Raw genomic sequence first — 227,159 nt, 5'->3', positions numbered from 1 at the left:
GGGATGAGAGCGGAATCTTGGATTGGGTGGGTAGAATTCCTCATTTCGATGATTGGTTTACAGAATACAATACAGAGATATCGTCGAACGCGTACTCAGAAATACCTCTCCCGCCTCCTCCCATTACCAAAACCATCAGGCTCCTCTTCCCTCCCGCATCCCTTTCCGTGAAGAATTTACCGGGCAGCGTTCCGTCCAAGTCGTCGCACAAATCTGCAATAAGAGACCAGGATTTGTCTTACTGCAGCCTCCACGCATTCATGCCTTTAATGAATGCCTCTTCACCCATTTTCCCATCGCTTAATGCGCAACTTTCCTGGCTTGGGACCGCTTGAGTAACATGTGCAAGAACAACGCAGACGTTCGTCACGTGGATGGCGCTTTTCCAAGACTTTGGGCAGGCGATGGACATGCATCGAAGTATCGATTGCGTCGCTTGTCCTTCACGCACGCTTTCTGTAAAGTGTGCAGGCAGCGTGATTAATGTACCATCTGGAGTGGATCTGATGATCTATCTATATGTGTATGGTTTCTGGAGAGAAGCCGAATACGTCTTTCATGCCGGTATATTGTTATCCGGTGAGCCACGTTGGCTAAGAGGTTACTATGGAGCATTATGTGATTGCTATGGTTTTCTTCGCACGAGTTCGTGTCTTGGTATCTGCTCAATGCACTTGTACCTGGTGCCTTTTCTGTAATGAATCTCGCTTCCAAATAATTTCGCGTTGGGATTGTGAAATGGCCGGGTCTAGCTAGCGCTAGCTATAGAGAGATGGAAAGCAGATGCATTTGCATTTGCGCCGACCGGAAACCCTGGTCTCGAGTTTATCAGCGCGGGCTGGCTTGCTTGTTTTCTTGCGCTTGTTTATTTGGCTTGCGGGAGCATGGGGAGAGCTCCACTGTACATAGGTAATACTCCACCGTTTGTTCGCACGCTTATCGTTATCGTGCAACACTCTTTTTCGTGTCTGGAATCTGAACAGGGTCAAGTCGGGGAAGCCATTTCAGCTCTTCGACTCGATCCTCCGTTCCCGAGGATCCCGTGCAAGGACTCCCAGATAAAAAACCGTTTACGGCATGTCGTATATCATATCTTATCACATGATTAGACAACCATGCGTCGTCGGTACCTTCTTCCCTTTCTTTGCGTAACCCGTCTGCTTTTCTCTCGCGTCTTGCTTCATCTTGCTTGCTTGCTTTATCTGGGATCGGGTTTTCAATCGTGGTACTGAATTCGGGATTTGGACTCACCGCAGTGTTGTGTTCTCTGTTGTTTCTTGGCTATATTTATATTTATATAGAGAGAGTGCTGTGTTGCGATTTTTGATCGGTCAAAGATCTTGGCTTCGGGTTTCGTTCCCGATCTTTGGTGCGACAGACGAGAGACTGGAACTAGGTTTCAGGTACTCGGTACAGTGCGGTGCGGTGGTGGAAACTCCATCGGTATCTGCCATCTGGCATGTGAGCGATGGGTAGGGATGTACGGATGGACAATATGTATGTAGATGAGACTAGATGGGATGGTAATGCAGCACGTATCAAGATGGGATCGTGGTGGGGATGGGAAATGGGATAGGTCGTGTTACACGGCTTCTGGGAGGGAGACGGTGGGTTGGAGATGGGAGAGGTTTGCGGTGGTGGGATCGGAAGGGAATGTGGGAAAGAGTGGGGATTTCGGGAGAGGATTTGGGTGTTGAGGAGTGAGGGGTGAGAATAGGGTATGAAAGTTGTGTGATCGGATAGGGGGGCAGAGTAAAGAGATTTGCGTCCCGAGTGGGCTGGGGAGCCGGGAGTTTGGTAGTCACCACGCCTCAAGTATTTGTTTGGGAAAGCTAGGGGACAGAAGTGGTGTTCGATCAAAGAGCGTCGAACATACTTCCAAAGTTGGATACACAGATGAATTAGATACATAGTACGAAGGTATACGGAGGGAAACAGCAAGATGATCCATCAGGATAATCGAGTTGCGGAAACCTCTTCAGTCTGGATCTGGAATTAGCTGTCGATTCGATACTCGGCCGAGATATCAAGAATTGGATTCCTCATTCTTCATTATGATCTGGGTCTCTTGAAAGCTGAAAATGGGGTACGCTGTGTTGTTATTTGGTATGATGTAGTGTGGTGTGGTGGACTGAGATGGAATGAAATTCTAGGAGGAATAGTGACATTGATAGTCCTTCAGAATACTATCCCTCTATTTTATACACTTCTGAGTCCTCTTTCCTCCTATCATATAATCTAGTAAATGAAGATCATCATGAAAATTTATGGGGAGACCGTGGGAGAGTGTTGGATGGGCATGTGTGGTTTACTAACGATGAATTATGTAGAGGTTAAAACTTAGTGTTGTCACTCGCTACTTGGCTGGTTCTTTTGTGTGAGCTAGCTGCGGAAGGAGAAGGTGGGGAGGAAGGAGAGGGGATGCTGATGTTAATGTTAATGTTCATGTTACGTCTGGGTTTGGAGTTGAGTCTATGTTCAATTGGATCAATCAACAGACTGCTGTAGTCAAGGGGCTTGAGTGTTTGATTGACGTAATGTGTAGGGAGGTAGCGAGTTTGAGATTGCGAAAATGGAGGATCTGGAGGATATGGAAACATTTCTGGGTTGGCAGGAAGTGTGAGGTTCCTGGGGAGCCTGTTCGACTTTTATCAGGGGGAGAGAGGGAATGAGCTCTGTTTTGTTGGGATGTTCATGACAGCTTTCTGGTTGCTGCGAGATTGTTCTGTGGGTCCCGTGGAGTATGATGGATGGCGGGAAGTTTATCGATATTTGAAGGGGCGATGGATATTTTCTCATTGTCGTGGTGTTGTTGGAATGGATTTGGATACTTCTGCTAGCTGGGACTGTTTGTAGTGATGGATGGATGGTCGGTCTATCTTGTTGGGAGTTTGTATGTAAAGGTGAGTTTGGGGATGGTAATTAAAAAGAATTCTAGCGTTTGGGCATGGGATGGGCTGGGTATTGGTTTGTGGATGATATGGGGGGTTGTGGATTGGGCTCATGTATATATGAGGTTATGCTTGTCTTTGGGGGAGAGATAATTCCACAGTCTATTGCTTGTCCGGCCTGCCTTTCAGTATATTTGTTATTTTCTTCTTCAAATAACTTGAACAATCTTGTGTCTGGTGTTCTGATTTCTGGGCAGATCTTACTCCGCGGGAGATGTGGTGAGATGAGAAGATTGCCTTGAGGTTCGTTTCAAGTTGGGGTAGAATTCACGAGCACGAATATCGTTCAACATTTCACATTTCATCAAAGTCGGATCACAAGTAAGATAACCACATGATAAATTTATGTTTTGGATAGTAGATTTAGAGAGAAGACGAAGTTGGGGAATCTGGGTGTCTGATAATTAGGATGGAGACGGTGGAGGGTTGTCTCAGCTTCAATTCAAATGTTGCTTGTACGTCTGTGATTGGTACACGTGAGCAGGAATAAAATGGTGGAAATTTTTTGGGATCTGAGATGGTTGGCGAAGGTGACAATCTGCAAGATGGCACTTGTGGAAGATTTGTGAGGCTCTATGGAAGACTCCATGAAGAGCGACTGAATGCAAAAGCTCATTGAAACAGAGGCTGGGGAAAATACTAATCTTTGAGGAATTTGAATGCGCAACCTGTCTAGGAAGAATAGTGGTGGGTTTGCAGATGAGTCTTTGATTCCTAAGATCCACCTTGGGATAATTGAGAGAGTGAAGCGTATGAATGGCTCGGGATGTAGATAGGGACTCTTGCTGCCTTAGGAACGGATGTTGTAGCTTATATATGCTTATATATGGTATTGCAGGAGACATGGAGTGAGCTATGGGAAAATTTTGGCCAGGGGAAGAGGGATAGAGTATGTTGAAGATGCGGTGTAGTCTTCACTGGCTTCGATTGGGATCTTAAGGGGTTTGAGAGAGCGATTTTGGAAGTAAGCGAAGAAGCCGCATCTGAACTGTAGGAATAAACATTTGGAAAAGCTGATATTCGAACCAAAGAAGGTTATGGAACCATCTCGTTCCTTATCTAATTTTTCTGGGTATTTCCGTTGATCATCGAGGTAAAGTTGTGCAGAGAGGTCTCTGTTCGATTGGATGGACCTAGAATTCATCACCCCTCGTTTAAACAATTGACCAATGTGATTGTCTATTTCACAATACACAAACGTATTCTCAGGTGGATGTATATTTTCAACTTCCAGGAGGGAGGTCTAATATGGGAATTTGATACTTTCATATCTATGAATAAGACAATAGAAGCAAATTTGATTTCTTGAATAGAATGCTAGAACGTGATCCGAGATGATGGAGGGGTACCACATGATGATTATGTAAGCTCCCACACACTCGTCATTGTTGATGCCTGAGTTTCTGCCTCGTAATCATTAGAGCTCTTTCAAGAAAAAGTTCAGTCGCATCAACCTCGAAAGTATTTTTGACCATCAGTTTTGAAGGCTCGCAATCACCCACCACCAATTCCTCTGATCCGACATTCTTTCATTCGCACATACTGATATTACCCCATCCTTTCAGTGCTATCATATTATAGAAAAAAATGTCGTCTTTTGCGCTGGAGAAGGAATCGCCTTTGGGCTTCCTTTACAATAATGCTGCCGCCGGGGCTTTGTCAAATGCATACAACACTTTCCAAGAGAAGAGGGAAGCGCTGGGCCTCTCAAACCCTGGAACAGTTGAGAACATTGCTAGAGAAGTTCAACGCGATGTATTTCTCAACAACTACACATTCTCTGGTCTGAGAGCAGATCTCACCAAGCCTTTCAGCATGGCACCTTTATTCCAAGTCTCCCATGCATTTTCTATGGGATCCCAAGGCTTACCCCCATACACGTTTGGAGCGTTGTTCGGCACAAGCAAGGTCAGTAATGATTTGATGGAGACGTTCTCATCCATCTACACGAGGTTCTTGCTATAAATTTTGGGGAAGAGGCTGACAATGCAATTGACAGATCTTTATGCAAGGAAACATGGACAATGAAGGGCAGCTTACCACTAGATTCAATTACAGATGGACCCCAGCTTTCGTTACCAAGACACAACTTCAAGTCGCCCCCGGTCAAGCTATGATGCAATTAGACAACGAGTATACCGGACAAGATTTCACAGCTTCAATCAAATCTCTCAACCCTTCGATACTTGACGGAGGATTCACCGGTATTTTCATTGGTCAATATTTACAAGCCGTTACCCCAAACCTTGCTTTGGGTTTGGAGGCTGTCTGGCAGCGAGCAGCAATGAACCAAGGTCCCGAAACTGCGGTATCATATTGTGCTAAATACAAGGGTAGTGATTGGATTGCTAGTGCTCAATTGCAAGCGCAAGGAGCTGTAAACACATCGTTCTGGAGAAGATTGACAGATAAGGTCGAAGCTGGTGTGGATCTCAACTTGCAATTCGCGGGGTTGTCTGGAGCTGGAATGATGGGAGGACCAATTAGAAAAGAGGGTGTCACAACTGTTGGTGCTAAGTATGACTTCAGAATGTCTACTTTCAGAGCTCAAGTCGATTCAACTGGAAAGTTGAGCTGCTTATTAGAGAAGAGAGTTGCACCACCTGTGCAACTTACTTTCGCAGCTGAGATGGACCATTTCAAGGTATTTGATTCCTTAACCGACAATTGTTATATCTTTACTAACAAGTTTTATTAGCAAGCAGCAAAGATTGGAGTAGCAGTTTCCATCGAATCTGGTGACGAAGCGGTCGAAGAACAAGCAATGGCAGTCGGAGGTGCCCCACCTCAAATCCCATTTTAAACATATGGGGTTCGACACAATGCTTCCCAAAGCACATCCTCCACTCCCAAAAATTAATCGAATTTTAATGCCATAACATAAAAACCTTTACGAACAAGAACATGTACACCGACCACCCACCTACCCTATCTACTCAACGGACTCATCTCTGCTATGCCAGGCCTTCATGAAAAGCTTCTTCATTTTTCTTCGAGATGTTTTACTACAACCATGAACCTCGTTTTGTTCTGCTGCTGGAAGAAGAGGTACATTTCTGCATGCATGTCCGAACCAAAAGATGATGATCCAACCCTTTTCCTTTTCTTCGATCGTATCATAGACTTTCTTTATACCTCATGTTCTCGGGACCCTGCGTTGTTGGAGCAGCATATCTGGAATTTGGGTTGGAATGGAAAGCATTGCGAGTGCTTTTGTTTAAGATAGCGGATAGGTTGATGCAAAACTTGGGCATGGATGATGCATGAGATATCATGAGGGAGATGTTATATGAGGATGAGTACTTCTGTATTATAGTGATTCGATTTTGCAGCGACGACGATGGGAGGGAGGCATGATAGTATTTGTCACTGTAGATACGTAGCTGTGTATAAAAGATAGGATATGATTGAATGTCCATGAAAACGAAGTTCCTTCAATATAATCAACATAATTGAAGTGAATCGAGCTGGAATATGAATGGTTGTTGTTGATGAGGCATCAACTCTAAATCCAGGCATGCATAAATTCAACCCGCTTCAACCCGTGCACCCGAAGTGAATTTTCTCGAAAACCTTTCTTTATGATTGGTCAAATGAATGCATCTATTGACTAATCTTTGATCTACCACTTATCTTGATAATCTTAGCTGAAGCTAAATCAAGGACAATCACGAACCGCATTTTCGTCCTCCAACCTTCGAAAACTCATACAACCACAGACATTTGGTATTGATAGATTTCGTGCTTCCTATCAAAGCATACGGCGGGCGGTTGAAAAGAGTTCATTGCACAAGATTACCGACCGATATCTGAAACTACCAAGCGCCGAGGAGTTTTGAAAGGAAGTCCGGGTATATCCACGAGAGCAACTGGTGGAGTAACTAGAGGCTGCGTGAGACAAATATTGAACAAAGCTTTGCCTCAATACATTAACCAGAGCGAATCCACTAACGCGTGTACGGTTCATTGCACTTGCTCGTCTCTATTCTTCCGGGAACACGAGGATTTAAAAGGTGCTTTGTACAAGGAAAGGCAATCTCGATATTACACAATATACGGGATTTGATTTTGAAGTCACGGGATCACCAAAGAATAGAAAAGAGTGATTCGAAGAAAAGGAAGCAAGATTCACGAGTTATTGTGAGGCTACAGTGCATTCACTTCATCTGTCCGATTCCAGAATATTTGAGGATTTTGGTCCAAGACCAATCATAACAGATTTAGATTGAAGAGCTGCTCTTCCGAGAACCACCTTGTCGGGAAACCTGGAAAGATGGATACTTTATTGTGAGTGGTTATAAGTTTTCTGGTTATTCACTTTTACCCCCTCGTTTAAGATTCAGGTAGCCTTGAGATGATTTGGTGCATCATTTCTCTTTCCTTATTCACTCTTCCAACTCTGGACTTGCCTCCAGCAGTAATTGGAAGCCGCAACGGCCTCTTCTTCTCAATCACAGTCACCTGCATTATTTTCTCCAAACGCTCTATTAGCACTACCATGGCGAGACTCGAGCTCGTCGATACTTTGTTTACTGAGACTGACCATGAGCTTAGAACTGCGGAAATTGCGGCCAATTCTCCTCGTTTTCGTCGAAGATCTTCAACTTTCATCGATGGCGTTCATGATTTGCCAGATGAGAAAGCCACTATGGCACCGGCTCAATTGTATTCAACTGAGTCGGGTAGACTTTTCCATTCCGGAAGAATCGCTATTGTCCTAGTTGGTCTTCCTGCGCGTGGAAAAACGTGAGTCATAATTCCAGATGAGGTTTAAGATGCAATTTTACTGATTGATTACTCTTGCGCAGACATATCTCTGTCTCTCTATCGCGTTATTTACAATGGTAAGGTTTCATCTAATGCTGAACATCTCTTCTCTGCTAATTTCTTCCAGGTTGGGTGTTAAGACAAGAATCTTCCATCTAGGAGATTATCGTCGTGCTACAATGGGTCCAGGTCAGGATGTCCCTGATGACTATTTCTTTATCAATGCATCTGCTGCTTCAGTTATGCTTAGACAAAAGATTCTCAAGAAGTGCCGGGAAGATATTTATGCCTGGCTCAATCATGAAAATGGTCAAGTTGCTATCTATGATGCTGTCAATCCACTTTCTGGTGGCCGCAGGTCTCTTGCAAAAGAGTTTGCTAAGCATGATGTCCAGGTATGGCAACTCAACAACAATTTCATCCTCAATGTACATTCGCTAATCCTTGTTTTAGACATTGTTCCTTGAATCATATGTTACAGATGAAAAGATACTTCAGGAGAATGCTCGAAGTGTCAAAATATCATCTCCAGATGTAAACCTCCCTTCAGAGTGTTGGAAGTACCAGGATGATGCTAAGATACCACAATCGCAGTTTGTTGGCATGGATCCTGAGGATGCTGCCAAACTTTATCTCAAGAGGATTGACATGAAAATTCCTCATTTCGAAACTATGACTGAACCTGACCTTAACTATGTTAAAATGATCAACGCTGGTGAGCGCATTGATTATAATAACGTCAGCTTTGGCTATCTTTCTCATCGAATCGTCTTCTACCTAATGAATCTCCATATCAAATCCCGTCAAACATTTTTTGCTCGCGCAGGCACATCTAGTTTAGATGATTCCTACAAAGCCGATGCATCCCTCTCTGATGAAGGTCGAGAGTACGCGAAGAAAATGTCTGATGCATTACTCAAACATCGTGAAGAGGAAAGAGCAGCCTCTATCGCAGCAGGTGGTTCTGATGCACCTCTTAAGCCACTAACAGTTTGGTCTTCGACTAGAAAGAGAACTGTAGAGACCGCAGAGTATCTTAAAGGAAAGGGATTTAGAGTCAGACAGAGGAGTCAAATGAGTCAGCTGAATCCAGGAATTTGTGAGAAGTTGAGTGAGAAGGCGATGAAGAGACTGTATCCCGACGAGGTCAGGATGCATGAGTTGGATCCTTATCATCATAGATACCCGCGTGCTGAGGTATGTATTTTCTCCCCTTACCATATGCTCCTTGCCCTATGACTTGGACATTCCACTTCCAAACATTTCTGGTCCTCCGCACCCATTGGTAAGCAAAGAAGCTAACAAGAGCGATAGTCATACCATGATCTCGCAGTCCGCATGGAACCAATCATTCTCGAGCTCGAGAGAGAACAAAATGACTTGCTGATTATTGCTCATGAGTCTGTATTGAGGGTTTTGTATGGTTATCTTATGGCTTGTGATGCCATGAACATCCCTACGCTCAAGTTCCCTAGAAATGAAATCATTGAGGTATGTATTTGCCAATCTGCTCATGTTCCTCCCCTCCCCTCCGTTTCCTTGCTCTTTTCAATCCCGTCCCTCCTCTACTCCCTTCTCATAGTTTACAACAATACCTACGACAATTCCACACACATACTAATCTTCGCAAATAGATCATTCCCGCCTCCTACCAAAACGAAGCGAAACGCATCCACATCGATGGACTCGCACCAGAAATTATCCCGGGCTCCCCAGAAGATATTAGAATTCCTGTTCCACCATCTACTGCTCCTTCGGGCGTTCAAAGCCCCTTTTCAGGAATCGGAACGCCGGCTTTAGGAGGAAGTGAGGTGGTTACACCTGCCGGGGAGAAGATTGGGGGAGAGAAAGGGGGGATGAAAGGAATCAATCCTCTGTCGCAGGACTAGGGGAAAGAATAGAGAAGGAGAATAGGGCAAGAGAAAGTGGAAAGGGCGGGAGGTGCGAGTTTGGGGGCATCTGGAAGGGAGAGAATTATGATTCGTGATGGGATGACATGAACATGAGACACGAGAGAAATGCGGGATGAAACGCTAATTCCAGAAATGGACATGAATATAAATATAAAAAGAGTTTTTTCCCTTTTAAGTTTTTCTTACGTCTTGCCATGTCAATTTATGTTACTGACTATGTCTATATATATACATCGAGTAAACTGGGTAGTTACGCCTATATTCAATCCGCTATTCAGAATACGATTTGAGGTATTGATTCTCGGCAATCGAGAAAATGGCAAATTACCCTCATGCCCTAATACAGATTCTAGCCGGCAAAGGTTAGGACCATCGGGCTTAAGGCTGATTCTTTGTCATACATTCTAGCTTATAATCTACAGTCGAAGGCTAGCTTCTAAAGTGAAGTAGATTCTATAGTACAGGTTCTGGTTATTATAGGTTAGGATCGAGCTAGGTATGACGAGAAGTCATGTTATATAATGATGATGATAGGGATGGAATCAGCTGTTTCATGTCAGTATTTGAAGAATTCTCCTGAAATCATAGTTTCGGATTATGACAGACTAAAAAATATTTTTTTGAGGTAGAGTTTGTAGTATAGATTGTAAGATTGTGAGGCTAGGATCTATGGAATATGAAAGTACAGAAGGTCAAATCTCTGGGGCTTGAGAGTGATTTGCCGTTAAGAATGTTGAGTGTTGGGATGAATGATGGAGATTTGCTTACTGATATTTGAGATTCTAGATGTTTTAAAGTTTCATATGAATTTATGCTTCGGATGAGTTAGTTCAGGGTGGATGGAGAAAGGGTAATATATTTCATGTTCAGAAAATTGAACAGCGTTGGATATGCGACACCTTTATCAAGAAACTTGCACATTCTGAAAATGTATCTGAATACGTTTCACGATTAATGTATTTGTCTGTTTGAGTATCTACGACAGCTTATTGACAGTTGACTGCTAGAGATGGCGAGTAATATTCAGTTGCGCTTCAGATTAAAACAACGCGCTTAGCCACATCACGGAGAGCTATGACGAAAATTTATGGATTCAAAATGAATTCGTATCATTAAACAAAGCTCTACAACGAAATGACATCAAAAAACAAAAAGTCTGAGTTCTAGCCCAGCGTGGATTATGACTTTACTTGGCCGTTAAGCCTTTGCTTTGCATCATCAAAAGATGGCGGCTTCTCCAACAGTTTCGTTACCCCCCTGAATAACCCTGCTACTCTGAGCAACATCTGCATAATTAACAAGACATATGGCGATTCGGAAAGAAGAAGCAGCCTGGCTTCATCAATCTGCTCTTTTTTTGATAATCGCCAGGTTTTCATGATTTAGTTCTAGATCCTCCTCATTGACCAGTTTGGCATCCGAAGAAGAATATGAAGATTCAACGTCTGTTCTCAACTCACTCTCCAGTTCGACTACTTCTTCGACTGGCCTCAAGGTTGATTTTTCCGGTTTCATTATAGACTTTTGAGCATTCTGCTGTCTTCTATCTACAAATATTGAGAGAGCTTTTGTAAAGTTCTCGATAGCAGGATGTGCTGGATCTCCCAGGGAAAAGTTCGAGACCCCTCGAATTAATGTGGGGGAACCAATGGTAGCTCGTGATTGTTCAACAGGGTTAATAATTGCTCGATTTATGCTTGGTCCTGGGGCGTTTTTGCCGCGATCCCACCCAGTTGAACGAATGGGGGCACAGCATGTGGCACTTCTGTCGGTACAGCTACCAAATTTTCGATCTTCATTGCCCTGGGGAGAGCATCTGCCAGCGCATCGAGCTGGAGACTAGAGCCGTTTTTACGAGGAGGACCAACCAATAAAGTTGTTACTTTGCTTCCCTTTGCCCTTGAGGAGAATTTTAAGTGTCTCCTGATCCTATCTTTAGGACTTTTCAGCTTTCCTTCAATATTGACCTCCATGTAGAACGCATCACCCGCATGCTCAAATGCAAATGCAGTACGAATAACATCACTATGCGTGGCTTGTATCTCAAAATCACTCTCTATCAAGTCCCACTTCAATGTTCTATACACACTTGTCTTGTGGCCCTTCTGATTCGGGTAGTCTGCAGGTATCAGATAGCTATTGAAGTTCCGTCTACTACTGCACAAAGAATCTTTAACTCTATCCAAGCCATCTTCGCCGCCTTTGTTACTAAAAACTGTGAAGTAGCGTGAAGTGAACGGTTTTTTTCACGGAAACTTTTCTCTCTTCGCCCAATAGTTGCTTTGGACTAAAGCGATTGGTGATATGCGAAGAACTTGAAAGAGATTCATCCTTTCTGTTGCCATCCTTATTTTCCTTGGAAGTAACAGAGACAGTTGCCTGAAACAATCTGCAATCGCCGGGTTGATGAAAACCGAGGCTCATGTAAATGATTCCAGCCGTGTTCTCAGCATGTCCTAAGACACCCCATTTCGATCTTGAGAGCTGAAGTTTACAGTCGACTCTGACTTTCCCGACGTTCCGATTACGCAAAAACAGATCTTCTGGAGGATTATCGATCAGTTTCAGCACACGTCCAAATAATCGTGAAACTTTTGGTGGGTTAAGCAAAGCGTGTGAAGTCACTGTATGTGTAATCAATTGCGAATTTAGGAGAGCCAATATTCAAATTGTTCTTACACAACAAGTTTTAAGTACTTACTTTTATTACACCATCTTTCACTTGCGGCTCTTACTTGCGTTGAAGCTCGTGTTGCTAATTTGCATCCAACATGGATTGGATGTGTTGTACTCCGGAATTACACTACAGACTTGCGCCATACTACAATTTCTCTCCAATATGACCTTATCAGATTATTCCTGAAGTTTGCCCTCCATATTGTGTCGGCACTTGACCTAGGGAGCCACGATAGCTGGTCACCTTGGTGGGAATAGATAGAATGCATGATATCTGATGCGCGGGCCGCACGATTGAGAACATAGATGGACAGTGAACGTTGCTTTTAAACTGGATCTCTGACTATTGAACATGATGATTCTTTCATTTGTGACCACTGATGACAAGATTGAATATTAATTAATGTAATATCCCCTCATCAAAAAGGGCGAGATGAAAGGAAATCAACCTCACATGAAATGGTGGATCTAAGTTCATTTCTTCACAAAACAATTACGTAATTATTCAAAATCTTCTCTAAGAAACTTGTGATGATATATTAAAAAGTAAGTCGATAGAAAAAAGTATATTCCAGGGCTTGAAAAGGAGGGGGGAGGGGAGAAGCAGAGATTTCGAACACCACGAAAATGATGACTCTCATTATTTGTCTATGCTTACAAGCTTCCTGGATAGTCTTTGGAAGCAAAAGTATTTCAAAAACAAAGGAAGTGTCTGAGAAATTAAATATATTCTTTTGCTTTTTCTTATTGTCTTACCCCGCTCGGTTAATCTCAATTCTTTGTGTCGCAGTAGTCATATCCTTCATCCCTAAGCCCCACGTAAACACGTCGATCATTTGTATGCGACAATTGAAAGTGTATCTGAGCTGTGAATGCGAAAGCATAAATCTTCTAACATGTCGAATATATTAAACATCGGCAATGGTGAGTATAATGAACGACAACCTGAGGGTGAAAGTTCTCAGTTCCAAAATGAATTGGCCGAAGACTCCCAGCAAGGCTGCCCATCAATCAAAAAGGACGATACCGAAAGTGGGTTTATATTTCGGGACGAAAAACCCTTGTCTGCACTGATATCAGAAGGGGAGACTTTAAATTTAGCCGAGACTCCTGGTTCCACAGGAAGTATGGAGGTTACTTTTGACTGTGAATACGATCTTGAGGCATATCTGGAAGATTTCTCTCGTCTCACGAGGAAGGGTAAATTTGATGCCGCCAAAGATCTTTTCGAATCTTGCCCGTCGGACTTGAGAGATCATCCGGAATTTGTTCTAGACTTTGTGGATACTTTACTGAAGCAGGGTGCCTACAAGACTTTGGTGAATTTTGCTGCAGATAAAGAGTCGACTTTGCTGAAGCAGCTGAGCGACTGTGGACAGATTCCTAGTCAGTACCTGCTTTCCGTATTTGAGTTGGGAAGACGGCGTGCTTTTGGCTACTTGCCCGATAGTGAAGCGAAAGATGTGGGGGCTGATAAAGTCCAGTTGGAGTTACTGGCGAAGTTTGAGAATCTTGATTCAATTCAGGTAAGCTGCTTGTACCGTGTGTTGAGGTTTTGTCTGATCAATTCCTAGGTACAATTGCTTTGTAATATAATTCAGCTGGATTCCGAACCAGTGAAATACATAAAGTTACCAATGAATGTCCCTCAAGGTACAAAAAGTATGACAGATAGCTCGTTGAACTGGCACAGTTTGTACAAGCACCTTCTCTCGACTAACAGAATATGGGATATGCGAGATCTTCTCCAGGCTCTTTGTTCCAGATATGGAGTTGGAGGTGCCATTAAATTATTTCTCAAAAATCGGCAACAGGCAGCCTCCAAGAGAGTTCTGGAATCAGATGAATTGGAATTCAGTGAGTGGTTCCACTTTATGTTTGACTGGACCCATAGTTCCCATGGTGATGAGTCTACAGACTTAGCCCTTCTTGAAATGTTGGTCACTATCTCGCTTCAATTACTATCGCATAGCAGTCAAAATGATCCGTCGATCACGAAGATCATCAATCAGGCCATGGCGCATGCCAACCAGTTTGCAATCTCGCTTAGCCTCAGTAATCCAGACAACGTTCAAACGAACCCCTATTTAAAATGGGCTTTGGCCAACCAAAGACTAGCGAGACAACTGCCATCCAATCCGCGTCAGATTCCAGATTATAAGTACATAAAGCAATCTCAAGGGGTTATCATATGGACTTCTAATCTGCCGATCTACGTTCCATTAGACCCTCATGATTTGACCCCCATGCAATGGAAAAGACAGTCTCGAAGCACGCCGGAGAATTTGCTTAAGCTAGGGCTAGAAATTTCTCACAAAAATGGCGATTATTCTTTAGTAGTACAATACTTGCAAGAGATATTTTACACATCTGAGACTCCTATAGAGGTACTGACCGAATTGTCGCGCATACAAAAAGACTTGCAGGGAGACAGCATTGGTTACTTACAAACCTGTCTGACGAAATACCTATGCGTGAGTGATGAAACTGCTATGGAAAATCTCAGTATTGAGATAAAGAATTTCGACGAGAATACCAAGCAATTAGACTTCACTCGGATAATTGACCCGTTAACCAGATGGTGTCAACGAGGCATCCAAGCCGCATTGTACAAGCGCCTACATGGGAACAAACCATTGGAAAATCCATACTTGGAGAAACAAGACAATGCATACCGGGAGCTGCCACATGATTTTAAACGCTTATTAGCAGAAGTAGTAAAGGGGCTCGGTGCTTACAGACTGAATTCCGCTGACGAAGCGCTGCCGAACACGTCTACAGAACCTTGCGAGGGGACAATCTACCGAGATGATAATTTCATTGTCTGCGACTCGTCAGGTTACTTTACCAGAATGTTTGAAGAGCCAAGTCATGAAGAAGTATTGATTGAGATGTAACCTTTCAGTATCAAGAGTAGCATAGCATGTACATTGAAATATTGTTTTCTAGTGCTATTTTTTGCTTTAATACTAATTACTCGAGGTTACATTGTAACATTGCATCGAGACCTCTGGAAGCGTATGATAGTTTGGGACATTGTCTTTTGATAGCACTTCGATCAGTTTATACATGCGCTTCAATACAACATCTTGTTTCTGATTCTTATTCCCTAAATTCGGGCAGTGAATTAGGATCTGGCTCCTCAGTAGAATATTATAAGTTCTTGAACCTTACAGTTTCAATATAATTCGATGAGATACTTGAATATCATAAAAAATAGTCCCCTTCAGCGGAAAATACAAGGCGATTATAAGATCTTGCTCATTGATAGTTCTTTCTGAATCTTTCTAATGTCATTAAATCATTAAAGGATACTAAAAAAAAGAAGATTGCTCAATTGATAAGTGGTTAAGTCTAGACAGTGATTAGAGACGGCTTCAGGTGATAACTGGTAAATCCAAGGCGCGAAATGTTATAAAAGTGGGCTCACCATGATATTGAAATTTTCAAGTCAAAAAAGTAGTACCTAGGTAAAGATTTTCTTTAGCTAAAGCAGCTCAATCATGAGAGGTAGTGAAATTGACGTTTTTGTGAAGTAATAATTATATGAGTACTATTGAGGGAACTGATAACCTATGCTACCTATGCTATAGCCTTAACGTCATCATATTCTGAATATTTTTCGACGTTGAAAGGTCTCCCAGAATTCAATGCATACATCTCGTTCATCCTCATTCTGAATGCGGCAATAACAGCCAATGGCATAACAGATCCATCACTAACGCCATCAAGCTTTTGCTGTGCTCCGCTAGAGCTGTAATAGAAACCTTCTTTTATACACATATCCAATCTCTGCCTGCCATGTCCAAAACTCGCTGTACGCATTACAATACTCGGGTCATGTCTGTTGTTCCAGTTCCACTTTGGGCTCAGCAGCTTTTCAATCCGTGAGTGAGGAAGACCCTGGGTGTCGAACACACGAATGAAAGGTTCAATTTCGGCATGCTTGCGTGAGTCTTCTAATCCTTGGATTATTAAATCGAATTCGGGCATCCAGAGGTGACCGTCGCGTATTACGAAAGTACCATTGAGCTTGATTGCACTTTCAGTTACAGCGATATTATCAAAGATAGGGTGAACCGAAGGGTATTGTTTCCGGCCGCTAGCCCACCATTTCGTGAGCTCATCGGTTCCATTGAAATGTAATTCGCGCCAGACACCATTATCTATATCGACATCGATAACAAAATTTGCAGTGTTGGTTGTGTTACCAGAGAAACGATGAAAGTATTGATAAGGCTCTTTGCTGCCAAATTTTGGTGCAAGTACGGGAGCGAGGTAGAAGGTTTGATTATCGATAGAGGCATTGAGACTGTGGAGATTGTATGTTGACGCTGCGAAACGAGTACCTATCTCGACTCGGGTGTTGAAACCATGGCAAGAGTCTTTCATCTGATTATACCATTGTATGTCTGGACCACCGATGATTCTAAATGTAACAAATATCAGTGGAATTTCCATGATAACTAATATGAAGAGGGTCAGTTTACGTACCCGATGATTGGCATGGAATAAAGTCCCAAAATACAGCACGTCAGTAAAACCCCTCCTATAACTGCTCTTAAAAACTTAAATTTGTATCCAGTCTGTCCGGGATTGCCGTTAAGTATCTCCAGGAAGAACTTCGTCCCTTCACTTAAGCAGTTAATGCAGTATAATCCCCCGAAAGGGAAGTAGAATATTCCAACCACAAGCAAACAAAGTTCTTCTACGAATGAAAGGCCGCCTTTAAAACGAGGATATAAGTATGGCTGTGTATGCCACTTGATGTGAAAGGTGATATAGGTATAAATACCCCCAAATAGAGCTAAAATGAGCATGGACTTGCAGAAGATAGTGCAAAAGTTTAGCCTCTTGCTTTTGAATCTACCCCAAACAGTACTCATATTTTGCGGGTTGGGTAAACGATCATTGGCACATCTTCCACATTCATACTTGCATGGCCCTGGGTGACATGGCTTTCGGCAAGATGACTTGTTTCCGTGAGCACATTTTGACCTACTACCGCAAACACCATCAAAGCACGCGTTCGGGATGGTAGGGTGGTTATGTAATGGGCTACCCTTTCCACACCAGCATTTTCCCTTGGGGCTCGAGCGTTCAATATTTTCACATTTGGGACATTTCCAAGCAAGGGTCCTTCCAACTGGTTTTGCCTTGGCCCATAATAGCGTACATCGATGGTGAGTAACAACATGGCAAGACTTGCAATTCCACAAGTAACGATCCTTCGCAAAGCGTACGGGTTCTAAGCAAATTTCACACGATAGACTAGAGCGAATGTTAGCATCAATATGTAGGGGTTGTTGATATCTAAGTAGTTGCCAAAACACTAACCGTTCATTTCGAATGTCTTCGATGATACGGCTCTCTTCTGAGGGAAAACTGGATTGATCAACTGCATCTCGTTGTTGTGTTTCGCTGGACAGGCGTGCAGTAGTGCCGGTTTCAATGTCTTGCAGAGGTGTTGCGTGCCTATCATCAAATGGATCTTCATTACTGTCATCAAAGGGATTTTTAGTGCTTGTGCGACTAGGCGACCACGACGAGCCGTTCATCCAAGAAGTTGAATTTGAAGCCATCTCGAGAAGATGTTGAACATAAAAAAAAATAAGTGAAATGGAAAGAATATCCGTGAAGGGACGGGGAAATAACCGTATATATACTAGAAGAAGTCGATGCATGTCTCCTAGAACTATCCCAAACTGCCTCCCTAGTGCTGAAGCTACTAAAACCATATCATGATTTATTGGACCGTTGCATCTCCGCAATTTGTCACTATAACATTTAAGACGGGCAGACTAGAAGTATCTGGTATAGCATGGGCTGAGGACACTGGATCTTGACGTCAGATATTCTAGAAGCAGCAAATAGCATAAGATAATGAAAATGACACCAGAGCAAAAACACATGATTTTTATTGCCAAGAACTTCATTGGTAGTCCTAAAGATACTAAAGTTGAGAAATTTCCAGGATTAAAGTTAACTGTAGGGAAATTTTCAACGAAGACCTTTTTTCATTGCCTTAGATAGTCTAGTACACTAACTACAACAGTCACCCCTCGGTTTCATGAACTATATATGATATGAATTTCGTAACATCAAGCGCGATATCTATATCGTTTTGTTAGATTGTCGTCAGGTACCAGGTATAGGGAACTTGCTACCTTTAGGTTTCAAAAGATACACGGAACGGGCACCCGATATTTCTCAATCTCGAGATGTTCGGACTTTCAGATTTGTAATTTGTATGTATTATCTGAGAATTGGGAGAAAACCAAGCAGAAGTCATAAATGACGTGAATGCCACCTACAAAGTGCTCTACTATCCAAATTAGTAAAGAGTAGTTGATTTTAAGTTTGATACTAGCATTTTCTGATGTGCGGTCTAAGCTTGAATCGGTCTGGATTGCCAAGGAAAATGGTATTCGTGACTTGCAGTAGTCTCTTTCTCAATTTCGTACTACTCTGGGATCGACTAAAGTGTTAGCTTGCTGAGGTCAAGTGGAGTAAATCTTGATGATTAAGTATTTGCAAAAAAGACTTTGTAAAAGCATCGTGTATGTTATCTATCTGTATCATTGGTCTTGCGGATAGTGCATTGTATCTCCTTTCCACTCTTGTCATCTAATTAATTCCTACTGTAGCGACTCACGCAACAATATCCAATTTTCAATATCTGTATCTTTCTGTTGTTTGTATGATTTTCGAAAAGTTTAACAATTAGGAGTGCATTTGTGATGCAGTACAAAATGAGATATGAAAAGTATCCTCCATCAAAATATGTAAATAGGGACGAGTGTTTCTTAAAGTACACGAAGAGTCCCTACAACCATCTTATTCTTGCTGCTGGCTATTATTGGAACACGAAAAATTACCTGAGGGACATGTTTTATCTCCAAAGTAGACCCAGTCAACGTCCGGGCTTCCAGCATTCCAAGGCCTGTTGATGCCTGCACCACAGCTTTTGCATACAGAAATCGGATTGGAAAATATAAAACACGTCCACAACATTTAGACAACTGTCTTGTACACAAGTGGCGATTAGGTTTAACTGGCCGTGGAGGAGGTGCAGGAGGAATGTTTGATCATCTACTGATACCGCCGCTTGTTTCTGGTGGCATTGCTGTTTATTATCGTTCTGTATACACTTGAGGTTAATATCGTTGTTTTATCATTATGAGATGCTTAGCTCTCTGCTACAACAAATTGCAAGCAGAAGTAGGAAGGACCTGGGGGAGTTACCTCGAATGTCCGAATGGAAGATTTATGAACGACAATCGAGCCGTGGTGATGAGGCAATCTTGAAATGAGTCCAGAAAGAGCACTTTTTGATGGTGGAAAATTGTTTCGACAAAGACGTTACGTGAGGCGTGTGGAGTCGTAAAGGCAAGTCGTTAAGGAGTTCTATATGATTTTGTGGTCTTCTATCATTTTTTGAAGTGCGTAACTGTATTTGATTGCATCAAAGTATAACCAAAGGGGTTTATTGATCGTACTTGAACATTTAGTACCCCTGCAAAGTCCTTCTTGTGTCCTCAAAAATGACTCCGAATGGCACTCAGACGTGATGATTCGTCTCAAAAAAGCTGAAAATGACTAAGGAAAGTCATTGGTTTGATTTCAAATCCTCTTTTGACTGGAAATGCTTATGCTGGTTGAAAATACACATTTTGGTAGGAAACAATGGTCCCTGTGACCACGATGTTCATCTTGGGATATGAATGTACATGGAAGAACGCGAAACTTTCTATGATACATACACTTCTCTACTAGGTCTATGTACTCTCATAGATTCTTCTCCTGCTGTATCAGTCACTTGGCCTAAATCCTCAAACATGAGTTGAGGTCTGAATATCTGTTTGAGATCCTTTACCATCTTTTTTATCGTAGGTCGATATGGAATATTCTTTGGGGCTTGTCACAAACCGGTCAAAAGTGTCATTGACGCATCTTTAAATACTATGCAAGTACAATTTTGTCAAAGACCACCGCGAATAAGTTGGCGCGGGCAATGGGGTTTTGTGAATTGCCTGGATAAAAAAAAAAGCAATGCTAGGTGGTATTGAATTTTGTGGAGTATGGAATACGCGAATGGCATGTTATGCCAAGCCCTCTGGTCGTATTGTAATCATTCGATCCTGGAACAATCCCTTTACTTTTTTGAAAATAGCATCGTGCAGGTGATTAATAACTTGATAAATCTTAAGCAAGTATCAAAGATTCAGCTCATGCTACCGAGAAAGGAAACACACCATCATTAAGTATACTCACTATTCTGCTTAGCATACCACATCTTTGGCTGAATAGTGTCGGCAACAGTTTCAATTTACTCGTATTTGTATTTTCACTAACAGCACCAACAAATGGCCTACGCCCATTATTTCTCGGGGATAAGTTTGTCTTTGAGATAAATGGTTTGTGCATACAGAGAATCTGCATTCTGAGGATCTTCCATGACCATCGCGACATCTACGCATTAGATACGACCGCTCATTATTCTGTTACCGAGACATCTCTTCAAAGATTGTATGAATGGCAAATTGCATATCCCAAGTCATCTTGTCCAAAGCACAAGAGGAACGATCTAAGTGCCGATTTATCACCTTGCCTCTAGCCTATACTGTGGGATTGATTATAGTGACAGTGGTTTGCTCATCAATTCTTCTGTATGCTTTGAAGATTTTCGGGTAATGAAGTTGAATCATCCGAGTTTGTGAGCTCCAAGACGATAGGAACAGAAAATACCAGGCCCATAGTGATGAGAAAGACTCCATACCCATAGTAAAATTGCCTCAAATTTGACTATGAGCTAAGTAAGGCTGAGCGAATGGTAATGAAAGTTGCTGATTCATTTTCTGAATTGGTCGCAATGATATATTATCAGAATCGGGTAAACTTACTGGGCTTGTGACCGAACTGACATCAATATCCAATGGAATAGACATCGATGCATATGAAATTGCTTTCCCTGAAATATTGAGATGCACTTTGCACACTGTCATTATGATATACCAGTATCTTAAAACAATGGTACCATGTGAAGAGCATAGTCGCGATGCCGAACTGCTACATGGTATTGATGTTCACCCCAGGAAAACATGTTCCGCCCTATCTCATTTTTCACCAAGTACCAGTTGTTAGTCCAATGAGTTCATAGATGAATGAATGCATATTCCACGAGAAAACTAGTGGCGTTCTATCCACCTGCAAGCCCTTATACCAATTGTGAAAGTCACAGAGCATGCGGTCTTTCATGAAACATGAGATTGCAATGGAAGATGCTGAAACCATGCGTCGAAAGGGGAAGAAGTCGGAAGACATTGTGAGTATGATTTGAGGTAGGCGACATGAAGAGAAAGAAAAAGGGAAAGCAGTCAATTCCCATGCTGGGGCTTAAATTGCCTTTGCCTCACTGAAACTGTGTCCTGAATGTCAGACTGGCTATACCTCAGATAACGAGTCTATGTTATGGTCTAAAGTCAGCAGATTTACTTTTTATGCTGGGTCTGGAAACATACTTATGAAAGTAATGATTTGTTGTGACGAAGGCCGGAACTGTTCTCTGCAAGTGGATACAGTCTGTACTTTTGTACGTGAGTTTATATTCGAGATACACACATATGGACAGTCTTGGCTAGGGCAACAAGTTATCTCAGGAAGTATTTCGTGAAAATTGTAGAGATAAAATGATTCCAGAGTTTTGCGCTGGCATTTGAAGCTCCTGAGACCGATGTTCCCGATTGCCGAGATCTACGCACCAAGATGCCCGCAATTGCACCAGTCGCCCTTGTCTGCCGTTCTGTCGTTGCCTGAAATTGATGTAAAAAATCCTTGATCTACCCAGCTCTTGAAGAAAATATAATCGGGGACAGTTGCGTTGCTCATTGATATTGGGTGAATTAATTGGTGGGTGTGGCACAGTAAGTTGGGGGGCCGCCCATGCTCAATGGCGGGGAAGAGTCACCACACCGGAGTGGCTCTTAACTTCTCTATTTGTGACTCAAACCAATATGTATCTGACTTGTATTTAGCTAAAGGTCATCTTCTATGATCTGATTATTTCGCAATCAGTTTTCTTCTCGTAAAGAAAGCTATATAATCAAATATGGCTTCATGGAAATTGGTTCTCGAGCCAGCCAACGAGGGCAAAATCAAATATACCTCATTCGCCAATGCCAGAAAGTATTTCGCTATCGATGCTTCAGGATCTACAAATGGCATTCGATTCATTTCGGAACGTAATTTCGCAGATGGGATTCACGAAACCTCTGTACGAAAAGATGAAGATAGAGTCACGAGATGGGGTTGCAACTGTGAAGACCCAACGAATTGGGAGCAATGTTTCTGGGCTCCTGACCAGGGTGGAACGCAGCCACAACACATATTGAGGAACCAGAAGTCGATTCAAGCGATTCGTAATTCTGATATTTGGTTCTTACTTACAGATGGAGAGGTCCCTAATTCTGAGGTGCACACGCTAGCGGGGTTGGGACAAGAACTGGGAGTGTTTGATTGCGCGACAGTGTTTTTGATTACTTCAAATACAAGGAATGCACCAAATCATGCCAATGTGTCTGTGGGTATCACATCCTACGCAAATTGTGCGAATGCACTATGCCTATTCAAAGATTATAAAAGCAATCGAATTTATGTAATAGGCAGCAAAGGCGCTTTTGCAGCATTAGATCAAGCAGAAGATTACGATACGTGGGAGAAATTGACCAGTTTTCCTAGCGAAGCAGCGCTGATTCAGAAAATCACCGAGTTGGAGATTCATGTCCCAACAGCCGAAACGAGAATTGCAACACCAACTCAGCTCAATTTGGGCGAAGAATGGAACGCCGCTCACAATAATTCCCAACCTACCTTGGTAGATATTGACATGCTTCTTCGAGCGGGATTCATCTCGGATGAAGATCGTGATCTACTCTTTTCAGACGAAGCACTCGATGCTCTGCTTCTAGCTTGCAAGTCTCGCGGAAAGCTGAATGAGCTTAGATCATTCCTTCTCGCCCAAAAGGTCGAACAATTGACCGTCAAACTCGAAGACGTATCTGGTGCTGCGGGTCTCATTCATCTTCTTGCTGATCAAGAAATATCTAGCGAGACTAGAACCCTCCTGCAATCCAAGCTAAGAGACTCCCATGAGGCAAACCGTAAAGCTTATACCGCAGCTCAAAATAATGTACAACTTAAAGCTATTCGGGATCGCAATCGAAGAGTGGATGTAGCGTTGCGTGCTCTGTCTGATTCAGAGAAGTCTTGGTTTACAGCAGAAATTCTCTCGAGAAGGTCAAACCGAGCACGACGCGCTGAAGAAATTTCCGCAGACTCTGCAGTGGATGTTTCGGTACTAGATCTTGAAGCCCCAGGCTTTAGAGGTGAATGCCAGATTTGCTGCGGGGACAATGAAGTTCTGTCTATTGCTCTCAAAGTACTGAGCGCAGATGCTATGGCAGCTAACACCGATAACTTTGCTCTTGACTTCCCATTGGCAGCCGGGAGATTCGAAGCAAACATGAATATACTGTCTAGTCAGTGTATTTGTTTCCAATGTGCATTATTTGGAAGACCCGGTCATTCTATCTACGGAGAAGAAATCGCTGCTATTATTCCCACTCTAGAGTACACTAGTAGCAATAAATGGTATATTCACCAGCAGTTGTACAGAGCGCTCAATGCGGGGCTCAAAACTGGCGTTCCAGCTATGGGACAATTGTTTGCGACAATTTTGGATCGTACGTTAAGGGCCAAGAAGTGGGCTGGTGCCGGCTTTGAGGATGAGAAAGGAAGTATAGATACAGAAGTCCTACAGAGAAGAGATGCAATAACTTGGCTCCTGAATAATACAATCTCACGTCTCCGCGTGAGGGAAACATTCAACGAACTGGGTCAATGGACCACCTACCCGCTCGCTCTTACTTGGACGGCACAAGATTTTCAAAAAGAAGGCTTGACATCTTGGTGCATCAATTATCCCGTCGCAGGTTTTATGCAACTGCTACGATTCGGAAAAATGCTGAATGTATTCTCGGACGAAATTATCACCGATATGAAGAATACCAAATTCCTGCATTCATTCGTCTCAACCTTCTTTGCACGGCTTTACAAAAACATGGGTAAATCTCGCCACTGGACAAAACCTCTGTTGGAAATCCTTTACGTGGAATTCAATGACGATCTAATTCCAAAAGATCTGGGAGGTGATGCATCGATATTAAGATCAGTATCGGCATTCTGGAATACAATGATGACTTTCATGCCTGCAGAAGATTTTCTCAATGGCTGGACAGAGGAAGAATTAAGAAAGATGATGTCTCGAATACAAATTCTCGCTTTCTGGCTAGTATTTCACCAAACGGCACATACATCCGCCAAAACCTATTTCGCACAATTGCGCTCCAAGGAACCTTTAGCTGTTGTTTTGCTGGACACAAAGGCCAGGGTTCCTGAAAATGCTGTTAGTGAAATACTGCTGGGTATATTCATCGAATCTAAGCCAGAATTCAAGAATAGAGATGCGTATACCAGCCACAAAGATGTTGTGGTCCCTTTTGAGAATCCGTTTGGTGCGTCGGCAATGCACTGCGGAGCTCCAGATTGCGGGGTTTCTTTCCTACCAGAAGAAGTCTCCTTAAAGCAAATTGCAAACGGGGAAATAGAATGGATACCGCGACTACTGGATCAAGTAAGGAAGAAGAGAAGAGATCATCTAATCGATATTTTCGGAGTTCTTGGAAACCAGGAGAAAGAAATAAGTGAAACAGGATTACCAGGTGTAACGAAGATCCCATCAAGGCCAAATGAAATCCACAGCTGCATGCACATAGGCATCGTCAAAACATGGGCTACACTGACGCGCAAGGAGAAAAGAAATTTGACAGGTGCCATTCAATCTTCGCTGACAGGTGATTGTGATGGAGAGGATTATAGATTAATCAAGGAGTTTGTAATTAAAGCGAAGAAATGCATTTGTGGGGTTGGGAGGGGCAATATTTATTCGGCAACACTGGAGAGAGATGTCAGGGCTGTGTTGCCTAGCTTCCTGGAGGTTCTGAAGGCGGGGTTAGCGATCGAGAAGGAAGAGGGGATGTGCGAGGATGTGAGTTTGTATGAGTTTGATTTTGAAGAGAATAGAGTGGCAGGAAAAATTCGGTGGGAGGTGGAATCTCTGAGAAGGAAGGGGCTTGTTTAAGGGCGCGAACGAGCGCCAGTGGAGGGTTTGAAGAGTCGGCGGAAAGTTAGGGACTCTGCCCTCGAGAAAGACTTAATATTAATTGAAACACTCATATCGTTAGCCAATAAGGCTTCTCTCATTTTGTGATAATCCAAATTGTATAAAATTGATATTTCAAGATTTTTTTTTGGATTGTCAGAAACCTTGACGTTGGTTTGCAGATACTGATTCAACCCAACTTCTCAGTGCACGGGATATATCTTTGGCAATCTTAAGAGAGGAATCTGAAATTGAAGGTCGAACTAGGAACGCATCTGATCACTCCAAGCACGGAAGCTAAAATTCCGGTTGCTCTGGAAATTAGTTATGACAGGTCATATGGCACTTGGACACTATGCTACTCAGAGCTTCGGTACTCAAAAAAGCATACAGTACATTCAAGACCAATTTCATATGAGAATACAGAGAACCAGTTATGTGCGGGCCCAAAGAACTGGCTTGACATATGTATACAAGTCGAGGAGATGTAAGATCTAAAAGCAATAGATACCCTTTGTTATGCGCAAAAGCACTACGAGATTCCAAAACCCCAATATGTATGAACTATATAAGGGATTTTGTGGTGATGAGTACCTAGGTAGCTAAGAACAGGCGAGGCTCGACAAACTCAAAATCAATTCCGATTCTCATCTGACTTTGGAAATTGTTTAAGGGTCTACAAGAGCGGGCCTCTAGCGGGCTTCTAGATTGCATATCGAAGAAATAAATCCTAGTGTAATGTTTGATGGGTCATGCATGTAATCATAGGAAGCAAGAATACATTGCATTTTCACTGGAAAGCCGATCAAACGTTCGAAGAGATTCGCTAGCGAAGTGAATAAATTAAAATAACGGGGTAGCATGAACCTTATGCACGAGCTTGGAATACAGTACATAAGTACTCAAACTTGAGTCTATACTGTAGTGACCTGTCGTAGTTTCATATGTTACACAGTACTAGAAAGATGATTTTGTAAATTGTACACAAAAGTCATGATTCTGGAAAGTGGCAAAGATCGAAAAAAGCCCATGTGTCGCTTGAAATAGGAAATCGGCAATTTCTAGTCTGTCCAACCAAGTCCCCAAGAGAAGTTGATTCGGAATGTAGTTTCCCTTATTGGGGATCTTTGATTGTGGGATACAATCGTTGTCTGTAATAAGAGCGGATATACTCCAAGTGAAGGATGTATTAGGGGTCCATCTCGTGGGGAACATGGTTCTGATGGTGGCGCAGTAGAAGGAAGTCAGCCCTGGAGATATGAAAAATTCGTAACACTGGACTCCCTATAATAGATTTCTAGATATCATCTTAGAGTGTAACATCATTGAAGGTTGTTAAGCGACGATAAAGTTCCAAGGCAATGGCACTTTCTGTATCCGTGAAGGTCTTGGTTCGTCAGGTTGCAATGAGCTTGAATAAACTGGGGCCCATTTTCTATCTTCATGGTTTGTGGAGACGAAGGTAACGAGATTTGTAACAATATGAGAAATTCACAAACAGTTAGAAACGGTTTGCGAGCTCAAAATGATCATTTTCGCCATTAAGTTCTTCTTTCTATCAGATGCGAGGATAGTTAGATGGAGGAATTAAAGTCACGTGTAAAGTATAGAACAATAGTTCTAGGCTGGATTGAGACTAGTCTGCACCTTTTCGTCGAGACAATTGCAATTCGATATCTTATCACTTAACAACAAACAAACAATCATTCGATTTTCACGACTTCAAACTCTTCAAATATCCACAGACACGCAATACATGTCCAAAATTGTTCTCTTCGTCGTATCATTTATTCTTCATTCTCACAGTTCGTCGTGTCTACAGGAAATTCTTCAGAGCACATTAATTATTAATAGTGAATGGTTTCATCCTAGCCATCTTGATACTTCTTGAGCTTCATAGGGACGCCACAGGAATATTCCACCCCCTGATCTTTGCTTCCAACTTCCAAGGTCGGGCCCCATTCTAGGGATTACTGGACGAACCTTTCGTTTTCTTCTTAGGACCAAAAATTGATGTCTCGATCAGTATCGTCTTGTTTGTTTCCAAGATAAGGGTCCGTCCTACCTATGCTACATCTGAAATAAATGTGTATGATGATGTCAAATTGGTTGTGATGTTGCACAAAGTCACTCTGGTAGATTCATGGCAAAACTTGAGTTGCACATGGGCAACCTTCACGAGTTGAACAGTGTTCGATCTTGCTTGTTATCAACTTTCATTTCTGCTGATTCAGTGTCGTCGAAAAAAGATACTCGTTAATTAGTCCTACTGTTCGTGGTGATTGATGCTTAAATCTGAAATGTTCATTCTTTTTTTAAACAGAGCGCATAACGGCCAGTGTCCTGATTCGAGGTCCACTCAATCAATGCCATCGGCAATTAATAGCCAATTGGAGCCTATGAACCAAAAATGTCACAACCTAAATCCGGTGGAATATTCTACAGAACCATCTACGTTGAGGATCATGGATACTTCCCAGTATCTTTCTCATTCTTTGGTCCCTTGGCTTCTCTTACTTTTCTTGATTGGTCAATTTATCCTGTTGCATGAACTGCTTGACCCACACTGCTTTGACCTTGTAGTCAGGGTCCTAAGCGAACATTTGCGACACTGTCGAAACCTCAATGGTACCTAGTCAAGCTTCTCATACTTCAGTTGTCAAAGACTGCTCCCTCTATTCAGTCTGGCCGATTGAACTGACTTTGCTAATGAAAGATATCATAATGAGCATCTTCAATCAGAATCTTCCCTGAACATCGCTCACGTTGTAAGCAATTAATTGCGTCCTCCACTTGATCAGGAAGTTCAAACACTTTTCGATAGAAGTCTTACCTTGGGTACCATCACCTTTTCATACTCTCCATAGTAAATGAGTTGAAACCCACTTCGAGTGGCGGCGGCGTGGCCCATATTAGTTTAGCACTACTCCCCCACCACTTCCTCCACGCACAAGGTTACCCTGCCAGGATGGACTTGGTCAATCCGCGTGTGGGCCAGACATTCACCTTGCCAAATGTGCTTTCTTATACATCATACATTCCGATAATATTTGTAAACTGTCTTTTGAGACTTTGTGACATTCTCTTGGGGTTCTTTTTCCTTCCTTCGAGTCTGTCATTATTCTCTACGATACGTGCAGTGCACTATCCATCACTGCTGGTTCAGATAATTTCTTATCTTTTATTTTCTTATTCTGTGCCAACTGGATTTTTGGTACAATTCGCTCTTTTTATACCTCATTAATTACTTTTCGCCGTCTCCTCTGCCACCTACGCCAAAGAACTCTAGAATATTTTCCAAGAAATAAACTATCGTTACAGCACTTTCACCATTCGGATCTCATGACTTAACGACGACATAAGGCAACGCCACGGCTCGCTGCCTATATCTATCGATAGCTTCGATCATAATAACGACAAAATGGGTGCAAGTTCAGCGTTGTATTTGATGGCCCGGGCGGAACTCTACGATGGCTCTGAACCTGCGTCGACCTTCCTGAAAGATGTGCAGAGCTCTGGGAACAACACAGTCGCGGAGGGGATTATAGAAAACTTGGTGTTTGCAGAAAGCAAATCGGTCCGGACATCGACTATTATTCTAGCAGCCTTTAATGTACTAGCTTCTTTTGCTACAGCAGCGAGTATTCTTTACGACTGTTACTGGGCATCGAAACGATGCAACCCGAAGTTTAAAGCTTCGTATGTTATGGATAATTCGCATTCTTGTGGCAGGGTAACTAACGCGTGCTAGAAAATTTTGCGTTTCCATGATTCACCCAGCGGAAACTTTCCCTTTGGTACTATCTATTGGTATTGTGATTCAAGGACTTGTCTTTGCTGCAGTTCAAGGAGAAGGACTTCATTCGTTATTCACATTTGGATGCGGTACAATTGCTCAATTTATGTGGATTGGTATGTTTTATCTAGCACTAGAAAATTTCTTGATACTAATGATGCTCAGCTCTTTTCATCGTTCCGTATATTCAACTTGTTTTCGGCCTCGAGTGTGCTATACGATCTTTGAAGAAAACGCCTTTCAAACCAAGAGGAAAATACGATGTATCGATATGTTTAGGAACAATCGTGTTGATGTTAGTTGCCACTTGGATCCCAACAAATCTCTTTCCACAAAAAAATAGATGCTTTGCTTCATTGGTATGGTTCGTGTCAAGATATGGAACGTTTGGACTCAGTGTGTATGCCACTGTTGCTGGTCTCTTAATTATCAGTGCTCTCACTATATTTACCAGACTATCCAAGACAACCTTGGTAGAGCGAAATCAAAGAATTGCAGCATCTCGTATGGTGTATTACCTCGTTGTAGGTGTCGTATCATTGGTAAGTCTATCTGATCAGTTGGAGTTTAAACATAGCTAAAGATTAAAAGGGTTTCGTCATCCCATACTTCGTTTCCCAAGCAATTGGACACGGTAACTTTAAGCTAGCCATGATGGCAACTGTGGTCCTCAATTTGTCCGGTCTGATGAACGGTTTACTCCACTTATTCTTACGGTCGAACACTGCAACAACATCATTTGGGCCAAGAGTCAGGTCCTGGCCCAGTAATAAGCATGAGATCAGAATGTGGGGGCCGAATGAGTTGGCATTCAACGATCAAATAATGGACCCTGTTCCAGCGCCAGTATCTCCAAGATCAGGATTGGTAAGTCGAGCAGAAAGCCAGAAAAGTTTAATCACTTCCTCGGACAAAAGAAACTTCATAAGCATGGCGGACTTATCTGTCCCACAACCGCCCACCTATTCACCGACAAAGCCAAATCCTCTACGCTCAAATTTCGTTACCCAAATGTCATCGGTACCAATTCCTCCTACTCCTACCGAGCATTTCCCTTCGGAATATACGAGAAAACAATCATACTCTCTTTTCCCAACACCAGCTCCCGATAGCCCTGACAGATTAGCACCTCCCCACATAAACAGATCTGCCTTGGAATCAGTTTACGATATTAGCGATCTTTCGGATCTGGTACCACCTCCTCCACTTCACGGCAAGATTGGACATAGAAGAGGCTCTTCTGTATCTTCATCAGCAACAGTTCAAATTGGTATTCGTTTCTCGCAAGCACCAACTTCTCCGGCCCTTCCTAAAGCTCTCCCTCTCGCTCTCCAAGCAACAACCTACGAATTGACTGCACTTCCTGCGACTACCTTTCAAGCTCCCGCTCTCCCGTCAATGACCTACTCTCCTACATCAAAATTTAATTCCGCCTCAAAGACAATGACTGCTCCATCTAGAGCTCATCTCCCTCCACTACAAACAACAAACCTCACTAGAAATGTCATTCCTATCCCACCCCGCTCGCCATTTCGACCTTCCCCTCTCGGCAGTAAAAACATCACCACTCAACGACAACAATCTCCTACCATGTCATATTCTCCTCGCTCTACCTCTCCGCAACAATCACCATCCTTCGTCAACAAGACTCTCCCAGTGATTCCAGAACCCTCAACCCCAAAACAGCCAGCAATCGAACGCTTAGAGAACTCGGATGCAGTCTTTCAACTGAGTCCAACTGTCTACACACCACCTGGAGACTCGCCTCAGCGAAAAGGTTCCGTGAGGACTATCCCAACTAGATCGGATTCTAACCGTCGACAGTCTAGGCTAAGACAGGGAAGCAATGGCCAATGGATATGATCGGTCTATCTTTTTGAGCGTCATCAATGATTGAAGACGGGGTTCGTTTGTATAAAGGAGTAGAGGCAAAGAAATAGGGATGGAGTAACTTATAAAAGGGAGTTTTTTCGGATCTAATGATACCAGCTTGTTTGGTTTTTTATGTTTTATTTTTCATTTATGTCTATTATTAGGGTCTTTGGATATGGATGAATTGGAAGGTGGAAGATTACGATTGTGTCATGCGGCGTTCATATACTGTGTTGTATCAATACTAAGATGGTAACAGCAGATTCTCCCCGGATGGATGGATATCTCTTTTGTTGGATATTATATAGGCTTTTTGTACTCTACGGTTCTAGAGGGAGGTAGACTTTCCTTCAATTTTGCTAGAATTTTTGGTAGCGGGTGTGGCAGAAAATTCTGGAGAGGATCACATTCTATGTTTTTTCTTTCTTAGGGGAGTCGTATGGACAGCGCGTGGTGGTAAAGAGACAAGGAGATGAGATTTACGATGGTACAATGAAATTGGTGGAATAGAAAGTACCGAGTATTGTACTATATTCTACCTCTTTTAGAGAATTGATCATTATGAGATGATGCTTCTCGATCCCCATACTGCTATCAAAACTCCTTTTGACAATATTCTTTAACGATCAAAATCTACCAAATGCACTTCATGCCACACCGATTCCCACCCAATCATCCAACTTCACTCTTCCCTCATTTTCCTCTATCTCAGAGCTCTCAGAACCAGTAACAGTAGCAAGAAAAGATACCCAAAACCACAAAATCATCCAAAAAGTAGCCTTCCATCCGATAGGTGAGATCAGACATCCACTACTATTAGCTCTTGTAAACTATCTATGAAAAGATTAGATTGCAAATCCAGCCCTTTTTCGCAACTCAGACGAAATTAGTCTTAGCTTACTGTAGTGTTTCTTCCCGACATGATGTTTCATCTTTTGACTTTTCTTTCTGACTCGAGCTGCGGGAGAGAAAGAGATAGAGTGATGGGAGGCCAATTTTGAATATGGTGATTGAATCAAATGGATGGGAAGTTTTAGTTGCGACAGGTTGATTGAATTTCACATCTATCGGAGAAATGATACTACTCATAGGTTTTAAGATCACACAACTTTATCTTATTTGGATTTCATGTCAATAATTTCACTACCGCCGCCGATCACCTTCTACAACTCTTCTCCCATCCTTCTCGACTATTCCAGAATCCCAATCCCTTCCACCCTTCCACACCAATTCCAAATATCCAAATATAGATCTCTCCCTCGTATTCCATCGCCACCCCTCTCGCAGCCATAACGCTCCTAACGTCTACAAATGTCGATCTTTTCGCAGCCCTATGCATAGTAGACTAACTACTTCTTCCCCTCTATTTATGTGAGGATCTCGTCTCGAGTTTCTTCTTCTGTGGGTGGGTTATGCAAAGGGACGGGAAGAGGTGAATATTAGGAGAGTGGGTGGACGGTAGAACGGTAGGATGGATGGTGAGACGGGAGTGGTTTGAGATGGAGAATTTAAAGATTGGCGAGGAAAGGATATTTTTTTAGGCAAGGTAGGCGTGGGTAATGGGAGCGGGCGGTACATGTGGACAAAGAGGCGAGGAGACTGTGGGTTCGAAGAGGAGAAGGAAAGGATATGTGTGCCGATGAACAGGAATTAGTGGTATAGAGGATTGTTGTTTATCTGCTGACTCGATTCCAGTTTTGATTATGGATGGTCGTTTGTAACTCTTGGCGATGGAAGTATTAATCTTTCACATCTTCTGTTGCTTTTTGGTAAAAGTGGAACTTCGCTCCATTCTCTCTATCAAAAGGTAACTTTTAGATTGATTCAATGGCCTGTTCTATAGAAAGATTTGGACGAAAGGTACTGCTTCTTGTTGTGCCCATATGGCACTACCAAAAGGTTGTTGAGAATATCTTGAGTTGATCTTGCTACCTCCTATCTTCTGTTGATATATTGAAATCTTCAAATAGTAATTTCTGAAGTGGTCTCTACATGTCACCGGTGTTGTGAACACCAGCTCCGTGGAAGATAAACTGTTAATACTGTATTATGGACGTGCAGCTAGGCTAGAACTGAACCTGTGGTTCGGGAATGCTAGACATGAGTTAAATAGATATCATGGAAGATGGAAAGAGCATCTGAGGAGATCGATGGATAGAAGTAACATTCCACTGAAAAGATTCAATGAAAAAGAGGGAGGGGATCCAGTGAGCGATTTTCAAGCAGTGTATTTCACTTGACCAGAATGAGGGTCAACTATTAGGCTGGAGACCAGAGCTAGAGTCACTGAACACAGGACGATGTGAAGAAGAGGTGATAACATAGTTGATTGCACGAATTAGAGACAATGAAGAGGGACTACTACAAAGCAAGGCTTTGTAGATGTTTCCAGGATAGCAAGGATCTTCAATAGAGTATTTGCAAAATGAATTATCTGCACATCATCTACTACTGTAGATCACTTTTGCGCAGCCGATATTATTGTGCCTTTTCCGCACAAAGAGATGGCAAGCTTCGATTGGTAATCATCTGTGAAGTATTGATAGAAAACTTCCACTCGCTTCCTAATAAAATTATAAAGAGGAAATAAGAAAAGGTAGTGTCCTGCCCCTTACCACTCGATGCCCCTCTCCTCTCCTTGCTCATGAGGTTCAGAGGCAATATCATCATGCCTTTACAAACTCTTCGGAGGCCTCGTAATCCCCGTCAAATAATCTCCATTCAGCGTCTTGAAAACTTTTCCTAACCCCTCATGACTATAATCCTTTTCATTCCACATATCTTTATGATAAATAACCTTCTCTTCATCTCCTTCTTTCACAAGCTTCAAGCTTATAAGACCTAGTTTACGTAAGTTACGTATTCAGGTACTTTGGTAAATGTTGAGTGAGGAAACATGAATCTAAGGAACTGAAATGGACTGAAAGGGGAAGAAAGTACATACTATCAACAGCCTTTCCTTTTGGCAAGAGTTTTGGTCTATACTCCTGTCGCAATTTGAACACAATTTCATCATCCGAAGACTTGACGACCTCTGTGGCAAGCGTTTTAGATGATCCCATTATCATAGGTATTCCTATCCAGTTATCGCGAATTAGTTTCCCTTATCTTGGATCTGCTCATCAAATCTAAACTTGACCTTTTGTCCCATTATGGACTCATCTCGGGATCAAATCACCATTCACAAATTTCACCCGGGAAACAACTCACCATACCACTGTCCCGCAATCTTGAACCTTGTATCGCAATAACTCCACGGATCATCATAAATTGCCTTTTCAGAATAAACATGCATATCTTGCTCTCCGGTGCCTCCTTCCACACAGCTTCCGCTGTATAGCGATGTAATACTTGTTACGATCTTCTGACGCGAAGGAGAGAGGGGGATGGATGATATGGGATCAGGTGTATAATTTATTTCTTTCGGATTCTCAGGAGTTGCGGTGAGAGCGACGGGATCGGGATGAGGTTCATGATTAGTGGCGGGTGTGGCGGTCGAGGGACCTGTTGACATTTTTGATATGAAGGGATTGTTAAGGTTGTCAATTTCGAGATCGGCTGGACACTATGAATTTAAACGTTGTATATCCTGCGTAATTTGATTGAAAGGTAACATGGTGTTATATGTTGTTCACGACAGCTTGATATTAAGTCGTGATGTCATCGATAGTAGCGGTCATAGCCAGGGACTAAAGGCTGGTTTACTGGATTTTTCAACGTCCAATGTTCTGTGTTTCAGAAAGCCTAATGTCTCAAATCAAATTGTTACTCTGACTATCGATAGATAAGGCTCACTAGAGCTTTTATTCATGTCTTAAACTGCTGCTGTGTATATCGCAAAAGATTGCAGTTTTGGTAGTTGGATTTGCCCCCCCGACGAGGTGCTTTCTGAATCGAAAGAGATCAAAAGAGGTTAATACATTACAACCCTTATTTAGGCACTCACTAGATAATATTTCTCAACTACTGAATAAAGTATGCATCATGTCAAATATTCCCGGCAGATCGACGTACTCCTTCATGCACCCCATTCGCTAATATGCAAACCAAGATATCCCCAATCGTCTAAAACGACAAACCGTGTAACGCCACTGAATATGTAATTTCTATCGCCAGCGCCATCGCCATCCACGTCCTTGATCCGACCCTATTAATGATTATCATATCTGTCACCGAACTGGTATTTCCCAGGCGGCATGGTTTTCTTCTTCATCATCCCATTCTAACTGATCTTCTTCGTCATTTAATGCCATGCGCACAAATCTCTGAACCCAAGCCTGATTTGCTGCATGCTGATCCTGATCCTGGACATCGGCAATCATATCCTCTCGGCCCCGACCCCGACCTCGACCTCTGCCAGCCCCTTGCCGTGGGATTTCTGGTCTATTCATACCACCAGCACGGCCGCGAGGAGCCCCGTTACCACGACCCTGATTCTGTCGATTTCCTCGATTGTGTTGCCCACGACGTGCCTGCGGGGCATCAGGCACTGCAGGGGCAGGTTGTGCAACTTGACGAGGTTGATTTAGACGTAAGACCAGAGGGGCTTGTCGTTCTACTTCCTGTCGTTCGCCTTGCTCAATTTCCTCGTCAGGCTCCTGAATTTCCTGCTCGGGTTCCTCCACCTCAGGTTCGTCCATCTCCTCCTGAGGGATCTCGATGATTGCTTCCTGTACTCCGCCACCAAACCCGCGCCCAACATCGTCCCCATCACCCGCTTCAAGTTCCCAAAGTCGTTGATAGCAGCCCGTAGTTTCTTGATTGAAATGCTTGTAAGGATTTGCTGGTTCCAGCCAAGCCGAGCAAAGATAACAAAAATGGGAATTGCATCTGAAACATATCATGTGGTTACACCCGTGTGTTTTCTGTACCGGGGCGGCGCATGTAGGGCAAGGTGTAGTATGAAGCTGCATGTATTCCAACGATGCCTTTTCTTCCTCGGAGAGCTCTTCTTTCTCTCTCTTTGGAGTGCAAGCTTTGAATTCACCATGCCATCCCTGTAAACATCGACTGCAGAAAGCATAAGAACAATCTTCGCAGATTGCGATAAGGTCCGCCCCTGCAACAAATCCCTTTCCCTTTCCCTTCATCTCTGTTTCGGATTCATCATCTGAGCTTTCATCGTCCTCAAGACCTTCTGGTTTGCGATATTTCTTTGATCTAGCGGCTCCGTTACACCAAGCTCGTGGGCAGTAAACAGTATTTTTATCAGATTCCAGTTGAGCTTTGTGCTTGAGTTTGACAAAGCGTGTGACAACATCATGTTCAAGAGGTATTTGAAGAAGTTCGCTGGGACTCAATTGAGTTTTCGACTTTCGAGACTTTTTAGTGGACTTTTCGGCTCGCTCTTTTGCGCAATTCGGGGCCAAGCAACGGACTGATATTAGATCACCCTCTTTGATTGCATTGTTATAGAAATCCTGTAAACATTCGATGCAAAAAACGTGCCCGCAATCGATCATCCTGTGGCAAGCGGAACCCTTTTTTGGATCTGAAGACAAGTCAGCAAATATATAGAATAAGACACCAAAATTACACTACCAAGACAGATACCGCAATCATAGGTTCCTTTGTCGAATGCTTCTTGTATAGATTTGATGTCAAAGTCGAGCAAAGCGATCTTATAATCTTGTGGAATCTCTAACATTTTGTCCTCCTCGCCATAACCAAAGGCAGTCTCAGCTCCTTGTTGTAGTGAATCAATATATGCGAATACCACTAAGTCGTGACCCATTTCTTCCCACATGCGAGCTCCATCGGCCTCAAGTTCATCAAGGCGGGTTCGAGGAAGCCATGCAGGTGTTGTGGACAGCTCAAACTTTGGAGGTTCAGTTTCCGGATAACCTTCTGGTAAAATAATATGTAGTTGTAGTGATGGTAGATACGTGATCTCGTGCGATTCGGTATTATTAGCTAAGGAATTATTGGTCGCATTGCCCTCCGCATTATCAGAACTGGCAGACAATGGCGGGGTAGGGAAGTTTAGCACACTATCGGATGCAGTGGGAAACGACACAGTAACCGGGTTTCCGGGCTTAACAGATAGTTCGATGGATGCGCGAAACTTGTTAGTGGAGTCGAATACGATTTCAGGAAAGATAGCGGCGACGCATTCGAACTCCTCTGTTCGCTGATCCTCCATTTTGCTGGAAGATAAAAGGACGAACGGCGAAACAAGCTAATAGAACAACATCTGCTCTAGGTTCTCTAGATAGTAGAAGTGATTCGACCATCAAGGTCATGAATATGAGCGAAACAACCAAGACATCCAGACTTCACAGTTCTGAAAGTTGGTGAAAGTAAGAGGAAGATATTCTCAGTGGCGGATGTGTATTGATAATAATTCCAATGGGGCGTAATCTGAGGATGATGGAATTATTTTACAGAGCTGCTTTAACACAAATGCCATGCCGCCTTTAAGGGCCTTTGATAACTCACCGTCATAGTCACCGGCCAAGTTCTAAAATTTGTAGATTTGATACCCAGTGAGTATCACATTGAATACCCACATAGAAATGAGGTAGAGGTTTCCCATAGCAAGCCTCCCCCAATAACGAACTTTGAAGTGCAACTGCGAAAAGTTTTCACACGGAGTGCAATCTATTTGGGATATTCCGCGCTAGATTATCAGCATGGCAGAAACTCCATTAGCCTCACTTTCCTTGACGCATGTTCATTATGTATGTGTCTGCTCTTCTCCCCATCCAAACTATGCTAATTGACCTCAGGATCCTAATGACCCAGTCTCCTACTTCTGCGCATGGCTCGCTCTCGTACCCCAAGGACTATGCGTTGTGTATGCCACTCTCATTTGGTCGACGCGCGAAATCGAAATTCTTATGATGTTTGGCGGACAAATGGCATGTGAGGCGCTGAACTTCATTTTGAAACGTATATTGAAGGAAGAACGCCCAAAACAAATGCATGGAAAAGGCTATGGAATGCCATCCTCCCACTCCCAGTTTGTAGCTTTCTTCTCAATAAGCTTGACATTATTTTTACTTTTTCGACATGTCCCAAGGAAGCCAACACCTTCGCATACACCACTGAGTATCACCGCCCGGATTGGCCTGTCTGGCTTGGTCTTGATCAACGCCGGACTGGTAGCTTGGAGCAGAATCTATTTGAACTACCACACACCAAAACAGGTAATTGTTGGTTGTTTAGCTGGAGCAGGGAGTGCTACATTATGGTTCTCATTTACAACTGTTGTGAGAAAGTCAGGATTACTTGCATGGATTTTAGATCTGCCAGTGACGAGATTATTCCGAATGAGAGATTTAGTTGTGCAGGAAGATTTGTGCCAGGCTGGTTGGGAGAAATGGGAAGTGAAAAATGCGACTTTACAGCCATCAATCAAGGGCAAGAAAACCCGCTAAAGGTCAAAGGAATATGTCAATTATAAGGTCATCACTACAAAGTCGATATATATCATCACGTCAAACCGATTATCTTCCCTGAATAGATCTAGTTGATTCTTACAAATCCTATTTCACCAAAGTAAACAGATCAACAGTCATCTGAATTCTACGCAACACTCTGGGATCCCAATGGTCGAAAGAACAGTTCCAGATTGTTATATTTCAAAGCCCTAGAAGCTCAACATGCATGGTCATGATTGTTCGCTCAATGATACATCGTACTAACTTATTTGGTTGACGACCAACCGATGCAACTCCTTCGTGGAACTGTTGTCTGCCAGAGCTTTCAGAGAACCCTTCACATAACGCTCGCAAGCAATCGTATATGCTATCATTTACATTTCCAATGAACTCCGATATTCCCAAAGTTTTTCTAGACAGTGCAATTAATCAATCGTCCATTCAAGTGTGCTTTATATCAATACGAGGACACTGCAGGTACATTCACTTAGCTTGGTCAACTTGCTCGGAGTTGGTGCCGATATGTACCATAAACGCATTCAGAAAGCCGAGCTGCAGATTTTCAGACTCTAAATATGTCCCTGAACTTGCTCCGACAGCATCCTAGGGTCTCATTGACTCTACAATGCAACGGTGCCTACATGTTTTACGAGATCCAAATTAACAAATTGCGGATCTAGTAATATTTTATGTTGCAGACGCTTTTGTCGAACTTTGAAAAACCTAGAGACGAGCGTCAGATACTCAAATCATGCTGCTCCACAAGTAGATAAAAGCATTTTTGAAGAATTGATTTGCAGTGTCTACCTATGCAACCATGTGGCCCAGCCGCATCCGAAGACGAGGCTCTACCTAATCAGACGAGATCCAGAAATTAACTGCAAGCCTTGCTTGCCCGGCATAGAAACGCCTCTCAATATTAGATGCAGACTATATATGCAGAAACGTTGGACTGCTGTATTAACGAGAAGGATTGCTTACAACGCCTAGCAACCTTTTTTTATAGCGGGTACAGCGATCTGATCCGCATGGCGCCACCCAATGTTCGAGGCAAAATTCGATGGCTTTATGATTATTACTCAAGTCGAACTCCTTCTGATTTGACACCTAGTTAATTACAGCACTATACGATATCCGGGCGTGATATTGCTTATCGTCGACTTGTACAATATCGCTGATAAGGTTAAAAAGATCAAATATTGTTTTTCTTCTTTGCCTACGTTACAATCATACCATTCTGGATAGATGTTTTCCGTTTCTGATAGATCTAGAGCAGTTATCTCGTTTATGCTACTGAATCCAAATCAGGAATTGACAAGTGTATTTATCTAACTACAGTTACATGAACAAATATGACATATTCTGTCCAGCAGAAGTCACCGCTTTTCCTTATCAAATGCGTTTTACTGTTACGAAATAACGGTGTCCAGTGTGTATAGCACCTTCTCTTTTGACTATTAGATGCATAGAGTGCCTGCCACCCTGCTCGAGTCCCAGTGGACAGGAGACGATCAACCAATTTGGTTCCATCTTTTGATAAAGACCCCTACATCAATTGAGGGTTTTCAGTACAATATCAGCGCCTCGCGATTGGTCAAATCCTTGCTCCCTGTCAAGACTTAGGGTTGTTATCTAGACATCGAGTGTCGTGAAATTCATCTCTGCCCATTTCAAATCAGCAACTTTGAATGCATGTATAATCACCAGCCGGGATTGGGTCAGATCTCGTAAGTCTGGAAGGAAATTGTGGGAATAAAGCTTAATCTCACATATTCCTGTCTCCATTCTTTAATTTGCAAGCCTCTTGAAGGTCTAACCATCCCCGGTCTAAATCCTAGTATCTTCTTAACTTTCATCTCATATGCATGCGAATCTGTGCAAGATCACTTCATCAACATGCAGTATTGAATCAAATATTAGCCAAGACCGACAATTGTCGAATTTTCATCGAGCTTCAATCCCGACCTTGATATGCATTCTATCCAATCATCATGTATCATCGCGTTGGTACTGAGCCTCTGGAATCTACAAACGGTCCTTCTCAACCCTGTCGATAGTTATATGACGTTAGGTGAATCAAAACTCCAGTGACAGTTGTCTGAAAATTAAGTGGATTACATTTCAGTATTGCTAAGCCAAACGAGTTGCGGGCCGTCCGAATCGTTGTCTCCCCCCCTCCTTCGCAATTCCACAATGTGATGGTCCAGAGCGGCCAAGTGCGAGTAAACTATAAAGACGCTCTGATCATCACTCATCGGTCGTCCGAAGAGGGTGTCATCTAGTTATTTGGATTCTTCTGAAGACCCGAAATATGCTTCTTTCTTCATCGTTACTAACATTCGTTGCTGCTGTAAATGGTGTCACTTTACTAGATAGTAACTTGGGATACATAAACACAGATGATAGTACCTTATATTCGAAAGTCAACACGGTTGATAAGGCATTCTTCATTGAACTGGAAAAGGGAGTTAGTACCTCTATATCCAAACGAGATCTCCGCAACGCCTTCCACAAACGTGCGGCGTCAATCAGCTACGATGTCCGTCACGAATTCGATTCTATAGCATTTGTAGGCCTTTCTATCTCTGTCACCCAAAGTGGCACCAGTGTGGACTTGCAACGACAGCTTTCAGAAATCTCTGGAGTAGTGGGTGTCTGGCCAGTCTACGAAGTCCCTCATCCTGGTGTACTTTCAAATTACACCAACGAGGATAGTTCCAATGCAGATTTTCTGTTGGTACAAAAAAGACAATCAACAGTGACTGGAACAGGAGATTTGACCTCAGCTCTCGAGATGGGGGGTGTTGATAAGCTACATGCAAAAGGCATCAAAGGCAAAGGAATCAAAATTGGGATTGTAGATACCGGGGTTGATTATCGCCATCCTGCACTAGGTGGAGGATTTGGAACTGGTTTCAAAATCACTGGTGGATACTCTTTCGTATACGATAACGGAACCTTGGGGGAAAGTTCAGACCCTTTATCTACGTGTCTGACTGGAGGACATGGAACCCACGTGTCAGGTGAGCTGGCTCTGCTCCCTTCGCTATCTAATTCAAAGCTAATGTTCTTCAGGTATTCTTGGAATGGATCCCATATCTGAAGATGGCTACTTTCCAATCAGCGGCGTCGCTCCTGACGCTAATTTATACATGTACCGTACTTTTGATTGCGCAAATGCAGGTGGTAGTGACACTATTATGGCCGGCATGTTGAAAGCACAAGAAGATGGTGTTGATATTATCAGCATGTCCCTTGCGGTTGGAACTGAATTCCCTTCAACTCAAGATCCATTGGCTTCTGTTGTACAGAGCATTACCCAAGCCGGCATTGCTGTGATTATCGCAGTCGGGAATGAAGGCTCTCTAGGTCAATATGCTACTGAGTTGTTCACTGCAGATTACCCTTCCACGGAACCTGGTGCCATCGCTGTTGGAGCCATTGCAAACACAAATTTTCCGCTTGTCTATCCGGCCGTGGATTCTGCCAATTCTACTCTCGGCTATGCATCTGTTTGGCCAGTCAACCTCACTGTTTCTGTATATGTATATCTTGTATCCGATGGGTGTGATAGCTCAGCATGGACTAATGCTCTCAATACCGTCAGTCAAAGTGGTCTTTTAAATACCACAATCTTTGCTTTCGAGGCATTTAAAACGACTACTTACTGCAATCCGAATTCGATTGCTTCGAATTGGGGTTCAAGTAAGGTAAAACCTGTCTATGTCATGGGCTACAATTCAGACATTGCAAATTCTTACTTACTCGAGTATAACGTCTTCAGTCCTTCATACTTTGGCGCAGTACAATACATCAATCTCAACACCGATGATGGAATTACTCTCGTCAACAATTATGGTTCGGTTGGAGGCTTTCCTAAACACACTTTAACATTCACGGGAAATAAATTCAAGAGCCCTCCGCAACACTCAGGAGGCTTGGTTGATTATTACTCTAATTTCGGTCCAACGTATTTCACTTATGATTTAAAACCACAAATCTCTGCACCTGGCGGACATATCCTCTCGACCTATCCTCTAAGCGTAAATTCCAATTACGCGATTCTATCTGGAACTTCAATGGCCACTCCCTATGTTGCAGGATGTTTTGCGCTCGTTAAATCCCAGTTTCCCACCGCTAGTATATCTCAAATATTGGATCTGCTACAAACCACAGCTAGGCCAGTCAATTGGGTTTGGAATAGCACGATCCTTTCCGCGACTGCACAACAGGGTGCGGGTCTCATCAATGCATATGATGCCATCTATGCGCAAACCACAATCTCTCCCGGGCAGATCGTTCTTGGAGATGATAGTACGCACACTGTTTTTGGTGCTGCAAATATCACCATTGATAATACATCAGGATCTAGTAAGACCTACACTCTATCTCATATCGGTGCTGGCTACACGGATGGCCAATTGTCCGGACGAAACTACAACCAGATTGCGCTTTACGGAACTGGTGTTTTCCCCACCCCTACTGTCACTCTCGCAGGTGGTGAGTCTCAAACTATCGATTTTTCTATCGTTCCCCCCATAGGCATCGTTGCATCAAATCGTCCCGTCTTCGGCGGTTTCATCAAAGTCAGCTCTTCTGCCGGTGAAACATATACAGTTCCCTACATCGGACCTCCCTATTCAGTATTCAATGCATCATACATCTCGGTTATCCAGGTTGCTGGTTTCAATTCAGCTGGAACACCGGAAAAGGATACTGGATTCCTCGAGATCAATCCCACCAGACAATATGGAATAGCTGCTGATATTCCACAACAATATACACTTGCATTCAGATTTGATCTCCTGCCCGCCGATACAAATATTACAGCTAATACACGCGCATTTAACACATCTCAAACCTTCCCCTACATTTCCTCTCAATCCACTCCCAACTCATCGATCTTTGGATATCCATCTTTTGGAACTTACACGAACCGTACGGCGACGGTAGCAAATGGCCCAATACAGCCAGGTAACTATATCCAGTATTGGACGAGTGCACAAGTTACTGGTGATAATGGATTGAGCTACAATGTAGGAGATGGTGATTATCGATTTTTTGCAAGCGTGCTGAGATGGGGTGGAGAGATGGGAAATATTGAAGATTATGATACGTGGCTGGGACCAATTTTGAGATTCAATGCGAGCTATACAGACTAATGAGTTTGCGGATTGTAATGATGTCGATACGCTCTAGTGGGTGGTAGTATTTAATGAGAATTATCATCAACTGGTGTGGTAGTTTCAAGAGGGAAGAAAAATTCAGGAAGAATAAATAGGATGTTTGTTAAATGTTCCAAATCGTCATTACAGAAGGTTCTTCATGATTTTCATCCCGAGTCTAGTAGTTCAAAAGTTATGTAACGAAAATTTTATAGCTATCCATTCGCATGTTGGCCTTCCATTTCGGGCCATATCCTCTTGTCTATCTCTTGTCATCTCGCTTGTAGTCAAGTAACCGCCGTGAAAGGCTGTAGCGTCTAGCGCCGTAAACTGCTTACTTACAGGACCCACCTCGACCAAATCGATTTACGAGCAATAAGGTTGGCGTTTAGGGTCGCCTGTTATGGGCCCTTGGCGCCCTTTTCCCATGTATGATAGCAGGGCAATTGGAGGACAACCGGTCGTGCTACGAAGCGGGATTTGGCAAAAAGCTGAGGGAAAACCCCACAAACCTATCTAGGAGACCTCAGTTGTGTCCTATAGATGATGAAGAGCATGGTAATTATCCATCTGCGTTCTATAGATGATGAAAAGCATTGGTTTCATCCAGTAAGAATTTGTCTCTCGGATAATAATTTTACGAGATCGATTCTGCGCCCCAGATTTTGCCCGGAGTGTCGTTACTTTCACGTTAGAATCTTAAGCCTCTTTTGTCAAACACTATAGACTCGAGCATATACGTGAGAGTTATTGAGAATAGTAGTAGGTCCGGTGATTGGGGATGAGGCCTTTACGTAACGGCAATGTATCTGTTGGATGTTATTCTTATGAAGCATTGGGACTTCAATATAAAGAGAGCCAACTCGCCGATGATCAATCCGTATCATAGTACCATCACACGAATTGAATTTACAATCACTGCTCTTGTGATTTGTTTGAAGTAAAGTCGAATTTTTTGAGTTGAAATCGATATTGTTCCTGAAGAATTAGTTCGGACACGGCGGATGCAAATTTGCAAGTTCATATATATATTGCAATTCAGTAAAGTAAGTGGATCGCAACCTTGACCCAGCCTTGAACTGCTGAATATGATTATATCATACATACTAACTTTTTATCTCTAGAAAATTTATTCTTTCCTTCTTACGAAAAATGTCTGCAACTCACTGGAGGAGGGGGCCATCTCCGCTGCAAGAGGTGCCTGTCCTCCCTGATGTAAGAGAAAAGGAGACGGAAGAAATTGAAGAGAAAGTAGAATTTTATGAACGTGTTCGATCCAACTTGAATAAAGGATCGGCAAGCTCAGCGTATGGAAAGGCGAAGGACGCTTGGAAAAAATATATCGACAAAGTGACTTGGAAAAACCATGGTCTTATTACTCGTCGTCTAGAGGAAGCTTATCTCTCCGCAAGAGCAAGGCTTGATATCATGGGAAACAATGCAAAGGAATCTGCAACAGTAGGATTCTTTGAGCTATGGTTAAAAGCAGAATTTTCGGAAAAACGGTTTTTCTTGAAATCTCAATTCGGAGTCAGTGCAAGAAAGGGTCCAGAAGAACAAGTGGATGACTTGCTGGGTTATATGACTCATTACATGCTCCAACAGCCTTTGGTGATGATTGAAGCAAAAAGACATCCAAAAGGTAGAGAATACATGACACCAGGTGAACTTACTGCGCTCGAGAATCAAGTAGAAGGATATTGTCGCCAATGGCTAAAGGATAACCCTGATATCCATTTTTTGTATGCAGTCACATGCGCATCAACAGAAATGAGATTTTGGATTATGGAAAGAAACAGAGATATGGAAAGGGCCAAGATGGTGGGACTGTGGGAACCGAAAAAACGGACATGGGCCGAATATAGAGACCCGGGGTTGAATTGCGATGCCAAAATTATAAAAGCCGCAATCAATCTGATTAAGGATAACCCGAATGGTTCGGATGCGGCAATTACTACAGCTAGTGAATCTCAATCGCAAAGTGATGGAGCTCCACACGGAATTTCAGGTAAAGCAACAGGAGGAACGAGTGGGTCGAAACGTAGAACCCCAAGTGAGGATAGAAGAGGCGACAGAAATAGAAGCAGAGATGGAAGGGGCGATAAATCAGATCAGCAGCCTTCAAGCCAGGAAGAGACTCCCGAAGAGCGTGCAGAAAGACACAAGCGAAGAGAAAGAGCAAAAGAATCTGAAAGAAGAGGTGAAGAGAAAGGTAAAGGAAAAGTACCAAGAAGATCTGAAAGGGGTGATAGTGAGAAAGACAGAGGAGGACAACGTGAGACCTCTGAAAAGCCGCGCTCGCTACATTCAAGCGCTCCAATCAAGGTACCTGGATCATCCTCTAGAGGAGATTCTAGAAGAGCCAATACATCCATAGATGATCCCAGAAATTTGGCGTCAAGTTCCAGTCCCGAACATGGGGTACGGATACCAATACGTGGACCCCGCCGCGAAAGAGTCGATACAGACAAAAGCGAGAGAGCTTCTATCAAAGATGGAAAGAGAGTAGAAGCTTCCTCAAGCCACAAAAGTAAAGAATCAAGAAAACCCGATTCTCAGGGGAGAAAAGATTCTCTAAGTACTGTTCCATCGACTTCGTCGGATGATCGAAATTCTTCTAGTAGTGATAATCGAGCACCACGACACAAGAGTACAAAAAAGGTTGGAGATGCGTCAGCGGATGTTAAGAGGTCGAAGCGAGATAAACCAGCTGGAAGTGGATGAATTGAACAGAGGTAGGCAGCTTGGGGGAGGTATGATTTTTTTTATTTTTTTTTATCTTCGTTGCTGTTTTATTCTGTTTGTTTTGTTTTGTCTGCATTTTTGTATTGTTGATCTGCTGTTATTTACCATCCTTGTCAAAGTTTGATGGGCCTAGAAAACGATAGAATAGAGGGGTAGGCGGTTGGGTACGGGATTATCGTTTGTTCGTGCCATTGGTTTTGCTATTTCTTGTTACATATGCCACAATAGTTTTAGATATATAAAAAATTGCTTTGGAATTCCCCGTTTTCATCACCTTGTTGTTTGTGAGAGTCCCATTTATTTTTCTGTTGCACTGTTCTTCTCAGACAAAATTACATACTTTCACGTGAAGCAGAAAGCCAAATGACAAATTTGGAATAGCTTGTAAAGCTTCTTCTACAAACAATAGTATTTTTTCAGCCATATCACACGTCATATTCTCTAATGAGTGCGTATACTTTGTTTCCAGGGAATCTTCGGGAAGAATTCCGACCATGACCGTCTCTCCTTATTTATTGCAAGGAGCTCTATGGAGCACATACCATTTGTAGGTATATAAAGGGTCTAGCAACGAAGAGAAGTATCTTCGTCTTATTGAGAAGAGATTCAGCATTTTCTTCCGACCTACTCTCCAGTAGAGTTTGGTTCTTTTGGAGTTCGCATCATCTATGTGAGATCGTCAAATGATTTTATCAGTATGTCTCGTCTGTCTTTCAGGCGAGGGATGGTGCTTCATGGCACTAAGATGAGAATCTCGATCATCATTATGTGAGTAGTGGGAAATATATTTGTATCAAGTTAGAATGTTGAGGAAGTCGGGGTTCTGTGTGCATTAAATTTCATGATAAATGTTAGGGGGAGAAGATTTAGCGTTATACGATCAGACGAGAGCGTTGTATTAATGTTATGGGGATAGTCATGGATTACTATCTATAGATTTGAGACGATATTTTTGTAAAACAATATGAAGAGAATACCAAGTAGTATCTAGTCCCGGGTGTTAAATTTATAATGTATTAAAACACTGTATAATTATTAGCAAAATATTATCTCATGTGTTTTTTAGCTGAGAACTCTGTAACATCTCATTATCAAATGGGAAAATATTAGTAACGTATCGATATTCGAACTGACAACTTTATAATCTTCCTATAAGATGAATGACTTAGTAGGAGCTGGCGTTGAATGAAGAAACGAGAATGACATTTCCCATGAGATTAGATGGAAGATTGACATATATGACAGACTAATTAGACGAGACCCTGCGATGTATTGTCCCCGAAAAGAGGGAAAATAGAATCACTTCCGACTGCCCTTGAGGGTAGGATAGGAAAATCTAGGGTTTAGTAATGAGAAGAGGGCGAGAATGAGTGGGATCTATTTCTTAATGAAGAGGTGAGAGTTCTGTATATATATGTATATATGTAGCATGTTAACAAGAAAGGTATATGTTCTGATATCTTGAATAAGAATACTTTAGTCCAATTTATTTGGATATATATTATCTTCAAGAATTGTCTCGAGGGAATCAGAGCGAAAGGTCTGATCAGACGATGATTATATTAAGATAATTCATTCATCACATTGGATCAAATGATATGTTCATTCTTCAAATTCAGACCATCAATCAACTTGATGGATGAGAACAAGACGATAGGAACAACATCTCTAGGTATTATCAAGATATAGCATCAAGCTCGGACTTTATTCATGTATCAAAGTTCACTCACCATCGTTCACCTTTAAAGATTCACCCCAGAGAAGACATTACTGACATACAATTAAGAAGCTTGTTAGGCCGAAATCTCGGAGATGAGGGAGCTGTACCCCGAGACTAGAAAGAAGTGAAAGGGAACTTGGTCGCATCTTGTTATTTACTTTTCTGGATTACAACAAATTTTCTTGATACAAAGATTTTTCCTTTTACAGCATCTTCTTTGGACTGTCTCTTTCTGCATCATCCTCTCTTACACTGTCTCCCTCTGGAAGAACTTTCTCAGTCTAAGAATCATATCTCGAAGTACTACACTCTGAAATACTCTCAGTGTTGAAAATAAAAATTCGTACCAAAAAATTTCTGAAGGAACAAACCCCCTCCTCCAAGCTCTATATGAGGTAAATTATGCCCAGCAGCTTATCAATATCATACTATAGCTAATACCACACAACAGATTAAAGAGCACACCGAAAACCATCCAACCGATATCTGCAAATACCGTCTCGAAGGTGAAAAATTGAACGAACTTGAACCTCAACTCGTTCCACGTAAGTCCAAGCTGAGCGTTGAGGAATTGAAGGTGAAGCTCGGGAAGGCTTTGACAGATATTGTGGATAGAAATGTCAGTATCTTCGAAAAGAAGACGGATGAATTACTAGAAACAATCGAGAAACTCCAAGCAGATGCGATAGCACAAGAACAGGCCTTTCGTCAAGCGAAATTAGATACTGAGACCAAGCACAGGAAGGAACTTGGGCAGTTGGCTGCTAATCTGGAGGCTGCTACTACCAAGGCAGAGCAAGCTTCTGCAGACTTGCAAAAGATAAAACAAGGTTCTACCAAAGCACTGGCAAAGCTTAACACCAAACTGGCCAAGAATACTGCGGCTCTAACGGCAAAGGAACAAGAGCTATCAATAGCCACAGAAGCTCTTGCCACGCAGGTCTCCGAGTTCGAAAACACCTCGAAGGCTCTCTCAGAGATACAACAGAGTCATAGCAACTGTTCCAAGACAATCAAAACCCTAGAGATCGATTTGCGAGACGCAAGAGCTATCAACAACGCTAGCCGAACAAGCACCCATGCGGAAGCTGATAGAATGAAGAAAGGAATCGCAAAAGCTACCGCGGATCTCGAAGCACGTCTCAATAAATCAGAATACAACAATCAGGGGCTGGAGAGAAAATGCCGTATGTTTGAAGACAGATACTCCGAGCAAGTGATTGCATCTGCGAAAAAGGAAGAGCAGCTCATTCGAAGCGTGGTGGAGGAACGGCGCTCCCATGATCGAGTTTTGGAATTGCAGCGAGATCTCGAGAAAGAGGAGAATAGATTTTTCGAATTAGAGTTGGCGTTTCAAAATCTTTGTCATAAGTTTGGTGTTGATAGAGAATGAAGCTGGGGAGTGATAAGGTCTATGGAAGATCAGAGTGGGGGAAAATGGTGTATGGGTCATCACGTGTTGTATTGATTTGAATCACGAGTAGTGGGAGAGATATGTTGGGTGTTCAAGCAGATGATACTATGTAGAGTCACCGGCTTGCTCTTTGAACAAAATGAAGCAACTGAGAACAGAAATTGGTTCTAGATTAATTGATCGCTGCATCATCACGTGTATGTGCTCATTCCGTGGCTTGTGCACAGAAGATTCCATTCTGTCTTACAGCATTATGAGGCTTGCATTTCTTCATTTCACTGCATCATCAATCGGACCTTCAAATAGCCAAATAAGAATCAATATGTATCGTGATTGATGTTTTTATCGCATTTAACAGTTGGTCGGATGATTTTGTCTCTATTTCACCACATTTCCAAGCTTTCTGATTTCCAATTCCATTTCTCTCTCATTCCTCTTGTAACACCAACTCAAGACGGCCTCTTCTTCTTACTTGCGGGCTTCTCGGTCAATCAATAAACCAAATACCTTGAAAGGAATGCGGGGAAATGTGAATCCATTGCGGGGGAATAGCCAGGAATAGCTCATGGGTATGGAATAGCAAGGGCCATCAGTAAATCTAAACCTATGACTGAGAGCTCAATTGGCTGATTGGCACAAGAGAGTTCCATTGAAAGTGTCATTGAAGTGTCACTTCCATACAAAAAGATCAGATCCCAACATATCAGCCTGTTTACATTATAAAGGAAACCATGCAAGTAGGTCGGTAGACAGGTAGGTAACCATTCCTCCATGTATACCCAGTTTTAGCTACGATAACGTTGCACCCTTCTTCCGTCTCATATATATGATACGATCAATCCGAAGAACATCAATCCTATCAAGACTCTCTACTGCATTCACCCAACGCTCTTTCCATTCATTCGGAAATAGTACAACAAGACGGTAGAATTCATTGTGACAGATGATCTAAACATTCATTCCCCATTCATGCAATCCTAAGACTTATTAGCATATCGCTTCTTCTTGAATCCATCAACTTTTCTAACCTACACCCTTACAAGAACCATTCTTCCTTTCCCTAGAACACATCCCACCAACTTATTTTCTCTTCTCTTTCCCCAAAAACAATTTGTACAATTACAGATGCGGGTCTAAAAGATGACCTGGCCTTCAACAGTGAAGCCGATACTTAGGTTGTGTCGTGCTAATAATTATTCGGAAGCACTCTCGCCGGGTCCAAAGATTGGTGGCAGTCTTGGTATGTTTTCATTCCTGGCGTTCGCTCTAGCTCACGATTCCGTCTATCAATTACTCGATTGAGACTAACATGTCTTTTTCGTAGCCACTCACGTACGATCACTTTATCCAACAAACCAGAAAAAGTACAAGAGATATGCATCGACAACTACTTCTTCTACCACATCTGCTGTCCCAAATACCGCATCTCTTTCTACAGCTTCCTCTGCTGCTGTTACGCCGGATTTGATCACCACTCCATACTCGAATTTGACAATTGGTATAGCTCGCGAGACATACCCAAACGAAAAACGGGTTGCGATTACTCCACAAAATGCACAATTGTTGATTAAGAAAGGGTTCTCCAGAGTCCTTGTTGAGCGAGGTGCTGGAGCCGAAGCTCAATTCACAGACGAGGCATACGAAACGGCGGGAGCTAAAATAGTAAATAGAAAGAATGTTTGGTCAGAGAGTGATATTCTTTTGAAGGTCCGCGCACCAACTGTGGAGGGACCTGATAATGAAGTCGATTCACTCAAGACCAATGCAACTCTTATCTCGTTCTTATATCCAGGAGTAAACAAAAATGTCGTGGAGAAATTGGCGCATCGAGAGGTCACCTCTTTCGCGATGGATATGATTCCTAGAATTTCCAGAGCTCAAGTTTTTGATGCTTTGAGGTATGAATGGCTTATTTATCGCAGCTTAGAAAGCATGAAAGCTCACATACTATCGTGATTAGTTCTATGGCTAATATCGCCGGTTATAAAGCTGTCCTAGAGGCTTCGAATCATTTTGGTCGTTACATGACTGGCCAAGTCACTGCTGCTGGGTAAGTAAATGTTGATATGTTGCTAGCGTTCTAGACTAATTTAGTGACTTTTAGAAAGGTACTTACTCGAGTATCCGCTTTTAGTTGACGTCATTAATTTATTTAGGTTCCTCCTTGTAAAGTACTTGTCATCGGTGCTGGTGTGGCTGGTTTAAGTGCCATTGCAACGGCAAGCATTTGACCCTACTTTGTGACATAGATATTAATGGTTTTCCTAATTAGGCTCGACGCATGGGAGCAATCGTACGAGGATTTGATACCAGATCAGCTGCACGTGAGCAAGTCCAATCGTTAGGTGCCGAATTCATCGAGGTAGATTTTAAAGAAGATGGATCTGGTGCCGGTGGTTATGGCAAAGAAATGTCAAAAGAATTCATGGAGGCCGAAAAGAAGTTATTTATGGAACAATGTCGTGAGGTTGATATTATCATTACCACTGCATTGATTCCTGGTCGTCCTGCTCCTAAGTTGATTCACGAAGATGTAAGTTTTTATAGTCGTAAAATTGTCAAAATTGTTCTGACCAGATTCGCAGATGGTTGCAGCAATGAAGCCTGGTTCTGTCATTGTTGATTTGGCAGCTGAAGCAGGTGGCAATTGTGATGTTACTGTTCCAGGTCAATTGATTGAACATAAAGGAGTCAAGATTATAGGTTGGTGGCATGGTCTGATGCGTTCCGAGGCAAAGCTAATTTTACTTCAGGATATACTGATCTTCCTTCTCGATTACCAACTCAATCTTCCACCTTGTATTCGAATAATATTACTAAATTCCTTCTTTCCATTGCCCCTGAAGAGAAACAGTTTGGAATTGATCTTAAGGATGAAGTCGTTCGTGGTTCAATTGTCACTCACAATGGAGAAATCATACCCACTGCACCACGACCAGCTCCTCCAGCTCCAAAAGCTGCCTCAGCTATCGATGCTAACGCTTCAGCTGCTAAGAACGTACCCTTGACTCCTTGGCAAAAGCAAACACGTGAAGTCGGAGCTATCACCGGTGGAATGAGTCTTGCACTTCTTCTTGGGAAAGCAACTGGGCCTTTATTCATGAACAATGTCTTCACATTTGCACTGGCTGGGTTGATTGGCTATAGAACTGTATGGGGAGTTGCTCCTGCTTTACATTCTCCACTCATGAGTGTTACAAATGCGATCTCAGGTATGGTCGGCGTAGGTGGTTTCTTCATCATGGGAGGTGGTCTTGTACCACATACTATTCCCCAAGCTCTCGGTGCTTTGTCTGTAATGCTTGCGTTTGTAAATGTTTCTGGTGGATTTCTGATTACCAAACGAATGTTAGATATGTTTAAGCGTAAGTATTACACATGTTTCAATACCGACTTCGCTGACTCCTTACAGGACCAACCGATCCAAAGGAATACCCATGGTTATACGCTGTACCTGCTGTTGTTTTTGGTGCCGGATATATAGCCGCTGCATCCACTGGTATGGCTGGGCTGGTTCAAGCAGGATATATTGCTAGCAGTCTTCTGTGCATTGGTAATTCCACTTGTTAGATTTCCACTTGAACAACTGCTTACTTTACTAGCGTCGTTATCTGGTCTTGCTTCTCAAACGACGGCGCGACAGGGCAATCTTTTGGGCATTCTGGGTGTTGGAGTAGGTATACTTGCATCTCTAGCCGCGGTTGGATTCCCCGTTGAAGTGCTTGCACAATTCGCAGCCGTTGCTGGCTGTGGGGCCATCATTGGTAAGTAACTGCTGCTCTCTTGTATAAAATATACAGCTCACAATTGTTCGTAATAGGACTGAGAATTGGAAGACGCACCACAGCAACTGATTTACCTCAAACTGTCGCGGCACTCCACTCTGTGGTTGGTCTTGCTGCCGTTTTAACCAGTTTCGGATCAGTAATGGCAGATATCGGTGACATCTCGCAACTTCACCTTATAGCTGGATATATGGGTGTTCTCATTGGTAATTAATCACTTTTTATAATTCTTGCTGTTTGCTGACATCTACTAGGCGGTGTTACGTTTACCGGATCCATAGTAGCTTACCTCAAACTCGCTGGTCGAATGTCTTCCAAACCAATTAGACTATCAGGTCCCAGACATTCAGTAAACTCTACTCTGCTTGCTCTTAATATGGCCAACATGGCAGCCTTCATTACTTTTGCACCTGCTGCGCCAGTGATAGCCGCATGCTGTCTAGGTGGTAATGCAGTTTTAAGTTTTATCAAAGGTTACACAACTACTGCTGCTATTGGTGGAGCAGATATGCCTGTCGTCATTACTGTGCTCAACGCATATTCTGGATTCGCAATTGTATCTGAAGGCTTCATGCTCGATATGCCGCTTCTAACAACAGTTGGCTCTTTGATAGGAGTCAGTGGTTCGATTCTATCTTCCATTATGTGTGTTGGGATGAATCGGTCTATCGGAAACGTTCTCTTTGGAGGAATAGCTCCTACTGCGGAGACTGAGCATAAAATAGAAGGACAAATCACCAAAACTAATATCGATGAAGTTGTGGAATCCCTTGAAAATGCCGAAAGTGTTATCATCGTCGTTGGATACGGTATGGCAGTTGCAAAAGCTCAATATGCTATCAGCGATATCACTCGAATGCTTAAGAGTAAAGGTATCAACGTCAGATTTGCCATTCATCCAGTTGCTGGTCGCATGCCTGGTCAATGCAATGTCCTTCTCGCAGAAGCTAGCGTACCATATGATATTGTCCTCGAAATGGACGAAATTAATGATGATTTCGGAGAAACAGATGTAACACTTGTCATTGGCGCAAATGATACTGTTAATCCTATTGCTCTTGAACCGGGCTCTAGTATTGCTGGTATGCCTGTTTTACATGCATGGAAGAGTAAACAGGTTATTGTTATGAAGAGAGGTATGGCAAGTGGATATGCTGATGTGGTTAATCCGATGTTCTATATGCCGGGTACGAGGATGCTTTTTGGTGATGCTAAGGACAGTTGTGATGGTAAGTTATCTGATTTTGTTTGATATTCTTCTTTTACTAGATGGAAGAGTGTGATTTCTGAACATAGATTGGTTGCTAACTTGTGAATTAGCTATTAAAGGTGCACTCGAAGCGAGAAATCGCATGTATGACGTCTGAGTGACTACAAGCGAAATAGCCGCTAGTCCTCTAACGGTTACTGGCGAGGCCTTTCTCAAAAGGCTTCATTGCTTTGTCGGGTAGATTCATCAAGCTGGGTATATACTCGTCAAAATTTCGGATGGAGGAAATTATGATCAGGGGTTAGGGAGGTGATTTGTTTATAAGTGAGCTAGTTAGTTGGGCGTCGAATATTGGTTTTGGGTACAGAAAGAGGCGGTGTCGGAAAGAGATAAGAAATAAGAGGAGAAGTAAATGATAAATAAGATTTGGTAGATGGTGATGATGATCAGTATCATTACATTTGATATCTTTACTATTGAGTTTTCTTGATACAATGATGTTTTGGCGAGTGTGACGACTGATTGTGTTGGTTGTAGAGTTGGTGAGGAATTTTCTTCTGGATTTCGAAAGGGGTATGGTTATATACTCGGGTGGTTTCTTAGGCCATTTTGCTTTTTTGGAAGGTGATTCATTTCAATTTTTGAATATTGCTATCATATGTGTATAATCAATCCATCGATAAAACGAAATATTATTTCTTCTCTTTCTCTTCTCCATCTCAATAATATATCTAGCATCACATCCCACTCTTATCACTTTCTGTGGTGTTGTGTTGTATTGAATGGAGATTAAATGTAATGAAAGTTTTGGACATGGAATCGATATGTTGCTGGGTATAACACTTCTAGGATTGGATTCGAAACTCGGTAATGAATAGCAGTATTCCGCATTGAAGTGAATTGTTCTTTTCTTATATTACTTTTCTGTAGACTTTTGAATACCATCTTCAGACTCATTAGGTTTTGATCATTACTGGTTGAACACAAATTTATCCGAGCCTACTACGGGAGACCAGCACCGCCCTCTTGGGGGGATCGATTCTATTAACCTTGGCATGTGCCATTGAAGTTGATGGGATCACATCTCTTTCCTGCGCCAGCAGAATGCTGGCATACAAAATCGGAGCAGCGCCGCGAGTGCTGTTTAAAAAGCATCTGCAACAACGAAGCAGCTGCACCGAAGGGGTAGAGAGTTCGCGTATCAACGCGCCATTTTCGAATTTGCTATGCTCCGTATGCAAACAATCTATCATCATATGAACTCGATGAAAGTTTGAAGAAGATATTGAAGTCTATCTCTTTAAGGTTGGCCGGTCGCTCAAAGGAGCGATATATGGGAGGAACGGAGCACGTCTTTGCCGAGGAGTAAAGAGCTCTGACGAAGCCGAGCCCAAGCTTCTAGCAGCATCAGCTGTCCGAGTGCAAGATCTTGAAAGCGGAGAAAACACAAGTAGAAAGTGGATAAGATACGTAAAAATAGCAATAACCTTAACAAATACGCGCTTATTTGATATGAGGAAGGTTAATTAAATTGCCCCACTAGAATAGACGGAAAACGCGCCAGAATCGCGTGAGATCCTAGCGGCGATCATTAAGACAGCTTGCCTTTACCAGTAATACACATGTATGTTCACCCACGCAGGGTGTCCTGAGGTGGCTCATGATCTGTGATAAAGCGGCCTAGCACTTCCGTTCGAAGCAGTTCGGTCTTCTCTGATATGCTCCCCATCGATTTGTCGCCTTCGCGTATGGGCGTAGCTTTGAGACCACTTCCTAGCTTAAGTCATATTGACCTGCTCACCCTGAATCAGGTTTGTGACCAGCCCTGGTATCTCAGACACCGCATAGTTAGACCACTTTTGTGTGCACGGAAGCGTTTGTACTTGAGGAACACTATTCATCATTGCCGTCTCCTCGTACTCGAGTGAACGCTCTCTAATCTTCTCGGTATCCGAAGTGATCGCCCACCTAATGGGGATTTCCGAGGTAGTCAGAAATTTCAACAAAGTAAGAACATTCATCTTATCAAAGAGCTCTTTGTCGGTATAGATGCTGCATTATATCATGAAATCTCACGTTCTCAGAGAAAGAGGTTGATCCAAGTATAATTGGTGTATTCGGCACCTCAATCTGCATGGATCAAATCAACATAAGGATACTGAGAGTATACTGGAAGTATAAAGGTCCTAATTCCAGATGGATACACCTCAAGTGTCTGAGACTCAGCCAATCTTCTAGTGCGTGAAAGTTTGTGGGGGTAGTTGTAATACCTAAGAGAGGAAAATAGGGTCGCTCATCTGCGCGCTCCTGAAGGCCTATAGTGCTTCTCTCATGTATTGCCAAGAGATTAGAACGAACAACCACACGCAAGATCAGTCAAATAGCTCTTTTGAGGGGTATCCTAAGCCCCAAAAATAAAGGTTTCCACCCCGAACGCTCAACTATAAATCTAGTGGCGGGTTTCACACACACAACAATGAGATGACTTGGATAACTAAAAGCAAATAATCTTGATATCGACGGATACACAAAGATATTTTGACGCTTTACTTGAAATATTTTCAATCAAACAAATTACAAGGCAAAACTAGTCAAAACATACCATCCTGTACAATCCAAAGAGGTCGTCAACCCCCAATCAAGATTGATTCAAACCTTACACTTACGTCAGCTCCCAGACCTTTGCCAGGTAACGTACAATCAACACTTGAGTGACTGAAAATCTTATTCACCAGAAAATTGTTTTTCCAAAAGCACGTATTTGAGAAAGGTAAAAAGACGACGGATATTGCACAGCATATCCAATCACTAGCGCGTACAGCGCATAGTTTGAACGCAAAAGCACTTCACAAGACCACAACCACATACGTGTTACCATCAATACTGGATAACACGAAGGCCTATCGCAGAGGAAAATCCAAGCCGAACAATTCTAAAGTTTTGCCACGCAAATTTTGTTATCCACAGATAGTGGAAAGAATGATCACCGCAGCAGCACGAGGAGCATATCTTTAGATCAATTCATGATTCAATATTAGCTTTACAAGAGCTCAATTGAATCCAAAGATTATAAGCTAAGCTGACTCCCAATTCCAGACACGAAAGAGAATTTGGCATAAAGAAAGCTATATCGCTGATATTGACCATTCCGTTGAGGATCGGTTCAACATCTATTTCTACCTTTTACATGAGCCATATATACAGTATAGTCAAACCCCCATTTGATGATGAATTTCGACAATGTGAGCTTAGTTTGATATAAATTATGTTGATCCAGTAAAGGTAGCAGAAGAAAGCTCGCAAAATGGTGATCTGATTGGAGGGCCGATTCATCCTACGGGTGTGGGGGCGATCCGAAACCAACACGGGTCGGGCCACTCAATTTCTGAAGCCGGTAAGCCGAAGCGTAGGTCACTTTGCCAAATGCGGAACTAACAACAAATTCATGTTGATAATCCCCAAAGAGGTTTCATAGAGGGATTTTTGGTATCTCCGGAATTATATAAATTAACCTGTTTGATAAATCTCTGTCGTGTAGAACTTATATCATTTCCTTGTCTACTATATCTTTATTCCACATGATCGAATCACTAATCAATCCTCTACAACCCATAGCCGGGAATATCGATATGACGGACGAACAATATCTAAAATGGCTACAAAGCAGTATAGATTATATGTTTTGCAAGTATGATTTACTTCAAAGCGCATTGATAACGCCGGGATTCACAGGAGACAAAGTTGGGGACTGGGAAAAGAAGAATGAATACGAGGGCAATCGTACCTTGGCCCACATTGGAGATAGTATTGTTCCATTGGTTATACGACATAAACTGCTTCTTGTTGATGGGATGTCGCGCGGTACGTTCTAAACGGTGAATCTTATGATACGTGCTGTTCTAACGTCCAAGGAAGCTGTGGCGAGTGATACGTCAACTTGTATTGCTAGCAGGAAACATCAGGAGGAAAGGGCAAATCTCCTTGGAATTGCTACTCACTTGAAATTGAATAAAAGTTTGAATGGAAAAGCGAACTCTACTACTTTGCGACTAGCACTTTGTTCAATCATCGGTGCTGCTTGGCTGGATTGTGGTCAGAACTTTGCAATCATAACGAAGGTTGTACACCGTCTTCTGTAAGTTGTGAATGAAATCCTTGTAAAACTGCATAAAAAACAATCTAATCAATAATTTTAGCATAGACCCTATGATTCTTGATAAAAATCCAAGGAAAATTTTTCCTGAAGATGCAGTAGTCATGGTTCCAGGCTTCTCTGACGAGTGCACATTCAGCTACGAAACACCGAGCACATATTTAGCAAACAGTTCGTTAGAGATGTTAATAGCAGATCCGATCGACGATTATAACTGTTTTCAAGTGTTCCGTCAGTATTTTGTAGAAACTTCTCTTTGCCTGAACGCCATGCCTTGCGCTGACACATATATAGCAGGCGATAACTTTCTAAATACAACCATCAGTTCCGAGGCTACGGATATTGTCCATCAATATCAGGATGCTGCCGCATCAAACCAAACACAAGATGCCACAGCTCTAGACACAGCATCTTCTGTTGACCCAACGGCATCCATTCCGATGCTTTTCAGTGGCTCAGCCCATAGTCATGACGCTTGTCAAACAATGCCTATCTCTGAGCCTGGAAATGCTTCTAAAATATCTATCAAGAAAAGAAAAAGAAAATCGCATATGGATAGCGTTCATAGTCGGGTGTCAATATCCGATTATCTGAGTGATTATATGAGACTTGAAAAAGAGCGATGTCATAATTTGGGCTCTTCGTTTACCAATGATGACTTTGATATGGCGATGAAAATAGCTTCTCCAGGTCTAAAGCCAGACGACATTATCTTTAATCAACTGAAGATGCTATACTTTGCGATCGGGAGTGGGGAGTCACTAGTATCTTTGAGAAGCCTGCTTAAAATCAGACGGCGCTCGGTGGCCGGAAAATCACCCATGGAAACAAACTCTTTAACGATAGTAGAGAGGATGAAACAAGTTGAGCATCTCAATACGAAGATTGCTTATAATGTTTTTGAGAGGAGGTATCACATTTACCATCTTTATACTGAAAGTCGCTCGTTACATAACAAAACAAGTGATGGATTTGTCAACACCACGAGTCAAAGTATCTTGACAAATAGTGCATCGAGAATGGGAAATCCTCTTAATCTTGATGAAAGCCAGGTCACGAAGAAAATGCTTAATCTGTTGCATCCTAACTTAGATCCTGGTACTACAGAATACCAAAAAAAGCTTCGAAATATCAGCAAAATCAGAAAGCTGGGCGAACGATTCGAAATTTTGGTTAGGAAGTTTGGGTACGGTATAATCGGATTGCTACCATTACCAGTAGATGATATTGCTACTGAATCAGCGGTCTATACCAGTGACAGTCTGTAAGTTGTTCTCAGCCTAGGTGTGTTCTGATAGCTGACTATATAGTGTTTCATCCAGCAACGACACCGTATTCTTATCGTTTGTCCAGTGTCTTGATCAATTAAAAGGCAAGATTCTGAGAGACATCAGCTCTGCTGTTTGCCCGATTGTAACGGTTCTTTTTGAGAAAAAAATAGATCCGTTCTGGACATTTCCTATCGAGCAATTTGATACGAAGCAAATTTTACAGTATTCTAGTGGGTCACGACAGCTTCTAGAGTTGATCTCTGGTCAACAAGATAGCAATTTTTCTGGAGTAATTAGGGGTGTGGATAGTTTCTTTGCATGCACAGGTGATAGTGGCTTTGATGTATGCGAGTAAGAGTGAATGCTTGGCTACATTGATCATTTGGCACTGACAATCTTCACAAGTTCATAATGATTTGGTAGGGGGCTGATTGCAGCCAATATAGATCAGGAATTATCATGAAGTTGAATGACCCTGGTGGCTCACAACATCTTGTTCTCCTCGCCAGACTCTCGATTTTCTCTATGAATTGATCTTTGGTGATCCATATTGTTGTGTTGTTTTCATTGTCAGATTCATCACTTCTACTGTTGATTAATGTATTTCCAGTAATATGATACCTATGGCCTTTGTAATTGATACTGTCGGCAAGCTTGAGGTTAAGATTCTGGAGTCCGTTTAGTTTTGCTAGAAGAGTGATATAGCACAATCTTTAAACGAACACTGACCTCAGGCGTTTTCCAAAGATTCTATCCAGTTAGAAACTTTGTGCAAAAACTATTCTTGATAGAAAAAGGCATGCTTGAAATAGTCTCGAGAACTAAACTCTTTTTTATATAATTAGTTACAACATATAGTGATTGTGGTAAGAGGATATAATAATCGATATTTTGAGATCAAAGATTTTCTATGATATTCATATTTTTTGGTTGTTTGTGGGAGCATAGGCTGCTCAAGCCATTGGTCTGAAATAACTTTCCTGTCTTCCTGGATATGGTATTGCAATATTGCTGCTGCGATTGCGATGACGTAATATTTGATCGTGAGGTCTCATATACTAATCTCTTGGTCGTAGCGATGTCGAGGTAATAACTTGTGATTGTCTATCACAGCCGGCTCAACTCGTATTAATTATGTGTCAAAATTGGCCGCAGAATTATCTAACATGTATACAAGAGATTGCTAGCTACTCGAATATACGTAGCAATTTATGGTATTGGGTGATTTGCCGGGGCATAATCCTGCAGAGGCAATCAAACTAATATATTTGAAATACAAAATACCGAATCTGTATACAACACGAATCAAATTCTAAATAGTTATACGCAAGATATTCTTCTTTATAAACGATATACTAATATATACAAGGAACTCTATCCATAACAAGCAAGTATTTTGCTTTTGAACTTCGACATAAACATAGTATTAAGTTATTTGAATGAAACGCAGGCTATTCATCGGAGTTACCGTGCAATCTACATCAAAAAAGAAGCATTAATCGTTGTAATCCATTCGAGAATATTAATTCGGTTCATGATGAGAACAAAGGAGATAAATGTACTGACATACATTTCCGAAGTCATTTCATTCTCTTTGCAACCTCCCACATTGTCATATTATGCCTGAATTTTCTGGCTTATGGGTTTTAACTTCATTGAAACTTTGCTTTTTCTGACGAGTAATCTACCAGAAGAGAAAGAAAATAGCAACCGCTAAGTCCAATTTTATGCAAAGCACGTCCTTCCATGAGGGCATCCCAATGCTGAGCTTTGAACTGTGGAAATGTAATCATATGCATGAATATCTGGTTCCCATGCTTAAACATTTGCATGAATTCCCCCCATTGCGGGGAAAATCCTGCTTCAACATGACAAGATATCATGGCAAATTCAAGATATGCCTTTGATCCTTTGCTTCGTGACATATTTCACCTCATAGCATATCAAATCTTGATTTCTTCTCCGATGATGATTCGAAATAGGATTCTAAAGTAGCATCATCATCCATAACATACAAAATCAAGCAAACAGCCGTCTTTTCTGATTGGAGACAAGCTTCACATCATCTCTCATCATTCGCAGATAACCTTATTTTGTGTTTTCCGAAACCTGTTCTCACTTCTTTGATAATTCTCAATATTTGCACAGTGACATAATAAGCTCAGAAAGTTTCCCTATACTTCAAAGCTAATAAAGCGAGTTTAGTAAACCATGAGTGACTTAAAGTGATTCATAGCTTTTGAGAGAAGACAATAGGCCTCAAGAAATTCAAGCTTACCGACTACCCAGCTAACACGTCTTCGTTAAGGAGGAATGTAGAACTCTCCGGCAATATGCGTGGACTTCAAACTATGATTTAGCCTTTTACATATCAGGAATGGGCTGAGAGCATCGTTGGAAGTCATCAATTTACAAGGGAGAATCACATGAAACTTAATATTCCTGCTCGTTGTATTAATTCCATTCAAATACAACGCCTCTTTTTATACAGAGAAGTAACAAAGTCCTTGAGGATTTGAATCTTCCCAGTATCAGAAGTTGCATACGTGATACTGCACCTATCAACTTCGTGAGCAGATAGAACTGGAACTATTTTATGATTGCAGGACATACGCAATGTTACATACCATGTACAAAGGTGACTCACTCATGAGATATGTGATACTTCCTCGTGATATGATGAGAAGTTTTGTAAGTTTCATCTCTAGCTTTGGCAAAACTCATACCTACCGTCTAATAAAGTCAAAATTCGCATCGTAAGAAGAAGAACCCGCTCTGATAAAACCCCATTATTCAAGTTGTATATTCAGTAAATACTAATATGTGTTGATATATTTGATATGTTTTCATGGAGTTCACAAGGCAAAAGAATTTACGGATATGGATTCTTCTGAGACTGTCAAATCTTTCGGCACCTCAATATCCCTAACCTGAATTTTCAGCAGTATATACTTTTATGATTCGTGCCCTACAGACGCCAGTAGATCAACAAGTGACTTATCTAATTCTTGACATGGTTGATAGAATTTGAGTTAACTCATTTGACTTTGTATATCCAAGATTTTGTGATCTGATATCTTCCTATCCAACACTTAACTTCCTGATGAGGGAAAATGGGTTCATCGTATTTGGCAAAAGACATCACAGTATCGGTATGCCGAAGGTTTGTACATTCATGATAGCTCATTGATGTCATGGACATACGAAATCCTGGCTTTTGACGCGTTCTTTTATTCGAGTATGCTTTAGATGAAGTAAGTAGGAGTCGAAACTCAATGATAATTGTGGTATAAGAAGTGTCATGGACAGCGAGAAACATAGCAGTGATATATCCCATCAAAACTACATTTGTTTTATAACATCAAATTTCTCTCCCAATAATTTTTCACACAGTCCCTTCCCACAACCATGTGTCTCAAAACGTTCGTGCAGGATAACTTGAATTACGACTTCAAGGAAGAGCAATTGCTCAAAGAAGCACTTGTAACGAGTGGAGTTGTTTCTGGAGCAGATTCGATTATCGAGCGGCAGGGCAACAGAAGACTTGCCCTGATTGGAGATGCATTGATACGTCTTGAGCTCGTCCATACTAAGTATTTAGAGGGCGCAAAACTTGGTAAGAAATAGACTCGCGACCATGAGCGATCGCTGACCATATATTAGCAACATCTCAAAAATGTGTGTCAAAGAATGCATCAAATCAAAACCTTGGGACCATCGGTCAGCAAAACGGTTTGGTGGATCAAATGGTTCTCCCAGCTAGCCAGCGCAAGCCGACCACATACACGGTTGCGACAACAGTCGAAGCTCTGATCGGAGCTATCTGGTTAGATTCGGAGCAGGATTTCAACTTGATTGGTCGAGTCATTAGAGCATTGCATATTGAATCAGCATAGAAGTCGATCTCGATTCAAGATAACAAGATACTCAAATATGTCACATATCATGACACATTTCCAAGACTTCTTATGATATCAGATAGATCTTCATAAGCCATCATGTATTCTCAATTCAGAATCAACTTCATTGATCCTTCCGACAAGAGTTAGAATACTTTAAGTGATAACTCTACGAGTCTAACATCCTTTCACAGCTTCTGAATAACTACTCTTAGCCATAACCATTTTTGAATCTGGGATTACTGTGCGTTGCAATATTGAGCAGAGAGAAACATGCATATTTTGCGTTTTTTTCTTCCACTAGTTGCTGAACAAAATGTATTCATATGCATAGATGTAGGTATTCCCGGGGAGAAGGAGTGGGATGGTGAGATGAATTGAGGGTTTTCATGTTGATGGTGCTTTATTGGATTTTCTGGTTCGGAGGGGTGGAAATGTATTAGGCGAGATGGATAAAGTAAACGTGGTAACCCTGGGTGCAGATTTTATCGCGTACTTCACGGAAAGAGCCAAGAAGGCAGGTCTTGCGGGAGGGAGTAAGCTTGAGGTATTGTGATTAAGAGAGGAGACGGTGCGAGATTTTTGAAGTATTTGAGGAGGAAAAATAGAAATTCTGAGATGTGAGGGAGTGAGTGGGAGATTGCACGGGATTGTTTTGGAGATGAGAAGTGATGGGATGGGAAGAAGGAGGAAATACTATTTGATAGATAAGTATATTAAGTATAAAGTAATACATATGAATAACCCTTTATATTTTGATTTATAAATAGAAAGAAATATGATTTGGTATGTAAGTATATCCAACACGAACTAGTGTAGGTGAGTATGCTTTATAGACCCACGAGAAGGCGGAATGAAATATCACTGTGACGTTTCAAAGACCAAAGATATAATACTATTATCAAATTAAATAGGTACCTAATAATCAATCAGTCTTACAGTTGTATCATGCAAAAAGAGCTTTCCAAAATATAAGCTACGCACAGCACAGAGCCTCGAACCACTCAAAATAGTAGTGTACAAATAACCAAAGGAAAGAATGAGATAAATCATTCCCCTCTCCTTCCCTGACAGCTAAGCAATCCAACTCCAACCATAACACTGAAAGACTCCACGACTAAATTGCGGAGTCAGCTCGCTTAAGCTCGAATGACTCCCTATAATTTGCTCCTCAATCGACTTTTCAACATGATGAATCATCCTTTGTATCCTTTCCACAACCATGTATTCGAGTATAACGATTTACCAACCTCGACATACCATTCCAGAAATCCTCTCTATCAACAGATCAACACACAATCACAATCACCTAACACCGAGCACCAAACCCCAAACCCAAGAACGAATCTTCCAATCCCTCCTTCCCTCCCCTCAAACATTTATTCTTCACTTCCAACAATAACAATACCAATACCACAAATGCATATTCTCATACTACTCACACTTCTCCTCACACTTCTCCTCACACTTCTCCACACACTTCTCCTTACACTTCTCCTCACACTTCTCACCCCCCTCCAACTTCTCAAGAAAGCTCCCCACCAAAACGAAAAACCATTTCCCTCCATCCATCCATCCATCCATCCATCATTCCCTTCTCAAACTTCCCCCTTTCATGATCCCCCTCCACCATCCCCCTCCACCATCCCAACAACCGCCTAAATCACAATTTCCAAACCCAATCTACTTATTAATTCTATATAATACAATATAATATAATATAATCTAATCTAATCTAAAATAACATCTACACCCTTCCCTTATTATAAATACAAAAACCAGGATGTGATTAGATGATTAGATAATTATATATATATACATATATACATACATACATACATACATACACATACACATTCACCTATTTACTTACTTACTTACTTACTTACTTACTTACTTCATCTACCAATGATATTCCCATTCTCGTTTAAAATCCCAAACTCACTACTGATCCATCTTCTTTACTTTGTCATCTCCTCAGATACTATTATCTGTCCCTTTAATCCCATTTATTCGTCATCAATCAACCTCAATCATGTCACTAAATCTTAAAGGAACAAAAAAGGGGTTTTTATTTCTATTCCATATTCTATATTCCATATTCCTTATCTAAAATGTGCTCTTCTTTGCAAGCCTCAAGTAGGTACCTATCTATCTCTCGTATCCCAAGTTAAGTCAAGTCAAAGTATCCTTGTTCTGTCCTTCCATGCTTTGATTGCTACCTATGCTATGCTGTGCTCTGTTCTACCCTACCCTATGTCCATGTCCGACCTTCCAATTAACAATGGACCCTATAATCTGTAAGGTGAATCCATCAATCCCGTCTTATCCTACCCCAGCAAATCCGTCCTGTTCCCCGTGAAAGAATATACTCCAGACGACAAAAAACTATATAATGTATCCGCTAGTCAATCATGCATGACATATCATATCATGACCATGCTAGCCAGCTAGATCCTCATTGAGATATACCCGTCCATCCACCCATCCCATTACTCAGTATCCTCCCATCTCCACTCCATACAAATGAAATGAATTCCTTCCCTTCCCAAGCAAGCAACGCACGCTATGCAATAACAAAACAATAATCCAATCGCAATGCAAGAAGATGTCGACTTCCTCGCTTATAGCTCTAACCTTGAAGTTTTTCTGAACAACCTCTTAGTACCTCCAACCTTATCCATTTCTCCCAGACTTTGTCTATGACCGCCTTTACGTCTTTCTTTCTCCTTCTCCGTACTTGCCAGCATGACTTTCTCCTTCATACCTTCAACCCATTCCAGATCTTTCTGATCTAATTCCTTTTGTTTACCTCTTGGTCCAGCAAGACCTAACGAAGTATCTTCTTCATTCCAATCCAGTCTTGACGAACTTCTAGATACTGCTGATTGAGGGGTCTGATTCGCATCTGGTTCCCGTTGAACTTCAGCAAATGGTGTAGCTGGAAGAGGAGGCACCGCATCAGAAGAAGAGAATGTAGATTTCCTTGTTTTGCGAACACCTAGGGATGATTTAGGTCGATCGACAGCAGTTGATGGACGAACACTCATCGCAGATGCAGAACGTGGACCAGGTGTGTTACGACCAGGTCCAGGTGTAGTACGACCATTATCACGAACAGTAGAACCACCAGATGGAATACGTGATGGTAAATCTTGAACCTCAACTTTATCGTTATCAACTGGCGCTCGTCGTCCATGATGACTTGCGTATTCTTTGAGATACTCTCCAAGATCTGCCCAACCACCTCCAACACGTACCATGACTCTTTCACCATTTTCGCCCACTAAGCGAACAAAAAGCTTAATTGGCTTTTCACCACTTGACCTAGATAGATGATAAACTTTAATCTCTGGATTACCGTTCTGAGGTCTGTGACGCGGAGTGCCACTCTTTGCATACGCAGGAGCGAGGGTAAATGATGGAGTTGGGGCACGTAAGCTGCCAATTGAAGATTGCGAACGAACTGCAGGCATCGAGGGAGTAACCGAGCGACGAGTCTTCCGAGGACGAATTCCTTTAGTATCTGCCTTTTCTTCTGGTTCGGAGCGAAGCCGAATATGCGCTGGAATTGATTGAAGTAGAGAACTAATTTGTTGTTGCATTTGGTCATCGCTGTTGTTGCTGACGGGCGAGGCAGGGATAGATTCGAGAGCATTGCCACTAGGAAAAAAAGAGGAATCGGGTGTGGATATTAGGTGGGAGAAATCGGGACTTTCGAGAAGTTGACGAGGGCGGCGTATAGCTTTGGTTGGGACTCCTGGTGGAGAGCCAGGTGGAGTGTTATCATATTTCTGAAGATCATGTGACCATTTTCGTGGAAGAGGGGAATCTTCAAATGTGACTGTAGATGCTCCATCAGAGTCATGATCGACAGGACTTGGACTGGCCTCTGGCGTCATCTTAGATTCGCAACGGTCCGAGAGTGAATCATCTGAAGCATCAACAATTATGGAAGGTCTGCGTGCTTCCATCTGTGCATCTAAAATATCGAATTCCATCCCATCAGGACCAAGCCTTTGAGCACTTTCTGAAGCACCGTCACTGCTAGCTATTGTGGAATTGCGAGACGCGCTAGATAGATATGCTGGTGCCTTCATATTCTGGGCTTTCACATGACTATCCTGTGCCGATTCGTGGGATGTGGAAGAAATGCCCAGCTGTTTTGCTAAAGCAATGCTAGAAGCTGGCGCATTCAAGACAGAATCCTTCTTTGGAGAAGTGGTTGAATCCTTGGAAGCAAAGAATCCCCGTTCTATTCCGATGACATGGGGTGAGCTCGAACTACGCAATCTTGGCAGTCTAGATCCTGTAGGGGACTTCATAGTTGGACTCGGAAATGTATCAAGAATCGCCGATGATGGTCGTATAGAAATTTTTGGAGCTGTGATGTGTAAATCCTGACTCGAAGTTTGTGGTGATTCGTCATTCGAAATGGTACGTCTCAATGCATTTGCGAAAGTGTGTCCGAATTTGGAAACTTTGGTGAAGCTCCTGACGCTAGACGAGCGAGTCAATGGAGTGTGTGAAAGCGCACCGCTGCCAGCTTGTTGCAAGTTATGAGAATCTAATAATGAAGATGGTGTTTGTGGAGGAGATGGGCTTTTCGAAATTGAAGTTTGCGTAGCTTCGTGGCCTTGAACTTGAGCCGCGCATGGATTTGGTGTTTTCGCTGGTGTAGACAACAACCCGTTGGAGATACTAACAGACTCAGATTGAAGGGGGTAGTGGGCTCCACTTCGTGAAGATTCACATTTCCTCCCATTGGACCATTTTCTATCGCAGATGTTGACAGGGCTCTAGCATCTTCTGCGCACGCCGCATCATTTTCGGCCTGTTTAGTCGCGATTGCGGCCAATTCTCCATCCGTAATTTTACGATCTGCTGAAACGACCCATTCGCCATAATCCCGTTCAAGGTTTTCCATCCGGTCCAACCAGCTATCGGGTAAGGTGTCCATCCTGCCTTCCAAGGTATCCAGCATATAATCCAGATCTCTCCCAAGAATCGTAACTTTGGCCTGTAAAACATTTTTCATGACTTCGAAAGTTTGGCGAGAAAGAACCGTATCCCCCATTTCACCAGAACCAGTAGCATTTGCCCCTGCCATCTTTATAGCCTGCCATCCCGAGTTTAACGCCATCTCCGCATCATCCAACCCCAGCAACAAAGGCGGCACTCTTCGAAGTACAGAGAGCCGAATACCCCATATGTCCAATAAACGCGTCAATTTTGCCAAATTCGGTAATGCCTGCAATACCGTGGCCGTAACTATAGCTGTGAAATCATCCATCATCGTATACGAGGCAAGGAAAGCCGGTATGGCAATGGTAGACGCAGAAGAGGAAGGTCGAGAATTTGCAGAAAAGTGTGTATCCAAGACCCGTCGTTTTATTTCTTCCACCTTCAAATCGTCCATACCTTCTCCAATTTCTTCTATCCGATACTCATATCGTACAACCTGATCGAATAAGAGACTCCCACAGTATTGTGGCTCTGTATCTTCTTCATCCTGTTGTTCCGTTTCATTGTCCGACTTGGGCCGTGATACTCTTATCTTCTTTGAAGTGACGGGAGCTTCGAATCCCGCTGATCCTCCAGTTTTGGGCCATGGCCAATCTGATAATTCATCCAACCACTCTTGTACTTTCTTGGATGCTAAAGTTGCTCGTATGCCAAATGCTCGATCCGCAGGAGAAGCTGCTTCGATGCTCGTCTTCAATTTTCCTGTGGGTGTAGTGAAAGCTTGCAGGGTTGTGGTGGGAGTGAGGTCGGATAGGAGGTCATCGGCAACGTGTGATCGACTTGAGGATCTATTTGGGGATCTTGTTCTTGAGGAAGATCTTGGGTGTAGGATTGGAGGAGCAAGCCTCGAGGTAGAAGGAGTCATAACTGTTGTACTCTCCATGTTTGATTATGTTTTCTGATTAGAGGTGTATTAATTTAATGAGGAAATCGCAGGCGCATTGCTCACAAGAGACCTTAAAAGAGTGATGGTCTACAAGCATAAGCAAGGTTGAAACATGGTAGTTTTGGTAATAAAGAGAAGGTGAAAGGTAATGCAAGCTGTTTCGAGTGACGCCCTGTTACAGGCTTCGTAGTTCGTCGTTCAAGGCGGTTGCTTGCATGATTTTCTTTAGGGTGGGTCGTTGTACACAAGCTGTCTTGAACACCGCACCTTGCAGAAGGGACTAGACGAGACGATGTTCTTAAATCTGTGATCTCGTTCTTTCTTGGTGTGGAGACTTCTTGGAAGTTTTGAGTTTTGCTTTTTGTTCTTGTTCTTCTTCTTCTTCTTCTTTTTGCCCCTTTCAATTGTTCTGTGTGAACGAATGGAGATGAATGGAGCTGATTGGAGATGAATGGAGATGGATAGAGATGGAGCTCTCGGAAAGCGGAAAGGTTCAAGGAATACGATAAAGAGTGTAACGAGTATAATAGATTGGTGGTGAGAGCATATGGAATGATTGATAGGTACGAGGTAGGTTGAATTTAATGTAGGTGCAAGGAATAAAGAGGAGACACTGGAGACAGTTTGAGTGAAAAAAAAGGATAGCAAGTGGTAAATGGTAAAGGATAAGCAAATAGGAAAAAGAAATGGTAGAAGTGGTCGAAAAGTACAAGTCAAATTGACGGTTGATTGATGGAATTGTATGTGTCTAAGAGAGATTGGCTCGAGATTGGGTCAAGATTGGTTCAAGATTGGTTCAAGATTGGGTCAAGATTGGGTAAAATTGGTAAAATTGGTAAAATTGATAAAACCGATCAAACCATAAAATCATAAAATCATAAAATAGTTATAAAATATCACATTATGAAATTATTACTGTGACGCTACAATTCAATTTAATCTGAATGTGGTCGATCCGATTTTCATGGGACCTTTTTTCTTCTTTGTTTTTGGGTCGAAAATGCGCCTCAAATTTCCGCCCCTCGCTCATATTTAGTACGATGTAGGCAGATTGAAGCATGGGTGGAACATGGAGAAAAGATTGAAAGTGGCTGGGGGGATCTGACAGATGTGGATAAGATATCTCCGTGCCGGCATTTCGTGAAATTATTATTAGACATTTGGGAAAGATTTGGTAAGTTGGATTTCATGAAACAATCAAGTCTCTATACCAAGTACGAATGGGTTTCTTGGTTTTTTGACGTGAGGATAGACTTTGTTTTTATGAATTCACTATTGACCGAGTACCTGGGTAGGTATGTGTATCGTATGCCGGCATTGTAGGTATATGAGATGGATGAGCAGATTTACTCATTCATATATCCATTCATATATCCATCCACCGATAGGGATCCCGGGAGATCCCTCTCCACAGTCTACCAAAGTCCAGTCCATACCATCTATATTATCCATATTATCCATACCATCCATACCATCCATACCATCCATCGTCAATATTCTATAGTCCACCTCGTATTCCCTTGTCCAGACCATAGTCAGCTACAGTCAATACTCCAAATCCCATCTACAACACCACATACGCTCCTACACATACACAAATCGCCTTGATCTTTCCACTCCCATCAAAACGCCTTCTAGAATCATGTTCCATGTACCCACCAAAACATGCGCCGAAGCTATCATCATTGAGTTCCACCATTCATTATGTCATCAATGCATAAATGCGGTGTCTGTCAAACGGTGAAGAAGAAAGATATACTAACAATACAACATAATCCAATGAAATACGATACAATACAATAAATATCTAGACAATATACATATTCATAAGAGTCTTTCCACAATATTACTATACTACTACTAACTATTCAGATACATCACCGAACATCAAATCCCATATTACTAATCCTTCCCCAGCCACCAACCTCAAGTAGGTCATCACCGATTATAATTACGAGTACAAGTCTGCAACAAATCCCAAATCCCACAAACCGCATACCACATACCAGATCTGGATTCCGAGGGATGACGAGAGAGATGACGAGCTGAAACTTCGTCATACGTACATCCGGTGTGTGAGTACACTTGAGTGAGCACACCTACACACCGTATGTCATGCGATGTGATGTGATGTGATGCGATTAGATCTTGAACCTTTCTTTACACAGGATGATACAATACAATACAATACAATACAATACAATATAATCTGTGAGTTTGTTGGTTTGACGAGATACGGAATTGGATTCGATGGGGAGTTCACAGGGCTGATCGTTTGCTTGCTGGATGTTGGGTGGTCGACGATTGAGGTGTACTAGGTACGTATGTTATCGAGTTGCAACTTCCTGTTTGTAGACAGGTCGGTGTAGCAGCTTAGCTAGATGGGGCTGTGTGGGAGATGTGAGATGTGCGTCACTTGGGCTCTTGTGCTTCGTGTGTTGATGATGCATAGGATACACGAGTACAGAGTGTCCGATATGGCCTCTGACTAGTCGTTGTCAATCTGTCATGTTAACGAATGAATCAACGATATGGTTCGAGGCAATAGAGTCATTCAGGTAAGCGGTATGTGTCCATGTCTCCAGAGACTTGCAACGGAGAATGATACATTACTTACTTCCGTCGGGTTTGGACACTTCCTGGGAACTCGAGTAGTCGCTTGGGCAATATCTTTGGCCGGTGCCATTTCATCTCTACTATTCTCTACTGTTTTTTTATATTCTCTCATATTCTCTTATATTCTCTTATATTCTCTTATATTCTCTTATATTCTCTTATATTCTCTTATATTCTCACAATCAGGAGTGGATGCATCTTTCGGCGCATGAACGGATCGCAAGAAACTTGCCATCTGTATTTTCTAAAGCCGACGAAAAGATCTAAATCATTCTGGGGGTAAACTCCAATTTTAGATTTCTTTTTTAAAAATAAAAAAAATTGGAGCTTCGATTTGCAATTATCTGAATTTGATGAGACGAAAACAGACGTCGACTTTGACAATCCTAAATTTGCGTTGAAATGACACCTGCAAATGAAGTACGGATTTGCCCTCAATACATACAATCGATACAGAAAATTGATTCAAATATCCGGTGCTTTAACATGGAATCACTTTTCTACAGTTCCCGGATGTCGATAATTATAGGAGATGCTAGTGTAGGTGTCAAAGGATTGTTCTCCCGAGCACCTGCACTGGCTATTGGAAAAAAGTTTGAAATTTTGACTAGCGGTATTGTTTCTGGGAAGCTTCATTTCTTTGGGGGAGAGACATTTCGTGCTAAATTCTCAACGAAGATACGATTCCATTCTTCGGCTTCATTCTTGGCTCCGCATCTTGGTTCAATTCTTTCCTCGCTGCTTGATAGTAAGTCAGCAACTGCTCAAACTCAGTAACGTCGCTTCCCAATTCGCAAAGACCACATATTATGGAAAGAATGAAGTCTTCTTACCCACCCAGTCTATCTACATCCCCACTCATAACGCCTTTCTCTTCTTCCAGTCCAATTCTTTTTCTCTTCATTACAAACATCATCATCACATCCAGCTGGCTTTATTACTTGATCGCTTTTGCTCCATCACTTTTGGTTAAATCAAAACTTGATCCTTCTTCCCGCGTTATCATCTGAATCTTGCCGTTTGAATCGTCTTAAAACTTCACTCATCATGCATTTCAAATTTCTTGCTGTGGCGACTTTGAGCCTTGTTGGTACAGCTGTTACCCAACGTCCGGCAGGCACTAGTATTTGTGATTATTATACCACTGCTTTGTTCAAGGACAATACTGCTTTCAATCAAAAGAAATTATTAGTCCATGTGGTCAACAGGGCTCTCATTGGTAATATCGGTAAGTCCCCATGCAAAACTCTGCAATACTCTTCACTCATCAATCTCTTGCAGGAGATCAACCAGCCCCTAGTATCAAGGTCTCTGGTATCCTCACCAACGGAACTTACAATGGTATCAAAGTCAGTTTGTTGCCGTACTTCAACGGTGAGCTCGTCTCTACCAATGGAGGGAACAAACCATTGTCTGTCAACTTCCTCGATGGTGGAGGAGCAGATAGTCTCCGTAATTATCAGCCTGCCAATTCCGATACAACCAATCAATAGTGAGCTTCCCTGACAACTGATACGAAATAATACTAATCATAATAGTTCCCTCTTGACCCATCTCTACCAGTACTTTGGTGTACTACTTTCATGCTCCAAACAAGGTGGCCCTGGTTTCCCGGGATATTCTGGTTCTGCATCTCAGTATAACGTTCATAAGTACGTCAACTTGATCATGATATTCTTACCTTTTATACCCAAGTTCACCACATCAGTCAAGGCAAATTTCTGACAACGTTGAGTAGGTTCATGTATCTTTCTGATGCTGAAGTCAATTACTTCATCGAACAAGTTGCATTATCCGCTGCATCCTTTGGTGTTTCTGATTCAGATCTCACGATGATCGGTTACTCGCTCCAACAGTTGTTTGGTTACCGTTGCTCGCCACCAACGACTATTATTCCCAAACAAGGACGTCAACTGCAATCAATCTGCACCTATACAACATGTCCTCTAGCGCCCAACAATACTTGTGCCCATTACGATCAAACGGTCTCCAAGCCTAATTTATCTTCTGGCAGATCACCCGGCACTGGCTCGAGCACTGGTACTGGAACTGATACCAGTACAGCCACCAGAACTGGCAATACTACTATTTCAGGTGCTAGTAACGCTATCATTATCAACGGCACAAATTCGCAATTGGGTTCTGCATCTACTACCCTTACTAATGTCACAAATCCACCCTTAGGTCTCGGGCCTGCAACGGTAGCCAATGGTGTAAATTCGCCCTCGGGACCTGGATCTGCAGATAATGTTAATAGTACTGTGGCTGCTGCCAAACCAACTCAAGTCACAGCAGGTGCTGCCACTATTGGTTTGAGTTTTGCTGCCATTGCTGGATGTCTTGCAGCATACTTCTTATAAATGTCCATGTATACAATCAAAGAGTTGGGATTATGCACATGCATGACCGTTGTCGCCGGTAACGGGTGGAAATAGACATCAATCCTGTATCTCGTTTTGCGGCTTGTGGTAAATGGAGCTCTCTACATCTTTGTATTGCTTGAGTAGTTTGATTGTTGTCATCGGTTATCATTATTCTACTTGATTCAAAATTGGTGAGCATGGGCTCTTCATTGTTCGCACACTGCTTCTTCCGGGGTTTGAGTATTTGGAACGGAGATAGAATGCAAGAAAACGGGCTGAAAGGAATAAAGGGAATGAAATGGCGTATACTTGCTAGCTTGCTGGATCAGTCTAATATAATCTGGCTTGTCGTTATTCTTACCGTTTGCTCCAAAGTTCAAAGGAAGGAAAGGTTAATAAGATGGTTTTATTTTGATATTATTTCCTGTTAGACGGTTAGACGCTTGGAGCTCGTGTTTATTGATTGTGATAGCTAGTAAAACCATTTTCACAAGTGAGCAATTACATTTGTGGAGATTATGATATTGAGTTCAGAGGAATCGATCGAAGGCATCTAGAAAGATTCTTCTGAGATGATCAAACTAACAGAAAAAGTTACAGAATTGATTGATTCTAAACCAACTAACTTTGACATACTTGCTTAGAGATCGATCATCCTTCATTCTGGGCCTATATCCAATCAGAGAACTAAATTTCGAATGCATCATGGAAGTTGTGATTTTTGTGATGTAGGAAAGTTATTATCTGAGTGAGGTGAGAGGAAAGAGATGGTGTAGCTTTACCCCAGATTTTTCATTGATTCAATTGAATTAGCGCAAATCTCGTGAGGCTACCCTTGTCAAAAGAACGATTCACGTGATCTAAGTACATCTCCTCTTCATTGTACTTTTCCTCAACCACCTCAAACCTCACTCATAGCTCATCATTCAAAGCAAACTTCAATCGTGATATCATTCTCGATTTTTTACAGAGATACTTTGGATATCTGTATCATCTGATAATGGAACGAAAGAACTCAGAAGCTGGCCCTTCAAACAGTCCTTTAAAAATCCCCGTTGCATCATTTCGTGTGTAGTGCCATTCGTTGCTTACAGTTGTTCCCCTACTAAGAAATAATAGCTACACATAACTCACCCCGAGTTTGGTTCTTAACTTCTGCTTTATCTCCATTGTCTGTTCGGTTAATCAGACTCCTCCTCAAGCATGGCGATTATGTAGCTGCTGGTCTACCGCCAAGTGAAATCGAGGATGATGAGCGATGCATAGAGTTCAAGGAACTCATTAATGATTGCAATAGTAGTAAGAAGCAGTGTGAGGGATGGAAAGATAGAATTCGAGGTATTAGGGTTGATGGAAGGTCATTAAAATTTCCGTTTCCATAACGTGGGATGAATTCATGCTGAATTTTTGATAGGGCCAAATCACAATGTTTAGCAGCTATTGCAGAGGCCATCAAAGTATTTGGTCGTATCGATATCCTGTTGTGCTCTTCATCAGAAGGTATTTTATTATGAAACATTCATTTCAATGCTATGCTGATACCCGTGTAGCTGTGGTTGGTACGGTAGAAGAACTGTCGACAAATCCAGCTACTCAAAGTCTCGTTCGTGATCAATTCGAAGCCATCTACTTCAGTCAGATCAATTTTATCAAATCTGCTTTACCTCATCTTCGACAAAAACGCGACGGTCATATCCTTATTCTTACTGGAATTACTGGTCACATAGGGACACCTGGAATGTCCATGTATTGTGCTGCGACATGGGCCCTGGAAGGATTTTGTGATGCGCTGACATATGAGATTGCTCCATTCAACATAAAATTGACAATCGTTCAACCGAATAAAGAGATCCCACTCCTCACAAACAAAATTACTTTCGCTCCACAATTACCACAATATGAGCCTCAGAATAATCCGGCTCCACAGTTGAGGGAAGTCTTGACGCACGTGTTAAATTCACATCCAGATACTCGGATGGAACCACAAACTGGGAAAAGTACCATTGAGTCGAGGTTTCCTAATCTACCTAGCGAATCGAGAGATAAGCTGGTCATGGAAACTGTTCATGCTTTGACGGCGATTGGAGGCCACGAGAACCCGCCAGCAAGACATATTGTGGGCTATGAAGGCATAGCATCTGTCAAAGAAAAGCTCAAGACGGTTAGTGAAGAGATGGAAGATTTTGTGGAAGTTAGTTGTGCGGTGGATATCTACACTAAAAGTGCAGTTAATCAGGCGGCGTTGGCTGAGATCAGATCTCAGCGTAAGCGTAGTGGCAGTCAGGATTCTATTAATGAAGGATCAATACCGGCTTTATTTTAATGTCGATATCACGTCTTAGGGAATCTACATCCCTTTTAGAGACGGGAGAAATGTAAGGGAAACTCAAGGTCCTGGTTGGAAGGGTACATATAGACGGATTACACACTAACTAGTGTTTCTTTAGTTTTAAGAATGGACTTCACAATAGTTCTTCAAAAAATTTATGGTTTCACTGCAAGTCAATATTCACGTTCATAAATTGGTCAATAGATTACTAAAATTCAAAGATAGATTTTTATATTTTTATTGGGGAAAAGGGTGTTTGGAGATTTTCGATACTTTGGAGACTTACCTGAGTCCGCCGGAAAGAAATGGAGAAAACTGCAAAGGAAATACCCGGATCAGCCTACCGTCAACCGCTCTCTCGACTTCATCCACCTACTGAGAAGGTCTTCTTCCCTTCTCCTTATTCTCCGCCTCCAACTGATCCTCTAACTCCTGCAACTTCTTCTTCTTCTTTTTATTGATCTCCACTCTCATCCTCCCCGCTTCCTTCTCCATCATCAGGATTTGAACCTCTTCGTTGTCTCTGGGATCGGAACTCCTCGAATCGTCGTCTCCGAGATTCGATCGCGTTGATGTTCTGTCTCTGAGTGCGAAACTCCTCGAATCGTCGTCTCTGAGATTCGATTGCGTTGATGTTCTGCTGATTACGGCTGAGATTGAAGGGTCTGGCTTGGATGGGAGAGGGAGAGGGGAGGGAATTCGAGCGAATTCTCGGGGGAGGAACGATGGTTGGTCTGTCACGGCTGTTGCTGTCGAGACTTCCTCTTCGGGATGCGAAACACCTGTTTTGGGAGGGGTTCGGCATGTTGAGGTTGTTTGTTTGGATTGGGATTTGGTGGTTAGTTTACTTGTGGGTTTCTGGCTTGAATTTCGGGTGGGAAATCTAAGATGGAAGGTGGGTTGTAAGTAAGTAAGTAAGTAGATAGCAAGTGTTTGGAAGAAATGGGATAGATAGGATGGGCGTTGGAATTTATAGTGCAGATTGTAATGTTGTTTCGATACTGTGTTGTGATGTGCTCTACTGTGCTAGGGAAGTAATGCTTTTATTACCTTATTTTACTTTATTTTACTTTATTTCATTTTATCTGGACTTGTTCTGTCTTTTTCTGCTCTTGTGGTTGTTATTGTCGTTATTGTTCTTACTGCTGATGCTATTACTATAATTCTTCTTCTTCTTCTTTGTAAAAACAATTGATTTAGACTACCAGACTACTAAATAACAATTTCCCAATCAGACATTACATACTAGGTGGGTAAGTAAAGTATTGTTCTTTGTTCGTGATACTGAACTAAGAAATTAGGAGATGAGGGGGTGGAGTGAGATTTTATTATGTTGTATTGTGTTGTGTTGTGTTGTGTTGTGTTGTGTTGTATTGTGTTGTGTTGTGTTGTGTTGTGTTGTGTTGTGTTGTGTTGTGTTGTGTTGTGTTATTTTGAGATGGTTGTGAGCATGGGATGGTGATGGAGTAGTGGGTAGTAGGTAGGGGGTTAGGGGTAAGGGGATAGTGAATAATAAGTAATGAATAGTAAGTAATGAATAGTAAATAGTAAATAGTGAGTAGTGAGTATGAGTAGTGAGTAGTGAGTAATGAGTAGTGAGTAGTGAGTAGTGAGTAATGAGTAGTAAATAGTAAGTAATGAATAATAAGTAGTAAATAATAAATAGTAATTAATAAGTAGTAAGTAGAGGGTAGTAAGTAAATTATTTAGAATAGGAATAGAAATAAGGATGAGAATAAAAATAGGAATATAATAAGAGAGATATAGAAATTCTATAGTAAGTAATAAGTAATAAAGAGATTCTAGGGATAACAGGTAGTGTATTTCTGGATTTGAATTATCAATCTTTATTCGTATATTATATTTTATTTTACTTCATTTTGTCTCGTTCCCTCTGGATCTCTTTCGCGTGGGTCGGTTTGGCATGGAAGAGGGTTTTGAGGTTATGTATATCTGTATGTATGTATGTATATTTATATGTATGTATGTATGTATGTATGTATGTATGTATGTATGTATGTATGTATGTATGTATGTATGTATGTGATGAGATCACAATGATATAATGACTTAGCTGTCTATGTATGGTGAACTTATCAATTCGTTATGCTTGATTCACTGGGTCTTCGGATGAAGGGGGTGAGTTGTGGATTGAGTTGCGTCTCGGTGAGTCTAAGGTTCTAGAATGTATATATATGTGTGTGTGTGTGTGTTTATCTGTGGTATAATAGGGCCTATATATTGAGCAGATATAAATAAATGATTTCAGTGTCAAAATTGTACAGAGTTGAGCGTATAAGATTGGTCTTCCAATGCGGATAGATGTGGAAACGGTGGAATCTTCATGTTTATAGCTTTTGGGGAAGTGTGATGGGGATTCATTCTATCTCGTTTTGTTCGTTCTATCTGTCATGTTTATCCTGTCCTATCCTATCCTATCCTACCCCATTAAGCTTCTCTATCTACCTAGAATAAAAAAGTGATCTTATAGAAAGATAAGGAAGTATCAATCAAGAGTTCATTTTTTACACTTGTTTTCCGCTTATTATTATTCATTCCTCTTTTGTTCACAGATTCGGACCACTTTATAAATCTCCCCCCTATTCCTCTCTTTCTCTCTTAAAGTCCAAGAGCACGAGAGAGTAAAGAGATAGCGGTCTACTCTAAATTAATAAGAGGATTAATGATGAACATGATGGAGTTTAGATGTGGGAGGAACGAAGGCTGAGAAAATGAGAAATGGAGAGGTGGAGAGGTGGAGAGGTGGGAGAGTTTGTTAGGATGTTATGGAGAGAAAGGGGGATGATGGAAATTGAGGGGAGATAGAGATGGGGGAGGAAATGAGTCAAGTACGAGGGGAAGGGGAATAAAAAAAGTGAAGATGAGGGCTTCGGGGGAAGGAATTGGAAAGGAGGAGAGTAATGAGAAGAGAGAGGAAGAAAAATGTAAAACAAATAAATAACATACTGGAAAACAAAAAAATAAGTAGCGGAACTTTCGCTTCCAAAAGAGGTGAGGATCTCAGTGCGTCGGCTATTGATGTAAGGATTTTCTTATTTCTTCTCTGGTTTGAAGATTTAAATCCAGATTTAGGATTCTGAACCATATGCTAATAATCAAAGGGGCGAAGATGGCTAGTGAGAGAATTTGTGATAGACTACTTATAACTCTTGTCAGACGCTTGGTTGAGAAAGAAGTCTTGGGGTAGATGCATTGAGATTGAGACTGTGCAGGTAAAACGACATCCGCAGTTATGGAATTGTTTGATTTGATGGTTGAGTCACGGAGAAACAAGTGAAGTTGAAACTGGGAAGTGAAGATGTGAGCAAGTGGAGCGTCGAAGTTTCTTTTGTGATTTTTCATGAGTCTGAAGTTTGAATAAAGCATTCAAAATATTAAGAGAGAAACTACACGGGAACCAAATAGCCGGATTATAAAACAAGTTCCAAATAACACCAAGACAGCAGCGTAATTGAGTCCCCTATCTGTTTCCTAACGATGACCAAAATTGCAAATTTGTAGTATCTCCAGACTAATAATGCTGAGATACATCAAAATCAAGTCTAGGACTTCAGTTTCGCCCCCTTGTATGTATTCTAAAACACGCAATGGATTAAGCCACCTCCACACCCTGCGCCTTTTGTTTCTTGATTCATTTACCCTCATTCGTTCGAGAAGGAGGTCATTGGAGTCAGCTGAGTCGGGAAGCGCATTCTCCAGATATTCGGATAGGCTGTAGTACATATAGTCTCTATCATACCCTTCTATTCTTGTCGAAAAATGATTTTTACGGAAGGGTCGCCTCCATGATCGAGAAACAATCTGAATATTTCTGTCCGAGCCCTACTACTAACATGATGCCCAACCTGTATTTGTTCCTCAAACCAAAGTTGTATAAATGCAGCCTATGTTCCGTTGATTAGGTCTTCCTCCATCTGAGTCGGCGGAAAAGAGTGATTTCTCGCGTGGGTTCGGACAGCATCGTAGAAGGCTGATTCGGATCTGCCCCGGCTTTTAAGAGTAAATTGACTATTGTCACCCAATCATCTGCGTCATTTGGATCATCAAAGACTAAGACAGTATTGAGATGCAAAGCAATATAAAGGAGATAGCATCCATCAAGATTTTTTACCAAAGCCGAGTTCTCTTGAAGTTTCTGCCAGAAATATTCAGAAATACGACGCTGCACGCACAAAGCCAGAATCCAGCCGTGTTCCCAGCGCCTTTGGTAACCCATTATCAAAAATCCGATGGAATTATCGCTAGCAGACCGATCAGTTGCAATTTGATCAACCTCTTCAATCAGTGCGAATACTGTTATATTGCAGCGAATATTTGGCTTTTTGATGTGATGTATAAAAGATGATATTTTTGACACTAGTGGGCTACCACAATTACGATTGCATCTTAAGCTAAACGTCAGGTCTTCGGCCGGTGGGAAGACTTTCAACTGCATGGTAGATGAGCGACACAGTGATAGATGAGGATCAAATGGACATTTTGTCAAATTCAACAAAACTTTTTGCATAGCAGGCCGCAGGAAGGATTCCTCCACTGTTCTGTGCAGAAAGACAAAAAAACAATCAGGGGATGCTAGATAACGGAAGTTTGGATTGAACTTCAGGAAGTCACGACAACGAGCTTTAACTCGTTTTCTTGTAATGTATTTCTCTCTTTCGTAGTGATTACTGACCATGGGGTTTTTGCGAGCAATGCATGATCAGGATTATTCTGTTCCCCATCTAAAAATGCAAAGTTTATTACCGGCCATATTCCCTTGGTAGCTAAACACATTTGAATGATTTGTGATGTTTGGCGGCGATAGCATTTCTCGATGGTATTGAGTATTCGATCAAAGACTTCTTCTAGTCCAGGTGGACTATCTTCCAGTCTAGCTTTCAGTTCAGAAATTGTATCTTGATGTGTTAACCCTTTCAGTATCTCCCTGACAGCGAGGACAACCCGGAGAAAAACATCTCTAGATTTGCTGGATATTTTCTCGATAAGATGCCAATAACGTTTGCATATTTGTATGACGCGGAAATGAGGATGGTTGGTGATTCAGTCACAAGTATAACTTTGAACGTCTGTTCAGGTAAAGTATTGTAATGGCAGTAATCGGCTAGGGATTGGGTCGATAAACGTCTCAATTTCTATCCAAGGCCGACTCGAGACGATAAGTTTAACATCTGGGGATGTTGCAAATGCTTTCAAAAGGCTTGCAATCTCTGCTGATCTCCCATGTATTCATCCACATTGTCAATGAAGAAAACAAACCTGCCTGGCCGTAAATGCCTCTTGGTAAGTTTTTCGAATGCGACAAGAAGCTCATTTCGTGACCAAGAGCCATCCATATTGATACCTTGTCTGATACTTCCTTACACTGAGAAGCAAGACCGATGAGCGCTAGCTCGACTTTATTGCGGGCATACTTCCCTTGGCTAGTGTTTCGTGCACTTAAATCATTGCTAAAAGAAATGAGATCCGAGATGATCGTTGAGAGTTCGAGATTGTTGGCCAAGGCTCCCTCGGAGGAGTGATGCAATTCGGTAGCAGTGGAGTTGACTTTTGAACCAAAGTCCACAAACTAAACTACAGCCGCCGTGAGACTAAGTGCTGAGAGATGATCAAGCATTTTGCAAGGGAAATTACTGTTCTATTGAAATAGAGTGATTGGGAATGGGAAGATATGATTGAAGCCTGGTTGATATTGTTTCATTTTGCAATGGTGTGGCGACACAGCGAGCCGACCACTGCCTCAAAAATTATCTTCAAGGATGTGTCGTGATCGTCAGACCTTAGCAATGCATTGAGCCATCATGGAAAACGTTTTGGGTACTATCATCCAAGTGAAATCAGTGTTGAACGTTGAATTTCATACATAATCAAGGCAAAATCCAAACGCGAGGGCGTAGAAACGAAAGAATTCACGTGTCACATTTGCGTAGCTTCTGACTAAACAGCAGACTATCCCACATCCAGATAATCAGTGAACACCACATGTCAATTCTAATATCGAACTCTCGATAATGAGACTTTCAAGATATCTTGTTGTCCGAAAACCCGTAGCGGTTGTAATCGAAGGACTTCAGAGCAACAAAGACCCGTGCACATGAGCCGTAGCCTTGCAGCAAGGCTGAATATCCCACATTCCACGTGGACGGGAGGATCATCGGCATACAAAGATAATCTGTTGAGCAGAAGCTCCATGGATTTCTACATTCACCAATATGAATTATGTCTGCAACGCGCTTGACCTTTCTATATCCCACATTGTTTCGAGGAATTCGAGCTAGCGAACCCATTGCTCCTAGAGTGCGAATACAATCCAGACGAGCAAATCGAACACAACGACCAAGACAATTTGGCACAACCCAGAACAGGAGGGATGTTTTTGTGCAGAGACATGGAAAAGCTGTAGAGCCTTTTTTGAAGGAGGGAGAGAATGAAAGCAATGTAAAAGTATTTGTGCCGGAGAAGGAAATCGAGGTCGAGGAAGAGGAAGAAGAGAGTCGGAATGATGCAAAAGTGGGAAAAGAGTCAGAGCAAGCAAACAAAGCTAAAGACTACGAAGGGAAAGCAGAAAAGGGTCCTTCTTCTGCAGCGCCACTATCGGAAGAGACGCAGGCTGCCTCAATTATAGCTGGTGATTCCGGAGCTACATCGAGATCTAAAATCACTCAAGGTCCGGATCCATTGACGCCCCGTCAACAAGCTGCTGCAAATACCGGTAAAATGGCGCCACTGGAAACAGTATTACATATGCCACCACCTGAGTCTGCAGAAGTTCAAAACGCATCAAAACCACCGCATCTCCAAACCCCACCTTATGTTCATCACTTTGATACATATGCTTTGGTACAGCAGGTTCAGGAAGGGGGGTTTACAAAGGATCAGAGTATTACCTCTATGAAGGCAGTGAGGGAATTACTAGCCATTAACTTGGATGTTGCCAAAGACGGTCTGGTTAGCAAGAGCGACGTAGAAAATGTTAGTAACATAATCACTGTTAGCCACTACTTTTGCACAATTGCTGACAGTTAGTCCCATAGGAAATCTACCTCTTCCGCGCAGCATGTTCCGAGTTGAAATCCGAAATACAAAACAATCGCAAGGCGAGCGAAGAGAAGATGCGCAGAGAACGGACATTGCTACAACATGAAGTCGATATTCTCAATCAAAAGCTCACTCAAGAGTTGCTCACACTCAAAGATGATCTAAAAGGAATGTTTGACGATCGCAAAATGACTGTGCGACAAGAACAGCGAACAATGGAAACTGGAGTATGTAATTCTTGTATTTTCGCCTCCTTGTGATTTCTAACAGCAACATAGATCCAAGAACTAAACTACAAAATAACCGTCATGCTCAATAGTGACGCCAAATCTGAGATAGAAGGTCTCCGATGGGTACTCACTCGAAGATCAGTCATGGGAATATTGTTCATGGCATTCATGGTGTTGACAAGCTTGAGATATGCAAGTTATAAAGCACATGAGCATGAGGAGAGAAGGAAGAAAGAGGCAGAAATGCATGCGAAACATGATGAACACATTCAGGATTTACCTTCGCAAGGAGCCGCGGAGATTTTGGCTGCCAATTAGCGAGCTTTTGTTGAATTGAGCGGATTACGAGATACCTCATACACGTTGCGCTATTTTAGAATTGATGAACACAATACCACATACCATTTTCTTGCTTTACTACATGAACACAATCATAATAATACAATATTGGATAGTCTCCAGATATTCAATCCGAAAAAAAAAGAAAAATAAGTAAGATGTCCAAGTCCAGTCATCTCATCACAGAATGAGGAGTGTACTTACAAATCGAGGTACTCCCTCGCATTTCGTTTCTCAGTGAGCCTAATCTGGTGCGAATTCAGATAAATCGTAGTCAATATTGACGAAGTTGGAAATCATTGTAGTAGTGTAGAACTTTACAGCTCGATGGTTGAATTTTGCCAGCAAGGCCCGGCCTGCTGGAAGTTGACATGTTTGTTATTGATTGCATATAGGACATCGCGATGTACCGTGGTTGTATAGTTGAAATTGGTGTACTATTGTACAACCGTTGTTGAGATTTTGTTAAAACATATGGCTGTTGCCATACGGTTGTTGATGTGGGAATATTCGAATGGTGATTCGAATATGTGTGAATCGGCTTGTGCTGGTGTTGGATCGGGGAAGTAGCTGTTGCCAACACCTGAGGCGTAGATCGTTGTTGGATATGACCATCGTTGGCTGGGACATGTGAAGTGGATTTTGCTATAAATGTGTCAATTGAGATTTCGAAGTCGATTGTTGAGAAGTGGCGATGAGACGATGACTATGAGGACATGTTTTGATAGGAATTGGGGCAAAGAAGGCTTAGCGGTGAGAGTGAAAGTGAAAGGGATATGAAGATAAAGAGGAAGCGAGGTTGCGTCATTTGGTTGCAGGTGAGTTTCATCCTTCACATTCTCTCCAAGCAAGCTTCAGCTTCAACTTCTGTTATATTCCCACACCACTCGCTAAGGCTTGTTCATTGAAGGTAGCTCTTGCTATGTCTTGTATTCCATCATAATTACATTATTCACAGTATCCCTCACTCAATACTTCCATTTCTCCTTCAAACTCCTTCTCACCACCAGATCCAACCACCTTCATCGACTTCCCAGCGCCAAATTTATTAATATTCTAGATCTTGCAATCTCTTATTGATCATGAAAATGATATGCCTCACCTCAACCACTCACGGGTTATGGTATCTCTTCATGCATTACTCTCATCCACGTGTTACTCATGCGTACGAACCTTATCACGGTAGCGCATTCAGCCACGGACTTTGTAGGGTAGGTTCTATCTTGACAATGAGGTTAGCATGGAACTATGATCAGTATTCCTCGAGTTAACTTGAAGGTCTCCCAGGAGGATGGAATGGTATTTGGATTACGCACTTTAGAACTGTCGCATGAAATGAGGGGAATACCGGTCTGAGTAGTTTCCAAGAGGAATGCTACTGCAATCGTATTGGAAAAAACTCATCGCCACTCTATGCGTCTTCTAGGATATATACTCTTATCTTCTAGTTCGACTTGAATCACGAAACCGTTGCTCGAGTGTGTCGATGGCTGAATATGGTATTCTCCAAGCCCCAGAGCTCGGCTCTGCTCGTCTCGGATATTGCAGTGGGCCATCGTCAAAGTGGGTCGGTTTTGGGACCGAATGAGAAATGATCCTAGTGGCAGGAAGTGGCATATATGACCAGCGTGGCATTTGAGACTTGGATGATTCAATTATGACTTCTCGGTAGGATGTTTTTGATTGCTGATACACTGGTCTCGATTCTGAAGAACGATATGCAGAGTCTGGTGGATTTGTTTGTGGATGTTGACGGGATTCTGGATTCTCGGCGTTCCGGTAATGGTTTGTATTTCTATTGCTTTGGTAGGGAGAAGGGTTTCTAGTGTAACTGTCTCTTGAGCGATCTTTTTCGTCGTGAAAATAAGTCATTGGTGGTTGGTTATGGTCTGTTTTGTTTTTTAAGATGCCCTTTAAAGGTGTCGGCGTCTTCGTCCGATCATTGTAATAATTCTTGGGCGCTGGTGGCGTTCGATTGATAGTTGAAGAGCTACGGTGAGGCTCGTTTTGATATTCTGGTGATCTTGATGCAACTCTGGGTCTGTTGTAAAACTGGTACTCGTTGATGACATTTTGTTCTACCGCTTCCTGCCGCGTTTCGCGTCTGGGATTCCGATCGTCATGGTAACCAAATCCACGAGGTCCTTCAGAAGCTTGATGTGTCTCTGAACCCTGATTTCGACTTCGGGGTCTTCCTCCAATGAATAGCTCTCCCAGTTTTAATGCCGTGATATCTGAATCTGCATTCACGTCAAGGCTATACGAACGGCGCCGGTTAACTATACGGGCAACCGGAGTACTGGCGAAATCCCCAGGAAATCGTTTGATAAGCTCACGCTCCAACCATTCTGTCTCTGAAGCATCTGCGATGTCGTAATTATCCAAGATGTTCTTAATTGTGGGGACTGAATCACACCAGTTCGCTGCAGATCCATCCAATAGAACATCTATTGCCCATAAATAAACTTTAATTGGAATGGTACCACAGTTGCTCGAGGCGATGTCAAGCTTAATTCTCTCGAGCCATCTTGAAGCTGATTGGCCTTCGCCGTGAAACTTTCCTGCCTGTTCAAATTTGGGCAAACGATATGAGAAACTCATATCTGAAGGGAATATGCTGAAGTGTGAAGAGATTGCACTATTTCATTAGAATGATTTGGTTTAATCAGGAAGAAGACAAATTATTGGTTTGATTTTGAGCATGTAAAGTTGATGTAAAAAGACTTCAGTTGTTGTTCGAATTGGCTGTGACACAAAAAATCATATCGTCAGCGACTTTCTATGATCTTGAGCCTCATAAAAAGCGTCGCCGAGTAGAGAACAGTTTCTTTCTTGGTTTGGGTCACCACAAACGTGTCGGAATTTCAAACACGATCTTAGCGCTTTTCAAAGAAAGATAAAGCCTTGTTTATTTTCGGATAACCAATCGCTTGATCCGACCTGCCAATAAGTATCGAAAGTAGGAACGTCGCAATTGACATTCCTCCTTCGCGGTTTTGTTCTTTTGCGTGGTCTCTATAACAGGAAAAGAGTGCATATCCGTTACTACTTTTAGGCGCTTAACTTCGACAAATAACTAACTAACGAATGGTAATTTCCAGTGCTAAATACTATGATAACTAACGGGAACTTAGCATGTAACCATCCGAATAGGTGCAGTGCCTTCATTCCAATCACGCCACTGAGCGATGAACTGAGTTCGAAAACCTTAAATAATAGGAAACCGATTTCAATTGCTTCAAGAAGAATAACAAGTTGGAGTAGGCAATCAATGAGATAAATTCTATTGGTTGTTGAGCATTAGCGAGTGTGACCCAAGAAAGCGCTCACGGTGCAAGCCAGAAAGAGCCAACCAGAGTGGACGTGTGAGCTGACTGCATGGAGCATGAACCGACACATGAAGAAACGTCGGTGAAACGGTCACTTGATGCGAAAAGTCGTTCTCAAAGGCAGCCTCTAGTTTGCCCAGGTATTGTGCGAAAATTAAAGGTGTATATGAGTATAGAAGCAAGGAAAAAGAGCTTAGGTCAGGGGGTTTGAATGATCACGTGATTACACAGAAGCCGGAGCCAAGACACTAGGCTCCATGGAGTACTTTGTATTCCAAACAAGCAAACGCAGGATGCGGCTGACGTGCATTCTCGTGTTAGAAATTTGGACCTCAGAATTCAAACTTCCAGATATATTACTCCCTATGTTCGTCGGTGGTCAAAATAAATTAGGAAAAGTATTGTCTCTGCTGACGCTAGCCCGTTGCAACACGAGTAGACTTGTATGCCAATTGAATGCGGATTTTGACCTTGTCTTATCTTGGAGATCACGGGAAGGCGAAGTTTTTGGAATCAATTGTGGCGGATTAGACGTATGAGCTCCAAATATGGCAGATGAATCCCAAGATGCATCCTTCACATCATTTTGGCACCGATCTGTTGATAAGATCTCGTCCCAGAAGGTCAAATTTATGCCAAATATCACGAGACTTAAGACTTGTGAGTTGACCTAACATTAGTCTCACTTTATAAGCTTCCTTTTTCCTCTTATATATGTCTACCTCAAGGCTTTAAGCTGCTCGTTTCACATGAGAGATTACGCGCTTAACACAACTACTCACTAAGCATGAGCTATTTCAAAAACACTACCTCATCACTATAATTTTTACGAAACTAATTGAAGATGGCAGCCAAAGACGAGAATAGCGAAATAAAATCTGGCATAGCTCAGAAACAACATAGAAGAGCTCAAGTCCGACGAGCTCAAATGTTAATTTACCCCCCAGTGTGATTGTTTTTCACTTCTATTGCTGAATCCTTTCCTAGAGAACATCGACAGCGAAAACAAAACTATGTCAAGCATCTTGAGGAAGATGTGATACGTCTTCGGGGGATGATTGCTAAAACAGAAGACGAAAGTTCGGCCTTGATGAGAGAAAATAGAGCAATAGAATCGACGCTATCAGCTTCAGGTATTGAGGATCTGTCTAGTTTAAAATCCCGATATGGAAAACTACCTGGCGACCAGCCGATTAATTTGCTTCCTCCACAAGGATATGAACCACTCCGCGGTCCTACCGCTTCCGATACAACCCAGGAGATAAGACCTACCATTAGAACTGTCGACTACGAGTCAGAAAACGATAGACTTTCCAGCTATATTAGTGATATGCTTACTCAGGACAGTGATCTACTCACTAATTACTTCTCCGACAATCATGATGTACCATATTCGAGTACTTCATCTAGTTCTCATATCAATATTCAATTCGATGAGTTTTTAAATGCTTCTTGCCTTCACATCAGCGAGTTATCCGACAGTTCTACTAAAGAACATGGGACGATTGATCTTTCCAAACCTCTACCACCACTTCCCGGTCAAGTGTCAGTGCCTGCAAATGCAGTAAAGAAACCATCATCTGACATATCGCTTGTAGCGATCAATTTCATTCTTGCGTAAGTTATTCTCTCTGTTTGATGACATAGTCATGTATTGATTTCGTATCTACAGTCTCGAACACCCTTGTCGCACCCACTTTCACCATGTTCCAGGTACACCTCTCCCTTTTGATCCCGCTGGGGATCCATCCGGTCACGAGCTCATGGCTTCAACACATATCTTTGCTCAAGCACCCCCTGAAGCGTTCAATGAATCAACTTCCGAAGTTTCGTGGTCTTCTTCTGTTTCTTTGGCTCAGCTATATGCCATGTCGCAGTCGCTACCAACTTCGGACTTTGAGATTACTCCTGTTCAGGCATGGTTTATGATAGCCGAGAAATATCATGATGATATTGAGAAAGTAGGCGGAACAAAAACTATGAATAATTTGAAGAGAGGTCTGGGCACACTATCTCGCTGTTACCAGTTTGGGGCTGTGATGGATGTTGACAGCTTTTGGGAGATAGTGGGTGACGTTATGACACAAAATGGGAGTTGAAAATAAGGGAAGATATCAAGTCAGTGGTTGTATTGGATTCGAATAACTGATAAAATACTTCCCCCGAACACTTACTTTCCGATCTTTTATGGGTATACAGCAAATGATTGTGTACGTGGAGAAAAGAGCTTGGCGTGGAAGTTGAAACGACGGGAATTCATTGAACGGAGCCTAGAAGGGTCCCCGAGTTTGTGTTGCATGTTCATTGAATTATGATGCGGCAACTTTTTGATCTCTAAGGGTTTCGTCAAAGCAGACCAATTCCAACCAGTTTGAGCAAGAAGATAAACCAATCCAAATTCGTCATTTTCATCCAAAATTCCAATTTTAGAACTGAAACCATGATATTCGCATTCAGGTGCGACTATTTTCCCAACCGACTGCACTACTTCTGAGCAGAAACCAGCTGCAAGCAATTTCTCAAAAGTCACGATGCACATTTTCCTCATTCTTTATTCCGAAAACATTGCCACTCGCCTGTTCCTAGCGAACCACACTAAGCCACCCCTTTCATTCTTTATCCCCATGTCTCACTTGCACCCATCGAGCCACATTCTTCTATTCCTCAAAAAGGGCTTCCATTCCCGAATTCTTCCCTCTACTTATCTTATCAGGAAAGGAATCATCATCATCATTCCCAACCCACCTTCCACATCTTCCATCTCGAAATTCATTTTCTATAATGGACAATAATCACGGTACTAATCGGCCTGGTACCGAAAACCATGATATACGTACAGGTCATGTATTGAAACCTAGTAAATTTCTCAGCGCATTGAGAATTTTACAACTTCTTCTCGCGCTTGCGATATTGGGGTTGGCGGGTTTCGTGGTGACATTCATTGGGTATTCGGGGGCGATTTTGGATCTTTTCGTCGTATGTTTTCTTTCATCCAGTCTATCGATTTTCTACTCTAATTCTTCACTACACCACTAACAAGACTTCCTAATATAGGCCAGCGCAACAATCCTAATAATCTTTTACATCCTCCTCTCTACCCACCGTTTCACAAGCATCTACAACTACTGGGCCATCGCCTGTCTCGATATCTTCCTCGTCATTTTCTGGCTCGCGGCTTGGATTACTTCCGCCGTGCAGGTGCGTCGTTATCGTGGCCGATTCAACTACTATGGGTGCGGATATTACTTTTGTAGACGCGATCTGTTGGAATTGGAAGAGAGAGATGATTTGAGTCAGGGGTTAGAAAAGAGAGCTAGCACTAGCTATTCTACTTTTAGAGGGGTGTATATTGCGGCTGCGGTGTTGGCTGCTATTGAATTGTGAGATTTCCTCTTTCTCTCTCTCTTCATTATCCCATTTTATCAAGATTGAGGATGGGTGTGAAAGACAATCGCTAACTTAACTCAGCGTCTTTTTCATCATAACCTTCGCCGTTACCATGGGTAAAATCCTCTCTCATCACGACGAAGGTCACCACAGTGCGGCCTCCCCCAACAAAAAACACACAGCAATGGAAATGCAAACTCCGGTGCAAACAGGACATGCAGGACAAACAGGTCCCATGCAAACGGGTGCTGCGGGTCCAAATCTTGCGAACCCTGTTGCTCATCAGGGCTTGAATGAGCCGGGGTACTCGGGAAACGCTGCTCAGAGGGTTTAAGTGGATAGGATATAAGGGAATGTGCGGGATGCCTCAACTGAACAATGTGGTAGAAAAGTGATATTCGTTGGGTTCTTTGTTTCGTTTGCTAGAAATTAGTGTCCTGGGTCGCGCAATCCAAATCCAAGCATTGTCGTTTTTCAATTTTGGAGACCATTTATACGTGATCAATGTAGTGAAACGATGATTTTTATAAATTTCTGTCCCTTGTAAATTTCGACGCTCTATCCGGTCGATCCTTGAACCTAGCTCTCAAGGTGAAAATAGACGGAAGAAGCTGCCTAATGGAATACGATGCCTTTCTGTTTCCTGTATTGAGGATCTTGCAACTCTCAAGTCTTGTTCTTCATTGGGCTCGAGGCAGATAGTGAGTTTGTGTAGGAACAAGATCTCGATCGAGTAATGTAGAAGGGAGCGATGAAGGAGAAGACTGCTAGTATTATGCGATGTATATCTTTCGGTAATCTTGTTCAATTCTGTGAAAGATCAATTGGAAAGGAGAAACCAATACGAAATTGCGATGGAGAAAATCGTTTTCGAAGGTCGATTTTTTGATTTGGTTTTATCTCTTGATCGATCAAGATAAGGGAAGATTTCGTACATTCTGGGTGAATATAAAAATGCGAACGATTCGCCTTTACAGTCTTTGCGGAGAAAAGGTCAATCAATGACTGCGGATAGATGATGGTGACTAGTAAAGATTATACCATGACTCTGATATCTCATGATTATAACACTCTTAAAGAAAATTCTGTATTTGTACAGAAGCAAGTCCAGTGACGCATCTCGACGACCCAGAACACAATTTCGAAGCCGAGCAGTGCTTCACTTAGCCCGCATGTGTTGGGGAAATCATTTTTCGAGCTGTCCAATTTGACTTAATAAGTACCTTCGAGCATTATAAGATCCATATTAAACTCTTGAGGACATTATCGTAACTGTGAGCGATCTTGGGTGAGCACACGCCGGCAATGAAGGGTGGGGCCGCTCGTTGCAAAGTTGATACTTCAGCCGAATAATTTGTGCCTAACATCTCTTTATCAGTTTTATAAGAGCGTAATCCCGTAAATATTATAATTAAACACGATCTGCTATTATCGCGTCGAGACATTTTGGAAATGGTGATTGTGGCTGCTGCTTTGAGGACAATAATAGCGGTGATTGTGATCATGATATCAGTGAGAGGAATTGTTGACGAATCCCTAGGTATCATAATCGGCACATCATAGGAGACTGCTAACTGTTCCTTGAGCGAGTCCCGCTGGTTATATATTGCACTTCTCGACATTAGTCCAATAACGTTACTTTCAGCGACCATAGCCCAACTCAGTCTGTTAAGTAGGATTTTTTCAATTGTGATTATAGGTGTATTGGTACTTGGAAGGGAAATGCAGAATCTCGTAGTCGATAATCGGATGTTTGGGATCTCCAGTCACCGGGCATAAACCTTCGGGTCACTACAAGATCCAAAAGATTATCATTCTCCAGCGATTTCTTGATTTCGTGATTCTGTATGTGTCAAAACTCTCAAGACTCTCATTATCATCTTTCTGAAATGACTGAAATTGGAGTTCATAACTGACGAAACATGTAATGACTCGAAGAATAACGGGTGCACAACCCCCAAGTATCTCCCCCGTTTGCAAAGATTATTGTTACCATAATACTTCCTTTCAACAACGCGAAAGTACAATCCTGGGAATAACTTTACCTTTGAGCAGTACCTCCACGGAGCCTTAGAAGTCTTATCACCACGACAAAAAACTTCCTTGGATCAAGATGTGTGATATCAAGTACACTCGAACAACCGTTTCTGCGATACCAATTAAAATGAAAGACAAAGCAGATCTTTGAGAACTCAAGACCTCACGATGATTTCTAACAGCAAACAACCTTCTTCAAAGCAAGCCATGAAAACAGAAGCTCAATCCATAGTCACTCGACAACCTGTGAGTAGGGTCCAAAATCTATCTCGTGTCGCTGATATGCTAACGTACGTCTTTATCTAGGCTCCCCCACAGCGAATGGGTACCTGATCCAATACTGGAAACAGCACAGCTCTATGCCTGGAGACTTGTGTAGGCGTGGGGCACGTCGTTTCATGCTGCCCTTTTCATAGTTGTGTTAGTCTTGGTAGCGGCAATGATAGTGGTCAAACTTGCGGCAGTTGTGAATGCAATGATTGCAGCCGCGATTGCTAGTCGTCGACGATGGAATTGAGTTTGGGCACAAGTATTTATACTTTGACAAACCCTTAGAAACACTGTACCAATAGCAATAAGATATCATCGTTGTTTTTAACAATACGTGCTATCTTCTGTTGACTGTCGAAGAAGTTCTTTGATAAATGCGACAGTGCTCGAAAGAAAAACCATCAGGTCTCAGCGCCCCTTTCGATGACATTCCAAACCTTGTCCGAGCTATCGTGTGGTGGCAATGGCGAGGGTCCAAAACTTAATTTCTTCCGAAATATTACCAATTTTAGGATCCCGAGTGGTTCAGACCCCTCCCTAGGAGAGCTGAGCTGATAAGTCTCAAGATGACTGCTCGACACTCACAACTAGGATTTGCGCTATTTAATAGAGGATTGGACCGTTACACTGTAGAGTACTACTCCACAATTAAGACGGCAGAATATATACGAACAGGATCAACGCAACGTTAAGCAGTAACGATTGAGCGAAAAGATCGAGATCCGCAACTTGTTGCTAATAAGCTGTGGCGTAGCAGATAATGCACGAAGCTTATGAAAAGCACAAAGAATCTAGATCTGACACTCAGATAAATGAAAAATTGGGCAAGCTACTCGGTATCGCCAGCCTCGTTTGCAGGGGATAGAAGTTTGGTGAAACAACCAGAACGAAATGTTTACTGACTCGTAAAGTTGTGAGACTTACATGTGCGTGATGAACTGTACTTTTGTACACCAGAAGCGCGCGGAGCATACCATGCAGGTACCAAAGAAGGAGGTACATGATAGTACGATACCACATTGTGAGGCGAGTAAGATTTGATTTGCTTGCAGATATACGTGGCTGTGTTGGGTATTTGCTATTCACCGTTTGTTCATCAAGTTATGGTTGGTCAATGGTCTCTTACACGAAACCACCCGGTTTTTTCAACCCTGTCCTGGTCTGCCAACAAAAGATCTTGAAGAGGTATCCACCATGCACCTAAACCCTACAACGTCATAGAGGCCAATGATTTCTGCACGGCCCATGATAGCACATGTTTGCTGGATCTGAGGGAATTCAAAAGGCTCGAAAATCCCCCATTGATATCCTCCTCATTCAGACTTCAAACTTCAGACTTACACACACTTTCCATCAAACAAACTCTCAACCCTACCAAAACTACTCCAAATTGTCAGTATATCTGTACTCAAGTCTGTTAGACCTCTTTATTGACTATCAGTTACTTAGACATTCCTCAAAATGCCTTTCGAACAACCAGTCGTTGAGCAACAAATCCAATCCGAGGCTCCTATGAGCTCCGAGAACATTGGTATTGAGATGCAACAACCAGTATGATATCCCTCTCACAGCACAGACTTACTACCAGAGTGCACAACGTACTAATCTTTTCCCTACAGAAACCAGTTCCTACCATGGGTACCGAGACCAACCTTCGTGGTGGTGAGTCTGCTGGCTGTGAATGCTGTGGATGCGGATGTGGTGAACAATGCTGTTAGAAGAAGGAGCTTGGAGTGGTGGAAACGAAATGATGATGATAGTTAGCGATGGATAAGGATTCGACTCTGAAATACAGAGATTTGAAATATGGGTTTATGATTATGACAATACAATACAATACATACTGATGAGAATAATATATTTCTCACATCAACACACCACGTTTATTGTTTGCTTCATTCACATTGCTTCATGTCAGATTCCGATCTTTCTTTAATGACACCGCCAAGTTGATTTCTCCACGTTTCCGTATCTTGGCTGCTTGCGTTCTCATTCATCAAGCTTTTCAAGGGTAGCTGCAGTGATACGACACAGGAAGTACAATTTAGGTTTATAATTGGCTCGGATAAATATGGGTTTTATGTCGGGTAATGTGGGTAAGCACTAGACACATATTTAGTAATTAATTTGCGGGAATTCGAGAAAATCGTTCGATCGTGAGAGAAGAGATAATTTATGAAAAGAAGAGGATTTTGGTCAAACAAATCGTCGTTCATTAATAAATTCAATTCTCTATCGAAAGCTTTTCAATCAATCACTATTCTATACTCAGGAGTTGAGGAGTTTCTTCGTTTGTCGTTTCGCTCAATATCTAGATCAGCGATATGCCACTACGGTCCCTCCCGCTAAAAGACGTCAAGTCAAGCTTTTGACAAGCCTCTAACTCTCATCGCCAATTTCCTTGGCAGAGAATAAAGTGAAACTATTGATACTACGATGTTTTTGGAAGTTATCACTTGCAGTCACAGTCAGACTGTCAGATGTATGCAGCGCAGTCACAAATATCATCGCACTTTCCCTTCTACGCTCAAACAAATTTCCACAGAGTCGAGTAACAATAGGTAGGTGCCTAATTAAGTATGCTTCACGACGTGAGATGAATTATTCATAAATTCTGTAAGACTTTCGCAAAAGCATCTCTTTTTTTTTCTCTTTGTAGTGTTGTTTGTGTTATTTGTATCGGATCGCGAAGTCTAGTATTTTTTCTGTACTTTTCAAACGCCACCATGCGTCCACAATCATACCTCGGCCCAATCGTCCTCCTCGCGAGTGTCACCACCATCGTATCCGCTCTTCCAGAAAAAGAAATTCTCGTGCCCATTCTCCCCCGTCAATCGTCCGAAGAAGATTATCTCACCTCCGTCTGTTCTCCAAACATAACCTCAGGCACTATCCCCCCCTGCATCGAAGTAATAACCATCCAATCCGCCTGCACCCCCAACGGCACCACGCCTCTTGATTATCTCGCTCACGCACAATGTATGTGTCATGGTGGATTTTTCAGCAACTGGCTTGGATGTCTCAATTGCGATTATGTACATGGTGGACGATCCCCAGCAGTCGTCAGCGCATTTAATACCATTATTACCAGTGCGTCCAATCAACTCTGTACCGGTACACCTACTGCGAGTTTTGCGGCAATTTTCAATAGCTTGGGAGGAGGAGACGTAGCAGAGGGAACGGCAACTCAATTGACGGATTTGTATCCGAGTGAGACGGCGGTTAGTCTTTACTATACTGCGAGTGGAAATCAGGGACTAGGCGCTATCACGGGAAGTGCAACGGGAGCTACGAAGACGGGTGGTACGTCGGCGAGTGTGGCGGCTACGGGATCATCATCGGCTTCTGGTATTTCGGCTACCGCTACGAAGACTAGTGCGGGAAGCGCTGGTACGACGGCAAGTGGAACTGGAACTGGCAGTGGAAGTACATCTAGTTCGACTGGAGGCGCTGCACCAACCGGGGTCATGAGGGGTTTCTTGGGAATGGCTGTTGGTGGGGTTGTAATGGCTGCATTGTGATTGATGTAATTGATGAGAATGGGCGAAGAAGATGAACGTGTCGCATGACTATTCGAATGATTAATTAATAATGCCAATACCGTGAAGATAACGTGCAGCTCCGAGATCTTAAATGCTTTATGTTCCCCTCAACCCCGTTCTTGTATTCTTAACTCTAGCGAGAGTGTCAGATATTAATAAAGTGTCTAATTATGATCAGGGGTTTTGGGAAGTCAAACCCATCATTGGGTTGAATCACATGGGAATTACATCCCCAAACGAAATATCAAATTCGAGGGCCATTATCCAAGCTGGATACAAATGCCTGGAACACCGTGTCCAAGATGAATATAGACAGCGACAATCTGTTGTGCGAGATCAATCTTCAAATCAAGACTTCGAAGTATTGTCAAAAAATACTTTATCGGTGTAAGTCCTTCACTCACGAAGACATAGACTTCTCTCTTCTCCAATCCATCAGTATCATGAGTTTCCCTAATTCGGCATGCATCATACCTAATCTGTATGAAGGGAATCGAAGGAAAAATTACATTATGCACTATATCATACAATCTCCCAGTTTCTGCTATATGGGATAGAAGTCCAGGACCCATGAACTGGGTATCCCAATCCCATATACTCTTCATCCGCTAGATGTATTTGTGTATAATGGTACGACACCAGTTTCATTCTATCCCGCAGGTGCCGTTTATCGATATCACATACATGGTCAGTCACATCAATACAAACCTGTTGACCTCCCGGCAAAATTCCAAAAATCGCAATTTCTGAAATAGAAGTCTCCAAGGTGATACCCTCCGAGTGTGAAGGATAACAACTATCATATCAATCTCACACATTCTCTCGAAGCCATTCACCCATCTTCCATCTTCCTTCAGAGTCTCCGTACAAATTTAAAACCAACACAAAAAAGATTCCTCCTCGGTCTCGAATTTATACCTACCCGGAGGATAACTACCATTTTAAATTTACATTTCCTTCCCTTCTCTTCTTCTTCTTCTCCTTCTTCTTCTTTTGCAGGTATATCAATTCAAAACGCAAACGAGAGAATTCAATAAGTCTAATCAATCTATAAAATCACTAACTGATGGAATTTAGTTATCATGATAACCTTAACTATCGCACTAAGTGTCCAGAGCAGATATAGTCAAATCTGGAATGAATGAATAATTTCCTGTGGAATATCAAATAGACGTTGTAGAATGTGTTTTCACCAAGTACTCTTATATCCCGAACGAAAAAAAAAGGGTATTTTGGAAGATTGGAAGATGAGTAGTAGTAAGAGTGACAATAAGAAGAAAAAGGAGAAGAAAATTTCTCACATCCAACCCATCTTATGACCTCTCTATAAAAATCACAGCATCACAAAATCATTCCCTTCTTCATTTTTCCCCAAAAATTTCCACAAGCTGTCCCACTCTCTCCCTCCCGCAGTCACAACACTCAAGATAGATAATCTCTCCACCTCGTTTTCACTTGTTCATCACTTGTTCATCACCTGCTCATCACCTGCTCATCACTCACTCATACATATTCACACATCCTCATATAAAGTAATTCCCCAACCTCCATCCTCAACCCAGCCAGCCAACCCTACCACGCATCCCCCCTCTCAAGCATCTAATCTTCCAGTCTTCCATCAGGAACCTCGCAATACAACTCTGAAGCGGATATCTATCCACACCACCACACCACACCACGCTCATCCCTCCCCCAAAAACCACCTCATCAAATGCTCTTTCAAGAAACAAACCCCCCTCCTACCACAGCGCCACACAAAAATAACATACCAATACATAATCTACCTCCCACAATCTTTCCCATCTATATCTACAAATCTCTCCACACTATACCTATACCCGTACTCACACCCAGCAAAAGTATTTGCTCGCATCTTCAAGCCTAATGTAACCATGTACATGACTTTTCGAGATCCCTTTCAAAGATTAAGAAAAAAAAGAAGAAAAAGAAAAAAAGAGAAATCTCCATCTCTATTTCAACCTCCCTTCCTCCTGCAAAGTTCCACCTCTCTTGTTCCTTTCCACTCCCCCCTTTCCACTCCCCCTTTCCACTCCCCCCTTTCCACTCCCCCCTTTCCACTCCCCCCTTTCCGCTCCCCCCTTGCTACTTCCCCCACCCCCTCCCCCCATCTCCTCCAACCAACCGCCCACCCCCACTACTCCCCTCAACAATCACCCATCAAATCCCCTCAAACATATCAATCTCTCAATCCCCAAGTCTCTCATGAATAATCACTGCCATCCTCTTCCTTGTAATACCAAGATACCATTAGCGATGCCTGCCTGTATATACAACCCCGAATCCGACATATGTTCTTTCCATTAAGATCCACTGATTCGTACGATTTAACATGGCGAGGCATTCGATATCTCTACTTTCCAGAGCAGAACGGAATGGCGAAAGCAGCATCTGTACCCAATCGCTGATGTGATTGTAGAGGTAGTTTTACAATGTAGTGTAGTGATTCAGTGAATCTTTCTTCAATGCAAATAGAAGACCTCAACCTTCAATAGTTCAGAACTTCGAGGTCAATCATCTATCATCTCACAAGACAAATCTTATCACACGAGAATAGAACCAAATAATTTAACAGATAATTTATTTCATTTCATTTAATGTCATATCACATAGTAGCAGCTTGAACCATCAAAGCCGCATACCTAAAAACCCATTTCCTTTCCCATCCCATATCAATTATACATTCATCTTCCCCACTTATGCCTTGTTGGCACCAGAAGAACCACTGTTCTTCGCTCTCTCACCATAAGCTTTGGTAGCATAATCACCACCAATAACGATCAAATCCTCTGGTCTGTAATCATGCTTACCAGACAAGTAGCTCTCGAGAATAGCCTTGGTACCATCGGCATATCTCTTTTGAGCATCCAAAGAGGTACCAGACATGTGGGGAACCATGGCGTTTCCACCACCGAATGGGTTCTTTGCGTAGCGGAGTGGGTGGTCCTTTGGTGCTGGTTGAGGGAACCAGACATCTCCTCCGTAACCGCGGAGGTGACCGGACTTGAGGGCATCGGCAACATCTTCCTTGACAACGATGGCACCACGGGCGGTGTTAACCAACCAGGATCCTATTTTTGATATTAGTTTAACAGTATGAGTAAATGAAGGAGAGGAAACCTACCCTTCTTCATCTTGGAGATCAACTCCTTGTTGAAAAGACCACGGGTCTTCTCGTGGAGAGGGCAGTTGATGGTGACAACATCACACTGAGCCAACATCTCCTCCAAATCGGTAACACGTCTGCAACCAATCTCTTGCTCAACCTCTGGCTTAAGAGGTTGGTAATCGAAGTACAACAATTCCTTGCAGTCGAATGGCTTCAATCTTCTCAAGACACGCTCACCAATTCTTCCAACAGCAACGGTACCGACGACCTTGCCCTCAAGATCGAACTCGTTCTTGGCGGCAGCAGCAACGTCCCATTCTCCGGCTTGGATTTGCTCGTGTGCTGGGACAAAGTTACGGACGAGAACCAAGATGGTCATAACGACGTGCTCAGCGACGGAGACGACGTTGGATCCAGTGACTTCAGCAACGGTGATACCGCCGTTGGTCTTGTTAGCAGCATTGAGATCGACGTGGTCAGATCCAATACCGGCAGTGATGGCGATCTTGAGGTTCTTGGCCTTGGCAAGACGCTCGGCAGTGAGGTAACCTGGGTGGAAACTGAGAAGGAAAGCTTGTTAGAATCTGCGAATTGGTATATAGGAAGATGGGTGGCATACGGAGTGGTAATGATGATCTCTGCGTCTACCAAGTGCTTGTCGAACTCAGAGTTCTCTCCCTCCTTGTCGGAGGTGGTGACAAGCTCATGTCCTTGGTCCTCGAGCCATTTGCGGATACCGAGCTCGTTCTCAGTTGTGCCAAGAAGCTCTGGGACCTAGTTGTATTCATGTTAGTCAATTGATCCAAAGATGCATACTCAATTGGAGTAGTTGGATGACTACCCCGCAATTGAGTAGAGGGGTAAAGCAGATAAAACATACCTCTTCGGCGTGCTTCTTTCCGTCGTACAATACAAGAAGTACCTTGACCTTTTCACGATGATTACCCGTTAGCATTCTGATATTTCCAAGTTTATGATTGAGCTTCTGCGAGCCAAAAGCAGTCGATCGCGTCGTCCATGTAGGTGTAGTTCTCGCAACAGCAGAGGCTGTGAAGATTGACCGAGCACAAGGAGACGGTCTTGTAGCCAAACGAGAGAGGGAACGAGTGAAAAATACCATTTTGAATTATTGTTTTATTGTTTGTAGTTGAAGAAAGGATTGATTGATTGTAGAATAAGGAACAAAGAGTATGTTTCTGTTGTATGGAAGTTGTGTTAGATGTATGTATCTTTGGGAAAGTGCGGGGTTCGGGATGTATTAACCTATATTGGCAACCACTGTTAGTAACATGTACCTCGACCAATTGAGAATATTGATGGAATTTGAGGCTTAAAGGATCAGAATAGAGTTTGGAAGATCCCAATTGTATTGATCTCTTGATCAGATGAAGCTATCCATACTCCCCGTCTGATGTTGTTGTGGTGGTGGTTGATGGCAGGGGTAGAAGCTTACCTTTGTTTTGAATGTCTGATATATCAAAAAGTTGAAGATGTAGAGGAAGTGCACACACAAGAAGACGGGAACAGCTCTTCGATATATATAATATTTGATACCTTCAATGCCTTCAATACCCCTCAATAAATTCGGGATATCACGACTACAGTCCACAGTAAGAAGTCTTGGTATTTCCACCATTTCCCCTCTTTTTCCAACAATATTGGGTCCAAACTATCCACAAATGAAAAGCGGTCGACTCGGAGGACATGATCGCATTCTCCACTTACAGCACATAGAGAACCAACGAGGTAACTGGTAAGAAACTCATGAGACTCGGAGAAGGCAAAAGAATCATTCATCGATCATCCTGCCGTGTTTGGCAGTATCGTGTGGCCAAAGGCCCATTGCCAATTTGGTCCACGTTTCCGAATGGCAATGGTATGATGGCATGATGGCAGAATGGTTGGATGGGTGAATCGGTATTCGGATTCTTTGGACTAGCTGGTCTAGGTGATTTCTCGTAGATTCGTAGAATATGTCAAAGGGTAGCTCGGTAGCTTTACGGGGAGCTATGATTCCGCACGTTTCCGGTACATGTATGGTCCACTTTACTCAAGCTAAGCTCAGGAACAGAAAGACCTTCACATAGAAGTGGATGAGAGATGCATTACACTGCTTGCCACTATCTAGAACGTTGGGTATGTGATGATGATCATGAAGCACACGATGATCATGTTAAAGTCGGGAATCCATGGAATCTATGGAATCTATGGATGTACTATGAAGCATAAGACAATCATATCAAAAGCATGTATGTGTGCCCTATGAAGCTCAATAGACTGTCTGATGGACGTTTCACCAGGTAATGATAATCAATCCCATTCTTACCCTTACCTCTTGACTTTACCCAGCTAGCTGTCTTCTCTCCCAACCCATTGTGACACACATGCAACTTCCCGTCCTCTTGGCTCTAGACCTGCCTCGCCTGCCTCGCCTGCCTTGTAGACCCTACATATCATGTCCACTTACTTTGTATGCATATCGAGAAACTGGCATAGTTGTCCTGTCTGTCTGTCTGTCTGTCTGTCTGTCTGTCTGTCTGTACTCAAATGGTCATTTCCCATCAATTGTCCTTCCTGCGGGCCTGCGGGGTAAAGCGTTATTCTGTTACATCACATCCCAACCAATTACCCGCCGGACATCTCTCGGCGTGGACCCCACCAGCCATTCGGTATCTTATCAAAACCCCTCGCTTGTACAAACGTACTCTCCGAACTTCCCCTTCATTCTACATACGTAACAAAAATTCGGTATCTACACATCACCACGATAATTAACATCGAAAAATCTCCGTCTGGCATGGACGTCTCTCCAAATCTGGTCCGACCGTGCCGCGAGCGTACTTCAATTCCGCGTTCGATAAATGCACCTCAGGAGTTGCGCGGGGTATAGGTCGTGAACAGATGTGCATCCGTGCCTAGTCCTGGTTCTGTATGTGCAGTGTGCAGACCAGTAAACGTTGAATGGGTGTGGTGGCATTGCATTTGGGGTCCAATATACTTCTTGGCAATGTTCGAGACCGATGATTTGCACAGGACCAAGAATGGGGCGGCTTCAATGGCAGGTATCCGCGGTAAGTAAGAGGCCCTGATTAGTGACTAGTACACCTTGTTGTATTCATATCCAAATCGAGACAAAATAATCGGGTTTCAAAGTCGCAATGTAGTCTTGGCAATCACTCCCTCATGTTCAACATTACAACGTCAATCAAATGAGGTTCTTGCCTGTCAAAACGCTCTGTGTCCGAGATACCATCTTTATTTCGATGCAACAACTTTTATCGTTCATATTTTGAGTGGAAATGTTTCCACAACTGCTACCAAACATTCCACAGGAGAGCGATGGGGAGTATAGAGCAGAGAACAGGTAGACCTCCGCATTGAAAAATTCGCACCTTTGCACCAGTTCAGGTGGCTCTCAAGATTGTTCGAGCTGTGACAGAGGTTGAAAGCCTGCCTTCAGAGAATCTTCCGATGCACTCACATTGACAGAGCAATAATCTCGCATGGCCATGTTAACTAAGAGCACGAGAAGATTAAATTAGAAGGGCGAAGTTTAAGCCCAAGAGTAGTTTCATCTCCCCTCTTCTTTTCAAGCTCTTCAACTCTTCTTTGTCCCCTAGAAGTTCTCCCGTTCCTCTTTATCTGCTCAGCTCTCCAAAATAAACTCAAACTTTCCTGGTCTTTAGATTGGAAACGAGATCAGGATATTTGGAGATTTTTCTTGATAGTCTCGAATGAAAAATACCCGTTCAATCATTTATGACACAAATTGGGAGCAGTACAAAGGTCTGTTTCTCTTCTGGTCGAGGAGAGGAAAGGAACGGTGTGGGTGAAACAAAAATGGGTATGCGTAGTCCGCAACGCGATCATGATACTCTTGCTGCAGCTTGAACCTTTGATCACTATGATATTTTGCATTATAACTAAACAATCTTAACTTTTTCATTCAGATCCATCTTGCTTTATCTTCTCAATCCATCAATTTCGTGTACTACATTCTCTATTCCAAATCACATAAAGAACTTTCATGCTTGAATAACCGATAACTCCTTTTCATCGTTTCAAGTACCTTTTCACTACTAATTCTTCCTGCTTATTATCAATGTCTTAAACTCAATTATATTCAAAAAAAAAAAAATTGTATTTATGAGTTCAGATTAGTACTGATACAAATCCCCTTGATCACGGTTCAGGAACAATCATTTTCCCTTATTCCGAAGGAGTATTCACACATCATGTTTTCATCAAGTCGGCACCAGCCAGCAATGTGATTATCTCGAAGGCTTTTCCAGTCATTTTTTGTTCTAGTCTGAAGGAAGTACATGAAGATATTGTAGATATCAACGAAGATTTGGAAAAAAGACACAATATTCAAGCCCGGAATGAATCTTTGATGTTATTCCAGACGATGTTATTCTAGAGTAGTATCTATTCACGATATTTCAACCAATCACGAAAGTGACCCCTATAGCGCATTTTGCCGCCATTCTCCTGTCTTCTTTGTTTCAACATGTCCCATTACAGTCACCGTCCTATGCTAAATTTAGCCCGAGTCAAAATTCCGAGCATATGATCCAACGATGAATGGTGTAGATTATCTTGAGGATACCTATTGACATTCAGCATTGTTTATTTTGGGTTTGATATAACGATTCTCGATGGTTCTCTCATCTCTTCTCCTGCATATGATATTGGCTTGAGCTATGTATGAAGAAGTTATTCATAGGCTTAAATAAATGCGCGGAATCAGATTCTCGAGGCTGGAAGGTTATGATTGTCTATTCTGTGAATAATATAAATATTTTCGGATATTCTTTTTTAATTCACAGGTGATATTGACTCGAATATAGACGGTTTTGGAATATATTCATATCTAAATGTATTTTTAGAATAAAAACGACCCATTTTTAGTGGTTTTGATTGGAATAGCTATTTTCAAGTCACAATATCTTCGTTTGAGACTCATTTCCGTGGACTTTTAACTCCAGTACCCTGCTCTTGTCACTTTGATACCCCTCAAATGCATCTTTCGAGTCAGAGTACACTCTATTAGGACTCATTATCTGAACTTTAACTCGAACACCGTATCGCAGTCACTTTAATGCCCCAATATTAATGTTTTCGAGTCAGAATGCCCTTCTACGGTCACTTCGAATGCCATTAAGGAAATCGATCAGGGGGGTCTTGAAGATAATAGGGGACGATGTAACCCATTTGATTTGCTTTTCCCAACAACGGACCATCCATTCCCATGATTCATCAAAGTACAACAAGATACATGCAATATTAAGAGAATTCTTTTATCTTGCCTTTAACTCTAAGAATAACCACCTGGTACCGAGAGCTTGACTCCCTTGGTTCTTAAAGCGATTCGATCGCACACTGTCTCTCTCTTTGGTAAATAAATTCTGCAAGCATTCTTTAGGGTTCTTGTCACAGATACACTTCTAGTCGTTTCACAGCCGGTTCGTTACATCATATCTTCCTCAGCTAGGACCACTCATATTTGGACGAATTTGCCTCTTTTGAACCCTCACAGCCACCTAGTCAGATCTCAGCGTTGTTCCCAGCGGAATTTAGAACGTCGTTATTTCAACTTCAAGTGCTCGAAGGTTGATTGATATCCACATTCGTGCTACCAAGCCATGTCTGACTCAAACCAAGAGGCGCGAGACTCTTATGGACGGGTGAGAAATAATCCTTTTAGAGGAAATGTAAGTACTCTTGTCGGGGGAGCCACACCGCGGAGATCAACTTCTTGGGAAGCGAATACAGCGGAAAGCTCGAACGTGGCAGTCGGAAGAGGCCAAATCACGCCCCGTCTTTCAACCATCATAGGATCCATTTCAGCTGATGTATATGATCCGCAAGGCAATTTCAATACCCCCAACATACCATTGGAATCTTGGCGGCCAGGTGGGTTGACACAACTTGGTCCACCCACACAAAACGCGGAGCCAGTGGGTCCACGGTATCCATTTGGAGGCTACACAACGGATTATATATGGAGGACCTTTTTGGTGAACCACTGGCATGGAGCGTTCCTTGATATTGACGCGATTGATCTATACCTATTCGTAAGACTGTGCTGTCACCTTGGTCTTACGGTGGAAAACCCTCCAAGTCCAGAATGCATCGCCAGTATTACCGCCATCTTGGATCAGCATTTTTTGGAGAGACTAGAAACAATATTTCCGCCTCGTCCGGTGTCATATATGAGTCCTTTTGATCCCGTTCTAGTCCGCGACCTGTTCGAATTCCTCGGATACACAGGAAATCCATATCGGCAATGGCCAGTAGATAGAACCATCGAATGGGTGGATACGGTACACGGCGATGGTCACGAACAGAACGATCAACTAACGTATCTTCGGAACCCCTTACGGTACGCTATAGAACGATATTATGACTTATATCCACAGGGCCCACCCGGACTCGTAGCTCGAGCTTATATCAACTGGTATCCCAACATTCATACATTTATGCATATTCCAGTACCAGTTGTTGTTGATCTACTAGCTACTCCCGTCCGAAGCGATGCAGGATCAAGCCGCGAGCACCGTCACTCATCGGGTTCCTCGAGCTCCAGGAGAAGTGGTGGGTATAACGATGGACATGGACACCATAGTAGACGACATCATTAGGATAAATATCATGAATTCGAATTTTTGCGCCTGTTGAAAGGAGACTCGTTGCCAGGTTAATTCACCTCAGGTTATTGGTAAACTCAGAGAAGCTGGTTGGAAAGCAAGATTACGGGGATATATTGATTACATTATGGACGCGCGGGTCGCACTGATAGAACATAAATACATACAGAGAGGTCTAATGCGCTAGCCGCACGACTGAGGACTTTTACCTGGAATAGAGCGCAGATAGACGCTGCCTGGATATAAATCTAGACTACCTAGAAACAGATAGATAATACTTAATACGTTGCTTTTTATACTATCTATTCTCAATCATTACATTTTGATATATCATTCCACATTTACCCTTTAGCGAGAAACTAGGATAAGAGTTCCTTTTCATGAAAGTATATAGAAACAAAGAAAATCTGATTTTGACTGCTATTAACTTTCCTTCTCTTGATTTACAAAACACGAAAGATTCAGAGTTGCAATTTGGAAATTCATGGTTTCGTAGAGTCACATATCAACAATGATGAACTAGACAAGGGTTCCAGATATCTAAACGGATAACCTTCATGGAGCCGAACTTTGGTAATCCGCAAAGTTGGAAAAGCTCCGCTAATTTCAATGCCAACCCCATAGAACTGAACAACTCAAGTCAGGTGGAAGATGGGCTTGTTGAGAGCAAAAGGGAAGCTAACCTTGTTTTACCCTTGCGCGTATCTGCAGGCTTCTCGAAGTTATTCGGACTTCAATGTCGAGTTGACGCAGACAGAAATGATCAGAATGCCTTCAATACGGCTGTATTTGAATACATTGCTGTAGATTGTTTTTCAATAGTCATGATTACAATCAGGTATTAATGTGGAGGAACACATCTTAAATGACTTTTTTAATCAAATATACACTAAACATAAACAACCATGTTTATGGGTGTACTTCTTGGAAGAATGATATCATAGAGAGCTATGCTCGTAATATACCCTCTAATATTACGTAGGCCCTGGTCTCTTGTACTAGCTCCTTTACTAAAGCCTCGTTTGCCCAAACATTCCTCAGTTCATACATTTCCAATTCCTTAATGTATAGCATTCACGTTCATTAATATTCTCCCTTTTCACATCGGTTCTTGATAAATCACCACAATTCTCAAATCTAAAGCAACAGCAAAAATCGTCTCCTTTACATTCCCACGTCCTTTTTTATTTCCTCCCAGCTTAAACTTCTTGAGTCTTCATCACGCTCGAGAATGAGCTCTCCTTGAGGCGAATTGAACCACATATGTATACTCATAGCAGGCGCCTCACGGATTCCAATCTGAGGAGTTGGGAGACTGGAAAAGAGGAAGAAAGCAAAGGTAAGATGAGGAGCTGACGATGAGGGAAGACTAAAAGCTCATGACTTGGAGATTTCAAGAACAGGCGCGAAAAATTCTGGGATCAGATGAGAGTGTTCAGACGTCTATTTCTTAATTTCATATAGATTTCGCACACAGGAACTTGTACTGTGTTAGTATGGATACCAATTTCAAACATTTTTATGAGTTCCAATTGGTGAGCGTTTAATTGGGAATGATAGGTTTATATTCACATATGACAGTATTGATTGTTTGACTAGAGTCATTCAAATCGAAGTTTCAAGACCTTATATTAATTTACTCCTCCATTTTATTATATATTCTTTGCGTTCATTTCCTACTCAAAGCAACCAAATGGCATAAATATTCTTGAGAAAGTCGCACTCGATAGCGCATCTTACATGCCATGGGTACAACTATATATTTCACGTGTACAAAAAGGAGACTTTCGAAAATATGCCACTTGTATCTTCGACAGTATGCCTCGAAATTTGTAGGTAGACTAAGATTTAAAGAGAGGAAAATAGATGGCCATTTCTCTTTATCGCTAGCTTTTTTCTATACAGAGTCTATCACATCTTGTGTAAATAGAGTGCCAATCGCGCAGTACTTACTACATAGGTTCAAACTAACAATATTTATTTCAGAGAGCTAAGCTATGTATGTATAGAAAGAAGCAATCCTTGCACAAATATCTTTATCCATCTAGCAATCTTTCCGGGCCTGGTGTGGAAAGTTTCCGGGTATAGTTTCTCTGAATTTCGATGCCTTTCAATTCATTCTAATTCACCAATCTACAAGTTCTATTTTGAGGCCTATGAAGACTTTAGAGCTCCTCTGTATCGCTATATTAAAGTCGATTTGAATGTTTGGAGCACCTCCATACTAATTCATATTTAGTTACAATGGGAACTCAGTCAAAAATGACCAAATAGAGCCAAATTTCTCAAACTGCGGCTGAAATGAATAGAATATTGTCATTTTCCTCACATTAAGCCCCTCATTGGTTTATTAGGGGTATATCGAAGACTAAATAATCAAACGTAGTTATTATGGTTGTTCTTATAGATATCTCTCTAGTCTTGTTGTAAGCTAAAATAGAGTCAACTCGATCAAGTGAAGCTAAATTATGTCAAAAATTTGATTAAAAATGACACTAAAAAGTAAACTTCTACAGGTTAGTGTCTCTTAGAGCTTGATTTGAGGTATATTTGAGGGTCTAATGATTGAATATGGTCTGTGATACCATTCTTTCTTCCAGTATCACTGAACAAACTTAGGGTGCGTGTGAATAGACTTGGTGATTCGGGGGGATCTATTTTGGTGTTGATACATATTTATGATCATTGTCCTTGAAAACCAGGGAACAACACTGAAGGTGTACTCAAAGATGCTCAATCCAAGAGTTTCCATCTTACTGTTAACCATTTTGACTTGATTTTAATGTTGAATATCTATAAAGGTGGAAATATACTCGGAAGCGAAATGAGAGTCACTTTCTCCTTCTCTCACTGACTAAAACTTTCACCGGATCCTACCCATCCATAGCGAGGAACGGTTTCAAAAGTACTGGGAGTCAGTTTGGAGTAGCTCTTGTAGCATTATAGCATGCTAAGTTTTGGTCTCATAGAGATAGATATATTTCCTGCAAGGACAGTGAAATGTGGGGGTTCTAGCTATCTATCTTTCACTCTATTCAAATGGGGAACACAGGAGATCGGGTTCAATACCTACGTCTTCCGGACCCCATACACTTTAATAAAAGACGGTCCCTTTTTCTAATTCCTATTAGAGGCAGACATAGACTGAAGCGGTATCAAAACATATATGTTAAGAATTCAGTGTGAAAAGCATCGTTGTTAAGTATTATCTATCTATCTCTAGGTATTCTACCTATATCTTGCGATAATGCGACCAATTCCTCTAAGTCTTGCATCTATGCATGCTTTAATTAAGCAAATCCCAGTCGTACGGCCAGCGCATGAGACTCTCCGGTATCTAATTATGTCCTAGTGGAGCGACCAGCGTATCCAATGTCTAAATCTCTCTATGAAATGCCACCAAAGTTTTGCAGAACGTTCTCTTCACAAATATCACGCGCTTTTATCCTCAATTCAATGACGTGGCTTTTTTCCCTTGCCTGTATATTCTACATCTTGATTTGAGGACTGTGAGTGATGCTGATGACGCGAGGAGCTTGAAGTCGAAGGTCTAGAATGTTTAATGTGTCGTCTCAAGTGTTTTGATGGCATAGGTTGTTGCTCTTTTGACATTGATCCTGAAGGTTGTTCTTCTTTTGAAGTTGACCCTGAAGGTTGACTGCCTGGTTTATTGAGCTTCAATGCCCAAACCGCTCTTCCTTTGCTATCAACAGTTTCTTCATAGATGAACTCCTTGATTCGCCAGTCCCATCGGAGGGCTCTATCCGTCAGGGCAGTCTGATAACTGTGTTTCCAATGGCTGACAATGGTTTCTGGCACGTTGCGAAGGACTAGTCGAGGAGACCATCCAGAAAGCCACACCCACCTCTCTAATATGTTGAATGCATTTCCACGGTTAATGTTGTCTCTGTTGGCCATGATAGCAAACAAGTCTCTCACTTGCTGCTGATTAAAGGCGTCTGGTCGCCTATGGGATATTCCTCCAAAGCCTGGTGGTCTGCCGGCCTCATTGAGTATTTCCACTATGTCACGAAGCCAGTTTACTAGGTCACTTCCTCCAGGTGTTTTCATACCTTCAACCATGGTGTCAGGTCTTTCGACTGATCCCAGATGAACTGTAGTGATGTATGCCAGTCGATATAAGTCTACATGGTCAAACATAAGACATATCCGTTCTTCCTCACAACCCTCTTGACCCTGCCATGTATCTCTCCACAGATCAGCTACGGGACCCTTATTACGTGGATGGGTTTTCTGGAACCCCGGATTATATCCTGAGTCCCAAGGCACAGTAGACCATGTTCCATAGGGCAATTCTCCATCTTTAAGGGGGATGTACTTTGCTCCAGGTATCTCGGTCTGTAGCTGATCCCAAGTTACCGGTGAGCTACTGGACTGGGCGTAGATGGAAGAAGGCACCCGTGAAGGCGGGGAGAGCTCTCGTTGACCTTCAACAAAATCGCGAGTAGCACTCTGCACCTGAGCATAGTTATGAGCAGCTGCGAGACTACCATAATCCTGGACTTCCTGAGGGTTTATGATTGAGGGGTTAAGAGCACTTGAATTTATGGATAGTGGTGGTGGACTAGACTGGTGAAACTGTTGCGCGGTCTGTGGTTGGGGTTGGGCAATACTTGGGTTGTCAAATGTAGGTATATATTGTCTTCCTGGGTCTGCCGTATAAACTACTGGAGTTCCGGAATCTGAGTATCGTCCAGAATGTCCTGATGAGTATCCGCTTCTTGATACGAGAGGTTGGAACTGTGAGGGAGGATATGAATAAGGATCTCCTGACGCAAGAGATGGTTCACCTTCCAGAGGTATCCTCCCGCGCACTGGGCCCGCCTCACCACTGATTATTCCATCGCGAGACCATCCAGCAGCACGGTATTCATCATACGTAAAGGAAACCCTATTGTCAGACATGACTGTTCAATGAGATTAATGAGCAGTTCCTGATTTGCTGGTCGAACTGATCTGGTTAAGTGTAATGTCGCTAAACTTGTGAGTCTGGCAGCTAGACACTGCAAGTATTATTTGGAAACAAGTGTAGCAACGGGTTTGCCTAAATACGTTGTTGAACAGTAAGGTAATGTAGCTAAGGAAGTGAATAGACTGTAATAAAGAGTGATATAGAGTAATATTAAGAAGATTATCTTGATTCACAAGTGTTTATTTGTATCGCTGTGTATTCTGAAAATGTTTCGTACTTTGCAGACTCGAGCCAAGAGGCTCATACTGCCCCCCATTATTCCTATGATCCCCCTGTTGCCCTTCCCTGAAAAGCTTCCAAGATGACTGTAAAAGGAGAGCATCCTGACTCAAAAGATCCATGTGAAGAGTGACTCAGATATGGTATTGGAGTCAACAACATAGGAGATTCACTTCAATACCTGACTTTTCCAGTTCGCATATACTCTATGTCATGGGTTTTCCAGTTTCTGGTTCCCAATTTCTGTTAAAAGGCAGATATAAAATGAAGTGGTATCAAAACTAATATATTAAAAATGTAGTATAAAAGCAACGTTATTAAGTATTATCTATCTATTCCTGAATATTCTAACCTCTATTCTTCAATATTACAACCATTGCATCTATTCTTGATCTTCATCTATATCCTGATTAGAGATATCCTTAGTCGTGCGGCTAGCGCATCAGACTTCTCAATATCTAATTACATACTAACAAAACTTCCAGCGAATTTAAGATCAGCCAATTCTTCTCTACTTCTCATTCAAAAAATACCTCATTTGGGTGCCCGCTTATAGTGAATTTTCCCATCTTGGTCCATGTATTGAATCCTCGTTTTGACTTTTTGAGAGCTCGAGCTGTCTGTATCTGGACGCGGATGTTTAGATGATGATCCTCTAGGTTTCACGGTGACGACATTGGCACTCTTTCCCCTTTCTTGATTGCGGCGCTGTCTTTCCTCCTCTAGTGCCAACCGTTGTGCCTCCAACCTACTCGGCTCTCCCCAACTCAATTGCTCTAGTCTTTTCCGCGCAAATTCCAATTCTTCTGGATCATTCTGGACATATTCTTGGTCGTTGTAGTCTGCTTGCTCGGCAGTTATATTGGTCCAAAAACGAGCTTCAGGAGGTACTGGTGGTGGGTATATGAAGTTTTTTGGCAAGTGCCAAATGAGTCGATCACCATCTCCTTTCTCGCGATAGAGAAAATAGTCTATTCTCCAGTGCCAGCAGAGCCTTTTGTCCGCAGCAGCAGCTCTATAGTCGTAGTTAAAGTAACGAATAATAGCTTCTGGTAGACCTGCTAATAGTTTCTTGGGAGACCAGTATGGATATAGCTTAGGCGTAGAACTCGTAGGTGAGGGACTCTTATGCTTGGAACTCTTGCCATGCTTTTTATTATCTTTGCTTTTCCCCGCTTGTTCTTCCCTTTCTCTTCTCTTCTGCTTTTCGCTTTTCTCAACCAGTCTATTATTGATTTGCAGCCATCCATTTATGCGTGCAACTGCTGCACCACGATTTTGGTTGCTTCTATCGGACATAATTTGGAAAAGCCCTCCCACTTGCTCCACAGTGAAGCCATTTACTGGCCGCAATTGACTTGCAACGTTAAATCCATACGGTCTACCAGCACTGTTGAGGATTTCTGTTGCCATTCTTACACACGTCGGATCATCTTGAACGCAATCAACAGTTGAAGTCAAAGTCGTAACGATGTACATTAGTCGATAAAGATCCACATGATCAAATAAGTGACAAATTTGCATTTCTTCCTCAGTCCTGTAAACACCAGCCCACAAGTCAGCCACAGGACCTTGGCCCTTATCGTTGAATCCGGGATTGTATCCCGAATTCCAGTCAGCTGGATAGTCGTCTTCTCCATAGGGAAGCTCTCCCTGATCTTTGTACGTAAATATGGTAGCGGGAAACCTTGTCATTACGTGCTGATAGCTAGCTGCTGGCGTATCTGTAAGCGCGCTAGGAGTATTTGGATGAGTAGGCAGGATAGAATAATCAGAACTATTTGGTGTAAAAGATCTGTTTTCCACTTGCGGCTTCAGGTAGCCCAGACCAGCCACTTCATAAACATCTTTGAAGGATGTTGTATCAGGCACATTTTGATCTCTATAGTTGTATCCAGACGAGGCTGATGCCTCAGTTGTTGTTTCCGCGCCAGAAAAGTTTCCAGTACCAAAAGATGACCCTTGATACACAGGCGGTGGAGCATCAGACTTAGGAGCCGGTCCAGCTGCAACATAATCCTGCTGCTGATACTGCCCCTGGTAGTAAGGAGAATTATCGACTTCATTGTATCCTCCTGCATAATACTGTACTGGTGGTACTGGCGCTGGCTGGGCAATCTTCTGTTGACGATCTCTTGTCTCAGCGTTTCTGTCATGGCCTGAAGACCTTTGTGATGATGCATGGCTTGAAACCCTATCCGTTGTCTGCTTTCCTTTTCCTTTCCCTTGGTGACGGGAAGACATTGCTGTAGGTATCAATCAGCCCTCAGATACTTGGAGTTTCAGAAGCCTTAGTCTGCTGTCCACTTGAGACGACGTCTAGACGTTTAAATGTCTATCACTATGTTGAACTTGCACAATCTTGACTGAGGATGATGCGCCGAAGCCGTTATTGAACAATGTGGGGTGTATCTATGATGATGATGCCCAAATATCGACGTAGGAGTTGGTCAAAGAAGAGAAATAGGTGTTGTGTGGACAAGATGGTTCTGTTCAGTGTTGATATTATGGTAGAGAAAAGGTTGCTCCTTGATTTGGAAGTATTATATTGCACTTCAATGTATTCTGAGGATATCTTGTTGATTGCAAACTCGAATACAAAGAGGTGCTCCTGTTCCTTATTATTCCCACGACCCCCCTGTGACTTTCTCCTGGGAAGCATTTGGAATGACTGTAAAACGAGGTTATTCTGACTCAAAATGCTCATGTTGTGATTTGAATGTGTACAGAAACAGGCATTCGAGTCAAAACAACCGAGAAATGAGTCTCATTGAGTCCAAAAATACATCTAGAGATCTCAAGAGTATGAATATATTCCGTGTAGAATATCCGAGTCAACATCGCTTGTAAACAATGACGCAATAGCCAAAAATTGTCATGCTGATACCAAAATAGACTACTATGAGCCCCTGTTGCAACACAAGTTAATATGCATATGTGAACTCACGAGTTTATTGCATATATCTCTCGTAGCTCTGAACCTGGAATAGACATAAACAATACCAACCGATGAGTTGAATCTATTATGAAGACGTCATAATCACCACCGAGGCGAATCCAATAGTTCCAAACCCTACAATGTGATTCCGCACATTCATTTTCTCCTATGAATAATCTCTCTATACACTATTCGAGTTATAATATCATATGTAAATGAAGAAATATTGGCCGGAAATAGTCATATCAATCCAAAAATAGACAACAGTGAATATGAAGATCCTCGCAATACCCAAAAGCAGTCATTGTTGATTCGAGTGTACCGTATCTTAACTCAAAATGAATAACTCAGCGTCGAAAAGTGACTGTTATTGATATCCCAGTCAGTAAAATAAAGGAAAGACTGAATTTTCCCTCGGACTCAAATTTAAAACTGTAAATGACTAAATGTAAATACCATGAATGAATATTCGCACAAAATAAGCGAAAATAATCATTCCTGATTTCAAAATATTGTATTTTGACTCGAGATGTTTATTCCTGAGATGTTGATATACCAAAAATAAGATATTCGAGTCAAATACATGTGTAAATAGCTAAAACTACTTGATATAAATACGTGGCCGGTGGTATATTACTCGATGAAGACCTCATGAATGAGCATTTCTTCGGAATAAGCGAAAAAATATCATTATTGACGCGAATTTAGAGGATTTTGCATTGATGCCCTTGGTTATAAATGTGATTATTATTTCTACGGTTGTATATGGGCATACTATTGGGGATGATTAGGATTACGAGTGGAAGTGTCCTCGAAAAAATGAAAAGGAGTCATCGGTTATTCAGTTTGGGGCAGTTTCACGTGATTTTGAGGGGTAGAGAATAGCGCATGCTATTGGTGGATTCAGGAGTGTCAAGTATGATTTGAATGGGAAAAAGAGTAATTATTGTTCAGCCATCAAGGCAGGTATCATATTAATCACACAACCAGGCTTAAGCTCGAATATAACGATCGCTTCTTCATCTATACACCCCCCACTATACATGTTCTACTCCATGAACCTCTCTTTCCTATTTTCCCTTCTACCTCGTCTTCCGCTTCGTCAATCCTTCATACACCACCCAGCTAAGCGCCACCCTTTCTATTCCTCCTCATCATTCTCTTCTTTTGGATAATTTGTGCCTTCTTTCTTTGCTTGCTGTCATCATCACCTTCAGCTGCTTCGTTCCTTGGCTTCTTTCTATCCTTTTGTTCGGATGCGTCGTCTTCTGCTTTACGTTTACCCCTGTTTGATGGTTAATACGTATACTTATTCATGCAAAGGGGAATGCCTTACTTGAGAGCGACTCTATCGAAACTCTTTTCCTTTTCAAATTTACCACCTTTACCAGCTCCCTTGATACCCTTTCCACCCTTCCTCATCGATTTCATTTGTGTATCTCTACCTGACAATTTCTTTGAGCTGACGATTTCGCCCTTGGCAATCTTATCGGTAACTTCTTTTGAGCGATTACGAGCTTTCTCTTCGTGTTCTTTTCTTCTGGAAACTACTTGTGCGTTCTCAATGGCAAATTCTACGATCATTCTTTGTGTCTTTCCTTGGGAATTGGTGAGTGCGTGGCCGTTCAACCATCTTAAACCCATGAGGGCCCATCTGTGACTCGAATATTCAACGAACCCGTATCCTCTTGATTTTCCAGCACCGCTTTCCTCACTAACTTTCTTTCCTTCTCTACCCTCAAACACAACTTTAGCCTGTCGAACGATACCTTTGCCTTTAGCCTTTCTTTGCTTTTCAGCCTCGCGCATCTCCTCGCCTCCTCGTGAGATTTCTTCCTTGGAAAGTTGCTGGCGTAGTCCTGCTTTAACATCCGTAGCGAATCCAACAACGGCCTCACGAGCTAGAGCTTTGAGAGCTTTAGAATCGATATTACGGGGTATGTTACGTATGGCCAGACGCGTGAGACTGAGATGTAGAGTTGGGTTGCCTTGAATAAGTTTCTTTCTTTGCATGGCACTATCTTCACGCATCTTTACCTCGGAAGGTGGGAGTATATCGTATAGAGGGGTACCCTTTGCGACAGTACCTTCTTGCAGAAGGTAAAGCTTTCGTTTATCTTTGTCGCGATTATCACGGAAATGCGATCCCTCCTCTGTAAGCTTCACTGCCTGATCTTTCTCAACAGCCTTGGATATCTGAAGAAGTCTTCCTTCGATGGTATAAGCGCCTGTTGAATCTGCATTTTCAGGTTCCAGGAGGGAGTGCTTAATTTGTGGAGCATCACCCTTCTTGATTGCATTTGCGCCAGTAGGTTGATATTTAGGACAATTTCGGAAACAAGACTCAGCATCTTCGACGTTGTAGAAACAGACGAAACCGGTGCCCTTAGGACGATCTGTTGCCTTATCCATAACTACTCGAGCATATCTAACAGGACCGAATTGTTCAAAATGTTCCTTCAGAGTTGCGTCGAGAGTCGTAAAAGGGAGATTGCGAATAAAAAGTGTGGTTGAATTGTCGGTAATGAACACTTTCTTTGGCTTTTCTTCTTCAATCGACTCATCTTCAGCTATATCATCAAAGTCGTCGTCGTTTTCAATATCGTCGTCCTCGTCGTCCTCATCGTCCTCATCGTCAATGTCGTCTTCATTCTCTTGATCGGCTTCAGGGTCACTCTCGTCCTCGGACTCTAGTTGATCTCCAAAGTTCTTCATGAAATTTGCGACGTCATCGTCTACATCTTCGTCTTCTGCCTTGGCTTTCGGCTGTTTGGGTTCATCCTTTGGTTTTTCCACATCCTCACTAATACCTGCATCCTCGTTCTTCTTCTTCTCCCAAACATCCTTTTCAACAGCCCAATCGACAGCCAATTGTCTGCCATCAATCTCACGCCCATTGATTGCAGCCAATGCCTTCTCTGCATTCTTCTTGCCCCGCATAACAATAAATCCGAACCCCGCTTCCTTTCCTTTGACCTTAGGCATTGTAGCGAACTTGACTTTTCCAAAACCCATGAACAGTTTAGCCAATTCGTCCGGGGTCTTGACGCTCCATGGCAGATTTCGAATGATAAGCTTGGGGGGTGCTTTTGATTCTGCCAATTTCTCTTGTCGGGCTTTCTTGACAGCAGCTGCTTCGGTAGCAATTGCATTTTTCTCCTTGGGCATTTTTAATCCATCGTCTCCACCTTTAGCTGGCGCGTCTCTGGAACGTGGTTGAGCAATTTCAATTTTCATTTTACGACCTTGAAATGCTTGACCATTGAATTCATCCAAGGCTCTCTGAGCGTCTTCCGCATCTGCAAATGTAACGAATCCATAACCCTTTGATTGTTTTGTAACGGGATCGAGTACAACTGTGGCATGCTTGAGGGGATAATTATCGGAAAATAGCTCAGTCAATGATGCGGTTGTAGCTGTCGCAGGCAAAGAACGAACAAACAATGAACGGCGGGCAGATGCATTCGTTTCTTTTCTAGGTTTCTTCGAGGTATGTGTTTGGGTTTCTTCGGATGCTGCCTCAATGGCAACATCATCGTCGAATGGTCTCTTTCTTCCTTCCGACATGATGTTGTATTATTCAATGTTTGTTGTTGATTTTTGATTCAAATATCAAAAATAAATACCTTCATGGGGAATTTTCTCGATATCAAAAAATTATTTCCTATCAGTAACAAACCCGGCAATTTCCATTGGAGCTAATCTATATCTAGTTTAGCTCACATATGCTTGGTTCAAGTTGAAAATGGGGCTGGAACAACTCAAAATGCGTTTGATCGGTTCGGGCTAAAGAAGAGCTGGGAATCATACGGAGTGTTTAATAATGAGTTTCATGATGAAAATGCCCAATTTCGACTCTTTATGAATCTTTTCCAAAATTCGTCAGAATGGTATATATTGCAAGATAACCACACTCTTTTCTTTAATTTATTCACATCCTACCATAAAATTTGCAGTAAAACAGGAGAGAAGAAAAAATTTGAATGAAAAGCTGACCTCGGTTTGATTTACACGTGACTGTGGCGCTAAATCTTTTGTTCGGCCAATTCATTGACAAAGCGGCGCCTCCCAATCCTATTGACCTCACATGAACGATCTGCCCAACCACGCAGGAAATTCAACACCATCAACGACAATAACGAAACCGACGTTGATTATACGAAAAACAATATCGCATTGATAACACGATCTCAACGACATACATGAAATAAGAGCACAGGTCGATTCAGCGCTGCCGTCGGCGGTGTAGGTCCGTTTCTGCGACAATCGTTCTCGATCCACCTTCTCCTTCATTCCCTCTCACCTTCCTTCGAGCCTCGAGAATCCGATCGGAAACAGGTTCCTTTTATCCTCGACACTCGCTCCATACTCTGTACAACTATTACTCTGCATTCTTTCTTTCTCAATAAACTCGAGGCGCATTTTGATACCCTTATACAATCTTTTCGATAAGAATAAACTTTTCAGTACGGCCGAAGTCGCAACAATCAATCCTTCTACCACCACATTCACCTTTTTTCTTTTCTACAACCACCTCGATTACTTTAATATTCAAATCTATTACCGAAATGCCTTCTGATCTTCCACAAACACCACAAAGTCCTTCCAATACCCCAGGCTCTATCGATATCTCCTCAAAGAACGTAGTTTCTCCACGAATAAATACTTCACTTCCGACGCCAGCCCACAGTATCAACGGCAGCATGTCGACTGTCAATTCTGCCACCGAGGCATCTCAATCAATGGATCCTTCGACCAAGCGCAAGAGAGATTTTGAAGATCTTGGTGATCAAAAGCAGAAGAAAGTTCATGTCGAGGACAGCAGACCTAGTATTGACGATCTCCATCAGGATGTCGGTAAAAAGTACCTTCTCTGCAGAACTCGTAAGAATTCCTTCTTTCTAGTTGATCTAACTTATTGGTGGTTACAATCTCAAGCATATCCATCTTATATGACTTGTCCACCACTTAGTTGTAATATTTTGTTAACATGAAATGACATACAGTTCATAAGCATCAGAATTTAAACGTACAACAAGATTTATACGATCGATTCGGTTTGAACGGAATTGCTGCCAGTCTTGCTCGTGTCACAGCAGATGGGAAGAAGAACACAGTTCGAAAAACCTACAAAGGATACATAAAATCTTTGGGTATTGCTGGGCAGTTTGATGCAGTCAAAGGTCCAGAACCTAATCAGCCTGGATCACTCACTTCATTGATTGATCCCTACGGACCTCTTGGGCCCAGGGAAGCATGGAATCAATCTTATGTACAAGGAAAGGAAATCGGTAGAGGAATAGAGGATCTACTACCTCAACTCAAGACGGCTTTAATCATGGCTAAAGGCCCCGTTCCAAAAGAACGTTGGAACCATTCTGTTCTTGGTGAAATCAGTTCCCAAGTTGCCAACGATCCCTTAAAGGCTGTTCCTGCGAAGGCAAAGGCTCCAATGCCAATGTCGCAAAGCACGATGGGTGTGCCTAAGCAAAATAGAGGGGCGGCAGATATCGCACGTCCAAAACGAACCGCCAAGAAGCGCTCATATGGTGATTCAAGTTTTGAAGGCTATGGCGAGGGTTACGTTGATGATGATGGTGGATATTCCACCGGCGATGGCGATGACAGAGCCGGTGGTCGAAAGCGACCAAAGAAGGTGGGTAGTGTGCTATATCCAACAAATGTGCAAGCTAACAAAGGAAAGACTCCAACATCTCACGGTTTCCAAGGACCGATGCGTCAAAGTTACGGACCTGGAATGGTTGGTGCTTGAACTTGACGAGAGAAATTGTCTTGACTCCAATCTTGTTGACCTTAACAAAAAAATTAAGCGTGTTTTTTTTGGCTCGTTGACTCGTTGCTTATGGATTTACACGCTTCTATATACTGCCAATATTGCTGATCATTCCCTAGAAGAGGTCGAATGATCAGATTGCTCTCGAGAATGAGCTCCCAGAACATAAGGTTGGTTTAAAAGTATAGCTTACAGAACAAGCTATAAACCTTCCGGTCTGTGTATGATAGAGAACGGCGGTGCTTTTCTTACGAGAAGCCTTCATTTGATGATAGCGCACTTTTTGGGGACATTTTGCCTCGAAGGACTTTTGATGACTACTGGACTGGGAAAAACTGGTAATAGCCAATGCATGCATGGCATGGATAGTATTGGGCATCACGTATTTACGGACCCAACCAGCAACATAATGAAAAAATGATCAAAAATTGTTTGCTCTGAGTGATTGACTGCTGATGATGTGACGACGTTAGTTTTGTATCCTGTAGAACATGGTTGACTTCTAATATGCCTGTCTACCTGCTGCTTGTTTCGTTGGCCTGTGGTGATGGTGATTCATTGAGAAAATCCTATTCTTCAACATCTCAAAATCTGTCAGCAAATGCCAATCACTACATTCAATCTATTGGACGAACACTCGAGCAAATAAATGTCATATTTTTCTATTTTTGATGACTCCATCCTAAAATTGGTCTACTTGCTGCAGCTACTGGGATTCCCGAGCAATGGCAACAATTTTTACGCTAGTTGCCGAGAACACATTTCTAGAAGCTGGGACATAAATTCGTCATAATACCATCCGACCACCTTTTACATTCACATTCCCTCTTTACCTTCTCTTCTATCAATTAATTCAATTGATCTGCTCATCATGGTTTCCTACAAGTTTACTACTCTTGCTCTTCTCGCACTTCGTGCTGTCAGCGTTTTTGCTGCACCAGAAAGTGTAAGTTTAATGTTTCCCAATTAATGACAGCTGTCATAAGCTTCAAACAGCTATCGAGAGCTAAAGAATACCATTGAGAACCAAAATAAATACTAATTTATATTCATCAATAGACTGAAGATCAACGTACCGAAGCAGCAGCAGAAGGATTCGAAACTCCCCCAACCAATCTCGCCGTCTCCGTTGTTGCTGCATTTCCTGAAGCAGAAATCTTTGGTGTTAAACTCGTCAATGGCCATGCTTCTCGAGCCCTCCTTACATTCCAAAATGATGAAGCTGAAGCTGTTCAAGTAGCTGTTGTTGGAGGCTCCTTGTCTACTCTTCAGACTCTGCCAGAAGGAACTCATCCTAGTGCTGCTATTGTGCGCAATTTGACCTCGACAAGATATGACGTTGAGATTCAGCCTGGTGAGGCAGAAAGTTTGACATATACTTTTACTACAGATTTGAACCCCCAAGATTTGAGATTGAACATCATTGCGGTTGTGGCTAGTCAAAAGGGTGGTGTTTATCAAATTCAGGCTTATAATGAGACTGTTGCTGTTGTTGAAGCTGCCACTAGCATTTTCGATCCTCAAATGTGAGTGTTTCCTCCGCAGTACCATTTCAGGAAATGAATTAAACTAACATCACAATAGCATCTTCCTCTATCTCTTCCTTCTCGCAGTCACCGGTGGTACTCTCTACTTCGTTTACAGAACCTGGATCGAATCTCTCTTCCCCCAAACTCGCAAAGGTGGAAAAGGTGGTGAGCGCGCCAAGCGTTCTTCTGGAGGAAGCAAGAAGGCAGTCGATGTTAAGGATCAAGTCTCAGTTATTGGTGCTGATGGGCCAGCTGTTACAACTCAATCTTTGGCTCAACAAGCTTATGATGAGAGCTGGATCCCAGACCACCACATCAACCGTCCTTCTGCAAGACGTGTTAAGAGCGGTGGCTCGAGAATCAAGACGAAGGTCGTTTCTGAGTAAATACGCAAGCGATACAAGTTGCACATATGAATGGATGAGGGATGAAATGGAATGTGGGAGGTATGGAAAACCAGGGGATCCGGTTTTTGATCTAAGTCGAAGCGATCTTTGTATTAGATTGATGAAGGACTTCTTTGTATGAATGAATGGGAAGGAAAATGGAATTTGTACTATATAACTTTGGTGAACGGCTGGTTAATGGCTATTTTGGAGTCGGAACATAGTACTTATTGTAACGATATCAATTTTAGCATGTACAAATCTGTTTGAGTATATATCTGCTATTCGTGTAAGGCTTTTTCATGCATAATGTATAGTGTTCTGAACCGAGAAAATGATTGGGAGATAGGTAAACATAGGGTATGCGCAAGATGTTGAGGAGATAAGTGTCTCCTATCACGTTATACAATCATTTGAGAATAGAAGGGTGAAGATGACGATCTACAACTACCTGGAAGGAAAGACGGCGCCTAGGAATCTGGTATACGGATTAGGGAGGCATGGGATCTTGAATGGGACAGAAGAAGTCGCGAGTGCGTCTTCGTTTCGAAAACCAAGAACGAAGCATATTTGTGAAGTAGGAATACTTCGAGCGAGGGGGGAAGAGCCATGGGAATTCAGACGATATATAACAACAGTTTCTCTCAGACTCTTCTTTTTTCTTCCTCTTCGGACCAGCGATTTTGGATTGTACATTATTATCCACAGCGACCATATATTTATTGAAACATTTACATCCGAAAATGAACCGCTTCTCATTCTACCGCTTCTTTCGCCCCCTCGCCGCCTGGCGTGCCCTAACACCGATGGATAGGAACGATCTGGGTTTGAAATTTCATCATTTTGGAACGTCTTTCCTCCCAGGGGTTAAGTTCGCAGGAACTTTTCCTCGCGAGGAGACAAAGACCGACCAAAATGCCAAGGAAGCGGATCATCCCTCATCGGAGATAGGCCCAGCGACTCGTATGGAGGGAAAGAGTGGTAAGAATGAGGAGTAAGAGCACAACCCGGCATGGCGATCAGCTTTCTCAGCATCTTCTCTTCTTGAGACATGTAATTTCTGACTTGCAGAATTTTAGGTGGCCCGATGGCACCCCTGTAAGACCTTCAATTTGGCATGGTAGTGGCCCTATGGCACTTCTGTAAGACCCATAAAAGACACTGTCCTTCCAAGCTTCCGGGTAGGAAGAAAGTCTGCGACTATATCCACCCACCTTGAGCAATCGGTTACAATTCAAATCAGTATCGTCTATTAAGGGTTATAGCTTTTGATTCATCCACCTCATAACAGTCCTTCAACATAAAAAGACACAAAACTCTCATTATCTTGAACTTTCATTCAACTCTTCTCCTGCCTTCTCCAGATCGGCCACATGCATCTCTAGGGTACATGCGACCATTTTGGTCTTCTCTCGATGACTATAAATGGCAAATCAGTTCAATGGTTGATTCGAGGAAAGATGCCATGTGGACATGGGCTTCTTTCTCTTCTATTGGAGCGAAGAGATAATATCTTGCTATCTGCCTCCCCGTTGGAGCCGAGATGTTCATTGTCGTCATTCTTAACACGCGAGATCAAAAGACGCTGTCCTTCCATAATGGTAGTATTACTAAAGACCAAAGACGCTATCCTTCTATAGCGATCGTATTGCTTTTTAGCAGAGAAAAAGACACTATCCTTCCATGGCAATGGTGTTGTATTTTTCTGGAGGAGAAAAAAGATACTGTCCTTCCATAGCGATGGTATTATACCTTTCTGAAGAAGAAAAAAGACACTATCCCTCCATGGCAGTTATATTGTACCATTCTGGAGGAGAAAAAAAGATACTATCCTTTCATGGCGATGGTGCTATGCCTTCTTTTTATACTGAAATTCAACCGGAGACAACGAGGCGAGGTGGAGGGCCAAAAAGATAAAGGGGAATAGGGAAAGAAGGGAATGAGAGATTGGAATTATGTTCATGAAATTAGGATTATAAGTGTCTATGGTTTTTTGGGGAGGAGAGCAGGTGGATGGATGAGCTTTAACTTAGAGAAAAGCTGGATTTGGCTGAGAAATTGTTTGTATAATTACGTTTTTGAATATATACATTTCTGATAACCTTAAGTGAATTCATGTTGTGAGACCACCAACTCCTCATTCACACTATCCGATTTAATTCCATATCAACAAGTGTAAATTTCAACTTCACTTTAACTTTTTGTGAAGAGCAGACTTAAAGGCATGCACACCCACACTTTTACATTCTTTTTGGGGGTGGAGCTTGAGTCAGATTGTGAAGAGATCATTCTTATTTAAAATCAAGAGACAAGTCAACGTTCCACCACAGCAATGAGCCGAAAACAATGAATCTCTTTATAACATGGTTACAATCTACACTCTGACATGTGTGTGCAATGGATAACTTTCACTCAACTACCATTCACATCCTGTCTACAGTCCTAATAAATGCTACAATCCTGTGTCCCTCGAACAATTTCGGGATCCGTAACCAATTTGATATATGAAGTTCAGTCACCAACTCCAATCCCGCTCAATCCAATAGAAACCCAGTCCCATTACATACCCTTCTAGCTGTTGAATCTTACAGCCATCTCTGGACTCCAAAACATCAAGAAGTCTGGAGCGAGTACTATTCAGGAGTTCCGTCATTCGTGATTTCCGTACAACCTGCCCAGTAATATACAACTACCCATCCAGCGCATCACATAGATCAAAATGTTAGGCACCACGTTAATCTTGCGAATGTATACAGGATACCAAATTTCAACTCCATATATCCCCTGGTGCTGTTCCGTGTTATAACCCCTCCCCCCCCCGCATTAGACTCTCATCTATTCTCGCATCTCAGTGCCCCATTTCAATTTCCATTGCATCCTCATGAGCTTTCTGATCACATTTCTCATCCCTCCCTCTGAAATTTGTCCATACGTTCTTTGCTTCGACTCCTATCAACAGAACAAATCCAAAAGTGAGAGGTATATCAACCACTGCAGAATTCCTCTGCATAGGAGTTTTTTTCCACCACCACACTCGAATCTTATCCGCCGGGTTTGATCGGCGAGCTGCAAGACACGCGAGATGGGATTTGGGTGGTGGGCGGGGAAGGAGGGCTCTATCGAGACGGAAAAGGCCCTTGAAGACTTTGCGGACCAAAAAAGAGGGGGGCATTCCGATGTGAGCGAGCCGGTGTTGTTATTGATTAATACGGGCCAGGGTAAAATGGCGCTAGGGCTCGATGTGTGTGGGGCGAGGTTGTTGGATGACGCGAGTTCAATCAAAAAGCGCAGCAGCTTGATGAGACACGTAGTAGGTATCGTTGTAATTTATCGGCAATGGATGTGATTACTTGAGGGTTTGATTGTTTGAGGATTTAATTCTTCCAGGATTCAGATATTCGACACAATAGATATGAGAGTGATAAGGATTGAGGAAAGAAGATGATAGGTATAAATACCCTGTACTAGAAAAAATCTATTAAGTCTCACGGAGAATTATCTAAGTTCTTTTAGTCGGTAATACTAACGACTTGGGTAAATTCTTGGGAAGCGATTGAAATGGCCGGGGCGACAAACTAATTGAACTTATTACTTAAAGCTTGTTCTTCTCTTTCAACATCAATTGTCCCGTGTATTTTTTCCATTCATTCACCTCAGTCATCATTGTCTCCAGCAATGTTCTCCAAACTACTGTCCCATGCTATTTTTCGTAGATCTGTCTCCATTCCAAGATCCAGCACTATACCACATATCCAGGCGCCGTCCAAAGACCGTAAAGATCAATATTTTCAATTCTGCATTCTATTGCTAATCCATTGCAGCCCTTTTCCCATTCATATACACGAGCGGACGATGGGTGCACCGGGATAAGGAGCAGCGCGCCTTGCGACGTGTCGATTTCCAATTCCAAGAACTTTGCAAGAAAGTCTTGTCATTATGTTCAGAGGCCTCGCACATAATTAGTTACGAGAAAAAGGAGGGTGGTTTCAACAGGGTTCTCATATTTCTCTTGAATAATGGGAAACGAGTAGTGGCACGTCTGCCAACTCGAGTCGCAGGCCCGTCGGCTCTGACCACTAATTCCGAAGTTGCTACCATTGCATATGGTTAGTAGGCATGACGTATACTGTAATTCTTGCATGGGCTACTCCAGCTCTGGTGATTGACCGATTATCTAGTGAAATCTCATACTACAATTCCCGTGCCCCATATTCTCGCTTGGTCAGATGACGCGAGTAATCCCATTGGCAGCGAATACATCATCATGAAACACGTCGAGGGTGTGCAATTACAAGAACGATGGCTTACCATGTCCGGAAGTCAATATACCCGATGTGTTCAATCAGCGTGCATGACAATGAAGCAGTTGGCAGCACTTGAATTTCCAGCATATGGGAGCATATATTTTGAGAACGCACCATTTGACTCGACCTTGAAGATACCCCTTAGCGAAGGCTTTTGTATTGGGCCACACTGCTCAACTACATATTGGGATCGCAGTGCCAGCCACACGGAAAAGGGTCTTACGGTTCCTGCTGGTCCTTGTATGTGAAATTTCCGCATTGTTATATCATCCATTGTTCTAACAAAGCCAAAAGGGAAGAATCTCGCAGCGTATGCATCGGGTCTTGTAGCCAATGGTCACTCTAAACTTCCATCCACCTCCTCCCAAATCGATCTATCACGACCATCCTATTTCGGCACTGTCAAGGAGCACCGGAACCTCCTAGATTTGGCTCAGATTATACTTCAAAAACTGATAACGCAACCACAAATTGAAAATGCTTCGGCACCAACTCTACTCCATGCAGACTTACACGCCAGGAACATTTATGTTTCGGACGAAGACCCAACCTTAATCACATGTCTTATTGATTGGCAATCGAGCTCAATTGAACCCGCGTTCACATATGCAAATGATGTGCCAGATTTTGCCGCTGCCCCTGAAGATTCACCAGAAGAAGCGGCTTCAAGTCACCAACCTTCTTTATCCGAGCAAGACATCAAAATGCAAAAGGTGGCTTCGTACAGTAATCAGGCATATGAAATTTGCATGAAAGCTTTCATTCCCAAAATGCGGGTGGCGAGATCAGTTCACCAGTTGCTTGTCCGGCCATTTCAGTACTCCAACACTTCATGGAGAGATAGTGCAACTGCGTTGCGGCAGGAATTTCTTGATCTCGCAGAGAATTGGAATCATTTGGGTTTAGTTGGGAAATGTCCTTACCGTCCTACTCCGGAAGAGCTTGCGAAACATCAGGAAGAACACAAGGCTTTTGAACACGTCCAGGAGCTCAAACTGATGCTTATCGAACTTCTACGTACAAATTCTGACGGATGGGTGCCCATTGAATGCTGGGAGGAGGTAAGGCGTGCTCACAAAAAAATCTTTGATCTTGCGTTGGAAACTGCACGCAAAGGTGAAGATGAGTCAATGACCGAGAAGGATGTGAAGGAGTTGTGGCCTTTTGATGATTGCAAGTCTTGAGTTACAGCAGTCGAGCTGGATGCCAACATCGATATTTACCTCAAATCTCTCTGCGCAATCAGGGGTCATAGGGATTCCATTCATTGACCCTATTGCAGCTTATCTCCACGACAGCTGGCCCCTTGAGAGTTAACAGCGCGACCAGTTTTGATCAATCGTTTAATTGACTGCAGCTAGTTTCTGAAGTCCAAAATCCCAAGACCCCCTTGCCTTGGTTTTCATCGCAGCCCGTTTTTTGTGGGCTTAAGATCCATGTCGAGATCTGGGAAGTTCAATGCCACGATTCCATTCGAGCAAAATCTACAGACGTAGACGGTCGAGTACAAGTATTCAGACCTAATCCTACTTCGGGGTTATAAAACAGAACCGGGAAAATCTGAACTTCGGGAAGCATAGATGATGGATCATATTTATGAAGGAGTCAATTAATTTATGATTGCTATGATGGATGGGAATGATAATCTCATCGTACTTGATCAATAATCTCAACCCATACACTCGAATTTCTCAAAAGGTCATTGTTTTGCTATCTGTCAGGTCGTTCTGCTATATTCTTTCCGCTAGATGTGAATTGGATCGTTAAGGAGAGTTCTTTGCATGAAATGAGAAGATGAGTTGATACCTGTGTACAGTACTATATCCATCGAGATCAGAAATCAACAGTACTCCAACATACCTAGATACATAACATACTCACAACTTCCCTTTTATCACTACCCCCTATTCCCCCATCTTCACCGCTTAGAATTTGATCAATGTGAATTCCAGGCTCCGCATCTCTCAAAATCCTCCAGGCTGAATAGATAGTATCAACCCAAAGCATACCTATAATAAACCCTACTCATACTCATACTTATACTCATACTCATACTCATACTCATACTCATACTCATACTCATACTCATACTCATACTCATACTCATACTCATACTCATACTCATACTCATACTCATACTCATACTCATACTCATACTCATACCCATACTCATACTCATACTCATACTCATACTCATACTCATTCCCAGCTGCAGCGAAGAATACAAATACTAAAATACTACATAATTCAACAATTCGAATTCTACCAACAACCCAAGAATCCACATATATACATACATACAAAGTAAACCAACCAACCAACTAACCAATCGTAAACCAACTACATACATACATACATACATACATAACAACCCTACCTACCTACCTACCTACCTACCTACCTACCTACCTACCTACCCACCTACCTACCTACCTAAATACCCATCCCTCTTTCCAAAATTCAAACCCACAAATATATATAATCCTACAAATTCGTTTTTCTATTTCTCTATTTCTCTATTTCTTTTTACTCATGATACATTTATCTATCTATTCAATAATCCAATAATCCAATGATCCATTCCGATCAAGAAAATATCACCATCACCATCACCATCACCATCACCATAACCATCACAAAAAAAACTTAAAAAAACTTCACAATTCTTTCTTTCTTTCTTATGTAGGTAATAAAAATGAAAAATCTCTCAAGGTGTATAACAAATGAATCCTTAAAGTCTGAATAGATGGATGGATGGATGGAGATGTTACTACAAATGTAAATGTAAATGTAAATGTAAATGTAAATGTAAATGTAAATGTAAATGTAAATGTAAATGTAAATGTAAATGTAAATGTAAATGTAAATGTAAATGTAAATCGAGATTCGCAAAATGAAATTGAACTTCTTTAGAGAGCCTGAAAAAGTAACAGATAATAAACAATAACAATTTTACAAACAAATTAAAGCACTTCAGACATAAATCAGTACACCTCCTCTCTTACTATACAACACATCACATCATATTCACAATACACAGAAACCACATCTCACTTTTGGAAAAAAATTACATCTCATTGATCTATCATATCAAATATATTTCATTTCTCCCTCCCTTCCCATCAAGTAATTCCTATAAGACAAACGAAACCCATGCATGCATCGCATCCCCAACATCCAAATGAGAAACCTCCCTCAGAGATATATTGCCATTTCAGTTCACCATGAACTTGCCAACATAAAACTTCTCAATGAATCAAGAGTCAATCAGATACCATTTCACCAGGTTCAACATACCAAGTACGCCATTGATCGCCTCGCCTTTGGTATGATACAATACCATGTTTTTATTTTTCTTCTTCTCCTATCCTCTTCGGGTTTCTTTCATTTTTTCTTACTTTCATTCCGACCACAAGTCTTTCATTACACCAACAGTCTATTAGATGTTCTTGTAACTCCAGATTCTCGCTCTCATATCACCCGAACCAGTAGCGAAAGAACCTCCTGAAGGACTTGGTGCCACGGAAATAACAGAGTTCTTATGACCTTGTAACATAAGTTGAGTGTTGCCAGTTCTTGGATCCCAGAATTGAACACCTCTATCCTTTGATCCAGAAAGAACCCAAGCTCCATCTGGAGTGAGGGCGACGGAAAGAACAAAGTCCTATCAAATTTTGTTAGCACAAAAGATTGAACATAAAAACAAATGATCACTCACCTTGTGTCCTTCAAATGTACGTAAACATCTTCCACCCTTTGGACCTGTATTTGGGTGACCACCTCTTGGAGCGACAAGTTCCCACATCTTGATGGTTTTATCCAAACTTCCAGAAACGAGGTCTTTTCCATTTGGTGCGAATGCAACGGAATAAACACTGTCCTTGTGACCATCTGGACCTTCAAGTCTTTCTACCAAGTAACCAGTAGCAGCATCCCAAACGCGAACACTCTTGTCAAGAGAACCAGCAGCGACATACTTGGTATCAGGTGAGATGGCGACGGTTGTAACACCATCTTCAATACTAAGAGTCAAAATGTTTTGACTAGCTTCAATATCCCAAAGACGGACAGTACGATCACCACTTCCGGAAGCAATGGTACGACCATCACGAGCGAAATCCAATGAATAGATATCTTGTTCATGTCCCGAGAAGGTATTTCTAATGGTTCGTGTAGCAATATCCCAAACCTATTTATAGTTAGCACGTGAAATATTTTAAAAGAGGGGAAAACATACCCTGATCAATTTATCCTCTGCACCTGTAGCGAGATATCTTCCATCTGGACTGAAGCAAACACTTCTAATGTAAAGATCTCCAACGGAGTCTACAGAATCATCTTGAAGGACGCAAACTTTGTTTCCAGTGACAACATCATAGATTTGAGCGGATCTATTGCAACCAGTTGCGACAAATTTTCCATCATGACTGAAACGAACACAACAAACCACAGATTCGTGAATGAGGGTATGAACGAGATCAACATCAAGAATCTTTGGAACATCGGGGTTGAAAATCGCGAACCAGTCGGCCTCTACTTTCTTAAATTGTGGTGGTAATCGTTCAAGGTCCAACTCTGCCAAAGCGTTTCCCACATTACCGACTGGGTATTGAGGTCCACGAGCGATACCAGCTAATGGATGACCGACTTGTGGTGATTGTCTAGGATCGTTATTGTATGGCAATTGTTGTGGCATTTGAGGAGTTGCTGGGCCACCTGGACCACGGTTTTGGCGTGGGCCTCCTTTGCCGGGACCTGGGGAAGCGGTTGATTGAGGAGGTTGAGCACCATATGGACCATTCTGTGGAGGACCTTGTGGAGGATAACCACCTTGGAAAGGACCTTGTTGATTTGGTGGAGGGCCTTGAAGGGTCGGTTGTGGTTGAGGCATCGCGTGTGGTGGAAGTGGGCCTTGCGCATCTTGTTGTTGTGGCGGAGGAGCCAAACCTGGACCTCCTTGAGCTGCTTGACCAGCCATTATACCTCCAAAAAGATTACTTGGACCATGTCCGATTGCTGGTGGTGCTTGAGATGGAGCATGTTGTGGAGGGCCCCCCATAGCAGGTGGACGAGAAGCGCCTCCTCTGGCCTCGAGTTCATGGCGAAGGCGTTGAATTTCATCGTCATATCTTTTGAACGTTAGCAAAATTAAGCTTCTCTATGTGAATCCGTAAGCCTACTTTTGCTTCAAAGCTAGATGTGTTTGTTCCATTTGATAGACCTTCTCTCTAACCATTTGCATCTCCTGTATTTGTTGTGCAACTAAGAAGACATAATATTAGCATCGCGCCGGATATTAGATCATGACCACAGTAAGTCGGAGATTCCACAGAATTCCTTCCTCATCCTCCCATCCATCATCCTCATCACCTCCCCAACGCTATTGATGTGCGACTCACTATTATGTTCATATTCCCCACTTGCTCGTTGTTGTGTATCGAATTCGGCGCGAATGCCATCCAATAATTCATTCAATCGAGCGGTACCCGGGGCAGGACCCAAACCGCGATGATTGTACATAGACATTGTGTATTAATCGACCTTTGATGCGATTTCGAAACGGTTTTGGATGATATGCCTTTAGGTGGTCAGCAAACTCAAATTGGAAGGTTTAGGATTCCAGCTTTCTTTGGAGGTACCATCACGACCTCTTGCAGTGCGCTGCGCCAAGGCGAGAAAAGCAGAGACGAGAGAGACGTGAAGATGATAGGAGATAAGATTAGTGAGGTACTTACTCTTGATTGTGCGCAACAGTTTGCTTGTAGTTGGAAGTTGTGATTGAAGTGTGGAAATGCGCGTTTGCAACTTTTTTTTATTTACCTAGGTCTTACAATCTGTCGCAACACCACCTATTCCAATGATGCCAAGTGAATACTAAATTAAAAAGCTATTAATCGCATTCGGCAATTCGAAAAAAATAAATTCTGGTATTGAAGAGATGAATTGATAATGATTGAATGAAGTGAAGTTATTGATTGATCCACGTTGATGATGTTCGGATGAGAAAAGTAATGTGATTGATTGATGTTGTTGATGTTGAAGTGGGTGAAGGTGTGGGTGGGTGTGGAAGTGGATTTTACTAATTGAGGTTGAAGGTTGGAGGTTGGAGGTTGGAGTGAGATGTGAGATGTGAGTGAGATATGAGATGTGTGTAGTAAGGTTTGTGTGGGTGGGTGATGGGTGGATGAGTGGATGGATGGATGGGTGGATGGATTGATGGATGGATTGATGGATGGATGAATGAATGGATGAATGAATGGATAGATGAATGGATAGATGAATGGATAGGTGATGGTAGTGGTGGTGAATGGATGGTAGGTATATATGGTATGTACTAAATAGGAAAGAAGTGGAGGTCAAAAAAGAGGTGAGTGAATCTTTTCGGTCGGTTCAAACTTCAGATTCTGTGGCCGTGGTAGAAGTAGAAAGTGTAGTAAAAGGGCTAGAAGAGGAGATAGATACTACTAGGCAGGTAGGTAGGTAGGTAGGTAGGTAGGTATCCAGTCTTTACTCCGTATTGCGACTAGAAGAGGGAGAAGAAGAAAAAACGAGGATCAGATCAGATCAGATCAAAGCAAAGCAAACTAGATTTTCTAGTAGAATCCACACACAAGATAGTATGAACCACAGACAAAATGGTGTTACATCTATCTGGGTAGGATTTGGGGGTTTTTGATAGAGAAGTCAAGTCAGGGTCAGAGCGGAGAAAGAAATGGCAATGGCAACGGCAATGACAATGAATGACAACGGCGATGGTAAGATGAAGGAAGTTTAATACCATGTATGTACCAGACTCATGTCATCACTTTATTAGTCAGGGCTGAAGGTAAAGGAAGTCAGTCAAGCGTTTCTATCTTTTCCCTCCCTCTCTTCTCTTCTCTTCTCCTCCTCTGTCTCTCTCTCTGTCTCTCTCTCTCTCTCTCTATCCCTCTCTCTCTCTCTCCATCGCAAAGATCCATCAAGCAAACGAATGAAAACACTTCAATGGATTGAGAAGGCGTATGTCATGTGATCAAAAAACACAAACTCACCTAACCCACAGTTGCCACAATTTAAACCTTGTCTCACATTTGTTGATCCTTGTTTAGTCCGTCATGTAATCCTGGTGAAATGTGAATCCAAGGATTATGACTAGGGAAGAAAGTGGATACGTTGAAAAAAAGCATGCGCCTTCCGAACATAAGCGAAGAGATACCCAGGTAGGTAGGTAGGTAGGAAGGTAGGTAGAAAGGTAGGTAGGTACCCAGTACTCCGTGAGTAGAATACTTACCGGTCGATACACCTACTAGATATCCATTTTTGTATCAACCATAATGTAAAAGGCCTATCAACATCGACAATCCCCGTTCCTGAGTCAAGTTCATACGAACTCGTTATGAATAACCTCATTGGTGAACCATTGATTCCTCTGTAGTATTACAGCTGGCCACATGCAACCAATACCCTTCCGATATCACGAACAGGCGCACCACAAGTACAAACGAAGTAGGCTTCAATTGCTTGCATGTTATTTACTAATGTGCTAGGCAGATTGATTAATTGTCTTTTTTCCCCCATGTATGCATGTACGAGCATTAGCTTTCACAAGTTATTCTCAATGAGGCATAAAACAATCCTTGAAATCAACAAGACGCCACGGTAGGTACGGGATATGCAGAGAGGAAAATGCTGCCCGTCTCGTCACAAACTTGTACTTCTCATCACGGATAGGCTAGAGATGATACTAGGTAACATTGTCTACAGCCACGGTCTAGAGAGAATCCATTAAATTGACTTTGAGACTAACGACGATACTAAGGAGTAGCTGGCACTGTTACTGCTGTCGACTCAAATTACCATTTTGCTATCAAGCTTTTGCAACAAGCGCACATCAATACATCATTGTAAGAAATCGTTACACGTAAGCTTTTCGAAGTTTAAACCAAAGGTAATGATTTCGGATGCGTGTTCTTATTGAGGAAGACCTCATCCACCCTGGATTTATACGCTTCAGACTATTTTGTACATCAACATCTCATTTGGTGTTTCCCATACTTAACATACCTTACCCATTCACTCGGAATTGTATCAATCATCGGTAAGAAAAACATGGGTGAAGAGACGAAGGAGATATGTGTGTATCCTTTCGGACGGGATAATGTTTTGCGCCATAAAAGCAGTCATGTTTGACGGCCCCGGATCAATTTCTTTAACCGAAAATGCCGGTTACGGGAGACGTGAGGAAGGTGGGGAAAGAACAAGTGAGTGGCAACTTATTACTCTGTAGAGTGGGTAAGGAATAGGGGTTCGGGATTTGAGTTTTTGATGCCTTGATTTTAAGGAGTCAAGAAAAAGAAAGTGTTTCTAGAAGTTTTAAGGAAGAAACAGAATTGTGACAGGTCGGCGTAGATTTCTGTAACTGGCATGAGGTATTTTTGATATCCATTAAAAGAGCTCTCTTTCTTTGCTTCGTGATGGAAGTCTAGGTAGGTTCTTATTATTTTCAAGTACCAATGAGTGCCAAAGTCGATATAAATATAAGACGGCTGACAAAGTCAAAGTCTTCGGCTTCTCTCTTTGAAGCTATCCCCAGATTTCAGGCAAGGTGGGAAGGGGGAAAGATGATATACTAATAATGATTGAGTGGTGTGGAATCTCCTGTACTCTTCATCTAGAATCACTCAATAGAGGGAGGTATAGCTATCATCTTCCAAGAATACTTACTTAAAGTATGGTTAGTATTCCATGACCCATTAGATATCGAACAGCAGCGACGACAGAATTTGATATGACAACCGATCAGAATAATCGTCCCTACCTACTCAAACCATCAAAACATTATCGTTGAAGCCGACCAAGATTCTTCCCGTCATCCCATCCTGACTTATATCATCCCAATATCCCATCTCATCCCATCTCATAATCACAATTCAAAGAAATCAAAATAAAACCAAGCCGATCTACCAAGTAACATACCGACAAACCACAGATAAGATTAGATCTCTTCCATTCCACTCTAACCAATACTTCCTTCGTCCACCAAGAAAAATCCCCAACTTTATCACTCCTCCAAAAGCAGGTACAATCGCATACAGACGGAGATAAGCTGCAATAATACACCGATGCACCAATGAGAGAATGTTTTTGTGAGAAAATATCCGAATGCGTCAGGCATTCCCTAGCACACAGGTACCTCAGGTACCTGGTAGAGGTAGATCACTCTGAAGGGAGAATGAGTGAGCTGATTTAAGGGCTTCGGAAAACAAACTTGCCGTTCTTGTTCGTATAGCTATTCTGTGTGGGATGGTGTAGGAGCTTGGAGAACAGGCCAGATACCTAGGATGATAGATGGAAGATGGAAAGATCGGAACTTATGATAATGATAATCACATCATGATGAGTCTTTTACTTGGCTGACTGGCTAGCTGGCTGGCCCCTTTGTCTAGATGCGTAGGAAAAGAACATCCGTCGTACTATCTAGATCCGTACTGACCAGTAAATACGTGCCAGCTACAGGGAACGCGGGATCTGTATGAGCTGTTGCTGGTGATGATCTAACCTTGGAAGACTCGAATGACAATCGCACAACCCACACACGAAAGATTCTCGTAAGAGATTCTAGGTTTTATGGAGAAGATTCAGAGTGAGAGTGAGTGTGTGATTACAAGGTTCAGAAAAGGAAGCTAATTATTATCAGATCGAATATCAAGAATGTCTTTTGATTCGTGCGGAGTTTGATGAATCGATAATCTACCTAGTAGGTATCTGTAGATACCTTAACTTCTTCATGGGATTGTAGTTGGGGTTTTCGTATTTGTTTTGATTTTTCAAACCCCTTATTATCTAGGTAGGGAGAGAGGGAGGGAGATCTTATTTTAGTCCTAATTGATAATTGATCTTTCCTAGAAGAAATTCTATTAGTCAATGGTAAGAAAATCCTCTAATCCACATTCCCGAGTTTCTGAAATAGTCACATCGGATCGGATTTATTTTATTTTTTATTTTTTATTTTTCTCATATATATTATATATACATTGTGTATACATTGTATATATTTCCTTATATATTTCCTTATATATACATTATGTATACATTATATACACATTATATATACATTATATAAATATTATATATATATTATATATATAGTGGCTACCAACTGAATTCTATATAGAGAAGGAAAAAAGAGGGTCTTCCGATTAGAGAAAAAAGTTGAAATATGTCTACCCTACTACAATACCTACCTAGTATGGTATATCTATACCTAGTAGATATCACAGTACATATCCCATCCTCATTTCTCCTCCAAAACTTCCGATTGTCGCATCAACATTCAAAATCAAATTAATAAAACATACCGCCACTCTCCTTTTTCTTTCCTTTTCCCTCTTGCTCTTTCATACCTTTGATATCTCGCTGGTGATATATTCACCAAGTCTTTCTTTTACATTTCGAATCTCTCCAACCTGGTGTAATTTACCTGCCTAGGTAATTACAACAACAGTACCAATTCACTCAACAAAAAAGCAAAAGGAAAGGAAAGGAAACATAGAATCCATTCATTTGGCTTCCTTTTTTCCCACATCTTCCACAATTTCGAAGCCTTTCAAGAAGTCAATATACTTCTCCTCCTACACCAAACGACAATTGTCTCTTCACAAGAAGATTTCTGCATTGCAGACATTCAGAAATCATGGATATCGCATTAGAAGTCACCGACAAATACTTCTTCGATCATTTCTATTCCGCTCTCTTACCCGCAAAACCCATACTATTGAATGCCATTGGAGAACAAATTAATGGTACAATACTCGATCCAAAAACGACTTCAACATGGCAATATCATCCTTCGAATTCTTTTCTTCAGTTCGAACCGACAGACGCGGCGTACACCAGTCAATGGGATAGAGATAACATTTTCCGACAAGCTTTCTCATTGTTCCTGATTACTTGGTATGTTTACTTACGTCCAATGCGATCCAAGGTGTAAAGGTTATGACCAAATGCTAACTTTAATTCCAATATAGGATCGCAGGTGCAGCAATTTACTTCACAATCTCTACTCTCTCGTACCTATTCGTCTTCGATAAAACTACCTTTCAACATCCCAAATTCCTCAAAAACCAAATCCGCATGGAGATCTCTCAAGCATGTAACTCGATGCCCCTAATGTCCATTCTCACCACTCCCTTCTTCCTCGCAGAAGTTAGAGGCTATTCAAAACTATACGATCTTACATCCGAAGGACCGGGTATGTGGTACAATTGGTTCCAATTTCCACTTTTCCTCCTCTTCACAGATTGTTTCGTCTACTTTATCCATCGCGGTCTCCATCATCCTTCCGTATACAAGACACTTCACAAACCACATCACAAATGGATTATGCCAACTCCTTACGCTTCAATTGCATTTCATCCCGTAGATGGCTGGATGCAATCTCTTCCTTACCACGTCTTTCCCTTCATCTTTCCACTTCAGAAATTCGCATACCTCGGTCTCTTCTTCTTCGTGCAAGTCTGGACGGTTTTCATTCATGATGGAGAATATGTGGCCAATAGTCCAATTTTGAATGGAGCCGCTTGTCATACGATGCATCATCTTTACTTCAATTATAATTATGGTCAATATACGACACTTTGGGATAGATTGGGAGGTAGTTATAGAAAACCAAATGAGGAACTTTTCAGAAGGGAAAGTAAGATGGGACAAAAGGAGTGGGAGAGACAAGTTGCGGAAATGGAGAAACAGGTTTTGGAGGCGGAAGGAGAGGATGATAGAGTTTATGGTGGTGTGGAAAAGAAGACGAATTAGTTGGAACTTTTGAAGATTGGCAAGGCATGCATATGTGTCAAGTGGTCTTTTGACTGGGGTGAGAGGAGGAAGGGAATTCGAAGATGCATTGATTGTATATATTGCATGGTATGACATGAAATGGCATTTTTGATGTAGATTCATGTCGGTTTGAAAATAATGGATGGATGGATGGAAATGATTTGCATACGAAGGCGTTCAGTTGTTATAAAGCACTATGGTAGATATATTAATGTGGATGGATAGATAATGTGATAGGAGATGAGCGAGATGAAGATTGATGGTGAAAGAATAGGGATATGGACTACGTTATGTTACACGTCTTTCCTGGTTACTTTACCTCATCTTATTAGATCACCAGAGAGTGCTTTAGTTATTTTATTTTATTTTATTTACTTTACTCTCTACTTTACTTTTAATTTTATGATTTGAATTTTATGATTGGTTTTTATGGTTTTGCTTTTGGTTCTGGTTCTGGTTCTTGTGTGATTTGATTCTTGTGTGTGATTTGGTTTGTGTTTATTTTATATCTACTTACTTACTTGGACTTGAGAGATGGATGGATGGATGGATGGATGGATGGATGAATCAAGAGATAAAGAGGTAAATGAGTGCTATATAGATATATGAATAAAATGAGTGTAGTTGATAGATAATAGATAATGGATATTCTTTTTTGAAGGGAGAGGGAGAGGGAGAGGGAGAGGGAAGTTTAGTGGTACTGTGGTATGTGTATATTTTTTGGAAGAGGTGGCTGTGTGTATGTTTGTGTATGTGTGTGCATTTAATGTACCGGTTTGATATACTTGATTATCTAGCTACTAGCTAGATATTAGGCGATTGATTGATCGATTGATTATTATTTGGCTATTGGGGAGGAGAGGAGGCTTGAAGGTTGAAGGTTGAAGGGTTGGGGTTGGAGGGGGAGAGGAGGCTGAAGATTTGATTGTTGGGGAGGAGAGGGGAAGAGAGACAGAGAGAAAGAGCGATAATAGGCGAAGGAGAGGAAAAGAAAATCAGGAGAGAATAAGAGAGAAAAGAGATTGGAGAGGGATGTGGAGAGTATGGGAAAGGGGGCAAGGAAAAAGAGAAAGAAAGAGTGAGAATAGGCGAAACGGAAAGAAAGGAGACTGGAGAGTGGAGGAGAAGGGTAGGATTGAAAGAAGAATGAGAGAGGATGCTTAGAGTAGGATGCGGGGGGATTGGAGAATAGGTGAGAATAAGAAGAGAGGAGAGAGGAAGAGCAAGGAGTGGGAGAAGGAGAGGGAAAGTAAATCAAAAAGAAGAAAAGGAGAAAGAGAGAAAGAGTGACGATAGGCGAAGAAAAGAAAAGGAAAATTAGGAGAGAATAAAAGAAAAAAGAAAATTAAAGAGAAATATAGAGAGAATTGGAAAAAAGGGTAAGGAAAAAAGGGTAAGGAAAAAGAGAAAGGAGTAAAAATAAACGAAACTGAAAGAAAGGAGATTGAAGGGTAAAAAAGAAAGGTAGAATCAAAAGAAAAATAAAAAAGGGTTATGGGTGAGAATGAGAGAGGATGCTTAGAGTGGGATGCTGGGGGGTTGGAGGAGAGAGAGGGAGAACAGGCGAGAATAGGAGAGGAGAGGAGAGAGGAAGAAAGTGTTAGTATTCAATCTCTCTATTCTGATTTATTTACATGTGTGTATTTTATTCTGGTGCTTTGTTTTATTTTGTTTTATGGGGCTTGGATTTGCTTTACTTGTTGATTTTGATTTTGATGTTGTATATGATGTTGATATTATTCATGTTTAACTTGAATTTGACTTTCATTAATCTTGATCAATTTCATAAGGTGTTGAGATAGAATAGATTGAAGAAAATAATATGAATATAGAGTAATCGGACAGGATGGGAGAGATGAGATGAGATATGAAAAATGAAGTGAAGTAGTAAGATAGGAAGTGATGGAATGGGATATAATAAGATGGAGCATAATAGGGTGAGATGAGATGAAATGTGAAATCAAGAAATAGGATATAATGAGATGAGGAATAATAGGATGGAGAGTGATAGGATGAGATGAGATGAGATATGAGATATGAAATGTGAAATGTGAAGTGAAGTGAAGTGGTATGTAAAGTAATGAAATATATAGGTAGGATAAAATGAGATGTAAAAGAATAGAATAAGATATAAAGTAATAGTATACAATAGAATACAATATTATACAATAAAATACAATAGGATACAATAGTAAAATTATATGATATATAAAATAAGAATAACTAGGATCTAGATTAAAATAAAAATATAGATCTAATTTAAAAAGGATTTTGGGGTATTGATTAGGCGAAAAAAGGGGACGAGGAGGAGAGAGAGAGAAATGAGAGGAAAGAGGGGAGAGAATGAGAGGAATGGAGATCTAAGTAGTAGTAATAAAAGGAAATGGAAATCTGTATTTAGGAAATTGTTCAAGTTGAAAGGAGAGGGGGAGGATGGTGATGATTATAGGTTTTCATATAGTTATGTATTAATTTGATATCTAATTCTGAGAAGAGAAATGGGAGGATACATTGAAGGAAAGAAGGAGGATAATATTTAGATCATAAAACAATAAAAGAATGAAAGCGGTTCGAAGACATTCGCTCTGAAGTTTATTCATTAATATATTAGTATATGTATGAGGAGTTTGATGCGACTGTTTTGATTGTGTATATATGTATGGACGAAGAAATAGGGGACAGGGAAGGAGGGGGAGTTAATGAGGGTTGTGAGGTTTGTGATATCCGTGAGTGAAGGCTGATACGTATACATAAGTATATAAGCATATGTTTATGAGCGATGAGAATATATTGATTCCTAGTATCACATACTAGTACGTCTAAACTCCAATTTCATGATCTATATCTACAAAATAAAGCTTCTGCCCTCATCCCTATACCAATGATGACCCAGGAGCTCTATGATTTCCAATCCGTCTGTGAATTCCAAGTATAGCCATAAAATTTATCCCCAATCCAAAATAAAACTCCATTTCCAAGCCAGCCCAAGAAGATCCCTTGAAGAATATCCATTCCATTCCATGTCATACTCATCTAGCAGTGAAACTTGAAATCGTTCTTCTGACTCCAAAGTGCAAAGATAAGTGGATAGCAACCATCGACGCCCTAACCCATAATGTACAGATACTCAGATAATGCGACGATGTGGGCATGCTGAGCACTATATTAATCTTCCAACCATATGTACGAATAGACCCAGCTAGTTATAAACTCCCTTCCGCCCTTCCCTTGTACTCTCCCTCTCCCAATAATTACTCAACCTCATCCAATTTCGCCTCCTTCATCCCCATTCCCCACCTCTCCCCCTTTAAATACCCTCGAAATTCTCGATACCCTCCACACATCCTCCACATATCCCTCACCTCAACACCCACCAACAAAACCACTCCCAATAGCAACGAAATATTAATCACAGCCGAATTTCTCTGCATAGGCGTTTTCTCCCACCACCATACTCTCATCCTATTCATTGGGTTTGTCAATGATGAACGGGTAGCTAGACGAGCGAGATGAGATGAAGGTGGTGGACGAGGAAGGAGAACTCGGTCAAGACGGATGAGAGTTTTGATTGTTTTGCGGAGGAGGAATGAGGGTGGCATTTCTTATTTTTTGGAAAAGAGTGGGTTGGGATGGGTGAATGGGTGTGGTGTGTGTATATGTGTAGTGTATATGTATGTGTGTGTGGTGTATGCGATATAAAGTTGAAGTGTTGGTAGTAGTAGATTGTAATTGTATTAATGATATTGATGTAATTTGAAGCGGTGATCTGATTATTGTAGAAATTGATGTGGTAGATATAATAGTGTTAATCGAAGTGGTGTATTATTATTCCGTGTTCAACAATGAAAGAGAAGAATGAGATACGTATCGAAAGAGAAACCTGTTCCAGAGAAATTTCTTGCTGTGCCGGCACTGAGATTTTACGGCAAGTAGGGAGAACTGTTCGATTAAAATTCGCAGTTTTTGTTTTTGAATTGCTGAGTGATTGATTGATCAATTCGGGTTGTGAGGTTTCTCTGCAATTCGTAGATTTTAGATGATAGATGGTAGGTAATGAACGGTGGATGATACTGTAAATGGCAGACGATAGACGAAAAACAAGCGACAAAATATTCCTCCCTTCTTCGATTCCAGAAATAGAAATTCCATCTGGGAAACTCGGGTATTAGATAAATCCGACAGCATCTTCGAGTTGAAAGACAATGTCATCCGTCAATCTCTTATTCCTAGGTCCCATAATAAGTGCCGGCATACCATTTACATCACCCCCATCCCCATCTCCTCCTTCACCCCCCTTTCCTCTTCTCAACAATTTCTCCCTAATCTTCTCATCAGCAACAACCCCAATAATCCCTCCTACAGCCAATGCAATAGGAACTCTCTTTCCGAAAGCAATCTTCTCCCCCTTTATTTTCTTAGCCCACCATTCAAATATTCTCGTTTGAGGTGTAATTGTGGGGGAGGAATCCAGATGGCGGGGTTGAATGACGCGAGATCTCGGTTGGATAGGTGGGAGAGAACGACATGGATGTGTATTGAGAGAACGAATTGGATTGTAGTGACCACGCATTTTGACGTCCGTGTGTGGATTTTTGATTGGAGTGAAGTGGAGTTTATGTTCGATATGTATCGGTCGGTACTCGTATGATTTTTTTCTTTCGGCTGTGAGGATAGGAGAAGTTGTCTTTCGGTATGGATTTGATATTCAGGAATGCGTGTAGTTTTCACGGCTGAATGATTTATGATTAAAAATTACAAATTAAAAGTTATATGATTAGGGTTTCGTATAATGATTAAGAAATGAAAAGAAATCTATTCAGAAATTATTTTTATACCTTTTTTTTTTCACACCAGAGAAACGATCGAAACTCTTGAAGAACTACAGTGTACACTACTACTGTCCCAACCCACCAAGCGAGAGGTCCATTAATACCTAGTTTGAGTTAGTGCGACACTACCCCACCACCCATATGAATCATTCGAGCTTTAAATCCCAAAAGTTGAAGAGTCATTATTTGACTCAATTTCTTTAAAACCATTCAATTAAAATAATTTTCAAACTTTCAAAACATTCACCACAATTCAATTATCTGGAATAAACTCGAAACCTCACAATTGCCAGCACATTCATCCCTTTCACCAACTCAATCAACAATGCCATCCCGTTCAGAAATCACCTATTTCGGCGCCGGTCCCGCACTCCTCCCCACCGATGTCCTTGAAACCGCAGCCGCAGCCCTCGTAGATTACAATGGTACCGGTCTTGGTTTAGCAGAGCATTCGCATCGATCTGAACTCGCCGCCAATGTGTTGAACACCGCGAAAGCAGATTTGGCAAAATATTTGGAGGTCCCAGATGATTATGAAATCCTCTTCATGCAAGGAGGTGGCAGTGGAGAGTTTTCCGCAACGATATACAATTTAGTTGGAGTCTGGGTCGAGAAGAGAAAACAAAAGATTCTAAAGGGTTTGGGCATCGCCTCGGATAAGGATATTCCAGAAGATGCGCTGGTAAAGGAACTTCAGAAGGCGGTGGATGATGAGCTTAAAATTGATTATTTGGTTACGGGATCATGGTCTCTCAAAGCTAGTCAGGAGGCGGCGAGATTGGTAGGCGCAGAACATGTCAATATTGTCGCGGATGGACGAAAGATCAACGATGGCAAATTTGGCAAGATCCCCGAGGAGAAAGATTGGAAACTCTCGAAGAATCCAGCAATGGTATACTATTGCGACAACGAAACGGTCGATGGAGTCGAGTTCCCCGGGTTCCCAAAATCTCTAGAGCCAAATGGAGAAGAAGATGAACCCATCGTAGTAGCAGATATGTCTTCCAATATCCTCTCGCGACGAATTCCCGTGAAGAATTTCTCCGTCGTCTTTTTCGGTGCACAGAAGAACTTGGGAAGTACAGGAATCACCGTGGTGATTATCAAGAAGAATCTCCTCCCCCCTGTCGTCGCAACACCCGCTCCAACTCTCCTACGCAAACTTGGACTACCAATTGGTCCCATTGTTCTCTCTTATGAAACAATTGCAAAGAACAACAGTCTCTACAACACCCTAAGCATATTTGAGTAAGTCTCTCCACCCCCCTCCCCTCCCTCTTCTCATACCCATACCCACTCTACCCAACCTCCCACTAACACCCCACCCAGTGTCTACATCGCGGGCCTCGTCCTCCAAAAACTCCTCACCACCTACCCCGACGGCATCGCCGGCCAAGAAACCCTCTCCAACAAAAAATCCACCCTCATCTACTCCGCTCTCGACGCCCACCCCTCCATCTACAAAGTCGTCCCCGACGTCTCCGTCCGCTCAAGAATGAACATCTGTTTCCGTGTCACCGCATCGGAAGATATCTCCGAAGCCGAAAAATCATTCCTAGCAGGTGCCACTGAGAGAGGTTTGACCGGACTGAAAGGTCACAGAAGTGTAGGTGGTATTAGAGCTAGTAATTATAATACTATTACTTTGGAGGGAGCGGAGAACTTGGCAGCGTGGATCCATGAATTTGCGGAGAAGAAGTGAGAGTATTTCAAAGGTGGGTGAGTGCGAGGTTGTTAGTTGGGGAGACGTAAAATGCTCGATATGAACATGGTCTTTGTATTATATTTACAAAAGTTTTGCTATCGATAATAAAATGTCGAATTTGAAAGTAGTAGTATTTGTCCTCTCTATGTATAATCGGTAGATCAGTATGGCACACCTATTCGTTTGAACCAGGGATTGAGTGACAGGGCCATATTATACAAGGAGTTTTCATCTACATGTGTAGTACAGAATATGTGTTATATCCCTCACAACAATGTATCGGATTAAATCACATTATCACTCATCATCAACGGAGTACCATCTTTTGAAAGTATATTTCATATTTCACGGGCGTCGTCGAAAATACCTATGTAGATATGCACTTCTTCCCTGTAATCTACTACTCAAAGCCCACAGCCCATGGCCCACAGCTCATACATCCGTTGATTCCAGGAGAAACTAAGTAGCCAATTCATAAATCAGCAACTAGCAATCGGCAAATTATGTCTTCCTCCCCATCTTCTCGATCCATCCTACCATAAAAAAACTCCATTCGCTGCAATTCCCATGGCTTGTCAAGCAAATCATTGGTAATCCAACCTATCCATCCCAACCAGGTGTAGACCGAAGTAAATTTATTCCAGACAATGTCATCATAGCCCCAAACGCCCATCTCGTATCATACCAACCATGTTCAAGAATTAAAAGAAATATCGTACAATTAACTAGGTAGCTAGGGAAAACAGGTTCGAAAAGAAATCATAGATGCTAAAAAGCAAAGATATTCTGAATCTACTTTTCCCTAGCTAACGCTTTTATCAATCAAGAATCTAGGTAACTCGGTCTAGGAACAGGTGCTACACCGCTTAAATAACTTGGTCCAGAGAATGACGAAGTCATTTGTCTTTTCGGTGGTCTTGCAGGTGATTCTTCTTCATCACTACTGCATAGATCAATGACCTCCGAGATGGGTCTTTTACCACCTGTTGATGGGTTTATTGGATTTGATCGATTGGATGGTGCTGCCGATAAGGAGTCGCGAGTACTTTGTGCTTGATTCAAAGTGCCGTTCGAGGTACCATTCCTAGTAATTGGTGTACTGGCTTTCCTTCCACCTGGGGAGACTTCGATCAAGTCGTCATCGTCATCAGAGGAATCGCTTGAAGCTACACCGGGTCGTGACGATATGGCATCTGGTCTGTTGTAGAGTTTCCACTGTCCTTCTGGTTCAACTGTAACTTGATCAACGGATCTTGATGTGTTTTGTAATATATTCTTTACGTATCTTTAAAATCTGTCAGCAAACCTGAACCTGCCCATCAAAGGATAACCAACTTACTCATCAACGACTAATGTCTCAAAAGGTGCAGAATTGTTGCATATTGGACATAGCCAAGTTGGTCCTTGTTCTTGTAATTGAAGATAGGAAGTAGCATCAAAACACTGGTTATGCCTACACGATATTGATCGAATAGGTAAATCAATTCTTAAGGTTGACAATGGACACTTCAGTGATAGAACTGAAGCAGTAGCCACAATGTCCGCATCTCGTGATTTATTGATCACTTGTAAGAAATTAGGTTCCAGAAGACAAATTTTGAGGGAATGGCATCTTACTCTCGTTGATCACAGATTCCTTTGTAATTTTCTTGCCAGCCTGTAATCGTTTGACCAAGTCTGGGACAGGAATTAACTTGACCACATATAAAACCAAATAGAATTTCTGAAGTTTTTGTTAGCACTGCAATTCCGCGGTACAAAAGTTAATAAACAACACATTGTAAATCCTGGAGAAAAACATGGTAGGATCGCGTGGTGTTTATTCACCTCTGATGATACGAAAGCTCCATTGAGACCTGCCTTTGTAGTCAACGCATAGGTCATCTCGACGGTATTTTGATATCCAAGAACCTTCAACCTCAGTTCCTTGGTAATATCGACCGGTCGAGTTGATCCAGGCTTGTTTTTCAATCCTCTCAGGTTTGCCTTTACATCTCCTCCATTCACTTTGACCTCTGATTGATGAGGAAAAGCGATATCTTGTCTCCCATTACCTTCGCTCGCGCAAAATATCATTACCCTCAACGTGGGGTCATTTTGAGCTTTTGACAAGATCGGATGGTTCTGAGCTTTGACTGGGATGTTAACGGTATGGCGATGTTGATTCATGGCTATTCAATCATGATTAGCATACTTTAAATAGAACCCAGGAAAGGAAGTATCTACCATCACACAATTTGACCTCCCCAATTTGCTCGACGATATCGTAGAATGGACTTGGTTTGAATTCAAGCTCTATGAGTAATTAGACCAGGCGCACAATCCTAATATCGTGGGCTCGTATACTCATTCCATAACCCATGGGCTTATATGGCTGCATAGCTGCTCTAGGTGCAGAATAATTTGTTGCGCCGTTGGACATCGAATTGGCAGCTGGAGAAGCTGATCCTTGATATGGACGTGAGTGCACTCCAGCAGCTACTATCTCTGGATGGTCTATGATACGCCCTAGCCGATTGAATTTGATTTCGTCTGGCGCATTCGCATAAAATCTGATTCCTATAACGAAAGTAATAAATTGTCAGCTTTGTTCTCCCTTCTGACAAGCTGTTGTAGAATCGCAGCGCCGGTAGACCATAGTATGAGAATGCGCAGTGCGGCAATTCGCGATGCGATCATCAACTTCTTCAAGATGCAAACGACTTACTATCAACAATTCTCGTCTGTAATTCTGCCTTGACACCATTTACTTTCATATCCTCAGCTAAACATATGTTCTTCAGTGTTTGGTTGAGCATGCCACCATTTTTCACCTTTCGCACATATGGTTCTGGGTCGAGGAAACTACCACCCCCCATCGAGGCCATTTCCTATCCTTGATGGTGCTGAACAAGCTAAATAATTAGTTTTTGAGGAGTTTAGAAAGACTTGGAAATGGTGAACAGATGTAAGAATTGTAAAGAGTATGATTTCGATTTTCCTTACGGTATTGACGATGGCAGCAAATTGATCTTTGTTTTTGCTCTTCCAAATACTCCTTTGCTCTTTCGCCTTTCTTGTCGTGGAATAAATTGTGAAATTCAATGTTCAACTCCGAGTCGTAATGGAAGGAAGTCACGAAACTCAATGAAGAAGGCGGTAAGGGAGGGATACCTGGCAGAATAAATTTATTGGCTTTAGATTTTGCCGCTAAGATAAAAGATTAATTGAGTGAGTGAATGGAAATCTATCAAAATCATTCATTGCGCTATTTGAAGAAGAAGAAGAAGAAGAAGTTTACATCGATTTTTCTACAATCTACCACAACATTCAACAATCCTCTACAGTATCCTATAATTTATCCTTTTATCATATCCAAACACAACAATGGCTAAGGGTGCGCGCTCAAGTTCTATCAAGGCAAATAATTCCGCCTTAAAAGCGAAAGTCTTTGGTCCGGTCGAGAATGCACGAGCAGAGAGGTTGAATGCGAAACTTATGGAGTTGATTTCGCAACCAAAGCCATCAGCGAAGACAGAAGATGCGGACATGGAAGCAAAAGAAGGAAAGGGCGAAGAGGGTACGGAATAAACATTCCTTTCAAATGATTTGTTCTCTAATATTCTATTTAGCATCTGCAAAAGATGCCTCGAAAGCCACCACCGCAGCTCAAGAAAAGCCATCCGAAGGTATTTTAAGACTCTAAGATCTAGCGCCCACTCGAATCTTTGACTGACATATGAAACCGCAGAAATGGAGGTAGATGCTATCAGCAAGGCTGGCTCCAAGTCAAAGAACCGTATTTCGAAGAGAAGAGTTAGCAGTCGCAAATCCCAAATGACTTTCACTACATACAAGAACGGAAAGAAAGTAGGAGGGGGTAGAAAGCAGAAGATCTACTGAGGAGCATTGAGATGTTGGAAGTCGAAAATCAATTATAATTTATAGGCGCATTGGACTGTCTGGTTTTGGGGGGCATGGAGTTCATGATGAGGGTTTTGTTACACCTTCTGGCAGATAAAATTGAGGAGTAGTTCAAAGGACTTCGAGATGTTAGATTATACCAAGAATTTGAAAGTTTCAACCTTTCCGCCGTCTCCAGTATACAAAAGACCCTTCTTCCCCTCACACATGCATTGCACAAAAAATATCTGATTTATCCATGTCGACTGATAAGGATTTCTTATCCCAGACGCCAAAACGCGTTCGCCAACCTGACACCTAGCTTCTCTCAATACGAACTTCCTAAATTATTCTCTTACATAAATACAAATGGCAGAGAATGGTTTGAACTACATAGTTGTCTTCTTCTTAAGCTAACATATCGTTGATTCTACACAAGCAATCAATGGGTCAGGACTAAAAGGCACAAGATGGCCTCAAGAATACGAAACTCTTTGCTCGTGGTAGCAAATGTTCTCATTCCAATTGCTATATTGATATTTGCTGGTGGTTTCTTTCCTTACAAGCCCTTTCTATCTGGATTGGCACAGTATGAGTCTCTGGAATATGGTGCTCCCCCGGAAGCTCCATTCGATAAGGTCATCTTTATGGTTGTTGATGCGCTGAGAAGGTAGAAGATTTGAAGCAGAGTTTGACATGAGAGCTAACCTTAACAGCGACTTTGTATTCTCAAATAATTCAGGATTCCAATTTACTCAAAGGTTGATTGCATATCTGCAAACTTGTTTGACCCGTACTAACTCTTTCTACAGTCTCATTTCAAATGGCGCAGCTCTTCCATTCACAGCTCATGCGACATCTCCTACCATTACTATGCCAAGAATAAAAGCCATAACAACGGGTTCTATACCTTCATTTCTCGACGTGATTCTGAATTTCGCTGAATCCGATACATCCTCTTCTCTGGCGACTCAAGATACATGGCTAGCACAAATGAAAGAAAGAGGAAGAGGAAAGATGATCATGTATGGAGATGATACTTGGTTGAAGCTATTCCCAGAAACTTTTGACAGAGCAGATGGAACTTCAAGCTTCTTTGTTTCGGTCAGTCATCCAGTGGCTGAGAATGTACATAGCATGAATGTAGCTGAATATAAATTTCTGTTAGGATTTCACTGAAGTGGACAATAATGTGACCAGACATGTTCCGGAGGAGTTGATGAAGGATGATTGGAATACTATGGTTCTTCACTACCTTGGACTAGATCATATTGGTCACAAAGCAGGTCCACGGAGGTAAGATTTTGCTTTTGTGAAATTTCTACAGGAGAGACTAATTCCTTTACCAGCCCGAACATGATTCCCAAACAGCAAGAGATGGATGGTATTGTCCGATTGATTTATGAGAACATGGAAGCGCAAGATCATCTGAGCTCGACCCTCTTAGTGTTATGTGGTGATCACGGAATGAATGATGCTGGTAATCATGGTGGATCTGCTCCAGGAGAAACCTCCCCAGCTCTTGTCTTCATGTCACCAAAGTTCAAGGACCTTAGGCATGAGCGTCAGCGTTTCGAGGTACCTGCTCCATTTGAAGAGGAATTCCAGTATTACAAAACTGTTGAACAGTCTGATATTGCTCCTACACTTGGAGCTCTGCTTGGCTTTCCTATACCAAAAAATAATTTAGGAGCATTCATTGATGACTTCTTACTGTTCTGGCCCAAAAGTATGTTTGTCTAGTCAACGATTAAGCTCGTTCGCTAATTTTCAAAAGAAAACGACCGTGTTCAAATTTTATTGAGAAATGCTAGGCAGATTCTCAGCGTTGTTACTGCAACGTTTCCATCATTTGAAAACGATGGGCCTTCCGGGAACTGCCACCATCTATCAAGTAGTGTTGATGACTTGGCATGCCAATGGAAAAGCATTACGCAAGGTTTAGTTGGTCTCCAAGCTAACGAGCAAGACCATGCTGTTTGGGTCGCAGCCGTCACAAGAGTAGGTCTTACTTCATGACCATGTTCAATATCTAACAAAATTTTAGTGGTTGAAGGCAGCTCAAGAGCTGATGAGTGGCACTGCTAGTAATTACGATGTCAAAAAGTTGGTTACTGGCCAAGTTATCGCAGCTCTGGCTTCAGTAATGGCAGGGGTGGCGGCAGGGCCACTCATTGTGAACAATCTTAAAGCTAGCATCCCCTTTATAGCTATCTGCTTGTCCTATGGTATTATGATGTTTGCCAGTAGTTATGTAGAAGAGGAGCAGCATTTCTGGTATTGGACGACTACAGGGTGGCTGTTTCTCTTATCGATCAAGAAGTATGATTCTCTTAATCTTGCCCCTTGATTCAAAATTAACGAATTCCTAGTATACGTCGCCAATCTCATGGACTTTGGCTATTGAATATCAGCTCCATAATGATTCTAGTCGCCACCAGAATTTCTAGACGCTGGAATCAAACAGGCCAGAAATTCGCTGGCGACCCTGATATCGCTCGAACATTTTTCTCTCAACATCGATTGACACTATGGACACTTGTAGGCGCTACATATCTTTGGAACATTCAATCGCTCGCCAGTAAAGGATTGCCTCGTTTCCCACAAATTCTTGCTGGTGGTATTTCAACACTTTTGGCCACCGCAGCAATTACATTTAAACTTGCATTTACAAATGAAGATTCACCCGAACTTCTGGCAGGTATAGCAAAGACCATGGCAGATAATGATACTGGAATCCCACTTGTTCTCCGAGCAAGATTAGTTTTTATTGGTATTGCATCTTGCCTAGTATACACTGTGTTATCTAGTTTTAGCCCACCAAGTAAACGTCAAAATGGTAAGTTCCTTTTCTTCACTGCCACTACGAAGTTCTCTAGTGATTAACCAAACTCAAGTGCCTATGCGTACGATTCATGACCTCATGGTCCTTCTTCTCATAACTCAAACTCGCGCAACCAACATCCCCCTGATTCTAGTCTTTGAACTTCAATACTCAATCCTCTCAACCCTCGATCTCTCCCTTATAGAGATCACAACCACCACCCTCCTCCTGCAACAAACTTCCTTCTTCGCTCTCGGGAACTCAAATGCAATTTCATCAATTGATCTCTCATCTGCGTATAACGGCGTTGATTCCTACAATGTCTTCGCAGTCGGCGTCTTGATTTTCATCTCTAATTGGGCTGGTCCTCTTTACTTCACTTCAGCTGGTAATCTCCTACTATTGAAGTTATGGAAGAAGGACGGAGTGAAGCGAAAGAATGTTTGGGGTAATCATATAACCCTATTAACGATATTCATAGCGAGTAGCTTGACGGCGACGATGATAGCCTGTACAGTATTGAGAACGCATCTTTTTATTTGGACAGTTTTTAGTCCCAAATTTTTGTATACCATGGCTTGGAGTGCGGGGATGCATTTGGGAGGAAATGTGTTGGTTGGTGGAGGATTGTGGTCTTTGGGGAGGATGCTGAGTTAAGGGAAGGTAGCAGAATTGTAGGAATAGTGTTACAAAAGAGGAAAGTTGAGAGAATTTGCATTCTTTAGGGATAGGCGGGGAAGAAGGTTGAAGACTTTTTTTTATTAACATAAAAGCAAGCCAATTTTTCGTCAAAACCCAATAAATCGGTAGTAGAGCTTGAAGTGTTTAGAGCTTTTATGATACTTGATATCAGTTATGACATTACGACTTGGATCTCATAAGATTTTCATAATTCCCACCGTGAATCAAAATTGACTCGCTTGTATAATTGCTCGATAGGGGTATCAAATTCAACAATTATTCCTAGGATTAAATCAAACCAGCAAACAAATCTTCGATAGCATCTCCGCCCTTCTTTTTTCTCTTCTTCTTAGGTGGTTTCGCCGGTATCGAATCTGATGATGCTAACTTAGAAGTCTTCGGCACCACTACTTCACCATCCTGTTTCCTCTTCTTTGGTTTCGCTTTCTTAACATCAGTGTCGTCTTCCTCTGTTCTCTCCACTTTTTGACTATCTTCCACATCTAAATCTGGAACATCTCTCACAATCTTCTCGCCCATATCCTCTCCAATCTCGGCCTCATTCAATTGCGGCGTCTCTTTCACAACTTCTGCTTGTTCTGCAATTTCCTCTGCAGTTGAAACTCTCAACGCACCGAGAACTTTATATAATCGGGCCAAACATCCCATTAACATCAATCCTAAAGTAGCATATTGGTTATTGGCTACTAATTGACTGAATGCGCTATTCCTCACATTCATTAGACATCTTCCCACAAGAATCCTTTACAATTTTTACTTCTCCAATCCAACCACGAAGAAAAAGAACTCACAGATAACATCCTGGTACCACATCCTCTTGAATAAACTTAACCAAACTCTGTAATTCTCTCTCTTCCTTCTCTTTTCGTTCCCGAGCTTTCCCTTTCACTTTTCCACGTGATGATTCCATCACATGTTCTGGGATGATGGATAGGAGACGAGATACTTGGCGACGGAGGATTCCGAAGGATATGTACCATTTTGAGAGACGGTGTTGGTTTTTATTGCGGTGGTGTGTGAGGTGAAGGAGGTGAGTGAGTGAGAGAAGGGATGCATGGTGTGGGTTTGGGGTTAATGTGTTCATTTTCGCAGTGAATTTAAGAGGGACGATGGCTCAATGGTTTGTCTTCTTGGCTTTGAGATGTTTCTTATTTAAGGAGACTCAACTTGCGTGGAAGCATCATCGTAGTGTGCGGTTTGGAGTTTAGAAATTCATGATGACAGAAGAAAAAGATGTGAGAAGGTAAGGCTTTAATCTTGTCAGCCTTGCAGGAAGGCTGATGCACGGACTATACGTCGAGAACAAGTATGCACACCAGAGCTCCATCGACAGCCTTGACACATACGATTTGCGAAGTCTAGAACCTCGAATAATGATACGAAAAAGACTGTCAATTACGTGAATTCCCAATAGAAATTAATTCACAATTCATGAACAACTACATATAATACGAGCTACAAACATTGTCCAACGCCAAAATGGCAGCTACTATTCCCCTCTCCACTACAACATGCTTGACCTCCTCAGAAGCATTCAAATATCCGCTTCCACAGATTCGCCAATTCCACCGCGATCTTACTACGGAGCTTGACGAGAAAAATGCACGCCTGCGGACACTGGTCGGAGGGAGTTATAGACAATTACTTGGAACCGCCGAGCAAATCTTACAGATGCGACAGGATATTAGCGGAGTAGAGGAAAAGTTAGGCAAAGTAGGAGAAGGATGTGGGAGAAATGTGTTGGTTGGAATGGTTGGCGGATTGGGAAAGTTACAGGGAGAAACGAAGAATGGGAAGAAGGGCGAGGAAATGCGGGCTGTGGCTAAGATGAAGGTATTGGGTATGTGTGGGATTGTTGTTGGGAAGCTCTTGAGGAGACCAGCGCGAATGGATGGGGATGGTGGGAGAGGGAAGGGCTTAGTTGTTGCTGCGAGAGTCTTAGTTTTGAGTCGGTTGTTGGCGAAAAGTTTGGAAAATACGGGAGATAAGCAATTTGTCGAGGAAGCGAAGAAGAAGAGGTCGGTTTTGACGAAACGATTGCTACGTGCAGTTGAGAAGACATTGGTTTCCATTAGAGATGCTGAAGATAGAGACGATTTGGTACAGGCACTTTGTGCATACAGTCTAGCTACTAGCTCTGGCGCGAAAGACGTCTTGCGACATTTCTTAAATGTTCGTGGTGAGGCAATGGCTTTAGCGTTCGACGACGAAGAGGAGTCGAACAAACAAACATCGGGTGTTCTACGAGCTTTAGAAATATATACGAGAACTCTACTAGATGTACAAGCTTTGGTGCCAAGGAGGCTGAGCGAAGCGCTGGCTGCGCTGAAGACGAAACCTTTACTGAAAGACGATAGTATTCGAGAATTGGAGGGATTGAGGTTAGATGTGTGTGAGCGGTGGTTTGGCGATGAGATTCTTTACTTCACACCTTACGTTCGGCATGATGATTTGGAAGGTTCACTGGCGGTTGAAACACTAAAAGGTTGGGCGAAGAAAGCGTCAGAAGTGTTATTGGAAGGCTTTTCAAAGACTCTTCAAGGGGGCTCAGACTTCAAAGTGGTTGTTGAACTACGAACAAAGATTTTGGAGGTGTGGATTAGGGATGGAGGCAAAGCAAAAGGATTCGATCCCTCTATACTTCTAAATGGCTTGCGAGACGTTATAAACAAACGACTCGTAGAGTTATTGGAAAGTAGGGTTGGCAAACTTCATCTAGTGGGGACAGAGATAGAGTCTACATTGGCAACATGGCAAGAAGGAATCACTGATCTACATCCAAGTCTTTGGGATGAAGATATGATGGCAACCGAACTCAGCAATGGTGGTAATATTTTCAAACAAGACATACTTGCTCGCACGTTTGGACGTAACGATGCTGTTTCGAGGATCGTTAACAGCTTTCACACTTGGAGGCATCTTATTGAGGAAATTGGTACTTATATTGATCAACTGAAGAAACAAAGATGGGATGATGATTTGGAAGATATGGAAGATGATGAAAGTCTCGAATCACGACAAAACCTTCTTAGCAAGGAAGATCCACAAATGCTACAAGATCATCTCAACTCGAGCTTAGAAAAATCGTTTCAGGAATTACACACAAAGATCACATCACTCGTGGACCAGCATAAAGATAACGAATCCATCGGAAAAATATCGGTATACATCCTCCGCATTCTACGAGATATCAGAGCAGAGTTACCTAGTATTCCTGCACTACAAAAGTTCGGACTCACACTTGTCCCATCACTGCACGAAAATCTCGCAGGCATGGTCTCAGAAAATCCCGTCTTAGCTCTTGCAAAATCTCTCAAAAAAAAGAAGGTTGCAGGTAGGGCATTATGGGAAGGTACACCGGAACTTCCTGTTCAGCCCTCCCCAACTACGTTCAAATTTCTGAGAGGATTGTCAACTGCTATGGCTGATGCTGGGGCCGATCTATGGAGTCCTGTTGCTGTCAAAGTGTTGAAGGCGCACTTGGACTCACAAGTTGGAGACCAATGGAGTATGGTTCTAGAAGAGAAAGAGGAAGAGGCTAGTAGTGGAACGACTGATTCTACAACCGAAGTTCCTGAAACAGATACCGAGGAAAAAGAAGGGGATGCTCCTGCTCCTGCTCCTGCTCCTGCCCCTGTTGTAGAAGTAGATGAGGAAAAAGTGAAGGACTTACTAAAGCAATCACTATTTGATATCTTTGTCTTGCAGCAAGCTTTAGCATCACAATCGGATGGCGAGGAGAACAAACTTAAGAACTTAGCAGATGAGGTGGAGACAAAGCTAGATCTTGAAGGGAGAGAAAAGAAACGTGTGGTTAATGGCGCGGCAGAGTATTGGAAGAGGTGCAGTCTTTTGTTTGGACTTTTAGCGTAGATTATAGATGGATGGATGAAGGAGAGACTTGTAATGAATGCTATGAATAGTTTACTTCTGAGTATTTAACCTTGTGAGTTCAAAAACCTGAGGCGCTGGGCTTGTAAGAGCTGATTTGTATATGAGAATAACTTGAGTATTGTGGAGAATGTAGCTACTTAGACGTGTCTTGCCTTTTCTGCTGCTGTTTAGTTTTTAAGATCTACATTTGCTCGATTGTCATCCTTTTGTATTGCGATTGCCCGATATTGTCGCTGCTAGTGCAGCTCCACCAATAACGAAATTGCGATTTGATGATTTCCACAGCTCTGAGCGCTGACCTCCCCATACCCATTACATGATCTACGATTATTTAAAGCTTCAACTTGCATTTTTTCAGTCATATCGATTACGACCTGAGTGCAAGAACTGCTTTGGTTTGTTGGCGGATTCATGGCTTGGTGGGGGGCTAGGGGGGATGCTATATTATATTCTGTCTACTGAGACTGGGTGTGTATTGCAGGAATTTGGTATAGGTAGGAGGTCTAGGTTTGAGGGGATTATTCGAGTGTGATGAGTGGGGGGGGGGGGGGGGGGGGGTAATAGGAGAAGAATTCGGGGCGATTGGGTGTTCGATTGGATATACGAGATGAGATGAGATGGATGGATGGATATCGGGTCTTTCTTTTTCCAGCGTTTCATTCGTGTCTACTCATGCTTTGAATCAAGAGCGTTGTGAATATAGTTTAAAACAGGAAGATATAGATTGCTCGGAGTGAGATTTCGAAGGACTATTCAAATAACCTTGCGCTTTTACACTCTCCATCTACTATATTACAATACTTCACTCGCTCATGAATACTTCCGAACCTTCCAGGCTCTTCTTCCTACTATCATTTGAAGAGGTGAGATGTGAATATAGACAGTTATTTGAACTTGTTGAGATACAGGCTGTAAGGCAATCGCAGGACGTGAAATAACTCGGAGGATGTGTCCGTGATGATTGCGATTTATTGAATCTTTGGGCATAGGATTGTATGATTTCTTGTTGTTTGGAATCTTCTCTTTCTTCAATTCTACACGATTTTTACTATTAGTGTATCGTAACACTATACTATCTTCTAAAGCCTTCGTGAAATGCTCCCTCGAAAATTCAACAAAACTCCTGGAAATCTACTTCCATGGCCATAATGTATCATAAATGATAGCAGAGCTATATTGTATCAGTACCTGTATCGATTGATCATAGTCTTTTTACTAGGTATCTAACCTTTTAAAAGGATGACACAAACTGTTTATATACCCAATTTCTCCAATTTCGTACCCGTAATGACATGGGAACTGAGAAAGAGCGCCGCCATCAAGGATTCCAGAGATACAAATCATCTATACTAATGGTCGTATAATATACGTATGGAGAGGGCATTTTCGAAGATACGCCTTGCAGATGAATTGGATGTTTGGATTGCAGACATCAGAAGAAGACAATCATCAAGTGTTGAGTCTTGATAGTGAAGGATACATCTTGCATGAGGTTTCCATATCTGCTTACCCGAGACGCCAATGTGTGGTTGCAATAAGAATAACAGTCATACCAACAAGTAATATTTAATACCGATGGCTCGGCTCGTCACTGGTTTTGGCGAAGATTACAGTAAGCTTGTTGTTGGTAATATTTGGATTGTTCCCGTATGTAAGCCAATACATTAGTGGCATTTGCCAATCCGGAGAAAGGAAGAAAGTAACTTCTTTCCTATGCTTCATATGGATGAAATATTCTCCAAACTACGAGTAAATAATATCGCAAGAAACGGGTGCTATTTTATTTTACGCTATACATGTTGTTTACCTTGTTTTCCACCGGGTTTGCGGCACTAACAGTAACTCATCAAGTCAATGACGACAAAAGCTTGAAGATCAAGAATCGACTTTCTGCCTTGCATTCACTGATATCATTAGCCTAGTCTGTGCCGCAGAAAAAGCTCACTTGAAGCATATCCCATTATGGTGAGCGATTAGATGGTGAAGGCTTTGCAAGTATGGCGCTATGCGGTAGGAGAAATAAAAAACAGTCATAAGCCTAAGCCTCACTCTGACAGGCACACACACATGTCATGATGTAAGTGGGGTGGTAGGGCATATGAACTGTACTCGGACTCGACAATGAAAGGTGGTCAAAGATGGAGGAGGCGCAGACGCAGACAGACAGACAGACAGACAGGACGAGAAACGCGCTCGAGACGAGCAAGTCATTCTGTGACCCACATTGACATACAGCACCTCAGATGCTAGGTACTCGTATCCACATTGAGCCGCTTCAGGTTCTACGCAACGCTACGATCGAAGGATTCCCCACCAGTCAACCACGTTTCTTGGCTTATAAGCTTCCCTTAGTTCTTACCCGGAAATAGGGCGTGGAAGATGCCAGATCGAGACACAGAGACAAGAGGCACAGAGATAGATATCTTGGACTGTTCAAGGGACATGGCTGGGGTCAGGAAGGAAACAATCTCGGTGCTGAAAATACAAAAGCGGTATAGTCCCGGAAAGGAGGTCGAGCCATCTCACCGGAGTACTATATCTTGACCAAATCCAAATCACATGATTTTGCTTACGAAAATAGATTGACCCTTGCAGGACCTTGTTGCTGCCTCACTCCTCATTCATCAGAACACGAACCACTGCGAGCAATGGAGGGACAAGAATAAACGTGCCAATCTTACCGACATTCATATCTGGGCGCTGACTGTATAGAAAGAATATTTTTATCGGGAATCCTCTGGGCGGGTAGGGCTATGTTCCACCACCAAACGGAGACATTATTAAAAACGGGTTTAACCTTCCGTTATCTAACTGCAAGCATGGGCCTTTTCTCTAACACTTCTACAGAGTATGAGATGAGACTCATATATTGAGGCAGGCAGAGCAAGCTCAAATTCACGTAAGCTGACTCTCCACTTTCATGACTAAAAGGTACCATTGTGACTTATTCGGACACAGAACGGTTAACAGTACAGAGTAGGTGGTTGACAAGATGATTCCTAGGCATCGATATCAATCCGGATCAGATTTCCTTCACAAATGTTTCTAGTCGTCATATCTCGTATATCGCTCAAGAGACCTTGGTACATGGGATGAAAATGTGCCGCGATTGATGTGCACCAGCGGCGTTCAATCACTCCGATTGCACAGCTAAACCATATCAAAAAGAAGCCAAAGTTCCTAATGTGGTGACAGTGAGGGCTATCACATCGTTAGCTGCATGCTGTAAGCCACATCGTTCTTCCCGGGATATGATGGTGGGATGCTATCGCCAATTATTGGTACCTTTTTATCCATCTTGTCTATTATGGGAAAGCAGATGAAGAAAATAAGGAAATAGAGGAGAGAGCGATTTTGTAAGGATCCTCGAATATGTTTCCCCAATTGCTGTCATAGCACCTTCGAAAGGAACGGCAGAATTGAGGGCTGATCGTCTCACACACTACTTCTCCTTCATCAACCAATCTCACAACCCCAATAACCACAAAGCAGGTCGTCTTACCGATTTGATTTTTTCGATGCTTACATCCGCGGCTGATTGAAAAATGATTTTACATATAAACAATTTAATCATCAATCAAATGGAGTGACCGGCCCCCACACTTCAGCCCATTAACTAAAATAGGTCTGGTCTGTCTAGTCTATATTTCTTGGTATCGGGTCATTAAATTGACTGAAGTATGAAAAGATTCACAGTACATTTTTGGATCTTACATTTCCATTGGTCAATTTCCGAGTACTTCTTCAGTAGTAGCCTGATGAATGCTTGTCGTCATGTACGCCCGGGGAAAAAGAGGTACAATATTCGGCTCAGACGAGACATGGGACCTGGTGGCTGGAATCATATCTCAATTCCACATTCCTTTCAGCTTGATGTTACTCAGCCTTGGAAACCCCTAACGTATTAACGAAGCCGTTTCTCCATATTGCTTATATCCTTTTCTTAAATACTACTCACTTCACAAAGACTGCTGTTTTCTCTTGTTTCAAAAAATTACTTTTTAATTTCTCTTTGCTAAGTTTACTCATATATATATATCTTCAAAGTTAGCGTTATCCGTTGAAGATTTCAGTCGATCATCAAAGACCCCTGCTGCGCAAGTGTACCAACATTCAGATCTTCAAATTTGGTATCACTATTGATCTATCAATACTTCAATTGAGTGTAACAGATTTCCACTGGTGTACCGAGACTGGTACAAATCTCATCATGGCGACATCTGAACCTTTAGAGTTTCCCAATATGCCAAACGGTAAACCGCGGCGCAATGGGATTAACGCCAATGGGAAAGGACTTAAACCAAATGGTGTTAATGGCACTACTTCAACTGACGGTCAGAATGGACATTATCATGGGGATAGTGGACTAGGCGAATCTCTTGATGACCTTAAAAATATCAATGGTCACACACAATCAAATGGACATTGTTCAAGTGATGAGGAACATCCACATCTTGACAAATCACATCGAATTGAATCTTTTGGTGCTCGTACTACAGCATCAGGGGGTCAACCGAGACAAAATTCTAAGATCCGGACATATACCGATGATCCTGACAGCAGAAACTTTCCTCGGATATCGAAACCTGTAGAGCTTCTGAGGAATGCTTATGATGTAGTGGTGATTGGATCAGGTTACGGTGGATCAGTTGCTGCTAGTCGTATGGCAAGAGCTGGACAATCAGTATGTCTCTTGGAAAGGGGGAAGGAAAAATGGCCAGGAGAGTATCCCAGTGGCACCAAGCACGCGATGGAGGAACTTCATGTATCAGGAAATTTTGCTCCGGGAATTTTACCGGGTATGATGGTGGAAGAGGGAGATCCTACAGGCCTTTATCATCTCATATTTGGAAAAGGTCAAAATGCCTTCGTAGCCAATGGTTTGGGTGGAACAAGTCTTTTGAACGCCAATATATTTCTCGAAGCCGACAAAGACACTCTGGCGATGGATTGTTGGCCAAAGGAATTGCGAGAGGAAAAGGCTCTAAAAGAATACTATGATCGAGCTGCATCTGTTCTACAACCTCAAAGTTATCCAGAAGACTGGCCTGCACTTCCCAAGTTGACATTGCTGGAGAAGCAGGCTAAAATTCTCGGTATGCATGAGAAGTTTTATCGCCCACCACAAACTACTCGATTTCTTGGAGGACCAAATAGTACTGGAGTTGAGATGTATCCATCTGCTTTGACGGGTATGGATTGCACTGGTGTTAATGATGGAAGCAAAAGTAGTACTTTGGTCAACTATCTCTCAGATGCATGGAATTGGGGAGCAGAAATGTTCTGTGAATGCGAAGTAAGATATGTTAAAAAACATCCAGATCCTAAACAAGAAGGTTATCTCGTATGCTTTGCATGGCATGGAAGCAATCGTGGATCTTTCAAGACCAATATTTACGAAGATCTCCTGTGGGTACACGCAAAGAAGTGTGTCTTCCTTGGAGCCGGATCGATTGGCTCAACAGAAATTCTTCTCCGAAGTAGGACCTTAGGAATGAGCATGAGCGACAGAGTAGGCAAATCCATGAGTGGCAATGGAGACATGTTAGCTTTTGGCTATAACACTGATGAGAACGTTAACTCAATTGGACGTGCATCCCCCGCGGTAGATAATCCTGTTGGTCCTACTATCACAGGCATCATCGACAATCGAGAGGGCCATGCAAATGTTTTGGATGGATACGTTATTGAAGAGGGTGCGATTCCAAAAGCACTTGCTCCACTATTTCAATTCATGCTTGAGAAGCTTCCAGGTTCTGAAGCACCAGCGGATTTGACAACTCTTGAGAGATTGAGGCACACATTGTCATCTGCAGGGAGTCGTTTTTTGGGTTTATACTACAAAAAGGGTAGTATTGAGAGGACACAAACATATCTTGTTATGAGCCACGATACCAATCAAGCCATCCTTACTCTCAAAGATGATAAACCGTGTCTTGAGTTTCTTGGTGTGGGTCGAAGTGATCATGTTAGGAAAATCAACAACGTCCTCAAAGAAGCCACAGAAGCTGTCGGTGGAACATTCGTCAATAATCCCTTCTATTCAGCACTAGGCCAGCAAGAGATTACCGTTCATCCTATCGGAGGTGCTTGCATGAGTTCGGATAACACCGCACAATACGGAGTTACTAATCATTTTGGAGAACTTCTCACTGGTAGTGGTAGTGAGACATATCCTGGTCTCATAGTTTCCGATGCTGCTGTTATTCCCTGCGCACTAGGCGTCAATCCATTCGCAACAATTACAGCGCTGGCTGAACGCTCAGTTGCTCATGCCGCGAAGAATCTCAATCTTAGTATTGATTATGATACCAGCAATGGAGTATTAGATTTGTTCGGCGAACCGAAGTTTGCTCCCATGCAATTGCAAAGTTATAGCACACAGAACTTTGAAGTTGAAGTGGCTACTAAGATGATTGATGAATCTGAAGATTCCCAAACGAGCGGTTTTGGTTTCACTGAGGTGATGGAGGGATTTGTTCACATTGGAGAGAATTTGAAGGGTGACCATCCAGAGGACTACGAAATTGCTGCCAAGACTGCTAGGGGGCTTTGCGAGGCTTCAAGGTTCTTTTTGAGTGTCAAAACTTTTGATACACGTAGAAGTATGTATTTCCCCTTAGCATAATATCATACAATTACTAACATTTCTTCAATAGTTGTTCATCGAGCGGATCATTCGGCTATGCTAACTGGCACATTTGTTTGTGCTTCATTACCCGGTAGTCCTTTTATGGTTCAACGTGGAGACTTCCAACTCTTCAATGTCGACCATCAAGCTCCTGGTACTCGAAATCTAACATATGATTTCGATATGACCTCTACTGATGGAAAGCAATTACACTTCCATGGTTTTAAAATTGTTGATTCATCAGTTGCTCTTGGGCCATTGAAATTCTGGACCGCCGCATCAACATTATACGTCACCATCACTGAGAAAGACGCCAACAAAACTGTACTAGGAAGAGGAATGATGCATATCCGACCCAAAGATTTCCTATCGCAAATTTTCACACTCCAGGCTTTTGGTCGTAACTTTTGGTCTAGACTTCAATCTACCACAAGCTTTATGACTTTCTTCGCGAAACAATCAGCCAACCTCTTCTTCGCTCCATTTACATATCTTCAATACCCAACCGTCGCCTACACCGGCTACATAAACCCCACCCCCCTGATAAAACCTTTCAAATCGTCGCCTCCGACAACGTGAAGACCCTTCTTCACGTCTGGGAGCCCCAAAACCCCAACATCGAAACCAAAAATCTCGTCTTCATCCCCGGCGCCTCAGTCGATCATCAGATCTTCGCGCTCCCAACAATCGAGATAAACGCCATCAATTACTTCACCCGAGCTGGCTACCGCTGCTTCGTTGTCGTCCATCGCATCTGTCAACTCGCGGTCGCAGAAAATAACTGGACCACTTTCGACGCACGTCTCGATATCAAAGCCTCGCTCCAATGGATCCGCAAAGAACATGGCCATGATCCTATTTATACAATCGCTCATTGTATGGGCTCTGTGGCGTTTTCGTCCGGACTCCTAGATGGTACTATTCCCGCGAACTGGATCTTAGGAGTCACCTGTTCGCAGGTCTTTATGAATCCAATCTGGGCAACTTTGAATTTGGCCAAGGCGCTCGCGGGTCCCATTCCCTTTGACAAGTTGTATAAATTCTTTGGGGGAAATTGGTTCAGCTGTAGTAGTACGAAGGAAGACTCATATTTCCAACAAGCGGTCAATCAGCTGTTGAGATTCTATCCCGATAAGAGGTGTGAGATTTGTAATAATGTTTCGTGTCATCGCTGTTCGTTGATTTTCGGTCGGTATGTATTTTCCCTGTCCCTTAGTCTTACTTTTGTTTTTCGATAATATTGGAATGGAATTGAAATTGAAGAGGAAATTGAGATGAAAACAACGCTAATCAAAATAACCTTTTAGTCTCTGGAACCACAACAACCTCAATGAAGCCACCCATCGTCAAATCAACCGTTTCTTCTCCGGCGTCAACATGACGTGTCTCCATCTCCTCATGAAAATGGGCACCATCGGGCACGTTACCGGCAACGCACCGCTCTTTCACCCGCTCACCTCGTCCAAAAACATTCGTCGTCTCAAAGGTATCCCTTTCTTCCTCTTCTCCGGCTCGGACAACAAAGTCCTGAATCCAGAGAGCACGACAAAGACGCTGGAAATTCTGAGGGATGAAAACGGTGGAGGGACCGAGTTTGAAATGTATGAACGCACGGAGATTAGAGGGTATGGACATTTGGATTGTTGGATGGGCAGGGAGGCATATAAGGATGTGTATCCCGAGGTGAGGGAGCGCGTGGATAGAGTGTGTAGGGGAAGGGAGTATAGGTTTGAGGGAAGTGTGGAGGGGAAGAAGGGGATCTAGGGTGGAGAAGTGGAAAATGGAAGTTGGAAATCAGGAATTAGGGGCTGAGATTAGGGATTGGGGAAACGAGCCCCAAACGAGAGTAACGTATGCTGTATGTAGTATTAGAAATCGGGATTGGGATTGGGATTGGGATTAGGACTGGCTCCGGGATTTGATATGTGGCACAAAGGATGAGGAGTTTAGGCGATGATTTTTTCTTTCAAGTTTCCAGGGATTTAGATTGGATCGGCTCGGTTTGGGTTGGATTGGATTGGATTGCATTGGATATGGTTTTGATGGATTCTTCTTTTCTTTCTTTTTTCTTCCTCTCTTCCTTTATTCTCTCACCCTCTCTCTCCTAAACCATCCACGATATCTTCCATTCTACGCACAACCCAGCGAATTTAGTTTTAGCTTTACTTTTGGTTCCTGTTGGATATATAGAATCTTGATATCTACTCCCTACAGATAAAAAAATTCTCAACTATACTTAGGCAGTGCTCCTTCTAACTTCTCAACTTCTCAATTTTCAATTTTTGATGGAAAATCTCACATGCTCTTGAATATAAAATTCAAAAATTGAAATCCACCACTTCCCATCTATCATCTACTAGACTACTACTGTCTATACATTTGACCTTCAATCAACCAAACACAACGCAAAAACCCCCAAATTCAGAAACTAAGAGCAGCGGAACGAAGGATATAAAAAGAGGAAGAATAGGGATAAAGAAAGGAAACCTCTTGAGCTTCTTGTAAACTCACTCCAGCAATTCAAACAGTCCAGACTACTCAAAACTCTGACCTGCTTCATTTCAATACAATATATAGGCAAATTCCAGATTTTAAAAATCAACTTCATTTCATTTCTTGCTATCAATTCCATGATCAACCCTATTCCATTCCCTGTTCCATGAACTCATTGGTTCTATGGCTCCGATCCGACATGAACCCACTCAATTCATTCCATATTCTCCCAATCCCATCCCGTGGATCCAATATCTATTTTTGATTATTTCATTACTTCATTTATGTCATCCTCTACTTCCCTCCCACCCTTCAACCTCTCCTTATATCTCTTCTCAATCCCACCTCCATCTTTCCATAACTACCACTCTCGAAACATTCCCGAAGAAGAATAAGAAATGAAGTGAAGTCAGGAAAAGAAAATCCTCCAAATCCCTCATCGAAAAATCGAAAGAACTTCTCACAATCTATCTAAGCAAGACGCCAACGATCAGTCAAGGAACAAGGGAATTTTTTCTGCTATAGGCTAGGTTTCCATCGCAATCAACTTTATTCTTTTCAAGTGCCTGACGTGGATATGAAAAGAGAAAGAAGAAGGTATCTGAAAAGTAGGAAGGAAGAAGAAGAAGAGAGGTAAGAGATCAAAATAGGGAAACTACTTTTGTTGAGGAGGAGCATTAGCAAAGGTAACACCCTTAGAAATGTTACCCTTAAGACCATCGACGCAGGCGGCCAAAAGTTTCTTTTCGGCGTCGTTAATTTTGGAGAGAGGGTTTTGAGCCTTTTCGGCACCGTTTGTCTATATGATGGTTAGTTTGTTTAATCTCGATTGCAATACAAGGTGAAAATAAACTTACGCCGAGTTCAACAGGAACAGAGAAGAAATCGAGACCAGTTTCCTTGGCAATAGCCTCGCCTCCTGGAACACCTGGAAGGTAGACGAAAGTTGGCTCGACAATACCCTTCTCACCATTCAAGGCCTTGAGAACCTTCTCGGCGAAACTATTGTCTGGTCAATAAAATCTTCTTAGTTTTAGATTTTTAAACATACCGGAAGCCAGCATAAGCCATAGAAAGAGTAGCTGATCCAGCACCATCCTTAGCCTTGACAACTTCATCACCACCAAATTGAACTCTGTTAACCAGAGCATCCAATTTGTCAGCTGGGATCTCAACACTGGGGCTGGCTTGGCTGAAAAGTGGGACAATGGTCTCTCCAGAGTGGCCACCAATAACTGGGATAGTCAATTCTTGTGGGTTTGCTTTTCCGACAATTTCAGCAACGAAGGTCTCAGCTCTAACAACATCAAGGGTAGTAACACCGAAAAGACGTTGAGCATCAAAGACTCCCTTAGCCTTGAGAACCTCGGCGGCAATTGGGACAGTAGAGTTAACTGGGTTGGAGATGATAAGGATGTAGGCTTTTGGAGCAACGTCGGCGATGATCTCAATAAGACCCTTGACAATACCGGCATTGATGTTGAAGAGATCATCACGGGTCATTCCTGGCTTACGGGGAATTCCAGCTGGGATGACGATAATATCGGCGTTCTTGAATGCCAACTTGGCACCATCATCCTTTGGCAAGTATCCGGTGATTTTCTGTGTAGATAGCACAGATTAGCTCCTGTGATATTGCTTTCCTCCTAACACCTCTAGACTCATCCCATTTCTTCGGATTGTATACGTACAGCTGGGCTCGAGATGTGCGAGAGATCAGCGGCAACACCAGGAGTGTTAACAACATCGTAAAGTGCCAACTCGGTGATGAGAGGAGAAGTCTTGAGGAGAAGAGACAATGGCTATAAGTAACACGATAACAAATTAGCAATCCATTCCATAAATGCACCTCTTCTGTGTTGCATCCAGAAGATCCAAATCAAGTAAACAAAACTCACCTGTCCGATTCCTCCGGAAGCACCAGCGACGACTACGCCTCAAATCAGTATTTTCGCCATCCCAATCTTGCATAATAGAGATACCTACCAGCTTTGAAACCCATTTTGAGATATGTTAACGTATGTAGCGGTGTGTGTATGTGTGTTTTTGTATTGAGGTATTGAGGTGTTGAGGTATGTGATGAGAGTGAGAGTGAGAGTGTGAATGTGGGTGTGAGTGTGAGTTGTAAGTTCTGTCCAGTCAAGAATTATTAGTACTTCGCGCCAAACAATCAGCTCATACCAATACCCCGCATCGCCCATCCAACAAATTGGACCCCTCAACAAGTCAAATCCATTCACCCATCCATCCACTCATCCACTCATCTCGTCCAATCTTCTTCTCTATTAATTCATCCCTCACTTCCTTGCTTACTCATCCTTTCTCAACCCTTCCTCCTTCTCACTGCAATAGAAATCCATACATACCTCGGGTACTTCAATTAATATCCAGTCTTTGGATGTTCTTTCGATTTATCTCTTCGAAAAGGAAAAGCAGCGAAGAAGTCAGTCTTTATTCTCCAATCTCAAGTCGGTGAAGTGGAGAGCTTAAAAAGGGTCAGAAGCTCAAACAAAATGGGTGATTTGGTTGGTTCTGATTTGGTTGGCTGGAGGGGTAAAAAAGCAGAAGGGTGCTTGCTATAGCGGGGCAATTCTTCCAATATCCCTTTCTGATTGGATACTTTGGGACCGCAATAGGGAACTCGGGTCTTACCTTGTTACACCTGGGCAGTCGTGCGTTTCTTGGGACTTCTTGGTATTGGTGGCTTGGTACTGGTAGCTTGATAACTGAGCTGAGTGGATGGATGGTAAGTGATAAATGTAAACACGTGTAAAGTACCGGCAGTGAAGATGTATCCATTTCAAATCAAGGAACATTGATTGTTTATATAAAAGAGCCATCTTCTCCGGAATCTACCCATCAATACGTAACCTTGGGTAAGTCTGGGGAAAGGGTAATCTAATTGTCTACTGACCGAGGCATAAGCCCCTTCGGTTCGGAAATCTACGGACGCGTCTATCTATCGTTTAACTTCTCCCAAAAGACATGTGCATCATGAGGGGAGAAAGCTCTACGAAATGTTCCGGTCATCACATTCACATGTCCGTATATCGCAATTTGAGCTTTGGCATGGGATGAGTACTCTTCCGTTGTGGATTGTGATGCCGATTGCTTGAGCCTTCCTTCCGCCGGTAAACATTCAATCAACTCCACCATCTAGTCTCACAATCACTTCACAACCATCACTTGAAATTCCATCCAGATTTCCAAAAGCCATCATGATGCAACCGATTCATTGAAAACTAGTTTGTATGTCTGTCTCAAATGTCATAAAATAGACCACTCCACTCATTAAGAGTACCTGAGGAACCAGACTAGACCCAACCAATTGAACAATAATCAATTCCCCCATTCCCCAACCATATCAAATTGGTATCCTTTACTCTTCCTTCTCAGCAGCCTTGGCGGCCTTGGATCCTCTAAGCTTTGGTGCTGGGGCATCTTTCTTAGGGGTTTGGGATTCGAGGATAGCGGAGGAACGGGCGACGGCTTCAGCACGGAGGTCAGATCTGTATCCACCTTGGGCGACGGTCTTTGCGACACCAGCGAAGGTCCTATTTTTAGGAAAAGTTTCATTAGTATCAATCTTCATTCCTGGATTCGACGAGGTTCTGTAATTGGATCAAACGTACTTTCTGCCGGACTTGCTGTAGGTGGTCTTGTTCAAGCTGGATGCTGGCTTTTGGCTGGCAGAGGTCTTCTTGGTGATCAAAGTAACACCCTTCTCAGATGGGACAACACCAACGGCCTATTCATATACTTAATTAGTACCACTCATTCCATTCCTATTCATATATTCATCTTCGTCCTTGGGGGATCATATTCGTATCGTACCTTGTCGTTGACGAAACCAGCATACTGCAATTCAATTAGCCTTTATTCTTGTTGAAGATTCTGCGGTAAAGATTGCTGTAATCCTCCCGATGATTCCGTACCTTTCTGGAGTGCTTGTTGGTCAAGTTCAAGGGATCTCTGGAGAAGGTGCTTCCACCACCAGTTGAGCGCTTGACCAAGAAAGCGTTCTGGGATCCTAGATAAATTCCATAACCATCAGTAACTGTCCACCTCTATTCGATTCTCCTTTCATATTCGTATCCTCTCGATGATCGAAATTGCAATTCAACGTCCCCCCTCTTGAGTCCTTTCGACATCCCTCAAGTCCCTTCAACCTTCGACCCCAAATCTCAAATTCCATCCCTCAGCATTCCAACAATGAAAACAGGTAAACGTACTGGTAACCTCCCAGATCAAATCAGCGGAAACGTATTGAGACATCTTGACGGGTTGGTGAGTGAGAATTGAGGAAATTCTTTTGGTCGTTGGCGGTAGTCGAAATTATGTCTAAGTCTCAAGATCTTGTCGCAAAATCGTTAAAATTCACGAATCACTGAATTTGTGCGTCCAATCAGATTTCGTCTCGCTTATCCTATTTTAGTCTTCTGTCTTTTGGCCTGTTCTTGATTCTTGATGCCTTGTGGCTGACTCATTTCGAGTCTCGAAAAATAAGGCATGCAGAAAGGCATTCGTCACTTTTCCAAGCTCGAGCCAAGATTCAATCGCATGCGGAAAGGTGGCTGTGAGGTTTGGACGGTTAGAGAAATTTAATACAATGGAATTATTCGGATAAGGCGGGCATCAACTGATGAGCTGACGTCTTGTTTCCAAAAGCGAGGTTATCGCCAGATTTTTTTTCTTTCTTTCTCTTAATGACTACCTATTCTACCTAGATTAATTTCCTTTCTTCTATCACCCATCATCTAACACCTTTGCGACCACGAATACGATTGGCTGAAAAGAGACTTGGAGATCAAGGATTCTACAACTGTTGACCAACTGCGCATGAAATTGAAAAGGTTCCGGCGACATTAAAGGTCAAGATGGCATATATACTCTATACAACCGTCTTCATTTTCCTTGTTATCTCCACTGGTAAGTTTTACACCCCCAGGATAAACTCTTTAAGACAATCAAATTACTAACACCATTCCAGTCGCCTTTGTAACCCGCGATCGCTGGTCTCCATACATCCCCGAACATTACCTCGAGCGTCTCCCCCGATTTATGTACACGCCCTATCATGCACTTCCCCATTCCTTCGAAAACGACATCGAATCTGGTTTGACCTCTTCCAACTTCAATCTCTCTCAAAATCTCCTAGATTCGGATCCACGAAATGGACTTTCAGATAATGGAAAAAGAGAAATTCAGTCAATCATGAAGAAAAAGAAGGTTAACTTTGATGAAGCGAGGAGACTGTGGATGCAGGAAACTTTCAAGAGAGAAAATATTGGACCGGATGGGAAGCCGAGGGATCCAAAGTTTGTGAGCTTTTCATGAAGAGAGAGGGAGAGCAGATAAGGGTATACATTTTTCAGCGAACAAGCCTTCGCCAAACAACAAGATGCGAAGGACTGTCTTATCGAGGGGGTTCATTCAAATATGGCTAAACCCCCAAGTTCTGGAGAAGGCTGGAAATTAGGAGAGAGATGAAGAACAGGAGAGGACAGGGAATTGGATTGGAATACGGATCGGAGATATACCCAGGAAGGATGAGCAGGAAAGGTTGCAAAGGACTTGGACGGAGATGGGATCTGGGAGGCGCGGAAAGTGTTTGATTTTTAGCGACGGACTTGAATTGGTACTGGATGTCATCAAGCAAGTGATAATGGCGTTTTGAGGTTTCGAATCCGGGTGCATAGTTACCCAGGAATTACTACGTGCCAGTACGAAGGCACATTTCTTTTTCACTCCTACATCACTTTCTTTCGTTAATTTTTTCTTTTCTTATTTCATTTGTCAATATCGATATCATTATTTGTAAGAAGAAGAAGAGGGTTATAACACCCACTTGTGTATAAATTATTATAGGGAAAAGAGGTCGTTCCATCATTTCTACATGTTATTCTAGGTGTTCACCAATATGGATTTCAAATCTGACAGCGACGAGTTCTTGAGTAAGATGAGTTGTGAATATAGAGTCTTAAGACTCAAAACAATATCCCCACGATCTTGAAGATCAAAAATTCACAATATCTAGCCGACCCTACTATCCATCCATTCCCAAAACTAATATCCATAATATCCACAGGCTGGTTACTAGCTAACTTCCAATAAATCAATCTTCTTCGTTAAATGCCCCTTCCCCCCCTTCTCACAAATATAATCCAAGCCAGGAGAGAAAAAAAACCGATAGGAATATATAGAGTGAGATATGAGCTGAGTACGCGAGAGAACCCGAAAGAAGAAAGTAGATTTAGCTTTTGATCAGTCTTATTGCATATCTCAGGGCGATGGTTTGTTATTTTTATGATGGATTGGGTATCCATTAGTGTAGAGGGATGGGTAGTGGTAGTAGTAGTCTTTTGTTGTATATCTGAGAAGTGCGGTTGTTATTTTTATGATTATTAAACGCTCTTTATATATTCATAGAGAGCAAGGGAGTGTTCTGTTGCATATCCAAGAGGAACGGTTTGTTATTTTTATGATTATTGAATAGTATAGGAGTAGGTAGCGAGTGGTAGTAGTTCTTTGTTGCATATCTAAGGGAAACAGTTTGTTATTTTTATGATTATCAAGGGTTCGGTCCTCTACAGTATACATACTCTTTGTAGAGGGAAGTAGTCTTTTGTTGCAAATCTCAGAAAGACAGTTTGTTGTTTTCATGATCATGGTCAGTGTTGATAGGGGAATGGATTCGTTGAATGGAATGAGAGGGCCAAAAGTCCGGAGAGGGGAGGGAGGGCAAAAAAGAAATGAGAAATGGAATCTTTCAGTTATTTGGGGAAGTTGGTTTATGGAGGCCATCTACTTTGGAGTTGGAGAGAAACCTGACGTTTTTATATTCTGTCGTCCTCGTCCTCTTTCTTCTAACGTCCAGAGTGCGAGAAAGAAATAGTACCATGATGAGATAGGGTGAATAGAAATCAGGATATGAGTGCAGGTAGCGATTGACTTCGCTTTTAGTATTGAGCAATGCAATGTGAGGTCCTGCAAGTTTATTGTATTCAACGCACGTGAGTTCTCCTAATTGCATCTGGCTATGAGGTGCCTGATTTAGGGGCCATCTCTCTTGCTAATCCTCCACAGCAAAACCCTACTACGTTGATAACGTGATTTCATCTGGGCAATCTACCGTGGCGCATTGCCTGAGGTCGCGACGACGATATCGACAGCGGGATATGTCTACTTCCATAACCCTGAAGTTTCCTGGTTTGACCAGCCTCTTCCTATGACTCCTTGCTAATCATCATCTGATTCGGTTCCATACCTTGCCATACCATCTCGCTAAATCGCAAATCGCTAAGTCGCAAATATTATTGTACTGTGATGTACATTGTGGTATTGTGTATCTTTATTTATCTCGTCCGCTCTTGGCATTCGGCTCTGGGTGGTTGTGTATATTAGGGATCCTCTAAAGCCCATTACTTCTTCATATTATAGCTGGCCGACCTATTGTGTGATTCTGACAGCAATAACAGAGTTTATTATATTGTTTCCAATAATCCAAATATAATCATTTCCCCGTGGTAGTGTTAACGATACTCTTAATTTGGAATGTGGCACCCGGCAATTCAGTTGTTTCTGCTTGAACAGTAGCATTTATACCCATTGAAGCGAGAGCTCCACGAATTATGCCGCAGGGGAAGTATAGAAACTGAATGATTAAGTGTTAGCTCAGGATTTCTGAGGCATACGTGAACAAGCAAGAGATACTAACAGGCTGAGCGCGTATGACTGCATTTCCGCCCGGCTCTGTACTCATGCGCGCAAAGGGCCGGAATGAATGGTCGGTCAGGACGTAGACTCCCTATTCATCCATGTCAGTATCAATTCACCTGTGCAAACCAAGCAATCATCCATAGCCCCCGGAAACGGGATAGAATACCCTATGATTCGTTTTCAGATTATCAATTTGTTTTCTAAAAACCAGCATCCACAAATCTTTACACAGAAACTTAATAACGTCCAATGTATCTGTAAACCGAGGTCGATCTTTGCTAAATCGCTCCACGAGACCTAATCCAACACGATATCCGAGACTTTCGAGACGAAAAAATACTCGTTCGCGTTCTTCTTCTTCTTCCATTTTTGGAGGCGCAGATGGATTGGGAGAGGAAGAAGAGGGCGAAGAAGGCGCATCTAGTGCGTGTACAGTACGGTAGGCCAAAGGAACGAGTTCGATAAGGAGGAGATCCAGACAAGAGGAATTGAGGAAGGTGGCCGTGGGATCAGAGGCATTGTAGGGTGGAAGAGGCGATTCGAAGGACATTTTTATGAACTGTCAATAGTAGGCCAAGGTACGAGTGATTCGGTGTGACTTCTTTTGGTTTGCGCAAGGAGGATGGAGAGTTGAGTGGATGTGGTGATTGCAAGGATCGCACGAGAATAAGGTAAATTGTAAAAAATCACTCTGGGGTAGATGATTTGCGAGAATGAGTGTGTATTCTGCAATCGCAAATGTAGAGAGAGTATAGGTGATGAGTTGGTGAGGTTGCAGAGGATTGCTACGTAATTCAGTAGCTTACTGAAGGGGATGATGCTTTTGCTGTGATTCGGCCAGAGCATCGGTAATGTTACGATTCGCGAAATAATATTTCCGCGCCGGGATTTCAGAATCTTCGACAAATATCATATACATCATACCAGTGAACTTATCAAAAATTATTCTTCAATTCTATCTTGTGAGATATGAATAGTTTTGAGTTGCACTCAGACCTTACAAGATGTGGAATTTTATAACCTGTCCATCAATGACCAATTAGCAACACCAGCTGACAGTTGTGATGAGATATCCCACATCCAGACCTTTAAGTGAAGGGAGAAAGTTCTACCCACCCCAAGCAAATGTTTTGCTTAAGTTTCTAGCTACATTGTACGAAATGTGTTTGATACATGCCAATCTGAGGTCACTGTAATTGGTATAATCATAGTTAGATGGCCATATTGATCCTGACTCAATTTAGCAGCTCAAGTTGACTGCGTAAGGTTCAGTCTCACATACTATTGTTCTTCAATCTCTCTTGTGTAGCAAGTATACATATAAATATCTTCAAGGATTGAAAGAGGAATGAAAACAAAATTGAATCATTAATTCAGGCACAAAGAATTTGGAACGGGAGCAGGACGGCTACTGGCCGCTCGAGGCAGTACTCCAGGGCCTTGATGCCTTATGAATATTCCAGAATATCATTTTATCGCTTTATAAGACCTATTCTGGGGGCTTAAGCTTGGATCCTGGTTGGATTGGAATCGGTGGATAGGCTTCTGTTGAATAATGATGAATACCAACAACGTTTAATGTAACAGGCAATATATAAGATTGAAATTTCATGTTTTAGGAGTACTGAAATCAATGACTTTCAATCATCTTCATCCACAAATCGAGATACAAAACGATAAATCATCCCCATCCCCATTCACGATCAAATCTCATACAAACATGTATCATCATGTCAATGAATCCGTCTTCTGGACACAGACCAAAACGGCGGCCTCCTGACGACAATAAATCTTCAACTCACAATTTAAACGGATCAGAAGCTGGCCCTCCCAAGATCAAAGACCCAGTGAAGCTCTTCGAAAAACACCCGGAATTCAACCGAATTATCAAAGATCTGAAAAATTACGACCGTTCTCTAGATTCGGCATATAACCATGGAGAAACAGGCCTCAAAGCACATCAAAATGAAATTCAAAAGGCCATCAAAACTCTGGAGGAGACACCAAAAACTATTGTAGATAAGGTTAAGATTATACTTCAGGTCACAGAACAAAAGAAGGATCGTATACGCGATTTAGAATCAGCGAAGGATGATTGCGAGAGTCAAATGGAAAGGGATTCCAACCCGAAATAAGTTTGGAAGAAATGGCAAAAACATTATAATGAAGAAGAGACAACGAGAGCGGTGGGAAAAAGACGCTTGGAGGAAGCCAGACAACAATCACATGCAAGAGAACCTCCGAAGGAAATTTATTACAAAAGGGACCGTTTTAAGTGGTCTGATCAGGATGGGTACTTTTTAGAAAAGTACGGCACTGAAAAACTCAACCTTGAAGATGTGATTCTGAGTATGAGCGAGTTGCTGAAGCAACTGAAGAAGTCGCAGAAGAAGATCAAGTGGCACGAGAATCGCAAACACGATTCGGAGTTGCTCAGCAGGCCCGAGAAGAAAAGCCTGAGTACTCAGGAGGTTGGGAGGATACCAGGAAGATAAGAGAGCCTGGTAGTCAAAAGATTGATTGTTATATGATAGAGTACCATCAGAATTGATATTAAGCGATATCTTTCAAACCGATTTGGTCATTTCAATGAATTCTTTTGTAACATGAGTGCGGAGCGAAATCAAACTCGAAGCTCCAGAAGTAAACTTAATCTCCAAATTGTAGGATTTCAAATGCGAAGTTATCAACACATGCAGATTGACTTCACCGAGCATTCAAGTAGATACGGATATATCGGCTTGAGAATGATTAATGGAGTGACGCATATTATGACTGTAAATCTTCAGCTTTTCTTCATTTTGCCTTAAGGAACATTATGTTATAAATTATAGTGCCATATAGATTCGGAGTGCGAATAGACCCTACCCTGGTTGTGTGTGATTGATCAGCAAAGATCAAATGTATCCGAGAAGTATCCGTGCACGTGATATCAACGAGAGATATAAGTCCTCAATTGAATGGCCCTCGAGATGTACTCAAGTGCTGTATCTATCATCTGACTCAGGTTGGCTCAGTGAGAATATTGCGGCTTAGAGATTTACACAATGGGTGTTCCCAAGGACACTACTAGGAATGCAACAGAAGCGTTTGTTCTCGAGGTATATATACCACCCCTATTCGTGGATTCCTGCCGTTACTCAAATTAGTTAACGCACTTACTAGTTTCATGCAACAGCCGATTCCCTGACTACTGATGGTCTCGAGAAGTTTTATGGTAAGAATGCTATACTAAGATTTGGGAATGAAGAGGAAGTGAAAGGAGTGGATGGAATCAGAAAAGTATGTCCATCACTCTTTATTATACAGGTTGCAAACTTTATCTTGATCATGAATCTAATCAAGAGTGCATATAGTTCTTCGAGGGTGTCTTTCCTCTGCTCAAAAGCATGAAACATGAGCTTGTCGATGTTGGTATGTAATCTCATCTCAACTCCTAGTGATGAAGTCATAGTAATGAATGTATGCTAGATCGAATTGGAAACAAAATCTACCAATCTGTTTTCATAACTTATGTTGTTAAGGATGATCCAGAAGAGAGGGAAATTAAAATACCAGTTTTGGGGAAAATGTTCCTCATTCAGGATGGAGAGGAGGAGGGAAAGATGTCGAGGTTTGAGGTGTTTGCAAATCCTTCGGAGGTGTTCGCTAGGATAGAAGATGTCCTTAACATGGCGTGAAGTGATTGAGAGACAATGCAATGTATAACAGCATCGTCAGATAAGAGTATCTTGAATTCACCTTTGAATCGTACCTCTATGCTAGTCTGGGAAGGAACATCTATAAATTTGTGTGCGACGCTGTATTACAATTCCTGTGAAAATCCACTAGATTTGCTATTTCTCATGTTATCGGTGTTTTTGCTTCATTCACTTTCCCATGAATTGATCACATCTACCACCGAGGCTATCTTTTTATTTCTCTTCCTCGTCTCCTCCCTTACTTCATCTCCACGACACATCTACTCTACCTTTCACAAAATCTTGCAAATAACCTCCTTTTATGTTTTGATTCCTTTTGGACCATAAACTTTCAATTCTATTAAAGGTTTTACCATGATTAGCATTTTCAGCCTTTCCAACACACATGAGGTATAGATGGTACACAATCTCATCTTGCACACTTGAAACAAAGCAAGTCTTTATTTCTTGCGCCATATCCTGATAGTTGTTCAGACACCCTGCGATCTAGTGGATTGACGCTTCTCCAGAAAAATTTCCACCATCGGCACATACCGGTATTCTATAGCAGTTTACATCAAGATTTCAAAACTTCTTACACTATACATCTACTCAAGCACTTAAAAACATCATGGCGGCCTCTTTGGGAGAGTCATATGAACGTTTCTCTGTTCGTCTGCCACATTCCAATGGCAAAGAATCGAAATACCTAGATGAGTACATGGAAGTTGGAAAGAAAGACCCAAAAACAGGAGAACTTACGCGGTTTATCTTCTCGAAAGAAGAAACATTTGGTCTGGAAATCACCCTAAAAGCAGGCTTCAACCACGGATATTATGATGGTGTTATAGTCAAGCTGTCAGATGTCAATTCTGGGGGTATTGTTTGGCAGAAGAGATACCCAAAGTCTAACGTGAAGGAGCCGAGTCAGCAAGATCAGAAAATTCTGATTGGTTCTATCGATTACGCAATGATCGATGGGAAATTGAAGTCGAAAGTTCTCATGAAATTGGCACCACTAGTACCAGGTATGTCCCATATCCTCAAATATGTAACTGGTGATCTAACATGAATGAAAGATGATTTCCGCAAGCCTGGAGCCAATGAAACTTGTCGCTACCCCCGTATGCTGGAAGGAATCTGCATTAGTATATGCAAGTATAAGAGAGCCGGCGATATTCAATTGACCAAGGAAGAATTCGACCTAAAGCTCAAAGAACATGCGTTGAAATTAGAAAACTATGCTAGAACTGATGGCGAAGGTTCTTTAGATACCCCGAAAAGGATTCTTGTCCATCGTAAAGTATACCAGAAACACAACATTACACACAAGTTGAGGTAAGTTTTCATTTGAGTCAGTGGTGATATATATACTAAATGTCCTTTCAGATTAGTAGATGGAGTTGCAGTCCCAAACGAGGACATTGAAGTATACTTGGTCCCTCCAACAAATACTAAAAAGCTTTTCAGGTACAGTGATACACAGAATTTCTATTACCTGTGGCGGGGTGAGAGTAAGTAACACAGATCCATGAACTCAGGATTTTGACTGACGAAACCAGAGTTCTTTGATACCACAGCTATAGCCCAAACCCCTATTGCTCTAATTCGACAACCTTGGGATATTTTGACTCCCAGAGAACGAGAGGAAGCATATGGAGAGCTTTCGGTGAGCTGATTCCAAATTGGCGTCTAAAGTGATGTACTAAACTTGTACCAGAAATATGATTTCCAACAAATTTGGTCTCATCATTTTAAAGCACTTGGTCCGAAGCCTAACAAAGCAGCTACCGATGCACTAAAGAATCAACTTCGTGAAAACCTTCCAGATTACTGGCGTTCGTGGCATAAGTTGTACCTGTATGAAATTTCGAGAGCATTTAAAATGTTGCAGGTATGTTGCAACAAACAATTGCCATGTGTGTGACCTCGAACTTACCCGGTAATAGGAGAGGCGTCGATTTCTTGATAGGGGAGAGATTCCAGAAGATTTAGACATTATTGGCAAGTCTGAGGAAGCCCCCATAAAATTGGAAAATACACCGAAAAAATTGGAGAAGTTTTCTGAGAAGATACGCATTCCATCTCTCACACACCCTGGTAGGTCTGTATTTTTGAGATTAGCAGCATCCTCGCCTAAACTAGCAACAGCCCCGATGTATGAACCAGAGAGCTCTCCCCAATCAAAATCTGCTCAAATCGTCGCAGGCATGAGTTCAGCAATGGAAAGGTCTGCAAAGACTGAACCATCAGGAGCCTCAATTTTAGGTCGAGCCTCTGCCTCGATTACCGGTGTACTTGGGCCTATCAATGAAAGACTCCTCTGTCTAGAATGTGATAAGAATTTCGTTAGCGACCGAGCGTTTCTTGACCATTTCCAACCTACTCACGGCAGTAATTTTGGAGATCTCAATCAAGCTATGATGGATAAAATAAGTCCTGACGCATTTTCGAATAGCCTTCCCGGTGTATGGGCAAATACAAGAGCCACGGAGCTAATGAAAACAACAAGTAGGACGCTGGCTATCACGTCTTCTTCCGAGGTACCTGCTCCAAAAGGTCTCAATAACTCTTTATCCATAAGCTTTCATGTCGAACATAGAATGAATAGTCGTCTCACCAAGCCCGCAACCAACAAATCCTCTAAGTCCAAGTCAAGCTCGACGAAAATGTCAGTTCCTAAAACGATCACCGAGCCCATTTTCAAGACACCAAAGCGGCCGGCCGGAATTGCGGATCTGTCTGAATTGAAGCGGCAATCCTCGAAGATGAGACGAATGATGGGATATATCAAGGGCGAAATGGCGATGTATCATAGTCCACTTGCCATTGAACAGGCAACAAGACCCTCAGTGTTGAGCCCAGCATGTGTCAAATCTTCTGTTTTCGAAAAAGATAACTTGACAGATCCCATGGATCTTGATAACTCCCGGATGATTGTAGCAGCCAATCCATCAAAGCCAGGTGCCACATCATCCAGCTCTTTCACCAGCACCAGTGTTTCTCCTTCACTTCAAACTGCTTCACTCTCGGTTTCATCGAGTGAAAAGCCCCAGGCATCCCAGATTGTGTCATACTCTACCTCCAAGCCACTTCCAGTGCTTCCTCCTCCTTCAATCCCTGAACCATCATCCGTAGATACCTCAAGCACCAACTTACCAATGATCACTTCTTCCAATTCACATGTTATTTCTGTTTTAGATACCTCAAGTATCGAAAGTTGTCAGATAACATCTATTCCAGATATCGATGAGGTGGATACTTCTGCCGAGCTGCCAACCGCCGTTGAATCAGACGTTAATACTCCATCTGAAATCGGGTCTTCCACTAGACTAGCCGCCGAAACTCCCTCGATCGTCACCGAAACGACCGCCTCCTCAGTTATTCCAGTCATCGACCTCGACAAATGGGTTTCATCGCCCGAATTCATTGCCATTCACTCATCCACCTCTTCCTCTGCCTCAGTTATCAAATCTGAGACTGACACAGATAAGAAGCTGCAAATGAAAGTTGAAGAAGATCCAAAAATTCCAGAGGCAGAAATGAAGAGTAGTGAAGAGGAAGAAAGGAGACGGGAGACAGAGCTTGAGGATGCGATAAGAATTGCTGAGGCTAGAATGGAATTGCATAGAGTCAGGAGGAAGATTGAAACATTGAGATCGGGAAGTTTGTGAATTGTGGGGAGTTAAGTAGTTTCGGTGGGTTACAATTTAGAGACTTGACTAAGGGGAATGCTTGAGGGACATTATTAGCTTGGGAGCTAGCACGCGTTCTCTTATCATGATAACTTCGCTTGGCATTTTTCGATTCATTTTATTATATTCTTCGACTTATTAATACTTGATTTTTCTCATAAATTTGCGATGGACATTCTTTAAAATTATTTGATACTAGGGTTCCAGATATTTTTGGGGCAGTCACCGAACATGAATCTATAGAATTGAGAAAGTAATTTGGTTCGGGTGTGGGAAACATAACTTCCATGATTAGATCGCTGAGCCAATGAATTTGACGAACAATTATTCGGTTGGTAAAGAAAGGGGAGGCAATTTCCTTCCACATGTCGATACAGCCCGGGTGGCGTATCGTGGCTCCGAAATAGCGTCCATACGCTAAGATTAATCACGTGCCCGAGCGATTTATCAAACGAGACATTACTTGAAGCAACATGAATGCCCAACAGCATGGTACGGCGAGGGTGTGATTACCGGACTTGTCAAGCATAAGTAGTATTTTAGAATCTCTCTCGATGCAATAAAAGACACCACATTGTTTACTCCTCATCCGCGTCTTAATAATGATTCGAAAAATCGGGCTTTTCCAGCCTTCAGGGATTCTTTCGCGCATCACACCAATTCGACGTCCATTGAATTTCAGAAGTTTCCGGTCTAGAGTTCTTACAAACTACAGTCATGATTCTTCACAGGAGATTAATATTGAGCCGCCTCCGCCTCCTCAGCCGAGCCCTCCAGTTAAATCCAATGTGGCTGCAATGACCATATTTACCGTGGTAGCCGTGGGTACCATATACGCCACATCCGCCATATACGAGAATCTGAATCTTCAAAAAGAGACACCCAAAATCATGGATATGTTTATCCGAAACGAGGAAAACACATACGATGTAAGACGCAAAATGCACGAGATGAACTATCCTCCTGGAATATTATATGCGCCGACCCCATGGCCACCCGTTCACCAACTTTCCAGTCCTCAGGGACGAGAAAAATTCTGGAATAGACTAATGCCCTCGGAAAAATTCACATACACCATCATGGCGACGAATATAGGAATCCATGCTCTGGGTAGTCTGGCTCCAGGATTATGGTCCAACATCTTCGTGCATACACCCGGCATGAATCGAAATTTCACATTACTTACCTGTGTATTTGGTCATGGGGGACTTGCACATTTGGGTATGAATATGTATGGATTCCATTCCTTCATGCCGGCCTTGGGACAAGACCCCTCTTTCAAATCGAGTATTCCCCACATGACGGCTTTCTATCTCTCAACGGGTGTTATGGGTAGTTGGGCACAAGCTTTAAGTGCGGGACTCAGACCAAATGTCCCGGCGGTACCGTTTCTGGGAGCGAGCGGTGCGATATTTGCACTGATTGGTGCATTTGCTATGCAACACCCAGAAGCTCAGTTCCAGATTATGTTCATTCCGTATCCGTTTGCGGCGCAGGAATTGTTGGGTGCAGCTATGTTGTTTGATCTACTGGGTGTTTGTGGTGCTTATAAAACTCTTAGATTGGGACACGCGGTAAGAATCTCTTGAGAATCTTCAGATAACATGTGACTGATTTTGAATTGTTTAGGCGCATTTAAGTGGTGCTTTGATGGGTTTGGGATATGTGTATTTCGATTGCGAGAGGAATATTTGGAGACCTCTTTGTAGAGGTGTTCATAAATGGTTTGGAATGAGAAAGTGGGAGAAAAAGATTGAGCGGTATATTTGAGATGAGTGGGACAGAGTAGCCTAATTTGGCTCCTGTTACCAAAGGCGATGTAGAAAAATCATGAGTGGAGATGAGATCCTCTCCACTTATAGCTGCTCATTACTTGCGTTGGCGTTTAGGTATTGATGTTCCCCTCACATAGTTAATCAATGGTTTATTAGTGGAGAAGGCATGGCTTCCAGAATCTAAACGATCACCAGAAAGTCGTCGGGAGTGAGTTGGCATGTGACACAGCAGGTAATACAAACTGGCTGAATATATTCATTTGATGTACTTAATGAAAATGGTATATAGAGTGCCTTGACATCCGTATCCGTCATAAAATGTGATCATAAAATTACCTCCTCGCGATGCCCTCTTCCCAATGACAAAATCCTCATTGGCCCGCAAAACTCTTAATGCCAAACTATAATATGAGAGCCATAACATAAATCATGACTCTTTAACAACAGTATCCCACCTGGTCACTCACACTATTCGTTTCACTCTTATCCTTCTCCTTTCCCATAAAAGATCTCGTGGGTGTCAATTGCCTCGCCCCCCTCGCACCACCCCGCAGCCCAACCCCCTTCTACCTACTATCCCACGTGGTTTCTAGATATTAAATTTGGACATGCGGTTTTGGCACACCAGCGTGTTCAATATGCTCTTCCTCAACCGTGGCCTTTGTGACCTCTCTCTTCCTCAGATTATCATTACCAGCTTCGACATCAGGAATAGTAGCAGCGAATTTCTCATTGTTGGTGCTGACATGAGTACCAGGGCCTCCTCGAATCGATCCAGTATTCGATTCCACATCTCCTTTATGAGCTATTGCAGTGACCCCAAACAGATCGTCCATTTTCTCAAGCGAGAGACCTTTGGTTTCAGGGATAAGAAACCAGACGAAGAAAAACATACTGAAGCAGAAGGTGCCGAAGATGAAGTAAGTACCGTAGCCGGCACGGCCGACTGTTACTAGCACTTTTTAGGTGTTAGTTTGCCTCATGATGGTATTGAAAGGATTTGGAGGGAGCATGAAAAAGAATGCAGAAAGAAGGGGGAAAGAAAGAGAAAATACTCACTAGTAGGAACCGCCTTCGCAACCACAAAGTTAAACAACCACTGGACCGCTGCCGCAATCGCTACATTCAACGCTCTCAATCTTGCAGTCGGAATCTCACTAACAATAATCCAACAACAGGGTCCCCAACCAAATTGAAAGAACCCGGCAAATAGATAAATGCAAGTCAAGGCAAAATATCCTACGGGAGGTATGACAGCATTCGGAAGCGGCGGATTAAATCGCACATAGAAACCAATAACAAACATAGCACATCCTTGTGCAATACTCGTCCAGAGCAGAGATTTTCTTCGTCCGAGAGAATCAGCAGCTAAGAGGAGAAAAGCAGCACAGGTTGCCATTTTTACAATTCCATAGATACCAGTGGCGAATAGCCCGGATGTGGTGGAGTCAATGCCGAGATTCAAAAAGATCTTTGGAGCGTAGTAGTTGATGGCGTTGGTGCCAGTCATTTGTTGACAGATCATTAGTCCGATTGATATTAATGCTCGGTTGCGATTTCCTTTTATTGTCCACATTTCTTTCATGAGATCAAGGAAACCAGCGCCGCCGATTAGTCGACGCTCGTTTTCGAGTTGTTCGGCCATCTAAGGTAGAGTTAGTAGGGTTTGAATTAGCCGGGTAGTGGTATCATACTTCTTCTAACTCCATGCGAACGTATGGATGATCCGGTGGAAGACTTGTTCCGGTTAGTAATGCTTCTAAGAGTTTCATGAAGGTAGCAATTAGCTTACTTGGAAACTAGTGACAAGACTGCAGTAGCCTTTTCCCAATTGTCTTGGCGAGCCAACCACCGAGGAGATTCATGACACAAAAAGATTCCTACGAGTAGGAACATTGCCGGCAACATTTGTAAAGCCAGTGAAACTAAGGAATAAGAAGTTAGTGTTCCGCTAGCCGTAGTTCTGGCTTGAAGGGGGTAGCATTACCGATCCATGCTGTATCGCCTTTGAGATGCAATATGGCACCGTAGTTGACCCAAAAACTTAACATAGTCCCGGTAGCAATGAATAGTTGATACATTCCGGTGAGAGCACCTCTGATAGCTCTTGGTGCATTTTCACTGACCTGAAGGTAATGAGTTGATTAGTTTAAAATCTCAAAACGAGGAGGAATTCGGTGGAACATACATAAAGTGGTGTAAGCATACTTGCAGCTCCAACACCTAGTCCACTAACCAGTCTACCGACATATAATGCTGAGCTATCAATCTTTAGCCACCGATCGAAATTCGTAAGTCAGTTCCACTCACATATGCCCGTCTGATGCACATTGAATAATGACACCTAGAATTGTGATACCGGCAGCAACGAGTAGCGCAGGCTTTAACTTATTAGTAAATTGATCCTTATAAATTCCACTGGAAATCATTACCTTTCGACCCCATCGATCTGCAACGTAGTAGGAAGCCAATGATCCAAAGAAACAACCTGCTTGTAATGTACTAACAACTATTTATTTTCAGAATCAAACTCCAAATTCATGTTTCTAAACTCACTATTCGATGCAAGATTTGCTTGCGCAACCTTACTAAGTGTGTCGATATGATATTTCCTATTCATGTCAATAATTTACTCAGTGTAGTATAGGAGTGTTAACATACTTGGTGAAAGACGGCATCACAATAACACCTCCAATTGTACCAATATCTATGCGAATCAGTATCATTTGCATTCCAGCTTTCGAATCCTGATTTGAACGTACCCCAACCAAAAAGCATGCCACCGAAACAAGCTGTGTAAAAGTCAGTGAATTCTGCCATCATATTGCCTTCTCGCATCCGCAAAAGTTGTGTGCATACCGGAACATGCTAAGAAGAAAACTCTCCATCCATAAATTTCCGGGCTATTCAGAGATTCCAATTAGTTTAGAGAATTTCGCGAAGATGCATATATGCTTACGGGTCCCTGTCGTATAAAAGTTAGTACCAATTGTCAATTTTCAATTAGTTCAAGGTCTCTGCACATACGTTCTCATGGATTCATTCTTCACAATCTTCATCAAAAACCTTTGCCCAAGTCCGACCGCCATCTTGACGAGTCTATTCGTGTAATCTGAGATATGATTGAGCTGTTTCAACCAGAATGTTTCTCATCGACACCGAAAATATAATAAAGTCTCAACGTGTCAATTTCAATGGAAACGCGTACGAAGAAAAAGTCGAGCCTCTGCAGGAAAGTCGTACCTCTGGAGGTTTAGTCTGCCATCATAAATGTGGTCGAATACAACCATATAATATCATCCCATTTACCCCATACCCCATCATCCCAAAGGAGAAACGATTCTCCATTAGCAACCAAGACCGATATCTCCATAACTATCTTCCACCTTGGTCAACAATTGGCCAAGGGAGCCAAGTATACCCCCTCTTAACTTTAGAATCCCCACCCCCAGATTTCTGATACCCTGGTTAAATCGCCTACATCTTTACATGGGATAATTCCCACGTTGCATTCATCCAACCAATATAATTTCTTATCGTAGGTTCTGCATGACCATATCTGGGGTTAATAACCGGTGGGGCGCATATATAAGTCTCGCGTATCCGTGCGTTGTAATCCGTTTGCAGTTTGGTGTGTGGAGCCCCGCACACAGAAGGATGTGTTGATCTTGTTGTGTTGAACAAGGGTGTGGATTACAAGAACCTGGAAGGATATTTATCCAGCAATCCCAAACAAGAAGGACGTTCGAGTAGAAGGAATAAGAGCTTGGCTTCGAGCGCCACGCATCAAACGCCAAATCAGTTATATGTAGGCAGATCGCTTATAAGATGTGAATATGATGCACACGAGTTGAGGTGATAGATAAGCGTGATAAGGTTGTGCTCTGTCACACTATTTTCTGACTGAGTCGAGTAGGTCTAGGCATAAATGTCTTGGAAACAAATAAATACCTAGAATATCTAATCGTCTATAGAACTTACCAAATGATAACTCACTCAAGTTCTAATCTCATTCACCAGCCACCCGGGAATGACAGGTTTATTTTCCCACCCATCAAGATAGTTCTCTGCGTCCCCAGAGGGCTTGGCATATATACCAGTCACAAACCAAGCCACAGTTCCTTTTTTCAATGTGATCTGTAATGTAGGTATCACGGTACGACTTTCAACCAAATTAGAATTTGGGTCAGCATTAACGAGCATCGCCGTGCGACTACTTTCACCATCACTTTCGAGTGCAGCTATTCCAACCGCCCCTTTCGATACAGCGAAAGCACCGACTGAGCCTGGCGAACTGCCTTCAGGTGTGTTGAGATCGTAATTTCCAATGATCTTGGGAAGTGTACCTTCATTTTTGGTTGAGTCGTAAAGATCAAGGGAGCGACCATCCGATTTTCGTTCGTTATAAATGGCGAATGCGCCATCTGCCGTCATAATTTCTCTTCCAGCCTCTATCTTATGAACCCGAAGATGCCAATTTGGAGTTTCGTCGACGGGAGGTATAAGATAAGTTTTGATGGTAACATCTGGGAACGGTTTCCAGATAGACTTCAACACTAATTGTTTATCGTGCGTCTCAATGACTGCTGTCTCGCAAATTCGGCGTGTTTTCCAAACTTCACCTCCATCATCAGACAAACCGAGCTGTGAAGCCAACGCAAACTGTTCCAACGAAAAGCATCCTGTAGGCACAGAATAACCATATGCGCTACTGTACGCAAAAGATCCATACTTTGCATGTGTTCCTCTCATAGGATATGAACATGCTTGACCTGACGAGAGTATCATCTTGTGATCTCCAAGGTAGCTGATGATATGTCCAGGATGTTTCAAAGCTTTGATGGCTGGGAGCAAGTTCGTTGGGTATGGTTCTTCTTCCGATGTCCAGAATGGATGATCCTGGGGAACAGCCAAACAAATAAATGCCAAACATGCCCAATATGGACTTCCTGGTGAATTATAATTTTCCGACATGAACATGTTTGGAAAAGAATATCCCACGGTCAAGGTTCCAGTAGGACTCCATATTTGATCCTGAGTTTGCCACCATCTGAGATTTCTCAATAGCAATCCCTTAACAATACCCCATGTTAATGGTTCTGGTAACTCGACATCAGCGTATGCTAAAGCACCCCAGAATGAAGCCATGGCGAATCGGTATCCGACACTTCTTCCAAATGGTGTTGCTCTTCCTCCTTCATCGAAATAATGAATAAAGTCCAATGCATAATCTTGAGCTCGTTTCTTGAACTCCGCAGCTTTTTCTGGATCCTCATCGCCTGCCAACTTCGCGTATAATAGTTGAAGGAACTGTATAGCAAAGCTTCCACTGTAATAGTCTTGTTGCCAAATCCCCTCAGGTCCATCATTTGACCATCCTTCTCCTCGAAAGAAAGAATTCAAATGAATAATATCTTGCTCAATCTTCTCTTGTGAAAATTTCCCTCCATTCTTCTTCAATCCTAGATTTGCAAAGACTCGAAACCACAACCAATTTGTATTCGGCATGCTAGAACTGGTCAATGGTTTTGCCTTGGTTCCCACCTTCATCAAAACTCACTTCTTACTATTAATTGAGTTTCCCAACCACGTCTCCACATTCCCTCTCTCCTTCTCACTCAACTTTTCCCAAAATACTGGCGCAACAGCTAATGCAAACCCCAAAGGACACATCTCCACCATTCTTTGATCATTGTCTCTCGGCTCTCCCCAATACTCCTCATTTTCGGGATCAGTACCTTTCTTCAATCCCTCAATCCACCATTCCGCCCCTTCATATTTTCCTCCTCCAGCTAAAAGCGAACTTAATCCCCATAATGGTCTACAAAATCCTTCAATTTCAGCAGCACGCGCATCGAAACGGACGGCAGTGGAACCAGGTACACGGATCAAGGCTTTTTGCGGGGAGAAATGAGATTTGAGGGGATCAAGAAGGGTTTTGAGGAGATTTTGAACAGATTCTCGATCATGGATGGAAATGAGGGAGAATGGATGTTTGGTGTCATAGCCTAGTGTTAATTGATTTGGGGATGCCATGATGAAGGATGTTGACGCGAACCTGCACTTGAGTCCGCAGCAAGCCAAACTCAAGATGCAAAATGAAAGGAAGAAGACAAGTACCTACATGGTGATATTTAGATTATATCATGACATATTTACCTCGTGAGAATGATATGCCGACAGCAAATATCTACATTGAGTGTTTTGCACCGCGTTGATTGGGACGCGGTCGTCCGGGGATAAATTGAGGTGGGGGAAGTGCATGCAGGCTAAACTCAATCACTAAACGCACACCCTCTCTATCGACATCGACCTCGCCCCGCCTTAAATTATTTTATAGAATTGGAGAGCTACTCAGCTAGTATTTGCAAAGCTTGATATGTAACACATTTGAATTTCACATTCACCATATCCTGGTGTAATAAAATCTTACAAGAGCCGCGATTTCTACCAACACTAGCCGCCCTCTTGAGCTGCATCCGAGCCACAGCTTCCGAACATTTATCTCTCCATACCGTCTGCTTGATGATAGTTATGATGCCTCTCCTATCCTCTAATTCGCACGAACTCATCAGCAGTTTGTCGCAATACTTCTTCTGTCATCTCCCAATAAACTGAGTCCTCGGGGTTAGTACTTGGCGTCGATGGTTCCAGGAGGACTATAGCATCTATGAGCTCCGTAAGGTCATATTTTATTGCTGTTTCCTTCTTAAGAACCATAGCCTTCTCATCGAATGCTCCAAAATCTGTTGGTTCTTGTCTGATTTTAGAGTTTTGAATCATATCCACATCGATTGGCTCCTGAATGATCTTTTGTCTCTTCGCCAACGGCTCTTTAGAGGGCAGATCTGCGTAATCTAAATCAGAGTGCTCCTCATTTATTCTATGATTTGGGATTATCTTGGGCTTGAAATTTCGTGTTAAAAATTTGTTCGAGAGTTCAATCTCCTGCTTGACTGCGTTCGGCGGACCTTGAGCTTCGCGTTTGATTTTGCCCACTTCGCGAGGATAGGCAGACTACTGGGCAGTGCCATCTTCATCCGAAATGATCGATCTGTTAGCAGGCAAAACAGAGAAGTGCTCTTTGATGACCCCTCTTACAAATTCCTTCTGTTCTTTCTAATGTTATATATGTTAGCGAGAATGATCTGTCAATGGTAAAGGGCAACATGCCTGCAAGATCCAAAACACAATTTCTCTCTCTGATGGTTGCATATCATTCCAAGAACGGAATTTTCCAGACTCACAACGCTCAGGTGTAAAATTTAATGACCACTCTCTACGCGATCTGCAAAGGTTCTGTAGTTCTCTCAAGGTGCACCGACGCTCTATGTCAGTAAGAGATTTCCAAGGATTGTAATAGAGGGGAGGCGGATAAGGGACAACGTCTAAACGATTGAGAAAGCCTAAGTAATACGGTCAGTAATGTATATTCGATGAATGGCGAGTGGGGTTCACCGAAATTACGATAGATAAAATTAAATTTGAGAAGATCTGAAGTATAGAACTTGTAGGAGGAGACCACAGATTCTTTAGTCGATATTCGATTTTGACCCAACCTTCAGATGTCAGATTAGAAAAGAAGCCTGGAGATGTTGAGACCTTACCCAATAGAGTTCGTGATCCGTTGTTCCTCGAAACTCGACGTGTCTACCTTCTCGGCATTCCACAAGGCTGTGGTGGTATCTCTTGAGAGGTAATTGTTTGGCGTTGCGGCAATTCTCCGACGATTAAGTGTGACGTGAAAGCTTCCAAGGTCGACAGAATTAACGCCGATTATGTCAGTCTGACCCGACAATCTTTCATCGATTTTGAATTTCTTGAAGACAAATGGAGCGCCGATGACATTTTTACCGTAGTTACTCATGTTTACACAAGCGATTTCCATTCTCGGATCTTGTTTGCTGCATGCACGACCTGGGTTTGGGTCATTCACAACTGCTAGACCGTAATAAGTACTCTGCCCTTTAAAGTAAAGATTTGCCTCGACTGCATCAAAAGGTTTGAAGCAAAAACCAGTCTTCAAAGTTATCTGAATCTTGAACATTATTCCAGGATGCGCGGTAATGTAACGCTCAGCTTCTCTGTCGCCATGTATCTTCTGATCTCCTAGCTTGACATACTCTTTGAAGGACTGACCTGTCACAGCGTTGACGATCTGAACCTCGTACTCATTGCCATCCTCTGTTAAAATAGCCATGATGAAGGTTGCAGTTCGTGGTTCTTCGCTGTGTTGTTGATTGAGAGAAAGTCAAATACTGCTATGGAAGATAGCAGAACCGGCTTAGCGTATCTCACTAGTACCCGGTAAAGTGAAAGATCGAAGGCCAAGAGGAAAATTGTAAGGAAGCAGAAGTGAACCCGAGAAAAAATACAGTTGATTTGAGGTTTATATGCTGTAATATGGAAAGCAAAAAGAAAGATTTTGCGATTCCTTTTCTCAAGATACCATTCTCGTGCTATAAGCTCATGACAACTGCATGAATACATATCCCTCAATTCAGCTGCTAAATATGAACTTGCTTTTATTACTACTGCTATGCTATCTGGCTTGGCAGTCGAGAACTTACGATGTCATAGGCTGAGCACAGCAAAAAATCAACACAATCGTCTCCCATATCAGCAGCTATGTACATCATTACATCCCGAATTCCAGAGATATATGCCCCTGGCCAGAAACAACATGCACGAAATAAAAGCCATCTACTCAGTCTTAATTCTCTTAGCCCTCGCCTCAGCATCTTCGATCTTTTTTGTGATCTCATCCATCTTTCGTTTCTTCTCCAACAACTCAATATCTCTCTGAAGTTTTTCTTTCTCCTCCCTCAACTTTTGTAACTCTTCCAGTTCCTGCAATTCTTCATCCACAACTTTAGAGGCTTCTGGCTTCGCAGCTCGTGTGGAATCAGCATGTCTTACAGCTTTGGAAACCTTGGTCTCGGACACGGACATAAGTTCCTCGTCGAAATCAAGTGATGTAAGATCAATTGGTTCTTCCTTAACGAGTGTGATCGAAGCTTGAGAAGGAGCTTCCTGAATGCTTTTGATCTGGTATTCGACTCTCGGAATCCCTGTCTTATCCCTGTGTGGTGTAGTGATGTTGGAGTGAGTAAACTCTGTAACCGACTTATCTGAGATGACTACTGATGACCCAATTGAATTGAGTGGAGCTGCTTCTCCAATGCTTTCCGCCCTGTTTAGCATTGTAAATGGTAACGGGTAAAATTCCATATTTATTGTACGATCTTCTCTCATACCGTATGGAAAAGGTGAAGGTGAAGGTGAAGCGAAGGAGGGGGAGATTGAAGAGTCACGGGACTTCAAGAGAATGGTCATAATGAATGCCGTCTAGCTAGCGTAGGTAATTACAACAATTTATTGTGTATTGATATAAAGATACCATGTGGTCATTCATATTATGCACTTCACTCGCTGGTGGAATAGTAAGATTAAGCCTCTGTATCGCCACCTATTAACTACTGAGGTACAAAGTGTTGCAGATATGCTATTCATGAAAGATAATATGTCAAATATATTGAACTGTTTCCTAGAAACTTGTAGCAGACTGTTAACACTGTCCGTAGCTGGATCCCAATAGAAGCTAGTAACATGTTATCATTGAGAAGTAGACCCATCATTCATTCCGTCCGGACACGCTTCTTAGATCTCGCCGCATCAATTCTCTCCTGCAAATTATCTCGCTCCCGCTTCATATGGTGAAGCTTATCCTCATGCGCAATTTCTTCCTCCAATTTCTTCACTGCAGCTTCTTTCTTACTTGAATCTTCGTCCGAAAGCCCCGCTGTAATTCCATCAGACTTCGAAGCCGAGTTCAGGATGTAATCGTTAGTTTGAGGAACAAAATTACCCAGATTGTCCTGATTATCCAGATCAGTTTTTTCGTCTTTGATTATGTTCGCGCCTGGAATGTCATTGATTCGTGATCCGTCTTTATCAAGCTCATTCTTCAACTCTTTCTTGTCGCTCCTGTCCTTGTCCATAGCCTTTGAAAATGGGCTGTCATCTTTTTCATCAAGAGAAATGATCCTGCCCATCATACTTTTGTACTGACGCCGGATGATACCTCGCTGGCGATCCTTCTTATCTGTCTGTCAAAGCGCGTCATTGGTTGTTCCTACAAAGAAAAAGACGGAATGAAACATACCTGAAGCTTATCAAATGCCTTTTGCTTCTCAGCAGCATACATCTTGTCCCAATGACGCCATTCCCATGGATCATCCTCTGACTTGATCCTGCTACCAGTCATGGGGAGTATCAAACCGGTCTCTTTCTCTCGATCTTCATGCCATTGCTTCTTGCTCAGTTCTTGCAACTCAGCCAAAGCGGTCTTCCTTTCGTTATCGTTCAAGATAGCCCACGAATAACAGTGTAGGGGTGGAGGGTACTTGATGATACCCACCAGTTCTAGAAATTCTTTATGCCATGCCAGTCAGTAAGACGCCATAGGATTTGATAGAGAGTTGGCTAACCTGCTGCCCTGCAATGAAATTCGAATATCCCGGAGCAAGATCCGGTGTTATAACTTGTAGTAATGCGTTCTGGTGGTTGAGGCTCTACCATAAGTTTACCTTTGTACATAAAGCCTCTTGATAAAACGTTCGGCTGCTTTGTTCCGCCGGAAAACCTAGACATATTAGCTGTTAGTTATTTGAGAGCATCGCGAATATAACTACCCGATAGCCGAGTTGATGCCACGTTTTTTATAACTATCGATGTCAACCTTTTTGGCGTCCCAGAGATTTCGATTGTTGGGCTGAATGACTGCAGGATCAACGACTCCGTCTTGAGGCTCGAGAGCGGACACGTTACGCTCAAAAATTGAAAGAGTATGCTGGAACTCCAATACTGCCTTGTCGTATTCATCATCCGATAGTGTGACGGTGTGTTTCTTGTATAGGTATAGCTTGACTGAAAATGTCACGAGACTATCCGGATGAATGCCCATGACATCTGTCTCGTCGGAAAGTTTTTCATCTATCACAAAAAGCTTTAGAAATTGATCAATCGTAAGAATTGAAACGTCACGAACCCATTTCGATACTTCTAAATGAAAATCTTGCTCCAAGCACCTTCTCTCCATCAACTTCTACATCAGCATACTGGATCTTCTGGACAATACTCTCCTTCAATTTTCTTGGGCCTTTTAGTTGCCAAAAACAGATACTAGAAATCTGTTCACCTGGATCAGAAAAGTACAACTTAGCATCAATAGCGTCATATCCACCAGTATCAAAGCCTGGTTTCAATGTGACTTCGATGTAGTATAAGGTGTCCGGTTCTGCAATAATGTACCTCGTACGGATGACATCGGAGGCCAGTTCCTTGCGTTCGACTTTAATATGTTCGTCGTAATACGTGTCGTCCGGGTATCTTTTGATTCGGACCTCGACCTCACCTTGACTTGTATTCAAGATAGCCATGCTAAGCGACACTAGATGTCTTGCGCGTTTATGCTTATACAAGCTGAGAACTTCAGTATCGAAGAATGAAAGCTTCGCGGTGCCAAATGATGATATTCCGATTATCTGGATGGAAAGGTCAGGATATGCGGAAAGGTGATTGTCATACAGATCAGTAAGAAGTAAAGAATTTGAATGAACGTCTTGGGATTTGAGATGAGAAATAATAGTGAAGTAACCCTCACCTTACACAGTGTGAAACGTCCAGATATAGTGCATAATTCGAGACAGCATCATTCCCTCTTGACCTCTACACGAAGATACATGCACTCGAAGCTACGAGTCCGATTCTCTTTGTAAGCCTTTCCATCTGCCTGCCATCTCTAGAAGACACAAAATTCTTCAATGAACCACCGAGACTCAGACTTGCAGTAAGAAATCTCTAGGTCATAGTATCTGTCTCCAAACTTTTCCTCGGCTTCCTCAAACGATCTTTCCCTCAAAATTCCCGACAGATCTTCCATATTCTCCCAACCTCTCCACAATACGATATCGCGCCTACACATTCCTCAATGCTGTGACACTGCTGCTAAACTTCTTTTCAAACATCAGTACAATCGACTGTTTTCCTTCCCACTTTACAGCTCTGGAGCATAGTCACCAAATGACACAAATAACACACTATTCCTTCCGCATCAACTCGCCTATTCAAGAAACTTTATTCCGGTAAATATTCAACAAGCTAAATCCATCCATCTCCTCTTTCCAAGCTCTCTTCACTAAATCCCTAGTGATATACCCGCACTGTAATACACCCACACCAAATCAGCAATCTCATACATCTCCTCAAATTATCCCTAAATTATCCCCAAACAATCCTCAAATTATCCCCAAAAATCCCCAAACAATCCCCAAGTAATCCCCAAGCACCCCTCCCTCAAAAAAACAATCTTATCCTCCAGCATACTATCCAGCATACTATCCAAAAAAATATGAAGCCTAAAATACCAGAACCCCCCTTCAAGCCGATTACCCCACAGCATAATCCTCAAACGACGACACAAATAATCACAGCTAATCGAACATCCCTATGACATCACAACCCACTCACCCCTTTCCACCAATCCAATCACCCTTAATCTCATCATGGGGAGCGCAAAACTATTGGCGAAAAATATCCTCCCGCCCCCCTTTTCCCCCAATCCCCATTCCTCAAACCTCCAGAATTCGCCGACATGAAGAAATTTGCACTTGCATTTCCTAACACTTTTATCAGATCACATTACCACAACCACCCAGCCAGCATACCTCATAACCTACTTTCACATCCCACACAAAGCAAATCACACAACATCAATTACCAAGCAAAAAAGAGTATTATAAAGATCTTCTTCCATCATCTCATTGTTATTAATTAAAACGATATGAGTATGTATACTTCTCCTTCACACTCCACAATCCCCGCTTACAATCTCCTCCCCAACAATTCCACTCTCCCACACCACCCATTCATTCATCCGTCTAGTTGCCCAGACACCCATCAACTTTATTGCACAACGCGTATAAAAAGAAAATTCAAACCGGCAATCAAATCAATGAGTACCGATACCATTAACCACGCACGCTATGCAGAAACGAAGTAAGTAATTCTCTTGAACTCCCCCTCCATCCATCCCTCTATTTCTCATTTCCCTCTTTCTTCCTTCCTTATTTTCCTCCCCCCTCCACCCACCCATCCATTCATTCATCCAGCGTACATGAACCCATTCCCCGCTACCATCCTCTCATCCATACCAGTCAAGAAAATAAGGTACAAGAAATATCTTGACGTAAAAGAATCCTTCTTTGAAGTAGTACTAGACATTAAAAGGCCTTAATTCTCATATCACATCTCATCCCTAGTTTTATCCCCTAATCTACAGTCCCTCATCATCCACATTTCTATCAATCATCCAATTCAATTGCTTTCTGCGGGGACCCCTCTACTTCTGAATCTGCAGGCGGACTAACAATCATCGTTGGCGTAAGCAATTTCTCACCATCCTCGGATGACGGTGCCCCCGGTACCAATATCGTAGTTTCTTTCAACTTTTCCTCCGCGCCCGGTTCTTCTTCTGTCCCTGGTATAGCAGCTTCGGAGGTACTTGTAGCTTTTTGTCTACGTCTTCGTCTTTCATTTCTTTCCTCCTCTGCGTTGTTTCTCCTCCTAGATCTTCTAGCACTATCCCTTCTAGCAGCATCTCCCTCCCCTTCATCAGCCCCATCAGCTCCTCTCATGCCTTGTAATAATTGCGCTGCTCTATCAGCGACGTCATCGGTTTCATTCTCGACTTCTCTCGGGGGTGGCAAGTCAGGGCTCAATAAACCTTCTGTGCTAACTGACTCAGGACTCTTGAGTCCCATTTCAGCCTCTGGTATTTCATCCGGATCAGGAATCTTTTGACCCGATGCAACTCGAACTTGATGACGATTTTGCAATCGTGCCCTCCGTCTGCGATCTCTTTGATCACGAGCTTGTGGTGCTGCAGCTCGCAATTTCTCCAGTAAGGAATCCATAGCACCTGTGGAACTTGGTGAAGGTGGCCCAGCAGAAGCTGTGGCACCAACATTTATTTGTGCTCGCTTTCGTTTCATGGATTCCTCGTTTCGCTTTCTTGTGGCTTCCAAAATCATGTTCTTTTCTTTCGACTTCTTCCACTCGGTTACGAAAATCGCAAGCTTAGCGAAGAAGTCTCTCCTTGCATTCTCGTCAGCAGCATCTTCACCATAGAAGACCATGATATCATCATAAGTTCGAATCATCTCCTCCAAGAACAATTGCATCTGTTCAGCCTTCCTTCTGGCATCCTTCATCGATCGTTGAACCACTTGACTAACACGATCCTGTGGATGAAACTTCTTTGGATCACTAAGATTACCCGAATCAAGTGACATTTGAACGTTCTTGATGTTGTCAATATACCGTCTGGCATCCTGTTGCAATTGTTCAACATTCAACTTTTGTGCTGCGACAACCCCGCCGATATCATCAGTAAAACCTTCCCATTCTGAATATTGAGTTCGGACAATACGCTCAACGAGATCAGCAAAGGTCGATTCGTTCTTGTCATCCTTAACCATTCCCAACCGTGCCAAGGAACTCAATTTGAAACCACTCGCTTGCTTGTTGGAATCGTTCATGTAGTTACCAATGTCAAGAATCAAACCCAGGACATTCATCAATGATACAGAGTCTCGTAATGATTCAGATACTGCAACAACTTGTTTGAGCTTGTCAGATATCTCGTCATATTCTTGTTCAAAAGTACGAGTAAGTGAAAGCGCTCTGATTCTTGACTTCCAGTAATGACGTAATTCGAAAGCCGTTTGAAGATAAATTTGATCTTCGCGTGTCAATTCGTTCGGGTCCGATTCGCGATTCTCCTTGTTTGCATCAGGCCCAGTCCAGTCTTTACTATATGGTGCCATAAGCTTTGCTGTGTTTTCTGGAATGTTACACATGTCATCTCTAATCAAAAAGTCCATCACAACAGGGTTATCTAAGACATCCTTGTCGCAATGAATAATCATCTGAACAATTTTTTCCGGGGCAAACGTAGAGAATTTTGCAAGGGAGATTTCTATGGTATATTAGTTTGGGGTGTAAGATATAGAGCGGATTAAACTTACGGAAGGTCCTCATCAAATCGCTTGAGATGATCTGTTTCTTATCCGACTTGGCCTTGTTGGTCTTTCCAATTTGTTTGATTTCCTTTGCTAAGAACAACTTCTCAACTTCATCAAGAACACCCTTACGGGTAAGCTCGGCATATTTCTCTTCTTTCTCCGCTGCTGTAGGTGCATGAGCAGCCCAATGAGTGGTCATAGGAGTATCAACCTTCTCCCAATGAATAACCTTGAGCTTCTTCTTTGATCTTGCAACACCCATACCAAGTGTTGGTGCAGCGTTGTAGGCTGGTTGTGATAAAAAGTGCCCACTCATTTTGCCAGGCATTCCAGGCGGAGGGGTGGTGGAGGGGGAGGTGGTCCCCCCATACCAGGAGGAGGTGGAGGGGAGGGGGGGTGGTGGTCCGCCAAACCCTGGCGCAAGTGGTGCATTCATACCTGGAGGAGGGGGAGGAGGTGGTGGAGGCGGTGGTCCATTGAATCCAGGAGGACCTTGCCCTGGCATAGGTGGAGGTGGAGGAGGAGGAGGTGGAGGTGGTCCATTGAAACCAGGAGGACCTTGCCCTGGCACTTGTGGTGGTCCATCGGTCCTTGAAGAATTCTGATCATGAGGAGTCTGTGGCCCATCGGACTCGAGACTTGGGTGTGAAGGCCCAGTAGTAATTCCATCATCTTCTTCATCATCGCTAGCATCATAACGCTTGACTTTAGAACTCATCTCGTCCAAGTAGCCCTTCGATTGCTTTGGTCTTCTTAGTTTGACAACACGAGGCTTTTCATAGACCATGCCCTCGTCATCTTCCTCCATATCAGAGACATCCGAGAATTCTTCCGCGCCAATTGGCTTTCTAGGAATCTTGGCTGATCTCGTTACGTTTCCAAGAATGCTGTGAGTGTAATCTCCCGGGGGAACTCCGAGACCGCCATCTGGTCCATGATCTACACCGTCCATTTCTTCACGAAGTGCTCTCAAGCGATCAGAAGGACCGGCTGCGTCACCCCAGACTCTACCCTCAAGCTTATATTGTGTCTTTTGTCTCTCAATTTGCATCTCAAGACGATCCATAAGTCTTTCACGATCCAAAATACCTTTCATGTGTGAAGGATCTGTCTCGCCCAAACCGGCCCCGCCCTTTGAAGCGTTGGATGCGGCGATATCTTGTGCATCACGAAGCATGAGGTATAATTCTCTAGTTTCAAGCTCATTTCTTTGAGCTTCCTTGGCACGAACCGTCTGAATATTTTCCATCTCACCCTTTAATGCGTCTATCTGCCTTCGCTGAACTTCGATGATTTGTGCTTGCTCGTCCAGTTGTCTCTGCAGTTTGCCTACGAGCCCATCTGCACCAAGCTCAATTCTAGCCCTCATTTCATCTCTTTCAGCCATAGCCGAATCGGCAATCTGACGGGCTTCAAGGGCTTCATCTAGTGCTTGTCTAGCTTCAGAATCTGTGTGTAATTTATCCAAAAGACTCTGTACTGTGAAATTGAGACTTTGCTTCAAGTCCATGTCAGGAAGTCTCCTATCCATAGCGACATAACTAAGCATAGAATCCACAAGTTGAAACATTCTCAATCGTTCCTCGCTGTCGCTGTCTCTGATCAGCAGAAGATGTTGCATTGCAGAAACAAAGTAATCTTGAGTTCTACTGCCTTGAACTTTCTGCATGATAGCATCGACAATTTGAGCAGGGTCAGTAAGATCTTTGATTTCCCCTTCGATACTATCCTTCATACTACTATTCTCACGCTCGAGAAGATCTTCATAATCAATAGCTTCATTCGTACGGAATCGTTCGATTTGCTTGTCGAGAACATCGTATTGGAAGCCCTCCATCTTCGTAAGAATTCGCTTGATACCGCATGCTGTAAATTGAGCTCTGATGTGAACACGGAGTTGCAAATCTCTCTCAGGAGCATCAACTACCATATTAATCAAGAACATAGTAGTCAAAGCATATTCCATGAGCAGATTCTCCATGCCGGCACCGCCACTTCTGACCTCCTCACTAGCCCCCACAAGACTTCCCATTTTTCCACGACCATCCACAGTAACTTCAACAACACGCATCCATGCATCGAACCGTCCATTTTCACCCTGTTGATTTTTCACATAGTCCATAGCCTGAATAACCTTTAAGTGGCCTTGCCCATCTGCCCAATGACACAAGAATGTTAAAACTTCACTGGCGACCCTCCTCGTCGGAATCCTGGGTGATACCAATGAGGTAGCCAGAGCCACAATGACTTGTTGATGTTGTAAAGCATCATCGGCGCCGAATTTGTTATTCATCAGAGCCTTCAAACATTTGCAAATGTCATATTCCCTATCCAAATCCTTGTCGCTGATCGATCCTTCTGGCCCAGTCGGTCCTTGAGCTTGTCGCCGGTTGATTTTCCCGAGTACATTGGTTAGAGCAACCTGGCCCTGACATTCCACAAAGGTTTTCACCCAACCAATTGGTTGAGTTCGAAGGCTGACTGCTAGACTTTGTAATTGCTTCGCTGAAATGCTATTGTCCATAACCTTCCTCACAAACCACTCTGGAGTTCCTTCTTCCTCTGCATTCAGAAGCATTTCCATAGCAGAACCATATTGACCTGTTTGCCTAGCATTCGTTCGCCTTTTTTGTTCTCCTTGCCATTCAGTTAAGCGATCTTGATGTACCAAAGTCCACTTTTTCGCTGGAGTATAAGCCATCATCTGTCGGCGCGCTTGATCGGGTAAGTTGTGCCATCCTCTTTTCTGCATCAGTGACAAAAATTGTTCTTCGATAACCCTGTCGTCGTTGGGTTTGTTGAGTTTAAATCCATCCGGCGATGCGACTGGCGAACCATATCCTGCTGCGCTAAGATGTTGAGGTAGTTTTGTTATTCTTTGATCTCTTCCTGCGCCTGGCTGATATGATGGCGATAACGAACCATTCGAGTAAGAACCTGGTAAAGCCGTTTTCGCAGAACTCCCTGATGAGAGAACGCTAGATCTTTCGGTCATAGAATCTATGCTTTGCTGATCGAAGGAGATACGGCCACCATAATTCGAGGATTGATTTGTAGAATAAGAATCGTATCTTGAATTGTGACTTCCATTTACCGTGCTCGCGATACTCGTTCGATTAGGACCCCAATGCTGTAATTGAGTTGTGCGATTTCCGGTCGATGACATTGTTACATTGCTTCCCACCGGTGGAGGTCGAGGGCCCGTGGGATGTGAACTGCCATTGATGGATGCTGTGTCTGAAGCGGGGTATTGATGAAAATCCATTCCATTCATATTCAAATGATGTGGAAGTGGTTCTCTCCTTAAAGGTACTTGATCGCTCCTGGGTAAATAATCCACTGGTATTGGCGACCTGCCATCTGCCATAACACTGTCATATGGAATCGAAGTAATCACACCAGCCATTGTATTGATTCCCGTCAAATCCGTAACAGGCGATCCGGGAGCGTCTTCCGAGGCAACAGAAGACATTCGGGCATGCCTTGAAGATTGCGATCCTCTACCGCTTGCTGCATCGTTGTTTCCTGCACCCGCAGACGAAAGTTGTCGTCCTTCATCGCTGTTGTTCCTCTTATCCTTCTTATTCCTCGAGAAGAATGAGGATTTGCCAGATGATGACATGATTGATTGTCGTTATATCGCACTGTCTTCACACTTGCTTCTTTTCCCAATACTCCAGAGTCTTTTGTTGTAATCATCAATGTCTCAAGGGATTGTAAACATTCACATCATGCTCTTTGCCAATTGTTCGAGGTTGGTCAAAATCCAGGTTGAGAGTCGTTCCAATATTAGTATTATCCTGGCAGATCGCAAAGTCGCACTACCAGACAAACGTAGTTAGCATGAATTTGTACTAAATTCTGCGACACTGACAGGATTATTTGCCTAATGTACAAGCTAATATCGGCCTGTTCATGAGGAAGCATGGGAGAAGGGGAAGAGATTGGATGGAGGTACTTGCCAGTTGAAATATGGAATTCTTTCCACGCACCACTTTTGAGATGGGGAAAAAAAGTATGTGAATCAGTGAATCCTCTTGCGAGATCCTGAAAGAATCTGGAGAACCCAACAACTGCCCACACTTCTATCGCCAAAGTCTATTTTTCCCCCTGGTCAATTCTTCAGATTCGTTTGGAAAGGCTGAAACTGACTTCCTTCCCTCGGTGTTGCTGTGAGCACATCAAACACTTTGCCCTTGACCCACAGACTACGGACGGTATGTATGGGTGCCGATGGAAGCCCAATAATTTTTTTCAAGGAAACGAATCCTGTGCGATTTAGCTGTGGAGGAAGTATTTCGTGTGTATTCTGTCTGTGCTGTACTGATTATTGAGATTTGAGTTGGGGCATCAACAACAACAACAACAACGACAACAAACAGAATAATGGTCGCAAAGAAAGAAAGAAGGGAGAAAGGGCGAAAGAGCGAAAGAGCGAAAGAGAGAAGGATCGACGAATTGACGAATTGACAAATTGACGAATCGAAGGAAAAGATATTGTATGTAGAAAGGTTAAAGGGAATGAAGGGAAAGGCAGCAAGCAAGCCAAATGAATGTTGTATGTATGTATGATGTATGGATAGTAAGTAAAACCCCCTTATTAAAGCAAAAGAGGTTTATCAGGAGGTTTAATTGGAAGATTATAATTTATGAGATACCTAAGTCGGTTGGACTGATTGCAGAGAAATGTTTAATAACATAAACTGACCTAGAGATTAATATTCTGACCTATTGCTCTCTACCTGTATCTGTGCCTGTATCTGTACCTGTACCTAGTCCTCTGGAGAACTATTGATTTCTTGTACTGCGAGAGTCTACCTGGGTAGGGACCGGTAGCTAAGGAACTGCTTGGGTGCTTGGGTGCTTGGGTGCTTGGGTGTTTAGGTGCTTGTGTGCTTGTCTGCTTGTCTGCTTGTGTCTTTTTGGGGCGTGGTGGGCTGGCCCGGAGCGGAATATCGGACTTGAAGAAGATTATTGGAAGGATGCGATAACGATAAGGAACCTCGGACGGTGTGTACTAAGATAAGATGGCAGGTGCCCGGTCCCGTGGAAACATAACGGGATGGGTGGATGGATGGATGGATAGTAGAAAGAATATGAATGAATAAATCTATAATCTGTACCATTTATTTTATATTCGGTAGTATGTAGTATTTGGTCTGCAGTCTGCAGTCTGCACTCTCACTGTTCATGGGGGCAAGCCCCCAAACCCCCATAGCTCGCTGCCGCTCGAATACCCACCCAGTTTCTATCGACGCATCTTCAGTGTCTGTCTCCTTGTATCCATCTCCTCAAACCTAGCGAATGGCGAATGAATACCGAAAGTAAGCTGAACGCAATATCACCCATATGGTTTAATGGTAATTCAATAGCCTAACAAACACGCCATTCGCTATTCATCAATCAATTCAATCACATAGACTTCCAACGAGAGAAGCTGATTTGTTACTGACATCGCGTAAACGGTACATAACCGCTACCTGCCATGGGAAATAAAAGAAAGGAGAACCAACGGATTTCCTACTTGTCCGTTCATTTGCCCTCCCTCCCCCTTCTCGTGTTAGAACATTGCTGCAATTTCCATAGGGTTTAGTCCCTCTCTCTTTACGGATTGCCAAGTGCCAACAACTTCGAACCTCTTAAGTTTCAATTCCGAATCGACTACTCGAGTATTCAAGTACTCAAGTACTCAAGCACCCAAGCACCCAAGTACCCAAGTCATCTCACATCCATTGATCCATCGTATGACGAACGCGTGGCAACCTCGCGCAGCCTTAAACGGGGGAACATCAGTCCCAGTTCCATATATACCCCATCCTGCACCTAATGCTGCTGGAAACGAAGAGACTCCAACTACAAGTTCATCTTCCAATATGGGTTCCACTTGGTCGTTACTAAAGGTTATTAATGAAAACTACCCTGGGGTTCTCTCCAGTCCAAACTAACATAAGCTAACATTGTTGTCGTCGCAGACTTTAATAGTACCAGCAATCATTTCACTCATTCTTTACCTTCTAATATCATTCGTCATTGTTCCGTTATGGAAAAGATACCGAGCGAGAGCTGGTCAGTATCTTCCATTAGATACCATCTCAACCCGAACAACAAGTTTACGACAACGAGTACAAGCCGCAGTGGTTAGAACAATATTTCCTAGTTCATGGAGAGCGGATTTCAATCGAAATCGAATAAGTGCACAGGATAGTATTGATTTTGATGATGAAGATGGAGAGGAACTATTTGATGTGGATGATAATCGACGAGAAGCACTATCGCTAGATGCACGACGAGGCAGAGATGACGATGGCAGAAGATTAAGTCGAGACTTGGAAGAAGGCTTCAAGGACGATAGCAGTGATGAAGAGGATGAAACGGATAGACGACTAAGTCGAACAATATCACGATGATAGAATTCCGGAAGATGGTTTGATGAGTTTCTAGTACTCTACAATTAATGTCTATTCTATTGCTCGAGAAGATTCTCGCATTACAAATAGCAACCATTTACCTTTCAACCAAGGAACATCCGCGAATGATGTGAAAACAGAGAACCGATCCGGGGTATATATAACACCTGACGCATATCTCTCTCCCTCTCCGAAGAAATCAATTACCATTGCTCCCTCTTCCCACTCTCCTCGTATTTCCGACAAAGCTCCTCAATGTCCCTCCTCAACACCTCCCTCGACTCTTCCACCCTCTTCCCCACAGTCCGCACGGTCTCCCTACACATCTCTCCCCAAACCCCCGGAAAATGCATCTTCATCGCAGTCAACGCTCTTTGCTCCACCTCAGCCCGTTTCAACAACATCTCCACCTCACTCTTCAACTCTCCCTCCAGTCCTCTACACCCCAAACACCTCTTTGGCATATCCGCCTCTCTCACACTCTTCGGCGCACTGCTGACTTCGCACGGTCGTATCAAATGTCCGCACTCCGTATACACCATTTTCCGTCGGCATTGCGGACAATTCTGATGAGGAGAATCGGTTTCCAGCCAGCGCAATATACAAGTAGATCCGAAAACGTGCGAACAGGGAAGTATATATGGGACTTCGATTTCTCCATCGCAGTGTGAAGTGCCGATGTCTTCATTACATATTGAACAGCGTTGAGGAGGTGAGATTTCAGCAGTATCAGAATACGTGGCGAGGAATGAAGATGTACTTGATGCAGGCTGTGGAGAAAACATCTTGGTAAATGAAATACCCATAAACATGAAGATGCTCGAGGGCGATAATGTGAAAAGATGAGCAGTGGAAATCATAGAGGAGTTCTGCTGAATGTGTGCATGCATATACTAATAAGCTAAGCTGAGAGAAGAAAAATATGAAGAATATATGGAGAAGAAAGATTACATACATACATACATACATACAATACGTAGAGAAATAGAATAGATCATTCGTCACATATAGTGAAAGATAATAATCTGGGAAAGTCAGAAGTCAGAAGTCGCATAGTCAGATAGTCAGATAATGATACAGTCATACTGAAGGCGCAGCGAGCGCCGCTCGTGAGTGCACTTTTCTTGACTTGACTTGACTCGACATATGGAATAAAGATTTATAGTATGGATGCATGTATGTATGTATGGATGGATGTATAGATGTATGGATGGATACATGGATGTACTAGATAGGGTAGGTAGTCTCAGAATTTAAAGTTGATGCGAAAAGAAAAAAAGGTTGGTTTGACTTGTCCGGATGATCAATTTGCATATGTGTGTGAGATATCCTTATGAATCATGTTGTTATGTTATTGGCATGTATGCAGATGGGATGGGAAACAGGGATGTAGGGATGTAGGGAAGCAGGGAGGTGTGGTATGGTATGGTGTGGTATGGTATGGTATGGTAGGGCTGATAGGCAAGGAAGGGAAGGGATGGGCTGATGAGGATGGGATGGGAAGTCTGAAATATGGTTGTTTGTTTGTTATTGTATGATTTATGTGTGAGGCGTGGGAGATGGATGGAATATGGAAATAGGATAAACATGAATCAGAATATTCTTGGATCTATGAACTCTGAACTCCGAAGAAATGGTCAAAGATAGCTTGTTGAAGGTATAATTATATCTGTTATCTGGTAGGTAGGTAGTTACTTACTTACTTACTTACGTAGTATTTACTCGATGCTTTGATATGTATGTCTATATCGTCGGAGTCTGAGGGATTTGAATTGTGGATAGATTTTAGATTTTAGATTTTAGATCGAGATTTGATGATCTTTTGATGTTCTGGTGTTCTGGTGTTCTGGTGTAGCTTGTGGTATAGCTTGGGGTATAGCATGACTACCCAGTCGACAGAGCCGCGTGAGCGTTTAGGGGGGTGGGTAGGGTGGGGTGGGTAGCACTGTCACGTGGAGGGAAGGTCATGAGATCATTTTGGAGGGAGGGGGAGAGTCATCGGGCGCGAGGGAATGGGTGTGGGTTGGTGTTAGGATAAATTTATCTTGTATTTGATTTTGATTTTGATTTTGATTTTGATTTTGATTTTGATTTTGATTTTGATTTTGATTTTGATTTTGATTTTGATTTCCAAAGAGAGTGCTGAGTGAAAATGTAAATGTAAATGTAAATGTAGATATGAATAATGAGTCCTTAGCTCCAACTATCATTATCTACACATTCGACACCCGACATCTGACATACTTCTCGAAAACTTTGTTCCTGGATCCTGGTGCAGATCTAGATTTCCGCAGATGTTCTCTTGTTCGATACGATTTGACGCGATCCGGAGGAAATCTCGTATTTCAATAGGTGCCTATTCGGAAGTGAGGCATGTGGCCGTATATTTTGACTGCGCCTTCCCTGAGGTTCTTGATGAGTTGAATAGATGGATGTACCCAGGTACATCGCTGACTTGAAATGTGGTAAGACGATCAAATCATTGTTCGTATTGCATTTGTAAAGAAAGAATTTAGATCTGGGGTAAACCTTGCGATTCTGTGTTATTTTCGCTTACTTATTTGAATCCTTTGCATATTGTGGTTATTGGCGTTCATTGTTCTTTTTAGCTTTGCTCTCCTTGTTTTTCTTGTAGCCCTATGAAGCGTCTGTGGTGTAAGTATCTGCATATTCAAATCGTCGGATTTCTGAATGGCAGGATCGCGGTCAATTTTGGAGTCCATGTTCAATATCAGAGAAGGTCTTATTATATGTACCGGGAATAGTGAGGCTTGTTGGAAGTAAAGCTGTGAGAATCTAGTGTTCTTCAATATGTATTCGCTCGAATCACTTTCTTACATAGTGGTATGGGAGTTGATGCTGAGGGATATATTTTAATATGATATAGCTGCCTGGAAAATCACTATGGGGGAAGCAGAAAGTTCTCAGATAATGGATGCCGTGCGAGTGTCCTCAGTCACTATGATGCTTTGTCTTGTCGTGGAAAATGTTTCCTGGTTGCTCGAATATATTTAAAATCGCTCATAGTATTGAACGAACTATTGGGAACATTTTCGAGAAAGATGACGGTGTTCTGCGATAAAAAGCTCTATAGCTAATGAACTACTTGATGTTGTTGAGACTTTGTCGATGCTGTAAGTTTTTTTGTTTTTTTGGCTTACGCTGCAATTCTTCGAACCTGATTTCGACACCGTGAAGAATTTATCATGTCACGCCGTGTTATTGCAAATCTAATAATTGGAGCAACTTGCTGTCAACTTGTGGTGCTCCAACGGCCAAGTTACCCCTGACTTCTCGCTTGGGTTCTATGGAAACCCTTTGTCAATTTCGCATCTTTCCTCAACTCCAATCATTTGCAGATTTTTATTGCTCCCAAGAAGCTCAAGCCTAGTAGATTAAGATCACTTGAGTTACTATCTCCTCCATCATATTTTGGGCTGCTGTTTCTCTTGACACTAAGCAACAACAACGCATTGTTTCCTATTTCAAAACAATGCCCACTTCTCAACTAAAAATTCTGAACAACAATAATCCATTATTTTCTCAACCCAAAACAATGCCTAACCCTCGATATAAATACTAGCAACCCCTAATCCATCCCTTCGATCCATTCATCCCCAGGAACGAACACCACTCAATAAACCTGAGATGCCTTTGCTACGCTATGTCTCACGCAATATCTCTGATGCAGACGCAGACTTCGGTCCTCGTTGCTTTGCTCCAGGTCTTGGAAGCCGTCAAGAACTCAGACACGGTACACGTGCAAGACTCAGGCGAGCATGCACAGCTTTGCAGCAACTGATCGCGGATGATGTTGGTGAGTTGAAGCGAGTGATGAGAAGGGGAAATTATGTTGTGATAACGGATCGGTTGGAAGTTAGTCCTGCTTGATCTTTTTTCTTTTCTCATGTTTAGTCATCGGTCAGTCTAGTCTAACATTTCGTATTCTACATTGTGCCATAATTCCTTGTTTCGGGCGTTCTATTTTTTGACGTTCGTAAATTACATGTAGACTTCCCAAATAAATATAATAAATAATCATATTCACCATCAAACTAAAATCCAAGCATTCTCTACATAATTTGCACAAATTGACCATTTTTCTCAACTCATCTACCTATCGTACAATAATTTAAAAATCTGTCTCTCTTCTATGCTCACTCGAAATTTTCACACTTATCATAATCCCACTGTCTTAAATATACTACCAAGTTGTAGAAGAGACGAAATTTGCCGCGAAATTTGAACGCCAACCGAATTGCCACACAAATCAGATTATCAGGCACGAAAATAATAATCAATAGGGCATTTACAGCTCCCAGAAATTCCCTCATGTGGGAATATTGGTGACAGTGTTGCATTTTCAGATGAAAGTCGGCGCATGCCAACGAAAATGTTCCTTAGACCCTGTAACATATTCACCACCTCTTCGTCCCTATCTCTTCCCTTTTCAAACCCCTTATTTGTCTATGACGACTATTCATAACTGGCCAACTTAATGAACTTCACATTCCAAAAGAAGTGAATTCGTAATGGTTAGATGGATGAGTATGCTTTCAAACTACCTCGCTTAAATGTTTCCACCTCTTGGCGCTCACAGTCTTCAGTTGCTTGTATTTGCTTGGGAGCTATTAGTGCTGCTTATCTCTTCTACTGAAACTCAGATATGCATAATTGCTCTTACTCAACGGTAGATTGAGCTTCTTTGCTGGCGATGTTTTGTTATACAGAGTATACACGTTGCCATCCTAGCGTAGACTCTCACAGCTCGATATATCTGCTTTCTAATCGTCCGAGAATGTTGTCTCTATTTAAATGCCACGGATCCACCCAGAATCATCGTTTTACATTCCAGAATCCAGGTTTTCAGTGTGCCCATCCTCCAGTCCCGCGTTCAGGAACCCCCCTCTTCCATTTCGCTATCGTTATCACTTGTCTACTAAACCTTTGAACGTTCATCGAGTCTCCTTCGTGTTAAGTATAGAGTATTCACCAACAGCTTTGTCTTAGCTTCCATAACATATCATTTTCACTAGGAACACTGATTCTAATCGTCTGGTTCCTACCTTGTAGAGTTCCATATTCTTCGTATTCAACGGAAATACTTCAATCATGACTTACCCACTCATTTTCACTACTACTCGGTGAATCCATCAACGAATCCAAGGCTGTACCACGCCAAGCACATATATGCTCGAAATCCCTCTCACCTCTCCGACATCGCATCTCTCTCTCTATGTAAGGATATAAAAGAACCACTTCGCTCACTATCCTCACTACTTACATACAGTCCAAAACTTTGTGCCAGAAGTGGAAATCGTCTCATAGCCCTCTGCGCTTCAAATACAAGCATGCAAGAGCTTCCTGGTATGGATTTGAACGTGTGAAATGGCGGATCGTGCGTTCTAATGAGTAGACCTACTAATCGGTCAGCCATCCCTTATTCCCATCCGCGGACTCAGGAGCTACAAGATTCCAATTTGTTCGTTTCTGACACCACGAGAATCTTCTAATATAAGCACAGAAGCCACGAACACAATATCATTGTCGCACGACCGATAACTCCATCTGCGGACCAAGTTTTCCTCCAAAATCGTGACTCTCTTCGAGGTTGTTGATCATATAATCGGATAAGCGAGGCTACTTCCCCTTAGCGGAGTGAGCACACGTTGAATTCCTGTTTCTGCCGCCATTAAAACCTTATTCTGAAGTCGATCATAGGCTTGCGCAACTGGCTGTTAGAAAACTATAAGCTTCATAGATCAAATTCTCTCAGAAGTCACTCATTTTAAGAGCTTTTTGTTGTGGTATTTTGTCAATTGTAAGTCTTTCGTCCACTTGCCATACTTATCCTCACTTCAGCCGAGTTATCTTTCATACCTTTTGTTGCAAATTCACAAGCAGCCTTGCCTCTAGGTCCCCAGCCCTCTTGAGTAACCAATCAGATAATCTGAGCTTGTGAATTAATCACTCGGCAGAATCCGAGAAATAAACACAGCTAAGCAAGTATCTTGACCGCCATCCTTCTCGACCTTTCTTTCATCTTCTTTCCCGAAACCACAGCAATGTTTTCTTGACATAGTAACACAACAACTTTTGCTGAGAATTGGCATCTACAGTTTCCCAAATCAGTGCTCCTCTACTCCTTGTTCTTTCTTGAGAACAGAACTATTTCTTTCCTCTATTTACCAAGATCTTTTCAATAATTGAAGTCTGAACCTGCGACAGATTTCCGACCTCAAAGGTTGTGGAAGACCTCTCAATATTGCTTCACACTTAACAAGAAAGTAGGATTAAACTTGGCGATACCTGCTACAGGTTTGCAATCTGTTTGCTTCTTCTTGTAAGTACTACTTTCTATTATCTTCTGAAGGAATTCAAACCTCAAGTCTCTCACTGTCTTGAAGTGTTTACTCCAGAGGACTTCAAGATTACTTTGAATCAAGGACTTGGCTAACACTTCTTCGCGAGAAAAAGTAGTTGAATAGTGCGACTATCTGCTATTCTATCTTTTAGATTGATTTCAATTATTGCTTCTTGCTTGGCATTGTAAGTACTCCTCCCCTTCTTCTCACATCCTTTCTTGAACCCTCCACCCTCCAAATACTCGCATCTCTCTATCAAGATTTTATTAATATCATATCTATATGCCTTGATTTCATCTTAACGATTACTGACAGTGTCTCTCTACAGAAAAGAGACAGCTAGTGTGTCCAGTGGTTGTTTCTTCGTTTACTTGCTGTAAGTTCAATTCTTTTCTTCTCCTTCATCACTTCTCAAGAATCCATGACATCACAAGATCTTGCAGCTGTTATTACAGCTGTTATTGACATTGGCAAGACCATTGAATTGTTAAAATTCATTATTGAACATTGACTAATATATCTTGGAATTCTTACAGCCTCACACTACCGTATAATCACATTCTAAATTGCTTTCATTTGCTCACTTGCAACCTACAAAAGATTCTTTCGAGACTCAATACAATCACAGATCTTCAAAGATAAATGTAAGTTGATTCACAGAGCACTCTCATGTTTCTGCCGCTAAGTAGATTTCAATTAGGTCGCGTGCCAATAAATATCGCATCCTGCCATCAACACTTGTCTTCTACTTAATCAGTGAGATTTTTGAAGAGAACAACCAAAAGAATACCAAAAGAATACCATAACTTTCTTCAAAAAATACCGCAGCTATGACTACTGTCAAGCCAATTGTTGAAGAGCGACAACACCATTCATGGGGTTTGTTGGTACAAGGAAGACCTGCTACCCCTTCCGAGGGTAGAGCTCAGGTAAGCTAGATCAAAGCAACATGAAACAGATCATACTCTAACGAGCTTTCAGCAATACACTAGAATTGGCTCAAAGGACACTCAATCACTTATCACTCACAATAATGGAACTTGTTTGGAGTTCGGCCCTTGGGTGTGTACAATTCATTTTGTATCTCGTACACTAGCTAACAATTTTACAGGACTTGGTCGACGAATTTGATGCTACCAAGCCCTTTTACCAACAAATTCTTTTGATCGATACCACGATTAAGGATATCCAATCGGTTCGAATTCGCCATAACGACACTGTTGGTGATGATATCGATGTCTTTAAAGGCTTTCGAACCATTCCTTACACCGGTGAGCGTCACCAGCACGTCTACCCAAACGGTGAGACCTACGACCAAGTACCGAGCTATTATGCGAGTGTTGCAAACACACCTTCCATGTACTCAACATCCAATAAATCAGATGTCATCGGCGAGGCACATCCAGGCCTATCTTCCGATACTAGATTTGGTGTTTTGGTACCAAGCCAGGATCGAAACGCAGGGCGTGGTGGCAACTCGCATCGAGGAGGATCTGATCGTGGAAGAGGCAACCAGCACCATGGCGAGCGTGGTGGTTACGCGCAGCATCTAAATCGCCGCGGAAGACGTGATCAGCAGTTTGGTCGTGGCCAGGGACAGAGACGTGGTGATGGAAGCGGTGATTGGCGCGGTACCTTTCGTAATGTGGGACGCGGTGGACGCCACCATGACAATGACAATCATCACGTATCTGTGCAAGATCGAGAGTCAATGAATGATCGTGGAAATGAGCAAATTTGGGAAAATGGTCGTGGTGAGAGCACTTCCAGCTATCAGCAAGAAGCTGGCCCTATGTATCCAATCTACAATGAAACTGATCGCACCTATCCTACTTCCAGCGAAGACAATCGTGCTTATTCAGCTTACGCCATCTACAACCAAGCTAAAAACCATTACATGGGACACAACGGAGACGGGTTTGCTCATGCTTCTATGACAAGTGGCCCACAAGATCCTGTCTACCTGGGATATGAGGAACATCATGCTGTCGCTCCTCCACCTAATGCATTTATGATGGGTCCCAACGGACAGGCAAACCCCTACTTTGTCCCAGTTGGCACCAACGGAATTCCTTACGCCGCTCCTGTCTTTTACCCATACACTCGCAACGCAACCGATGGTTATGAATATGCCAATAACCATTCAATTCTGTACTCACCAGAACCAATCGAGAACCACATGGGTGGCCATTCTCAACAATTCATGCCTGGTCAAGACATTGGTGTTGCTGTTCCTATGGGACCTGAGCACAGTCCTGCAAATCCACGTCCTCGTGTTGTTTTACCACCAACAACGCCTGGCATACAAATGCATGCCAGACATTCCGTAGGCTCTGAGGAATTCTTGGGTGCTGATATACAACCGCCAACCCCGTTTGGTCCAACACCCGGCCGTTCACCTATGAGAACTACCACGGACGAAGGCTCGCCACTTATGCGTCCTCGACGTCATGCGACTGATCCCACTCTCTCCTTCACTCCTTTGACTCATGGTCGATCAACTTCAGGATCTGGTACAGACTTGCGCCGTTTGGCAACAGGCAACTCTGGATTCGCAATTGCCGAGGCAAGAAGCTCTCCTAGTGCTGGTGCTTTTTCGCCAGAATCACCAGAGAATCATAATCTAAACTCGACAGCTAGAAGCTCTCCTGGCCTTTCATTCTCTACTCTTGGTGTAGTCGGCCCTATGGCAAGAACATCGTCTACCCATGAACTGAAGTATGTCGGCTACACTATTCAAGGTCAATCTGGACTGTCCTCTGGCTCTGGCTCACGTACGTCTACGCCAATTGCCAACCCAGGTCGCCACTGGTTTGGGGCCAGACAATTCGTCCCAAGTGGCAGTAGATTGTCCTCTCCTGGCATGGCCAGCCCCGGAGCTACTAATAGAATCTGGGCGGAGTCAAGATCCGAGAATGGACAAATTTAAGCGGGCAGATATTGAAGGAACTGGTGGATGGATGTGGAGGAAACGTGGGGTAATTGGAGATACCACGGTATCAGGAAAGGTTCATGGTAATGAAATTGGCGAACAGGGAAACTATACTCGAATAGTAGTTGACGAGTCTTTATAGTTGGGGTCTTCCCCGACTTTCACTTTGTCGTCTATTTAAACGGTGTAATGGCGAAGGGTAATATGGCATCCGAAGACTTAGTTAGACAGCGAACATCTTGTGAATTCGAAGTCAACATCGACTGTTTACTCAGCCGACCGCTAATTGATAGTCATGTTTGATTTCTACTATGGTCCGGTTGCAAGTAGTTTCACAAGAATAAATAAAATTGTTTTTTTGAAAAATTGTGGCTCCCTTTTGATCGATGTGAGACGGATGAGGCTTGTAGGAGGCAAGACCAGGAATGTAGTTTAGATGATTAGTAAGCACATCTCTTATCCGGTCCTTCCTTATCGAAGCTCCAAGCTTCCAAAAATGTTGAAGGCAACAGCGAGCTTCAAATATTCAGAATGCGGTTCAAGACTTCTGTTAGGAATATTCAAACGTTCAGTAGTAAGTGAAATGTTTCGGAATTCCTTCAGAGACTTCAGAGGAGTTTAGTAGCTTACGAAACTATAGAACTTACAGCATCATTGTCATCACTTGGTAAAATAGCTTGGGTGCGTCTTGACGATAATGGAGTACGATTCACAATCATTCCTGAGACAGGAACTCAAGTTTGGGCGTAAGTATTGCCTCAATCACAGTCTGGGTTATAATGCTGACCTTGAGTAGGTCTCTCGCGATCGATTCCATCTTTGAAGACTACACAATTCAATCCGCCGCTCCAGATAATACAATTAATATAGAATTACCCCTCCCACCCCTCCATCGCGCTCTAAAATCCGCAATCAACGCGTCATCTGCTTCGATACGACTTACAAAACGAGATGGTATGCCAGTCTTATCTCTTACAGTTATTACAAATACAATGATGCACGGAAAGAGTGCAAACTTTCTTGGTGGCGAAGGTGCACGAGCAGATCCATTTGGCGAAGGTTTCCGGGAAGAAAGTCTTGATGCGAACATAAGAAGAGATAGAGAAGCCATTGTCACTCAAGATATACCAATACGTATCTTGACGGCAGACAGCGTCGAGGGAATACATGAACCAAGAGTTAGGGATCCAGATGCGCATATCATGTTACCTTCATTGATACAACTGAAAGCTATCTCGGAACGTTTTACAAAACTCGCAATGGCCACTGCATCCGGCGGAACTAGGGGAGTAAGTGGAGGGAACATACCTAAGTTGGAATTGAGCGCAAATATGCATGGAAGTCTAAGGTTGAGTATTGCAACAGATGCATTGAATATCTCAAGTGTTTGGACAGGTCTTAATAATCCGGAATTGGATCCAAGACAATTGGAGGATGGTGATGATGAAATTCAAAATCATCCAGCTACAAGACTTAAAGCTGCTGGTCCAGATGCTTGGTCAACTGTTAGAATAGATGGAAGAGATTGGGGAAAGGTACTTAGTGTTGGAAGACTTGGTGGAAGAGTAATTGCATGTGGGTATTGAAGATCTCTATGTTAATGATTTTTGCTGATGACTATAGGTTTCGTCAATGACCATGCATTGATCTTATATGTGTACCTCGACAACTACGATGATGGCGGAGATGAATCTGTTTTAACGGTATGGCTTGCAGTTTCTATCATTGCTGACATTTCTAACGTTTACTAGTACTATATTTCCTCTTTCAGTGCATAAATTATTAACAAGAGCATGAAAAATATAATTTTAGCGGTGGCGTTTGGGTTGATACCACATTTTGCATTGAAGATTTGTATAGCAAGAAATTGTACGATTGAAATTTACGGGACATAGCTTCATGAACATCAATAAAATCTTCAGTCTTAGTATATTCGTATCGGTGTATTGCATGTGTGAATTTGAGATTTCATTCCTATGCTCCCTGTTATAATATCCAGTCTTACATCAGGCATGCGGCCGTCTCTCTCATCCATCCCGCCAACTTTCCCTCACACTTCTTTGTGCCAGCTTACAAGAACCTCCTCACTTCCTTTTCCAAGAAACACTCCTAGAAAGGTGTTTCCAGATACAGTCAAAGTGTGTCTACACCATCCATCGAAGACGTTCGATGCCATAGCTCCGTCAGAGCAAGTGCGTCTGACAATCATTGTCTTTTTGGTTGGTGCTTTATCGTATTTATTGCTTGCAGTATTAAGAGCCCTGGCTGACCCAGGATGTGAATGAGTCTTGCAAAAAAAATTGACAGGATGAAGATCCAATCTGGATATTCTCAGAAGAATCTCCCAAACTTCATTCGAAAGCCTGGGAAATATTAGCTAGGTGCCACTGGTCATAAAACATGTCTTTCGTGTCTATAGTCTGAATCTCAAGCTCCGCTATTTCAATGATTACATCAAAAGATGGAACAACAACGAGGCCCATCGAATTCTCAAATTCATGCATGCAACGCACTCTTCCCATCTCCCGTTTTTGTGCGTCAAGCTTTTTTCAACTTCAATTATTATTCTGTTGCGGGCATCGCCGAGAAGTTGCTATTTCTACGTGAGAGCGAGATTTGGATAATTGCAAGCAGTCTGCATTCCAATTTTCCTCCAGCTTTTTGAGGAAAAATGCACCACACTCCGCTAATTTCATCAATAGTGAAAGCCTAAAGTATCAACAGCACTTGATATATAACGAGGAATGTTTGTTAGTACAATGCTATTGTGTATGAATGACTCGTCTGTTGTTTGCTAGAAGAGCTTGTGTGGCTATCATGCAAAATCCGCTATCAAACCAAGGCAGGTTCCCACACTATTTAAGGCGGACAAACTCTTATATCAGGTCGTTCTTCAACAATATAATGCATTGAGTCTTCTAGGTGGTCTGTTGTCGCTCCTTCCTTATTTTCTGCGCATCGAATTGTGGGTTATTCGCCTATTTCGCTTAGAACCCTGGAATATTATCTGTTCCGAGACAGCGACCTTATTGATGATTAGTATATCACGGAATAAGAAATTCATGATATTACATTGTTTTTAATCAGATTCTAGTCCCTTGGAAAAATAGGCACCTGAATTTGTATTGATATGTAGGAGGCGCAGTAAAAAGATCGAGACGGCCGTAATGAAGTCTGTCAAGCCAGGATCTTGTTGGTTTCTGGTACCCCCTTAGACACGTGCACGTGCATCCGTTATATCAAATTCACGTTATAGACTCATATTGTTGTGTTCTATGGATTCATCAGGATGCGGAGTTTCTCTTTCGCAAAAAACCTAAAGGGAAAGAGGTACGACAGGTACCTAGAACGCATCTCAAATGGAGAAGCACCCAGCTCAATCCTCTCGTATTTAATTAGCCGAGTTCCTTTAGGAAGGAACCCTCGAAAATTCATCCTCTAGCAGTATCTTACACTCATTGTCCTCGTTTCCAGCCAATCAGTCACAGAGTTAAAGATGAGGTATGATCTGTGCAACATGTTAGATAAGAATTAATAGAAGAATTAATCTTCGACATCTCTCATTATACAAGAAAGGAGGAAAAGCAGCGAGCTACAAGCGTTTATTTCAGATGATCATCAGGTAATTCATGTTGTTACTGTATTGATATGGTCTGTACAAGTATGCCCAGGAATAAGTTTTGATTCTTCTATTGGCACGAAAGATAGTGTACACCAATGTAGTTGATTTGAGATAACCCTAAATATCTTAGTACTTCTTTATACAGCCTTTGTGATTCGGTGGAAAGTACCAGAAGCGAGTTTCAATTACATACGATTGTATATATAAACAGAAAAAGATTTCGACATACTCGAAAAGAAAAATTACATGCGCAGGTATTCAGAGTCAGTTGATTAGATAACAGCTAATACACTCAAAATTATTCTTTGCCCCTTGTCGACTCCTCGGTGTCGGCACATATAACAAGTTCGAGATTTCGATTTCTAATCTACTCAATCATTTTGGCGTAGAGGCCCTCTCCGCTCATCGACCCGTTATGTTTGGCGCAACAACTTATGCATCAAATTCAAGTTAATGGAGATTCGGTTTCCAAATCAACTCAGTACTGGCCTACCCGGCGTCCATGACCTTATTGATGCTGAACGATTCGTGCTAACCAACAGCATTTGAGATACCGCCCCATTCAACAATGGGAGCAGTAGCCGTCGGCGCACAGTATCTAAAACTCTACAGTATGCTCACCTACAGATACTGTCCATAATATGCACTCATACGGCCATTTTCCCGCGACCGAGGAACACCCGCGTAGAACAATGGCCACAACGACTTTGTGAGAACCGTTTCCTAAATGTCTACAGTATCATTGCCATGGCAATACATCCTAATGAATGAGGCTCAATATGAAGCCGTAGATAATATGTTTTGGATTCTGCTAGCGTTATTCCTGTAAACTTTCATTCATTCTTAAGGAATTCCTGAGACCCATCTTTTCGAAAAAACATTAGAAAGTTCTTTAAGTTATTCTAATAACCTTCAAAAGAAGTCTTAGATAACTGACCAGAGTACTATCCATCAATCAACAACTTCTACAAGTTAATCTTCATAAAACTTCACATACCCACCAGTACCCAAGAATCTTCTTTACTCTTTGGTTTTAACATTGCTTTTACCTAACTCGCCAAATCACAGCCATTCTTCACAACAAACATCAAAATGTCTTACCCAGACTATCTTGATGACATGGAATCTCAACTCGCCAGCTACTTAGGCGAAGATCCATCGACATTCTTCTCCAATGAGAATCAGACTGCTTCCGCTCCCGTAGATTCTGTAGAAGAGTCATCCTACGACACGAATGGCCGCTTCACCTGGGACGACTTCCTCAAGGAAGAGGGAATCGAAACAAACTCTCCTCCTCCAGCCACCTGGGAATGGAATCCAACAGAGGCAGATTTCTACAAGAATGAAATTGTTGCGCCTCCAACGGTCGATGAGACTAACCCTGAAGAACCAGCGCAGTCATCAAGACGAGAGGAAGAGGCTGGCACCAATGTCGAAAGCGGCAACACCAATGGGCAGCTGGTTGCAACAACTTCCAAGCCTGAGCTTCAACCGGAAGAAAACACGACCATCCCTAACGATGACTCTCTCTTCGGCGAAGACAATTCCGACAAACTTGTGTCTCCAATGCCAAATACCGGAAACAATTCGAACGTTCAATCTGTTGCCGCGGACGACCATCCTTCAAACTCCCTTGAGCTAGAGCAAGAGGAGAACATCGACAATAATGACAATGATTCTCTTTTTGGCGACAGCACTCCTGACGACAACGGCGTTCCAAAGATCAATGAGGAACATCAATCCAAGGTCGTAGCACAAGATGCCAACCGCACTCCCGAATTTGTGGCTGATAGACCAAAACATGGCGACAATGCTGCTTCTGCACCGATTACTCCAGGTGCAGATCAAAACAACACCAATGCGGATAATGAAAATGATTCCCTGTTTGGTGAAGTCGATGATTCTGGTCTCGGTGACGGCTCCCAGCCCCCACAGAATGAATCGCCAAGAGGTGACAATGCACCAACAGATAATGTGGATGACCTTTTCGGCTCAGAATTTGGGGCTGACTTTGAGGCGGAACTTGCGGCGGAACTTGAGGCTGAACTGAAGAAAGACAGCACCAATGCTGTAGCTCCCGCCGTTCAGAAGCACACTGAGCTTCATTTTCCAAAGCCTCCTCGGAGGGTGGCCAAATCTCAGGGTCTACATCTTCCAGATCCTCCACGTGCTATCGCTAATCCTCAGGGATTACACCTCCCTGCACCTCCTCGGAAGTCGGTTGCTTCTCAAGGACTGCAACTTCCAGATCCACCACGTGCGGTTGTCAATCCTCAGGGACTGCACCTCCCTGAACCCCCACGTGCTGTGGCTAGCTCGCAAGGGCTCAGCCTCCCTGCCCCTCCTCCTCGTGTGGTGACCGGCCTACAGGGGCTCCACCTACCAAGTCCGCCTTCGGCGACAGGTACACAGCAAAGCGAAGTCGATACATCGGCTCCAGAACAGGCTGATAGCCAAGAAGATGAAACTTCAAACAGGCGCCGCAGGGTTAGAACTAGCAGGATTCCGAGATCGGACATGAGCCGACCAAAAGGCAGGGGACAAGCAGGCAAAATCCTTACTCAACTCTCTGGACCAGCTCCTTCTAAGTTGCCAGAAGTTGCACCAAGCTCGTCTTCTGGAACTGATGATGCCGCTGAGAGAATTACTCGTTTACCTCGATGGGCCTTTGGTAAATACACCAGTTTTGGCAAACCTGTAGCTGGCAGCAGATATCAGAAGCCTAATAACTCGGCGAATAACCCGATAACTGTCGAAGAGGAGCCGCAATCTGTTGAGGAGACCAAGAAAGTCAATCCTGATAATCAGAATGTTGCTCAACCAGCTCCGAAAATCCCAGACGCTATCGACCTCACGTCTGATACTCAAGGATCCTTGTCTGCGGCGGGTACCGTTCAGGACAATCCAACTTTCGATCATGCTAATGGTCAAGAATCTACTCGTACTTACCAGAACTCCCAGATCCCTGCCTTTGGCAATGAATTGGAATTCATATATGGCGATGACCCGTTGCCAAATTCTCGCGACGAACTGAGCTTTCCGCCGGTTATGAATGATGCAGGCCCAGCTCTGCAACTACAGGCTAATCAGTCTCATACTTCCGCGGCTCTGGACATTGTATTACCTGTAGCTCCTCAGTATGGGGTTCCTCCTCGTCCTGCAATGGAGGACTTCTCGCTGTATGGAAAAGATCCATTAGTCTTCAGCTACAATAGCCATCCAGTGCAAATGCCTAGTGTGCATGTTGTAGGCACAGTTGCGTATCCATATGCCATGGGACAGACCGATGCACATGACTATCACCCTATACCTCAGCCAATTCAGACTGGCAACTATGAACAAGGAAGCGGGTATGGTCTAGGCGATGACATGGGTCAAGACACCTCTGCAGAAATAGGAGGTAGCAGTTCCTCAGGACTGGACAATAGTCGTCCCAAGAAGCGTACTAGTCATGAATGTGCCGAGTATGCTGACCCTCGAGTCTTAATGACGTACGGCGAATTCAAGCAAATATTTCCACAAGAACAAACACGTGGATGTTTCGAAGTCGCCATCCAGAATGAACAGGCAGCAGACGCGGCAATAGTTGCCAGGGGAGGAATTCCTCCTCAGAGACCGACCATCCGGAAGTCGATAATTTGCACCTGGAGCCAGGTGCAACATCTCAATCGGTAAGTTTCCTCGAAAGATTTATTTGAGCCTTGATGAATTTATTGCTAACTGATACTTCCTAGAATCCGTGCTGCCAATGGCGAAAAGCTTTTCGAACCCAAGCGGAATGCCCATAAACGACCGGAAGCGTTCAAAGAGAGCTTGAGGAGGAAGAGACAAGAACGTGGTGAAATCTCAGAATCCGATGAATCCGACACGGAACCAGAGGCAAAGCGATTGAGACTCGCTCAGGAACCAACGCAAATGGCACCATCACTTGGTGAACAATACGGAGAACGTAGTTCGCAGATACGTTCTATTAAGCCTGATAATCCGCAAGTATCGGCTGATGTATCGCATCTTCCTCCCAACGATGGAGCACTTCAGGGCTCTGTATCCCAGGGTAGGCCTGGTATCTCGCTCCCACAGATCCACCAGTCAATGTCACAGTCTTTCAAGAGAAAGATGGATACTGAACAGTGGGCGGGTCTTGATTCTGTGGTGCAGGAAACGGTTCCAACGGCCAAGCGACCGAAACTTGCCATATCTTCAGGACAACATGTTGAGCCTACAAATAACCATTCAAGAATGGACGGGTTTCAAAAGTACGTCTCAGAAAGACAGTCTGAATATCTGAAGCTGCGAGTGCCAGAATTAAGGGAGCTGTGTAAGACTCGCAAGGTCAAACATAGCAATGTCAATGACTTGTCGAAAGGCGGTCTGGTGGGTGTTCTGGTGGGACAGGATGTAAGCCGCCATCCTGTTTACAACCAAATGCACAGTCAATCCCAGGCTAGGTTTGCAACCAATCGGGAACATCCGATTCCTGCTGTTAGCAGAATGGGTGGAATGAACGCACCAGCCGTTGCTGTTAATCGCGCTCGACAACAAATCAGAGCACCAGATGGCTTGGGAATGCGCCAGGATCCACCCAGACCTAATTTTGATCCTTTCTATGCCATGGGGAGCAGTTATCGTCAGCAAGGTTCATTATTATTCCGCCCTACTGCTAGCCACAACGCAGATGGCCTTAGAGTTGTAGGGAATGGTAACACTGCCCAGCCATCGAGGAATGTTGGTCGCGCCCAACAGTTACCGATGAGTGGTAACGTTCGTGGCTTGGCCAATAGTAGTGGTCAACCACTAGTCAATACCAGACAGCCTCCAGTAATTAGCCAGCCTAGTCATGTCTCTATGGCAAACCGAGACCGGGGAAATCTGTACGCTCAATCACGACTGCCAGTCAGCACTCACAACAATGGTTACAACAATAGCGGCATCCATCAAGATATAAATGGAGGCCGCAATAGCCATGCCGGCGCCAACGCTCAGATCCCAGCTTATGGTATCGCTGGTGATTTTGGCACTGGCATTTATCAGCCAGCAGTTGATGACCGTCGGAGAAAACCCAGAATTGTGGGTCAAGATGCACCACGCAGAGTTCCTCGAGGCAATCAGAGGAGCTTAACACAGTCTGTAGTGAACGTGCCACAACCTGCGATGAACAACAGCGCAAGGCAATATACTAGCACTCAACAGCCCATGGTTGGCAGTGCCAGTGGGAATATTGAGATGGGCCATCAATCAAATACTCTTGGTGGCTCTCAAATACCAAGACCCGTCCACCATGGAAACGTGGGAGGCGATCCCCGAAGGTTCGTGCAGAACCATCCTCAAGGTGGCCTCTACTCGGCCCCTATGCAAGGTCTTTCTTGGGGGCCCAACAGCATGGTGCAGCTCAAAGTTCTCGGCCACCTTACTACGGTCTGCCTTAAGGTGATCTATTCAATGGGCAGCATTCTGGTCCTGCATCACCGGGCTGAGCTAGAGGGACCGTGGAATGGATTAGGAACAGAATATCTTTTTGCCAGGGAGAGTACTGCAGCAAAGAGGATGTGCGGGCTCTGAAAGGTATGGATGGCGAATTTTGGTATAGCAAGTTGATAGTTCCTTTTAGTAGTAGCTTTTGGTTAGAATTTTTGATACCCCATGTTTTTTATCGGAGTTTATAATACCCCGGAAAGTCTTTGGTGTTTGGGCATTTGGGTCGGAAAAACTTATCATTGGGAACAGGGTATCAAGTAACGCATAATTGTGGCTTGTGGAAAGCTACTTAGTGATATTAAATGAATCAATATCAATATCGATTTATGTCCTCAGTTGAAATACACAAGTGATCCAGTGAATTGTGATATCTTTTCGAAATGCTGATGACACAAAGTGGTCTGGATGTTAGCTATGTAATCCAATCGTGTTGGGTCATCATGAAAACTGAAAATCTGCGGGGAAAAAGCGAATTAGCTTGATGATTTCGATATCTTAACAGATACTATTATGGTATATATAATACATACATACCTACTGAAAGCTCGAGTTCTGACGCTTTGAGCTGCCAGCGAATGATTCCTCGCAGGTTCTATATTCGTGAGAAAAATGTGATCGATTGAACTTACCTCTTTGTGCCAATTTTCATGCCAGAAGCTTATAGATTCTCCTCTCCAAGTAGCTTCGGATTCATTCATGATCATGGATGATTCTGAGGTGATAAAAAAGACTGCATTGATTAACTTCAGTCAGGTGATGTGATTGTGCTTTACTTTGTGGCTGTGAGCCACAACAGTAAATGCATAAACTTTAGTCTTGAGAGGAGCAAATTACCCTTGACGAGTTGAATCAAAAAGATGATAGAAAATACCATCTTCATTGATCAATTCGAGGGTCAATAGAATGGAAAGTGGGATCTTTCAGATATTCCATGCTCTGAATCTACAAGTCAAGTATGCTGGCTTCTCAACATGCATAATTCTGTGATTGCCTCTTCTTCCTGTTCCTTGGTAGTTGTAACTTTCAAAACGGTTGATCTTTCATGACCCTATAAACTGTTGACATGATGTTATTTATATTAGAAGCCAAGGATTTAGGTGTATATAATACATCGGCTACATGTATTTACAAAATTTTACATGGCTCACTACTGCATTTGGCCTCAGTCCGAATGGCTATGAAGCGAAAATTTCGCTTCAGAATAGTAAGACAGCAGTATTGAATTATACACTAAATAGATCACAGTCAGACTAGATGAAAGGATGGCTAAATTATTAATTAGCGTCAAAATCTAAGTTGGAGAACATAAACACTAGCCTTTTCTTTTGCATAACGATTGCTCTCAATCCAGTAGCCGAACTTCATTAGTGGAACTCCAGTTGGTTCAATAAACTTGCTTCTTAGACCTTCTATCAAATTCAATCTAGCGCATATAAAAGAATTATATAAAGTTCTCCTTCTCAGACCTCTCAAATTTAAATCAATATCCATAAAACTACATTCCTTTCGGAATCAAATCCCACCAGCCTGATCTCTAAAAGGAGTAAGATCAATGAAACCGTCAGTTTGCAGACTTCTTCACGTGAGGTTCACACTATTGTTATGTCTATTCTGCGATCCTTGACAGGTTCTACCACATCAAAGACCACTTAATATAATGGCAAAACCGTGTCTGGAGTATTCCCTGAAAATAAATATGCTTCTTTGTATAGCTCATGGAAGGTTCAATCCGAAGAAAATCATTGTCGTTGAATTGGAGCGGCAATATCTACCTGGTTGCCCCTACCCAAAGCTGATCATTGTCAGCCGCCGATACTACGCGACGTCGCCGAAGAAAAGCTTTAACTCAGTTCTAGTGAAGCAATAATGAGCAATAAGAAAAGGAACTAGATGACAATGATTCATGTCAGTGATACTAATCATAAAAACGTGTTCGTGCGATGTTCTATGACGTTCAATTCTTCAATCGCGTACCAGTAGAGTGGTCTAAACTACTATTCCCTGGGATGAGAATGCGAAATGATGAACGGAAACATATGACAGTAATGAGAAAGACAGTGGATGGATCAGTCCCAGACGATAGTAGTATCGATGTCAAAAAATCGCAAATTCTCCTCGGGAGCCTAGCAGACTATTCAGAAGGACTCAAAGCTTGCGCAATCGTAGATCGTGAAGGGCTAGAATGCTTAGACAATCAATGCGATGCTTGCGATCATTTAGTGTTTCTGATCTTCTAAGGCTCATTCATGAGTCGTTGTTATAGGCATAATGGCTGTTGAACAGTCGAATTAAGTCAGTATTCGCTCGTCATTGTACCGGAAACTCGGTCTTCTCTTCTCCTTCTCATTCACCCTCGCAAATGTAGAGAATGTCGATCAAGACATCAAACAATCTGTACGTAATAAGGTACCAGAAAATGTACTCGGTGACCCCGCACCGTTTCCATTCAAGTTCTCCAAGAAGCTCAGCCATGATACTACTCATTCACCTAAGTCTTGGACCCTAGATTGCCCACTTTCTATCAGACGCTCTGAGCGATGTCGTCAGATCATAGAGACCACGGCTCATGCTTTCATCCTGTAGCCGCATATCTACTCAGATAAGCAATTTCCTTTCGTCCTTCGGCCCAGTCATTATATATAAATAAGCAAGCTCCCGATGAAGACGGAGATCCCGACCGGCATTATGACTCGTGCATACATGCAGATAGCTAGTGAGCAGCCGAGCAAGCCACTTAGCCATGTGATATAACACTATAACGCGGGAACAAGGCAACTACATAATATCTAGCAAGAACACCAAGTGGCATTGCGACGAATGATAAAATGAATGAATTATACTGGTGAAAATACGATGATGAATACTAGTCCAGCGCCGCTAATTACGCCTCAGCGTTTCTCATACCACCCTTTGCTCTGTCGCCCCCATCTTCAACGTTTAATGATATGTCACTTTAAGGATAGATACCTAACCCTGAAACTAACGAAGGCCACGCCAAAATAGCGGTATCGGAAAGGAGTGACAACGGAAACGGAAAGTAGTGGGATCTGACCAAATATTCCGAAAGATCGGTAAATTACCTTTAGATTGGATAGAAACCCTTGGAGTGTAAGCATAGACATAAGCATGTAGTCTGCTATCCACGTGGGTAAAATATGTGATTTGAAACGCATGCAAACATGCGATGCGTACTTGGGATGGATGTATTGATTGGCACATGAGATGCAAGATGCCATGTTATCGGACAGCCGCAGGGTAGCTCACCTCGCACAAGCCATGGTTATTCCAGCATACCAGCTAGTCAGATGGAAATATTGGCTCTTGAGGTACGATATAGTATAATATAACGTGAAATATGCATGATTGCGGCACAGTGATAGCGTGGTGAACAAGGTTATGAAGCAAATTGTATGGCTGAAAGGTTACCGACTGCGTGGTTCAGCAGGGTGCAGAAGGAATGCGTTTTAGATTGGTGATAAAAGCTGAAAAAGTAAGGCTAGTGTATATGCTAAGGAGGAACTTGTTCGTCAACGAATGAATCAATCAATGAACATGTCCATATTCGGCCTGGTCTGGTAGATGTACTCGGCGAGCGCGAACAGATCGAGAACCTGAGGTTTTTGAGTTTCCCGTCCCCGCCCCATTCCTCTCCTCCACCTCCACACCTACACATGTTTCAATTCAAAACACAACACACTACCTAAATATCTTTCTCGACCAGGCCAATCACCTAATCGCACCTTCATGCACAAAAGCAAAACATTTTCCCCGTATATTCAGAATCGGAAGTCGGAGCTGAACCTGACTTGGGTAATGTTACACGAAAACTAGGGACATTCCGGGGTGCCAAGAGTCCTGATGTACAAACCCGTGAATCATTGATGTACTTCGCACAAACGGACGGGCCGATGGACTATCAGGTTGTGATACAAGAGTGACAAGAAGAAAGATATCATGTTATTACGGAGGATTAGTATGGAGTCTGTACACGTCTTGACACGGGTGGTCTTGCCGCTGGTGTAACAGGTTTTGTATTACTGACCTAAATGTCATCGATGCAAGTGAGTATATATTTCTTTTTTCTTGCGTTTCTTGGAGTGCAGTTTGGAGTGCATACATGCCGGTACATACCTAGACTTTTTTCTTTTTTCCCTTTCTGCTTTGCACATAATACATATGCGCTGCAGCCGCATCACAGAGATTCAAAACGTGGCAGCCCAATATCTAACCAAACCCAAGCCTTGTCCAAGAACGCCTTTTCTAGTCAACAGCTGATTGTGGAACTAAAGGTTCACTGACTCAAAACCGTCTCTCTCCCTCCAGTATCCTCGAAGAATATGATTCG

The 227,159-nt window shown here is 42.4% G+C and overlaps 69 protein-coding genes across 69 annotated transcripts; 40 read left to right on the top strand and 29 right to left on the bottom strand.

The window, feature by feature from the left end:
- Positions 1 to 4,538: 4,538 nt before the first annotated feature.
- Positions 4,539 to 5,754, top strand: Bfra_007666 (putative mitochondrial import receptor subunit tom40 protein; the record flags this gene model as incomplete). The annotated part of the gene is made up of 3 exons (XM_037338036.1): positions 4,539 to 4,859; positions 4,951 to 5,595; positions 5,650 to 5,754. The coding sequence occupies 3 exons, from the start codon at positions 4,539 to 4,541 to the stop codon at positions 5,752 to 5,754; spliced, it is 1,071 nt and encodes a 356-aa protein (XP_037190099.1).
- Positions 5,755 to 7,449: 1,695 nt separating this feature from the next.
- Bfra_007665 (putative 6-phosphofructo-2-kinase fructose bisphosphatase protein) lies at positions 7,450 to 9,607 on the top strand (the record flags this gene model as incomplete). The annotated part of the gene is made up of 6 exons (XM_037338035.1): positions 7,450 to 7,697; positions 7,760 to 7,795; positions 7,846 to 8,113; positions 8,172 to 8,915; positions 9,033 to 9,209; positions 9,353 to 9,607. 6 exons carry the CDS (start codon positions 7,450 to 7,452, stop codon positions 9,605 to 9,607), a joined length of 1,728 nt encoding a protein of 575 aa, XP_037190098.1.
- Positions 9,608 to 10,972: 1,365 nt separating this feature from the next.
- Positions 10,973 to 12,397, bottom strand: Bfra_007664 (uncharacterized protein; the record flags this gene model as incomplete). The annotated part of the gene is made up of 4 exons (XM_037338034.1): positions 10,973 to 11,434; positions 11,500 to 11,750; positions 11,848 to 12,255; positions 12,367 to 12,397. 4 exons carry the CDS (start codon positions 12,395 to 12,397, stop codon positions 10,973 to 10,975), a joined length of 1,152 nt encoding a protein of 383 aa, XP_037190097.1.
- Positions 12,398 to 13,203: 806 nt separating this feature from the next.
- On the top strand, positions 13,204 to 15,204 carry Bfra_007663 (uncharacterized protein; the record flags this gene model as incomplete). The annotated part of the gene is made up of 2 exons (XM_037338033.1): positions 13,204 to 13,833; positions 13,882 to 15,204. 2 exons carry the CDS (start codon positions 13,204 to 13,206, stop codon positions 15,202 to 15,204), a joined length of 1,953 nt encoding a protein of 650 aa, XP_037190096.1.
- A 685-nt stretch (positions 15,205 to 15,889) lies between these two features.
- Positions 15,890 to 17,889, bottom strand: Bfra_007662 (putative capsule polysaccharide biosynthesis protein; the record flags this gene model as incomplete). Its single annotated transcript, XM_037338032.1, has 3 exons — positions 15,890 to 16,736; positions 16,802 to 17,578; positions 17,645 to 17,889. The coding sequence occupies 3 exons, from the start codon at positions 17,887 to 17,889 to the stop codon at positions 15,890 to 15,892; spliced, it is 1,869 nt and encodes a 622-aa protein (XP_037190095.1).
- Positions 17,890 to 19,956: 2,067 nt separating this feature from the next.
- Positions 19,957 to 20,868, bottom strand: Bfra_007661 (uncharacterized protein; the record flags this gene model as incomplete). The annotated part of the gene is given in 5 exon segments (XM_037338031.1): positions 19,957 to 20,053; positions 20,071 to 20,165; positions 20,282 to 20,340; positions 20,599 to 20,678; positions 20,816 to 20,868. 5 exon segments carry the CDS (start codon positions 20,866 to 20,868, stop codon positions 19,957 to 19,959), a joined length of 384 nt encoding a protein of 127 aa, XP_037190094.1.
- Positions 20,869 to 22,415: 1,547 nt separating this feature from the next.
- On the top strand, positions 22,416 to 25,505 carry Bfra_007660 (putative mg754 protein; the record flags this gene model as incomplete). The annotated part of the gene is made up of 1 exon (XM_037338030.1): positions 22,416 to 25,505. The coding sequence occupies one exon, from the start codon at positions 22,416 to 22,418 to the stop codon at positions 25,503 to 25,505; it is 3,090 nt and encodes a 1,029-aa protein (XP_037190093.1).
- Positions 25,506 to 28,947: 3,442 nt separating this feature from the next.
- Bfra_007659 (uncharacterized protein) lies at positions 28,948 to 31,185 on the top strand (the record flags this gene model as incomplete). Its single annotated transcript, XM_037338029.1, has 4 exons — positions 28,948 to 29,225; positions 29,278 to 29,438; positions 29,488 to 29,864; positions 29,914 to 31,185. 4 exons carry the CDS (start codon positions 28,948 to 28,950, stop codon positions 31,183 to 31,185), a joined length of 2,088 nt encoding a protein of 695 aa, XP_037190092.1.
- A 2,683-nt stretch (positions 31,186 to 33,868) lies between these two features.
- Bfra_007658 (uncharacterized protein) lies at positions 33,869 to 34,708 on the bottom strand (the record flags this gene model as incomplete). Its single annotated transcript, XM_037338028.1, has 3 exons — positions 33,869 to 34,035; positions 34,139 to 34,270; positions 34,405 to 34,708. The coding sequence occupies 3 exons, from the start codon at positions 34,706 to 34,708 to the stop codon at positions 33,869 to 33,871; spliced, it is 603 nt and encodes a 200-aa protein (XP_037190091.1).
- Positions 34,709 to 35,363: 655 nt separating this feature from the next.
- Positions 35,364 to 37,336, bottom strand: Bfra_007657 (putative ring finger protein; the record flags this gene model as incomplete). Its single annotated transcript, XM_037338027.1, has 2 exons — positions 35,364 to 36,685; positions 36,733 to 37,336. 2 exons carry the CDS (start codon positions 37,334 to 37,336, stop codon positions 35,364 to 35,366), a joined length of 1,926 nt encoding a protein of 641 aa, XP_037190090.1.
- A 490-nt stretch (positions 37,337 to 37,826) lies between these two features.
- Bfra_007656 (putative pap2 domain protein) lies at positions 37,827 to 38,573 on the top strand (the record flags this gene model as incomplete). Its single annotated transcript, XM_037338026.1, has 2 exons — positions 37,827 to 37,874; positions 37,923 to 38,573. 2 exons carry the CDS (start codon positions 37,827 to 37,829, stop codon positions 38,571 to 38,573), a joined length of 699 nt encoding a protein of 232 aa, XP_037190089.1.
- A 1,974-nt stretch (positions 38,574 to 40,547) lies between these two features.
- Bfra_007655 (putative subtilisin-like protease protein) lies at positions 40,548 to 43,738 on the top strand (the record flags this gene model as incomplete). Its single annotated transcript, XM_037338025.1, has 3 exons — positions 40,548 to 40,647; positions 40,859 to 41,599; positions 41,652 to 43,738. 3 exons carry the CDS (start codon positions 40,548 to 40,550, stop codon positions 43,736 to 43,738), a joined length of 2,928 nt encoding a protein of 975 aa, XP_037190088.1.
- A 1,155-nt stretch (positions 43,739 to 44,893) lies between these two features.
- On the top strand, positions 44,894 to 46,465 carry Bfra_007654 (uncharacterized protein; the record flags this gene model as incomplete). The annotated part of the gene is made up of 1 exon (XM_037338024.1): positions 44,894 to 46,465. The coding sequence occupies one exon, from the start codon at positions 44,894 to 44,896 to the stop codon at positions 46,463 to 46,465; it is 1,572 nt and encodes a 523-aa protein (XP_037190087.1).
- A 1,450-nt stretch (positions 46,466 to 47,915) lies between these two features.
- Bfra_007653 (uncharacterized protein) lies at positions 47,916 to 49,599 on the top strand (the record flags this gene model as incomplete). The annotated part of the gene is made up of 2 exons (XM_037338023.1): positions 47,916 to 47,930; positions 48,658 to 49,599. The coding sequence occupies 2 exons, from the start codon at positions 47,916 to 47,918 to the stop codon at positions 49,597 to 49,599; spliced, it is 957 nt and encodes a 318-aa protein (XP_037190086.1).
- A 1,161-nt stretch (positions 49,600 to 50,760) lies between these two features.
- On the top strand, positions 50,761 to 54,772 carry Bfra_007652 (putative nicotinamide nucleotide protein; the record flags this gene model as incomplete). The annotated part of the gene is made up of 13 exons (XM_037338022.1): positions 50,761 to 50,860; positions 50,945 to 51,518; positions 51,581 to 51,670; positions 51,725 to 51,740; positions 51,777 to 51,839; positions 51,893 to 52,153; positions 52,206 to 52,323; positions 52,374 to 52,985; positions 53,033 to 53,173; positions 53,223 to 53,384; positions 53,441 to 53,611; positions 53,660 to 54,634; positions 54,726 to 54,772. The coding sequence occupies 13 exons, from the start codon at positions 50,761 to 50,763 to the stop codon at positions 54,770 to 54,772; spliced, it is 3,330 nt and encodes a 1,109-aa protein (XP_037190085.1).
- Positions 54,773 to 58,244: 3,472 nt separating this feature from the next.
- On the top strand, positions 58,245 to 60,394 carry Bfra_007651 (putative ribonuclease iii protein; the record flags this gene model as incomplete). Its single annotated transcript, XM_037338021.1, has 5 exons — positions 58,245 to 58,476; positions 58,531 to 58,750; positions 58,812 to 58,999; positions 59,063 to 60,032; positions 60,079 to 60,394. The coding sequence occupies 5 exons, from the start codon at positions 58,245 to 58,247 to the stop codon at positions 60,392 to 60,394; spliced, it is 1,926 nt and encodes a 641-aa protein (XP_037190084.1).
- Positions 60,395 to 63,447: 3,053 nt separating this feature from the next.
- Positions 63,448 to 63,935, top strand: Bfra_007650 (putative rnase iii protein; the record flags this gene model as incomplete). The annotated part of the gene is made up of 2 exons (XM_037338020.1): positions 63,448 to 63,655; positions 63,703 to 63,935. 2 exons carry the CDS (start codon positions 63,448 to 63,450, stop codon positions 63,933 to 63,935), a joined length of 441 nt encoding a protein of 146 aa, XP_037190083.1.
- Positions 63,936 to 66,562: 2,627 nt separating this feature from the next.
- Bfra_007649 (putative gas2 domain-containing protein) lies at positions 66,563 to 69,846 on the bottom strand (the record flags this gene model as incomplete). Its single annotated transcript, XM_037338019.1, has 2 exons — positions 66,563 to 68,647; positions 68,692 to 69,846. 2 exons carry the CDS (start codon positions 69,844 to 69,846, stop codon positions 66,563 to 66,565), a joined length of 3,240 nt encoding a protein of 1,079 aa, XP_037190082.1.
- Positions 69,847 to 73,512: 3,666 nt separating this feature from the next.
- Positions 73,513 to 74,825, top strand: Bfra_007648 (uncharacterized protein; the record flags this gene model as incomplete). Its single annotated transcript, XM_037338018.1, has 4 exons — positions 73,513 to 73,693; positions 73,747 to 73,957; positions 74,004 to 74,117; positions 74,204 to 74,825. 4 exons carry the CDS (start codon positions 73,513 to 73,515, stop codon positions 74,823 to 74,825), a joined length of 1,128 nt encoding a protein of 375 aa, XP_037190081.1.
- A 1,003-nt stretch (positions 74,826 to 75,828) lies between these two features.
- Positions 75,829 to 77,151, top strand: Bfra_007647 (putative short chain dehydrogenase reductase family protein; the record flags this gene model as incomplete). The annotated part of the gene is made up of 4 exons (XM_037338017.1): positions 75,829 to 75,895; positions 75,948 to 76,185; positions 76,243 to 76,328; positions 76,379 to 77,151. The coding sequence occupies 4 exons, from the start codon at positions 75,829 to 75,831 to the stop codon at positions 77,149 to 77,151; spliced, it is 1,164 nt and encodes a 387-aa protein (XP_037190080.1).
- A 460-nt stretch (positions 77,152 to 77,611) lies between these two features.
- Bfra_007646 (uncharacterized protein) lies at positions 77,612 to 77,962 on the bottom strand (the record flags this gene model as incomplete). The annotated part of the gene is made up of 1 exon (XM_037338016.1): positions 77,612 to 77,962. The coding sequence occupies one exon, from the start codon at positions 77,960 to 77,962 to the stop codon at positions 77,612 to 77,614; it is 351 nt and encodes a 116-aa protein (XP_037190079.1).
- A 2,687-nt stretch (positions 77,963 to 80,649) lies between these two features.
- Bfra_007645 (uncharacterized protein) lies at positions 80,650 to 81,013 on the bottom strand (the record flags this gene model as incomplete). The annotated part of the gene is made up of 2 exons (XM_037338015.1): positions 80,650 to 80,890; positions 80,949 to 81,013. 2 exons carry the CDS (start codon positions 81,011 to 81,013, stop codon positions 80,650 to 80,652), a joined length of 306 nt encoding a protein of 101 aa, XP_037190078.1.
- Positions 81,014 to 83,394: 2,381 nt separating this feature from the next.
- Positions 83,395 to 84,761, top strand: Bfra_007643 (putative moz protein represents a chromatin-associated acetyltransferase protein; the record flags this gene model as incomplete). Its single annotated transcript, XM_037338014.1, has 3 exons — positions 83,395 to 84,147; positions 84,210 to 84,440; positions 84,492 to 84,761. The coding sequence occupies 3 exons, from the start codon at positions 83,395 to 83,397 to the stop codon at positions 84,759 to 84,761; spliced, it is 1,254 nt and encodes a 417-aa protein (XP_037190077.1).
- Positions 84,762 to 85,026: 265 nt separating this feature from the next.
- Positions 85,027 to 85,427, bottom strand: Bfra_007642 (uncharacterized protein). Its single transcript, XM_037338013.1, has 2 exons — positions 85,273 to 85,427; positions 85,027 to 85,138 (listed from the first exon to the last, which is right to left on the bottom strand). The coding sequence occupies exons 1-2, from the start codon at positions 85,410 to 85,412 to the stop codon at positions 85,057 to 85,059; spliced, it is 222 nt and encodes a 73-aa protein (XP_037190076.1). The 5' UTR covers positions 85,413 to 85,427; the 3' UTR covers positions 85,027 to 85,056.
- A 443-nt stretch (positions 85,428 to 85,870) lies between these two features.
- On the top strand, positions 85,871 to 86,138 carry Bfra_007641 (uncharacterized protein; the record flags this gene model as incomplete). The annotated part of the gene is made up of 2 exons (XM_037338012.1): positions 85,871 to 85,993; positions 86,022 to 86,138. 2 exons carry the CDS (start codon positions 85,871 to 85,873, stop codon positions 86,136 to 86,138), a joined length of 240 nt encoding a protein of 79 aa, XP_037190075.1.
- Positions 86,139 to 86,182: 44 nt separating this feature from the next.
- Positions 86,183 to 87,383, bottom strand: Bfra_007640 (uncharacterized protein; the record flags this gene model as incomplete). Its single annotated transcript, XM_037338011.1, has 2 exons — positions 86,183 to 86,308; positions 86,364 to 87,383. 2 exons carry the CDS (start codon positions 87,381 to 87,383, stop codon positions 86,183 to 86,185), a joined length of 1,146 nt encoding a protein of 381 aa, XP_037190074.1.
- Positions 87,384 to 88,659: 1,276 nt separating this feature from the next.
- Positions 88,660 to 90,210, top strand: Bfra_007639 (putative bzip-type transcription factor protein; the record flags this gene model as incomplete). The annotated part of the gene is made up of 4 exons (XM_037338010.1): positions 88,660 to 88,771; positions 88,963 to 89,041; positions 89,099 to 89,728; positions 89,784 to 90,210. 4 exons carry the CDS (start codon positions 88,660 to 88,662, stop codon positions 90,208 to 90,210), a joined length of 1,248 nt encoding a protein of 415 aa, XP_037190073.1.
- Positions 90,211 to 90,892: 682 nt separating this feature from the next.
- Bfra_007638 (uncharacterized protein) lies at positions 90,893 to 91,832 on the top strand (the record flags this gene model as incomplete). The annotated part of the gene is made up of 3 exons (XM_037338009.1): positions 90,893 to 91,087; positions 91,166 to 91,491; positions 91,580 to 91,832. The coding sequence occupies 3 exons, from the start codon at positions 90,893 to 90,895 to the stop codon at positions 91,830 to 91,832; spliced, it is 774 nt and encodes a 257-aa protein (XP_037190072.1).
- Positions 91,833 to 93,703: 1,871 nt separating this feature from the next.
- Bfra_007637ia (uncharacterized protein) lies at positions 93,704 to 94,052 on the top strand (the record flags this gene model as incomplete). Its single annotated transcript, XM_037338008.1, has 3 exons — positions 93,704 to 93,781; positions 93,842 to 93,860; positions 93,952 to 94,052. The coding sequence occupies 3 exons, from the start codon at positions 93,704 to 93,706 to the stop codon at positions 94,050 to 94,052; spliced, it is 198 nt and encodes a 65-aa protein (XP_037190071.1).
- Positions 94,053 to 95,135: 1,083 nt separating this feature from the next.
- On the top strand, positions 95,136 to 97,326 carry Bfra_007636 (putative collagen-like protein mcl1 protein; the record flags this gene model as incomplete). Its single annotated transcript, XM_037338007.1, has 4 exons — positions 95,136 to 95,197; positions 95,255 to 95,356; positions 95,425 to 95,467; positions 96,605 to 97,326. Exons 2-4 carry the CDS (start codon positions 95,267 to 95,269, stop codon positions 97,324 to 97,326), a joined length of 855 nt encoding a protein of 284 aa, XP_037190070.1. The 5' UTR covers positions 95,136 to 95,197; positions 95,255 to 95,266.
- A 2,736-nt stretch (positions 97,327 to 100,062) lies between these two features.
- On the bottom strand, positions 100,063 to 101,594 carry Bfra_007635 (putative formate dehydrogenase protein; the record flags this gene model as incomplete). Its single annotated transcript, XM_037338006.1, has 4 exons — positions 100,063 to 100,436; positions 100,490 to 101,034; positions 101,094 to 101,248; positions 101,355 to 101,594. 4 exons carry the CDS (start codon positions 101,592 to 101,594, stop codon positions 100,063 to 100,065), a joined length of 1,314 nt encoding a protein of 437 aa, XP_037190069.1.
- A 4,525-nt stretch (positions 101,595 to 106,119) lies between these two features.
- On the top strand, positions 106,120 to 107,118 carry Bfra_007634 (uncharacterized protein; the record flags this gene model as incomplete). The annotated part of the gene is made up of 1 exon (XM_037338005.1): positions 106,120 to 107,118. The coding sequence occupies one exon, from the start codon at positions 106,120 to 106,122 to the stop codon at positions 107,116 to 107,118; it is 999 nt and encodes a 332-aa protein (XP_037190068.1).
- Positions 107,119 to 110,577: 3,459 nt separating this feature from the next.
- On the bottom strand, positions 110,578 to 112,050 carry Bfra_007633 (uncharacterized protein; the record flags this gene model as incomplete). Its single annotated transcript, XM_037338004.1, has 1 exon — positions 110,578 to 112,050. The coding sequence occupies one exon, from the start codon at positions 112,048 to 112,050 to the stop codon at positions 110,578 to 110,580; it is 1,473 nt and encodes a 490-aa protein (XP_037190067.1).
- Positions 112,051 to 112,870: 820 nt separating this feature from the next.
- On the bottom strand, positions 112,871 to 114,580 carry Bfra_007632 (uncharacterized protein; the record flags this gene model as incomplete). The annotated part of the gene is made up of 1 exon (XM_037338003.1): positions 112,871 to 114,580. The coding sequence occupies one exon, from the start codon at positions 114,578 to 114,580 to the stop codon at positions 112,871 to 112,873; it is 1,710 nt and encodes a 569-aa protein (XP_037190066.1).
- Positions 114,581 to 116,399: 1,819 nt separating this feature from the next.
- On the bottom strand, positions 116,400 to 118,841 carry Bfra_007631 (putative ribosome biogenesis protein nop4 protein; the record flags this gene model as incomplete). Its single annotated transcript, XM_037338002.1, has 2 exons — positions 116,400 to 116,559; positions 116,611 to 118,841. The coding sequence occupies 2 exons, from the start codon at positions 118,839 to 118,841 to the stop codon at positions 116,400 to 116,402; spliced, it is 2,391 nt and encodes a 796-aa protein (XP_037190065.1).
- A 1,001-nt stretch (positions 118,842 to 119,842) lies between these two features.
- Bfra_007630 (putative mediator of rna polymerase ii transcription subunit 19 protein) lies at positions 119,843 to 121,047 on the top strand (the record flags this gene model as incomplete). Its single annotated transcript, XM_037338001.1, has 2 exons — positions 119,843 to 120,158; positions 120,281 to 121,047. 2 exons carry the CDS (start codon positions 119,843 to 119,845, stop codon positions 121,045 to 121,047), a joined length of 1,083 nt encoding a protein of 360 aa, XP_037190064.1.
- Positions 121,048 to 121,939: 892 nt separating this feature from the next.
- On the top strand, positions 121,940 to 122,983 carry Bfra_007629 (putative signal sequence receptor alpha chain protein; the record flags this gene model as incomplete). Its single annotated transcript, XM_037338000.1, has 3 exons — positions 121,940 to 122,014; positions 122,128 to 122,594; positions 122,653 to 122,983. The coding sequence occupies 3 exons, from the start codon at positions 121,940 to 121,942 to the stop codon at positions 122,981 to 122,983; spliced, it is 873 nt and encodes a 290-aa protein (XP_037190063.1).
- Positions 122,984 to 125,818: 2,835 nt separating this feature from the next.
- Positions 125,819 to 126,155, bottom strand: Bfra_007628 (uncharacterized protein; the record flags this gene model as incomplete). Its single annotated transcript, XM_037337999.1, is given in 2 exon segments — positions 125,819 to 125,896; positions 125,916 to 126,155. 2 exon segments carry the CDS (start codon positions 126,153 to 126,155, stop codon positions 125,819 to 125,821), a joined length of 318 nt encoding a protein of 105 aa, XP_037190062.1.
- A 503-nt stretch (positions 126,156 to 126,658) lies between these two features.
- Bfra_007627 (putative phosphotransferase enzyme family protein) lies at positions 126,659 to 128,471 on the top strand (the record flags this gene model as incomplete). Its single annotated transcript, XM_037337998.1, has 4 exons — positions 126,659 to 126,755; positions 126,805 to 127,089; positions 127,162 to 127,527; positions 127,582 to 128,471. The coding sequence occupies 4 exons, from the start codon at positions 126,659 to 126,661 to the stop codon at positions 128,469 to 128,471; spliced, it is 1,638 nt and encodes a 545-aa protein (XP_037190061.1).
- Positions 128,472 to 130,726: 2,255 nt separating this feature from the next.
- On the bottom strand, positions 130,727 to 132,813 carry Bfra_007626 (putative transcriptional repressor tup1 protein; the record flags this gene model as incomplete). Its single annotated transcript, XM_037337997.1, has 5 exons — positions 130,727 to 130,951; positions 131,006 to 131,476; positions 131,525 to 132,416; positions 132,468 to 132,549; positions 132,687 to 132,813. The coding sequence occupies 5 exons, from the start codon at positions 132,811 to 132,813 to the stop codon at positions 130,727 to 130,729; spliced, it is 1,797 nt and encodes a 598-aa protein (XP_037190060.1).
- Positions 132,814 to 137,959: 5,146 nt separating this feature from the next.
- Positions 137,960 to 139,077, top strand: Bfra_007625 (putative c-5 sterol desaturase protein; the record flags this gene model as incomplete). Its single annotated transcript, XM_037337996.1, has 2 exons — positions 137,960 to 138,219; positions 138,294 to 139,077. 2 exons carry the CDS (start codon positions 137,960 to 137,962, stop codon positions 139,075 to 139,077), a joined length of 1,044 nt encoding a protein of 347 aa, XP_037190059.1.
- Positions 139,078 to 143,263: 4,186 nt separating this feature from the next.
- Positions 143,264 to 143,668, bottom strand: Bfra_007624 (uncharacterized protein; the record flags this gene model as incomplete). Its single annotated transcript, XM_037337995.1, has 1 exon — positions 143,264 to 143,668. One exon carries the CDS (start codon positions 143,666 to 143,668, stop codon positions 143,264 to 143,266), a length of 405 nt encoding a protein of 134 aa, XP_037190058.1.
- A 584-nt stretch (positions 143,669 to 144,252) lies between these two features.
- On the top strand, positions 144,253 to 145,629 carry Bfra_007623 (putative phosphoserine aminotransferase protein; the record flags this gene model as incomplete). Its single annotated transcript, XM_037337994.1, has 2 exons — positions 144,253 to 145,175; positions 145,257 to 145,629. 2 exons carry the CDS (start codon positions 144,253 to 144,255, stop codon positions 145,627 to 145,629), a joined length of 1,296 nt encoding a protein of 431 aa, XP_037190057.1.
- An 825-nt stretch (positions 145,630 to 146,454) lies between these two features.
- On the bottom strand, positions 146,455 to 148,499 carry Bfra_007622 (putative miz zinc finger protein; the record flags this gene model as incomplete). The annotated part of the gene is made up of 7 exons (XM_037337993.1): positions 146,455 to 146,917; positions 146,972 to 147,197; positions 147,250 to 147,355; positions 147,460 to 147,803; positions 147,859 to 147,927; positions 147,979 to 148,191; positions 148,340 to 148,499. 7 exons carry the CDS (start codon positions 148,497 to 148,499, stop codon positions 146,455 to 146,457), a joined length of 1,581 nt encoding a protein of 526 aa, XP_037190056.1.
- Positions 148,500 to 148,998: 499 nt separating this feature from the next.
- Positions 148,999 to 149,629, top strand: Bfra_007621 (putative gpi ethanolamine phosphate transferase protein; the record flags this gene model as incomplete). The annotated part of the gene is made up of 3 exons (XM_037337992.1): positions 148,999 to 149,191; positions 149,244 to 149,300; positions 149,363 to 149,629. 3 exons carry the CDS (start codon positions 148,999 to 149,001, stop codon positions 149,512 to 149,514), a joined length of 402 nt encoding a protein of 133 aa, XP_037190055.1. The 3' UTR covers positions 149,515 to 149,629.
- A 355-nt stretch (positions 149,630 to 149,984) lies between these two features.
- Bfra_007620 (putative gpi ethanolamine phosphate transferase 2 protein) lies at positions 149,985 to 152,995 on the top strand (the record flags this gene model as incomplete). Its single annotated transcript, XM_037337991.1, has 9 exons — positions 149,985 to 150,184; positions 150,231 to 150,275; positions 150,327 to 150,618; positions 150,683 to 150,810; positions 150,864 to 151,243; positions 151,292 to 151,515; positions 151,562 to 151,836; positions 151,887 to 152,353; positions 152,412 to 152,995. 9 exons carry the CDS (start codon positions 149,985 to 149,987, stop codon positions 152,993 to 152,995), a joined length of 2,595 nt encoding a protein of 864 aa, XP_037190054.1.
- Positions 152,996 to 153,307: 312 nt separating this feature from the next.
- Positions 153,308 to 154,124, bottom strand: Bfra_007619 (uncharacterized protein; the record flags this gene model as incomplete). Its single annotated transcript, XM_037337990.1, has 2 exons — positions 153,308 to 153,743; positions 153,832 to 154,124. The coding sequence occupies 2 exons, from the start codon at positions 154,122 to 154,124 to the stop codon at positions 153,308 to 153,310; spliced, it is 729 nt and encodes a 242-aa protein (XP_037190053.1).
- Positions 154,125 to 154,519: 395 nt separating this feature from the next.
- On the top strand, positions 154,520 to 156,913 carry Bfra_007618 (putative sphingolipid c9-methyltransferase protein; the record flags this gene model as incomplete). Its single annotated transcript, XM_037337989.1, has 1 exon — positions 154,520 to 156,913. One exon carries the CDS (start codon positions 154,520 to 154,522, stop codon positions 156,911 to 156,913), a length of 2,394 nt encoding a protein of 797 aa, XP_037190052.1.
- Positions 156,914 to 161,144: 4,231 nt separating this feature from the next.
- Bfra_007617 (putative glucose-methanol-choline oxidoreductase protein) lies at positions 161,145 to 165,329 on the top strand (the record flags this gene model as incomplete). Its single annotated transcript, XM_037337988.1, has 4 exons — positions 161,145 to 163,539; positions 163,594 to 164,072; positions 164,147 to 164,757; positions 164,873 to 165,329. The coding sequence occupies 4 exons, from the start codon at positions 161,145 to 161,147 to the stop codon at positions 165,327 to 165,329; spliced, it is 3,942 nt and encodes a 1,313-aa protein (XP_037190051.1).
- A 1,384-nt stretch (positions 165,330 to 166,713) lies between these two features.
- On the bottom strand, positions 166,714 to 168,060 carry Bfra_007616 (putative malate dehydrogenase protein; the record flags this gene model as incomplete). Its single annotated transcript, XM_037337987.1, has 6 exons — positions 166,714 to 166,857; positions 166,916 to 167,060; positions 167,110 to 167,660; positions 167,750 to 167,860; positions 167,957 to 167,988; positions 168,045 to 168,060. 6 exons carry the CDS (start codon positions 168,058 to 168,060, stop codon positions 166,714 to 166,716), a joined length of 999 nt encoding a protein of 332 aa, XP_037190050.1.
- A 1,377-nt stretch (positions 168,061 to 169,437) lies between these two features.
- On the bottom strand, positions 169,438 to 170,370 carry Bfra_007615 (putative 60s ribosomal protein l28 protein; the record flags this gene model as incomplete). Its single annotated transcript, XM_037337986.1, has 5 exons — positions 170,291 to 170,370; positions 169,994 to 170,088; positions 169,893 to 169,916; positions 169,691 to 169,806; positions 169,438 to 169,612 (listed from the first exon to the last, which is right to left on the bottom strand). The coding sequence occupies exons 1-5, from the start codon at positions 170,331 to 170,333 to the stop codon at positions 169,438 to 169,440; spliced, it is 453 nt and encodes a 150-aa protein (XP_037190049.1). The 5' UTR covers positions 170,334 to 170,370.
- Positions 170,371 to 170,935: 565 nt separating this feature from the next.
- On the top strand, positions 170,936 to 171,395 carry Bfra_007614 (putative protein precursor protein; the record flags this gene model as incomplete). The annotated part of the gene is made up of 2 exons (XM_037337985.1): positions 170,936 to 170,987; positions 171,049 to 171,395. 2 exons carry the CDS (start codon positions 170,936 to 170,938, stop codon positions 171,393 to 171,395), a joined length of 399 nt encoding a protein of 132 aa, XP_037190048.1.
- A 2,176-nt stretch (positions 171,396 to 173,571) lies between these two features.
- Positions 173,572 to 174,327, bottom strand: Bfra_007613 (putative bet3 family protein; the record flags this gene model as incomplete). The annotated part of the gene is made up of 3 exons (XM_037337984.1): positions 173,572 to 173,712; positions 173,776 to 173,865; positions 173,944 to 174,327. The coding sequence occupies 3 exons, from the start codon at positions 174,325 to 174,327 to the stop codon at positions 173,572 to 173,574; spliced, it is 615 nt and encodes a 204-aa protein (XP_037190047.1).
- A 1,180-nt stretch (positions 174,328 to 175,507) lies between these two features.
- Bfra_007612 (uncharacterized protein) lies at positions 175,508 to 175,912 on the top strand (the record flags this gene model as incomplete). Its single annotated transcript, XM_037337983.1, has 1 exon — positions 175,508 to 175,912. The coding sequence occupies one exon, from the start codon at positions 175,508 to 175,510 to the stop codon at positions 175,910 to 175,912; it is 405 nt and encodes a 134-aa protein (XP_037190046.1).
- Positions 175,913 to 176,824: 912 nt separating this feature from the next.
- On the top strand, positions 176,825 to 177,457 carry Bfra_007611 (uncharacterized protein; the record flags this gene model as incomplete). Its single annotated transcript, XM_037337982.1, has 4 exons — positions 176,825 to 176,878; positions 176,943 to 177,059; positions 177,134 to 177,191; positions 177,249 to 177,457. 4 exons carry the CDS (start codon positions 176,825 to 176,827, stop codon positions 177,455 to 177,457), a joined length of 438 nt encoding a protein of 145 aa, XP_037190045.1.
- Positions 177,458 to 178,088: 631 nt separating this feature from the next.
- On the top strand, positions 178,089 to 181,131 carry Bfra_007610 (uncharacterized protein; the record flags this gene model as incomplete). Its single annotated transcript, XM_037337981.1, has 6 exons — positions 178,089 to 178,485; positions 178,537 to 178,795; positions 178,847 to 178,971; positions 179,020 to 179,126; positions 179,178 to 179,351; positions 179,407 to 181,131. The coding sequence occupies 6 exons, from the start codon at positions 178,089 to 178,091 to the stop codon at positions 181,129 to 181,131; spliced, it is 2,787 nt and encodes a 928-aa protein (XP_037190044.1).
- Positions 181,132 to 181,754: 623 nt separating this feature from the next.
- Bfra_007609 (putative presenilins-associated rhomboid-like mitochondrial-like protein) lies at positions 181,755 to 182,922 on the top strand (the record flags this gene model as incomplete). Its single annotated transcript, XM_037337980.1, has 2 exons — positions 181,755 to 182,726; positions 182,782 to 182,922. 2 exons carry the CDS (start codon positions 181,755 to 181,757, stop codon positions 182,920 to 182,922), a joined length of 1,113 nt encoding a protein of 370 aa, XP_037190043.1.
- A 601-nt stretch (positions 182,923 to 183,523) lies between these two features.
- Bfra_007608 (putative mfs quinate protein) lies at positions 183,524 to 186,016 on the bottom strand (the record flags this gene model as incomplete). Its single annotated transcript, XM_037337979.1, has 13 exons — positions 183,524 to 183,879; positions 183,987 to 184,572; positions 184,622 to 184,664; positions 184,720 to 184,852; positions 184,915 to 185,053; positions 185,116 to 185,188; positions 185,238 to 185,308; positions 185,360 to 185,436; positions 185,484 to 185,539; positions 185,589 to 185,634; positions 185,690 to 185,719; positions 185,787 to 185,830; positions 185,955 to 186,016. The coding sequence occupies 13 exons, from the start codon at positions 186,014 to 186,016 to the stop codon at positions 183,524 to 183,526; spliced, it is 1,716 nt and encodes a 571-aa protein (XP_037190042.1).
- A 907-nt stretch (positions 186,017 to 186,923) lies between these two features.
- On the bottom strand, positions 186,924 to 188,963 carry Bfra_007607 (uncharacterized protein; the record flags this gene model as incomplete). The annotated part of the gene is made up of 2 exons (XM_037337978.1): positions 186,924 to 188,436; positions 188,488 to 188,963. The coding sequence occupies 2 exons, from the start codon at positions 188,961 to 188,963 to the stop codon at positions 186,924 to 186,926; spliced, it is 1,989 nt and encodes a 662-aa protein (XP_037190041.1).
- A 510-nt stretch (positions 188,964 to 189,473) lies between these two features.
- Bfra_007606 (uncharacterized protein) lies at positions 189,474 to 191,127 on the bottom strand (the record flags this gene model as incomplete). The annotated part of the gene is made up of 5 exons (XM_037337977.1): positions 189,474 to 189,944; positions 190,029 to 190,046; positions 190,101 to 190,333; positions 190,395 to 190,486; positions 190,535 to 191,127. The coding sequence occupies 5 exons, from the start codon at positions 191,125 to 191,127 to the stop codon at positions 189,474 to 189,476; spliced, it is 1,407 nt and encodes a 468-aa protein (XP_037190040.1).
- Positions 191,128 to 191,630: 503 nt separating this feature from the next.
- Positions 191,631 to 192,131, bottom strand: Bfra_007605 (uncharacterized protein; the record flags this gene model as incomplete). Its single annotated transcript, XM_037337976.1, has 1 exon — positions 191,631 to 192,131. The coding sequence occupies one exon, from the start codon at positions 192,129 to 192,131 to the stop codon at positions 191,631 to 191,633; it is 501 nt and encodes a 166-aa protein (XP_037190039.1).
- A 434-nt stretch (positions 192,132 to 192,565) lies between these two features.
- On the bottom strand, positions 192,566 to 194,368 carry Bfra_007604 (uncharacterized protein; the record flags this gene model as incomplete). Its single annotated transcript, XM_037337975.1, has 5 exons — positions 192,566 to 193,036; positions 193,093 to 193,361; positions 193,418 to 193,572; positions 193,622 to 193,922; positions 193,978 to 194,368. 5 exons carry the CDS (start codon positions 194,366 to 194,368, stop codon positions 192,566 to 192,568), a joined length of 1,587 nt encoding a protein of 528 aa, XP_037190038.1.
- A 1,923-nt stretch (positions 194,369 to 196,291) lies between these two features.
- Positions 196,292 to 201,635, bottom strand: Bfra_007603 (putative cytokinesis protein sepa protein; the record flags this gene model as incomplete). The annotated part of the gene is made up of 2 exons (XM_037337974.1): positions 196,292 to 197,967; positions 198,017 to 201,635. The coding sequence occupies 2 exons, from the start codon at positions 201,633 to 201,635 to the stop codon at positions 196,292 to 196,294; spliced, it is 5,295 nt and encodes a 1,764-aa protein (XP_037190037.1).
- Positions 201,636 to 203,757: 2,122 nt separating this feature from the next.
- Bfra_007602 (putative checkpoint protein hus1 protein) lies at positions 203,758 to 204,420 on the top strand (the record flags this gene model as incomplete). Its single annotated transcript, XM_037337973.1, has 2 exons — positions 203,758 to 203,913; positions 203,986 to 204,420. 2 exons carry the CDS (start codon positions 203,758 to 203,760, stop codon positions 204,418 to 204,420), a joined length of 591 nt encoding a protein of 196 aa, XP_037190036.1.
- A 203-nt stretch (positions 204,421 to 204,623) lies between these two features.
- Positions 204,624 to 205,205, bottom strand: Bfra_007601 (putative zinc finger protein atl6 protein; the record flags this gene model as incomplete). Its single annotated transcript, XM_037337972.1, has 1 exon — positions 204,624 to 205,205. The coding sequence occupies one exon, from the start codon at positions 205,203 to 205,205 to the stop codon at positions 204,624 to 204,626; it is 582 nt and encodes a 193-aa protein (XP_037190035.1).
- Positions 205,206 to 211,615: 6,410 nt separating this feature from the next.
- Positions 211,616 to 213,714, top strand: Bfra_007599 (uncharacterized protein; the record flags this gene model as incomplete). The annotated part of the gene is made up of 3 exons (XM_037337971.1): positions 211,616 to 211,714; positions 211,767 to 211,847; positions 211,897 to 213,714. The coding sequence occupies 3 exons, from the start codon at positions 211,616 to 211,618 to the stop codon at positions 213,712 to 213,714; spliced, it is 1,998 nt and encodes a 665-aa protein (XP_037190034.1).
- A 499-nt stretch (positions 213,715 to 214,213) lies between these two features.
- Bfra_007598 (putative checkpoint protein hus1 protein) lies at positions 214,214 to 215,495 on the top strand (the record flags this gene model as incomplete). The annotated part of the gene is made up of 5 exons (XM_037337970.1): positions 214,214 to 214,295; positions 214,358 to 214,463; positions 214,514 to 215,292; positions 215,341 to 215,420; positions 215,469 to 215,495. 5 exons carry the CDS (start codon positions 214,214 to 214,216, stop codon positions 215,493 to 215,495), a joined length of 1,074 nt encoding a protein of 357 aa, XP_037190033.1.
- Positions 215,496 to 218,431: 2,936 nt separating this feature from the next.
- On the top strand, positions 218,432 to 222,898 carry Bfra_007597 (uncharacterized protein; the record flags this gene model as incomplete). The annotated part of the gene is made up of 2 exons (XM_037337969.1): positions 218,432 to 221,010; positions 221,074 to 222,898. 2 exons carry the CDS (start codon positions 218,432 to 218,434, stop codon positions 222,896 to 222,898), a joined length of 4,404 nt encoding a protein of 1,467 aa, XP_037190032.1.
- A 2,184-nt stretch (positions 222,899 to 225,082) lies between these two features.
- On the top strand, positions 225,083 to 225,397 carry Bfra_007596 (uncharacterized protein; the record flags this gene model as incomplete). The annotated part of the gene is given in 2 exon segments (XM_037337968.1): positions 225,083 to 225,096; positions 225,112 to 225,397. 2 exon segments carry the CDS (start codon positions 225,083 to 225,085, stop codon positions 225,395 to 225,397), a joined length of 300 nt encoding a protein of 99 aa, XP_037190031.1.
- Between the last annotated feature and the right edge of the window lie 1,762 nt (positions 225,398 to 227,159).

The sequence above is a fragment of the Botrytis fragariae genome, assembly GCF_013461495.1.
Source record: "Botrytis fragariae strain BVB16 chromosome Unknown tig00000112, whole genome shotgun sequence".
NCBI lineage: Eukaryota > Fungi > Ascomycota > Leotiomycetes > Helotiales > Sclerotiniaceae > Botrytis > Botrytis fragariae.
This window is presented reverse-complemented; position numbering and strand designations above follow the sequence as displayed.

Excerpts from the sequence above, each read along its gene's own strand:
- Bfra_007642 (XM_037338013.1), bottom strand. The coding sequence starts at position 85,412 with ATGTCCCAGCCAACGATGGTCATATCCAACAACGATCTACGCCTCAGG. Across the intron at positions 85,139-85,272 it reads ATATTCCCACATCAACAACC|GCCGGGCCTTGCTGGCAAAA; the intron begins GTATGGCAACAG and ends AACTTCCAGCAG.